General features: G+C 41.8%; 15 protein-coding genes across 19 annotated transcripts; 9 read left to right on the plus strand and 6 right to left on the minus strand.

The window, feature by feature from the left end:
- Positions 1-6406: 6406 nt before the first annotated feature.
- cbln18 (cerebellin 18) lies at positions 6407-7629 on the plus strand. Its single transcript, XM_085371572.1, has 6 exons — positions 6407-6506; positions 6627-6806; positions 6893-7051; positions 7138-7226; positions 7326-7406; positions 7501-7629. Exons 1-6 carry the CDS (start codon positions 6407-6409, stop codon positions 7627-7629), a joined length of 738 nt encoding a protein of 245 aa, XP_085227698.1.
- A 4953-nt stretch (positions 7630-12582) lies between these two features.
- On the plus strand, positions 12583-18545 carry tagln (transgelin). Of its 2 annotated transcripts, XM_085370813.1 has the most exons (6): positions 12583-12723; positions 15668-15711; positions 16494-16682; positions 16829-17000; positions 17257-17359; positions 17444-18545. In XM_085370813.1, the coding sequence occupies exons 2-6, from the start codon at positions 15700-15702 to the stop codon at positions 17580-17582; spliced, it is 615 nt and encodes a 204-aa protein (XP_085226939.1). In that variant the 5' UTR covers positions 12583-12723; positions 15668-15699; the 3' UTR covers positions 17583-18545. The 2 variants fall into 2 exon arrangements, with proteins under 2 accessions (XP_085226939.1, XP_085226940.1); XM_085370814.1 differs by lacking the exon at positions 15668-15711.
- Positions 18546-19053: 508 nt separating this feature from the next.
- pcsk7 (proprotein convertase subtilisin/kexin type 7) lies at positions 19054-33666 on the minus strand. The gene is made up of 17 exons (XM_085370479.1): positions 33411-33666; positions 32380-32687; positions 31093-31335; positions 29987-30121; positions 29336-29501; positions 29137-29227; positions 28974-29028; positions 28672-28810; positions 28463-28563; positions 25021-25188; positions 23839-23943; positions 23643-23745; positions 21277-21433; positions 21027-21121; positions 20820-20925; positions 20593-20710; positions 19054-20053 (listed from the first exon to the last, which is right to left on the minus strand). The coding sequence occupies exons 2-17, from the start codon at positions 32626-32628 to the stop codon at positions 19796-19798; spliced, it is 2289 nt and encodes a 762-aa protein (XP_085226605.1). The 5' UTR covers positions 32629-32687; positions 33411-33666; the 3' UTR covers positions 19054-19795.
- A 10404-nt stretch (positions 33667-44070) lies between these two features.
- Positions 44071-61244, minus strand: bace1 (beta-secretase 1). Its single transcript, XM_085370036.1, has 9 exons — positions 60388-61244; positions 51410-51498; positions 51097-51313; positions 49812-49949; positions 49153-49287; positions 48941-49042; positions 48680-48829; positions 45674-45845; positions 44071-45543 (listed from the first exon to the last, which is right to left on the minus strand). Exons 1-9 carry the CDS (start codon positions 60697-60699, stop codon positions 45305-45307), a joined length of 1554 nt encoding a protein of 517 aa, XP_085226162.1. The 5' UTR covers positions 60700-61244; the 3' UTR covers positions 44071-45304.
- A 1005-nt stretch (positions 61245-62249) lies between these two features.
- LOC146618474 (T-box transcription factor TBX1) lies at positions 62250-64371 on the minus strand. The gene is made up of 7 exons (XM_085370037.1): positions 64307-64371; positions 64094-64195; positions 63769-63940; positions 63389-63544; positions 63174-63241; positions 62744-62853; positions 62250-62410 (listed from the first exon to the last, which is right to left on the minus strand). The coding sequence occupies exons 1-7, from the start codon at positions 64369-64371 to the stop codon at positions 62250-62252; spliced, it is 834 nt and encodes a 277-aa protein (XP_085226163.1).
- Positions 64372-65877: 1506 nt separating this feature from the next.
- LOC146618475 (uncharacterized) lies at positions 65878-67924 on the minus strand. Its single transcript, XM_085370578.1, has 4 exons — positions 67890-67924; positions 67297-67348; positions 67040-67184; positions 65878-66864 (listed from the first exon to the last, which is right to left on the minus strand). Exons 2-4 carry the CDS (start codon positions 67337-67339, stop codon positions 66264-66266), a joined length of 789 nt encoding a protein of 262 aa, XP_085226704.1. The 5' UTR covers positions 67340-67348; positions 67890-67924; the 3' UTR covers positions 65878-66263.
- Positions 67925-76441: 8517 nt separating this feature from the next.
- On the plus strand, positions 76442-95228 carry cep164 (centrosomal protein 164). The gene is made up of 28 exons (XM_085370394.1): positions 76442-76556; positions 76942-77025; positions 77267-77378; positions 80097-80322; positions 81376-81540; positions 81635-81745; positions 81819-81899; positions 82065-82169; positions 84561-85451; positions 86008-86061; positions 86505-86635; positions 86884-87423; positions 87618-87749; positions 87833-88028; positions 89940-90017; positions 90162-90284; positions 91159-91302; positions 91429-91512; positions 91589-91657; positions 91741-92000; positions 92190-92366; positions 92887-93043; positions 93123-93230; positions 93541-93643; positions 94040-94426; positions 94530-94602; positions 94703-94822; positions 94966-95228. The coding sequence occupies exons 2-28, from the start codon at positions 76947-76949 to the stop codon at positions 95060-95062; spliced, it is 4803 nt and encodes a 1600-aa protein (XP_085226520.1). The 5' UTR covers positions 76442-76556; positions 76942-76946; the 3' UTR covers positions 95063-95228.
- Positions 95229-95933: 705 nt separating this feature from the next.
- Positions 95934-115254, minus strand: sidt2 (SID1 transmembrane family, member 2). Of its 2 annotated transcripts, none has more exons than XM_085370484.1 (27): positions 114888-115254; positions 114447-114717; positions 114233-114354; positions 111748-111912; positions 111577-111622; positions 105684-105785; positions 105354-105437; positions 105097-105262; positions 104834-104927; positions 103877-103935; positions 103628-103654; positions 102835-102873; positions 102674-102751; positions 101999-102114; positions 99502-99575; positions 99243-99309; positions 99067-99140; positions 98860-98983; positions 98612-98729; positions 98159-98295; positions 97952-98060; positions 97618-97694; positions 97386-97432; positions 97192-97297; positions 96981-97091; positions 96772-96885; positions 95934-96665 (listed from the first exon to the last, which is right to left on the minus strand). In XM_085370484.1, the coding sequence occupies exons 2-27, from the start codon at positions 114690-114692 to the stop codon at positions 96603-96605; spliced, it is 2565 nt and encodes an 854-aa protein (XP_085226610.1). In that variant the 5' UTR covers positions 114693-114717; positions 114888-115254; the 3' UTR covers positions 95934-96602. The 2 variants fall into 2 exon arrangements, with proteins under 2 accessions (XP_085226610.1, XP_085226611.1); XM_085370485.1 differs by lacking the exon at positions 114888-115254 and adding an exon at positions 102475-102537 and having other exon boundaries at positions 114447-114711.
- Positions 115255-117634: 2380 nt separating this feature from the next.
- sik3 (SIK family kinase 3) lies at positions 117635-161047 on the plus strand. 3 transcript variants are annotated; one of them, XM_085371010.1, is made up of 26 exons: positions 117635-118000; positions 142611-142727; positions 143346-143409; positions 144515-144676; positions 144862-144986; positions 145213-145336; positions 145703-145821; positions 148100-148210; positions 148297-148431; positions 148719-148799; positions 149164-149273; positions 149538-149694; positions 149796-149945; positions 150040-150113; positions 151063-151197; positions 152598-152739; positions 154268-154387; positions 154821-154879; positions 155025-155134; positions 156529-156695; positions 157229-157356; positions 158113-158873; positions 159026-159180; positions 159666-159795; positions 159876-160002; positions 160163-161047. In XM_085371010.1, the coding sequence occupies exons 1-25, from the start codon at positions 117635-117637 to the stop codon at positions 159995-159997; spliced, it is 3924 nt and encodes a 1307-aa protein (XP_085227136.1). In that variant the 3' UTR covers positions 159998-160002; positions 160163-161047. The 3 variants fall into 3 exon arrangements, with proteins under 3 accessions (XP_085227136.1, XP_085227137.1, XP_085227138.1); XM_085371011.1 differs by having other exon boundaries at positions 148722-148799; XM_085371012.1 differs by lacking the exon at positions 151063-151197 and having other exon boundaries at positions 117705-118000.
- Positions 161048-168260: 7213 nt separating this feature from the next.
- Positions 168261-171540, plus strand: tmem25 (transmembrane protein 25). Its single transcript, XM_085371379.1, has 8 exons — positions 168261-168339; positions 168711-169055; positions 169131-169421; positions 169610-169741; positions 169858-169891; positions 170177-170286; positions 171261-171350; positions 171467-171540. Exons 1-8 carry the CDS (start codon positions 168261-168263, stop codon positions 171538-171540), a joined length of 1155 nt encoding a protein of 384 aa, XP_085227505.1.
- A 1905-nt stretch (positions 171541-173445) lies between these two features.
- On the plus strand, positions 173446-175709 carry LOC146618480 (T-cell surface glycoprotein CD3 delta chain). The gene is made up of 6 exons (XM_085371537.1): positions 173446-173500; positions 173738-173767; positions 173916-174092; positions 174259-174417; positions 175524-175582; positions 175653-175709. Exons 1-6 carry the CDS (start codon positions 173446-173448, stop codon positions 175707-175709), a joined length of 537 nt encoding a protein of 178 aa, XP_085227663.1.
- A 10117-nt stretch (positions 175710-185826) lies between these two features.
- On the minus strand, positions 185827-188575 carry LOC146618481 (T-cell surface glycoprotein CD3 epsilon chain-like). Its single transcript, XM_085371041.1, has 5 exons — positions 188494-188575; positions 187850-188035; positions 187630-187773; positions 187411-187463; positions 185827-185971 (listed from the first exon to the last, which is right to left on the minus strand). The coding sequence occupies exons 1-5, from the start codon at positions 188567-188569 to the stop codon at positions 185909-185911; spliced, it is 522 nt and encodes a 173-aa protein (XP_085227167.1). The 5' UTR covers positions 188570-188575; the 3' UTR covers positions 185827-185908.
- Positions 188576-191224: 2649 nt separating this feature from the next.
- LOC146618482 (myelin protein zero-like protein 2) lies at positions 191225-215424 on the plus strand. Its single transcript, XM_085371527.1, has 5 exons — positions 191225-191414; positions 209982-210151; positions 210565-210775; positions 212555-212726; positions 214192-215424. Exons 1-5 carry the CDS (start codon positions 191360-191362, stop codon positions 214349-214351), a joined length of 768 nt encoding a protein of 255 aa, XP_085227653.1. The 5' UTR covers positions 191225-191359; the 3' UTR covers positions 214352-215424.
- A 3754-nt stretch (positions 215425-219178) lies between these two features.
- Positions 219179-232320, plus strand: mpzl3 (myelin protein zero-like 3). The gene is made up of 6 exons (XM_085371525.1): positions 219179-219330; positions 223562-223728; positions 228615-228828; positions 229764-229920; positions 231508-231577; positions 231784-232320. Exons 1-6 carry the CDS (start codon positions 219261-219263, stop codon positions 231862-231864), a joined length of 759 nt encoding a protein of 252 aa, XP_085227651.1. The 5' UTR covers positions 219179-219260; the 3' UTR covers positions 231865-232320.
- Positions 232321-240903: 8583 nt separating this feature from the next.
- gap43 (growth associated protein 43) lies at positions 240904-252118 on the plus strand. Its single transcript, XM_085371526.1, has 3 exons — positions 240904-240933; positions 247504-248131; positions 252039-252118. The coding sequence occupies exons 1-3, from the start codon at positions 240904-240906 to the stop codon at positions 252116-252118; spliced, it is 738 nt and encodes a 245-aa protein (XP_085227652.1).
- Positions 252119-257933: the final 5815 nt, after the last annotated feature.

Genomic DNA, 257933 nt, shown 5'->3' on the forward strand with positions numbered 1-257933 from the left:
ATCCGGTACCACCTTAAACCTGATCTTATACCTGTCACCTGTTCAGGGGTTCAGAGAACGATGTTCGGGTGAAGGACTTTCACCATGTTTTTACATGTTAAATTGTACAAGTACATGCTGACCTGGGCACCTTATAGTCACTGAGTCGGCCATGGTTTGTATACCAAAGTGGTCTAGAGTCATCTGGTGATTCTTAAAGGGGGGCTTCAATTCTCACATCGGTAACAATAGTGAGACCCGAAGGCGGGTCTGTCATAAGACTTCTTTGCAAATAGTGATTTGTCCATAAAGGTGTCCATATCAACTGGTGGTAAGTTGGGGAAAGATGCTGGACACTATACAAACGTATAGTGAAGGTGCACTTGGAAAATCTGGCAGAGGCCCGGTCTGTGGGATCTTTAACACCGACCTGAGGCAGAACTTCAAAAGCAGGGACGCTGGGCATGTTGAGTCGAAATGAAATAGGTTGCACCGGAGCGGTTCGTAGCGTAGAGTGTAAAGCGACAGGAATGAGAATTAGCACTTCCCAGTTTCTTGAGCGCCTCCTGGGTGAAGTGCTCTGGGCATTTCCTACTGGAAAGAGGCCTTGGGGCAAACCTAAGTCATGCTGAATAGATTATATCTGTCAAATGGCCTGGAAATGGCTCTTTGTTCCCCTGGATGAACTCAGGGAGGTGGCTGGGGAGAGAGAGGTTTGGGCTTCTCTGCTTAGGCTGCTGGTCCCACGACCAGGTTCTTGATAAGCACGACGGATGGATGATACCCGAGTTGAATCACAAAGACATTTAATAGACTGAATATCCACATTAGTTTTTGATAGCGTGATCAGTAGAAAAGTCATCAGTAGAATAGCCGTGACTCGTGATCAAAAGAGTTTTTAAAACTTGCTAAAAATTAGGCCAAAATGCGTCTTAAGTCTAAAACTGCCTCTAGCTAGATGTTAAGAAGTTAAATTTGCTGGGCAGTTTTTATACATTCTGTCACAATAAGTTGAATTATTAAATCTGAAAAATAAAAGAAATGAAAACTGTTCAAAGAATTAGTAGTATTTCATTATACTTTTCAAACAAACAGCAGTGGGACCTTTTTACTAGTTGTTTACTCCAAAAGAAAGCAGTCTTTTTCTGGATGGGTTTCGTCATACTGAAATGAACTCGGGCACATTTTCACACCCGTATCAAACAATCTCTGGTTTGAAATCACATCTGAGGTTATAACACTGCATGCCAGTTTTGTCCCCAGGTGCTACATGAATTATCTCGAGGACAGGAAATCAGACATAAAACACCTGAGATACCCTGGCATTGAGAAGATCAGATAAGAAGAACATGAAACTATGCGATGAACCAGGTCAACTGATTTGAGACTCCGTACACACAAGTGATGAACAAAAGACAAATACACTCAACAAAAATATAAATGCAACACCTTTGTTACTGCTCCCATTCCCCATGGGATGGACGTAGAGACCTAAAATTCATTCCAGATACACAATATAACCATCCCTCCCAAACAGTGGTCACAAATCAGTCCAAATGTGTGGTAGTGGGCACATCTGCTATATTGAGATAATCCATCCCACCTCACAGGTGTGCCACATCAGGATGCTGATCTGACATCATGAGTAGTGCACAGGTGTACCTCAGACTGCCCACAACAAAAGGCCACCCTGGAATGTGCAGTTTTGTCTCACAGCAAAATGCCACAGATGCCACAAGCAATGAGGGAGCGTGCAATTGGCATGCTGACAGCAGGAATGTCAACCAGATCTGTCGCCCGTGCATTGAATGTTCATTTCTCAACCATAAGCCGTCTCCACAGGCGTTTCAGAGAATATGGCAGCACATCCAACCGGCCTCACAACCGCAGACCTCGTGTAACCACACCAGCCCAGGACCTCCACATCCAGCAGGTTCACCTCCAAGATCGTCTGAGACCAGCCACCCAGACAGCTGCTGGAACAATTGGTTTGCACAACCAAACAATTTCTGCACAAACTGTCAGAAACCGTCTCTGGGACGCTCAACTGCATGCCCGTCGTCCTCATCGGGGTCTTGACCTGACTCCAGCTCGTCGCCGTAACAGACTTGTGTGGGCAAATGCTCACATTCGATGGCGTCTGGCACGTTGGAGAGGTGTGCGCTTCACGGATGAATCATGGTTCACATTGTTCAGGGCAGACGGCAGCTGAGAATGTCCCAGTTCTTGCATGGCCAGCATGCTCACCGGACATGTCACCCATTGAGCATGTTCAGGATGTGCTTGACCGGCGTATACGACAGCGTGTACCAGTTCCCACGAATATCCAACAACCTCGCACAGCCATTGAAGTGGAGTGGACCAACATTCCACAGGCCACAATTGACAATCTGATAGACTCCATGCAACGATGTGTTGCACTGCATGAGGCAAATGGTGGTCACACCAGATACTGACCGGTTCTGGGTCCCCAGACCCCCAATAGCGCAAAAAACTGCACATTCCAGGGTGGCCTTTTGTTGTGGGCAGTCTGAGGTACACCTGTGCACTACTCATAATGTCAGATCAGCATCCTGATGTGGCACACCTGTGAGGTGGGATGGATTATCTCAATATAGCAGATGTGCCCACTACCACACATTTGGACTGATTTGTGACCACTGTTTGGGAGGGATGGTTATATTGTGTATCTGGAATGAATTTTAGGTCTCTACGTCCATCCCATGGGGAATGGGAGCAGTAACAAAAGTGTTGCGTTTATATTTTTGTTGAGTGTATAATACATTTTTCCAGGAGTACGGACATTTTTAAATGTGGTTGTCAACACATGAAAAACCCTGTTATCAAATAGGGCCACGTCTTTTTGAACAAAACACCTGGTTTCAGGTTAATAACAAACAGTAGAGGTGAATGAGGATCTGCTGTACAGCAAACCCTTGTTAATGGGGCCAATATTTTAATTTTAAATGCTTAACTTTTATGCGTAAAAAAATATCCAACTATGATTTCAATATATACACTTTGGTACAATCACGTTATTTGTTAACTTCATGCTAAGGATGATGTTGTATTAAGCGCACACACAGATTTATCTATTTGCTTCCCCATATGATGGGGCAATTCATTTTTATAGCTAACAATGGGTTAACAATTGGGCCATTTACCATACAAAATCTTGTCAGGTAGTCACTAGTGGCCAGCTGGTTACATAGAAGTTTGGGTGTACAGAAGTCTAAGAAAATGCCTCCTAGAACCCTTTTTCAATAAACTCTCTGTAAATGATTTTATAGACACAGTCGCTAGTTTCAAGTCCTAGTGAATCAAAACTATTATTTATTTTAATAAATTGTGTTCAATTAGAGTAGCCGGGATATATCCTCAGTGCAGTCAGATCCACTGCTTATTCATCATGTCAAGTTTCGAACACTAAGATGGTGGTGGTGAAAATGCTTAGTTCAAGGTCTATTTATAGCCTAGAGGATCTTTTTTTTAATTGGAAATACAACATCGGCCTCAGCTGGTCATGCATGCTCTGCATCTTACTACTATTCAAAGGATCTATTAGTCTACAAAGGCTTTATATTGGACTGTGCAGTAAAAGGTTGGTTGTCAAGAAGGAGCTGAGTAAAGAGGTAAACTAGTGTGCCTACAGCCTCTCTAAAACATGGTGGAGGCACTGTCATGGTTTGTGGCTGCATCAGCCAGTGGCGCTGGAAATGCTGTCAAAATTGAAGTAATTATGAGTACAGAAGAGTACAGTCAGATTTTTAAACAATGCAATACCATCTGGAAAGCAACTAATTGGCAACAGCTTAATTCTTCAGCACCACAATAACCCTACTCACATTGGCAATGCAGTAAAAGAATACTTGGATAACAGACAAAGAGTGGATTGATCTCTCCAGGGCCTGGAACTCAGCATTATTGAAGCAATGTGGGATCATCTTGACAGAGAACCGAATGAAAAGAAGCCAAGATCTAAAGGTTTGAATTTTCCTTCAAGACGTCTGGAGAACTTTTCCTGAAGACTGCTTAAAGAAATTATAAGAACGATTGAGTAGGTGGTCAAACCAAATATTCATTTTCAAGCTCAATACTTTGTAAAAACTCAGATTTGCCTTATATACACTGTACTACCACTTATGTTTGTATATTTCTATAAATAATGGTGGTTGGTTAAAAAATATGATTTTCTGCACCAAATGTTTTTGGTGCAGTTCATTCATTTATTTTCCAAGTATTTCACTTGAAACAACTTCACCATTCTACCACATGGAGAGCAGAGTTTAACCTCTGTAAAGCAAAATTTCATACTCAAACGATCAAAGTTTCTAAGTGAGATAACAAATGAAGTGTCTATGTTATCAATCTACTCCCAAATAATGGCAATCGTGATTTCTTATCTACACATAGACATATCTAGGCACATATTATAGGCCTCAACAGAATGCAATATCTTATGACGATTGTGCAGTCAGCTAACATATTCTTGCACAACAAAAGACTTTATTAGGCCAATTCTCTGAACCAGGTTAAAGTGTTTCCCACTTTTTTCTTTTTTTTTTTTTATCTCATATCGATGATAAACTGGGCTACTACCACTATCTGAGTTTCCAACAATACTTAAAGAGAAAGCAATCGTGGGAAAGCAATACTGTATATTGTTTTTGTTAAATCAGATAAAACTCAGCTCCATTTGTCTTCTTATCTCAGTGTTATTATATTCTCGGGGACCTGACAACTATCTACATTTGAGCAGCTGGCATCATTTGAACAATGGCAACCAGATACTGCTGTCCTAAAAACGAGTATTACTGTCCACACAATAAGTGCTAAAAGGTGCTGTGAGAACACTTTTTGTTCTTTTAAACTAGAGGAAAATGATCTACAGGACTGTATTACAGAGGCAATTGAGGCTGTCACCGTGGCAGGGATTGGATAGCTAGTGCTTAGCTGTCCAATGTCTACTTGTGTGTTTGTGTGTGTGTTCATGTGAAAAGGTGGAGCTACTGTCATTCGCACCCTCATGGGCTGGATCACCCAAAGTGTAACAATAAGAAGCTGAATTCATCCTCCGCCATTAACTTTCTTAAATTCACAAGAACCTGACACAGGCCCAGTCTTTCAGAACAAGAAGAGGACCAGAAAAACAGTAAGTTTTATGATTAAGTCCTTACATATACATTATAAAAATGTGAAACAAATACAAATGAAGAACGTTACATTGCTTTCGCAGGGGGATGATATATAATTAACCTTTATTTGAAACATATAAAATTAAAAAAAAAATACTGCTGTATGTGGGACTGAAAAAGGAAATTGTTTATATGCAGACATTAACTAATATACATGTTATGATGATTACAGTAAGATAACCAAAATACTTAACACTCTAGCTTTCAACTACTGACTTATGGCCTTGATAAAGAGTATCACGGGTACCAGATTGATGTATATTATCAAGGTCAAATTCATTATCTCTGCTTTCTGCTACATTTCAGTTTTACCCATTTTAATTTAGGTTAAAAAAGCAGTCCAAAAAGTCGGTATGAGTTACAAAGTCAGTCATATTTTAAAGCTAATACTGAAAAAATTTGCCAGCCAGAGTTAAGTGGAACTTTTTTGAGACAATCTTGAAATTAAAATTTATGAAACATCTAAAAATTTTGAGTAACGCCTGTGTAAGTCAAAATTTTGAAATATTAATGTGAAACTTGGACTTAGCCTAGATGACAAAAAAATTCTTAAGAAATAAGAATCCATACACAGAGGGCTAAAAATCCAAGTAGACATCTAGCCGACATAAACATCATGTTCTTAGAGTTTAAGCTGGGTATATACTAGCTTATTGGGATTTTTCTGAGGAAAGCATAAGTTTTGGTATTTTTACTTGCTAGCAGCTAGCTTAATTGGCTAGGCAGATAACATAGCTCAGAGCAGGTCAAAACTAAGCCTAAACCACACTAAATGTGGCTGAAAAGTAATAGCCATGTTGTACACACTCAATTAGCAAGAGATGAAACCAGCATTTTTAAGTAACGCAGCACATTCGTCCTTACCATTGTTGTTTGGTGGGAATGGCTTCAAGCATTTAACTCCTCCTTACAACACACCTCAGAATGAAGATCAAAAATACACTGCTAAAGGTTGGCAAAATCTAAGTAGAATTTTCTGAGTAAACATGAGCTTCTTCACTTTACACACAATACTTAAGTTGTTGTATGGTAAGGTAGGTAGCTAGTTTTAGGTAATTCCAGCAGTTATGTTAAAAAGTTCAGTTACTCAGTTAAAGGTGTGAGAATTAGTGCTGATAGGCCTGAAAATGCTTGCATTAGCTCAGCAGTGTTTAGCTTACTATCTATAAGAAAGGAGTACTTGGCCTCTCTAGTCTGATAAAATACTGGATTCTGCTTTTTGTTTTTTTCAGATGGTTGTATTACCAGTTTTGTTCCTGTTGGGGTCACTGTTTCTCTGTAATCCAGTGCAGGCCCAGTCCGACACCATCTTAATGCTGAAACAGGCAGCACGTATGTTATCCGGCCTTATTTTGTTGACAAACTCTTATATAACATTAAGTTTAGTAACTTTAGTTTGACGGCTGAAGCCATATCTGTTTGCCCTTCTTGGTGTTCCTCTGTTTTTTCCAGTTAACTGGAAGGGAGCTCTGACTTGTGAAACATCGGACTGCAATTGCACTTTCAATCAACAGCGCGGCTGCTGCTGTGCAGCAAGGGACATGCTCCAATTAGAAGAGGATATCTTAGAAAGGATGACCTTTTTGTGGCATGACATCAGCACACTGAAAGGCAGAGTACAGTCACTCACAGGTGAACACCCTTGTTTATTAAATTCAAAGTGTTTTGAGGCCATTGACCTCTGTTGTTCAGTATTAATTCTCCCTTCTCGCTGTCAGATAAAATCAAGGTTGCCTTCAAGGCCACAATGGACCCAAATATTGCCCTTATGGTTCCTGGATCAACAGAACGTTGCTTTGGTCCATTCAATATTAATATTCCAGTTCCCTTCAACTCTGTTCTTCTCAACAGTGGCAATGGATATAACCCGTCCTTGGGTAAGACACACACAGAAAAAGAAGGCTTAAACTCCTATGACTCCTATGAGTTTAACTCACTAACTCTGCACTCTCTGTCTCTTCAGGTATCTTCACTGCCCCCTTTCCTGGTGTTTACGTCTTTTCTTTCACAACCTACTCATCTGTGGGAGAGAATGGGCGCCTCTACCATAAAGTAAACAAAGCAGATTGAAATTTCTGATATCAGATAACATTTGACTGGTCTCGCTGTATAGCAACAACAAAATGAGTTGTACCTTACTTTTCTGTGCAGGTCCAGCTTATGAAGAATGGGAAGCGCGGAGCCAGTGTGTGGGAGAATAATCGAGAGGATACGGAGGACAGCGCCACGCAGGTAAATTGGTTGCTACAAATACAGTTACTAAATGTGAGACTGTGTCATTTTTGAGAGAAACAGTGAGAAACACAATTTACCATCTGTTTTTCAGGTCGTTGCACTGGAAATGCAGAGGGGCGATCAGGTCTACCTTGACCTGACGTCTGGGAGGAAACTCTGTACAAATCTTCAGTACAATGTCTTCACTGGTTACATCCTGTACCCCTACATTGCTGCCTAATACACCACCTGGAGAGCCAGGTCACTTCATCTTTCTCATTCCAGGACCTTAAATGGATTGAAATCAAAATACTAGTGTTCACCCACCAGATATAGGTTTGTGATTTATTGTGGGGCAGGTCCCATTGTTTAAGAGCCCCTGCATTAGATTTAAACAAAAAACTACAAAGATGTTTGTTGCTATCACATAATATGCCAAGAAACACAGTTTGTGCATAGTTAGAAGAAAAACAAGAAAATCACTTCTTCAAAGTTATTTCCATGATTAAGATCTAAATCTGTGTCAATAAATTATACAAAGTCTGTCTGTATAAAGATAAAGTGTGAAATTTTTGGGTTATGACATAATAAAAGCTTAGTTGACAGTGATGGCGTGTGTTTAATTTCAGAACTCGTACACACTCACATAGGCAACATCCATGAATGGAAAAAGCAGTGAGAGGTTTTTCTAAAAAATTAGGAAGGATGACAGTGGATCATAACAATGCTGCTGCTACTGCTGATGGCATCTGGCCACGACCCACCTTCAGTTAAACAAACACATGATGTAGGAGCAGCTTACACACACATGCACGCACATGCTGTGAGAAATTGGACATACCAGTCATTCCAATAGGAAGCTTCTGTGTAGAAGCCAGAAGCACAGGCTGGTGGGTCCATGTTGTTACTTTAAAGCTGGGATGTCAAACTCATTTTACATCATGGACCACATACAGCCCAGTTTGAGCTTAGAAAAGGGAAGTCCTCCAAACTATACATTTAGTTCAAGAGATATCTGAATATGAGAAAAAAAGGTGCAAAAAGAGCATTTCTTATCCTACACATGAAAGAAATGCTGCTGTAGTAAATCAAAGGCTTACAACTGGAACTTTTATGTTACTTAATTGTTCATCTAATAATACCAATAACCATGAGAGAGGTTTTTATTGCTGTGAAAAGCTGTAAACTTGTGAATATATGATTAATTGTTTAATATGTAGCTACTTCTCAGAGGAGTTTAACTTAGCACAAAGACTGGTAAAACACGAACAGCTAGCCTCTTGTTTTCTTCAGTTTGTACTCAATGCAAGACACACAACATGTTAAGTGTTGCCTGTTTGCATCAGGATCCAGATCCGTTATTCTATCAACACATTCTCATCCCAAAGCATAACATACTGACACTATGTGACAAATCGTTGGTATGTTACTCGTTCAGAAACATGAGAACTATTTGGAATGAATCTACACATGTACATTTATTTTACTTTCTCATCATGAATCACTTTGGAAAACACAATCTAATACGATTGAGGTTAGGGATAAGGTTATGGTTAGGGTCAAGGCTGGAATCCAAGGCTGGAACGTGTGTTACTGCCAGGAGCATCATTCTATTGGACTCCATCCACAATCCATATGGATGCAGAAGGTTACCTTTCACGTTCCTATGTGATGCCTCGGGACGTGACAAATCATCGGTATGTTATGCGTTGGGAATGAGAACAGTTTCATTCTATTATCAAACTAAGGTCAAAGTTCATTTCTGACCACAGAAACAGAGATAACAGGCTCACTCATGGCATATTAAATTCCTGATAATGGTGAATATTTAAGCCAGACTGAACAAGCAGCTGCTCCTAATGACACACATTTTATCTAAATTGTTTGCAGACTCTGAAGTGGGTGTTGTTACTGGTTTTTAGACCTTGCGATGAACACACTAACACAAGAGGATGGATCACTAATGCTAGCTAGCTTGTTTAGAAAAGTGCTAATTAGAGACACTCAAATAAAATACTGGAATTTCTCGCACCACAACAGTACAAGCTATGTGATACTGGATTAAAATGCTCCCCTGAATCTGTCTTTACTGTGGAAGGTTTTCACTGTGAGTGAATACACAAAGTTTATCAAAGTAAAACGACGGGGACCACAACAAAAATGCCGATAACAACAAACTTAATGAAACTGACAGATTTTTAAAAAGATATTTTAAAGATGCCAACAAAGGCAAAGTTAAAGCTTTCAATTAGGTAGATAAAAGGCCTGGAGTTGATTTGAGGTGTGGTGCTTGCATTTGGAAGATTTTGCTGTGAACCGACAGCATACGTTCAAAGGAGCTCTCGATGCAGGTGAAACAAGCTATCCTTAATCCTTGAGCTGTGAAAACTGAAAAAAGGAGTGGCAAAGTCTACAGTTTTGTGATTGGTGGATGATCACAGAGTCATTTCCTTGGTGATGAGAAACCCCTTAACAACATGCAACCAAGTGAACAACACTCTCCAGGAGGTAGGCATATAGATAACCAAGTCTACCATAAAGAGAAGACAGCTTGAAAGTAAATACAGAGGGTTCACTGCAAGGTGCAAGACACTCATAAGCCTCAAGAATACAAAGGCTAGATTGGAGTTTGCTAAAAGACATCTAAAAAAGCCAGCACAGTTCTGGGAAACATTCACTGGACAGATGAACTCAAGATCATCATCAGCAAGGCTCACAAACAAACAGCAACTGAAAGCCTCTGCAGTAAAGGCCTGGCAAGCATTAAAAAGGAGGAAACCCAGCATCTGGTGATGTCAATGAGTTCAAGACTTTAGGCTGTCATTGCCAGCAAAGGGTTTTCGAAGAAGCATAACAACAGTATTGAACATTTTATCTTCGGTTATTTCATTTGTCCAATTATTTTAGATCCCTTGAAATGAAGGGATCGTGTTAAAAAAGCATTTTCCTCTAGCATTTTTATGTAAACTTTTTGTTCAACCTGCTAAAATAAGGCTGAAAGTCTGCATTCAATTGCATCTGAGTATTTCATTCACTAATGTACAGAACTGTACTCTTTGCGGTAGCAGAGCACTTTATTTTTAGTCGTTAAAGTGAGAGAAGATCCCAACTTACTGCAGATTGGAGGTTGGAGGAAATTGTATAAATGATATATGATCTCACTTATAGTTCTTAGAAAGAAAAACAAAATATGCAAAACAACCCAAACCTCCCCCCATCAGCCTGTCTCTGATTATCACTACAAACACGTTGGCGATACCAGTCACGCTGAGTTGACTCCCTGCAGACAGCAAGAGGCTAAGTCGGGACCCCATCATTTAAAGCATGCTCAAGTCTGATAACACACAACTTTAAAACTCTATTTAAACAGGTAACATATAAAGAAAAAATCCACACCCTGAAGGGTTAGGATGCAAAATTTAGCACAAGTATTTATTTCTGCTGCAGCTTAGCGTCTTACTTTGGGGTGTATGGGAACTGACTCACTTTTGGAATCAGCTTCAAGTCGTCCTTTTAAGGAACTGGGCACTACCTACTGGGATGGCGCCAAGTACTACTGGGGCTGGGGTTTGGTACAGGGAGTATTACTCAATGAAAAGTCATTTATACAAACATATTACTAGATATGTAAAAAAATACACATGAGTTGGTACATTTTCAAAGGGTGATGCTTACACTTACATAGCACTCTTTTTTAAGAGAAAGATTTTTGTGCTCGAGTGTGAGCAAAGGCGAAAACCACAAGCTGCTAGCTATGTGTTAGCATGCTGTATTTGCAGATGCATGCTAGCAGTAGCTGTCCTGTTGTCAGCAGTTGTTTCTGGCCTGGAAACTGTTTGCGATTTTAGCTGTTTTCCTGCACATTTTTTAGATTTCTATCAAGCCTTAATAATATGACTGCTAGCTTAGTAACTGTAATGTGATTACTCTGCAACACTGAGCACGAAGCACAAAAACCACCAGTACCAACCGCACAGCCATGTGTGGAAGATTTATTCCTACACTGTTGACACGTGCAAAGAAGCACATATGAGACGTTGTTGTGCATTTCTTTTCTGTGTTTGATTCGTTTTTATTTTGCCATTTTACGTCTTCATCTATCAAAGACTAACATACCTCATATCTCATAGTCACCCAATAAAACACTCGATGAAGCACACAGAAACATCTGGCTCTCCTTTTATTTTTACAGCTTATGGAAGCAGGATTAAAGGAGAAGATCAATGTCATGTAACTTGAATATTAGAGTGCTAAAGATGGAAACCAATGATCATAAGACAGATGTTTTGTGACACGACAAAGTGATTGCGACGCAAAGCGATTCATTACTTCTATCAGGTATGTGGACAAAACATAATGTATGACAGCTGGCAGAGTTTATTAAATGTAGTTTAAGAGTGTAACTTTGTCATTGTCAGTATGAATAGATGCTTTGTTTTATGTAGGAGTGGTCTGAACTAGCTTCTCGCTCTGTGATCTGTCCAGCTTCACAGAGAGTTTGTAACTATACGTTTGAATTCTCATATGCACACAGGAGCATCGTGCTGAAATGTGCTTGTACTGGAAAGGAGGTGATGGAAATGTCATGAATGTTTGCGGTGGGATCCATGCACGCACCCTGGACTTACATGGAGCTTTCTGTCTCAAAGTTTGATGACTTTCTCTTACTCCCATCCTGTTTATCTCTCCTCTCCTCCTTCCCTCCTCAGTGTACACAAATGTGGAAATAGTCACTTTTGACACTGTTCAGTCCCTACAGTAGTATAGAACAATACTTTAGTTATTTCCCCCACAACCAATTGTCACTTCCTCTCTTTTCTTTCCACCTCCATCCCATCACCCTTCCTCCCCGCTTCCCTCCAGCCTCTCCCTCCGCCATCTTGCTGTCACTTTTTTTTTTCTTGATGCCACTTTGAACGAAGAGCAATGCGGCGAAACTATTTGGGGAATTCTCGCCGACCAAACCAATGCTGCCGTCTCTCTCCTCTCTGCGTGGAACAGCCGTACCCAAATAAGGCTGGGCGTTCTGACTAGACGTGAGAGGAAGAGACGCAACAGGCAGAGGGAGAGGGAGCTGCTGAAAGGCCATGCCCTTTTAAGGATGAAGTTTCCTTTTTTTCCCTCTCACTCGCCCTCATTCTTGGCTTTCGTTGCTCCCTCCTTCCTCCGCCCTCTCTCACTCTCTCAGTAGAGGAGTGAAGTCATCTGGCCTCATCTGCTCCTTTTAAGCCGGCATTTTTGAGAGGGAGGTCCCTTGCCAAGCATATACAAACACTCAGTCAAGCATCCACACTCACGCCTTCACCAGCGGAGAACTCACCTATTGCTTCACACAGTGAGTATGCTTGTCTTTTTTCCCTTGTAAAACTCCTGGAAGTGATGGTTGTCTGGTTGATGATGGTCAGATGCGGGGTGTTAAATTCATATCAAAAGGAATACATACAGAATATGACTAATTTCATCCTTCGGAGGTCAAAGGGGCTGTTTGCATGAAAAATCCAGGAGCAGATGGGAGCTCAAACATCCATATGCACCAATGGTTTACGACGTATGCAGAGACTATCGGGTTTACTAAAGATTTTTGCGCATTTGACTGAATAAAAGTTTGCAAATATCTGCACGTGATTGAGTACAGCTGCTTATAATCTTCATTCTCTGATTAAAAACTGCTGTACGGGAAGCCTGGTTGTACCGTTTTGTATACATACCTTAAAACTTTGTGCAAATAAACTCACCGTTTAACTGTAATGCGGTGCATATCTTATTTGAGGGCTGATATATATATTTTCCCTTAAACTGAAAGGACATAAAAGCCAGACAGCATTTCATATATCTCCACATCGGCATAGTTTTATTTGTACAAGCAAATGATCCACTGCCATACATGAGCTTCTGAGGCGTAATGAGTTACAGAGCAGACAGTTACAGCCACTTATATAATGAGGATACAGAGCTGTCCAAAGTTTCCATCTGTCTTTATGAATACATTATGAAGCTGCTGCCTGATGTGGAGCAGCGTTTGGAGAGAAGATAATGAGCAAATCATCAAAGATGGCAGCACACCCAGTGATTCCAGTAAAGCCAGCCAGCAGTAGCAGTGGGAAGGAGGAGGGGAAGGAGTATTAGTGGGTAGCTGAGTTTCTGAACAGCAGCAACAGGAGGAGATAACACTATCTGCGCTGCCAATCCAGGAGCAGTACATAAACACAGCAGAGGTTTATAGAAGCCAGGGACTGATCACGTCTTTGTAAGAGTGCATAGTTGCTGTGAGCCGGACAGCAGTGCTCACATGACACAGTCACTAGAAGTACATCAGCTCACATGTACAACTGTTGTAAAGTTTGTCAGAATGATCAGAACTGCAAAGGGCTTTCAGAAAGTGGCAGGTCGGAGTAAACTTTTCTGTGCCCCTGGAATAAACTGGAAAAATAAAATAAAACCAGCACATCACCAAGCTGGGATGGCATCCTTCAGCCAGATGACTCAGCTGACAAAGTTCAGCAGATTTACGCCAAATCCTGACTCTCTAAAAAGCTGAGAAACAAAAGGATAGAGCGTGCGCCGCTTCCACAAGCACCCCACAGCTTATTCATACAAATCATTAGATGGCGGTTAGCTGGTTAACTGTAGAGGAGGCGAGGCTGTCCGATGCCACGTCCCCTCGGGCTGCCGCAGTTGCCACAGCCCTCAAACTGGTTTCCTGTTCTGGCATTAGGCACATTTGCCATGGTGATAGAGAAACAGACGGGGGAAAACACAGGAGAGGGAGAGATGAATGGACTGAGGTGATGAAGTCATGACTGTGGGATAGAGCTCTTTGGGAGTTTTGAGAAGAGGTATTTGAGGCTCGCCTTTACTTCAAATCTGTGGTTTTGGCCATCTTTGGTGATTTTTTTTTTTTGATTTTTTTTTTTTTTAAATGTTCATACTGCCATATTGCTCTTACACAAAAATCTCCATCCTTTTCTTTCTACAGTACAAAGCATTAGAAGTCGCTATAAATGAAAAGCTCCCCATGCAGCAGAATTAAGCAGAAGCAGCCAGACAGCACAGAAGCTTGTTTAGCAGATATTTATTGGACCTGGGCCGGGTCCCAAACACAACATCAGGCCCCTGGACGCACATAAATACCAGAAATAGAGACTAGGCCTTAATGGATTTACTTAACCTCCAAAAAAAAAGATTATATAAGCTTTGTTTGGTTGTTATGCAGTGCACACTTTCTCCTCTTCGTGGTGGGAGAAGGCACTGAGTGCACAGTGTGGTAAAGATGCCGTCTATTACTTTCCTATTTAAAAAAAGTGTAGCGTGAAGGATTCGTGGTCAAAGCCCACAGAGTGTTTCAGGAGGGCCAGTGTTTAAAAAGAGAAAAAAAAGGACAGATTGAAATTATACCAGAGACACATTGCTTTGAAATAATAATTATATAATGGCAAATGTCAGGCGGAATAATGAGAGGTATGAGTGTGTGTGTGTGAGGAAGAGATATAATATCTGAACTTGTGGTTGTAAGTAAGTGAGCGTGCTCCCCAGCATGTGTGTTTGGTTTCCTGTGGTCTGGAAAAGCACCACAGAGTATGCAGAGAATATGAAACTGGGCTGGAGGTAACGAGCTCTGGACGTTCTGGGCTGGGAGCCATTCACTTCTTTGGCATTCAGCCTCTAATACGCAGACATGGGGGATATGTACTCGTACAATGGTACAATGGTTTTATTTATCATATCCACGACACCAAAAAAATCCACATGTCTTTTATCCCTTTACCAAACTAAACTAAATAAGTAATTACATTGAAATGTAATGTAAAAATCCATAAAGTACAGCCTATAATCTGCAATTTACATAAACACAGCTACACTGGCTCACTCATCAGCTGCATGTCCAGCAACGAGTAGGAGACGGGTGAAATTAAAACTGAAAAAACAAAAACATGGAGCTAAAAGTAGGTTGAATATTCCAAAGTGGGAATGTGCCAGTATTGTGTTTGCACGTTGTTTCCATCACAGGTTTCCATGCCTCACAAATCATTGAGTGAGAAAGAATAAATGAGCAAATGAAAATAAGAGGAATGTGAAAGAAAGGAACGTTTTAAGAAAAAAAGTCCCAACTTTATCTTCTGTCAGTGCCTCTGCTACAGTGGAAAGAATCCAATCAGAAAAACTTGTGCATTGTGTAAAAACAGAACAACAGCATTCCTCACCCTGTGCCAGAACGAGTCGCTACTCCAGCCAGAGGAGAAGTTTAACCTTTTCAATGTTTCGACTTTAAACCTCTCCAGGAACAGGGAAGTTGACGTGACCTGACATCAAGATGGCAACAAAGGTTGGATGGTGCAGACAGCACTTTGATATGAGTTTTTGCACTCATTTGCACTCATTGGCTGTTGGCCCAAAGGCAATACAGAAGCATAAAATGGAGAAAAAAAACAAAAAAAAAAAACAAGTGCTGGCTGTATGTGTGTTTGTGCGTTGGTGCAAAGCAAAACCCAAAAAAAAAGAGAGAGGGAGGAAGAAAGAGTGTGTGTGTGTGTGTGTGCTGGCATTACAGAGGAACATATGCAAAAATCAGCTGGCTGATAGCGAGCTCCCTCTGCACACCGTCCATCCTGACGGGGCTGAATGGTTTGCACTGCTGGTGCTCCTGGGAAGGTTTATAATTGTACTGAATGCTGAGCATTTACGCTTCTATACACGCTTCTGACATGCATGGTGTTAATGTTTGTACTGGTGTATCATGATTACAGCATATATTCAGGAGGAGGTGTATGCGTGTTCCCGAGTAAATGTGGCTTTATTTAAATTCTTTGCACAACTATGCATGTTTCTGCATATGCTTTAGACTCAACCTAAATGATACTGCAGTGCAAACATGTGAGCTGCTAAAAGCAACTATGAATGGAATAGGTATAAACGTATATGCAAGACAAAGATAGAAGTGACAATATTTGATAAAAAGAGATCACAGGTAAGACTAAGATCAGAGAGACTGAAATCCCCATCATTACGTGACATCAAGGGATCATAACTACATTAGCCCTTTTTCTTTGAAGGCATGTATTTCTCGTTCATTTCCATCCTTCACTTCACTTCTCTCGCCTGCCCCAGGGTGCCGGCATGGCTAACAAAGGTCCATCCTACGGCCTGAGTCGGCAGGTCCAGGACAAGATCGACAGCAAGTACGACCCAGAGCTGGAGCAGATCCTGGTGGAGTGGATCAGCCGTCAGTGTGGATCTGGTGTGGGGAAGCCAGAGCCCGGCAAACAGGGCTTCCAGGCTTGGCTCAAGGACGGATGTGTGAGTGCACAAGCTGCCCGGATGTTTTCTAATAGAAATTGCTTTAAGATAAAAATCTTTTACTTGTGCTTCTCCTTCCTTTCTTCTTCCCTTTAACTGCCCTCCCTTTTCTACTCTCCTTTTTGGTTTCATTTTTTTCTCTCCAGGTCTTGAGCGAGCTCATTAACAGTCTGTTTGCCGGCGAGAAGCCTGTGAAGAAGATTCAGAGCTCGCCCATGGCCTTCAAGCAGATGGAACAGATCTCCCAGTTTCTCAACGCTGCCGAGAAATACGGCGTCACGAAGACCGACATGTTCCAGACCGTGGACCTTTGGGAAGGTCAGACAGGTTTCATGCTCTCAGGATTGTTTAATAGTGGAGGGTTTAGGCACTTGGATTGTATGGTGCAACCATAGATGTTTTTTTTGTTAATGAATGTGGCCACCACGTGTTATTTTCAGAGTGTTGCCATTAGAGGAGGTGGTCATTAGAGGAACAGCAGGTTTTAGTTGTTTCCACATATTGGTTTTAGTTTTCAGAGATTGATATTTGATATTTTGACTGGTGCTGTTGTTAATATGGTGTGTTGGGACAGGTAAGGACTTGGCAGCGGTGCAGAGGACCCTGTCAGCTTTGGGAAGCTTGGCCGTTACCAAGGATGAAGGCACATACAAGGGAGACCCCAACTGGTTCTTCAAGTGAGTCCTCTAAAATTAAACGGAGCCCTGTTAACACAATGACTCCGGCACCTTTTTGTGACAATTTTCAATGTTGCATTGCAGGAAGGCACAGGAGAACAAGCGAGACTTCAGCGATGAGCAGATGAAGGCTGGCAAAAATGTGATTGGCTTACAGATGGGCTCCAATAAGGGAGCCAGTCAGGAGGGCATGAGCTACGGAAGACCTCGACAGATCCTGTAAAGTCACTGAGCCGCCAGTGGAAAGGGCGCTCACTGCAGAGCCACTGGCTTGGTCCAACTCCATCTCCAGGTCCAGCCATGCCACCATCCTAACTCCAACTTCAGAGAGATGGCACTTGCATCAGTACCCCAAACCTCTTTAGCCCCTCTTTTAACCAAAACCTCTGGTGCTTTTTACGATCTCTTACACCCTTTGGTCCTCCTTAAACTTAATAACTGTCACAGAGCCCTTATTTACATGCTCGCACTGGTGATCAATGCAGGGTTCAACTATGCTTTGTCTTCGGACCAGTAACAACTGAATGTTTGTAGTCTTAAGCTGCAATTGTAGCCATGAAAAATGACCAAAAAGTGTCTTGTTAAACCAAACAAAAACCTTTCACATACCAAAAGTTGATCCGGTCTTTCCTTCGATAAGGAACTCGTGTTGCATCTGCCTCCCTGAATTTTGATGGGTTCTGACAGAAATACAAATTCGTTTACATGCCGTAAAGCGTTCTTCTCAAATTTACAAGCACAACCATGTTGCACCAATGCTCCTCATTTTTACTGCTACCGTGTCAAGTACACGTCCCACATCGCTGCGCCTGCTGTATCAGCGCTCATATTTTTGTACATTGACTTATTAAATAATGACTTTGAAATACATCTCCGAATTGACTTTGTGTTTCCAGCTCTTTAAGGGTTCCCTTGTTGGAAAATGGGGTGGGATCTCTCCTACTAATATTTCAAACAACCCACGCACCAACATGCATGCATGCATGTTTATATGACCCAGATTAAGAATACATTGCAACGGGGAACACTTATCACATTTTTATCTGTAGGCGTGTAAGCGTCGACATAAAAGAATTCAAAAATGGGAAAGTCTTATTTTACGGGAAAACAGTCGTCTTCTGGCAGTTCTGAGATTTGACATTCCCATTGGTTAATTTTTCTTTGTTTTTGCTTTACTTTGTATCCATGCTGTTGTTTGTGTTCAGTGCAAGTTAATGTTGCAACTGTTACCATAATAGACTTTAAAAACCTCTGTAACCATACCCAGGATTGTTTCAGATTACCTTGAAATGTAGTCAGTTACTCAATTCAAATGACTTATTCGATTAAAAAAATGTGTAAAACCACTCAACACATACATTTACCATACCAGATTAATTTATACAGGTGACTTACTGGAGGTGTGTGCTTGTGTGAACTTGGTTTTAAAACTATTTTAAAAGTACAAAAATCAGTCAAAGAGAAAACTTAATCAAGCATTGTTTATTATCACTGAACTTGCCTGTGACTTGCACAGTAATGGTTTTCAATATCACTCCAAACACTGTTTACATTAAAAAAATTATACTTCTTTAAAAAAAAAAGCACTGTAAAAACACCATCAGCATAGTACATCTGTACAGCAGGCACATTGTCTATATATTATACTTTATTAAAAAATTGATTTGCAAATCCCACAATGCAAAAATCCCATTTCAAGTTTGTATTTTTCTTTTATTTGTAAATTCTCAGTAGTAGATAAGCCACAGAAAACAACACCAGGCTTAAAAAAATAAATGCATAAAGGAATTTCCTCAAAAAGCAATCTTTTTATTGAAATACAGTACCCACTTGAAGCCTCACATTTTACCATAGGTCACTTTTTCCATGGAAGACCTTGCATATCACAAACACAATCGCTCAGGTTACACCACACACACACACACACACACACTTTCACACCTGTTTTTTTTTTAAGTGCACATCTCAGTTCTTCCTTCCACAGGTGTATTGTATCCTATCAAGCTCTTCTTTGAGGTTACATTTTAAACATATGAGCAAATGAACACTTTCACACATGTAATTAAACCAGGAACCCTGTTAAGTCCATCTGATGGTCATACCAGACCTGTGCATTAACTTACTTTACAGGAATTTTAACCTTTGTACCAAATTTTTCTTCCATGTCTAAAGAGATCGCAGAAAAAAAATGTGATCACCTTTATTAAGGGGATGTGCACAAGCCACACACCTTTGCGTGCAGCACAAACACACTGAAGGCCACTCTTAAGGGGAATGCAAAGAAGGACAAGAGTGCACTGGTTTGACCCTCCAACACCACTGCTGGAAGCTGAGTGTGGAAGGCTAAGTTGGTGAGTGGCAAAATGAAGGTGTAAGCCTGAGAGGTCCTATAAGGACTAACAGTGTGATGGTTTTAGCCCTTAATCTGGCTCAGTGCTATGTTGCCAGCCATTCTCCACTGGCAAGCGGCTCTTTGACATCAGAGTCCAGCACAGCCTGCAACTCCACCCCTGAGTCCTGCTCCTCATCCCCAATCAGTGCCTCCTCCACTCCTTTCCCTTGTCGCCCCCTCCTGTGACCACCCTGTCTCCTGGGCAAGCAGAGAAGGACCCTGAAGTCTACGTGGGCCATCATAACCTCCAATGTGTAGTAGAGGGACCAGAAGAGAGCAAAACAGCCAAGCAACAGCATGAACTGGAAGAGGAGGAGGACACAGGTTATAGAAACAAGGAATGTAAATCACCACAGGAAGAGTCAATCAGTGATGGCTGAATGTGCTGGTAAAGTGCAAAGGAAGGGAGCTGATAAAGAATGGAAAAGGAGAAGGAGCACACACACCTAAAGGTTAGCTGAAGGGTTAATTAATCAATACTCGATTTGTTTTATACCCTTTTGTCCAGGGGCTCACAGATTTTAGTTACCCTCTCACATGTCCACCATCCTACTGCTAAGTTAAGTTACGCACATCTTAACTAAATAAGAAAGATGAAGGCCTGAGGATATATTTAATCACTGGAGACTTTATGATAAACACTTCCCTGATTGATGGTTAAAACCATGAAAGTTGTACAAGAAACATGTTAAAAAACAACAACAAACACACATCACCTCCCCAGGGAGAAAATGAACACAGTCCGCAAAGAACTCAAAAGACTGAAGCACACAGTGGGCAACAGCATGGTAACCATGACGCGGCTTGTCTGAGTGTGCAACGTAAACGCCGCGCTGTTTACCTTGAGGTTGTTGGATGTGAAGGGCTTGGTGATTTCTGGAGGCAGGTCCAGGCCTGGAGGGCAGGGCAGAGAGAAGTTGCTGTGCAGATACTTCCCAGTCATTGCCTCCTCCACCAGCCTGTCAATCGATGCACAGCCCATCAAACTCACAGAACATCTTCCTAAAAATCACATGTTCACTCCAAACATCTGCGCAAGTGTTATGCCGACTGTGTATCGGTTCTTGCCTCTGTCTTTCCTTGACCTCGCTGAACAACATAGATGAACCATACAGAGTCAACTTCCTCTCCTTCAGCACTCCCACAGCGGCACACTGGACAGAAGATTCATCTTCTACAGAAAAAGTGGAGTGAGGAGGTCATGATGAAGAGTCAAACAAATAAAAAAATTTAAAAACCCAAACAAGTCAAGCTGTAAGCAGGGCAGAAACTCACTGTGGTCAGAGATCTTGAGGGTGTAGAGGCCCTGGGCTCTCTCTCCCCAGCAGCGCACAGTGGAGAAAGTCCAGTCCTGGTAGCCTGCATTATCTCTATGAGCACAAAACACACACAGCTACATTAGACTGCAGCACAAACAATTTTCAGTGCAATCTTGAGATACATTAGAAACCTTAAACGTGAGTACGTTTTACAATTACCATTTTCCGTAAAGTGTTGTTTTACAAAGCTCAAAGACAGAAACTACCTGTCGATGGCACGGCGAGCCCCGATGACTGATGTCATACCGCTGGGGCAGATCAACACGAACTCCACGTTGCCACGGCAAGGATGGATGACTGTCACGGTCACGGCCACATGCTCCAGGGTCTCCATTCCAGATTGTCTCAGGTCGGCAGCAGAGACTGATGGAGAGGAGACAGAGCGGCTCACACTGTTTGTATGTTTGACAGTTTGACCCTTTATTCTAACCTGGTAAACAATGAAGAGTATGTGAATATGCTTGAAATCATTCAGAATGCATGTTTAAGTTTCTATTTCAGGGCTCACTAGCGTCATTTTAAGTGCTGCTTCACAATACGGCGGTGATAAGAATTCAATTTTCTACTCGTCCTATTATTTACAAAACTTTATTTCAGTAAAACTTCTTTGCTGCTGTTATGACAAAGCAAATAACATTTCCTTTAAAAACAATTAGAGTTTAGCTAATGAATGAAATCAGTCCTAATCTGGAGAGACTTTAAAACAGAGCAAATCAATAAAAACCACTCTATAATTTCAATCTTCCCTCAAACGTGAATCTGTTATCAGTGAGTCTTCCTGACCACCTCTTGCCCTCCCAGTGCGAGTGTCTGGTAATTTCTTGGTATTTCCTGGGCTCTGAGTGCTAATGGGCCATGGCTCTATCTGACCATGTAGGGCTGAACACATCCTCGGGGCAGGGAAGGACGCAGAGGGCCCAAGGAGAGAGGAGGAGACGTGTAAACAGAGGTGTGGACGGTAAGATGGAGAGGCATGGGACAGATGTAGAGAAAAAGGGAGGGGCAGCAAGGACAAGGAGACACATGGAGAAGAGGAAAGTAAGAAGGAAAAGAAAGCAACTGTAGAGGGGAAATGAAATAAAGGACAAAGAAGAAGCTTGGAGAAAGGTTTTAAATGCTAGAAGCTCTGACAGCTCAGAGTTCAAATCAACTTCAGATTTTGGAAGATTTTCCATGAATGCACTGGTCTGGCAGTGGTTTTCACTGGAAATTTTAAGGAAACCTGATATGCATTCAATAAACAGGGTGCGGGGGTGAGTGCGTAATAAACTCCAGACAGCACGCTGCTGACCTGTGCTCATAGCTCAAGAAGGGAAGACACATGAAGATGAAGATGTATCCTGGGATAAAAGACTGCATGCTTTTCTAAATAAGCAGATGATGGTTTTTTTTATATCTTTGTCATTGGGCTGGTCATGAGCTTTAGGCCAAACTAAATAAATTCAGTGTAGAGTTATAAAAATGATGTAAGATTGTTGAAACTTTTTTTTTCAATCCCAACTTTTGTCTGAGATGACAGGTTTGAGTATACCACACAAACCAACTCTGCTAAATGACTGCTCTGGGTTAGAATGTGATGACGCAGCAGCTGTGAGCTTTTACCATCGTGTTTCTCTTTTACAACTAACTCACTGGCGTTCCTTCACCTCGCAGCAACCTAAAACCTCTATTCTTCACAGGAACGTGAGACTGCGAGCTCCCACACATCCTCTCTCCCTCAGAAAAGTCAAACTCAAGTTGTCTGTAAACTAACGTCACCCACTCGCCCTGAGCTGGGCTGATGAAACCTGATGTGACTGGCCATGAACAGGTCAGAGCAAGTTGCAGCGTGCGCTTACAAGTGGAGAAAATGTTCACATGGGAAGAAGAAATTTTGAAAAGCTAAAGGGGGCGTGTTAGTGAGTCAGCCAAAACACATAGAAACTACCACAACAAACCCCGAGTAGTGTGACGGGCAGGTCTGAACAGCGTCAGTGGTGAAGAAAAAAAGAGCCCCAACCAATACTGACTGAAACGACGCTTAAAGGAGAAAATGTGGAGTACAGCACCTCTTTAACAGCAGCTCTTTGTGCGCACACACACAGACGCACACACATCTGGCTGTATTCCTGAAATCAACAAGCCCATAAAAGAGGGAAGATACAGATCGAGGGAGGAGAGGAGGAGATGAGGGAGAAGGAAATGTTTCTGCTAGAATGAGGTCACCATATGCGAAAAAACTGTACAAGGGAGAGATTACATACACAGATAGCTGAATGTGAGAGATTCAGAGCGGTAAGAAGTGATGAAGGAACAAAATGAATAGTGAGAAATGTTAAAGTAGTTATATCAGAAAAAAATTGAAGAAAATGGGGAAAAAAACCTGCAAAGAAATCTGGAAAAATAATTTCGCCAAGGGAACTCACAAACAAAGAGAACATTACCAAATATGGACAAGCAGCCTGTCTGAGGAGCAGGCAGGCAGAGAGGGAGGGGCAGAGGGAGTTAGCTACATGAGTGCAGTGCGTAAACTTGACAAGTAAATGTCCAGTACAGAGCTGAGAGAGAAGAGTAGACACTGAGGCAGGGTTACCTTCCCAGGTAAGGACGAGCTCATCGGGATAGATCACAATGGGGGTTTCCTCCTTTATTACAGAGCTCTGATAGGACAAGAGGAATGGCACTGACTCCCACACCTGAAACAGAAACCAGAGACATCTTCAGCCTAACCTGGAGTGGACATCTTTATTGAGAGCAGTGGCTGTGTCTCTACGTGCGTATGTGTGAACCTTGGCGGCATTGACGAGCCTCCACGCGTTGAGCAGACCGAAGCCGTGCTGGTGGCTGTGATGAAATCCTGCTCCGTTCACCTTCCAGTCGGCACTACTGTCGCACTGTCAAAACAAACACAGCCAAGATCGAGTTTATGCTCTTATTGAGCAACAGAAATGACAAAATAAACAACAGAGACCACTTCCAGGAGTATTGGGAAATGAGATACATCAGATCTGGCACGTTAATGAGCCAGCTTTCCTCTTAGGCAAATTTTGTTACCCCTGGACAAAGGCTGGCTCTCTGAGTCTCATATAAACTGGCTGCTGCCTGTAACTATGTAAATATAGCAGCAGTAAGTTTGGACAGGGCTTACCCATCCATATAAAAGCTGATTCTTTATCTGGCCTTCATAACACTCGAAGCATTGCTTTACTATTTATGATTACTGGAAGAGTAACTAGCAATAATGGGGGTAGATGAGGCTTCATATGTATCAAAATGCATTCAACATCACACGCTGACGATATCGGAAGTGCAGAAAAATTAGCAGGACTTTCCAAGGCTACGAAAAAAATTAAAATAAAAAAAATTGTCACCATATCCTGACAATCTACACACAATTCCTTAATAATAAAAATAACTTGTGGAGCTCGACAGTCACAAGACTTAACACAGGGACTAATCAGCCGAGTTCTCTCTTTGATTCCTGGTTGGCTGGGCCGTAGCTGCATGTTACTGAAATCACCACTTTCTCCCGCTTGTCTGTTTTTACTGCACTCTATATGTCAGCGATGAAGACTCACAAATTTTTATAAGCCAATAACTCTTGATTTTTAGCCACTGAAGCAAAACACTGCTGAAAAAAAGATTAAGGGAAGATTTCAAAACACTGTTAGAACTGTGAGCTAAATTGTGTCAGAGCCTACATTTAGTTTACTTTGCATCCCATTTTCACCTTTCAGGTTTTGACATGTCATTTTGAATCATTCTGTGAACAGCTGGTATTATGACCTGATTGGCTGAACAACAGAACACACAAGGGCTTTACTCAAAAAGATACTCGACAATTACATTACACCAAATAATGCAAATGTTAGTGTGTGTGTGTGTGTGTGTGTGTGTGTGTGTGTGTGTGTGTGTGTGTGTGTGTGTGTGTGTACTGTAATAACCAAGTTTCTGAATTTCATCAGGCTTACCTTGGTGGCAGTGAAGGTGATGATGTGCTGGATATCCCTCCAGGTGAGGCAGGGCCGGACCTGCAGCATGAGTGCCACCATTCCTGCTGCCAGGGGTGCTGCAGCAGACGTACCGGTGTGGCCCTCGGTACAACCTGTGCCCCCCTGCATGGACCAGTCTGAAGTCACCTGAAGAACCACACAGATGGGCTGAGTGTTGGAAGGATAGTTTGGAGAAACTGTGCACAGTATAAACAGTGTCACGGTAGTAAAAACTGTCAGGAGTCTGAATATAAACTGTTATCAAACCCTCAAACCCTTTTAAAAAGCCATCTTGACCCATTTGAACGAATGTAACCAGAGTTCAGCCCTCTGTATGTGCAGTTATTGGAGTACAATTTGACACTGGCAACACCCAGAGAAGAATTTAAGAGCCACATTAAGATTAAAAAAAGTAAAATAAATGAGGTTAAACGAACAAAACCACAGGGAGGAATACATTAAAATGTGTATACACAGACAAAGACAATCCAGACACCTCCTTGAGCAAACAGCAAAAGATCAACAGCTATTCCCAGCTGTTGATCTTTTGCTGTTTTCTCATGGACATCAAATACAGCGCAGTGCTGTACATGTACTGGGTCTCAAAAATGTTTTTAAAAAGGCAATTATGATTGGATGTGGGTGGTATTGCAGTATGATTTTCAATACACTCTCTGTTTAGCTAGTAAGAAGATGATGTATTTTGGTCTTCTGTGCTGTTGCACTGTGTTAAATTGCCACCAATGTGCAGTGTCTCCTGATCCACAATAAGTAATTTATTAAGAACGTTTCATTTATATAGCACCTTTTAAGATGAAAATCACAATGTGGTTCATATCAAACACAGACAATTAAAAACGAAACAGACGATAAGACAAAATAAAATACTAAGGCCCAGTTAGCTTTTTAAATGAGGAATTTTTATGGCTGAACACAAACCCTGATCAGAACATGAGAGTCCTACTGGTGACACATAGCTGCAAAGGTTCACTGATATATTTCGGTGCTAAAGTTGAACTTTGCATTGAATTCTAAATTTAATAGGGAGTGAGTGCATTGAGATCAGCAGCTGTGTGAGATGAGCAACGTTGGGGGATCTGGTAAGCCTACCAGCAGCAATCTGTGGAAGATATAGATGGTCCAAGGAGGTTTTACTGAGGCAGACGAAGAGTAAATTACAATAGTCCAAAGATGAGATAAAAGCATGAACAGCAACTAATATTTCTCAGCTGATGAAAACAAGAACAAACTAAACCTTAAACACGCAAATCCAACAGAGTGCTAAGCTCAGCGAGCTGTGCAACATAACAACAGTGAACAGAAAACAAAGTAACCAGTAAACTGTTCATGAGTATCTTGGGTTTAGTCCCACTGATCAAAGATGACACAGCCAACATTAACAAAGAACTGTTTGCCCCTAGAAAGTTGTGCTTGAGGAAAATAATCAACCAGTCTCTTACTATCATTCCTTGAAGGAAGCCATCCTTGAGCCACCTATTTAAGTGGGTAATGCATTGCCTGAGTCTAATAGTTACACATCCAATCATTTGTTCTAACTTTCAACCTCCTTATTTACAACATCCACTACAGGTATTAGAGCTGTTGGCAAGGCTACGCAGACTGCAGCCCCTTGTAGTTGTCCAGTAATGAATAATGAAGCGCCGTTCTACAACGATATAACTGCTATTTGTGGTGACACCTAGTGAAGGTAGCAAAGTGTAATCATTCAGTCAATCAAATGCTGCCAGTACAACTGCTGCTATCTACCAGATACACTGATGTAAAAGTCAGTATGTGATGGACACATGAGAAACAAAATATGCTGCCAAACCGTGGTCACCATTGTTCAAAGCATTAGAGGCTCTTTTTTAACTCATATACGAGGTTTTATAAGGCCCACATGTCTTTTAGAAATAGTCATGGTGTATTTATTTCAAACAACTGAATTTCTTCATCTCCAACACTGAGCATCATGTTTTAATTAGTCACAGCTATTATTTGGGACTTACATTATTTTTATGAGAGTTGAAGCCCTTAAAATATCTTCAATCCTCCATTAGTACAAGATGCAAAAACTGCCAACAGCTTAGAAGTAATTTCTAAGATATCACTACTTTTTTTTCTCATGACTGTCCAGATGTTATAAACTCAATAATAAATCCCAACTCAGCGCGCTGGTGACAGCAGCTGTTCTTGGTAAAAGTTTCTGGAGACTATTGAACTAACAGGCAGCGTCTGGACAGCATTTGGCCTGTGACCATACTGTGGTCAGCAGCCCACTCCTGGCTAAGCTCTTCTCCCTCAGGCGATGACATCCGCCGCTCCAAACTGCGTTACCGTGGTGATGCACAAACAACAGCAAATACAAGTCAGCGGCTTCAATGGGCTCTTACCCCTGTCAACATTAGTCATGGTTTTCAGATGAAAACACTCCCTGTTGCTCTTGATGTGGAGCTGCTCTTTCAAACAGCTGTCCCCATCACTACAGTTTTAGACCTTTCCAGTAGAGAACTCAAACACACTGGTCTGCATGTCATGTCTTGGAGTTTGGTATCTGCAGGCTTAATCAGTAAGGTTAAATATACGCAGCACAACAGTTTTTAAACATGTAGAGCAAGAAACAGACCCTTTTGAAAATTTTATATAGATTTTCTATATTGGCGATCATCTGTTCACTCACACGTGTGTGCTGGCCAAGAGGTTGACAGCTCACCTAGACACAACTCAACTTTATGTCTCCTTTCCAGTGCCACCTTGGCTCGACTTTACTCTGTTTTGGTGATTTTTGATTAAAATTTAGCACCACCTCAATGTGGGTGTGGTCATTGGTGCCGCACAGCAGCACAGAAGTCCCGTAACATCATTTGCATGCAACGCAAACAGTTGGAACCCTGGCCTCCTGCTACTACCACCTAATGGAAAAACAGAGTCTAGCAAAGCCAAGTCTGTGCTAGTGGAAAGAAGGCTTTGGAGAGAGTAACAAATTTGGGAACTTTTTATTATACTTGTAATCATGTAACAAGTTATTTCAGCTTGAGTGGAGATACAGAACAGCCTGCCTCCACAAATTTCTTTAAAGACTGCAGTTCAAATATTAGTTAAACTTTTAAATTTCTGCTACATTTAGCATCACGCAATGCTGTAGTTATCTACAAACTGTGCTAACATCCACTTGGAAGAATGCCAAGACTCACCTTTGAGTCAATCTCTGTCTAGTTGCTTACTTTACACATGATGCACATGATTTAAAGCTGTTTGTCTAGTTCAGAACGCACACACCTCTAGTCTGAATTTCACCGAACATGTAAGGTGTCAAACCACTGTCATGGCCACTATTAACCCAGCTAAATGAAGCTAAACTAAGTTGACTCGCTATTCATGCACTTAATTCTTTTAGTTGTCTTTGTTTGATGAGACTTACAATGCTCCTCAAAGAGCCCCTCCCACTGCTGAAAGTGACGGCCAGCATGGATGCGCACTCCTCAGCATAGAATGGCATCTTGCCTTTCTCGTCGACCGCTCCTGCATCAAACAAACACAGAAACTACTTGCATGCGCCACACATACTGCACAAATAAACCTGCAGAAACAGGGCGGGCACAGGCACGCCTAAGAATGTCCGGTTCTTACCGATTGTAATGGTGTAGATTGAGTTGGCGTACCCGTCGTAGTTGCAGTTGTCGTTGTACTGACCACCGTTACCGCTGGCAACTATAAAGATGCTCCCGAATCCTCGTCTGCCTGCAATCACCCCGTGCTGCAGAGCTGCCTGTGGAACAGGGACAACAAACAAGTCATTAGCATAAAAACAAAAAAAATAACAAAAACATGAAGTGAAAATCTGCAGTGGTCTTCTACATGTCCAAGCTGCTGAGCTGTTGTGTTTTACTGCCCTCTGCTGGACAAAGAGTTCTGTGAATAGATGATCCCACCTTGCCCAGAGGATGAGGTCCATCCACAGTATGCCCATCATCATCTGGACCCCAACTAAAAAACACACAACGAGCAACATCAGCAAGAACATGAGAACCTTCATTAATATGATATTACAGCATATTAAAACACCGCTTAATTACACAGGGGAAACAGTCGGACCTGCAGCTGTAGATGTCATTAACTTGGTAGTGTTTGTTAAAGGCTATAGCCTCCAGGCTGTCTGTCAGCGGGCCATCGAGCACTCTAATACCTTAGAAGCAAGCAACAAGTCACAAATGAGATAAATTCAGAATTAACTCTGTCATCTTCAGATTTTAACAACGGAAAAAAAAAAAAATCAAGATTTTCCGGTCTGTACCTGCTACTTTGCTGCCATAGGCCACTCCCACTGCGCAGAAGCTGTTGTTGGAAACAGCTGCAATCTCCCCAGCGCACCGAGTACCGTGGTGGTTGTCGCTGTGAATGTCAGGGTGAGGCATGGGGTCTGGGTCATTTGAGTTAAGGTCGTAGCTGCCTTCTGGACTCTAAGGAGGACATAAAATCAGTTTTTAAACATTACTAGAATCGTTAATAAGACAATCAAGAAAACTATTACAACTAGAACTTCTTATTATCCAATTCACTTTGATGTTCTCTTCACTGTGTGATCACCTTTCTACTAGTGCGGACTGTAAGTCTGTCTACACTGTAAAAAACAAAACAAAACAAAAAAACTGCTTCCCTTCTGCTGACAGCGACATTCTCTCTACTTTATAACTTTCCTCTGATCTACAACATGCTGTTTAAAGTTAAATCTGCCACAGTAGTTCCTCCACAGCAAGATGATTCTTGTCTGGCCTGCAGTTGCTAAACTATAATACAAAAGCCCACTGGCAGAATTGACTAAAAAAAAAGTATCGATTACAGTGATTCAACACTGGATTCCCTACGAAACAAATAAATCCATGCCAGTTCCCATTGTTAAGCAATAGGAATAAATCAAAAAATTGCTTAGACAGTTTTGACTTACATAATTTGGCTGAATATCTTGGTGGGTGTGCTCCACCCCGTCATCAACAACCACCACTGTGACTCCCTGGCCGGTAATGTTACGCTCCCACACTCCTGTCACGTTGATGTCCATGCCCTTACTGACGTCATTGTGCTGCAAAAACAGGCAGAGTAAAAAAAGGATGAGAGGAAGAGGTGGAAATAGAAATGTCAAGGTAAATCAAAACGAGAACAAAAATCAAAACAAGAGAACAGAAGGAGAAAAGGTGAAGTGGTGTATCTGGCAGTATGGGTCTTATTGTACAACAAGCATTTCTGTGAAGCCAATCAGAGCTTTGAAATCCACTATGGCTGTTTTGTGTTTTTGTACCCACATATTGGACAGCTGTGAAAAACAAAGTAATAAGCTTATAAATCAGGAAACTATAAAAGAGGCACAAGCTCAAAGGTTACAATCAACTGAGAGGCAGTATTTAGCTTTTCACTTTGCACTTCATTCTCACTTTAGGCAACAATTTACTTTCCTTCTCTCTCCTTGGTAAGCTGTCTGATATTGCTCCGTAGCATTTGGCATAACCGTTAAAAATAACACCAAATGTCACGTCGCACACAGATTGATTCACACTTAAATTGCCTGGCTTAAATTCCATTCTGATTGAGTTGTTAAAATAGAATTTAGAGCTAAAAGTGCTTTTTAATTAAGATATGAATTGATTGTCAGCCTCTGAATTAGTTAAAAATGTTAATGCCACATTTCATCATAAAGACAGAGTCAGTCATATAATAATAATAATGATGATAATAATGGATTGGATTTATATAGCACTTTTCAAGGCACCCAAAGCGCTTTACAATGCCACTATTCATTCACTCTCACATTCACACACTGGTGGAGGCAGCTACAGTTGTAGCCACAGCTGCCCTGGGGCAGACTGACAGAAGCGAGGCTGCCATATCGCGCCATCGGCCCCTCTGGCCAACACCAGTAGGCAAGTAGGGTAAAGTGTCTTGCCCAAGGACACAATGACCAGGACAGAGAGGCCAGGGATCGAACCGGCGACCTTCCGGTTACAGATACGCTTCCCAACCCCTGAGCCACGGTCGCTCGTTAATATGCATCCTCACCAGGTGCCACTGTTTGGGGTAGTTGGGGTCATTGAAGGCCATCGATCTCTTTGAGCGGCTGAGCACTCTCTCCTGAGAGTACCACATAACATGAGGGTGTCCTGCTAAAACATCCTCTGGCCGGAGAGTTTGTCTCTTGATGCGTCCTACAGACCCAGCACCGGGCTTTGTAGAGCACAGCAAGTAGTGGCCTTCCAGGTGTCCTATCTGGCCATGGTTGTGCAGCCCAGCCTGCTCCGCTACCTGTGACAAGAGAGAACAAAGATGACGACTGAAAAAATTAAACTAGGACAATGCATCTAAACGTGGCCACCTTCATGTAAGACTAATGTAAGGCACTGCTGGTCCAGAGAAACCTTTTTATAGATCTTATAACATTTGGAGGAAGTCCAAATTGTTTGTTTGTGTGTGTGTGTGTGTGTGTGTGTGTGTGTGTGTGTGTGTGTGTGTGTGTGTGTGTGTGTGTATCCAGACTGAAGGAACTGTTGGCAGGTGCTAACTGACATACCATGAGAAGATCATGAAAGTGAATCACTATTGGTATGATTTACTGGAATATAACTCCAACAGGCTGGCATGTGCTCTTAATGTGGGTAGGTGTGATTGGTTAGTGGGGTTTTGGAGGTAATCAGGAGCAGCACCAGGAACTGCAGGAAGCCTCGGTGTAAGATTAGCAGCTCTCTGTATACGGTACTTAACATGTAAGTAATGAGTCACTTGTAATGTTATGTTATGCATTTTAAAAGTGAACCAAATCACATCTCTAATTTTCAACTACAGCATTATCATGAAACTCCTGACACTCAGTAAACACATGTTCCAAATCACAGCGTCCTCCAACTCATTCTTGTGTTTGTAGCTTAGTTGTTGTTATGCCAACAGCTGGCTGGCTGTTGGATATGTTGCTCAGAAATGCAATCAGTTGTGTGAATGGAAAAAAAAGAAGAAAAGGAAAACGTAAAAGATCTAACAGTATGCAGTTCTGTGGGAAGTATCGTAGTGAGAATGCTTCACAGAACTGTTTGGTCCTAAAGCATTTTTACAGCAAACCTGTAAAACAAACCCTGTCAAATCACTACATAGATAAGAGACCATGGGATAAAAAGAGAATACGAACAGGGAGCAAAAAACAAACAACTGAAAGGTTTGGTGAAATGAAAAGCTAATGAATGTGAATGTGTTAAGTCCAAATGCAAGTGTACGAAATGGCCTATTATGGTTACAATATCAACAGCAAATAGCAAGCTCTTAAGTCTAATCTGAAAAAGCATGAATGAAGTACTCTACCTTGTTGGCTATGAAATCCATGTGCACAGCACCGTGTTCACCATCTTCTTCCTTGTGATTAAGACCAATGTGCAGTCGAACCGCCCAGGACTGACCTGGACTGCAAGAGGGTGACGGCCAAAGTGAGGGATCAGAGGCAGGCGCTAAAGGAAGTGAGGGGGTGACAGGGGTCAGAAGGATGAGCAGCAGGAGGACGAAGGAGGACAGAAAAATCAGTAAGAGGAAAGTAGGCAGATAGAGCTTTGCCATGGCGAGGAAGGGTGATGCACGGGGCCAAAAGGGCGAGTTCTCCTCATTGGAAAAGCGACCTGAACATCAGACAGAGTCAGACAGGGAGAGAAAAAGGTGTCATTAGTGAGGACAATCTGTGAATCAGTGCGCCTTGGTGTTTATCATCTGCATGCTGTATTCAGAAGCAATGTATCAAATTCACAGCACCTTACTAACTCGATGCCATCTGTGTTAGATAAACCCTGTGGTTAAATCAAAGCCTTTGCACCAGTGAGACACACAGTGCATTCCAACACCTGCAAAACAACATCAATCATACCTGTTGTGGGCGGTTTCTTCTAGCCAAACAACAGGTTGTACTACATGTATGCCTCAGGTTTTTTCACAGAACCAAATAACGTGACAAATCAATCACCAGGAAAACGTCCAGTCTGCGCAAATGTGCGTATGTAACATCTATAACCACATCAGACATACAGCCGAAGACATTACCGATGGCTGTCCTATCGAAAATCTGAATTATGATATTGATAGCCTTAAAAAGGCATTTACGGCTATTTAAATCGTGGCTCTTTCTCTTTGATACGCATTAGCTGTCTTGTCACCCAACAGTACGCTCTCGTGACTTCTTAGTTTTGATTACTTCTTTTTGTTTTGTTTTTATTCAGATTACTAGCTAGCTGTACGTTTGACCGAGATTTGTTGTATAATTACAGTGTCTGTGAAAACACTGCCACGTACACTCGATAAAATTATAATGTAGTAAGAACAGAAAAAGAAAGAGGAAAAAAGTCAACAACCTGAAGAGGGAGTCGGGTTTCGTTCCCAGCCTCGTTGTTATCATAGCTTAGTAAGCGAGCTAGTTGTCCTGGCGGCTAACGAGTAAGCTCGCTATTCTTTTATTAGATAAAGTAGTACGAATTAGTAGCTGTTTGAAAATGATCTGTAGTCAGACACCTTCAGCTTAGTTTTCCACTGAATCCCCGTTTAGTCCTCTGCCGTTTGTGAAATTCAGGGAACCAAAGGTAATCATCTCATTTCCGTACAACGCTCGAAAAGTCGCTATCTAGGTGCTACGTCACGCGTTGCGCAAAACGTCGTGTGGGCTTCCTGATTGGCCCAGAGCCACGGCGTAAAGCACTGCAGTTAAAACAACAACAGCAAGTTATTCAAAACACTTGGAGCATTTATCGTAATCGAAGATTTATCGTAAGAAATCATTAACAATTTTCCCTCAATATAAAAAAGAAGTGCAATTTCAACAGCATGTCTGTTTTTGTTTTTGTACAAGATAAAAGAATTGCTGCTCTATTGAATGCAAGAAATCTTCTTAGCACTCTTTGTATGGGGTCAGAACGATGGCACCTTGAAATGAAACCGAAAAAAATATTGAAACCTAAAAAAAAATATTGTAACTGAAATAAATGTACTGAAAATCTTGTATTGAAACAGAAAAAAAATGATAGTGAAAAACAATTAATTGAAACTGTTTTTTCAGTTTCAATCCATTTTTTTTCGGTTTCAATCCATTTTTCGGTTTCAAACCATTTTTTTTTTCGGTTTCCAATTCAGCGATCCAAGCCTCCAGAGCTGCATAAAGGCTACATTTATTGCAAGTATTATTTCTGCTCATTTAAAAAAACAGAAAGCATAACCAGAGTCGGAGCATAACCAGAGTCGGAGCAGTCTTCCACAATAATTGGGTTTGACATATCAGGTTAAATAAAGACTGCTGAGGAGCAAGCATGGCTTGGGCCCATCTCAGAGCTCACCCTTGCAGCAGGATAACCATGAAAGAAATTTTGCACAGTCTAAGGAATAAATTCTCCTTTGTTGATGAAACACTAGGAAACACTGTGAGGAAACCTCCGTTCTTTTCACTGGTAAAAACTTCAGGTGTAGGAAGGGGCCTCTCCAGAGGTACAACCTCCCTGAGCTGTGCTGCTGACCATGCCCATCGTTTTATGACCACAGTATACTCATCTTATAACAGATGTCAATCCAGCAGATTATCTTTGTCATGTGGTGGATCAGGAGATTTGCAACATGGATGCACAGCCGACAAATCTGAAGCAACTGTGTGATGCTATCATGTCAATATGAAACTAAATCTGTGAGGAATGTTTCCAGGTCTTTGTTGAATCTGCGCCACAAAGAATTAAGGCATTTCCGAAGGTGAAAGAAGGTCCAAAACAGTACTGGCAAGGTGTAACTAATGAAGTGGCCAGTGACTGTATTTAGTGTCTAGATGTTTTTTCAGTATTTTATTCACTTAATAGCAGGACAGAATACCACACGACTGTGGCCTTGTGTTATACTCTCTTTGCTACAGTGATGCTGCAGACAAACACAAACATCGTAATCAGACATTTAAGAAGAGCCTCTTGAAGATGAAGGTCTGTGTCTCTTGACCTAAACACATAATCCAGTTAAATCTAATTTATGTTCATCAATGCCCCTCACACTGTAACTTAAAGTAATAAATTGGTTACTGATTAATTACAGAAGTATATTTGTGAACTTAAAGATGTAAGCCTTGGACCATCGAGATGAAATGTGGTTGGGAAACTTAACAAGCTTTGATAAAGCTTCATCAGTAGCTCGAGCAAGACCTCAAAACCTTCGCTCACCACGGGTGGTTAGCAGACTGTGGTTGTATCATGCAGCCTAACAACATGCAGTAAATTGCAGGTTAAAGCAGTCTGCTTACACGTTGTTAAACGAGGGAAGGGAACTAATGTGGCTGTCACATTACCCTTTTGTCCCATTTCATCCCAGGACTCGATTAAATTGCTGCTCACTTTCTACAGTACTTAAAACTGATCAGTAGGACCTGAAACTGCAAACATTCAAACATTCAGGCCAAGTAAGAATCAGCAGGTGAACGTATTAATCTTCTAAAAGTTTTTGACCAGGAGGTTAAACTCATACAAATTAGCTTCACCCAGGCTCATGAAAACATTTTCCTGCTTACAGATAGCAGATCATTTGTGTCAGTAGGGTTTATATTTGAGCTTCTTGTTCACACAGAACAATTTTTCTTCATTTTTTTTAACGATTACCAAAGTCTGTGAATCCCTAAATTGTGCAGTTGTTCTTTTTGCTCCCCCCAAGGTCACTTTCGCCATGTGACAAAAACAACACCCCACTGTACACACTCGGGCCACCAGCAACTTTCTAAATCCTCAATAAAAAGCTGACGGGTTGCAATGATGTTCCAAATAACTTATTAAGAAAACAACTAAAGAGACAGAAACTATTATGAAAACTGGTTTATTTTATATCTCCTAGTTTGAAATGAAGCAATAAAAACATGTATAAAGCATCACAAACTGTAATATTATACAAATAGAATAGAATAGAATAGAATAGAATAGAATTCAACTTTATTGTCATTGCACATGCACAGGTACAGGGCAACGAAATGCAGTTTGCATCCATCCAGAAGTGCTTTAGTGATATAGATATATTACAATATATATTAGTAATAATATAGATATGTGAGTATATTACAGAAATGGGTCTATTATGGTATGTTATAATGTACACGGTATGAAGTATGTTGTGAATATTCTATAACTATAAGTATGTACAGGCTGTAGTGAGTACAAGCTATGTACAGGCTATGAACAGGATATAAATATGAAAAACTATACAGAATATGAAATAAATAACTTTACAGAATCTGAGATATACTGTTATACAGAAATGGGAACTATGCAAGTTGTAAACAGTTGTAGGATTAAAGATTATCGAATGTACAGAATGATTATTTACACAGAGCTATACAGTAGTGCAGTTAAGGTAAGTGAGGGTGTAGATAGTTTCTACAGAGGCTATATAAAGTGCTAGTGGTTGTGAGTGGTGGTTCAGTCCATGTTATTATTGTGTGTTTGAGGGTACAGTTGTCCATTGTGGGTGTGGGTATGTTCAGTCCATGTGTTAATGTGGGTCAGATGTCAGGAGGCAGAGTTCAGGAATCTGACAGCTGTGGGGAAGAAGCTGTTCCGGTACCTGGTGGTCTTAGTCCGGAGGCTCCTGTGGCGCCTCCCAGAGGGCAGGAGGGTGAAGAGTCCATGTGATGGGTGACTGGGGTCTTTGATGATTTTCCCAGGCCTTTTCAGACACCGCTTCCTGTAGATGTCTTTTATGGCAGGAAGTGGTGCTCCGGCGATGCGCTGAGCAGTTTTCACGACCCTCTGCAACGCCTTCCGGTCCGAGGCAGAGCAGTTCCCGTACCAGACTGTTATACAGTTGGTCAGGATGCTCTCGATGGTGCAACGATAGAAGTTCACCAGGATGCCTGAGGACAGGTGGTTCTTCCTCAGAGTCCTCAAGAAGAAGAAGCGCTGGTGAGCCTTCTTGACCAGCTTGGAGCAGTTGGTCGTCCAGGTGAGATCCTTGGAGATGTGGACTCCCAGGAACTTGAAGCTGCTCACACGCTCCACAGCCGTCCCCTTAAAGGGCCACAGAACGTGTCATCACTTACCTTGCACCTCTTTGCACTTACCTCTTCAGTGCAGATGTCTTCTCTGCTTCTCTTTGCTGAGGAGGTGAGAACTGAGGTTGAAGGAGAAGCTTCGTGAGAAGAGGGGGAGGATGAGAGAAGGATATACTCACCATGGCCAAAAGAGCTTGCAAAGAAAAGCGTCTGGACTTCTTTAAGTTACTTGAAGACGTTTCACCTCTCATCCGAGAAGCTTCTTCAGTTCTAAGGTCAAATGGTGGAGAGTCCCAGATATAAACCTAGTGGGAGAAACCCCCCACAGAGGGACAAAAGGACCCCCTGATGATCCTCTAATCGCCTGAGCCAAGGTGGGAAACTGGGCGTGGGTCCCAATCAGCCAGAGTTTCGGGTGAGTTCATTGTGAAACCTGGCCCCACCTTATCATGCGAATTCCTGAGGTCAGATGGCCCAGGATGTGAGTGGGCGTTAAGGCGTCTGGGAAGGGATCTCAAAACTGGATTATAGATGGCAGAGAGTTGGTGTCGTAAACCACCGCCTCTGTTCAAAGATGGTCGCTCACAGTGGACATAGATGGCTTCTTTCACTCCTCTTTCAAACCATCTGTCCTCTCTGTCCAAAATGTGAACATTGGCATCCTCGAAAGAGTGTCCTTTATCCTTAAGATGCAGATGGACTGCTGAGTCTTGTCCTGTGGAGGTGGCTCTTCTATGGTGTGCCATGCACTTGTGAAGTGGCTGTTTGGTCTCTCCGATGTCGAGGTCTGAGCATTCCTCGCTGCACTGTACAGCATACACCACATTGTTAAGTTTGTGTTTTGGCGTTTTGTCTTTCGGGTGAACCAGTTTCTGTCTGAGCGTGTTGCTGGGTCTGAAATACACTGGGATGTCATGCTTGGAGAAAACTCTCCTGAGTTTCTCTGATACACCGGCTACATAGGGGATGACAATGTTGTTGCATATGTCCTTCTTATCCTCCCTCGCTGGTGTCTGATCTTCTTTTCTGTGCCTCTTTGCTGACTTTAAAAACGCCCATTTAGGATAGCTGCAAGTTTTGAGTGCTTCCTTTACATGTGTGTGTTCCTTCTTTTTTCCTTCAGGCTTAGCTTGCCTTCAAGACTTTGAAAAGGTCTTGAAGGCCCCCCAGCGCGCCCCTGGACGCCAAAACAGTGCCAGCAGAGTGAAACTGAAAAATGGTTTGAAACCGAAAAATGGATTGAAACTGGAAAAAAAAGAAATTTGTAAGCGAAAACAAAAAAATTACAGTTTCAATTATTTGTTTTTCACTATCAATTTTTTTCAGTTTCAATACAAGAGTTTTCAGTACATTTATTTCAGTTACAATATTTTTTTTTCGGTTTCATTTCAAGGTGGCATCGTTCTGATCCCATATCTTTGGGCTTACATTGCAGGAGGGAATGTGTAAAAGCACAGAAAAAGTTCTGTACTTTTTATTGTAGATATTAGGAGAAAAACAGGAACGTTTCTGTCATTTTTGTTTCGTTTTTTAAGTTTGAAGATATCATTCTAATACGAGGTGCTTATGTAGTTACTAAATGATTACTGTTTGGTAGTTTTTTATGTTTAATTATGTTAAATGGGAGATTTCCCTAATATCCTTTGCACACAGCTCTGTCTGTGACCACAGAAGCCCCATCGACCTCTTCTGATTGCAAGGGGCAGCCAATCAGAAGAAAGTTGAGCTATAACGGTTTGTTTTAGACAATGGAAGAAATAGAGGGCCACATCAAGGCCAAGAAACATGTAGGGCTTATTTTAAATTACAAATCTTGCAAGGCTATTGCAGTTGAGTTTAATAACACACACCTCTATATATATATATATATATATATATATATATATATATATATATATATATATATATATATATATATATATATATATATATATATATATATATATATATATATATATATATATATATATATATAGAGCTGGATAGCGTAGTGGTTAGACTACACGCCTTTGGAACAGAGGATCGCAAGTTCGATTCCTGCCTGGGGCGTCTGTATCCAGTAAGGGTCCTAAGGCTAGACCCCCTATGCTAAGCAAGCCTACCGCAGACATGAGCGAGACAGATAAATATGAAGGCATGCCGGCTCGGACGTCGCCCGGATCAACAAGGTCCGCGTCAGGTGTTGAGGAACCAGGGCACCCTGACGAAAAGTGGGCTACTGGAACAAGAAGGCATCGGTGGGCAAGAGACGAAAACAGGGCGTTGTTGGAATGCTACTACGCAAGTAACCCCGGCGGAAGGGGCTACATGAATAGGATGAGGGACCTATGGATTCTTCGATACCCAACATCCACAATGACGGCGAAACAACTAGTAGCTCAGTGTTCCAACATTCGAAAGAAGGGACTGCTCTCACAGCTAGAGATTGACGAGGTACAACACAAATGCTACGGCAAGGAGGAGTCAGGACGCCAGGTCAGGGGGGAGATATCATCACCCCCACCCGAGATTGGGTACATAGCCCCAAGTGCGATAGGAGAAGGATCGTTGAGTGCGAGAGGAACTGACCTGAAAAATAGGATCATGGCCAAGCTTGAAACCTGGATCCCCCGTAGCCGGTTACCAAGATTACGTGAAGTACCCTCAGAAGGTCTGCTAGATGATGTTAATGCAGCACTACGGGCAATACCTACAACCACAATTACCGACACTAACAAGCTGATCTACAATACGGCAGCAGTGATCAGTGAGATGCTTGGTTACAAGTTGAACAGCCACAAGGGGCAGTACCCTCCATGGAGAAGGAGGCTAGAGGGCAAGATCAAAGTAGCACGGAGGGAGGTTAGCCAACTAACAGAGTTGCAGAAAGGTGCGACAAATAAGGTGCCTAAGAAATACAGCAAGCTGTCCATACCTGAGGCCTTGGAAACTGCCAAGCAAAGACTCACAGCCTTGGCCAGCCGCTTGAGGAGGTACACCAGAGAGATAGAAGGCAGGAGAATAAACCAGCTGTTCTCCACAGAACCAGCAAAGGTGTACTCTCAGTGGCAAGGGAACAATAAGAGAACAGCACCACCAAGGCTGGAGACGGAGCAATACTGGAAGAGCATATGGGAGAAGGATGCAACCCATAACGGCAATGCTCAGTGGCTAGTGGATCTGAGGGCAGACCACAGCGACCTCCCTGAACAGGGTCCAGTAACCATCACAGTGGCAGATATCCAAGAAAGGGTCTCCAGTATGAAGAGTTGGACAGCACCAGGGCCCGACATGGTTCACGCCTACTGGCTGAAGAAGCTGACTGCACTCCACGAGCGTCTGGCAGCACAAATGAACCAGCTGCTAGTTAACGAGAGACACCCGGAATGGCTAACTGAAGGCCGGACGGTCCTGATCCCCAAGGACCCCAAGAAGGGACCGGTCCCCTCCAACTACCGACCAATAACCTGCCTCAGTACTACATGGAAGCTCCTGTCAGGCATCATATCGGCTAAGATGAACAGGCACATGGGTCAATACATGAGCGGGACACAGAAAGGAATTGGCAAGAATACCAGAGGTGCAAAACACCAGCTACTGGTAGACAGAACAATCAGCCGAGACTGCAAGACCAGACTGACCAACCTGTGCACTGCCTGGATTGATTACAAGAAGGCCTATGACTCAATGCCCCACAGCTGGATACTGGAATGCCTAGAATTGTACAAGATCAATGGGACCCTAAGAGCCTTCATCAGGAACTCAATGGGGATGTGGCGTACAACACTAGAGGCCAACTCCAAGCCCATAGCACAAGTTACCATCAAGTGCGGGATCTACCAAGGAGATGCTCTGTCCCCACTGCTGTTCTGCATAGGCCTGAACCCCCTCAGTGAGATCATTAACAAGACTGGCTACGGATACCGACTACGGAACGGAGCAGTTGTCAGCCACCTCCTGTACATGGATGACATCAAGCTGTATGCCAAGAGTGAATGAGACATCGATTCACTGATCCACACTACCAGGCTATACAGCAATGACATTGGAATGTCGTTCGGACTGGAGAAGTGTAGTCGGATGGTAACAAAGAGAGGGAAGGTAGTCAGAACTGAGGGGATTGAACTACCAGAAGGCAACATTGCAGACATAGAGGACAGTTACAAGTACCTGGGGATCCCGCAGGCAAATGGGAACCATGAAGAGGCCGCTAGAAAGGCTGCAACCACCAAGTACCTGCAGAGGGTCAGGCAAGTCCTGAGGAGTCAGCTGAATGGTAAGAACAAGATCCGGGCCATCAACACGTACGCCCTGCCCGTGATCAGGTACCCTGCTGGGGTAATAGGCTGGCCAAAGGAGGAGATAGAAGCCACTGACATAAAGACAAGAAAGCTCCTGACCATGCATGGAGGGTTTCACCCCAAGTCCAGCACCCTGAGGCTGTACGCTAAGCGGAAGGAAGGGGGCCGGGGACTGGTGAGTGTCAGCACCACAGTCCAGGATGAGACAAGGAACATCCAAGAATACATTGGGAAGATGGCCCCAACTGACCGAGTGCTCAGTGAATACCTCAGGCAGCAGAAACCCAAGAAAGAGGAGGGAGACGAGGAACCATCATGGAAGGACAGGCCCCTGCACGGTATGTACCACCGGCAGATAGAGGAGGTGGCTGATATCCAGAAATCCTACCAGTGGCTGGACAAAGCTGGACTGAAAGACAGCACAGAGGCACTAATCATGGCAGCACAAGAACAAGCTCTGAGTACAAGATCCATAGAGGCTGGGGTCTATCACACCAGGCAAGACCCCAGGTGCAGGCTGTGTAAAGATGCCCCAGAGACAATCCAGCACATAACAGCAGGGTGCAAGATGCTAGCAGGCAAGGCATACATGGAACGCCATAACCAAGTGGCCGGCATAGTGTACAGGAACATCTGTGCCGAGTATAACCTAGAAGTCCCGAGGTCAAAATGGGAGATGCCCCCAAGGGTGGTGGAGAATGACCGAGCTAAGATCCTGTGGGACTTCCAGATACAGACGGACAAAATGGTGGTGGCTAACCAACCGGACATAGTGGTGGTAGACAAACAGAAGAAGACGGCCGTAGTGATCGATGTAGCGGTTCCGAATGACAGCAATATCAGGAAGAAGGAACACGAGAAGCTGGAGAAATACCAAGGGCTCAGAGAAGAGCTCGAGAGGATGTGGAGGGTGAAGGTAACGGTGGTCCCCGTGGTAATCGGAGCACTAGGTGCGGTGACTCCCAAGCTAGGCGAGTGGCTCCAGCAGATCCCGGGAATAACATCGGAGATCTCTGTCCAGAAGAGCGCAGTCCTGGGAACAGCTAAGATACTGCGCAGGACCCTCAAGCTCCCAGGCCTCTGGTAGAGGACCCGAGCTTGAAGGATAAACCGCCCGCAGGGGCGTGCTGGGTGTGTGGTATATATATATACAGGGAGTGCAGAATTATTAGGCAAGTTGTATTTTTGAGGAATAATTTTATTATTGAACAACAACCATGTTCTCAATGAACCCAAAAAACTCATTAATATCAAAGCTGAATGTTTTTGGAAGTAGTTTTTAGTTTGTTTTTAGTTTTAGCTATTTTAGGGGGATATCTGTGTGTGCAGGTGACTATTACTGTGCATAATTATTAGGCAACTTAACAAAAAACAAATATATACCCATTTCAATTATCTATTTTTACCAGTGAAACCAATATAACATCTCCACATTCACAAATATACATTTCTGACATTCAAAAACAAAACAAAAACAAATCAGCGACCAATATAGCCACCTTTCTTTGCAAGGACACTCAAAAGCCTGCCATCCATGGATTCTGTCAGTGTTTTGATCTGTTCACCATCAACATTGCGTGCAGCAGCAACCACAGCCTCCCAGACACTGTTCAGAGAGGTGTACTGTTTTCCCTCCTTGTAAATCTCACATTTGATGATGGACCACAGGTTCTCAATGGGGTTCAGATCAGGTGAACAAGGAGGCCATGTCATTAGTTTTTCTTCTTTTATACCCTTTCTTGCCAGCCACGCTGTGGAGTACTTGGACGCGTGTGATGGAGCATTGTCCTGCATGAAAATCATGTTTTTCTTGAAGGATGCAGACTTCTTCCTGTACCACTGCTTGAAGAAGGTGTCTTCCAGAAACTGGCAGTAGGACTGGGAGTTGAGCTTGACTCCATCCTCAACCCGAAAAGGCCCCACAAGCTCATCTTTGATGATACCAGCCCAAACCAGTACTCCACCTCCACCTTGCTGGCGTCTGAGTCGGACTGGAGCTCTCTGCCCTTTACCAATCCAGCCACGGGCCCATCCATCTGGCCCATCAAGACTCACTCTCATTTCATCAGTCCATAAAACCTTAGAAAAACCAGTCTTGAGATATTTCTTGGCCCAGTCTTGACGTTTCAGCTTGTGTGTCTTGTTCAGTGGTGGTCGTCTTTCAGCCTTTCTTACCTTGGCCATGTCTCTGAGTATTGCACACCTTGTGCTTTTGGGCACTCCAGTGATGTTGCAGCTCTGAAATATGGCCAAACTGGTGGCAAGTGGCATCTTGGCAGCTGCATGCTTGACTTTTCTCAGTTCATGGGCAGTTATTTTGCGCCTTGGTTTTTCCACACGCTTCTTGCGACCCTGTTGACTATTTTGAATGAAACGCTTGATTGTTCGATGATCACGCTTCAGAAGCTTTGCAATTTTGAGACTGCTGCATCCCTCTGCAAGATATCTCACTATTTTTGACTTTTCTGAGCCTGTCAAGTCCTTCTTTTGACCCATTTTGCCAAAGGAAAGGACGTTGCCTAATAATTATGCACACCTGATATAGGGTGTTGATGTCATTAGACCACACCCCTTCTCATTACAGAAATGCACATCACCTAATATGCTTAATTGGTAGTAGGCTTTTGAGCATTTACAGCTTGGAGTAAGACAACATGCATGAAGAGGATGATGTGGACAAAATACTCATTTGCCTAATAATTCCGCACACACACGTACATAGACAACACATTTTCCAGTTACAATTAGTATTTTATTGGTTCAACAGTGCTGCCAGCGCCTGGCAGATAAATAAACAGTTCTGAGTTGACCTATTTACACCTTGTTCGGAGACAATACAAACAGTCTCTTATAGACATACATAGTGTTCTTTAGTGTATAACATACGTTGGGCTGGTATCTTTGTCCAAGCATACATGTATGGTCCCCCTTGAAAGATGTGGTGAGTGATTCAGTTTGTGTTTGTGGAAAAAAAGCCCTATAAAGTCTTGGTTTGTTTGCTTGTCATGTGTTCTTGTTACATGTGGTAATCATCAGATGGTGCAGCAGTCATATGCAGGGATATAAGCTCTGTGTGTTTTGTGTGTGTCTGCGCAAATACATGATCTGGAATGCACAACCTTTATGTACAGTAGATAATTGAAGCCATCAATATAATAAGAAAAAGTGACATCTGCTGTGTTCAGTAGTCTCAGTTTCACACAAAGCAAAACCGATTTTTATACTTTAAATATAACGTCTGATATTTAATCAAATTAGCCACGTTATGCATACTTGTTTTGCATTGCAGGATTCATTTGCTGGCATATGTCATTTCATTGGCGCTATTATCATGTTTCCATTTTTGTTAAACCTCTCAGTACACTTCTCACTTACAGTACAGCTGCGCACATCTACAGGCATGCTCACATGTATCAGACTCGTCTCATTCACTCTAAGCCACAAACAGAACATCTATACACACACACACACGCACACAGTGACCAGTTCATACGTCCATATGTTTACATTATCTCCATCCAGTACTCATATCTGGTGTGATTTTCTTCATTAAAAGTGTTTTAATGTTTCTAAATGCTCTTTCCTCAAGTTCCAAATGTTAAGAGACAAACCTTTCCGAATTACAAAACAAATCCATTGTTGTGATTTATTTATATACTATTTATAATCATTATTCTTTCATTTCACATTTTCCTGCATCTGCTCTCTATAGCCATGCTGATCTGCATAGGTAGCTCAAACAGGCAAAGTTGATGCTGATGAAAACGGCTTTTTTGTAACGGCTCTAGTTATCCTTGCAAAACACTTGAGGGCAGCAAGGCTGTCACCATTTTCTTTAGTTAACGTTAGCTGAAAAATCTTTTCAAAGCTCCTGTTTTAACAGCACCGACATTTTAAAACACTTTTTAACCACAGTCCATGTTTATCCTGCCTTTCAAGCACATGTCTTTATATGACCTCCACGTCTTCCTTTTCACTTTAGGAGCGATATGTCGTCAGCGAAGTCCCCATGTGGGTGCAGGCAGCGGGCAAAGCGCCACTGGCACACCATGAGACACAGTGGCAGCATGAAGAGAGCGCAGATGCCCGCCATGATGTAGGCGATGGTCATAAGGGTGGACTCGTCCGTCTGGGGGATGTTGTAGCCGCAGTCCTCCAGGTCGACCCCGTGGAACGGACCCTCCACGGAGGCTGTGCGGAACTCATCGTGCACTAAAAAAACAAAAAAACAAAACAGGATTGTATGTAGTCAAGAAACAGAACAATACTACCTACATTTCTTCTGCCTCCTTCTCTTTTCTCCCATTTTTTCTCTGTCATCCCTCCATCCCCTGCTCCTCACCATGGCAGGTGCTAACAGCAAATCCGATGCGTTTCTTCTCGCGGTCAAACACCACGTAGAAGCCTTCCATGATGACGGCGCCCATCACTGTGCCGGTGCTGGACTGGGACACAGCAAACTTGTAGCAGTCCTCCTGAGCAGAGGCCACGTCTTCCACTGGACGCAAGTATTGCTGCATACAAAAGAAAAGAAAAAAAGTAGAGTCAGACACCCAGCATCGGGCATGCACAGCCCTTGTGTAATCACCATTACTTCATTCTTAAAATACACCATCATGTGAGATTTGCAAATCACTGCATGTTGTTGTTATTTACTCTTTACAAAACATCTCAGCTATTTTGTAACAGCGTTTGAGGACACGGTAAAGAAATTAAAACGATATTGTGCCTTCATTGCTAAAAGCGGGTCACCTGGCTCATTGTTAGGTGGTCGCTAGGCAACATGACGAAGTAATACATCATCCATAATTCAAAATTTTTGGATATAAATTAGATGTCATTGTCATGAAATTAAAACAATGCTATGCTTTTATAAGATGTTAGAGGTGCATAAATATTAAAAATACGGGCAACACCCAGCGCTACCCCTCAGCCTCCCAGTAGATGCACTGATGGTACCAACTACATTCTTGAGTTATCAGATTCAAAAAACATCTTAGTATGTGATATAGATAAAAGCCTTCAGGGGCCTAAGATGTACCTGTCAAGCCTGGTTGCTCAACTCCTGCATGTGTAGGAGGAATTCACAGGCAAAGAGACAGAGAGTTTGTGCATCATGCTCAGATATTGCAATGTCAGAGTGCTAGATGAAGCTGAACGAGAGATAGCAGCGATGTCTCCAGAAATCATGACAATGGTATAAAATGTAGAAAGCATTTTTTTTCTCCTGACATAAACAAAATCAATCTGCAGAAAGAAATGTCCGTGTAGAAAATAGTTCCCAAACCAAAGTGCTCACAACTGCTCACAACTAGATGGTAGTAACCAGACCGAAAAGCAGCGCACATTTCAGTGCTTTATTTCGGTGCTTTTTTTTCCTGAGATGTCATACACTTCAGATTCTAGCCAATCATTTTACCTTTCCGAGGATAGTAGGCGGGCCCAGGTACGTACGTTCTTTTAGAGCAGAGCTACAGATTAAAAATGCTCAAGGCGAAGCGGTCAAAAGTCTGGCTGTACTTTACAGCAAAAGACACAAACTCAGCAGCCTGCAACAAGTGCTTTAAGGTGATACTGTGATACTGTGCAAAGGAGGTAACACCTCAAATCTGATGAAACACCTGACACATAGAGCTTTTTTTAAAGCCGAGAAATGCACCGTATTTGATAGCTTGCTGCGAGACCTCACATCGAGCACATCTACTGCGGGTGTGGTGCCTGTTATTGGACACGGAGCAACATCCCCCAAGAACCCGAAGAGGAGAGTCCTGGCACCTAGCCCTGCCAGTGTAGCAGAAATGATGATGGATGATGACGGCAGCAGCAGCCGTTCTTCTCTGCGTGAGTAGCTTAATGTTGTCCGTGTGTAATTTACGTTGAGTACGCTAACCATGTTATTACATTAATGCACGTAAGGTGAACTAGCAAACACCGTCGTAGTTACATGCGGCTGTCTTCTTGTTTGATGGCAGATGCTCCCTTCACCCTGGCCAAAAAGGCTAAAATGACCAAAGAAAAAGTGGAAAACAGTTAAACATGAGAGGTTTTTGGACAAAGTTTGTGTTTTCCATTCTTTGAGCACCGGTTCGAGCACCGTTTAAGCACCGTTTAAATCCCTACTTACAACAAGGTTTGTGTTTTGAGTAACTTGGTTACTTTTTTTTATACAGAGACTAGAGAGCTCACTAAAATGCCCGTATCACCCTAATTTCTCATTGCACAGTTTTATTCTTAGAGCCTGTTAGAGTAGCTTTGCATAGTGGGAAATAATCCTTATTTATCTTGTACCGGGCCTTACTGAAGTGCCCTCAGCTGCCTGAAACAAGCTGTTTTAGCTTTATTTAAGTCAACCTCCTTTTCAGTGGCTGCCCCACAAAAGCTGACCGTATGATTTTTTGGCTCATACAGTTTGACTGTACATACACTAACCTCACTAACCGGACTTGTTTAATATGAACATCCTGGCTATAACGCCACACTGGACTAGTACCAGATATTGTTTGCTGATCAGTACTGAGCTATGACCTAGAATCAATGATGTAATTGCAAAGCTGTCCACTAGAGAGCGATCATATGTTTTCATATTTAAAGGATCTTATTCAGAACAAATAACAATCAGATTACAGAGGCAGATTTTTCCAGCTCAAGTGTTCCTGTATATGCAGTTGTTATAGCAAAGTCATTCACTGTATTATACCTGCTACAGACATTCAAACAGAGGGACACAAAGTAAAATAAATAAGCTTTTAATTTTTCTGACAGTATCAAGGTCACAACCCACTCAGATATTTATTGCAGTGAACTTTTCTTTGACATCTCAAATTCTATTAATCTCGTCACCATCAAGGTCTGTCTGAGCGGCTTCCAATTTATAAAAAAACAACAAAAAAAGGACGTTGAATTACTTTTAAAACCTTTAGAAAATATATTCAAAGGACATTCAAACGTGCTCTTTTCTTTTGTCACGGTTTCTAGTTGTGCTTTCATTCCATGAGGAGTGGAACTGCATATATTGGTGTGTTTGCTCTGACCACAGTTTTTGTACTGTGCAAAGTCCAAATGAAAGTTAAAACTTTTCACTTACTGATGAATACACGGTGTCGAGACCTCATACAGTGTGCGGCATGCTAACTACATTCTTGCATAACTGCGTCTTGCACCAATGACGGAAATGAATAACATTTTTAAATGTAATCTTCTTATCAAAAGATCTTACAAAATAACATTTAATTTCACATCACCCGGAGAGAATTCAAGGTTGAGCAATACAGCTTTATGTCCCTGACCCTTCTAAAACTCCAGCTTTATAAAATTATACTCAGATCCAGAGCGAGACTGCTGTGACTACCTGCGGCAGGATGGAGATTCTGAAGGACTGGTTACGGACTTCGCTCATCAGGTAGAGGGAGATGACGGGGAAGATGTGCCAGGGCGTGGTGCCAGCCTGCCAGCACACCAGCTGCTCCCCGAGCCAGAACCCAGAGGGAAACTGCTCGGTCTGAAAAATCAGGGTCGGAAGGACATTAGTTGGTTCTCATAATCCACTCAGTACAAACCAGACGACCAGGGCGGTGATATAAACGTGATGGTACATTATAGTAGTACTGACTGAGGAGGCAGCTTCAATAGCTTTGACTGCAGCCTGGAACACTTTTCTAGGCAGTCGAAGGTTGGTAGTTCCACTGTCCACAATGCTCTTATCATAGTTGTACTGTAGAAGACAGTGACACAGTCAGGCATATTTCAAATTTCTTACACATCCTTCATTAGTCTGTTTGTGTTTTTTTTAGCTTTCGTAGGAATCTACTTATCGAGCCTCACCTCTTTACAGTCCATGTTCAGGTCCTGTCCGTTTACCTCAATACGTACGATGATAACCTCATAGTACCACTCCCTGCGGATGGGTGTGTACCAAAGCTCTCCCACATAGAGTGATGGATCCACACCTCCAATGATCTGAAAGCAAGGGGAATAATAGAGTCCAATCCGGCCTAACACATGTGCACTAGTACCTACTCAACCCTGCTTGCCTTTGCTTGGTTTTTAGAGTTGTCCACTTATGCCCTGTCCAATCTGAGTCCATCTGAAAATGTGACGTCAGCAGACTGCATGTCACCAATTGGCTAGTCATTGGCGTCACTCGATGAACCATGAGAGCATCTTCTTCATGAAAATAAACCACCATTTTTGAAACCCGGCAACGAGGGCAATGGTTACATGAAAAACCCCACGTGGTACCTGAATCTGACAAACAGCCATATACTGAGAAGCAGGTATACCATCGCCTCAACGTCCCCCACTGTTGTCTTGTGTTTGTGTTAGATACAAATGAAGTCACAGGAGTTTCGGGCGTGTTGCTATAACGACCCATGAGCATTAGGTGCTGCTCAATTGTAATGGAAAATGACCGAAACCAAGAAGACTCGAGTCGAGTCGAGTCGAGTAGGTACGAGTGGAAAAGAGCTATAAGTGTTTCTCACCATGCTTCCACCAACTGTAGCGCTGCCCAGGGAGTAGTTTTGTGTGAAGCCTGCACCACACAGCTGGAGAGAGAAGAGGTTGGGGACAGGAGTCTGGCGAACCAAAGAGTCAAAGAAAGGCTCCAATTTCTCATCAGGCTGGAGGGAAACACAGACAAATAAGTCCAGAATAGAACCGGGAATCAGACCATAGCTACAGATTCAATACTATCATGATATAAATGGTATATCTATACAGCAATGATTATAAAGAATAATCATCTACCACACATGACATCATCTGTGTAACCGGACCCTAAAAAAGGAAAGATGCAAAAACTATGTGTTGACTGCACTGTGGTGTTAATGTGTGTGTTCACTGTTTTCTCATTTTAATAGAGTTCAGTATTGTAATTTTTTAGGTAAATGTTTCAATAAAAATGTTAATATTTGGCACCTCTCTGTAAATAATGTTTGGGAGGATGCAATGAAATATATTGCCGGGTCAATATTTTGTCCCGTCCCAACCTGCTTTCAGTTTCTTAAATATCCTCCTCCTGACACATCAGCAGTTCTGCTGTCTAATCACATATTACTTTTCTGCAGATGTCAGTGTGGCAGTTATTATGCCAATAGGTGTAAGTGTGATACAGGATTCAAAGTCCAAGGTCTTTCCTTGGACTTTGAATCCACTTCCATGTTCTGTGGAAATTGTGCATGAAAATATGAACAAGTGAACCTAATTCAGACCACTGTCACAGCCCCAAATAATTACATATTCAAAACCCCCAAACACCTTACTGTCGCGAATAAAATTACTTACTTTTTATTGTATCATAAAGTGGGCATTTATGCCGTATGTAATAAAACTACACTGATCTTTGACATCTGAGTAACAAAATCGAATCACAGGTTTAGGTTTAAATTGAAAGAACCAAACTTTTTTCATCACCAGTTCAATAGTTTCTTGATCTTTTGCTAGATTAGTAGCATCGCTTACCCACATCTGATACTGTGCCGCTTGACAGTTTGGTCACATGCTCTCACTAATTTCCACAAGAGCTAAATATAGATGTATGATGTGATAATAAAATCTATTTTGCATGTCCTCACATTCATTTGTTCTCCTTTATAATTTCATCACGTCACTTTTAAGTAAGTGTATTAGCAGTCGAGACATAATCTAACTTCTAGCCCTAACTTTAATATGTTAGGCTGCTCTGGATAATGGCATTTGTAAGTGTCTTGTAAAGTTTGAATTGAGATTTTCTTTTCTCATATTTTGGAAAGACAGAGTGATTCTTACCCGGGCTATATCAGCATAGGCAAGCCCCAGGATTCCCTCCCAGTTAGATCCATTGATAAAGAAGCGATCCGACTGTGTGATTGCAGCAATATTGGCGCGCAGCGTGGCGTTGGGTCCATGCGGGACTGAGACTAGGTCGGTGCCCAGCTCTCCTTCCCAGCGTCCCTGTGTGTAGGGAACGTACACACTCCTACCCAGGTCGCGGTACGAGGTGGAGCTGTTAATGAACAATGGGCAGGATTCGTTTTACTCTCCTCCAGCCTTCATAAAATGTTTCCGAACAACTTCTATATCTGACTGAGTCTCTACTCACAGCGATCGATGGTAGTATCTGCGCAGGAAAGGATGAGCAGCCGCCCCGACTGCAAAGTTACTGCTTCCAGTATCCACCAGGATATTCAACTGAATGCAGGAAAGCAGAGAGAGGGATTTATTAAACACATACCACAAGTTTGTAAAACAATATTACGTTTGCTGTCTACAATCGAAAACATCAATATTTTATAGATAGTTTAAGGTCTTACAGGCTGTTTTTGGCAAGTAATTAGCCTCATCTCTAACTGACTTTCATTTTTCACCTCAGGAATTTACTGTACACATCACTGTATTGTAGTGTCCTGTGATGCTTCCTTTTGACCTGAATGTCCTTCTCTGTCCCCTCTCAGTCTCCACTCCAACCCTCCCCTCCTCTCAGGTTGCCCATTCTACTCCCCGTCTCCTCCTCTTCTGTCAGCATCTCTAATGCAAGTATCGTATTTTGCGTAGTCGGTCAAAACAGTTAGTAAAAGTATGAATGGAGCACCGCGGCAGACAGCGAGGAGAAGAGAAATAAGCCACGTCTGCCTCATGTTAATTATGTATAATACTACACGATCATTTACAACTATGCATGACTGTGTACCCCATGTTGCACAGCACCATTTCTGACTGCATTTTATTGATAAATGAGAAATTCAGAGAAAGACCGAGACTTCAGCTGAGAGCAGAGACAGAGTGGCACAGAGAAACCCAAACAGATGAACACACAGGCAGACACTGAACCAACAGCAAGCTGTTCAATAATGGATTGGCTCTTTAAATATCCAGAGAAGTGCTGGAGTCTCAAGGGCCAGCACTGAAAGCCCAGAATAAATCCTGACTGTCTATCTTACCAACACACACACACATACATACACACACAGAGACATACATACAGTGGGGCAAAAAAGTATTTAGTCAGCCACCGATTGTGCAAGTTCCCCCACCTAAAATGATGACAGAGGTCAGTAATTTGCACCAGAGGTACACTTCAACTGTGAGAGACAGAATGTGAAAAAAAAATCCATGAATCCACATGGTAGGATTTGTAAAGAATTTATTCGTAAATCAGGGTGGAAAATAAGTATTTGGTCAATAACAAAAATACAACTCAATACTTTGTAACATAACCTTTGTTGGCAATAACAGAGGTCAAACGTTTACTATAGGTCTTTACCAGGTTTGCACACACAGTAGCTGGTATTTTGGCCCATTCCTCCATGCAGATCTTCTCGAGAGCAGTGATGTTTTGGGGCTGTCGCCGAGCAACACGGACTTTCAACTCCCGCCACAGATTTTCTATGGGGTTGAGGTCTGGAGACTGGCTAGGCCACTCCAGGACTTCTGCTTCTTACGGAGCCACTCCGTTGTTGCCCAGGCGGTGTGTTTTGGATCGTTGTCATGTTGGAAGACCCAGCCTCGTTTCATCTTCAAAGTTCTCACTGATGGAAGGAGGTTTTGGCTCAAAATCTCACGATACATGGCCCCATTCATTCTGTCCTTAACACGGATCAGTCGTCCTGTCCCCTTGGCAGAAAAACAGCCCCATAGCATGATGTTTCCACCCCCATGCTTCACAGTAGGTATGGTGTTCTTGGGATGCAACTCAGTATTCTTCTTCCTCCAAACACGACGAGTTGAGTTTATACCAAAAAGTTCTACTTTGGTTTCATCTGACCACATGACATTCTCCCAATCCTCTGCTGTATCATCCATGTGCTCTCTGGCAAACTTCAGACGGGCCTGGACATGCACTGGCTTCAGCAGCGGAACACGTCTGGCACTGCGGGATTTGATTCCCTGCCGTTGTAGTGTGTTACTGATGGTGACCTTTGTTACTTTGGTCCCAGCTCTCTGCAGGTCATTCACCAGGTCCCCCCGTGTGGTTCTGGGATCTTTGCTCACCGTTCTCATGATCATTTTGACCCCACGGGATGAGATCTTGCGTGGAGCCCCAGATCGAGGGAGATTATCAGTGGTCTTGTATGTCTTCCATTTTCTGATGATTGCTCCCACAGCTGATTTTTTCACACCAAGCTGCTTGCCTATTGTAGATTCACTCTTCCCAGTCTGGTGCAGGTCTACAATACTTTTCCTGGTGTCCTTCGAAAGCTCTTTGGTCTTGGCCATGGCGGAGTTTGGAGTCTGACTGTTTGAGGCTGTGGACAGGTGTCTTTTATACAGATGATGAGTTCAAACAGGTGCCATTCATACAGGTAACGAGTGGGGGACAGAAAAGCTTCTTACAGAAGACGTTACAGGTCTGTGAGAGCCAGAGATTTTCCTTGTTTGAGGTGACCAAATACTTATTTTCCACCCTGATTTACGAATAAATTCTTTACAAATCCTACCATGTGAATTCATGGATTTTTTTTTCACATTCTGTCTCTCACAGTTGAAGTGTACCTCTGGTGCAAATTACTGACCTCTGTCATCATTTTAAGTGGGGGAACTTGCACAATCGGTGGCTGACTAAATACTTTTTTGCCCCACTGTATGTTCACATCACTGACATCCACCTGTACTTTCCCCAAAAACACGGTCAGCCATATTTCTGTACGCACCCTGTCCTCCTTTCTTGGAAAGAAATTTGCTGACTACACTTTATAGGTCTGAATCTTTCACACACGCATCCTGAGTCACCGAGATGTGCGCGGGGCCACACACACAAGGATCCCAAATGACGAAAGCCACTGCATCCTGACACACTGAGACCTCATGCCTCTCCCTGCACTCTCTCTATCTGTCTTCCTGTCCTCTCTGGCAGAGTGCCTGTCTGTTCCATCCATTATACACCCTTCCCCCTTCACTATGGAGGAGAAATCATTTAGCAGTTACGAGAACAGAATGCAACCTACATTCTGTTTTTGAAAGTTACTGTAAATGGATCAGGGTCATTTCCGCAACATTACTTCTAATAAATAAATGTAAAGTGTCTCCTTCGTGTCTCTGTATGTGCTCATTAAAATTCAAGACCATTTGGCCAACGCTGACCAAATGATTCATCTAGTGCTCTGAGTTATAGTGCCACTCTTAATCTCTAACACATACATATCTACATCCAAAGGTTTGTATACTCTATAGTTTACTTCTTGAAGTTGGCTCTGAGGATCTCCAGGGGTGTGTGACGGACAGTCAAAACAAAACAAATAAACTTGTTATGAATAATTTTTGTTTTAATAACTACCAAAATGCAATTAAAAATGCATTTTGTAAGCATTATTCACATACACATTATTATTGGCCCGGTAGCAATTCTGACATGACTGTCACCAGGGATGTCACCAGAACACATACCTGTGGTACCTTTCCATACCAAAATTCTGAGAACTTTTTTCAGTACCACAGGTACCGTAGCCAGCATTTGTAATGAATAGGAGAAAAAGTTTTGCTACTTGGATAATTGATACTAAATACTACAATCAGATTAGATACTCATTTGCAACAGTAGCATCTTCCTCTCCTCTAGCTGAGAAACAACTGCAGCTCTGCAGACCAGCACAATGCCCCTCCCCTCACTAGCAGCTGAACGTGTGAACAGCAGCACAACAAACTTTGATGAAGCATCTTAAAGATTATCACCTGTTTTTTTTAATGAAGAATTTCAAGAGATCAGTAAAGCATATGTTTCTTTAATACTAAAGTACTGAACAATTACCATAAATGTTAACCTGACTGGTGCACGTTAGCCATTAGCCACATAACCCACATTAGTTGTCCAATAACAAGGTTATTATAGTGAACTAAAACTAAACTAGTTAAAAGTAGATCTTAAAACACATTTCAGTCAACTAAAATAAAAATAAAAAGCAAAAAGTAATTTAACTGAAACAATTTTGTGAACTTGTAAAATTAATAAAAATAAAGAATAAAAAATATAGAGGCAGTATCTTAAGTTTTTGTATTTGTTAGTAAAAATGTTCTTACAACTTGCCTGATCAGTCATTGATGGATGAGACTCTGGATGTCTAAAAGACTGAGAAACAACTGCCTTCAAAAGGTTTTGCATTTCTATTGTATACTGTATATACTATATTATAAGACCTACACTGATTTTCCTAAATCTTGCATCTGCCATATGCCCTCCACATTTTAATCATTTTAAAAGATTAAAACTAATTAAACTAGATTAAACATTTTCAAACAATAAAAACTGAAATAAGACAAACCTCTTTGAAAACTGACTGAAAGTAAACAGAATTTTTTAAAAAATGAGTAAAAATGAAAAAAAAAAAATCTAATTACTAAATAAAAAATTATAACGATAAAACTCAGCCCTGAAGGTAGGCAGCAAATGTTTTCCCCATCTGTAATACTGTTAATAGACGGTGTTAAGATTACAGGATAACAGCTATTTGTGTTTGAAAGTCTTATGGTTCAAGTCCCTGACTTAAGTTGAGACAAGTCCACTAGCTGCCACAAATATCAGCAATGAAAATATGGTACCAAGTCACCAGAAGGAAATTAACAGGGAATTTTTCCCTTTGTGGCATCCAAAATGATAACACACATATACACTCAACAAAAATATAAACGCAACACCTTTGTTACTGCTCCCATTCCCCATGGGATGGACGTAGAGACCTAAAATTCATTCCAGATACACAATATAACCATCCCTCCCAAACAGTGGTCACAAATCAGTCCAAATGTGTGGTAGTGGGCACATCTGCTATATTGAGATAATCCATCCCACCTCACAGGTGTGCCACATCAGGATGTTGATCTGACATCATGAGTAGTGCACAGGTGTACCTCAGACTGCAAAGCACCTCTTTTTAACTTCAGTGGATATTATACATGGTTATGCTCAGGATATGTCAGCCCATTTCTACTGGAAATGCCTTTTGGTTAAACTTTCAGCAAGGAATTTGCATTTGCACTGTTACATTTTTATAAAGCTTTAATGTACATAAAAACCAGCTTCTTGTTTAAGTGAAAATAAATGGAAGGTTGTCTTTTTGCGCTAGTAATGTTGTGGAGTTGTATTTTGTCTCGCATCAATTATATCGTCGGTTATATCGTTATCGCAAATTTTCAAATATATATCGTGATAAATATTTTTGGCCATATCGCCCTGCTCTAGGCTGTACAGATTAAAAGTTTAAAGTTTTAGCACTGTTTACATTTAGTGCAACCATCTTGGATTGTTGGGGACGTTCCACAAAACATTTACAACTAGGAACGCAAAATCTCTGAATTCCAACCTGTTCGGGATTGCAGCATTAATGATATGTTACTAATGTACCTAAATATGATCTGTGCAGATGTTTCCAAAGAGCTGAAGTTGTGTTTGAGCTAGAGCTGGGCGATATGAGATTTTTACATATCACGATATGTTTTTTTTCATTTCAGGCGATAACGATATCTATCACGATATAAGCCAAATAACTATATTTGTAAGATTTAAATGTGCCGTTGCTCACAAGTAAAATGTGAAATAATCAGCAGCTTGTTTTTATTTAAATATTTATTTCCCATAATAAGTTCAACAGGGTAGGAACATGAGACTTTTTCAGATAAATAAAGGCAAATATTGCAAACTACACAAAAGGCAGCCGCTAAAGCGTTTAAGTTTCAAAATAGAACAAATGAAACAGACTAAATTGTCAATTCCACTTAGAAACAAAATATTAATTCTAAAAATAAATCTTAGTTTGTTTTACAGAATAACAGACAAAACTGACTAACTTTTGTCAATATCAAATAAACTGAGAACTAAAAGGAAATTCTCAATCTCTCCTTGTTGTATAGCTGAGCTTTTCAAACAGTTTTAACAGTTACTTTAGTCTGACAAAAGCCGAATGATGAATTAGCGCTTCCAGTCAGAGACTGAGGCTACGTCCACACGTACACGGGTATTTTTGAAAACGGAGATTTTCCGTTTTCGTTTTAAAAAATAATCCCGTCCACACATAAAGGCAGAAATGAAGGAAAACGCTGCTATGAACATGCCAAAGCAGCAGGTGGCGCTAGATTCCTAACCGTGCAGAAATGTTGGCCAATCAGAAGTCTAGAAGCCTCGGTGGGAAAAAGTAAACAAAGCTGGGGCATAGAAGCAGAACCGAGTCGTATGTGTGGACGGACAGTAACTGTGTGTATATGTAAGCATTTAAACACTGCAGAGAGTAGAATTAACAGTAACAGTATTGTAGAAATTCATTTCACCGAAACCAGTGTGACGCATGTATTTCCAGACTTGCTTTCGGCACAATTTACAGTGCACGCTACTCTGATTTTTGTCAGACTTGAAATAGCCGAAATACCTTCACACTACGGAACTTCTTTGGCTCTTCCGTTCGACAATCTCTCCGGCATTGGAACCATCATCTGTTTTCTCTTCGGTCACGCTCGGTTGATTTTTCTAGTCGGCACACTCATTTCCTCCATTACGCGCTGGCTCCATTACCCGCTGGCTGCTTCCCAAACAAACACACGTGCGGCTTGGCACTTGTGCTGTACGTAACAAGTCACGCGACGTGACGCTGCGGCTGTGATTGGTTCGGCTCTGCGCTACTTGATTTGGATTGGCTGACCTTTTTTTTTTTTTTTTTTTTTTTTTAAGAGGACAAGAGCGGCGAGGTCTATCGCGATAGCTTAATTTCTCTATCGAGTAAAAGTTATATCGCGATACATATCGTTATCGTTCTATCGCCCAGCTCTAGTTTGAGCTTAACAAAGTTCATTCTGTTCTGGATGTAGTTTGTACTTTCCCATCGGACTCATCCATTTGTGCAATAAAAATAATGTTTATATCCAAGCTGCAGACTCCGCCATGATCGTCTGCCAGAGAGTGATTAACTGTATTTGCCAAAAAACAACTGTCGGTATTTAACCGTTAATAGATGACTTATTGGCTTGTAATCTGTTAAACATATGTCAAACATATCTCTTGTGAGTGATGTCTCAATATTCCAAGTATCAACAAGGATTTTCCCACATTTTAATCAAAGTGTGATGACAGTGTTTAGGTTCTTTCCAAATGTTCCCAGACCTGTATATAAAAGATTAAAGCAGCTACTATGAAGTCACCCACTGAGGCTTCATAGCAAGACTTTTCCGTGTGTTTTTCCATCCCAGTGTTTTTAAACCAGAAGGGAAGAGAAAGTGGCGAAAATGATTGTGAAGCTGAAGACACCACACATCCCTGACATACCTTGATAATTTTGGGGGTTAGGGTTAGGGTGACTGTGACAATGACAATAATTTTACAGAATTAACTTAATATTTTACTCATTAAGACATTACACTAGTGACTGAGCCGATAAACTCATCAGTGTTTTCTGATGTTGCAGAGCAAGAGAGACAAGGATCCCCACAGACTACACAGCTGGATGCCAAGTTTGCAACCAGAGGAGTCGCCCCCTGGTGACCTCTAAAAACATTGCAGATTTAAAGTAAGCCTTCCCTGGGTTCACTTTTCAGACTCAGAGCTACGTCCACACCACACAGATGAAAAAATCTTTGAGAATTAGAACCTTTATCTATCTTAAAAATTCCTAAAGTTAGTTAAAACACATTTTTATTTCATACCACAGAGAAATAAAGGCAAGAGAAAGAAAAATGGTGGCTACAGTTTTGACGAGCTTTCAACAAAATTGGATTTTGCCCTTAAGTGAATTCATATTGATTATCCTCAGGTCAGGGGCCATCGAGCTGGTAGTTACCAGGGTGACAGTGATTTTTTTTTGGCATGATCAGGCTCAAAAGTAAAAAGACACCCTTTTGACTCATAAAGAATTTATGATAGATAACAAACTAGAAGACTGGCTTTTTAGTTAAAGTTATTTATATTACAGAAATGAAAGTAAATAAAAGTGTTCTGTGGGTGGTTACCTCACTGAGCTTCTAACACCTCTAAATTTTGGATGCTCTTTCTTACTTCCACGGCTACATATCAAAGGTCACTGTTTTTGTTTTCTTTCTATTTTTTAGAAGGTTATGTCTGCAACACAAAGATTCAGAAAATGCCAACAAACAGTCTCTGACGCATTCCTCAAATTACAATCAATATATTTTTTTGAAGACAGATTTCCTGCACGGCTTCCTATATTTCACTTAACGTCAGACTTTGGCTTCCTGCGCTGAAAGATTAGAATAATGAATAAATAACAATCACTCCAGCCACCAACACACAGTGTTGCCTGTCAGTGCTGACTGGCCTCTGCTGCCGGGGACTGATCTGCAGCAGACAGATCTCCTTCTCACCCTCTGTCTCTCTCACTGACACAGGAAGAATCAGTGGCAAAGTGACACCTCCGCTTAGCACCTTCGGCCTTCCATCTCCCACACCATCTCATTGCTTTTGTTTCCTGAAAGCTGCCTGTCTGACTTCCACGTCCTCCCTCTGTAACACACACACACTTGTTTCTCCTTCCTCTTCTTCCACTCTCAAACTCCCACTTTCTTCTCTTTGACCCTTGTCCCTCTGTTTATGTTCTTCTGTCCCTGTCACCCCACTCCATCTTTTCCTTTTTCCTCCTTCTCTTTTGGCAGATCCTCTCATTCCATCTCTCCCTCCGTGCTCGCCCTTTGTGTGCCAGCCTGTACACCGCAGCTGCACCCAGCTGGCAGTCCTCACTCTGCAGAATTAATGGTTCCATTATCTGCCCGTATCATTCAGTCCTTTCTCACACTTTCACAGGGATTCACACACGTACTCTAACAAAGACTATATATATGAGCATATATGCTGACACACTGATGCAACACTAAGGTGACTGTGTAATACAGATAACATCACAGGGTATGTCTTGTGCCAATTGATAACCCTGGATCCAATGATAATTTCAAGCTGGTTTTGCCTGATAGGTCTGAGTACTCTTAAAGAAGGATGTTTTAAGGATAAGATATTGATTTTTTGGGTGTGCCTGGTGTTAATTACATTGATTTTCTTACAGTGGGTGTGTGTTCATTGGTTAAAAAGGTGATGAGATACACACTGAGGAGTCAGGGGACATCAAATCAATTACTCTTTGTGAATGAAACGTCTACCTTTTGCGGAGGAGAACCCACGGCCATCTCCACGTAGTATCCCTGGCCAGACTTCCCACGCAGGTTATCAATCATGTCCACGAAGCTGATACCGCCCGCTGGCGCTCCTCTCCGCCTGCGCGCAGGGCTCCTGCTCGCGGAGGCGGCAGGTGGCAGCGGCGGTGGTTGTTCGCCGCGAGCACCTTGCCGCAGTGGCACGCGGATGGCTAGAGACAGGCCCGAGGAGTTGGGGGCGGTTTGACCGCTGCTGAGCAGACATAAAGTCGTCCATATAAATATACCCGTTAACCAGCGAGGCTGTAACATGTCCATGGTGAAACCGGGTAAAAGTTTTGATTTTGTCGTGTTCAAGTCTGACTTAACGACACTCGCTTCAGTTTGACATCCAGTCCGCAGCAACCCAGGGGGAGAGCTCAGGTGGTGAGGATGCTAAGATGACGGCTAAAAGCATGATGGCAGTTAAACCACAAACACGAAGAGACGAGGTCACTCTGCGTTCACTCCTGTTTTCTTCATGTTAAATGACACGTCGAGGGGGGGATACTCATGCTACAACAACTAGCATGAGTAATAAATCAAATAGCATAAAATAAAAAATAATAATAAATCGCAATCACAGCTGATCCAGGCAATCCTTGGTGTCACCGACGCGTAAATTACAGTCTGTGCCTCCGTGAGCCAACAAACTGCAGGCCTGCGTAGTTCCGTCCGCGCATCTTCGTGTCAAACGACATTCACCGCTGACAGGCAGGACGGTCGGCAGGCTGCCATAATCCGCATCCTTCCCCCTGCCCGACACGTTCTCTCTGTTCTCCGCCTTCAAGTCTTTCACCTCCTCCTCCTCCTCCATCTACCCCTCTGCATCCATCAGAGCTGCAAGAGCGCGAGCATCACCTCCGTCAAGTTAGCTTACATAGCCACACAATTTCCTCTAATACTTTTCAAAATAAAACAATTTACACCGATTACGCCTGCATAAGCAAAAAAGCATGAAAGGCCCACATTTTTACCCCAATGGGTTCTAAAATTAGACGGCACTGATTATTTGCAGCTCTACACATTGACGGTAACACATCACGTGTCAAACCACTGCAGAAGGCTTGGAGTATACGCCTTTCTTAAAGAGGATTTAACTTAAAACAAGGTTGTTTAAAAGGAACTGCCTGGTTTACAGTACTTTCTTTATAATTCCTTAGTTTTCAGTTTTACAACAGAAAAGGTTACACTTGGTTCCATTTAAATTAAATCGCTCTTGTTTCCTCGACATTTCTTTCTGTATAGCCTGTAATGCTTTCATATCGTCTTTTATTCTGAAGCCGCGGTATTGTAGGTCTCGCAGGTTGTTTGGAAACTGTCCCTAAGAAACATTGCATCCTGGGGAATGTAGTTTTCACCAGTACTCCCTTGCAAATCACGAGTCATCAGTTCCAATATCAGAAACACACCAAACATTCATACAAAACTTCAGGGTGCTGTTTTATTATCTCAGACAACAAACAGATGCATTACAAACGTTGCACACGATTTTATAAATATTGCTATGGAGACGAACTATAACTGCATAGATAACATAACACTATAACTGTATAACTGCGGCGTTAACACTAGACCCTACTATGTCCTTGAAGTGCTTGAATGGTATTATTCACAGTGTTTGTCATAATTCATGTAGACATTGGATTTTATGTTACACTTAATAATAATTACAATTAATGATTATAAGTATCCATTAGGCATTATTTTGTAAAATAGTTACTAAAAATGACAATGAACACAGTGTGAAGTTATCACATAATATTATATAACAGGAGGGTCCTTTTTCATTTAAAACACTTCTTTTGAACCTTGACAGATTGGTGGTCTCATGATGACCCTGCACGGTCCCAGAAGGAGGGGAGATGGAGGCAGGAGGCAGGTGCTAAAAAACTGCTCCCACCTTTCCTCTCCGTGCCTCCCATGGAGTCTTTACTGTGATGAAACAGTTCACACTGCTCCATCATCAGCGGGTCCAGGCCCTCCTGCCCTGAAGATGGAGAAGAAAAATCTTTAGAAAGGTACTGAAGAACATTTAGACCAAATCTGCTGTCTAATAAATATAAATCATTTGCCAAAAGCTTATTTAAATAATGTGGTTGTTCTTATCCAGTTTTAAAACACTGCAGGACTGGTGGGCAAATAAAGCCCCAAACAGGCTGCGTTTTTACAGTCTTTTCCTTAAATAATCCTTCTCCGTACAGTTTCATTAAGTAGGTTGAATTCAAACAGGTATCTACTAGTTAAAATTTCTTTATTCCATGAGCTAAAAAGACTTTAACCACATATAACACTGTTTTAAAAAAATGCAAAAGATACTGACTGGTTGAGGTCTTTGAGTCACAGTTTATTTGTTCTCCAGATTTGTCGATTTGAGATTCTGCTCTGCCCTCTGCTGGACACCACACTGCTAGAGGACTGGGATTACCCGCCCTACATACAAACACACACAAGAAACCATAGTGAGAAAGAGGAGAGGTAAGTGTTCACCTTAACCTCACACACAAATTAAATACATGGCAGGCAAAGGTGTTCATCCCGGACATGTATAACCTGTCATCTATGAACGTCAGTTCTTTGTATACAAAGGTCAGAGATTAGCTATCATCAAGACTTTCGCCTTATCACTATTTAACGGGTGATAAAAGTGATAAAGAAACAGTGTCATCATGTCGTGATTTCTTCTGGTCTATGGTCTAGGGACAGATATGTTTATTAAATTAGGTGAAGTGCAGGGAAAGTGTGACACTCACCAAGCCTGGGGGTCTGTAGTCCTGAAGCCCTTAGCAAATGGGTTGCTTGCAATTTTTAACTGAGTGATCTAAGAGGAGAGGTTAAAATAAATGGCATGAAAAGCAAAGAATCGCTTAATGCACACAAAAAAAAAAAATCAAAAATCAAACAGATAAAAACATTGTAATGTCATAATTTTTTTTTAGCTTGCATCTTGGTTCACTCAGTTCCGTACCCTGTGGTTTTGATAAGCAGTTACAGCCATGAAGCGTGTCTCAGGGAACGAGAAAGAGCAGAAGTTCTTGTATGCATTCAAGTGGCTGTTCGGCGTTGGATCTACATACACCACATGGAAGCGCGGTTGATAGCGATGCATGGAGTTCAGTATCATCTGGAAGTGGGGGGACATGAGAAAACACAAATAGCTTAGTACTTATTGTTGCACACTGCTATGATCTCTTTTTCTGGCCTTCAAAGTCTGCTCCATTGGAATCATTTAGCGAAGCTTTGCATGATTCACAATTCAAAATAATCCTTACTACAGCTCCTCAGTTAATGTTCTGTGCGAAAAAGCCCATTTAGCATCATAGCCCCTCATTTAAGACATTCACTAACATGTCCGTTGTCATCCAGCAGGTTGTTGGTGAGCTTTAGGCTGTCAAAGGACACAGTCTGCTTCATCCACTGGGCTCCACGGGCAGGTGAGTCTGGGTGGAAATGCATCCTGCTTGGGGCTGCGACATCTGCTCTTCCCGCCACTAACCAGGATGAGCTGTGGAATGCATATCTGACACACACACACACACACACACAAAAGTGTAAAATGTTCAAAGCAGGACTTACAGAGCATCGATGCTTGCAGAATTGTATTCGTGCAAATAACACAACTGTTAAACATCACAAATACACTAAACACAGTTATGCAGGTTGTGTTTCTGACCTGTATCTTTTGCTGTCGACAGGGATAAAATCCATGAGAAGAACATATTCGGCAGAGGGATCCATCCCAGAGATCCGTACCTGGAATGTCGGAAACATCCGCCTGCAAGTTAACAAACAGATTCTAGTGAGAGGTAGTGCAGGAAGACAAATAGGAAACATACAAGATATGATGTTTAGTAGGAGTATGCATAAATGTGAGGATTCTCATCACCTTCCCGCTTTGGTAACAATCATCTCTGTGCCCAGCTGGTCAAACTGCTGCCAAAGTGCCTGCATCTCCAGCTGAACTCTGACCCCACTGATCTGGGGGCACTTTGTGCTCGACAGTGACCCTTCGTCTGCGCAGCAGGGTAGAGACAGATCGCAGCTCTGAGACAGCTGAAGACCTGAGGAGAAGAGAGAATACAATTCTGTTCATATTTGTTGGAACAGATTCTGCCCATGAGCTTTGATGCGATAACTTGGAGTGCGAAACACTTACCATTCATAATTTCAACACCTCTTACTGATAACATAGATGGAGGTGCTATTTTGTTTTTTCCAGTCTTTTCATCCAGATCTAGTCAACACATTCACCCACAGTTTTGCAAAGCAACATGGGACTGAAAAGAACAATTTGTATTCCAGTTTTCAGGTGCTGCAGTAGATGTACATCCAGGTCTGTGGAGTGTCTGGTTGCAGTGAGAAACAAGCTGGTTTTATACACCATGAGGCTCTCACTGGGGACTTCCATGGTGGACTCATCCATTACAATATTCACGGTGCCATTGACACACACTAATCACAGATGCACTCACTTGCCGCCCTGAGAACAGTTAAGGCAAAAATGTGCGCGTGCACACACACATGTAGAACTCTCTGCTCTATTACCTATTGTTTCTTATGGCCTGGAGCAATAAGTGAAGCTCGTCCTAACCAACCTTTAGCACATTAATAACACCCTAATCGGTCCAGTGTTACAGGGTGCAGACAGATGAGGACATCATCGAGCTGCTTTTTATTATTCAGAGTATTTTCTGGGAGCAGATTTTCAACACCTTACTAATTAACGAACTGGTTACTCCTTAACACTGACCAAGGTATACATTTCTGAGGCTGGTTAGAAGCAAGACTCTGGCATGTTTAAACATCATCTCTTGTCAAGGATCCACTGATGAATGTTGTTGTTGTTTTTTTTAGATTTTGGAGAAAGTTCATCTCACAGTGTTGTTGTGCAAATCATCTTGGGTTGCATGATGACCAGACAACTACTGTTCATATAAGAACTCTATGCGTGTGTGTGTGTGTGTGTGTGTGTGTGTGTGTGTGTGTGTGTGTGTGTGTGTGTGTGTGTGTGTGTGTGTGTGTGTGTGTAGCTCAATGGGACAGTGTTGAAGGGATCCAGCCTGGAGGGTAGCAGCACACAGCAGAAAGAATGCTTTTCTCCAATAAAGCACAAGACATAAGTTGTCAATAGACCGGTCACTGTGTGATCAAGTCATTAATCACGGCTTTTGGTGTTCACAAACAGAAATGTCTCATGTGCTATCGTACACCATTCCTAAGTACAACTGATTGTATTAATATTCTTCTCTAGCAGACCTTTCTAATCAATGATGACCTCTTAAAATGCTGTGTGTGTCTGTGTGACATAACCTTAGGGGTTCACTGAGGTCTTAAACACTCTAATGAATCTGAATATGAGCACTGATAACCCTAAAAAAGGCGTAGATGTTCAATGCTACTGTTGGGGAATTCTAGGATGAGGAAAAGTTTTACATATCATATAGGAGAGAAAAATCATTTCAGAGTAGTATAAACAGTCAGATGTTTATTGAGCTGTAATTCATCAAGGCACACTTTTCGTCAGACAAGCGTCATTACACAGGAGTTTGAGCACGTGCAATAATTCACATATGATTGCTACACAAAAAGTTGGGCACAGAATGTGAAGAATAGAGCAATTATGTGCTGAGTATCTACACGTCTGTGTGTTTGGGAGCTTGTGCTTGATCATGTATGCATGAAGTAAGCTGGGGAAGAGAGAGTCCTGCCGTTTAATTCATCAGCAAGGCTAAATTTTAGGGAAGTGGTCTGTTTGTGAAGAAAGAAGGAATCGAGAGAAATTTGGAATGGATCTAGACATGATAGGAAAGGGAGGTTAGTTATAGGAACAGGGTAGGGAGGATTTAGCTCTTGAAGGTTTCGGAAACGATTGCAAAGATTTGCTGGAGCTTTGCCTTGATGTCTTCGGTCAGAGGATGAATCTTCTCCTTCAGGGCAGTAAGGTCTTCAGCTTTGACGTTTTGTGCTTGGTCGTAGGCCTGCCTCAGCTGCTCCTTGTATTCTTCAACATAGGGAGCCAACATTTTCCTTGCTTGTTCCACGTGTGTAGCAACCCTGGCACGAATACTCTCTACAATGGGTGTCAACGCAGCCTTGGTCTCTTCCACATTGGTGCGAATCTTCTCACGCAGCTCAGTCACAACGGGCTCCAGCTTTGTCTTCAGTTCTTCCATTTCAGCTGTGTGCTTGGCATGGTACTCTCTGACGATGGGCTCGAGCTGGCTGCGGTATTCCGCCATGTGTCTCTCAATGACTTCCCTCAGTTGAGCACGTTTGGGTTCCAGCTCGACTCTCAGGGCCTCAATATCAGTCACAATGCTGTTACGTAAGTCAGCAGTGGCTTCAGAGACTGTGGTAAAGACGCTGTCGGTCACAGGAGAAACGGAAGCCTGCAGAGTCTTGATCTGAGTGTGCAGGCCCTCCAGGCGCTGAGCCAGGGTGGTCCTGAGAGAGAACAGAGATAGGAAAGCAAAGCCATTTTAGTTAAGCTAAGTGTACACACCAAATGTCGACTGCAAAGTGTAAAAACTGACTAAGGCAGGAAGTTAAACGAACCCCTGGCAATGCATGGACCAATTACAAAAAAGTGCGGCTGATGGACAAGAATGAGAATCTTTACTTGAGCTCTTGGTATGGAGTGTCATCAAGCTGGTCCAGGGCTTTGATGGCACCGTCCTTCGCCTGAGTCAGGTAGACATCCACAGCGGACCGGATTTGGTCCAGCTGGGAAGGTGCATCAGCCTGCAGGGAGGCAGCCTGAGAGCCTTTGGCAAGCGAAGAGGGAAAAACTTTTAAAGGGTAAAGTGGACCTGCTAAAGTTCCACCTGCATTTTAAATGATTTCCCTCAGGTTGGAAAGGGTGCGTTCAGTACTCACCGACAGCCAGGAGAAGAGTGAGAGCTAGAGCCACAAATTTCATGGTGATGGTCTAGAGCAGAAAAGCAGTTAATGATTAGGAAAGGAACATCCAACTGAATAGTGGGAATTCATTAATCCAACAGAGCTTGAATCCTGTGCCTAAAGCAGACTCAGTAGTCTTAGAAGTAAGAATGTCTTAACAGCCCAGCACATTGCTGAATTAGCCTGAATGAGTTTGCACTAAATGTATAGCAAGCTATTAAAGGAACTTGTAATCTGAGTAGATTACAGAGGATGATTAAGGAGATCAGACCTAAGCTGCTACATAATCCTGTTTCAGCTTTTGCTGTAAAACACGGTCATAGAATTAGCAGGAGACGCTCTTGGTGGAGAAGCACTGCTGCAAAATTACCTCAGGCTAAAGAGAACAATCCCAAAGTTATATCTAATAAAATAAAAAATACAAAAAGTCAGAATTAAGAATTTTACTTCCAGCAATTTCTTTTTTTCCCTTTGTTTATCAACTTAGTTCTAACAAAAAGTTCCCCTACACTTAGTCCTCTCCGGCTTCCAATTCTGTTCTGCGAGTACCGCAAAGTTGCTTCTCTTACCTGGTGGAGTTCTGGACGAGACTGAACAACTTCAGCGGGGGCAGACTTTTTATAGTCCCTTGGTGGGGGACGAGTCCATGTGGAGAAGGGGGAGGGTGGAGGTGTGAGGTCTGTGTGTCTCCGTGGAGGTGGACCTCAGCCCCCTGTTATCTCCATCAGCAGGAGGACTGGGGTGACAGTTCAATGGTCATCTAGTGGGAGGAGATCAGTCTGCACACACGCATCGACGCACACCATTAACACACAAATATACATTATCAGTATCATATGCGTATCGGTGAATCAGTCCTCCCCGTTTACCAGTTTTTTCTTTCTCTCTTTTAAAAAAAAAAAAAAACTCCGTCTGCTTCTTCTGGGACATCTGTCAGCACCTTTTTCTGCTTCACGAGGACTTTTTCTCATTTGTCTTGTGACCAAATTGTTGCAGAAAAACATGAAAGGCTGACAAGAACAAAGTAAAAATGCCAGTTCAGTGTGAAGACTGAGCCAGGAAGATTGTGAAATTAGAAAGGAAGTGCGAATATTATTATGGGTGTAAAGGGTGACACGAGAGGAGAGCTTGATTGGGCTGGTGGGAAGGTGGGAGGGGGGTGAAAATGAGGACAAGGGTTGAAAATATTACCTGGGTAAACACATTTCCCAGCAGTCTCTTGTATTTTTCTACATTTTTCACATTCAGTTCACACCAGGTTCTGTAATGGGGAAAGCCACATCCTTCACAGTCCAACTCCTTTCTAAAAAAGCTGCCAGGGTAAACAGACACGAGTAAACAGAAGACAGTGACTTGATGCAATCAGCTCAGAAATGCAGTCATATTAAATCTAAAGTCATTAAATCACAGGCGGCAACTATACACACGCGTTCACGCACAAGCAATGCCACATAACATGCAACCTAAAAAAATGTAGACTCATTTTAGATAACAAATTCTCTCACTGGTGTGTTTGCGATGATGACTAATGAGGTCAAAGAGTGATGTTTGCTGTGCTGTTGTTTGTTGTCCTATCCCCGGTGGACTTTGTCACTGTAGCTTCATGTGATTTTGGGAATAGGAATGAACATAGTGCAAAGATTTGTCTCTAAGTCTGTGCATGAATATGTCTACTGGGAGTACTTTCATATCTTTCGTTTTTATTTGAAAAGAAGTTGCTGTCAAAAGAGATGGGAGCATAATTTTTATATTTCAGTTGTATTTTAGTAGCCCCTCATCGCTCATGTGCTGAAATCTGAATATTGAGATGGTTTCTGTACCTGAGGAAAGTCATAGAGAGACATGTAGAGTCAATTTGAAGAATTTCATTCAAGCACTAGTGAACATCAATAATGCCCTTTTTATGGCCTTTACATCTTAAAAACCTCATAGTACAATATCATCCTAATAGAGCTCTCTGCTCTCAGACTGCAGGTTTACTTGGTCCTAGCATATTTAAAAGTAGAATGGGAGGCAGAGTCTTCAGCTTTCAGGCCTCTCTTCTGTGGAACCAGCTCCCAGTTTGCGTTCAGGAGACAGACACCATCTCTACTTTTAAGATTAGTCTTAAAACATTCATCTTTGATGAAGCATATACTTAGGGCTGGATCAGGTGACTCTGAATCCTCCCTTAGTTACATTATGATAAGCCTAGGCTGCTCGGGGCTTTCATGGATGTACTGAGCGTTTCTTCTTCACTCCCCTTTTCTTCGCTCTTTATGTGTTTATACATGACTACTGCATTCATTCATAGTGATTCATTTCAATTTTAATCTCTGGCTCAGTGTGTGTTTTGTCCTATTTTCCTCCCCTAATCCCCAACCAGCAGATGGCTGCACCTTCCTGAGCCTCATCCTGCTTGAGGTTTCTTCCTGTTAAAAGGGAGTTTTTCCCTCCCACTGTCACCAAGTGTTTGCTCATGAGGCATACGACACACCAATAGGTCACTATTGCTGTGATGTGGCACTATATATAAAAAAGGAATACAATTTAACTGAATTATACTCTGGGCCATATCTGCAGATTTAAAACTTGTGTATTGCTGGGTTGTTAGGTGCAGTGTTGCACAATAAAAGTTCCAGAAGCCTATGTAATCAATGAACGTTTCTTTGAATGCAATCTCTGTGTGATTGCAACATAAGAGCAAGCAACATGTTGCAGGATACTACCCAAAGAATTTACCTAATGGAAGAGTATTATAAAGTCTGCAAAATGAAGACAGTAGAAGGCTTTGACTCTAGACTTTCATGTCAGAATCATTCCTTGTTTCATAAAGTCTTAAAAAATATTAAGGATTTAAAATGATTTTTAAAAACTGGAAACATCGACTTTTTCTCCACAGCTCTGCACACACGTAGAGGTAGAAATATAGAGGATTCAAGTAATCAAATGTTGACTTGATATGTACAGTAGTAGAAAAAAGTGTTTGCACATGGCCTGATGTGAAGCTCAGTGTAGTTTGTGACATTGTGTTTGAGTTTTCTGCCTGAACAAAATTCCAGATTAGTTTTGGTGTATTTTCACAATTAGCAGCAGTTCTATTCATTTAAAAGTCTAAATGTTTTTTCTCCCCACTTTCATTTGTCTTTGCTGTTCATTCTTTGACACCTTGGTGTCTTTTTTCTACCCCCGTGTCTTGAAGTATGCAAGGAGTCAAGCTGAGCCTGGTGACTCGGTGAGGAGTCACCCACGTCTACCACGTTCACAGCTTCTTCTTTTTTAATCACCACCTGCCATTTGTCTGACACCAATTAACAAATGCCAGCAGTCAAGGTGAAACACAAATCACTGGTAAACATCTTGATGGAAGCCTGGAATGCATTAATTATAAAAACACTGCACCAGTGCCAGATTACATCGGTAAGTTGTTTTCCATTTATAAAGCCAAGTATTTTATGCCACTGCAATGTCACAAATTACTGCTTTACTCAGGCTATAGAATAGAATAGAATAGAATAGAATAGAATAGAATAGAATAGCCCTTTATTGTCATTGCATATATCCTACATATTTGGAATATATGCAATCTGGCGATGCTGCCTTGAGCTCTGAAGCTGTGAGATGGACTTTCAATGACTTTCTGACAAAAAAAGTCCTCAGTGAAAATAATCGTTTGGTGCAGGCTCCCACTTGATACACCAGCCACATTAAAAGGCAGAACTGGTTGCCACGTTAGGTCACTGGGTTGATTTGGTGACCATATGCTGTCAGACTAATGAAAATGTTTGGGTTCAAACCTGCCCTTTTACTCTTTTTCTTCCCCTCCTCCTGGCTTTCCTGTCTTATCTCTATGCCCTTAATTATTTTAACGCCTGCTAAATTTTAAGTTTGCTCATTTACAATGAAGTGAACAAACTTTTTTTTTTAGTAAGTTTTATTGTAATGTTTGTTAGTGATCTGGCTGTTGGAACCACAGTCACCAAGAATACCATTTTTAATACACTACGCTGTGATGAACTGAAATCTTACAGCACCCACATTGTTTACCCCACTCAAGAAAACACATGTAGATGTCTGTCTTAAGTTTGCCAGTGAACATCTAAATGATTCAGAGAAGGCCTTGGAGAAAGTGCTGTGGTCAGATGAAACCAAGATCAAGTTGTGTGGCATCACTTCTGTGTTTGGAGGGAGAGAAATGCTGAGTATGATGCAGAGAACACCATTCTCTGCATCATTCCCACAGTCAAGCACGGCAGTGGAAACATTATGTGTTTTTCTGCTAAGAGTGTAGGATGACTTTACCTCACTGGGGGGTCATTGACCATTAAAATCTTAGATGACTTTAATCAGCCAGAACACTGAAGATGGGTAATGGATGACCGAAACGTACCACCAAGACAACAAAGGAGTGACTAAAGAAGAAGCATATTAAAGTCACGGAGTGGCTTAGCCAGTCTCTAGACTTCAGTCCTATAGAAAATCTATGGTGGGAGCTGAAGTTTTGAATTACTAAGCAGCAGCTAAGAAACATAAAGGATTTAGAGAGTTTCTGTAAAGAGAAATGGACCAAAATCTGTCTTGAGACGTGTGCAAGGGTTTTTCTGCCACTTACTGAGCCATGCTTTACGTGGAGATCAATTACTTATTTAATTTCAGAGGCATATACATGTATAACTTTTTACGTAAAGTGTTCTTTCTAGATTTTTGGCTGATATTCTGTCTCTCGCAATTAAAATAATTCTACCATAAAAACTGGATAAATATAGTACTTGGACTGTCTTGTCACTTTGCAGTGATCTTGTGGGCTTTTGCCCTGAACCATAAGATTAGAATGTTCTGGATATCAGCTGCTCAGAGCTGCTGAGCAGGAATCTCATCAGAGGAATGACTCTTATCTGGAAGAATAACCTTTGAGACTGCTTGCGTCGCACGACGTTGATTCAGCATCCACACCGAGCAGTCCGTCTACATTACTGCTGTCATAACTGATATCAATAGGACCTCAGGACTCCTCGCTGGTGACTCAGCGGCTGAGGTTGCAGATTGTGTAGCAACACTGAACTCTTCTGATGGAGTAAGAATAATGTTAAAACCAAGCTCAAATGAGCTCATTATAGCTTATTAAAAGCACTGTCAGACAATATACATGCTTAATAAACATAATTTGAACATTCATTATCTGCATATGAGTTCCAAAACAAGCTGATTTTCAATCCTCTGCTGAGATTTCCACGAACGAGGCATATATAAGTGAACTCTTATGCAAACAGAAAGTTCTGATATTATGCTCCTGTCTTTGTCGTCATCATCATTTTGACAAGCGTTTGAGGGGATATAGTAGGTGAGTTATTCTGATTTCCCTATGAGACGTAGATATTTGGGGCAAAAAAAAGAAGAAGTTAGTTTTCAAGTCAGTTTTAATGTATGCCTCATTTCTTCAGAGGACGTTGATAAATATTTCATCATTCAAACCCACCGTCTGATCAGGCACTGGCTGAGGTTCAAAGGTCATGTCACTGTTCCAGCTGCCTCCATGATGGAGCACTGCTCTCTGATCAGCAGGGGAGGTTATCTCAGCTGTAAGCAACAGTGCGGCGCACTCACTGGCTTTGTCAAACACATACACGCCGCTTCAGGTCGGCCATACGCACGTCTGCTTAATTGTCCGTAGGTAGTTTTGCAATGTCACAGCTGCTGAGGCCCCTTTGGTTTTAATACAGATATTTGGCCCAGAGCCCTGCATGGAGAGTGTCACTGTAGGTTGCATCGCCCTGTCAAGCTGTACAGCCCACAGGGCGATGCAACACAGCAGAAAATCTGCCGTGAACTCGAATAACCTGAGAAGTGCAGCCATGGTGATATACAGTTGAGAACTCTGATTCAACTGTAAGTCTCTACACACACAGACTCTTTCGCTTGACAAATGCTCATGTAATCAGAGAATAACGAGGACACACCAGGGCATCTCCCATGCCAGCCGTTCTGATAGGGAACATTATCTCCCCTGTTTATGAGGCGCTGCAGTTATTTGCTGCTCATAGATAATTAGTACACAATTAGGACCTTTCAGCAGAAAAGGAACATGTGGCTCTTTAAATTCATGGAAAAGTGAAAGCAAAGAGTTTGGTGATGATCTGGACGTCTCGACTTTTACTGGCTCCGCTTACCTGGTGTACATGCACTCGACTGTCATTGCTTTTTTATTTTTTATTTTTCAATACCTACATGGCATCGCAGCCTCACATAAGAAGTGCACATGTGCGTGGGTGTTGAGGTGATCATCGAAGTTTCAAGGCCAGTTTGTGGTCCTCTAGCTGCCATTGCCCAAGATATGGAGGTTATTCACCCTGACGCTAGAACCAAACCACCCACACCAAAGACAAAGCAAACAAACGCTGGGGAAGAAAAGCCATTTCCCCTGAACCCGGGCATTTTTTCTCAATACTCTGGGAGTTTGTTGCGTAATATGTATTGCTGAACACATGTCATTAGAGAGGTGACCGTGTTTTTCTTACTAATGCGATGGGTGGCTTAAGAGCAGGATGACTGAAGCCATAAACTCAAAAGAGCGAAGAAGAATAGGGAGTATTTGGAAACTTGAGAGATAATTGGCACTGTGTTGAGCCAAAGATTTAGAATAATTTAGTCCTTTCAGTGTATTAATACAGCTGCTGTTTATCAGAAAGGGGTCTGGACATTGCTGTGTGCTCTCCCTCCTCTGCCCTCTTGTGGTTAAGACTCTAGGTTATTACTCTAGGATATTTCTGAAGCTTACAATCCTATAATCCTCTGTGCAAATGTTACTTGGTAACAGTGTAAAAAATAAATAAATACTGCGGGAGCTACTTTATTGTAAACAGCAGTCAACAAAGGGCTGAATGGGATAGGTGTCAAGCATCTGATATCACATCCTGGCTCTGGATCTGTAAAAAAGCTTCATTTGGCAACGCCTCTTTGATGGAGTGAGAAGCTCAGAGGACAAAAAGTGCCATTTGACACAGCCACAGGATCCTCACACTTAACTCCCCCTACAATAACGCCTGCAAGCCACATGCCTTGCCCTGCTGTAAAAATAAACTGGCTCCCATTAAAGCAGTTTTAGCACATGTTTGACAATGAGCAGCTCTTTGAATCAGTTGTCACAATGACGTGCTAAAAGGTCGGGAGTTTCTTTCTTGCCACCTGATTTCTTTTTTGGGGGGATTGTCTTTGTTTTGTGACATTAATGTTAACGAACGTCATTCATTAGCAGGGGGAGAGTAGTTTTGTTATTTCCATGTTATTTCCAAAACAGAGAAAGGGTTTCACATCCAGTGTGTGAGAGCCAACAACAGATCCAACTGCTGCCTTGTGACCTTCGACCTAAAAAGGGACATGTTAAAAAAGGGAACTGGGGGATTTAGAATAGATTTTTAAACTTCACCACAGATATGGTAGAAAATTCCATATTACATAAAGATATTTCTCTTCAAAGGTAATATCACATAACTGGATAACATAGCTATTTCAGTCCTAGTTTACTCCTACAATACACAAGTGGAATGAGCGAGAGGAGGATGGATGTGGTAGTCATCCCGGTGTAAGAATTACTAATAAAATGTAGAGCTAGGAAGTTTCAGCTTGGAGCCCCTTTAAAGGTTTGTTCCCTCCAACACACACCTACACCCCAAACCCTTGGAAAATAAAGTAAGGGCAGGTTGAAGCTGTAGAACTATTGGTGCTTTCAGGTGCACTGCAAAATATTGCACATACATAGTACAGAATCTGCTTCTTCGTCTTCTTCTCCTTCTTTTGGCTGGTCCCTTTAGTGGTCACCACAGTGGTTCATCTGCCTCTTTCTCACTCTATCCCTCCATTCTTCCTTTTTGTATCAATCCTCTCGCTGTGTCCTCTTTGTCTACACCCGTCAATCATCTCTGTGGCCTTCCTCTTTTTCCTCTGCCTGAAAACTCTAATAAATCTGTTGGTCTTCCATGGTCTCTTGTGTTCTGGGGGCCTCTGGATGTCTGGAGTTTTGATCTCCTCCATACCTGCTTCACACCCTGGAGGACGGGGCTGTGGCCCCCCCCACACTCCCTAGCAGATCGTTACATGGAGAAACCTTTGGAATACAAGCGCGCTGATCCACACAGGTATGCACACGGGTGTTCACTGCTACTTCGAAGCACATCTGTCCTGCGTGCTGCACAACAACATTGAATATTTAGTATTTACTGCTGTTTACACTTAGCTAGATTAATGCGATGGTGTTGTGTTTAGTATGTTGCTTTGTTTTGTTTTTTTTGTCTTTTTTGCTTGTTTTCTATTCTTCCCTCAACAGGTGATCCAGGAGATTTTTATTTTTTTTCTCCCCCCCTTTCTCACTGTCCCTCTCCCCTTCTGTTTTTCCTTTCCTTCCTCTTTCTTTCTCCCTTTCCTATCCCTCACTCATGTCTGTCCCGTCTGTAACATCTGAAAATAAAATATAATAAATAATAAAAACAAAGATCGACCAAATGGACCAATACGGCAATGCCACGATGATCCATTTGGCAAAGTAAATCCATTGGGTATCCTTGGTGGTCTTCAGACAACAATTCTGATGGCTAAAGAACCAAATGGGACAGGCAGAAAAAAAAAGAAAAGAAAACTCTAATAAATCCACTGTCATTCCTCTGCACATATCAAAACCTTCATAGCTTTGGTTCTGTAACTATTTTTCCAAAATGCTCAACCTGAGTCGTCCCTCTGACATACTCATTTCGGATCTGATCCATTATGGTCACTGAGTATCCTCAACTCTATCACCTATAGCTTGGCCTCCTGTGTTTTTGCCAGTACCAGTCTCCAAGAGATACATCATAGCAAGTCTCAAAACCATTTTGCAAACCATACCTTTCATATTAACGTTGTCGTATCATATGAACAGATTTTATTCATATATTTCAGACATTTTATTTTTATTTTGAGTCTATATGCGTAAACTAAAATAAATGACAGTATGCTCACCGTTAACACCTCTGTTAAAGTCTAATTTCACCATGTACTGTAATACACATAAACTGGACAATTGCTGAGTTTCCGAGTACATGTGAACGCCTCGAGTGGCTCAGCCAGTCAGATTCAAACGTCTCCAACAGGAAACGAAGGAAGCGTCCTTGGAGATGTTGTTAGGAGTGTAACTTTCGCATCTTTCCCCTGTCTTTGTGCACAATGCCGCCGTCAAAGAACTGACTGCTAAGCGTTGCTTCCACAGAGGTTAATTTAAAGTTGGGAAGGTAAACGGCTCGGCTCTAATCTGCTTTCCAACTACTTAGCTTCCTGAGCTAACGTTACGCTAACGTGGAAATTAGCTGAGATGCTAACGTTAGATTAATTAGATTTATTTCGCTCCTTTTACTCCCCGACCCTAATTGCTGTCCTCAGCAAGGATTATATGTTGATTGTATGCTGACTGTGGCTTTAGCCCAGAAGCCCTTTTCCCCATGCTAAACATTGTTAGTCAGTATACAACAAATATGCGACAAAAGTTAGCTAATGTGTAAATTTTACCCCTTTAGCTAAACGACAACGCAAAACCTGCCGTTTTCAAAAGAGATGTTGATGCAAACGGCGTCGCCATTGTTTTATAATATGTGCGTGAATTATGTTTTGTCTCTGCAGTAACCATGACTGCAGCTGCTCTCGTAGGAGACCAGCTGATCCTCGAAGAGGAATACGATGAGAATTATATACCCTCTGAACAAGGTACCCCAGCATCATTGAACAGCACAGTTGATGAGATTTAAACTGCACTGTGGCTTACTTGTGTTTATTCACACCTAAACGCTGAACTAATATTAGTCCGGAACATGTTGCATTCAGGTTCCATAAACAGAGCTCATGCAGAACTGCAGTGCTTTATGGCTTAAATTCTGGAGATTTCCAAAACTATGCTACATGATGGTGTATACTTTGCATTCAGCTCTTCTTCTTTTCTTCTGATCAGAGATCCAAGAGTATGCAAGAGAGATTGGCATTGACCCCGACAATGAGCCCGAGCTTCTGTGGCTGGCGAGGGAGGGCATCGTCGCCCCTTTGCCTCCTGAGTGGAAGCCTTGGTAAGTAATGGGAAAGCACCCAGGGAGTGGACCTCAAGCACCAGAGATATAAGTCCAGTGGCGGGGGGCGGCTTACTGGGCTTAAGCCCAGGTTGTTTTGTCAGAAGTCTTTTGGGGTGTAATTTTTTCATAGTTAGATGCCTGGCTGACAACTGCATAAAACAAAAACTACACACAATATTCGAAGCACATAGTGCACACTGTGGGAATTTACGACTGTGCGTAAATCCCCCCTAATATTGGTATGATCCGAGCTCAGACACTAAAACGGAGCCAGGCAGACAGAGGAGAACTGAAGTTCGATCAGGTACCAAAGCAAATCATTCGTACTGTACAAATAATGTAAATATGACGGTGTATCACGAAAGATTGATATCAAACTGATCACTTGGCCCATATTACGTTACTTGCTCTTCGAGTGAATCAACAAATGGTGAAATGAAAAGCCGAACAACAACAATGCTGTTTCTTTAGAGACTCTTAGCTTACATGTATGTTTATTTCATATTTTCAGTTGTTACCCTCCACGGCTAAATAAATCGGTTTCAGTAATGCACTGATATACAAGAATGGACATAAGGGGCTTCTTTCAAAGAAAAAACTCTGGTAGTATTTTATATATTATGCTTTGTATGTTGTTCAGTATATTTCTATGCAAAACAAGAGGAACTTCAATACACAGCAGTATATTCACAGTTGAAACCAGATATTTACATACACTTTATGGAAAACACAAGAACATTTTTTTACTGTACAACATCAATTTAGAGTAAACTTGTTTTGTTTTGGATAAATAAATATTGAAATATCTTTTGAATTAGTTAAATGTCAGAATAAAGAGAGACAGAGCTGTCTATTTTTTATCACTTTCATCAAATTTAGGAGCACATATACACTAAGTTTATTGTTAATTAATAAGAAACTCCAGATGATTCCATTCTGAGCTGAAGAAGCTTCTGATAGGTTAGTAGAGTCCATGTGAGTAAATTGGTGGCACACCTGTGGATGCATATAAGGCAAAACACAGAGCCTGTTTCTTTAAAATGGGAAAATCAAGAGATGTCAACCAAAACACCAGGAAAAGAATTGTGGAGCTCCATAAGTGTGGCTCAATTTTGAATACAATTTGGTGCCATTTGCAATTAAGAAATACAGATAGTTTCTCTCTTTACTCTTAAAGTTAACAAATATGTTTTTTATATTTAGCAATCTAAAAAAATAAACATTTAGTCTGATTTGATGTTACAATTAAAGTGTTTGTGTTTTGATCTGAAGAGTATGTAAATATCTGGTTTCAACTGTATATTTGATGATTGTCAGCACAAAGAGGGAGAGAGAGGAACAGAGAGGGAGAGAGAGAATGAGGACAGAACAGAGGTGGAACAAGAGCAGGTGAGACACACATGTTAGTCAAATGGTTGTTTACCAAAAGTATCACCGTATCATAGGTACTCATGTATCTCGTACCTAGTGTTTCTTTTTAGGTTTGTTATTTTTCAAATTCTATATTTATTACGTTATGCAGACTTGTTTGCACAACAAGGCTAAATTATTATATAAACTTTTCTGAATCTAAATAGTGTGCTTTGGTAGAATTAAAAAATAATCGTAGTGCAGGTCTATGATGATTTTTAGTGCTACTATCATCTAGTTCTGATTCTGGTTCTGTCTTGGTTAAGTCCTCAGTAGTCCTGATTTTGAACTGTTGTAGTCCTGTTTTAATTCCGGATCAGTTCTGGGTCTGGTTGAATTGGGGTTTAGTCCTCATGTCTTGATACAGCCCCGACTTTGTTCTGCCTTGCTGCTTAATTAAAAACCTAGTTCAAGGTGTCCTGCATATGTGATATATATTTTTCCCTATATGAAGTCATTCTTTTTTGAACAAAACTCAAAACAGAGCCTATTAATCTTTCAGTCATTTCAGTCACACACAAAAATATATATCCCACATGCATACTACCCTTTTGGGCTAAGCCCCGGGTGTTTCAAATGTCTGGCTCCGCCTCTGTATAAGTCCCCTTTCACGTATGCTCTGGCAAATTCAGGTGTTTTACAAAGTGTTTTCAAGGTGTGGATTACAGTGTAATTTCCAGCTAATTACAAGTGAGGGTCTGTTGTTGACAACTGAATGCCAAAGTGTGTAGCAACCATCTCTTATCAAATTCTCCAGGGAGACGTCAGAGCTATTGACAAAATAATGCCTCTAACCCAGCAACACATGGCTTACAAAGCAGTTATTATTACTTGTAGATAGATGATAGATTAACGTAATAGATTAACATAGCCATCCTTCTAATTCTTGGCTCATGTGTTTTATATAATTTAGCTTCATTATGATGTCCTCAATGAGTGGTGTTAACTGTAAGAATGGATTCTATGGTTTTTAACTGAATGTATTAACTAAACCTAAATAATTATTAAGACAGTTATAGCATAATAATCATTTGTAATGCTTAATGGACATAAAAATGTAGGAGGTGGGGTTATATGATCCATCCAGCACCACCAGCTTGTCCTCCTACAACAGGTTTGCTTTAGTTGTCCACACTGGTTCATCCCTTCAGTTTGGTAAGTGTTAATGGTGTTGTTGCACAAGGCCATTTTAAATAATTTCAAGAATGTCTGATACCTTCAAAGTAAAATTATAAAGAAATGTGGGGTGACTCAAGACTGAATAGAACAGTGAATGACTCCCGTTTCCTTTCTCCTTACCCACAGCCAGGACGTGACAGGGGACATCTACTACTTCAACTTCTCCACGGGTCAGTCCACCTGGGATCACCCCTGTGACGAGCACTACCGACGCCTGGTGGCCCAGGAGCGTGAGCGAGCTCAGCTCACAGCCACAGCTGGGGGCGCAGGAGCCAAGAAAGACAAGAAAAAGAAGAAAGAAAAGAAGGAGAAGAAAGAGAAGAAGAAGAAGGAACCACTCAAAACTCATGGGGTGAGTGGTTTTATTGATTTATTTTCTTCCTTCTTGTTTTAGACAAAAATTTTATGTTTACTTATCGAGCAACATTGCATCAGAGTATAAGTGGACTGCAAATAAGATGTGTATAGATTGATTAAGTGGTTATAGGGACAAACGTGTATGTATATGTGTGTGTTCGTATTTTCACTACTAAAACTGTAGCCGAACAACAAACTACTGTTTGTTACTGGGTTATTAGGAGGTTTTCTGAGCTCATAAGGGTTAGCCTGTTGATTCTTAAAGTTTGAAATTCACAACTCCAACCTCCATCCATCCAGCTTCTTTCACTTAACCATGCTGGAGCCAATCTCTTCTGCTATAGGGCAAGAGGTGGGCTACACCCTGGAAAGGTTGCAAGTTTGTCACAGGGCTGACAAAGAGAGACAGACAACCATTCATGCTCACATTCACACCTGTGGGCAGCTTAGAATCATCAACTAAACTAACCTACAGACAAAGGCCCCGGCCAGATGGTGGATTTGAACCCAACACCTTCTTGCTGTGAGATTAACCACTGCTCCACCGTCGTGTTGTCAGTGTTGTTGTTGTTGTTTTTTTCAATTAGCCCTTAAAATGCTCAGATTTAGCCCGCCAAGGTCCTTTTATGCACACTTTGCAAAATCAGTTTCTAACATTGTGGACACTTTATCAATGTTTTTATATAGTGTTATGCTGCCTCAGTGTCTTCTGCATCTGCTTCTGCATAATCCCCACTGACTCGGTGTTGTAATCGGGGCTCTCTTGGGGTCCGGGCCATCTGCTGCAGAACTCTGTGTTCTCCCTGTGACTGAGAGAGTTCTTTATGTCACAGGCTGGAATTTTGGACTGCTGCAGAAGGAGTTGTGGAAATGTCTAATTAGTGGTATTACGTTATTAAAATATAAACATCTAAAGAGCCCAAATACATTTTCTTTCTACTGCAATATTAAAACTAGACTTCCATGTCAGAGAACACGATGCATTCCTAAAAAAGGATTTGTTGAAAAGCGAGAGCTCACATCACCGACTGCGTCTCTTCTCCTACAGGCCCTCAGTTCGTCTCTGGGACCTCTGCAATCTTCGCTTACCAGCCTGGCTCCCCTGCGAGGTCTAGATGCCCCCAGCCAAAGCGCTCTCTCTGGATCTGCCACTGCTCTGCGGGGGTCTCTCGGCAGCTCTGGGGGGTTGGAACCCCTCAAGAAACCCCTACAGGTAAAAGAGCCATCATGCTACGTTATGGATGAAATGTTGTGCTTCTCCCTTTTTATCCCATCTGAATCTCTTCCTTCCATTCATTCTTTTTCAGGCTCCTCGAACCAGTGGAGCAACCAGAATACTCGGCATCCGACAGGAAGAGAGAGTGTCATTTACTTTGCCCGATTTTGACAGTGATGATGACAAAATCTCAGAAAACGAGGTTGGTTTAGCTTCCTGTAGCTCCCAGGAAATACACTTCACGTCCTTCTGTAACCAGCGACTGTTCTTTCCAGCCAAGTCCTCATGATTCAGACAGACTATTGAAGAATCTCCACCTGGATCTGGATGCCCTCGGAGGAAGCCTAAAGTATGAGGTAGACAGGATTACTAGCTTTTTACTACTCTGAGTTATAATTTAGGCACAAATAACTGCATTGACCATTATGCACCTTCTCATTTATAGAAAGTATAATTATGTTTCCTAATTAATGGTTTATCAGTGTCAGTGTTAAAGTTTCCTGTGTAAATGTTTACTGCAGGAAAGTGATGCCACTGGCGCAGCACCAGCTGAGGAGAGGACGGAGCCCGAGTTGCAGGATTTGGGCCTGTCTGGTGACCACAGCCCTGAACCGCAGTCACAACAAGTAAAAGCACACAACAGTGTCCACGCATCATTTCTCTCTTTCTCGCTCTCAACAAGTAAAACCTCTCTGCCACTTCTGCCCTCTTCACCTGTGTGTGTGTCTTTGAACGGCTGTGGTGTGTTGTTTAATGTACGGCACATTCGAGGTATTATAATGATTGTTGTGTTTCTGTTTTTTAAACCAGAGATTTTGTACAAAGATCAGAATATGTTTGTGAAGAATGGGGGTCTCGGGTACCTTTCCTCTGGTAAAACTGCAGAGTGAGAGATTTAGAAAATACACAAACACTGCTGTATTTTCAGTGCCTGTTTAACTAGAAGTGTTATTAATGGGTATTGGTGCTATATTATTATAAGTGTTTTTATGATTACAAGAAGGGACTTTTCTTGTTGTCTTGTCTAACTGTGGTCTCTAAACCATATGTTTCTGCTTCTCTTGTGTCTCTTTGACCTTTAAACCTTTCACCTTTGCACTGTGACCCATGTGTGTCCCTGCAGCTGCTGTGCTGCTGGGATCTGTCCTACGGGCACGGCTGTTACTGTGTCTTCCTCTTTGTCCTTCTGTCCTCCTACTGCCACTGTTACTGCTTTGCTCTCTAAACAGCAAGAGCATGGGCCATCGCCATCAAAACTCATTCATGAATTTATTTATTTAAGTATATCATTCACAGTATAATTCCTTACCATCACCACTGAGCAGTTGTATTTATATCATGTAATTTAATAAGTCATATAAATAGTTTTTTTTTCTGAAATGTATATATAATACAGACACGGCCAGGTTTGTTAATCGGGCCAAATTAAATTTTAAAAAAGTGTTGAGGGATAAAATGCAATTTACTTACTAATGATGCACAAATTTGTGACACACTTTATTTCTATATTGAAAAACACAATCACCAAAAGGAGCACAGATGGCTTTCAAAGTTGAGAACGCGGGCACATCTTTGTTGCTTGAAGTCTGACAGACCTAATATGTGTGTAGTTTTTATGCCCTAAGCAAATGTGGAAGAGTAGACCAAGGAGAGGTTAGAGAAGGGTCCATAAGTTTTTGGACAGTGACAGATACTTTGTAGCCTTTCCCTAAGGATAGTGCAACAGTTTCTTTTTTTATGGCTTTATTGGATAGGTAAAGTGAAGACTGACAGGAGGGCCACGTTTCGGACTTGAACCCAGGCTGTCGGCTCTCAGCCGTACAGCATATGGTCGCCTGCTCATCCAACTGAGCTAAACGAATATTCTGTAAAATGTTCGGCTAGCAAAAGTAGTCTAGTAGAACAGTGATGTGCTCTGTGGTTCTGAAAAAAATACAAAATTTGAGGATTTCATTTAAGATTTGATGCTTATGTGAAAAAACAAGTTTATAAAGCCACGCTTGGCTTCATGAAGTCAGACTCCTTCTAGTTTAGCTGGATGTTTCAGGAGGTTGAGTTTCCTTTCAAATAAAACCAGTTTTTCCTCACATGCCAAATAAATTAACACAAGTTGAGAAAATTGTCTCATTTCTGCTATGTGCTCCGTGCTCTTGTGCAGCATTTCCCTAGCAACAACTATTGTTGCCATGTGAGGTTAAAATGGACCCAGTAATAATTACATAACCCACTGTGTTAGCCAAATGTCCAGCTGTGATGCCTCTGTCTTCATACTGGACTCGAGTTCTGAGTCTGACTGAGAAGCTGAGGGACACTGTGTGCCCATACCCTGCTCTATCGTCTTTCTTGACTCTAATGGGGACAAAGTGAACATTATGTTGGATTGAGTAAGACTAAACTAGTAATTAAGTCTATTAGCTCATTAAGAAAGTGTTTGCAGAAGTCACAGGGAGCTGAAGGGTCATTTTCTCTTAGATGTCTCTATAACTAGATTTCTTTTCATGACTGGAGGAGTCGCCTCCTGCTGATTTATTTATAAGGAATGCCGGTTTAAGGCACTTTTGCTTCTTTTATATGCACCTTAGTGAATTATGCTGCATGACTGATTTAAATGCTGAAGGGATAAATAAGGAGAAAAACTGTAAATGCAGTTGTATCACTAGCTTCTTTACCTGTAGTAAACTTATTTAGACTTTTTTTTTCACCAAATCAAGGCTTGCACCCAAAGTCATAAATTTGGTGTGTTTTGGGGGAGAATAACAGAATTCCCTGTTGATTTGTCAGCGTAAAGGTGTACTGATTCAGTGCTGAAACAAGGAAATCACAGTCATAAAACACACCTGCTCGAACTATCCCCCGTGTTTGTGCTTGTGTTTAAATGTGAGTCCCAGAACCACAATGTTTGTGTCTTTTGTTTGTGCAGACATGCATGTTCTTGTTTGGTGGATTTATTTTTATGTGCTGACTGCCTAACAAGGTGTGGGATGGATGGACCATTCTTCCCATTGTCTTCCACCCAGGATTCTCTGAAGGGTCGCCACAGCCACCTCTCTCCACAGACAGGCAGTGGAAATCATGTCAGTGAGGAAGGGGCTGATGCTGTCACTCCTGATCCTGAACACTCTGCTGAGCACTCAGAAGAGGAGGTAGCAGAGGAGTTAAATGAGGCAGAGGAAGAAGAGCAGCAGGGTAGCACATTAGACAAAGATGAAAAAGGAGCAAAAGAGACAAAAGGAGATGTGGAAGGTAGACAGGAAGATGGAAAAAGCCAAGAGGAGGGGAAAGAGATAGAGGATGCTCAAAGGAAAGCGGCTGGAGAGAACAAGAAAGGGGAAGATGAAAATAATGAGCTAGAGGAAGAGTGCTGTGAAGATAAGGACGAGAACAAAGATGAAGACATAGAGAGGAAAGAAGAGCAGCAAAAAATAGAAGAAGAGGAATGTGAGGATAGTAGCAGTGAAGTCGTGAAGAAGTCCTCCAAAAGTGATCAAGGTGGAGAAAGTCGGGAGGAGGACAGAACTGACAAAGAGAGGGATGAGCTTGAGAGAACTGTAAGTGACGGAGGGCACAGTGAGAGAAAGGAAGAGGAGGTCGAGACCAGTAGCAAAGGAGGGCAGGAGGAGGAGAGCGATAAGGTTTTGGAGAGGTGCTCTCTAAGCCGGAGGAAACTGACAGAGAGTGATGAGGTGTTGGAAAGATGTGTACAGAGCGAAGGAGAAGACACAGAGAGGGGGGGAGTGGAGCTAGAGGAGGACTCAGTTGGCCAGAGAGCATTAGACAGCAAGGAGGAGGAGGAGGAGGAGGAGGAGGAGGTTATAGAGAGGTTTAAAGAGGAAGGAGCTTATGACCAACCAGCCAGTAATGATCGGAAGATGAAAAATGTGACAAAAAATTCTTCCCTTCCTGCAGAGGTAGGGTCCAATGTTGTGCCTCTGTGTTGCCTCTCAGTCTTAGTCTTGCTTGATTTTTGCAAGCAGGTGCATGTAGTAGCTCTCAGGCTCCAACTCCACTGCCTTAGGGGCTGCTACTTGCCCTGCGACTTCCTGCCTGGAAGTCTTCATTCACACACTGAATGATAAATCGGGCAAAAGGTCAATCTATCTGAGCCCCTGAGGATTGGATTGGAGCATTTTCCCATTGACAGTGCAGACTTATTAAGCTGACCTGACCTTAAGTTGCTGGTTTGAGTTTTCTGTTCAGACAGAACTGTCATATCCCACAACCTTGCCCTTCACCTGGAGAGTGTGCTTGCTTTAGTTGCACAATGATTTTGCAGTGTGCCTGCCTGCAGTCTGGCCTTGGTTGTGTTTGCATGTAGGCTGTAGCTTGGAATCACCCTTAGTGTCTTTCTGTGGCTTTGGTAGAGACAGCATGCTTGGATGTCCAGTGTTGCTTGTGGGCATTTCAGTTGTTTAGACATAGGTTATCAGCGAGAACGTTACATGATCACTGTCTGTACTATTGCAGAATTCTGCAGCCAGTAAGAACATTGAGGAGGCGTCGTCCTCCATAGATAACAAGGTATGCACCCTAACTCATTTACCATTCAACCTACTGTGCTCAAAAAGCCAAAACAAACCCCCCCCAAAATCCCCCAAGACTCTTTTAAATATGGCATGGTCATGACCTAAAAACCCGACTCATTTCATCTTAAAAGCCTCTTAAAAGCCTTTATGAGGTGTTACATTTTATTTATTTTAATAACAGGCTATGTGGGGACAATGACACTTTTTTTCTTGTGGTGTTCCACTGATAGGCAGGCTTGGACAAGTTATAATGGTCTAAAGGGTTCAGAAAATAAATGTCTTTTTCTGGGTTAGAATTTCAAAATCCAAAAAGCTTCCCTTTCATTTAACTGCATAAATCTCTTTTTATTCTTCCAGTGTAAAAAAAAAAAGAAGCAAAAATTTGCAGCTGCGACACATCTGATAAATGATTTTTAGATTTCAAACTCTGTCTTTCAGCTGTCGCAGAAGGCTCTGGACATCAACGATCTGTCTGATGCTGTCAGTCCACTGGAAAAAACTGACACAGAGGAGAAGGAGGAGGAGAAAGGAGAAAAGGGGGAAAGGAAAGGAGGAGAGGGCAGCAAGAGGTGCCTTTGGTTTACATATTGGTCCTCAAAAATATCTGCTTTGTTGATTTTATGTGACTTTATCCTCTTAAGAAGTTGCACTTAGCACTCGGTCTATTTTGTTTTTTTAGTAAAGAAACATCTACTTTTTACAACATTTACAGTTTATAAAGAAAGCTTTAGACTTATGCCCTTCTTGCCTGTTCATAGAATTATGATGAACAAATACAACACCTTTTAACTCTTTTGCTCTCATTCTTTTATTTTAGCCATGTGCTGGCCAAAGACAGAGACACATCCCCAGTGCATAAAGTTGACCGGCTTGTCCTTCACCAGTCCAGCCTTTCACCGTCACCCTCCATCTCCTCGCATTCAGACCAGGCTGTCACCCCCAGGCAAACGGCCCAGGGCCTCGGCGTACCTCTGGGATTTGAGAGGCCTGAAACTTCCAGGGGCCGACAGGCACGGTTTTTGAGCATCCAAGCTGATGGTGTTAAACGCTCCTTAAAAAAACAAGAGAGGGCTTTGGAAGAAGAGCTGGGAGGGAGAAGCCGGAAAGATGGGGAGAAGAAAGAGAGTGAGAAAGAAGAAGAAGAGGAGAGAAAGAGGCTAGAGAGAGAGGAGAGAAGTAAGAAGGAAAGAGAGGAGATGGAGAGGGAAAGGAGGAAAGCTGACCGAGAGATAGAGGAGGAGAAGGAGCGCATAGCTAAGGAAAAAGAAGAGAGGATTCGTCTGCTCCGGGAAGAGCTGAAAAGAGAAGAGGAGGAGGAGGAGGAGAAACTGAGGGGGGAGACTGAGGAAAGACTGAGGTTGGTAGGAGGTCAAACTCAAAGACAGCACCTTTAAATTTGTTTTTGTATTGTGTTGTTTACTTCCTGCTCTTTATTGTTATTATTTCATGAGGTGTGAATCCGCGAATTGATGAAGCTCCTTTGCTTCCAAAGGTTTTTTTTGTTGTAACTACATACACAAATGCTTCTGAATTTACATGCCTCTCCCTCAGGGCTTTACGGCAGCACCTCCTGTCTAGAAGGAGAGAGGAGGAGACCAGGCTGAACGAGGAGTCTGACAGAATGTTGGAGGAGCTCAGAGAGTCTACGAAGAGGGAGAGGGAGCAGCAGCAACACAAACTCAGGTCAACGCTTAACACACAGTCGCCCCTAAAGAAGTGAAAAAACACAATCCCTGTATTAACATGAACATCTGCGTCATGTGCAGGGAAGAGAGTGAAGTCCTGTTAAAGGAGGTACGTGTCACTCTAGAGGAAGAGCAAACTGCAGCGCGGGAAAGACTGGAGGCCCAGAAGACACGGGACATCGAGCGACTGAAGGCGGAGTTAGAAGAAGAGCTGGAGACAGAGAAGAAGAGGCTCCAGAGAGAGAGGAAGGAGAAACTGGACTCTCTGAAACAGGAGGTAACTGTTGATGCTGCTGATTTTTTTTTATCTTCAGACAGCTTGTCTTTATAGGGATATTTAGGTCAGATAAATCACAGTGTTCACTGGACTAAAGAGGAGGGGGACCATCCAACTTATTACTAGCACTCAGTTCAAAATCCTGCATCTGTGATGGAATGGAATTAGAGCACCACATGCTCCCATCCAGATTCAGGGAAGGCCTTTCATATTTCAGCAAGACAATGCTAAACCGCATACTGCATCTGTTACTGCAGCATGAAGCATGCTGCAGTAACAATGCTAGCCTTTCACCATCCTGAAACATTTGACACATTATGAAGCAAGTAAGAGAAAGAAGACCCTGGACTGCTGAGCAGCAATGCTCGAACTTTTAAAATAAAATGTTAAGTGACATGTAACGCATGAGGTGAGAGTTTTCTTACTGTGGGGGCTATATTTTGATAGCTGCTTTAATAATTATAGAGGCCACATCCTGTATGTAGTTATGAGAAGGTATCCCTTTAATAGAATCCTATTAAACTAACTGTGTGTCATATACCTGTCTGAAATAAAGTACACATTTGCTTTTATATTGTGATTAATCTTGTCTCCATGTGGGAGATAATTTATTATAGGTGAGGGAACTCAAACCCGGGGCTGTTGGTGACAGGTGACAGGGGCGGATCTAGAGGAGTGGTATGGGGTCGCATGTGCCACCCTAAAATGATCTCTTGCCACCTCTAGTGCCACCCTAGTTTTGCATATGACGGTGTTGTTTATTAAGATAAGATAGCATTAACACTTTGAAGGTGGAATGAAGGTGACTGTTCTTAACACTGTGTGTGCTGCACCTCCGAATTGCAGGACCGGCATGTGATTAAGCTGACATAGCAACAAGCTGGAGCCACGCTGAGTCTCTATTTCAGCTTGTGTTGAAAGTTTGGACTTCAAAGTATACATCAGTTTTTAAATTTTAGTGACAGGCCACTAAATCCAGACTTCTGATTAAAAAACTATATTTTTATATGTATTTATTTATTATACAGGCTATACAGTACATAAAGTAAAAATTCACGTGTTATGTAACTGAAAAGTTTAATTATGTGAGCTACAGAAAATAATTAAGTTATATATATGAAACATGTGTATACTTACTGCATTTAAATCATGCAGTAAGTGTAACACCTGCATATGTGTTTCAAAAAAGGCTTACATTTTGCCATCCCATTTGATTTCCATGCCACCCTGATGCCACCCTACGAAACTTTCTCTAGATCCGCCCCTGATAGGTGAAAGTTTTTTTCCTATCTTGATTTATTAAGATTGTTATTGCGATTTATAGAAAAGTGATCATACACGTTCTGAAGGAAGCAAATGTATTGTAGCTGCTTTCATGGGAGAAATCAAGATTAAAGTTGGGTTCAGTAAATAGTCAAATATTGTCCTTGTTATGAAGCAATCTGGACTGAAAAACAAACCACTGACTCACACTAGATGCTGGTAGGTTAAACCTGGATGTTTGTTGTCTTGTGTAGTGAAAGGACTCCAGAAGTCAGTTTTGTTGTGACCTAGTCCTTGTAACTCCATTTCTAGTTAGACTTGTCACTCAGGGCAAGAATTCTTGATCACAGTGGTACTAACATACCAACATATTTTATGTCCATGACCTAAAGTCCTAAAGTGTCTGCGTCACCATACAGTTGTAGCTTTGTTTTTTTTCGTTTTTGTAAAGACAGAAAAGACAGACATTGCCAGGATCTAAATGGTCTCAGTTTAAACTGCCAAATGATCTTTGTGGCCAGTGGTAGTGTGATATACTAATGTAAACATTAAAACCAACCGATCCATGGGTTTGCTTTGATAGTACACGAACACAACAAACACGGATTAATGATCTGTCTGTGTTTGCACTTTTTTGTGTGTATAAAGGTCAGAAGCACAGAGAGGAGGAGGGAGCTGATGATGAGTCCGCGGCCTGAGCTGCAACTGGCCGAGTACCACCGCGAGGTTAGAGGACACATTTTTATACAGCATTGAATCATCATCTCTGTGAATATGAGCTTAAAGGGCGTGAAGCACTAGTAGCATTAGAATGGGTTATAACTTCTTTTTAAAAAATTTTCCTTCCCCCTTTTCTGCACCGCTGCCCAGCTGACCGATGTGCTCCAGGAAGTGCGAGAGGAAGTGCAGCGGGATCACGAGAGGAAGCTGGAGCAGCTGAGGAACGACCACAGGAGAGAGATGAACAGCATAAGAGAGAAATATCTAGACGAGGTCAGGGAGCGTTTCAGATTTAGTTGTACTGTAGATTCTTATAAACATATAGCCAAACTTTCAAGTAAGAAATGATCTTCAGACTAGAGCCTGGCTGATATTTTTAAGACCGATACGATTAAAAAAACTGTTGTTTCAGCCGATATTCACCAAACATAACCAGATTTCCACATATCGTTATTTATAAGTGCTTAATAAGATACTGAATGATTTGTTTATGCTCGACCCGACTCTGCTCCTAACATCTGTTTCCAACCAAGCTTTTTGCCAAAAGGAAAGTTGCAGAGTGCCCTCTGGTGGACAAAGTATGCAACATCAACATTCATAACATGGTTGAAGGATGTTTCTCCTTCCTTTGTACATAAATGTCATAAATGACATTTTTGATATGTCAGCAAATGGCTAATATCAGTCTGATTGGCATATCAGCATTTCAGACTGCTCTAAAGAGGCAGTTTATTTCTACTCTTGGCTCCAAATGATATTAGTAAGTGCAGATTTCCTTAATCTGGCCAGCTCAGGCATAGAAGACTGACTCACCTGCTGTTTCCATCTTCTGTTTAAGAGGAGTCGGTCAGATTCAGTCAGGTAGAACTTTAAGAGGAGCTAAATAACTTACTCTAGGAGAGGCTGTGAAAAAAACAATCTGGAAATGCGTATAACAGGTCTGAATCTAGGAAAAGAGAGACTGAGCTGTTAAAACAACACCACACATGCTTTGGACTTTAAAGTAAAGAATAGCTTTTCTCACACGGTGTCACGTTTGTGTTTAATTTTAAACAGTGGACTAGTATCACAAGCTTTTGCCTCAAGGCTTTTTTTGTAAACAAGCAGGATACTTACTATCAGTCACGTCATTGTGTCTGTGTCCTAGGAGACGGCTCAGAGGGAGCGCTTGCTGTCCACTCTGCAGGAGGACAGAGAGCGATTGCAGGCCTCACATGCTGTCCAGCTGGAGAAGCTCCGCTTACAGCTGGATGCACAGATACAAAAGACTGAGCTGGCACACTCACGCAAGGTAAGTCAGGACAGACACACGAATGCTAACTCTGAGGTGGGGTTTACATAATATTTGCTAAGCTGTGCCAAGGAAGGGTAAAGGTTAGCCTTTTCTAAAAGGAAGTCATCTTATCTCTTTGTGTAGGAGTCAGAGCTGCAGGATTTGGGGGATCAGCTGGAGCTGAGAGCCAAAGAGCTGAAGAGCCAGGAGGCCATGCTGCAGACCAAGGTCCGTTTTAAACAATATGTGCTCTGTTAAGAGGTATCTGAACCACATGGACTAATCAATTTCTGTCTCCTATCAGGCAGCAGATCTGAAGAGGAGGAGGAAGCTGCTTGGACAAGAGGAGCAGGAAGTGGACCGACAGATAGAGGTGTGAAGCCATGCTCTCTCCTAATGAACAGATTTTATTCACTTGCTTTGCGATCTGCCAACTTTCCTTTTTTCCTCCGTCAGGCCTTACCTCGGCTGATCCAGGAAAGAGACCGGCTGAGAGAGGAACTCGAGAGGATGAGAGAAGAGACAGCCCAAGCCAGAGAACTCATCAACAGAGCCAGGGAGGAGAGGAGTGAGGCCAAGGAGAAGGAGGAGAGGCTTAGGGAGGAGTTGGACCGAGCCAGGGAAGAGAGCAGGAGAGCCAGGGAGGACAAGGAGCACCTGGAGACCAAGGTGGCATTGCTGCAGGAGAGATGTGACCGCCTCAGCCACAGAGTCAGGTAGAGGCTTCCTACACTAATAGCTTTCAAAATAAAAGCTCTGATTGGTACTCATAGATTTGCCTCAGTATTAAATGACAGAATGACTGTCGCCTTGCATATGTAGAATTGTCTTGTTTTGTATTTGTTTAGCTTTTTTAATGGCTTTAAATATGATTCCATGTGAAAAGTCTGCTGTCGTTTTCTCAGTGAGCTGGAACGAGGTGAAGGGGCGAGCACGTCCGCGGAACAAGAGCAGGACAGAAAGAAGGCGGCAGAGAAGACGCCGCCGCCCTCCAGTGACAGAAGAGACACATCACTACATGTAGATGACCTGGAGGAGCCGCCTCTTTCCCCTGTACCTGACAGCAACAGCAGCATGGATGAGTAAGGGGAGCACACACACAGTACCAATCACAGAATAAACAGTTATAAATTTTCAGGATTAGGGGTTTGTTTATGGTTTGGTACTTTCCAGCATTTTGTTCTTATCATTTTGTCAATCTAAAAAAATAGCCGAATCCTAAAAATTGAAAAACCTTTGAGGTAGACTACTCCTAATAAGATGACAGATGCTGTGAAAGCAGAGCTCCTCCCGGATCTGACATTACAGATTTGGTTTTTTTTTTCATTGTTACCACTCTTATGCACTTGTTGTTTATGTCCTCAGTACTAAATCAGCTAAAACTGACTACCGTAACAACCCCCTCTGCTACTTAACTAACAAGACCAATACCAGAAGTTTAAGTGACTTGATGTTGTACTGATTAAAACTCTTCCTTTCATTGTTTTGAAGCGTGCATGTTTCTAGTTCTAATGTTTGTATGATAGAAATATCAAAACATTTGAGTTTTTGGTGCGTGTCTACCTTCAACACTTCCCATCCCCACACCTCTAACGTGTCCAGATTCCGGCGGTACATCTCCTCACATGGCGCTTCCATCCAGAAGACCAAACTCTTCCTGGAGAGAGAGAGCAGCCGGCTGATGAAGAGGCAGGCGGCCCTGCAGGCCCACCCCGCTCAGGGAAGAGCGACCGAAGAGACGATGATAAACCTTGAGCAGGTAAGGGGGAGCCTTACGTGTTAAACCTCAATCGGATTTTTTTTTTAAACAAGATGGGACTTTCCCCTCCCTTTGTCAGGAGGCCAACAGTGTGGCGGAGCTGGAGCGGACGGTTCAGAGAGGAAACAGTCTCCTGCGGAGGAAAGAGGAGCAGCTTCTGCAGCTAGAGAACTCTATAGCCAAAGAGGTCAGGAGGTCATCAGCATGTATTTGTGCTCTTCTGTGAGCTTGTTTAAAGTCTCACTTGGAATGAGCTTGTGTAATCAGTGTAGAAGGTTATATTGACCAAGTAAAATTGATGAAAAGCTATAAAAATAAGCAGAACATTTAGCAGCATGGTACCTTTCTGCCACTCAACACTTTATATGCAAGGATGAAATGTGTCTCAGTGGATTGGAAATATAACCTGGATTAGATTTAAGGTGTAGCAGAAGGGAATTCACACTTTTAATGGAATGTCGTGATGACTGTAACGCCCTGGTGCTTTTTCCACGTAGCCGCTGTTTGAGGATTTGTCTCGGCTCGCCGGAGGAAGGAAGGTAACCTTTGATGTGAGTGAGTCAGACCTCAGCAGCACCGTGGAACTGCCATATGGGACAGGTAATGCATGCTCGCCAGACAATGAACAGGATTTTCACATTTCAGTCTAAATCCAACAAACAAGCCCTTGCTAAGCAAAAGAAGATGGATGGAAGTAACATGTTCCCCTGTAGCTATGGGCTGAGAGTAAAGCCCCTTTCAAAGTATACTGAATTAGCAGATCTAAGGTAACCTATACCATACTTTGATTTATGATTGGGGACTATAAGTGTCCCTTTGATTTGTGTGTCAGAGCCAATGTTTCTGTATATAAACTTCACAAATCAGCTGTTAATAGACAATCATTTTGGCTCTAGTGCGTCCCCAGAGAGCCGCTCCTACCAGTTTGAAGAACTCACCTGTTGTATTTTCTCTTACCTCTGCAAATCTACACTCTCTTCCTCCCTCTCTCTTCAGGTGATATTCCCACCGTTCCAGCCAAAGTCCAGGAATTAGCAGAGTCACTGCAGCAGATCTCAGGCCAGCTCAACACCGTCCTGGGTGCCTTGGGTTCGCTGACCCAGCAGCAGAGCACCACACCTTACGCAGCTTTCCCTCCACCTCATCCTCACTCCACTCTAGCTCCTACCTCCTCCTCATCAGCTCCTGTCATTGCTCAGATGTACAACCTGGGAACCAGCTCCTTAGCCTCGCCTCCTCCTCTGGAGAGGCCCTCAGAGCCACCGTGGAGCTGGGCGACTCAGAGCGGCCCTGCAGCCCCCCCACTCTTCAGCACGCCCATCAGCAGTGAGCTGAGGGCATCCAGGGACACCCTCAACAGCCGCTGGAGCCAGATATTCCCTGGTATGTTGTTGGATTAGTGGTGCACCAACAACAGCACTCGTTGGGGGAAAAAAAACAAAAAAAAACAAAGTTGTACAAATTGTGTCATTGTTCTCTTGTCCAGGAGCAGCTGTTGCCCCGCTCGGTTCCAGCACAACAAGACCCTCCACGGCTTACTCATCATACACTCCTCTGAAGTACTGCAACCTACAATACACCTTTAATCAAGCCTGTGTAGCAGATTCCACACAAACGCTGTTTTAAGTGTACTTACGGTAACTCCTGTGTGTGTCTCAGTGAACACAGCCGGGCGCTTCACTCCACACCGAGATCAGCTGAGATGGACGGCCAAAGGCTGCAGGGGCTGATAGACGGCAACAAGAGGTGGCTGGAAATGCGCAAGAAAGACACCAGCATGTATCCTTCCATCACTCTAACACACAGTCCATCCTCTAGTTCTCCTTTATTTATAACTTCCTTTTTAAAATTTTTACTTTGCAAACATCTCTAGTCTAAGTTCACCTTGGGTTGTACCTGCCATCTTTAACTCCACCGTTCAGACCGCTGTTCACCCGCTATCAGGCTCCCTCCTCAAAGAGCGGGCTGGTCCAGCTGGGCCTGGATGACAACAATCAGATCAGAGTCTATCATTACTGACAACATGATGCACGGCCTCCCTCTACCGAGACCGTTACCGAGGACTTTGTATTACTGACTGTGACACGTCTGCATCGTGATGTTTACATTCCTTCTTCTTCTTTTAAAATTAAATATGTCGGTTCAGAAAATTTTCAGGGATCGTTCAGCCTCCTCTGCTCTTCCCAGAGGACATGGCTGTTCATTCAGGGAGGTTACATATCTGAGAGGGCTGAGGACTTTTATCCTCCAACACTAGAAACTACTTTTATTTTTTCAGGCAAACAAATTCAGGGTTAGAGGTCCATGCTAGAACTTATCCACTCTGTGTTTTAAAGCTGTAGTTCACTTGTGTCGGGTTGGGTTTTCCTAATAAGTATAAGACAATCACAGAGAAGTGTCCTGTGCGATTTCTCTATTGCTGAAACCTTTCCTTCCACAACACGGCCTGATGGAGGTTAACCGTTTATGTAATGCACTTTTTAACAGAGACTGAATTTCCTGTTGTTTTTGTAAAGACAGTGAAGCCAATCCACTTTGAAAAATGTTTAATGTCCAGTCTCCTGGTGTTTGCATATCAGTAATAGTGAGCTGTCGACTAGTTGTGCCTGTTACATATTTGTGTAAATATTGTATTTTTCTATGAAATATTTTAATAAAACATTTTTAATGTGCGAATGATTTCCAGTGGAAAAACTTGTGGTTAAATTGTGAGCTGCTCTTTTTCCAATGCTCTAAATTGGGCTCAGTAATTAAGCCAGGTTACTTCTGAATGGCTGCCCCTCTCAAACAGAAGATCCAAACAGCAGGTGGGTGGAGCTGTTGTGCCCGAGATGATCTTATCAAAGCCAGGTATTGGAAAAATAGACCACACTTCAGAAAAGACCTTTATTATTGAGTATCCTTTCACTGCAATGCCTGACAATAAAATTCATTTTTTGTAGAGTGCAAAAATACCTTTAAGAGTCACACTTAAGGGCAGTTACAAGTAAATACAATCATGTCTTCATGGATATTCCCTCAAGGAGGAGGACGGCTAGCTTGCAGATCTGACCAATCAGAACACAGTATTGTGACTACTATGATTAGAACATTGAAGGCCACAGACTGGACAGGATTCATCTTCCCACAATTATTTTTGAAAACACGCACGCACGCACACACCTGTACAAACACACACAGCATATAAACAGTAATTAAAATACATTGCTGACTTCCAGGCCAAATGTAATGCAGACAATATAAAATAAGTTAAAGTGGACGAGTTTCGTGTCAAGCGAGAATGCACACCGTTAATCGTCAGCAGTAAACGGTGCTCACAACAGTTACATCGATGATGGCAGCGAGAGGACGTTCCGGCTTCTATTGGCACATTAGTGTCCACGCAGGTAGAGGGAGGGGCCTGTTGCTCCTCCCCGACTCTCCACGAGGCAGAGAGGTGCTCATCGACAGCCCAGAAACAGGCTACTGGCTGTGCTTTTTGAAAAAGATGGAGGGGATGCAAACAGACAGGGTGATAAGGCAGAGAGAAAGAGCAGAGCTCTTCGCAGATCTGGCAAATCTAGAAGACGTAGATTTTGTCTCTCTGGACGGTGTCGAGGTCGTCGTCCATGGTCAGGAGGACCTGAGGGGGAGCAGAGGTAATATTGGATATTAAGGTTTTAACGCCTCATTCTAGGCCAACTGCATATCCTGCATGTTTAAACAAACTTAAACATGACTCATAATACCAAGAAGGATCCAAACATAGCGATGGAGGACAGGAAATGCCAAATGTCGTGGTCGTCAAAGAATGATAGCAGGATGCAGTCCCTGTTGTGCTCACGAGACTCAGCTGGAGTTTTCTGTGCCAGAGGAGAGAAACAAGTAATCCAAGTGTCTTTTCACATGAGCCCAAATCTCATAGGTTTGTGTGTGTGTGTGTGTGTGTGTGGCTAACCTGCCAGGTGCTGAGACCCTGGAAGAAGAAATACAGCGCAAAGCCCCACACAACCGCCGTGAAGAGAATACACACCAGCGCCAGACACTTGATTCTCTCACCGCTCCGCAGCTGGGCACAAACAGAAAACTGTGAGCTCCAAAGGTCCCAAACATGTCTGCTACTTTCTCCTGGTGCTTCTCACATGCGCAGAGTTACTAAACACACAAACCTTCATGATGATATAAAAGGCAAAGTAGAGCAACAGGTTACAGATGGCGATGGCCAACAGGTACGAGGCAAAGTCGTTGGGTCTCTGTATGAGGCCGTAGGCAGCCCTGCAGAGAGATAGCGAGATACACATCACCTGCCTCCTCCGCACTCTGCTGATTTAAATGAGCTGAAAACATAGTTTGTTTTACTCACAGAGACCAGTTGACTATGTTCCCCATCACAAGCAGAACCATGCGGTCCTGAAAGACATACACCGGCGGAAAAATGATTAAAAAGCAGGTCATCAGGACTCACTGATGCCTTTTATTGCTCTCTGCAACTACCGGTCGTTAAGATAAGATAATAATTGAGTTACCAGGTAAAGGCAGAAGGACCTGCTACCTTATGCAATACACTGATACTGGATTTTCTGGCCGTTACTCACAATGTACATCGGCCCGCTGCACTGCCTGATGCAGTCTGTGTAGATGACGTAAACTATCCTACGCATGATCCCAGCGTCTGATACGTGAACACACAGAGAGGAAGGAGAGAGAACAACAAGGATTATAAGCTGCTTTATTTTATTAGAATATCCCGATAAGTGGATTTAAATGTTAGTTACTCTGATTTGCTAGCTTATGTGAGACACACGCTCACACGACAGCCTTAATATAATCCTGGACTACTTTAGTTGCAGTCAGTTAATAGTCTAACGTGACTCATTTTAAGCCAGTAAAGCCCACTGGACTGAGTTTGCTTTCTTTCTGTGATCTTACTGAGCCTCCATCGACCCATATAGTAGAGCTGTGTACTGAGCAGCAGCGTGGCCAGAATGTGGATCACAGAGAAAACAATCCAGAAGGCTGTGTTGTCTCTCCCAAATACCTGAGAGGAAAAAAAGCACAGCACAATGATTATTAAGAAATCCGTGTTTTTAGACCATAAAGCATAACTCAGGTTTTGTATTGTGTGTGTGCACTTACCACTCCCAGCACAGAAAAGAAGATGACAGCGGCGAGGCAGGCGTAAGCGGTGTAAGCGCTCGCGTTGATGTCCGGGTGTCTCTTCTGATAGAGCTTCAGCATACACAGTCCAGCAATCATGTACATGAAGGAGGTGTCTGCAGGGAGGAGAACAACTCAAATGTACCGCATGCAACTTGAACTTTTTTCAGCCCAGGACTCAAAGTAAACAGACAGAGAGACAAAAAAATAATGCATTCACAAGATTTACAGCCAGCAGAAACTCAAGAAACTGGCTGAAGCAGTAAAAATGTAACCGCACAAAGAACTGATGCAGACTAAAGCCAGGAAACCTCATCTTCCTTTGAAGTGATAGCTGCTTAAAGCCAAAACTCTCTTCAGACTACTGATCCTGACAAAGGTAAAAACAACTGTAACCATGTCGAGTCTGAGTAAGGACACAATCGTTCTTACCAAACTGGAAGTTGGTGTAGTTGGGACAGACGTGGTAGCAGGCACTGAGCAAACCCTCCATCATCAGAGCAGTTCCCATGGCATAGAAGAGGCCAAAGTGCTTTGGGATACCGCACTCCTGAAGGAGGAAGAGACAACCTGATAACTAAACTACCGCTGTCAATCATCATCATCATCATCATCTAAATCTTTAAAAACACATCTTCATGACAAATGACTACACGTTTGTCAGTGTGCGTGTGCCTCACCAGCGCGTTGACGTCATGCCGCTCCAGAGCACGATTTTGGGCGAGGTCTCTCTTGAGGACGATGAGGAGAAAGAGGAGCCCCAGCATCACGTAACCAAGGTTACTGAGGATGTTGTTGAAAGCGCTGTGTGGAATTAGTTAATCGTTACTTTACGCGGGTTAGCTGATGACGTTGGACATGTTAACACACTGTGCTCGACTGCAAACCTTAGAGCTCCGAGCGGGTGGGCGCACAGGAAGTTGTAGTAGCAGATGTCCTGGTTTCCTGTAACATTGACAACCTGTGGAGAACAGAGATGCACACGTCGTATTAGCGAGCTGACGGCTTATCGGAATCTTTTTTTTTAAAAAAGTGTCGCCATGCTTTATAAAATCATTGTTACCGTTTGATAGGTGATGACCAGCTGGACGACTGGCAGGGCGTAAAACACAGCAATCGTAGCAATGTTCCTGAAGAGGGTACAATTATTACTTTCAGCCACTCACAACCATCAGATCTGCAGCACTTCATTAATAATCAGTAATTTTTTTAATGTTTCATATAATGTCAAACTATGGCTTGGTTAATTCACTGTGAATTGATTTGGCTTAGATATAAAAGAATATCATGTTTCTTATCATGGGTGCAACAAGAGAACTCACCAGAAGTAGATTTGGTACTTCTTGCTGAGGATCCTCTTGTCTTTGCGGGCCAAGTCCGCCACGTACAGAAATTTCTGTAAGAGGAAGAAGAGAAGACTTTATTACTTTGATTACTTTATTAAAGTCTGGATGAAGAAAGCATTAACCTCGCCTAATTAATGTTCAAACTCTTTACTGCTGACAAGTTTTTTAAATTTGTGACTCTGGTTTAGAGGTTTAATATAACGAAGGAACACATTATTAAATTGTCTCTGTGCACTTGTTTCATTTGAGCTCAGTATGAGAATATCTGCTGCCCTGCTCTTCGTTTTACACTGTGTGTGCACGTGTGTGTGAGCTCAGAGCTGGCTTTTATGGAAGGGAATGCTGCTTGATGGTTTTGCTAAACCAGAAAGACCATGAGAAAATTTTGTCATTGGTCAGTGAGAAAAATACTTATGAGCCCCTGAAACGAGACCCAGGAAGTGGTTACAGGAAGATGTGATAGATTGTCTGAAGCAGTTAGAACAAGACAATGCTAAGTGTCATTTTCTCTTAAACTTCAGAGGGATACCTTCTACGGAATATGGTCTAAATGGACAGACTATGTTAAGCATATGAGGTGTGATTTTGTGTATGATGTTACAACCCTGAGTTCTACGTAAACCTACCTGCCCTGCTGCCTCCTAACCCTAGTTTTTTTTGTTTGTTTGTTTGTTTGTTTGTTTGTTGTTGTTTTGGTTTTTTTTTTTTTTGGGGGGGGGGGGGGGGGGTTGTTGTTTTTTTTTCTTCTTTTCTTTTCCTGTCTTCTTTATTTTTCAATTATAAGTTAAAATGTGACAGCAAAGAAAATGTAAAAAGGCAAACTACTGTTATGTTCAACAGCTGTCCCAATAAAAGAGATAATAATAATAAAAATAAAAAAAAGAACAAGACAATGCTACTGACCGGACTTCATACCACAGGCTATACCCAGGAGAAGCTACACCAAGTCTGTATGTTTACTGAAGACACATAAACAGGAGGTAGCTCTAAGACCAATTGTCTGTATGATCAACTCGGTCACCTATAACATCTCAAAGTTTCTGGCTTCGACCCTCAACCCGCTGAACACCACATCCAGAACAGCTTGGATTTTGTTGAGAAGGTGAGAGATGGCATTATGGAGGCAGATGAAACAAAGGTCTTGTACGATGTTACATCTGTCTTTACTGAAGCAGTGAAGGTCGTTTGTAAGAGATTACAGGATGGTTCAGTACCAAGTCACTGGTTCAAGTACGTGGGTGACATCTGGGTGAAAATCAAATGTCAGTATTCAAGGTTTGACTCTCATCATCCACTGGAGCATAAATTCTGTGTCATCAGGACACTACAACACAGCGCAAACTCCACCCCCACAGACAGCAGCCAGGGAAGCAAAAGAACATCATACCAAGAAGGCCCTGAGTAAATGTGGTTATCCCAACTGGACATTTGTCAAAGCTGGGAAGGCACCTTTCTGTAGCTTTCAAACCCCAAAACACACTGCGCTAAAAGTTGGTCCACACCAAGGATCGGGTCCCTCGGGACAAACGGAGTAATGTAGCATACGCTGTTAAGTGCCAGGAGGATTGCTGTGATTTATACATCGGGGGGGGGGGGGGGAACCAAACAACCTCTGGCGAAGCAGATGGCACAACACAGGAGAGCTACCTCCTGGACTCTGCAGTCTATTCACACCTACAGGCCAGTGGACACTCTTTCAATGATGAGGACACATCTTGGACAGGGAGGAAGGCTGGTTTTGAGCGCGGAGTCAAAGAGGCCATTTACGTGAAAAAGGAAAGACCATCTCTGAATCGAGGAGGGGGCCTAAGGGTGCATCTTTCACCATCTTACAATGCTGCGATTGCAGCCATTCCCCAACTCTCTGTGAATGGTACTCATGGCAACTGATCAACAGCCACTGATCATAAACCATTGATCAGTGGCTGTTGATTTGTGAATGACAAATTGAATATTAATGATCAAGAAACTGACCTCACAGCACATTGTTCATTCAGTGGGGCTGGTTTCAGTCATTGTGCATAGGTACTGTTTATAAGGTTGGGGAAACCGAAGAAGTCACCTGGATGAGTGACAATACATTTCTCCCTCTGAAAACGCCAGATGATCCAGATGAACAAAACCAAGTTTTTAGGATGCTGCTCGAGTTTTAAAGACCCGGCTGGGGTTTAAACTCTCAGAGATGTAGCGAAACTTGGCAAATACTTGACACAAATGGAAATGAGAATGTTTGTTATCAAAGAAAAAAAAAGTTATGCCTCCAGTTTCCAGTTTGGCTCACCATCTCCACAGATGAATCCAGCAATCTGTTAGTGACCAAACAGATCAGATGGATGTTTTTGTTCTAGTACCCTGAGGTACTAGAGGTGAGGACTACTTTGCACATTCACAGATCTTTTCATTCTAAATAAGCCAGATGTGCAGAAAGCCACATCTGTGCCATTCTGAGGCAGGAAAAATGATTTTCACGTACCTTTGTGCGAACAATGTTCTTGTCGGAGTGTATGTCATCCAGTGTGTCATAGTCATCCTCCTCAATGGAGCTCAAAGACTCCTGCCTGCTCCGTGTGACACTTTCCAGCGATCGCTCTGATTGGAGGAGGGAAGAGCAAAAGAGAGTCATTCTGTCTAGTGGAGGCACAACGTGAGCAGGCAGACCGACGACTGGATTTAAGGGAGTTGCAGGCTGATGCAAAAAGGTGATCCAACACATCGCACCTTTCAAAAATGATCTTCAATTTTCAAAATGATTAAATAGATGACCAGAATGATTTTTTTTTTGGTCAGATGATCTTTGCGCTGATGAGATCACCGTCGCTGTTCATTTGAGTGCCATCAGTGGAGAGAAGTGGCCACTTTCCCGGCCTCTTAACTCCACTGATATTTGATTGACATGGTGGCTGATTGGTTTGGGGTGCTGATTCGGCTAGTTATATGGTAGCGTGTCACCGATGCGGATGGCTATGTAGTGAAGGTGATTGAGGATTGGTCGACGTTTGAAAGGCTCCTGTCCTAATGAACAAAGACACACAGAAAACCAGTGAGGGTGTGGAGCTGCTAAGAATCCATGTTCAAGCCGCTCTGCAGAGTGGGCCAAAAAAACAAGAAAGAGGGAAAAAAGGACGTGTGAGTCTCTGTTTGCTCATACCCATGTATCCATAGTTGTTGTCAGTTGAAGTGGCGCTGTCGGTAATGGCCTCTGAACTCATTGTGCTGCCGTTGTCGGCTGAGGAGGAGATGACTCTTCGTTCATTGGCAATCAAACAATGACATCACAAAGACTAAATGTTTGTTTTTTTAAATACTCACCAAATGAGCCATATTCATTTGGTGAGGCTGGAGTTTTTCCTGTAAAGACACAAACTTTCAAAAATCCAAGAAAGGATACACGCTCCCAAATGCTCACATGCACAAACAAGCGGCACTACGATCAACGTTTAGTTAGTATCCTAACACTGCACAATGATCACTGTGTTAGTCAAGAAAACAGGGAGGTGAGGCGGACGTAAACACGTGAAGGAATCCAGTGAAAAAATGCAATTCCTTAAATTCTTTTCTGGCTGGGGGCAAAAAAAAGTTATTAATCTCCAAAAGTGTGAAAGCTGAGAAATGAGATGCAGTGAAGAGGATTATTTCAAAACTAGTGGTTTAAAATCAAACAGTGGCAGCAACTACTGCAGTGGATAGATACAGATACACACTGGGAGGCAGCCAGCAGCCAAAAAAAAGCACATCAGCAGCGCTTGCATTCATCTTAGCGCCTTCATGCTTTTAATGGGAGTGCTGCTGAAAATATGCTCACGTGTTTCTTTAGCTCAAAGCCATAAAGCTGTGAGGACTACAAAAGGATAACACTGTTACAAACACAGGCAAAAGAAGCCAACAAAGACCCATGTGAGTGCATATCTGTATCTCTGTAAAGCCAGAAAAGCCTCAGAACAGAGCCACGTTTATGTCCATGAAGCCCTGCAGCCGAAAACGTCTCTTTCTCTTCTTTGTAGGGTAAAGTATGGAAGCTACTGCATGCAGAGCATCTGCAGACAAGCAACACAGACTGAGAGAGGGCAGCGAGTGCACAAGGGGAGTAACTGTGTCTGTATACCGTCGCTGTTCTTCCCGAGCAGAGAGGCTGAATGGCAGGGGGGAGAGAAAGATACACGTTCAGTACACGCTTAAACATTCAGCTCTGAGATAAAAGAGTGGCAAACAGCTGTGGGACTGCATGATCAGTCCAGTTTAGGATCACATTTACTCTGGTATTTAATTAACAGAACAGAACAAGCTTGCTGGTTTGTGGTCAGTGCACACTGCTCCTAATGGGCCGGTCCATCAGAGCTAGTTGCTGGGTTACCTGTCTCAGCAGGCGACATGTCGGCAGGATTCAGAAACACATTTCTCCTCTTGTTCAGTCTGCAGAAATAGAGAGGGGGAAAAATGCAAATGAACACAATTTGTATTCAGTGCAGTGTCATTCCTGCAGTGCAGATCTACTCTGACAATATGACGTCCGACCTCGTGGGTTGAAACGTGGGCTGGAGAGGGACTAATTGATGTACAGGAGGTTGGAAATTAGTTGTTGTTTTTCCAACCAAAGTGCAAAACTTTCTGTCATTTTCAGGCAGCTACAAGTTGCCGTCTGCCTGCGTCTTTTTGTTGCGGTGCAGACTTGCAAAGACGGTTGTTTTGTTGCCACCCTGGCTTTTCTATTCTGTGTTTCGGGTGAAGACTTTGGTTAAAAGTTGCATCTTCCTCACAGGGTTTTGCAGATGTGTACAACATAATTGCTGATTCACTGCTCTGCTTTCAGTTCAGTGAAATTCAACAGCCAAAAAAAATAAATGCATGACAGCTAACGGTTAAGCCATTTCTGACGTTTACTGTTCAGCTCTTTTCAATTAATCAGCTATTCCTTCTGCCCACCTGCAGCTTTTTAAAAAGCTCCTGCATATGCTGTTGAGTTTTGAGGTCCGTTTGGAAGGGCACACCCTAAAGCACGTACTTCCTTCTACTCCGAAAACAAGCCAGAAAAAAAGGGAGACACAATAAAAACAGAAAAAAAGATGCAGGCCTGATATTTCCTACAGGTGTGAAATCAGTTTATTTATATATGCATATGCTTTACTTTTTCTGGGTTTTGAGTATAACATAATCAAGCTTCATGCAATAGTGGAAGACAAAGATGCAGAGATGGCTTTTCTAAGTGAAGAACATTCCAACACGACCGCCGCAACTGGAAACTCTTTTGTACAAGTAGCAGATAAACAAAGCAAATGATGACTTTGCTGCAGAGGCAATTTCAAAACCTTACCGTGCACGCTCTAGACAGACACAGAGCAAGGTCAGGAGGTAGAATGAGAAGAAGATCCCCAAACAGAACAGCATTCCCATCACGTACGCCTCCACTGCACGGGAGGACATATTAACTGTAAGCTAATTTGCATAGTAAGACACAACATTCTGTATCTGCTGCCAAAAAAACCCACAAATCTAAACAACACAAGCAGAGAAATCTCTGCTTCTTTTAGCACATGCTAACCCTCAGCGCTTCACATATGTAGCCATGTGACTTACAGTTGATTGCGGGTGAGACCATCACATCGAGGGCCTTGCTGCGATTGCCGGCGTCAATCAGCTGATCGGGTCTCAGAGGGTAGAAGCGTAGCGGGCCGCCGCATGCCTCGTCCTCAGTTTTTACCACCACCACCACGTAGAAACTGTTGCTGGGGAAATCTTTCCTCTAGATAAAGGCAGAAACACCTACATTCAAATCTACACCAGGATTTATCGCAACCGGTTCCAATAAGCTCTGAATTTCTGCGGGACACTACCTGCACGGTGATGGCACCTTTTTTTGTCATAGTCTGGTACATCCCAATGAAGGCCACGTTGTTGTCAAGGTCATAAATGGGGCACTGAATGGAGACAGTGAGAGAGGGAGAAAAAAAACTGAATTAGATGTGAAAAAAGAAAGATTCAGATGGATTGTTTCAGAAGTAAATAAGAAAACATTTTTGAACAGCAAGAAATCAGCTGTGGTATCCACTGTGATGCCCTCATGTGGTCTCAGAGTGCTACTGCACGCTGACCACTGAGGCTGAGGGAGGGGCCTCTTGAGGGCTGCTGCAGCACAGCTGAATGTGTGCTCTGGATAACTGTACCTGGATGTCCTGGATGGACATGACAGAACAGGGGAAAGTCATGTCCGAGTTGACCTTGACGATCACAGTATCCACCCCGTCTTGGAAGACATACTTGAAATACTGAGAGAAAAGGAGAGGGAAAGAAGAGGACAACAGTCAGCGAGGCAGTTTTCAGAAAGATCGACTTGAGGATGGCGTTTTAATTGCTGACAGCACAATAAACCATTAAACCAATACGTCACCCCACGGGCCATTTGCACAATTTGATAAGTGATATGTTACTGAGAGCCTCCCACTCCAGGTTCTCAAAAGGTTTCAGTTGTAGCCCTCGACTGCAGAGCACCTCACGCATACAAATGAGCTGACCTGATAGCTTACAAGCACAGACTGGGAGAACGAAGCAAAGCTGATGCAGAAAGCAGACTGTCTTAAAAGAGGTCAGAGACTGACAACGTCTTCATCAAGTGTCAAAAGAAAGTCATGGAGTCATTTGCCACAAGCTGATCTCCGTTTTCAAATAACATACAGTCGTGTGAAAAGTAAGGTTTTCACAGGATTGGCAGTTTTGAGCATAACTCAGTGCACCCATACTGCTGCTATGGGAATGAAGAGTGTAAGGAGGAGCCAGGTGCTGATAATCAAACACACTTGATTGCTCGGTCATCAGCAAGTGTGAGCACCTCTGCAAAAGCAGAAGTTTTGGCAATTTGCTGCTCAGGAGCATTCACAGGTAAGTTAACAATATGTCACCATCTTCTCAGGAGTGGAAATGCCAGAAAATTCACCCCAAGGTCAGACCGTGCAAAGCTTAAAGAAACTGCAAAAAACCCAACAGCGACATCTCAGACGCTACAAGCCGCAGTTAAATGTTAAAGTTCATAACAGGACAATTAGAAAAAACTCAAACTGGAACAATGTCCTTTGAACAGACGAGACTAAAGTGTAGATGCTTATCCATAACGCACAGCAACACGTTTGGCGCTAACCAAGCTTATCAGAACAAACATCTCAGACCAACCCCGAAGCACGGTGGTGGAGGGGTGATGGGTTGGGTTTGTTTTGCAACCACAGAACCTGGGCTCCATGCAGTCATTGAGTTGACCACAAACCCCTCTGTTTACAAAAGTATTCGTGATTCAAATGTCAGGATACCAGCGTGAGAGCTAAAGCTTGGTCCAAACTGGGTCACGCAATAGGACAACAACCCCAATCATAGCAGCAAATCTAGAACAGAATAAACAGCTAAAAAAAAAAAAGAAAAGAAACAAGGTGTTGCAATGTCCAGACCTCAACCTGACTGAAAATGTGAAGGAACCTGGAGAGAGCTCTGCATAAATCAGCAACAAACTCACTCCATGACAATACTGATAAAGTCATACAGAAAAGAATTACTTCAAGTTATTGCTTCCAAAAGCCAACTGTAAGCTACTGAATGACAAGTTTTACTTCATTCTTTTACATAGGACTGTATAGATGAGGTGTAGGCAACCTTTCTGATGACGAGTGCCATTTAAAATTTCCTCAGAGGTCAGTGTGCCATATGATTGCATTAGCAATAAATGTAATAACGCTCTATATTAACAGTTACACAATATATAGAACCACTTTATAGAATTATATCTGTTCGCAGATGTTGGGAGCTATCAGCGAATAGTTATCAGCTATTTTGAAAAAAAAAAAAAAAAAAAAAAAAGACTTTTTATCCATAACAAGAACTGTACAACAGAAAATGCAAATGCTATTTATGGTCTCCTCACAACAATGGTAAGAAAAATAAACTAAGCCATTATGGTATGTCTGTTAATACAGAGACACACATGTTGATGTGATCTCTGGTCTCCCACTCAGAGACACAGGTCTCCGAGTGTCAAGCATTCAGACGGCTGCCTGAGGACACTCATGTGAGAGAAGATCTGTTCACACAGATATGTAGAGCCAAATACTGTCAATAAGGCCTCTGCAATGTTCTGAAGACAGTTAAACTTGTCAGGTAGTGATGTCCAGCAGGTGAATATGCAAGCTGCATGAACACGCACAGCTGTGGATTCCAGCTGCTTCGATGTTATATGTATGATTTCTATACATTTTACATCAGATAAAAACCTTTGGTTGTAAGCTTCAGATAATTATTTATTAAAAGATAGACATTTTAAATGAGAATAAGAAAGTATTTCCTTGTGCCCCCCTTTCCCTGTTAATGCCCTACCTGGCCCCCTGGCAAAACTTTGCTAGATCCGCACCTGCACAGTTACCAGCTGTCAGCGTAAAAAAGGATCCTGGGGTTATTTGTCTCTCAGAAACAGCTCATAACTTCCCTTCAACTCATTCATGTCACCTAAAAGGTAAACCTGTTTCTCCATCACCTGTTCAGCTCTGATGATTCAGTAAGGACATCTCCTGGTTTCATCTTCATGTTTCCCTCTCACCACATATCCAAACCGATATCATGACCAGCAGCTTTTACAGATGTGGCTCCAGCAAACATCAGCTGATACTAGAAATTAATATTAAATAAATTCTAACAACAGCTGATCAAGCTTAAACGTGCTGCTGTTGTTTAGCGCAACATTTCTGGCGCAAAGTGGGCGATAAACAAACAAGAGAGAAAAGCTGATCAGCTGATCATTGATCAGTTTCATGATTGAAGTAGAAACAGGAGAGGGAGGGGGAGAGGATGAGAGAAGAAGAGGCAGCTGTGCAGCAAAGACACAGAATATCTCCAGCTTTGTGTCTTTTCCATTCTAGCTAAAGTCCGGGACAAACTGTTCCTTTTCACCTCAACACGAAACGAGTAATAATTTCTCTGAATGCGGGACGATTCCGTCTTTTTACGGGACGGTTGGCAACTCCACTAACTAACCTTATGAATAAAGTTCACTATCAGTAACATCAAAGCACCCACCCAGCTGTATATAAACTCCGTCATGCTAGCTAGTACGCAGTACGAATTATTGTAACTGACTGTAAAAAGTCAGCACAACGAAAATAAACTCCACCTAAACTTGGTTTATATCTGACCCAGATAGACTGCAGGTCATAACTTCTTACCTGAAGTTCAGTTCACCTGATGCTCGGACCAGTGGCCACCTCGGCTCTCTCCTCCTCCTGCCTCCCCTTTCTCTCATCCACCTGCTGGCCTCCACCACTTGCTAATGTTACTGAATCTGAGGAAGCACTGCCACAGCCACCACCAAACAACTGAGTTATTTTTACACACCGACCAGCATCTGGCCAATCCACCACCTTTCATTGTTTATACCGTTACAAAGAGGAAAAAAAAAAAAAGCGAATGCCCAGTATGCCCGATGGCCAGTCCAGCTATGTTCGTGCCATCAGTTAACCCAGTTGGCACACGTGCCTAGGGTTGCAGACCCCTGGTATAGATGATTATAGATCCATACAGCCACAGACAAGGAAAAGAGGGCGAAACAAAGAGGCAAGCAACTACAACAAAATATGTTCATTTTTTTGGTTATTTGGTTGGTTTTCAGAGCTAAATCTCAGTAAAGGAAAGTTTTAATATTAATACAGGGAGTGCAGAATTATTGGGCAAGTTGTATTTTTGAGGAATAATTTTATTATTGAAGAACAACCATGTTCTCAATGAACCCAAAAAACTCATTAATATCAAAGCTGAATGTTTTCGGAAGTAGTTTTTAGTTTGTTGTTAGTTTTAGCTATTTTAGGGGGATATCTGTGTGTGCAGGTGACTATTACTGTGCATAATTATTAGGCAACTTAACAAAAAACAAATTTATACCCATTTCAATTACTTATTTTTACCAGTGAAACCAATATAACATCTCCACATTCACAAATATACATTTCTGACATTCAAAAACAAGACAAAAACAAATCAGCGACCAATATAGCCACCTTTCTTTGCAAGGACACTCAAAAGCCTGCCATCCATGGATTCTGCCAGTGTTTTGATCTGTTCACCATCAACATTGCGTGCAGCAGCAACCACAGCCTCCCAGACACTGTTCAGAGAGGTGTACTGTTTTCCCTCCTTGTAAATCTCACATTTGATGATGGACCACAGGTTCTCAATGGGGTTCAGATCAGGTGAACAAGGAGGCCATGTCATTAGTTTTTCTTCTTTTATACCCTTTCTTGCCAGCCACGCTGTGGAGTACTTGGACGCGTATGATGGAGCATTGTCCTGCATGAAAATCATGTTTTTCTTGAAGGATGCAGACTTCTTCCTGTACCACTGCTTGAAGAAGGTGTCTTCCAGAAACTGGCAGTAGGACTGGGAGTTGAGCTTGACTCCATCCTCAACCAGAAAAGGCCCCACAAGCTCATCTTTGATGATACCAGCCCAAACCAGTACTCCACCTCCACCTTGCTGGCGTCTGAGTCGGACTGGAGCTCTCTGCCCTTTACCAATCCAGCCACGGGCCCATCCATCTGGCCCATCAAGACTCACTCTCATTTCATCAGTCCATAAAACCTTAGAAAAACCAGTCTTGAGATATTTCTTGGCCCAGTCTTGACGTTTCAGCTTGTGTGTCTTGTTCAGTGGTGGTCGTCTTTCAGCCTTTCTTACCTTGGCCATGTCTCTGAGTATTGCACACCTTGTGCTTTTGGGCACTCCAGTGATGTTGCAGCTCTGAAATATGGCCAAACTGGTGGCAAGTGGCATCTTGGCAGCTGCACGCTTGACTTTTCTCAGTTCATGGACAGTTATTTGGCGCCTTGGTTTTTCCACACGCTTCTTGCGACCCCGTTGACTATTTTGAATGAAACGCTTGATTGTTCGATGATCACGCTTCAGAAGCTTTGCAATTTTGAGACTGCTGCATCCCTCTGCAAGATATCTCACTATTTTTGACTTTTCTGAGCCCGTCAAGTCCTTCTTTTGACCCATTTTGCCAAAGGAAAGGACGTTGCCTAATAATTATGCACACCTGATATAGGGTGTTGATGTCATTAGACCACACCCCTTCTCATTACAGAGATGCACATCACCTAATATGCTTAATTGGTAGTAGGCTTTCGAGCCTATACAGCTTGGAGTGAGACAACATGCATGAAGAGGATGATGTGGACAAAATACTCATTTGCCTAATAATTCTGCACTCCCTGTAGAGTCTGGAACCTTTAGAGAAACTGTGAGGTTTATTTGCAGTGGTTATTTTCTTTCTTTGCAGCCACCATCATGCAGGAAGCCTAAGCTGTAGGCCAGAGGTAAACTACATGCTCAGCAACATAGTTTGCTTTTTAGAAACACATGCGCATACAAAATGAAAGCATTATTTAGCTTTAACATAAGTGTGTATTTGGGTTAAATAAACAACCCATGCTCCCAGTAACTGTCACATAAAGGCTTGTGAAACAGGTTGTTCTGTTTGCTGCAGTATAGACTACTCCAGTCAGACTGCATTATTATGCCTGACTAAATAGTATAATATCTGAACATCTTTGTTGTTGACTGTCTGAAGACGTTACGTGGCTCAAACTGGAAATGAGAAGGTTATGTTCTTAAAAGGTGTCCATTAACTACACATGGATGTGAGGTAAAACTGAGTTTAAAGCCCTGCAATCCACACAAATCTACACACCCCGCACATCCAAAACAAAAACCTAACACGATCCAATGAAAGTGTCATCAAAGGCCAAAAAGAAAGCAAAACTTTGTTTAAATGATTGGATGTGCAGAAAACAGAGCTTACTCAAGAAAAAGATTTTTTTAATGTAATATAACTACACAAAATCAGAAATTCCCTGCATTCATAACATCCTCTTTCACATGTATACTTTCAGCTGGCTTCCTGCACATTTCTTGTCATGAGTCCCTCCCCCACCCACAAACTCCCCCATCTGTGGTGCACATTTCTTTGACTCAACACAGTTATGTAAAGAAGGAGCCTACTGTCACACAGAGCTATGGTACCAGGCAGTTTACCTGAGGTTGGGATGGTGATGCAGTGAAGCTGAATTTCTTGTTTGTTCTGTAATCAAGTTAAACAAAACGTGTCATTCAAATAACACAGGCTGATGTACAGTGCAATAAGATGGGAATTCAGGCAGGTACCACGTACTGTGTTTGATTTATTACATAACAGATAACACTCACTGCAGGGTGAAACTTTCAACACGGCTCACTCTGAGCTGGTAGTTTGTACCCTGACTGGACAGGGTAGACACGTCCACAAAGAAGTACTGGGTCTCCGAGGCGGCCCGGGTTGGAGGTTGGCACAGTGTCCTGCCCACATCGTAGTAAGGGTACTTCCTCTGATAGCTGATGAAAAAGGAACAAAGGAAAAAAAAAAAAAGGAGGGGACAACAAAGATCAAGTTTCCCATAACCTCTCATACATTCATTCCTTCCTTCTTGTATATTCTCTAATATTATAAGAACGAAGCAAATCAGGTGGGTTTTTTTGTTTGACAGTTACACAATCTGACAAGTTGAAACATAAACGTAATTTTTCCTTTAAAAGTGGTTGAATGCAAACCTCACAATGACATTAGCTCCCCATCTCTGCACTGGTGGTTCACAAAGGAGGAAGTGAGAGTCCAAAGTTCATTAGTGAGCTGCTAAAAACGTGGCCTGACCATGAGACCAACAAAGCAATGACTGACAGCGGGGTGATTCTGGTGTTGCAAAACCTTCCAGTGCAAGAGAGGAACACATCACAAATGGACTGTTGGCCAATGGCAAATAAACTCCAGAACTAGGAACCTTTTATCACGCTGCACACAATGAAGTAAGGTTACAGGAGCCGTTTGACTTGGAGACAATCCCAAGCACATTACAGGCAGTGGTTTTTGCCGTTTCCTCCGTACAAAACTTGTCAAATGACCGTCACACTTCTGAAAAGAATTACTGATTGCAGACTGAACTGCCTCGTCACCTTTCTCCACTACATCTGCTTTTACAGCTAAACCCCGTGACCTGTAGTTATATTCGTTTACTGTCCAAGTAGCCCGACACTCCTTAAAAAGAACCTTGGAACACATGTTCAAATAAAATGTGCCTACGTGGCGTTTAGGAAGAGGACATCCTTATTAGCCTTTGCTTACATTTAATCCATCTGTAATCACAAACAATAGTCTATGTTCACAAACCTGATAAAGCTACCAGCACCAAAACAACAACAGGTTTTTAGGGTGAATGTTGATGTTTGGGGACTAAAAAAAAATTATTGAATGTCGATATACTGGCTGTTATTGTTTATTTTTAATACTACTTTATGTTAACTTTGTTCTATTGAAAACAGAAAAACTTAGGAATATACCTCACACTATAATAAAGTTGAGGAAACAGCTTGACCTCACACCATTATCTTCACAGCTGTGATGCTACATGTGGAAAGTGCAGCCTGAGCCTGAGATGACACCGTTCTTAAATTACGCCCAAGTACCTTTTTTCAGGACATCCTGAAATATGGTTATATCTGTGATAGGTCACTACATTAGTGAGGCCCAAGAAAAGCAATGCTGCGATGAGAAGCCAGGAAACATCTTGTATAATTATGTCATATTTAACTACACGCCCTAATGTAAGAAGTCCCAAATGATGTGCTGAGCCCTACTAATGCACCTCTAGGCAAGCCCAAATTTGAAATGTGATATTTTCTTTGGCAGCCCCACATCACTGCTGCAGTGTAAAAATGGCACAAAGAATTGTAACTGAATATATTCGAGCTCTAAGGGCTCTCATTTTCCAAACAGGGGCATTTTCTGAAAACCTCTGCCAAGTCTGCTCACATAGCTGATGGATGGTTGGCAGTTTGGAGCTTGACATAACAAAAGCCCTGAATGTCTGCAAAGAGGATAAGACATGCTGTGTACTTAAAGAAAGGAAAGTGAAAGAAAAAAACAATTGTTAGTTGCATCTATCATGAAAGCTCCTGGGGTTACGGCTTCAACTGGACTAGGGCTGTCAACATGAACCTGCTGGGAAATGTTTGCCAATGAAAACCTGGTTCCACAAGCTAAATACACTCATTTTATCTCATCTGGGGAGAAACACTGATTTAAGATGATTTGGTAGAAGGTTTTGGATAAGGTGAAGTAACTAATGTAGACATTATTAAGAAAAAAGAAAAGGAAACATTTGCTGGGTCCAGAAAAACACAAAAAAGCTGGCATGTCATACCACACATATTCTGTTTTGTATCTCATCTTTCTTCTATGTCACTTGCACATAAATGAATAGGACTTAAAAATTGCCATGGGCACAGTAAGTTTAACTACTGCTGGCTTTACTGTAGACTAGACAATTGACTCCACACCTCACTAAGCATAATGCATACTGGTGTTTCAATTTCAATTTCAACTCTGTAACACATAGATCTTTTAAAATGCTTTGACGCTAACTTAGAGGATTTAAAATAACAGTGAGTGGCCATCTCTGGTTACATACAAAGAAGGGAAGCTTAATATGCAATTAGACAAAAACGTGAAGTTAAAGGAGTTAAGGGATGGACCAAATTACAGACCACATCAGTTTTTATTTTAAATTACTTGATTTTTGTAAGAAAAAACATTAACATATATACATCACATACGTGTGATGTATATATGTTATGTATGTAAACGGTGGGGGGTACTCACAGGCCTCTGAGAATGAGGGGGACTTGAAAAGACAGGACGCCTTGCTTCTGTCGCACTACAAACAAGATTGGGCTCTCCGACTTGTTGGATAACACGTCCACAGACACACGCACTCCCTCAGTCTGAAAGTCAAGAGAGGGAAAAGGAGAAAGGACTGATAATAATCTTTAAGTGGTGAAAAAACGAACCGACAAGTCTGAGGAGGCGAACTCACCTTATTCCGAGAGATGGTGTGATTAAACGCGTAAATGGTCTGGTTTTCACTCGTAACCATGTCATTATAGTTGGCATCAAACTCCGCATCTTTCTGGACGATGGTTTTGATCTCCCCCACCTCAATGCCGCAAGCTAACCGAATCGCACATAACCAGAGCAGGGCAGCCAATCCTGGTCGGATCCAACGGGGAGCAGGTCCACAGCTGTTTTTATGTCGTGATTTCCAGGAGCTTCTTAACACCATTTTGCCTGACACCGTCTTCCTACAACTGGGAAACGATATCTTAAGTTACTCTAGGGTGGAGAGACAACGCTATAAAATAACTCCACCCCATTCAGCAACAATAACAAGGACAGCAGGCAGGCTAGCTCAACTATGCCCCTTCAGACAATAACAGCAGGTGCTAAATGAAAGCTAGTGACACAGTGAAGTGTTTACATTTGCTATAAACTTGCGCGTCGTCCTGTCGGCATCCGTAACGAAGTAGACGCTGTCAGTCATGCGCCCAGTGCCAAGTTTCAACACAACAAAACCAGCGACACTCAATTCTTCTATATGAAACCCTGAAATCTGACAGCTCGCTGACTCGCCGTGTTAGCATTAGCACTGCTGGTTAGGCAGCTTCATGTTTTCATGTCGGACTTCGGTTCTGTCGTCGAAAACAAAAGCCTTCCTGTAAAACTGCGAACAGCTGTCACTATCGGGTTTCGTAGGACCGCTGCATTGTGCAAGAAATTTTGGTCCAGCGGGGGGAAGAGATTCAGTGTGAAAATCTGTGCCGTTAGCGCCCACCCTCCCTGCACGCTTAGACAGTAAACAAACCGACGCACGACGTAATGACGACACTTCCTGGACCCTCAGCAGTCAAATATCTGGGTCTGCATGTTTGCTGTATGTGGGGTTGGCCTTATGTGTGAGTTTCCTATATAGTGACTTGAAACCAGGCATAACGACAACAACAACAACGATAATAATAATACAAAACTGGTAAAGTATTAACCAGGTCAATTTGAAAGAAGCTGGAATACATCAGGAAAATACTAAATCACGAGGTATGAACTACACTCCCTTATTTTTTCATGTAATATGTTTTTATTACAGCTAATCTTGATGAAGAGGACATTTCAAGGTATTTCAGTGGTTAGTGTCCCAAGGACTTGGATCTATTTTATGTATATACCAAGGCAAAAATGTGTTACTATGTATGCATATGTTGGATCATAGGATCCTCACGCAAACCAAGCTGTTGGATTCAAATTTTACTCCTTTCCTTGACTTCCATTGTCTTCTGCAGCCAGCAGTCTGTCTAAATAACAGAATGCACACCAAAAAAACTGTTGTGTGTAGGCGAAGATGAATAGAACCAGCACATATAAAACTTTTAGTCACACATTATTTTGCTGATAAATTACATTATTGTTGATCAATCAATACATATGGAATTAGACTCACCATGAACTGCTAGATATACACGTCAACAAATGAATAATTATAATATATTATTATCCAAAAACAACAACAGTACTAATAAAAGTAAGAATACCGTCATGTTACATGATCATTCTGAAACATGTCATTACACATTAGGACATTTACGTTTGGAGCTATAAATATAGTTGAAAATGCGGCCTGTGCACTGTTAAGCTACTTAAGTAGCTTTTAGTTATAGTTTAAGTAAAACTACAAAATACTGTACCCCAGGCACTTATACAACTCATGGTCATTGGTGCACTGGAGGATAGGAGAAGAAGTGGGGTAGACAGGTCGCCAGTCTATCACAGGGCTGACACAAAAAAGCAATCATTCACACCTCATTTACGCCTACGGTCAATTTAAAATCAACACTTGGGGAGGAGGGGAGGAAGCTGGGCATTGTGACTGCACACAGAAATGCCCCAGCCAGTCAGCGGCTGTGAACTCAGGATAGTGCTAACAACTGCACCACCACACCACCCACATATTCATTAATTCACTCCTCAAGAAACCAGCAAGTGCTCTTTTTGTTACCCAGAGCACTCCCTGGCGCCTTTAACATGCGCCACTTCCTACATTAAAATGCAAGTCAGCTGCACATTACAAAACTTTCCTTTAGAAATGCATTACACACGATCATTTAGAAATGCACATGACGAAACTTATTTACAATGAGTTATCTAATTCCAAACAACAAGTCTGCTTTCTCTCTGCGGTCTGGGAGCCACAGGGCACCTTCCTGTTTTGGACCAGCCTGGATGCAGGAACTCTTTTCCACCATGAAGGGGTGCTGTCTACAGTCTGGTGAGAGAGCCTATGGACCAGAGAATAAAATTAACTGCATCGAGCTTTGAAATGTTTCCTTTCGTTTTACTTAGATTATCCTTATGTTAAATTAGCTCTATGAGTGGATTCAGGTAATGCATCTTTCTATAAATGGTGTGAGTGACCCCGCTTATTTATCTTTTTATTCTTTCGCATACATACATTTAGTTTTGCATAATTATTATTATGTCACTGTGCAGGTATCACTGCACGCTTGTGGTGGGGACACAGTGATTATGTTTTCGTATGAGTGCAGGCCAGTCACCACGGAAGTACAGCTAATCGCTGATTTAATGATTCTGTGTTCATTAAGAGATCTTATCAAAGCCTCCTCAGAAGGTCAGGGCCATTTATCAGCATTATAAAGACACCTACATCTCTGGGGGAAGTTAAAGGTTTGCTTGTTTTTTTGTTGTTTAAGTACACGTTTTTAGTAATTTATCGAAGACAAAAACAAAAAAACAAAAAAACCCAGCCAAAATAGCTAATACAGTGCCTGTGGACGACCGCCATAATGGCTGTAATTTTTCTATTTGGGATCTCTTCATGGCATTCAGCTGTTAGAAACTGTAGTCATATTTTTGTGAAACATACTCATATCAGATGTATATTTGTATTGCAGTGGAATAACAAAGCGACCGTTGTTCTCGTCCGCCATTGTAAGGGTAAAGCGGCGTACACCTTTAAACACTTTAAAAACCGTCTGCTCATACAGAACGCAGCACTTTGCAAGGAATCACTGAATCATGGGAACCGGAGTGATAATGCGCACTTCTTTGTCACCAGGGCAACCACAATACGTTTCTCTGGATGAAGTCATTTGTTACGCCGCTCGTTACTATGGTTACAACCTAGAGAGGGCGCTGCGGAAGAGCTTTCTACGTAAAATGACGCAGGGCGGGGGCGTGCCCGCGATGCGCGCTGCGCACGGCTGCTTGTTGTTCCCGCAGAGAGGCGAGAAGATGGCGGCCGTGTCAAGCGGAGGTGCTGCTGGGTCCGCAGCGGCCGGGATTACGCACTCTGCCCGACCGACCCACGCAGGCATGGGCTCCCAGAACCGAGCCCAGCCATCCTCCGGGATCAGCCACTCCGGTCGTACCAGCACAGCCACTGGGTGCATCACAAATCCTGGCCACACTTCAGTCCCCAGGCCACCCCCAGCCCGAGTGGGCCACTACGAAATCGAGCGGACCATCGGGAAGGGAAATTTCGCGGTTGTTAAACTGGCCACACACATCATTACTAAAGCAAAGGTAAGACAATTGATGTCCGAGTATCAGAGGTGAACAATTATAAGTTGTCATTGATTTATTCTGAGCCTTTTCGGCTGCTTTAGTAGAATGACGGTGGGGCCTTCAGGCTCGGGAGACAGCAGCGGCCAGCCCGCTATGGTGACACCGCTGCTCGGTGTAGCGGAGGTCCGCTCGACACGGGACACCACCGTTAGCTACTGGATCCAGATTTATTTATCACAACGTAAATAATAGCTCGCATCTATCCACTTGTAGTGCTTTTTCTGAAAGCTTAAAAGGCCCGAGGTTAATGTGTAGCAAAGCGCAAAGGACAGAGAGAAGGGTATCGACGAAGATAAAAAAGACGAGTCGATTTTCTAGTAGCTAGCTTAGCTTGATGGCTAATTACCCGGTTAGTACAACTTAGATACCTCTGAGAAAGATGCCAGTCCGTCAAGGATGAAAGAAAAGTTTGGGCAATTGTTTTTGTTAAGTTAACCGTGAACTTCCAAACTTGATAGGTTTGTGTTTGGCCCAAGATTTAATATCCCTCTTAGGAATTCCCCAATAAAGTACCATCGAAACTTTGTCACACTATATTATAGGAAAGCTAAAGACTGTGGGCTTTAAAATAAACTTAACTGTTTAAAGAATTGGGTGAACAAGCTACTTAACATGTACCGTTTCGCGTAAAGATACGTTCGTACACCTTAACCAGTTTGTTGGAACATTTTCAGCTGTACATATCAGATTTTGTAGTACTAGATATCAGGTTTAATAGCTAGATGACAGCGCGTTGAGTCCTCGTGGACAGGAAAATATTGACATTGGCCAAAAAAAAATGAAAGTGTTTTCAGAATGGTCACTATACAGTTTTAAGTGGAACATAAACGCGTTTGCATGGTGTGTGCGACAGTTTGAAATATACTGAACGATTGGCATAGTTAATGGCAGATGCTACTGTCAGAAAATTAATGAAACACAAAATCATCCTTCATGAGTAGATGCCTTTCAGCCTTACACTGAAGTTGGCCGCAACTCAGTGCTTTAAAAAAATCTTATTGTTTGCGACACGTTTGGGGGCATTACAAAGAAAAGGCAGCACTCACAAATTCTGAGTATTGTTTTGAAGTTTTGCTGACCTATCGCGTGCGGTGCCTGAGTTTTTGTAAGGCTTTATTTGTCTTTGAGCAGTCTGTTGCCACTGGGTTATCAGCTGTGTTGGTAATGTAACCTTAAAAAGTGCCAAACAAATCAGAAGGCCTTTGCTGGCATATTTGACAACAGATGCGTCATTGAGGTCTCTTCTAATACTAACTGTGATTTGCAGCAGATTAGTATAGCAGCGTTAAAAATCCTTCCTTAGGTTATCGGGAGTATTGGGATCAGTAGTGATCGATGTGCAGGTGAACACTCAGGGCTTCGATTACTGAAAGCGGTGCCTGCAATATATGATGAAGAGCCTTTTATTGAGATGATATAAATAGAGGTATGTCAAAGCTGCCAAGTGTGTAGCTTTACCTTGGTGTTTTTGTTGACATACACACAGACGAGTAGACACGGGGCATTTGGATGCTTTGCGTCACATAGAGACTGAACCCTCCATTTAGTTTCATGACAAAATACACAAGGGTCGGTGAGCCGTGGAGATGTTTTTAATCCTGGGGATGTTGCTCGAAAGACTACCTGTGTGTGTGTTTGACTATGATATGTAGAGGCCAGAATTTATGGGAGATGTTGTTAGTTTCCTCCAATAACAATACAATGTCTATTGTTTTCACTTGTATTGATGTGTGTCTGTCTGAGCCTGAGAGATGACAATCACTGAGAGAATGAAATAAGCCCTGTTTTCTGTCTGTTGATGGTTGGTCGCAGTAACCTCATAATTTCCACCAACAATCGCAGGGGTTTCAGCGTCCCCACTTGGCTTACGGATATCAGAAGAGTAGCAGCGTGCTTTAACGTGCCCGTAGTTATCATGAATATGGATATGGTAATCAGCCATCAGATGAAATGCGCACGGGTAGCTTTGTTTCATGGCCCAGGTTCTATAACGATCTGAAGAGAAATGCTGACTAGTCATAAACAGCCTAACAACTCCCCCCGTTCTCAGATGGAGCTGCGTGATATCCTGCAGTGCAGTCACACAGAAGAGGACCTGGATATTTATACTCTGTGGCTCACAAGCACAGAAAGGGATGGTCCCTTTTCGAAGCCTCATTTCCCCCTCTGATGTTTTATAAAATCTGAGCAATTCGATGGGCAATTAGTTCAGAGTTTAATTTCCCAATAGCACTTCAACTTGGGTTTTTGCCGTGCACATTTGTGGAAATCTGGGGCTTTTGGCTTACATGCTTAGTAAAACGGAGGCAGTCACACAGCACAGACCTTGAGAAGCAAACAATTGGTGTGGTGCACCTTGATGTCGTAATAGTGAAAGTTCATTTCACCCAGACAAGATCAGTTTGTGAGGTGGAAGTCAAAACAAGAGAGTTGTTACACTCACGCAGTTTGTGTCACATGTTGCTGCTAGCATTGTGGATAAATGTTGGCTTTACTGCTCAGGGTATCCACAAACATCCTTGCTAGCCGTGGCTCATTAATAAAACCTATTAGTCCTCTCTGATACTGTGACACTGTAAACTACCCATTGTAGACTAAATCTGTTACTCATAGTTCTGTGAATTTTGGGGACTAAGTAAACTGTGACCCATCATTGAGTTTTGCTTTTATTTTTAAATTCTTTTCAACTATAGCAACAATAAGAGCCATTTGATTTGCCCTTATTTACAAAAATATCCAATGTGCCTTCATCTAATAGAAATAATAATAATGAATATGTAAACATTTAAACTAGCAAGCAGGATATACTCATGTAGTTAGGTATAATAGGCATTAACTAATGCCTAATTAACGTGTATTAAGATGTAACTAATTAAAACAATTCTTTGGTCAGTCATTTTATAAAATATAATTAACACTGTACTTGTTTGATTGCTTGGCCTTGAACATTGCTCCTCAAACTTTTCTCAAGCAACGGATGACTCGATAATCGAATAATGTAAAAGCTAATTCATCAATTATTTGAAAGCTTTTACCTCAAATAAATATGAGAAATTTTATTTGAAATGCTACATCTGTTCATTTAATCTTGGTCACTGTTTTCCCACGGACATTTCGGAGAGTGTCAGGCGAATTAAGTTTTAGTGTTTTCGGACTTTATACTGTCTCATATGTAGCACATAGTAGATTTAGTCCACACTAGATGTGCTCTTGCTACAGCGCTGTTTGGTTTAGGTGAGGTTGGTGCCTGATTGGAGCATACATAGGACAGGACCGGGGACACCCACAGGCTTGCTGCAGATACACCTGGTAGCTACCGATGTGTTCTCACTTAGGTTTGATAAGACACAGGAGCTAGCAAGTAGAGCAGGGCGATATGGCCAAAAATATTTATCTCGATATATATTTGAAAATTTGCGATAACGATATAACTGATGATATAATTGATACGAGACAAAATACAACTCCACAACATTACTAGCGCAAAAAGACAACCTTCCATTTATTTTCACTTAAACAAGAAGCTGGTTTTTATGTACATTAAAGCTTTATAAAAATGTAACAGTGCAAATGCAAATTCCTTGCTGAAAGTTTAACCAAAAGGCATTTCCAGTAGAAATGGGCTGACATATCCTGAGCATAACCATGTATAATATCCACTGAAGTTAAAAAGAGGTGCTTTGCAACATTAAACTGCAGTGTGCAGTACGTATTTTTTGGACCATAAGGTGCACGGGATTATAAGGCACATTAAGCGAAATAAAGCAGTCAGATAAATCAAACTTTATTAAACTCATTCTTCTTGCTTCCTCCACTTCTGTACCATTGATTCATTAATGTTGAATTCTCTGGCAGCTGCTCTATTCCCATGTTGTTGCAGTACATTAATGACTAACCTTGTATTGTGGATGGATTATCTCAGTTGTTCTCCTGACTGAAGTTTGGTCCGTTTACAGCATCCTGCCATGCGATTGCATTTGTCTCTAACTATCCGGAACCTTAACGTTAACTTTTATAAGTGGAAACGTGTTAGTGTTCATCCTCCAGCTTCACTGTTTATGTTATGCTAACATAGCTGTGTCGCTAGCGATCACGTAGCACATCATTATATACCAGCTAGCCTAACTTCAGTAACCCTACAAACGTCACTGCTGTTTAGTTTCCTGTCTTCATTTATGTTGGAAGTGATAACAGAGCTGTACGTTTGAATTTTTTCAGAAATCTCTCAGTCAGAACATGCTATATCATGCTTAGGAAACTAGCGAAACTAGCGAGCTAACTTCCGCTAGCTTCCTGCTAACTTCTAACTCCGTTAAATGTAATAACTTTTGTTTTCATGGATGCCTGGAAGTTAAACTTCATAGTTACACCTGGTAAAGCAGCAATGCTGATCGTTTTATTAAAGATGAAAGAATTTAGACAGTTTTTAACTCTCAGTGATGCTGCAGTGTTCGTTTGACCTGAAGCATACGGAGTTTAGGACCCAGATTACTCCCAGATTTAAGAGCATCTTAGTCCGACAAATACGACAATAACGACGACCGCTTGCATGTTCTGCAAAAAAATGTGCTTTGTCGTGTATCTGACGGACAAACACCAAACCAGTTCCACATCACTGAAGTTGCACCATTTTTACAAACCAATTCTGGTTCATCTGTTTCACTCAACAATCGGCCATGTGCGTATGAAAACAAAGGCACTGCGCATGCGCGTTTTACTCATATTCTATCGCGATATTTCATTTTCCTATCGTTGCCTAACATTATACCGGTATTACCGTGAACGGTATAATATGGCCCAGCCCTACTAGCAAGTCAAAGAGAGTTTTAGGTTAGACTTTCTGATCTTGTTTATTCTGATACTAAAACAACATTTAATAAGCAGTTAATACGCGTTTATTCTCAAATGAAAGAATGAAGATCCAAACCAGAAGGGGGTCTAACTTTGATATTGGGTCCACATCAAGAGTTTACAACTGGCATATCAAATGATATGAGATAATTCCGTGTTACAGTAAACACAGTACAGGAAACAGCCAGAGCATTGCAGGTTGAGCTGATTTGAAAAGACATTTCCAGTTGCAGAGCTTACAAAGTACTGCAGTGTTGATTCTGTTTTAACAACCCCACACTGTAGGTGATTTAGGTGACGGTGACTGATGTTTTTAAGCTTTTGTTCTCCAATAGAATCCATCCCTATCTCTGCACGGCCATCTTTGTGATGCACTGTTGTCATTATCAGTCGCTCCACACCTAAAGGAGTCACCTTAATGTCATTTGTTCAATTATTTATATTTCTGAAGAATCACTTATTCAGATTCCTCCAAAATTACCACCAGCTTTCCTTCCCATGTTAGCAATACACACTCACTGAAACGCAAAGTGTTTTGAAAGAGCACTTGCTGAAATGTAAAGAATACATAGACACGCACACTCGTTTTAAAGTGTGATCTAAGAAAGTAGTAAGATCACAACTTTAAATTGCTTTCTATTAGAGCAGGGCGATATGACCAAAAATATTTATCACGATATACATTTGAAAATTTGCGATAACGATATAACTGACGATATAATTGACACGAGACAAGATACTTTACAACTCCACAACTTTATTAGTGCAAAAAAAAAAATTAAAAAAAATCAACGTATTTTCACTTAAACAAGCAGCTGTTTTTTATGTGCATTAAAGTTATATAAAAAGTTAACATTGTAAATGCAAATTCCTTGCTGACAGTTTAACCAAAAGGCATTTCCAGTGGAAATTGGCCAACATATCCTCAGCATAACCATGTATAATATTCACAAAACTTAAAAAGAGGTTATACACACACAATACCGTAATACTATGCTGAAGCACAGTACGTATCACTCCGCGAGGCTCCTGCCTACGGGATTTGTAGCTTAGCAAAGTTGTACTAAAACATTTGACTGTTTTTCGAGCGTCGTGTACAACATAAAATCGTTTCGAGGTCAGTAAACACAACCAGAATTCATACGTAAGGCACACGGGATTATAAGGGGCACTGTCGATTTTCAGAAAAATCGAATGATTGATTTTAAGTGTGCTGTATTTTCCAAAAAACACAGTAATAACGACGGCCCGCTAGCATGCGCCACCAAAATAGTGCTTTGTTGTGTATCTGACGGACGAAAGCTAAACCAGTTCCACATCACTGAAGTTGCAGCATTTTTACAAACCAATTCTGGTTCATCGGTTTCATTCAACGATCTGCTTTCGCCTTTCTCATTCTCTGTCGCCGGCACCCTTTTTCTGCCATGTGCGTATGAAAACAAAGGCACTGCGCATGCGCGTTTTACCCATATTCTATCGCAATATTTCATTTTCCTATCGTTGCCCAACATTATACCGGTATTACCGTGAACGGTATGATATGGCCCCGCCCTACTTTCTATGTCAAACTGACAAACTAAAACAAATATGTTTAATTTGTAGATATTTGTAAACAAAATGTCATGTCATTAAAATCTTGAATACATTTTATAAAAAAGATTCCAAAGAGTGATTTAGGATTTATATAGACACGATGAAAAACAAATGCATATGTTGCTTGTATATCATAGAGATGGACAATTTTCCTGTTAGCTTAGGACATAAGGGTGCAGGCTTTGAGGTGGTCACCTTGTGTTTACAGTGCAGACCGCTTTAACAGGTGGCAAATTTGCACATCCTTTTTGCATATCCTTTTAACAGTGCCCGTCAGATGTTTTATGGAATTGACTGTTTATGCACATTTAATTAATTAGAATCAGTGAAACGTTTCATCTTTGCTACTACAGTGTCTTTGGTCCTTGCTGGTTTCTAGGTAAGAGGTCATCGCTAATAATTTATTGATGTGCGACCCAAGGACATATGATGAACTCGGAGTGCAGAATGCAGCACCAAATAGTGTCCGTTTTATCTGCATGACAAACCTTTATTTATTTGAATTGTAAACATGGTTATTGCAAATCACCGATCACAACAAAAACCTCCAGTCTTAGTCTGTGTGATGCTTTAACAGGCAGGTTGCTGGTTAAATTTGATTTGAATGTTATATGCGTGTGTGTAGCATCATGATGAAGGAGGTGTGATCAGTGGTCTTGTTTGATCTGGTTAAAAATAAAGTCGAGTTGGGCTTTTTCTGCAGCGGGTTGAGTTGTAGGCACAGGAAGCCGGCAGTTAAAAATCACAACTCTGTGCCGTCATCATCCAAAGTGCTGCTTGTTGTCAGCGGCGACTGTGTGTTGTAGGGCTGCTCAATTAATCGAATTTTAATCACGATTACGATCTGGGCTTTCAACGATCATTAAAAATGACTGAGCCGATTATTAGCCCCTCCCTCATTTATCCGCGACACCTTAAAGGCCGGTCCGTGAAAATATTGTCGGGCATAAACCGGTCCGTGGCGCAAAAAAGGGTGGAGACCGCTGATTAAGAGGACCCGAGGGAAGCTCGGAAAGCTATAGTTATTTGGAGAGGAGAGTGACTGCCGTTGGTTGAAAAGAGTTTAAAAAAAAAAAACTTCAGTGGTGTTGCACACTATTTTATATTATTTTTTTAAAGTCATTGTTAACCCTTTAAAGCCGGTCAGAGCAGCATGCTCCGTTTTGCGTAACTATTTTTAAATCCCTGTAGAACCTGAACCGTGTAAGCTAGCGCAATAATTTGTTTTGCATATGAAACCGGAGGAGTTGTACTTACATCTGATGCCATCAGCTTGTCCTCGGTCACGGTTTCGTTCCACATATAGCTTTGCAAAAATTGCATAAAAAGCGCTTGCAGGAACAAAAACATAATATTCCAGAAAAACGCTTTGCCGTTCCTATCAGCTGTTCGTAACACTTCCCACAGTGAAATGATGCACATGCTGTTTTCTTTGCAAATTTGCATCATAGGATTGTTTTTTGTTTTTCCTGCAGTATATAAAAATTGCTGTATCTCCAAAATAAAACTATGAAGACACTCAAAATAAATTTCCTGTGGTGGGAAACTATTTTTTGCAACTTTATTGTATTTAAAGTTTTGAGGGATAAACCTCTTAAACTTCTCCAAGTAGAAATATATGTAAACAAAACAAAAGCGATTTTCAATTTTTTTTGTAGTTTATTGCACTTTTTTGCAATTTATGTAATTACTATGCACTTAATGCATACATATTATTAAAATATGGGCTATAACAGTTGTATTGATGTATAGCAACTTGAAATGCTCCCACAAATGGCACTACAGCATGTAAAAAAAATAAATAAAAATAATATAAGCTCTGGTGGACTTGGTTCTATAGTAGGTCTTAAAGGGTTAAATAAATATCGTCAAATAATCGTGATCTCAATTTCAGTGAAAATAATCGTGATTATCATTTTTGCCATAATCGAGCAGCCCTAGTGTGTTGCCAAGGCTCCTAGTTGGAGAAAGGTCGCTTCATTGAAGTCTTAACTGGTTTCCATGGTTTCAGTCGTGATGATGGTGGTTCCAGACCCCAACCACCAATTTTGAATGCGAGTGATTTACCATTGGCTATGGTCTTTGTCTGCCATGAACAAAGTGCGCTTCTATTATCAGACGGACTGGGTCCTTGGTTTCTTTGTCATTGAAATAACTGCAAAGTGTCATGATAGGTACACGGTGCTGTGTGGCACACCCTGACCTGTGTGTTTCTTAGGGAAGCAGGCCTTTCCCCATGTCCTTCTGTCCTTTTTCCTGTGTTGTCCCCCTTTTCCTCCCCTGTGCTCTTGGTAAGAAACAAGCAAGAGGAAGGGGGCCGACAGGATGGCAAGCGTTAGGTAACAGGCCTAATGTACTGTGTAACAATTTCACTCACTCCCTCAGTACACTCACACACAGCTCTCAAAGATACAGCAATCCTTCTCGCTTTCTCACAGACACACATACACATGCCCGAATGTGATTTCATTTGGGTGAGTAATACGACAAAGGCTACGTTTCTGCCTGACTTATTTTCCTGCCCTGTAGTTGTCTTCTCCCGCGTCTCAGTGAATCTGCAGCTTCAAAAGAGGAAGAACACGCACCAGAATGTGTGTGACTGTGCGGCGCACGTTTGAGGGCACTCGAGGCTTCGTCAATACGATCACATTGTGTTCCTGTCGAATTATAAAATCAGCTACGGCTCTGCCTCAGAGTGCATGCAAAGTCCCTGTTCTGTAGCCTCTTACCTGTATGATGGATAAAGCTCTCACACACAGGGCTTGTAGTTGGCACTGGTCCTAGTAGAAGAAAGGCTACTGCATTTAGTTGTACTGGTTTCTATATCAGTGGAACCATCAGCTCAACATCAGGCATTATCAGGAGAAATGTGTGTTGTTTCTCCAAGGACAAGTCTAATGGTTGTGTGCAGACAAACCCAAGGAGAAATTTTGCTTCATGTTACATGTGTGAATACAGTTTATGGAGTGTTTTTGGAGCAAAGGGAGAACTACTAACTTCCAGTTACTGGTTGCACTTTGGAAATGGGTGAACGACTCAGTAACATACTTTCAGAACTTAGCAGGAAGTAAATGGTAAATGGCCTGTATTTGTATAGCGCTTTATTAGTCCCTAAGGACCCCAAAGCACTTTACACATCCAGTCATCCACCCATTCACACACACATTCACACACTGGTGATGGCAAGCTACATTGTAGCCACCTGGGGCGCACTGACCGAGGCGAAGCTGCCGGACACTGGCGCCAATGGGCCCTCTAACCACCACAAGTAGGCAACGGGTGAAGTGTCTTGCCCAAGGACACAACGACCGAGCCTGTCAGAGCCGGGGCTCGAACCGGCAACCTTCCGATTACAAGGCGACCTCCCAACTCTTGAGCCACAATCGCCCAGTGATTACTCCTTTACTCCCTTTTTTGCTTTGATGGTCACAGATTTGCATAGGTTTGTGTCTTTGCATAGATGGTCTAAGTAAATGCCAGGAGGCAGCTTCTAGAGCTGAAAAATAAAGCCGATGCAAAAATGCCAAAAACTTGAGTTCCCCAGGTGTTGCTTGAAGTCAGCTCCAAAGGTCTGTCACTGTAGACTCCAGTCTTATAATGCCCAAGTTTACATCATTAAAAAGCATATGCACAGTTACTATTCAACACCAAAAATTACTATTGGATTAGATGCTCATTTGCAGTGGTTTTGATGCCATCAGTGCCATCTTTGCCTCTTCCACTTGAGACACAAGTTCACACAGTAGCATTACACACAGACCCACTCCTCACTAGCAGCTGAACTAAGTGAAGTTCACAACACTTTTATAGAATATATGAGATGTCAATAAGGCTCTCATTTCACCAGCATCGAAGCATTTAACAGCTATCAGAATCTGCTTTACTGGCCAAGTATGTGTCCAAATACAGGAAATTGGGCTCTGTTTTGTTTTCTTGTTCTCAATATAAACAGACAGTAAAGACAGTAACATGTTTAGCGTATTTATATGTGCAGTGCTGCAGAGAGCAATGATGTTAAATAAAGGATGGATAACTGGTTACTATATTTGCAGTAAATACATGGGAAGTTCACAGTATGTTCAACATGCACAATGGTGTACACATGCTAAAGTTAGCTTTTCACTATCAATCACCCACACTAACTGTCTGTTAAGTTATCATTAAGGTAGCAGCTAGTGGGTTTAGGTCGTAAAAAAAACACCCACGTTAGTTTTGGGAGCTATGCAGCAAACATTATTAATCCCACCCTTGTGAAAAGTTAATAGCATAATTTAACAGGACAGTACAATTACTTGCATGTAATTGGTGTTACATTTCTTCCAGTAATTAGCAGTTTTCTGTGCCTTGGCCAGCATATGTGTCTTTGCATGGCACCTGTTCAGTTTTTGACTGCAGTCTTAGTAAGTATGTTGCTGGTTAAATTTGATTTGAATGTTATATAGATGTGTCTGTATGTTTGTAGCATCCTGATGAAGGACGTGTTGTCTCCACTTTTAATGCTAAAGAAAGATTGTTGTTGAGCCTTCAAAATGTGGAGTCCAAAGCCACCGGGGATGGCATGGTCGTTACCTCCATCTTTTGTGCTGTCTATGGTAATCAGGCACATTGAAAACTGCGTTTAGCTGAGCATGCCACAAAAGACTTGCTGCTCTGGACTATTCAAGTCTACTGTGTAGGTGTTGCAAGTAGCAGTTATAGTCATAGAATGCTGATGCAAAACTATGACGGGTCAAATTAAATTGGATATTAATTTAATAATAATATTTTTTAAGACATTAAAAAAAAGAAGCTGATAGTGGCCACTTACTCTGAACATTGCCAATCCCCAAGCTGATCGTTCATTCGAACAGGCCTAATGCAGACTGATGCTGTTTCAGGTGGCGTCTCCTTGTAAAGTATGCATTAATTCCAATTTATACTTCTGATATAAAAATGTCATTAATAAAAATCGAATAAAATAGTTATTAAGCTTCGGAGGAGTGGTTCTTGTGATGTCTGTGTTCATCAAAGCTCAGTGGTGAATGCTACTCACGATGAGGTATTTCTATCCCACAGAGTTTAGTCACCATAAAATGCCTGCTTTGCTATTTAAGAAGGGGAAAAAGCTGCCAAATTGGCAGATGAATGTGATGTCCAGTTTTTTTCTCTGCGCTGTAGCATGTCCCCTTTCTTGTACTTTCAGCTCAACACACTCAGCTGAGTCATTTCGACACATTTACTCATACAAGTGCACAACACACCAGTAAAACACCTCTGAAAGGCATTGTGCTGCTGACTCATTGTGCCTGTAACATCACTGTGCGTGCTCATGCCTAGCACAGCCAGAGCAACGCCATTTGTGCTGACCTGACGTGGCCTCATGGTGCGTGATGTCTTTGTGACATAAGCATGCAAGACTCAGACTCAGTTTTATAGTGTTTATATTTGAAAATATGATGATGATGATTGAATCTTTATTTTGAACATGTTGAAAAAGTATAAAAAAAAAAAAATAGAATTAAAAGAGACAAATGAACAAAGCAAACAAAAGGAAAACGAGCAACCACAACTCCAAATAACGTCCATGTTCAAAAAGGAGCAGGAAGAAGCATAAGCTTATTTAATCCCACCCCTTTTCCACTATCTAGTATCAATAGACTACAGAAATACCTCCTTGTAATTACATTATATGTTATGTGTAATTTTTTTTTTTTTTTTTTTTTTTTTTTTTTAATATATACACATATATGTTTCTATCTATCCATACCTACGTATATACACACATACGCCCATATACACATTTTCAATAACCCCATTAACACCTGAAGGATACACAACCTACAATTTTATATATATTTAATATATATATATATATATATATATATATATATATATATATATATATATATATATATATATATATATATATATATATATATATAAGCTGATCTACAATACGGCAGCAGTGATCAGTGAGATGCTTGGCTACACGTTGAACAGCGACAAGGGGCAGTACCCTCCATGGAGAAGGAGGCTAGAGGGCAAGATCAAAGTAGCACGGAGAGAGGTTAGCCAACTAACGGAGTTGCAGAAAGGTGCGACGAATAAGGTGCCTAAGAAATACAGCAAGCTGTCCATACCTGAGGCCTTGGAAACTGCCAAGCAAAGACTCACAGCCTTGGCCAGCCGCTTGAGGAGGTACACCAGAGAGATAGAAGGCAGGAGAATAAACCAGCTGTTCTCCACAGAACCAGCAAAGGTGTACTCTCAGTGGCAAGGGAACAATAAGAGAACAGCACCACCAAGGCTGGAGACGGAGCAATACTGGAAGAGCATATGGGAGAAGGATGCAACCCATAACGGCAATGCTCAGTGGCTAGAGGATCTGAGGGCAGACCACAGCGACCTCCCTGAACAGGGTCCAGTAACCATCACAGTGGCAGATATCCAAGAAAGGGTCTCCAGTATGAAGAGTTGGACAGCACCAGGGCCCGACATGGTTCACACCTACTGGCTGAAGAAGCTAACTGCACTCCACGAGCGTCTGGCAGCACAAATGAACCAGCTGCTAGTTAACGAGAGACACCCGGAATGGCTAACTGAAGGCCGGACGGTCCTGATCCCCAAGGACCCCAAGAAGGGACCGGTCCCCTCCAACTACCGACCAATAACCTGCCTCAGTACTACATGGAAGCTCCTGTCAGGCATCATATCGGCTAAGATGAACAGGCACATGGGTCAATACATGAGCGGGACACAGAAAGGAATTGGCAAGAATACCAGAGGCGCAAAACACCAGCTACTGGTAGACAGAACAATCAGCCGAGACTGCAAGACCAGACTGACCAACCTGTGCACTGCCTGGATTGATTACAAGAAGGCCTATGACTCAATGCCCCACAGCTGGATACTGGAATGCCTAGAATTGTACAAGATCAATGGGACCCTAAGAGCCTTCATCAGGAACTCAATGGGGATGTGGCGTACAACACTAGAGGCCAACTCCAAGCCCATAGCACAAGTCACCATCAAGTGTGGGATCTACCAAGGAGATGCTCTGTCCCCACTGCTGTTCTGCATAGGCCTGAACCCCCTCAGTGAGATCATTAACAAGACTGGCTACGGATACCGACTACGGAACGGAGCAGTTGTCAGCCACCTCCTGTACATGGATGACATCAAGCTGTATGCCAAGAGTGAACGAGACATCGATTCACTGATCCACACTACCAGGCTATACAGCAATGACATTGGAATGTCGTTCGGACTGGAGAAGTGTAGTCGGATGGTAACAAAGAGAGGGAAGGTAGTCAGAACTGAGGGGATTGAACTACCAGAAGGCAACATTGCAGACATAGAGGACAGTTACAAGTACTTGGGGATCCCGCAGGCAAATGGGAACCATGAAGAGGCCGCTAGAAAAGCTGCAACCACCAAGTACCTGCAGAGGGTCAGGCAAGTCCTGAGGAGTCAGCTGAATGGTAAGAACAAGATCCGGGCCATCAACACGTACGCCCTGCCCGTGATCAGGTACCCTGCTGGGGTAATAGGCTGGCCAAAGGAGGAGATAGAAGCCACTGACATAAAGACAAGAAAGCTCCTTACCATGCATGGAGGGTTTCACCCCAAGTCCAGCACCCTGAGGCTGTACGCTAAGCGGAAGGAAGGGGGCCGGGGACTGGTGAGTGTCAGCACCACAGTCCAGGATGAGACAACGAACATCCAAGAATACATTGGGAAGATGGCCCCAACTGACCGAGTGCTCAGTGAATACCTCAGGCAGCAGAAACCCAAGAAAGAGGAGGTAGACGAGGAACTATCATGGAAGGACAGGGCCCTGCACGGTATGTACCACCGGCAGATAGAGGAGGTGGCTGATATCCAGAAATCCTACCAGTGGCTGGACAAAGCTGGACTGAAAGACAGCACAGAGGCACTAATCATGGCAGCACAAGAACAAGCTCTGAGCACAAGATCCATAGAGGCTGGGGTCTATCACACCAGGCAAGACCCCAGGTGCAGGCTGTGTAAAGATGCCCCAGAGACAATCCAGCACATAACAGCAGGGTGCAAGATGCTAGCAGGCAAGGCATACATGGAACGCCATAACCAAGTGGCCGGCATAGTGTACAGGAACATCTGTGCGGAGTATAACCTGGAAGTCCCGAGGTCAAAATGGGAGATGCCCCCAAGGGTGGTGGAGAATGACCGAGCTAAGATCCTGTGGGACTTCCAGATACAGACGGACAAAATGGTGGTGGCTAACCAACCGGACATAGTGGTGGTAGACAAACAGAAGAAGACGGCCGTAGTGATCGATGTAGCGGTTCCGAATGACAGCAATATCAGGAAGAAGGAACACGAGAAGCTGGAGAAATACCAAGGGCTCAGAGAAGAGCTCGAGAGGATGTGGAGGGTGAAGGTAACGGTGGTCCCCGTGGTAATCGGAGCACTAGGTGCGGTGACTCCCAAGATAGGCGAGTGGCTCCAGCAGATCCCGGGAACAACATCGGAGATCTCTGTCCAGAAGAGCGCAGTCCTGGGAACAGCTAAGATACTGCGCAGGACCCTCAAGCTCCCAGGCCTCTGGTAGAGGACCCGAGCTTGAAGGATAAACCGCCCGCAGGGGCGTGCTGGGTGTTTTTTTTGGGTATATATATATATATATATATATATATCATTGACTTAGTCAAATGACTTAGGCAATTATGCTATGAAGCTAACGATATACATATATACATATACATATACACATATATATACATACATACATACATATACATACACATACACATACATATATACCCATACCAACAAACCCGTGCATGCGCACACACATGAAAATATTAGACAAGAACACCCTATCAAATCTCTACCTTTTCCCTGTACCCTGTAAAAACCATATCCTTAAACCGCTTTTTAAACTGCGCCATGCTTGGACATTGCTTCATATCTTTACTTAGTCTGTTCCACAGCTTCACTCCACACACAGAGATGCAAAAACTTTTTAATGTTGTACGGATACGAGGATGTTTTAAATTTAATTCCCCCCTCAAATTGTATCCCCGTTCCCTTTTAGAAAACATTTTTAGAATATTGTCAGGAAGCAGGTTATTTATTGCTTTATATATAATTTGTGCTGTGAGAAAATGAACCAGATATGTGAATTTTAGAATTTTTGATTTTAAGAATAGTGGATTTGTATGATCTCTGTAACCAGTTTTATGGATTATCCTTATGGCCCTTTTTTGTAATATAAAGATTGATGATAGCGAACATTTGTAAGTATTGCCCCAAACCTCTGCACAGTAATTCAAATACGGTGCAATCAGGGAACAATAGAGAATGTGGAGTGATTTGTGGTCCAGAATGTGTTTTACTTTACTCAAGATTGAGACACTTCTTGAAATTTTGTTATGTATATGATTTATATGAGACTTCCAGTTTAATTTATCATCTATAATCACACCAAGAAACTTATGTTCAAGTACTCTTTCAATTTCCACACCATCTACATGAATCTGCACTTGTGCATTTCTAAGGGAATTCCCAAATAAGATAATTTTAGTTTTACTTAGATTTAGCGATAGTTTGTTCCTGTTAAACCATTTTTTAATTTTGCACATTTCTGAAGTAATTGTATCCAGCAGCTCCTTTAGATTCCCCCCAGAACAAAAAATATTTGTGTCATCTGCAAATAATACTAATTTTAATATATCAGATGCCTTACAAATATCATTTATATAAATAATAAATAATTTTGGACCCAGTACAGAGCCTTGTGGAACACCACAAGCAATGTCCAAGCATGATGAGGAATGGACACCCAGCTTCACAAATTGTTTCCGGTCACTTAAATAATTTTTCACCCATTGCAGTACAACCCCCCTAATCCCATACCGTTCCAGTTTATTAATTATAAATATGAGATTTAACAGCAAACATTGGATGGCAGGTTATCAGTTGAGCTGGGGTTTTTGTGTGCATGTGAGTTAAAACGCCTTCACATGCTGATGTGGGTTAAGCCTGAGCATTATTCCCTCTGTGGGTGTCGTAATCTGTGTCTGCTGTCGATGAAGGTTAACCTCATACAGTTTAACACCACACCATGTTGTGTGTGTGTGTGTGTGTGTGTGTGTGTGTGTGTTAGGGCTGCCACGATTTGTCGACTAGTCACGATTACGTCGACTATCAAAATCGTCGACGACTGATTTAATAGTCGACGCGTCGTTTGAAGCTTTGTAAGATCCCAAAAGACGCAGGAATAAGTAGCAGGATTTAAGAGTGTAATAACGGACTGAAACAGAAGATGGCAGCACTGCATGTACAAGGATGCCAGCTGCCGTTAAACCCCGAAGAAGAAGAAGAAGAAGAAGCAGCAGCTGTGTCCCAGAATTCATAGCGCGGCCCAGCGCAGTTTCCAACAATGGCGGCAGCTAGTTAGTTTTAATATTACTCTTATTATTCTTTCTGGGTCACAAAATAAACGTTTAACATATTTTCAGCCGAGAATGTAGCTGTGTAAACCTCAAATATCGGCTCAGTTTATCAGGACACCACATATTTTCAAAAGCGCTCCGACATTTTCGGAGACGTCTGTTACCCACTAGCTCGATAGCTAGCCGGGGGCTAGGTCACTAGCGCGGTGAGAACACCGGACTCCCGGCAAATTGTTTTCAAACCCACCGCCGTCTTTCGCTACTCAGGTTAAATATATATGAGTCACTTAGATAAATTAAAAATGTTGTTGTTTGGCTTTTTTTTTTTTTTTTTTTTTTTTTTTAGTATTTTATTTGTTCCTGAGTAAATCGGTTTGTCTGAGATTAAAGTTATAGTTTTTACACAGCTGAATAAACGTCAAGCAGACAGCTGATTATCAGAAGTGTGAGATGCTGGAGAATATACTCCGTTGTCCTGTTATATTTTAGATAGCAAGGAGTTTATTAAACTTCACCGAAACAATCTGCAAATTTCATTAAAATTGAATAAACTATCATCTTGTCTTTATTTTTAGTTAGCACCTTAAAAGCTTAAAGCTGTAAGCTAATGATAGTTATATAAGAGCAGATGCTGCTGGTGCAATAAGCTGTAGTTTTACGTCCAGTGGATGATGATCTGATTAGTCGACTAATCGCATAAATAATCGGTGACTAGTCGACTATCAAAATAATCGTTTGTGGCAGCCCTAGTGTGTGTGTGTGTGTGTGTGTGTGTGTGTGTGTGTGTGTGTGTGTGTGTGTGTGAGAACACAGATGAGCACACAAGATGCACTTTCCCAGGCTTCCCACTGTAGACATTACATAAACCAAGTTCTGCTTTTTAGAATCATAGTTGAGTCATGCATGGATGTTTTCAAGTTCAAGTCCTAAAGGATCCTGAAAGCTACGCGAACAGGCATCACAGAGCATAGCTCGTCATTCATGTTATCTGTAGGTTCTCTATAGATATGTTGTCAGGTATTTCCCTGCACTCTCTGTTTTGTTTTGTTTTTAACAGAAGATGATGCCGAAAACATGCTTGAGGGCAATTTAAAAATGGTGTCATCAAACAGTTTTTCCAGTAGAGATGCTCTGACTGGCTTGCTTGTAAACCCCTCAGCGCTGTCCAGACACATTCGTGTTAGCTTAATTGGCGATTCTGAATAGTTTGTGGTTGTCTTGTTGATAAAGTGCTTGAAGTGTGGAGAATAAGAACAGTATGAATGTATGGTTAAATGTGGCGTGTAGTCTAAAGTGCTTTGCGTGGTCAGCAAGACTGTTTCAATTTACTGTAGCAGAATACACTTCTTGGCTGAGCAGACGTCGGTGTGGAAGTCAAGCAGTCTTGAGACTAGCACATTAGCACCAGAGAGAACAATGGAGAACCGAAGCCAAATGCCACCTACACCTCAGCCGCACCAAGCCGAAAACTGACAAGGGCGAGAGACCGCCTGAGATCCGCAGACAAAGGCATTTACAGGCAACCATTAATAGAAGGTTAATAAAAGCTTCCACAGTTTCACCCGCGGAAACCTTTTACGACTTTTACTTCCTCAAAGATAGACCTTGTTGACCAAAGGCATGCGAGGTTAGTGTTTCTGTCGATTGCACTGTTTGTTTCAATTCAATATAGATACATTGATTGTGTTTATGGTCGCTCATGTCAGTTAATGCCGGGATAAAAAATAGGCTGCAGGAATCCAGTGTTATTTAAAATCCAGGATAACTTCAGACAATTTTAGTCTCTTCAGAGTTGTTCTGATGGGTTGCACACTTGGAAAATGTTGCGAAGTGATGCCCAGTTCCTCTCACCTCAACACAGCTGTCCAGTCCCAGTGTAAAGTGGGTTTAAAATGCCATATTGATCGTTTTTGGCAGCTTACAGATAATGCCCATCTGTGATGCACACTATCTAGTGTGATCAGGGCATGAATCCAGCCTAAATGCAGTTATCTTCAGTGTCTTGGGCAAAAATGTTGACTTGATGGTATTTTCAAGAATCACAGTGAGGGTGTTTTCCGTAACTTGGAAAAAGCTGATTTATGGTTTTCTGTGTACACAGTTTCTTAGAAATGAGCAGCATGACAGAGATCGTGGCCCATAGTAGATGTACAGTAATACACAAGATAAGACAGTGTAATGTTTTTCCATAAATAGTGCATTGCTGAAAATGAAGGCATTTTTACTGTAACTGCTAACCAATGACAATGAGATTTCCCCGCCACACAACAGCAACCACAAACACGTGTGCATGAGGGCAGGCATGTTTCACAGCAAAGATGGAGTACAAGAAATGCGCTGTGGTCTTTAAATTGTTGTTGCAGCAGTGTTTACTTCAGTCCTTCTTGTGTCTGTGTTGGTGTCCACTGTGTTTATGCAGGGAGACATTTAAGAGTCACTGTGTCATTAACTTGCGTATAAGCTCCTAACAAGCTCCCAATAATCTCAGTCCTGCTGTCCTCTATACGGTAGCAGAGTCGTTGTTGTACAACTGAAACCGCCAATTAGGGCTGCCACAAACGATTATTTTGATAGTCGACTAGTCACCGATTATTTATGCGATTAGTCGACTAATCAGATCATCATCCACTGGACGTAAAACTACAGCTTATTGCACCAGCAGCATCTGCTCTTATATAACTATCATTAGCTTACAGCTTTAAGCTTTTAAGGTGCTAACTAAAAATAAAGACAAGATGATAGTTTATTCAATTTTAATGAAATTTGCAGATTGTTTCGGTGAAGTTTAATAAACTCCTTGCTATCTAAAATATAACAGGACAACGGAGTATATTCTCCAGCATCTCACACTTCTGATAATCAGCTGTCTGCTTGACGTTTATTCAGCTGTGTAAAAACTATAACTTTAATCTCAGACAAACCGATTTACTCAGGAACAAATAAAATACTAAAAAAAAAAAAAAAAAAAAAAAAAGCCAAACAACAACATTTTTAATTTATCTAAGTGACTCATATATATTTAACCTGAGTAGCGAAAGACGGCGGTGGGTTTGAAAACAATTTGCCGGGAGTCCGGTGTTCTCACCGCGCTAGTGACCTAGCCCCCGGCTAGCTATCGAGCTAGTGGGTAACAGACGTCTCCGAAAATGTCGGAGCGCTTTTGAAAATATGTGGTGTCCTGATAAACTGAGCCGATATTTGAGGTTTACACAGCTACATTCTCGGCTGAAAATATGTTAAACGTTTATTTTGTGACCCAGAAAGAATAATAAGAGTAATATTAAAACTAACTAGCTGCCGCCATTGTTGGAAACTGCGCTGGGCCGCGCTATGAATTCTGGGACACAGCTGCTTCTTCTTCTTCTTCTTCGGGGTTTAACGGCAGCTGGCATCCTTGTACATGCAGTGCTGCCATCTTCTGTTTCAGTCCGTTATTACACTCTTAAATCCTGCTACTTATTCCTGCGTCTTTTGGGATCTTACAAAGCTTCAAACGACGCGTCGACTATTAAATCAGTCGTCGACGATTTTGATAGTCGACGTAATCGTGACTAGTCGACAAATCGTGGCAGCCCTACCGCCAATAAAGGAGAGTGATAAGATTTGGATGTACTTTACATCTTAGCTTATTACTGAGTTTCTTATAACGGAATTATGATGTTTAACCTTTCCTGAGCTGCATGTTACAAGTTCATTTAACAGTGGACGCAGTGAAATAACTAAAATGAAATAAAATCAAAAGCTTAGTTTTTTGTATCTACATGAGCACCAACTTTTATTTACTGTTGTTATTAGTTGGGAACAGTTACTTTGAAACGCACATCCTAAAATATTTGGGTATAGAAAGTACTCTTCCTCCAGCTCTGAGTCATGAATGGTGCTTTACACTAAATACTAAAGGAGCCATTTCTTGAACACTTCGTGGTTACACTGTTGTGTTCTCCGAAACTTGTCTGTGTCTGTGTGTAGTAACGGGTCCAGACTCCTCTTCTGGGCATCAGCTGCTCGGACATGGTGCTGTGTTGAGGTCACTGTCTTGTGATCAGAAGGGCTATATGACACTTCGTCTCATTGCAGCTGGCCTCCCAGGAGAGCGTGCGTGTGTCTGTGTGTGTGTCTTCCTGTGTGTATGAGAGAGAGAGAGAGAGAGAGAGAGAGAGAGAGAGAGAGAGCGCAGGTATTTTGGCAGAAATAGCCATGGAAATTGGATCAAAGCAGATGAAAATCCCAAAACTGCTTCGGTACACAAACTCTAGTGAAGGTTGAAACTGAACTTTACAGACATGCACTTGTCGCATGCTTGGCAGTGGAGTCGAGCTTAGAGCTAACCTCACCTCAGGGCAAGTTGGTTAACCTGTTAACACAATAAAATGAACATACTCTACTCTACTACTCTACTAGCTGTGGTAATCTCAAGCAATGAAAGCTGCTCAAGGGAAAATTCGGGAAACTAATATTTAAGAAAACGGGGAATTAAAAAAGGACAGCTCTTCGTTATCACCTCTCTGCAATGAACCTCATCCACCAGACAAGATGGGGAAAAAGCACGTCTTACAGCAGCTAAAAACAAACAACAACAGAAAGTAACTGAATTTTTGGTATGAAAACCAGATCTCATGCACCCTGTGCTTAACTCCGTACCCCATGAAAGCTCACTAGGAGTAACCCTTGAATCTCTTTTCTCATCTGATCAGTTTTTGTGTCATTTCAGACCTGCTTATAGAACAAAATGACTCTGTGTGCATCAGAGGTTAGTGAGGGAGGTCTTTACCTATACAGCTACCCTTGGAAAACCCCAGAAACAATTGTAATGGTTGCCAAACCATGTGTTTATTGATATATACTAGGTCTCAGAACTAAGGGTACAGCAGCAGTCATCAGATGTCTTTATGGGATAAAGAGTTAAACCATGTTGCAGCCATGTCTTACTTCCTGCAAGGACACATTCAGTTTTTATACTCTTAAGATATTACTAACCGAATAACTGGAAAAAGTCTCCTGTCATGGGCTGGATTTTGTCTGTGCTGAGAGAGAGAGACAAGGCTCCAGAGCGGGACCAATATGATCTGGAGTTTTCTGTCAAACGTGACTAAATGTTTTCTTTTGCTTCACTAGTACAAATGACATTTAGCAGACGCGTGTATGTGTGTCTAACATTATACATTTGTTTTTTTCCGCCCGCTAACATTCTCTATAGAGTTGTTCTCTCTCTGCCTCTGTGTATCTGCCACCAATATTTCTCTTCACTTAATACTAAATATTCAGTGCAAGGCATGTGTGAAACCGCACCCTTTACTCATTCCTCACAACCTTAAAACATGTTATAACTGCCTCTGGACCTGAAAGGCTTAAGGGGACTGGGATTGCTGTATGCTGGACCTACGCAGAGCTTTGCAGGCTGGTCTGTGGGCTACTTCTCGTGTGTGTTCGTGCTGTTGTTGTTCCTATCAGGGAGAAGACTGAAGTCATAATGAGGGGGCTCCACTGCAGCCACTCTCAGTGCTTCCCATGATGCTTTTTGAAACTTTGATTATTTTTTGTATTTCTTGCTCATTGTGGTAAGCTCCAGTCACTCCCTTCCCGTCCAAATCCACTTCGCAATCGGCATTCTGTACATGATACGGTAGTCGGGCTACATGCTGCTGGGTTTTATGGAGGACAGCACGCAAGCAAATCTGCATAGGTTGCTTTCCTCAAACCCTTCACCGTGCACAGCCAAATGCCTGTGCAAACAGACACGAATGTGTTATCATGAATTCCGTCTCAGCCAAGATCAACATCATGGTTGGAGGTAACTGGTATCTTTGCTCTGTCCTTGGAAACGTATCTTGATCCAGCATCTCACTTCAAGCCAGATCCTACCGTATAAAGGAGAAAAATGACTGTGTGTCTTTAGGAAAGAATGGCTTGTCCTTTGTTAGTTTTTTTGTGGCTGAGATATTTATTTTGATGTCCCATATGCTACTACTGGAAAAAGAACAAGTTAAATTTACAGGATGCCTTAGTGTGTATGAGAACATGGAGAAAAGGGAATACTTCAAATTTATTTTTGTGGTGCCAAAAAATGAATAATCTTCCTCTCTTCCTCTTTTTTGGGGTATGTCATTGTTGTATAATTGTACTTGCTGCCCTGTTTCCACCTTTTCACAAGGTCTCGCTGCCCCCCAAAGTGATAATAATTGTGCTCATTCTCGTGTGATCCAGATGTCCTGTTGATACCGTCCAGAAGATGCAGAGGGGAGCAGTTACGTCAACAAGGCTTGACGATGGCCAGTTCTAACAATAGATTTCCAGGGCTTAAAATACCTCGTAGACTCACACGTTCCAAACAGATGCTTACATACATGAGAGGGGGGGTGATTTTTGTTTCAGTCTTGTTTTGATGCTCTGTAAAATTATCTATTTAAACTAAACAAACATGGTCAATCAGGCTGGATAAGTCAACTGTTTTCATTTAATTAGGAATTTTGTTTTTCAAGCTTCTTTTATTTTTATTTAACCAATTTAAGATACTCTTAGTATATCTCGCGACTATTAGAACTGAAATAGCAGTTGTGTATGTGGGGCTCAGTGCTGTTATCAAATAAAGTGTGATTTTAAAAAAAACAACACCAACTCTGCCCACCTGACACGTTGTTTTTGTAAGTTGCCAAATTTAGTGAACACATGAACTCTACCAAGTGCCAATGTTTGTCACAGTTTGTACAATACCTTTGAAAGGAAAGTTCACACACCAATGCACCATATAAGCTGGATGAATGCCACACTTGCTGCCCTGTGCTCTCTCAGGAGCCCCTACGTCCGCTCTTCCTCACTTCCCCTTCCTGTCTGCTCCAGGAAGTTGGCCTTGCCAGGCTTCAGGTGGCCTCATCTTCATGGCTAAAAGGAGTACTCGAAATAGTACTTCACAGAATTTGACAAATGAGTTGGTGTGTGAGTGTGTGTCTGAGTGTGTGTGTGTGTGATCACAGCATAGTTTTCATGTACTCTGTCCACACTTGTCTAGCAGAAGCAGAAGCTGTGTTTTGGGGCATCCCCATTAGCTTTGCTTGATTAAGTCATTAAAGTCATCTACCCACTCCTAAGTGGCGGAGCAAAGCTCCTGTCACAAATTATCACAGTCCGCATTGCCGGAGCTATTGTCGAGGGGCTCAGCAGTTACGCAAGCATTACGCTTGCAGTCGAAGGTCACGGTGTGGGTCACGTTATCCAAATAAGCTGGAAATCAGGAATAACACAGTCTGACAGCACACTTGCCGACCAATCACCTCAAGAAGTGTCGGTGTCCCCTGTTAGTTTTCATTTTTAGTTGTCTTTAAGTTATTTTTTTAAATGGGTAAAGTCTCCTGGGCTGCATGCCCTTAGTCCCTTTGTTGGTAATTTACTTGGCTTGTTACTGTTCTTTGATTATTGTGTCATCACAGCAATATTGTTAAGACACTGTGACTGTGCCCTAGATGTGTTGTCTGTAATTTAGGTGTCGGCAAAATACCGTTGTCATGAGTGCTTTAGAGACATAAGAGCTGACAAACATATTGTATGTTTTAAAACGCATTCTCTCCTCCTCTGCTAACCGTTATTGTTTCTGCTTTTTTTCTCTGTCTTGTTTCTTTTTTTAAACTCACCCTCTTCACCACTTCGCCATCTCTCTTTCTCCCATCATTCATCTCCTTCCATCTCTTTTTTTCTCGCGTCTCTGTCTCCAGGTGGCTATAAAAATAGTGGATAAGACCCAGCTGGACGAGGAGAACCTGAAAAAGATCTTCAGAGAGGTGCAAATCATGAAGTTGCTGAAGCACCCCCACATCATCCGCCTCTACCAGGTACACAGTCACTCTCACCCACAGAGCCTTTTAACACATCTCTGCTCACTTCTTCCACCCGGGACCTGTGGCCAAATGTGAGCAAATAGATGATTGAAGTGTAGAAGAATCCAGATGTTACCAGACATTGTTTTCTGGGGGTGTTGACAGTTCAATTATAAAATGTACCTGAAAAAGTCTCAAAAGTATTGGAGGGTGTGGGGGGAAGTGGGGGGGCAGTACAACTACAACCTTCTGCCCAAAACCTCACTCTAGTGAGACTCGGTGATAGAAATTTAGAGGTGAGAGTTTTGTTTGTTTTCATACTTTTCCAAGTGTATGAGGATTGTAACACCCTACCAGTGTCCCAGCACCTGATCTGAAATAGCCCCCAGCAATTTGAAGGCACGCTTTTTTATCACGTTACCATAAATTTTAACAATCTGATCCTCACACACGCATAGGTTGATCAGTACACTTAAGTACATGGCTGTTTTTGTTCTATTTACATCTTTCTTGTTTGTATGCCAAACCGTGCTTAGTCATTCAGTTATGTAACGCATGAACTGCCCATGACTAGATGTTGGCCTGTGAGAGGGTCTGCAGGTCCTGGTTTTTATCATTTGTTTATATCTTTAGGTGATGGAGACGGAGAGGATGATCTATTTGGTAACAGAGTACGCTAGCGGTGGAGAGATATTCGGTAAGGGAGTCCCCCACTGTCACCTTATAATGTAGATTCTCTGTCGTTGACTTTCTCTTACTTTGATTTTTAAATGTGTCAACATACATAAAACAAAATTGTAATCTAATTACAGAGTGCATCCAGGTCCTGTAAAAGTTATAGATAAACACAGACTGAAACGTTTTGTGTTAAATTCAGGAACTTTTTCCACACACAGTACCGCTGCTTTCACGACTGCACTGTGATCACGTAATGCAGCTGTAGCATTTGGGCTCTGCTACTTTGGAACTCCAAGCTGAATTTAAATGCTGATCTAAGTGGGCTGATATCAGCTATGAATAACTGTGTTATTAAGTAAAATCTTTCTTTTTTTAATAACTTCTTTAAGCTTTTCTCTTTTTTAATATATGTGTAAAAACAGCTAATGGGGAGTAGAAGCATTATCTAACAGTTGAAACTTAATGTGGGGGAAAAAACAAAACTGAAATTCAATGTGTTCAGAGGGGAAAGAGGTTCAGTTTAGTGCTTCACTGCCAGAAAGTCTGATGAAAAAGGTAATGGTGATTAAAAGGGGCCTTTGCTAGCTAGTCTCAGACGTGGGAAGATGCAAGTTTAAGACTAATTGTGTATTTTACTAAACAATGTTAAGTCAGTGTTTGGAAATGCAGATAAATCAAAATAACATTGAAGACCATTAAGGACAACATCGAGATTTTTCTCTTTAATAAACACAAGTTTCTTAACGTCAGTCAAAAGCTTTTATTTTACTTTAATGTTCATGTTGAATGTAAATCAATGTGTTTGATGTGTTTCCAATGTAGCTTTGGTATTAAATGTCCTTTAAAGTGGAATTAAAAAGGTTTTAGAGTCTAATTTATTTAAATCTGCAGACTCTCTGTAATTAAAATGAAAGTTTTTCCTGTAAAAATGAAATGAAATTCCCTCTCTGTGCTTTAAAATCCCAGATCCCACCAAAGCTGTACACTTTAATGTTCACCTGGCCAGTCTTGGGAATTAATTTAAGGACATTTGTAGCACAGGATCTTGTACATGAACAGGTAGACAGTAGAAACACTGTGTTCCCTTCCTAAATCCAGCAATTGTGTTTTGTTTGGATGTACAGACCACCTGGTGGCTCACGGACGAATGGCAGAAAAAGATGCCAGGAAGAAGTTCAAGCAGATCGTGGCAGCGGTTCATTTCTGTCACTGCCGCAGCATTGTCCACAGAGACCTGAAGGCAGAGAATCTGCTACTGGACCACAACCTCAACATCAAAATCGCAGGTGTGTGCGCGCACGTGTGTGTTTGCACTGAAGAGCGAATGGGTGGGTAGGTTAAATTTAGTGGTGGATGTGGATGCAGGCAAGTGTCAGCATGTACTTAGGGAGCATTTTTCTGTTTTGAACAAAATGTTTACTCTGTCAAGGCAACTGGTGAGATTAAATCAACCTCTTGTCTGCCCTGTCAGATTTTGGTTTCAGCAACATGTTTTCTCGAGGCCAGCTATTGAAGACATGGTGTGGCAGCCCTCCCTATGCTGCTCCTGAACTATTTGAGGGAAAGGAGTATGACGGTCCCAAAGTAGATATATGGGTGAGTCGACTTTTAGGTACGCAGAAGGCCCTGCTGGGCTCAAACGTGGGGTGTGGCTAGCTGACTTGAATGTTCCAGGTACGGCTGAATTGAAAAGAAAAAGAAAAACACAGACGACCACATTTCTTAAATAATACACAGAGCTCTGGAAAAAATTAATAAATGAATGGTTTTCAAATTGTTCAAAGTGATGTGCTCACAGCTGTTTTCCCTCTCCTCTGTGTAGAGCTTAGGTGTGGTGTTATACGTGCTGGTGTGCGGCGCCCTGCCCTTTGATGGCAGCACTCTACAAAATTTGCGGGCACGTGTCCTCAGTGGAAAGTTCCGCATCCCTTTCTTCATGTCCACAGGTGGGACTGCAGTCAACTCTTATTCTTCTCCATGTTTTTAATCAGACAAAACAAATTTACCTTTGTTCCGCGTGACGTACTCGGTAAAGACTTTTAACAGCTGCCGCTGAAGTCCAAGCCTGGCCAGCTTTTGATTTTCAAAAGTTTCTTTTGGAAAAAGCATTTTATGTTGTATGAGAGGAAAGAATAAAATTGGACTAACAGAAACTAAATTAATAATTATCTCTTTTTTTTGAACAATGCAAATCATTTTAGCCTTTTCTGATCGTTTGTCACCACATGAAAGATTTAGGCTTATTAGTTAAATATTTGAACTATTATACTCTGATATAAATGCATATCATGTATGCTTATGTGTTGTTACAGACTGTGAGTACTTAATTAGACACATGTTAGTACTGGAGCCCAGCAGACGGTTGACCATGGAGCAGATCTGTAAGAACAAGTGGATGAGACAGGGGGACCCAGACCCAGATTTTGACCGGGTGAGACCTTTTTAAAAGAATTTCACAAAGTCATTCTTTCTGTTCTTCGTGTGTGTGTGTGTGTGTGTGTGTGTGTGCGCGCGCGCGCGCTTTTTTCTGTTACAGTTTCAGTATAATATGTTGATTTGGCAAAACTCTTGCCAGAAAGCAGAGTTTTTGCAAAAATGACTCACCCCATCATTTAGTGGCTACTCTGTGTTACACGAATAACATATTTAATTTGCCAGATAATTTGGTTGCACTAAAGATGATTGAAAGCTGAATGAGAATGAACCCCAGAGTTATTAAATATTATGTTAAATATAGTTACTGTCAGGCACCATTTAAAGTTACTTTGCATCATTAGGAACTGAATATGCACATTATCTAAAAATGTTAAACTCATTTATAAAAGTTAAATTTATAGTTCAGCTTTAGATAATGGTTTAACAACATGAAAGAACGTACTTTTTATAAACATTTATAAACATTTATGTCTTTAACTTTGGTAATGGTTAATAAGTAGTTTGTGGTTCATCAAATAAGCCTTTTTATGGATGGTTATAAAAGTGTCACTGGTCTTTGCAACACCTGTTTTTAAGAGATTATACAGATGAGGACAGAATTACTGGCTCCCCTTATTTTGCACACAGAATTAAAGTTATTTCATAAAAACCAAAAACTACCAGGCTCAGAATTATTGTGCACTTACAATAATAATATTAGCGATGACCCAGACTCAGTTTTGCTGCTGACTACACAAGGTTTTCTTTCTGAATCTTCACATATCCTTCTTTCTTTATGATTCCTTCCATCTTGATGAGATTCCCTATTACAGACCAACTGGAGCATCCCCACAGCATAATACTCCCACCATTGTGTTTCACTATGGGGGGAGTAAACGCCCATCTCTATGGGATAAAAGCTCTAGCTTCATGTCATCTGACCAAAGGACCAATCTCCAGCATCCATCCATCCATTCACTTCCGGAGTACCCAGAGGGAATCCATGCAAACACGGGGAGAACATGCAGACTCCACACAGAAAGACCCCAGCCTGATGGTGGAATTGAACTCAGGACGTTCTTGCTGCAACAATGCTAACCACCGTGCTGCCCAATGCGGAATATTTCTCTGTGTTGTCTTTAGCGTACTTCAGTCTGACTTCAAGGTGTCTCTAAACAGAAATCAAGTTTTTCTTGATCTGCAAACCAGTTCATTCATTATGTTCAGGATTCTAGAGATTTTCTTGTTTAAGACTACAATTCCAGTCTTGGATAAGCCATTCACGAGTTTCTTTGGCTTCCTACCTCCGCCAGGCTCGTTCTGTACTATGTGGCTGTCGATACTTCTCACTCCAGTTCTTGACACTTGGAAACTCTGTGATACATTTGAATATCCATCTCCTGCTTTGTGAGCGTCATCGGTTCTTTTTCTCAAGTCTAAACTGATTTCCTTTGTTTTCGACATGATACTTTCTCACTGACAGCTCAAACTGTCACTGAAGTTTTTATACTGTGTGTAAATGGGAAAATAACACTCATTTTAACTTTACAAAATGTCATCATGGCAGTGGTTTATGCTCTAGCTCAATAAAATGGTCAGTTTTTAGGGGTGGCTAATAATATAGACCTCGGTTATTTTCTAAAAATAGAAATAATTGATCATTTCTAAAGAAAACTATGATTTTTTTTTTTTGTTGGTTTTTTTTTAAAGAAAGCCTTTGGAAACATATAGGCAAAAACGAATTTTGTCCTCACCTGTACGTTTGTAAATCACAAGACTGTGAACCTGAAAGCTGTAGTTTATATTCCAGTACTCACCTTTTGGTTTTGGTTTCACTGTCTGTTTGCTTTCACTTGCTGTTAGGTTAGGTTGCGTTCAGGGACCAAATCTACTTGGTTATTTTAGGGGGAAAAACCCACTGGGTTAAGATATACTGATCTTTTGACTTAATGTCAGTATCTGTAGCTGAGCATATGAGGAGGAGTAATGAAAACATGATCACAAACCACAGTGATCGTTAAAAATTCATACTATAATGGATATGTAGTGTTATGGGTGTGGATGTAATCAGAATGCAATTATCATCTCTTTTCAGCTGTAATTACACATAAAATAGTTCACACTTCATTAAATCTTGACTTGTCTTGACTTGTTTAACACAAGCTAATGACATAAATCAACTTAAGTTTTGGCCTCACTAATAAATTGTGAATGCTTTGATCATTATTGTTGTTTAATAGCAGCAATTATTTGCAGTCTGTAAAGCGTTGCCATGTTTTTCCACTCCCTTCCAGTTAATAGCGGAGTGTGAGCAGGTGAAGACGGAGAGAGAGATGGAGCTCATCAACGAGCAAGTGCTCATGGCCATGTGTGAGATGGGCCTGGACCGAGAGCGCACACTTCAGGTGGCGAAAAGTTTCATCTCTACCTTTTTGTTTATTTGTCAAAATAAATAGCACAGCTTATGAATGTCTTGCCTTTTCTTCTTCAGTCTCTACAAACAGATGCATATGATCACTACAGTGCCATCTACAGTCTGCTGGCTGACCGCCTCAAGAAACACAAGACCCTGCGTGTTGCTCAACCCACACTGCGCCCCATTAGCTATCCTCTAAATGCTGTACAGGTGACTCATTACATCAGTGTAGTTTTCTGCAGATTCTGTGTATACAAAATTGTCTTTATATCAACAGATTTTAGGAATAAATTTTAAGCGAGGCACTTGAGCTGTAGATGTAGTAAAGGCGCCTCCTCCATCAGTATATCTTACTGTAGTCCTGGTGTCTGTCCGCTGAATGGTTTTAACCCATATCTGCCAATCACTCTGGGCTAAGAAGATTGTTATCAAATTAGCGCAACCCTTATGACCTCTCTATGTGTGTGTGTGTGTGTGTGTGTGTTTGTTTGTCCCAGCAGACAGACCCACAAGGTAATCCTGTTAGCATAACCGTTCCCCACGTCCAACTCATCAATCCAGAGAACCAGATTGTTGAGGTGAGTTAGCAGTGGAGTCAAGTGGTTGCATCAGCCTGGGAGTAGGTGCGCAGCAGCTTGAAAAGCAAGCTAGAACTAGCTAATTTCTTCATAAACTGCAACAGTGTATATAGTATGATGAGAAATAAGGGGAGTCTCTTTAGACTCTTCAACTGTGTTTTGATTTCAGTTAGTCAGTGCTATGTAGTAAAAATGTGTTCTGTTTTAATAGAAAACACTTATGCATGTTTATATAAACATGGAATGCATTTAAAATGTGAACTTTGTCTTTATTAAGTAACAAATGCACACAAGCATGCAGCACACAGTACCAAAGATCACTTCTGATTACCAAACACTGGCTGTGTGTTTATCTATCGTTCAGCCTGACGGCAGCATGGCTCTGGACAGCGATGAAGGGGAGGAGCCATCTCCTGAGGCCATGGCTCGCTACCTTTCAATGAGGCGGCACACTGTGGGGGTACCAGACCAAAGGTTAGGCATGAACTGACACTGTTTTCACTCACATTATTAGGTATTTGTCTAAAATAGTGCAGCACAATTGCATTCAGATTTGTTGACTGCCAGCTATTTATAGATGAGGTAATATATTTTAGGGTGTGCACATGTGGGTTATTTCAAGCAAATTTAAGTAAGAATGAGGAGCATTAAAGCATAAGTAATTATATTAGCTGCTTTCTCACTAATCTTAAACAATCATCGACTCATTTTATGTCATTTTCTCCGTTTCCCTAACAGGACAGAGATGCAGGAAGATCTCCAGAAGCTGCCACCTGGTTTCCCTCGTGGTGCGCTGCCCCAGCCCCCTTTCATCCCTCTTGCCCCCACTATGGGTCAAATGCACACTCTTATGCCCACACAGAGCCTGCAGCCCACACAGCAGCTGGAATACAAGGTACAGTAAGCTGGGTTAGACCGGATTTCACTTGGTAGCCATCAGCTTACTTTATTTATTTTCCTACTTAATCTGACTTCCTGTGCCTGCTGATCCTCCAGGAGCAATCATTGTTGCAGCCGCCTACCCTCCAACTGCTCAACGGCATGGGGCCTCTGGGTCGAAGAGCTTCCGACGGCGGGGCCAACATTCAGCTACACGCTCAGCTCTTGAAAAGGCCCCGAGGGCCCTCGCCACTTGTCACCAGCCCGGTGAGGATCTGGATTTCTGAATGTAGTCCACCTTGTATGTCGTCCTCCTATGTGCTGAACAGGCGTTGACCAGTAAACTCTTTGCTTCTCTTAGCATCCTATCCCTGCAGTAGCTCCGGTGGATGAGGAGGGTTCAGACGGAGAGCCAGATCAAGAGGCAGTACAGAGGTAACCCACGGTGATGGTTTTTGGTGAAGGGGAATACCGTACAGAGGTGCTGTCTAAATGAGAATCTGTGGAAGTCTCATAACCTGTGACGACAAGTACAAGTACTGAGATCTGGGTCGGCCAAGATATTGAAGTCTAAAGTTTATAGAGGAGGTTTTATAACCAGGTAACTGAATAAAACAAAGTGTAAAAAACCCACATGAATATAGTCATGTAATGACAATTTTATGTTTGACTTAGTTTTTAAAAATAATGTGGAAAAACATTGACATTAGTCTGGGGTAATGATGGGCGCTGGGTTATTTTATGGAGCTGTTGAGTCTAGGTGAGCTCTTCCCAGCCGATCCTCTTCAGACAGCACCTTCTGTAGACCTCGCTGGTGTCCTGGGTTGCTGGGAGTGAGTGCCTCTGGCTGCTCTGCTTTTTTCCCCCCCCAACGGGAGGTGGCCACTCTGCTGCGGTGCTTATCCCATCTTTTCTCTCTCCATTGCGCAAGTGCCTTCTGCCACAGTCCTAAACTGAATCTGCCACCAGACACAGTGCCTCCTATCACTCATACTCTTTGGCCAAGAGCTTTTCTTTCTCTCTCTCATTTCAGTAAGTGCCAAATTATCCTCTGGACCTTTTCACTCTTTCTCACACAGCTTTGCTAACTCTGAAGCTTGCAAAACCAATGAATACTAAATGGCAACCAGTCCAATCCTAAAATTGGAAGGCTGGGGCGTTGCGGGACACCCATAAGCTATAACATCCATCGACCGGTGTAATTTTTTTGTTTACTGTTTTTTGATTGGCTAAGATGATATTAATCATGGCACCTATTGGCAGAAGTGGAAAGGGGTGGGCCTTCCCTCCCCATCTCCATTAGCCAATGAGGACAGAGAGCTGACCAGCGCTGCTTCCTGTCTCCCACCCTCACCCCCGTCCTCCCCCCCTCCCTGCGGCCCAGGTACCTGGCGAACCGCTCCAAGCGGCACACGACGCACACGCTCATGAGCACATCGCATGGCGAGCCCTCGGCAGAGTCACAGCGGCCCCAAGGCCCCCGTCAGCGGGTGGGCTGGGTCCCCGACACACACACCCGGTGAGGGGACACACCCACTCCGAGCTCTCTATGCACAGACACACACAAACACTGAGACCCATTAAATGAATGGAAAGTTAAGCCCAATTCTTTCTCACACACTGTCACACACACATTCTCATCACTTGCAAACACATCACAAACAACACAAAGGATGTGATCCATACCCACCAATGGAGAGTGATGGTAGAGATGGAGTTTCTGACACAGGGCGCAAATGCTGTATCTTCACATCACCAGTAAACCAGGATTTAGTAGAACTCTTTCATTTTCACAAACCTGGGGGAAGACAGAGATTTTACCAGATGGTTTTTTTTTTTGTTTTTTGGAGGTTTTTGGAGGTTTTTTTTGGAGGTATGAACAACATCTCAGAGCTAAATCACTACATTTGTACATTTTCTCTGCAATAGCAGCCATATTTTACTGTTGTCATGCTGGCAGTTTTAACTGTTGTCCCTTATAGGTGTCATTATCCTCCCCCTCAGCTCAGCAAAACTGAGTGTACTTTTCTACCAAGGCAGCCTAACCTTGGGTTTAAAATGGGGCTATAGATGGGTAAAAGTTGAATTTTAAAGAACGCATGTTCTGTTCAGCTGTATTTTTGTCTTTCTTTTTTATGAATATGAATTTCTTGATGACAGACACAGCTGCTTTATCCAATCCCATCAAATGATCTGTATTGTCTAAGCTCTGTACAGAAAAATAACTATATCAGTGTTCAGGGGACTTACTGTCATGCACCAATCAGCCACAACATTAAACCCCCACCTCCCAATAGGGTAGGGCTTCCTTCTGCAGGGAAAACAACAGGTCAGCATCTTGGATTATTCTTTGTGCTCCTTGAGCTTCCTTGAGTGTGTTGTCCTTCTTAGGGAGTACCATTGTAACACTGGGTATGTGTGTGGTCTGTTTAGGTGGTTTGGGTGTATGAGATTAAAACCCACTGCAGAAATAAAAACAAATCATCCTAGTAAGATGTTTAATTCCCTTCACCTGTCAGAGGTTTTGATGCTGTGGCTGATTGGTGTATATATATCATCAGTGTTGACCTTAGATAACCTGGCATGAAGATCATCTAATGTAACCAGGCTTACATGGCATGATTTACAGGAAAGGTGAAATTTCGAGGTTTCCTTTGACACATAAGTTCGGGCTCCTTACGCTTTTTACACACTGGACTACGCCTCCATGACAACACCTGAATATGACCATGTTGTGCAGGTTTAAAGTGCTCACATGTCTGTTTCTGTGTCTTATCTCTGTCTGTATGGCTGAATGCGTGTGTCCAATGGTGTACCTATGGTATCTGTCGTGTTACGTCTCGTGTATATGTGTGTGCGTGCACGTGTGTATTTGTGTACACACTTGTCTGTGTCTGCTCCCCATGGCCCCCTTTTCAGATCCAGCTATAAGGACTGTAACACCCTTCATCTGCCCATGGAGCGCTTCTCTCCTGTCAGACGGTTCTCTGACGGGGCTGCCACCATTCAGGCCTTCAAGGCTCACCTAGAGAACAGCAGCCTCATTAAGCAACTCAAGCAGGTACATCACCTTACTTGTACACTTTTAGAGCCATTAACTTGTTTACATCCTTATATTTGTGCGGGAGTTAAAAATATATGGCTTACTTTTACTTTTTAACCAGTTAGAAAACAATCACATTCAAAGATTAAGGATTTTCAGTGAAACCGTATCACTGTTCTTGCTTGGCTAAACAAATCACTGTTTTCCCCTTAGGGTTGATATTATATATATCTATATATCTATATCTCTATATTGTATGCAAAACATGGTTCCCAGAGCAACAGTGCAGAACAGGAAATAGTTTGCAGTCGCTCTGATGCAAGTTTGAATCGCTGGCGAGTACAAACAGATCCCTGACACTGTAAATATGTGCTTTGTTAGCAGTGGAGGACTCTGATGCGATGCATTCAGTCAGATAGTCTTGGCAAGTCATCCATGGGATCTGAACACTGTTGTGACTCCTTGTTGGGAGGACTGTTACTGCACTTATGCTAACTTAATTTCAGTAATCATCAAACCTGAAGTCTGACATTTGCTTCACATCACCTGTCTGTTCTTGCTTCATGTTTTTGGATGGCGCCCCCCCCCCCCCCCCCCCCCCCCCCCCCCCCCCCACACACACACCCACACACACCCACACACACACACACACACACAGAGTAGCACAACAATAGACTATCACAATCAAGCAAGACTCATTTAAAAAACACACACACACATATTTTTTTTTAACTTGAATTTCTTGTAACATCTGCCTTTTTGCTTTTATGTGCATCACATGGCCAAATCTGTTTGACATGTTTGCACAGGCTGCTGTGATAATGTGCAACAGCTTCATTTTATTGTTTGGTCTTCACACCACTAAGTGTGCGGGGATTCCTGTTAGCCAACTAAAGGTTTTTCTTAAAAGAAAAACAATGTTGGATCCACTGCATCAGCTTTTCTTAAAATGAGACCAAACTGAATCTCTGACCTGACAAAACCCACAACTTTTCTTGAGATGTCGCATCATTTTCAGCAATCCCACAATGAGATTACCTCACCCACTAGGAGGCGTAGGTGGGGAAAGAGATAATGATCAGAATCGGTGGGCGCTTCATGTTGAGCATTCAGGATTAATATTGCTTAGAATAGAGGCACATACATGACCTATGCCTGGGAAAGCACCCGTAAAACTAGATTACAGTAAATTACGTCTCTCTTCGTTGGTCATAAAAGCTGAAACTGAAAAAGCTGGTGTTATCAGGAGGTTGTACTTAAGAAACACTTGGAAAATGTGGTATTTTTGCAACACAATTAATCTTATTAGCTAAATGTGATTGGTATCATTAAACACAGGGTGATCTTAATTATATGAGCACACCTGTGGCAAACAAATCTGAGGTGAAACTGTTGAATGGTTTGGATTTTTGGATTTTTGTTCTAATTACTGGCAAGACTGGTAATTGTTCAAACCTGAGAGCGTGTAGAGTGTGGATACTTGTAATTTTGTGCCTTGTTAGCATGTGTATTAAACACCCTGGGTGCGCGTCTGTGTTTCCAATAGGAGTGTGAGCAGCTCCAGAAAATGTATGCTATCCAGCAGGATGAGAAACTCCTGGAGCACACCCAGCAGCAGCATATCCTGTACCAGCAAGAGCAACAAATCCTCCACCAGCAAATCCAGGTATGTGAAGCTAATGATATGAAGCACTGTGTCTTCACATCAACTTGGGCCACGTTATGAAACTCTTAAGTGGACCTGTTGTGCTCATGTTTAATATGAGCATCTGCCACTGTATTATTATTGTATTCTACTAATTTACTCAGAAAAGGGAGAATTATGTTTTGATTATTGCTGCAATGAGACCTGGGCGTACTGCACTCAATTACTGATGCTCCTGGAAACAAAAGTTGCTTATCTTGTTGAAGGAGAAACACATGTGAGATGAAACTTTATTGATCTGGATCACCTTAGACTTGGCTGCAGTGCATTGTAGCTTCATTTTACTTAATGTGTTTTTTTTGGAGGCATGAGAAGTGTACATGCGTGTTATGCTTTGTCATGTTATGTAGTCTGCCCTGTGAGCCATAATCTGGTTATTTGTCTTTACTTGCAGGGTCTGTCTTTAGGCCATGGAGAAAGCCAGCCCAGTCACCTAACCCACCAGCTTCAGAGGTACACACACACACACACATTACTCATCAGCTATTGAACGGTGAACAATGAACCTGATACCGTGGTGCAGCGCTATCGACTGAAGTGTTACATCACTGTCGTATCTCTCTCTTCTCCTCTCCTACTCTGTCCTGTCCTCCCTCAGGTTGCGTATCCAGCCCTCTAGCCCTCCGCCAACACAGCCCAGCAACCACCTCTTCAGACAGCCCAATCAGAGTTCTCCGCCTGGCTCTGCAGGAATAATGCAAGGGCACGGTTAGTAATACTACCGCGCTTAAATGTGCTTAAATGCTTTAGTAGGTGATGTGACTGTACAGAAATGCAGTGATTAAACTGTAAATATAAAACTAACTGGCTTATTCACAGCTCGCTATATATTTATTAGAACATCTATTTTAACATAGAAAGAAAAACCTAATGATCAGCATATTGCATTTCTGATTCAACACATGGTAGTTTGCATCCCAGTGTGCGTAGACTTCAACAAGTAATTATTCTGACTCACTAAAAGATCCAGATCTTCCACATACATTGACATCATTTGTTTTATCCAGATAAAACAAACAATCTCATTCGGAATCTTTAAGTCACTTTGCACTCAAAGCTACGTGGCTAGACACAGTGAAATATTGTTCATGTAGTCTCTGTGCATGAGTGTGATGTTGATCTTAACATATTATACTGCAGGGGTGGGCAACTCCAGCCCTCGAGGGCTGGTGTCCTTCAGGTTTTAGATGTGCCCTTGATCCAACACAGCTGATTCAAATGGCTAAATGACCTCCTCAAGAGGAGGAGAAGTTCTCCAGAGTGTTGGTAACGAACTAATCATGTGACTCAGGTGTGTTGACCCAGGGTGATATATAAAACCTGCAGGACACCAGCCCTCGAAGCCTGGAGTTGCCCACCTGGAGTTATAGTGTGTTAATTTAAACTTGTAATTGCAATCAAAGTATGAATATCTGCACAATACAAACTGATTTCCAATTCTCAGTTCCATGCATTTAACTCGTGACACGACCTGAACGAATAGTGTACAATTTTAATATGGTGTCCGATTGTAAACACTCGTTCGTCAGTATTAATGTAACAGTAAGAGAAAGTTTCCTAATTACATTAAATCTATGCCTGCCTTCAGTGGACACAAGAAGACTTTAGATGCTACAGAGGTCAAATGTTAAATGTTATAGTCACAATTCATACTTTATAAGTTAATTAAAATACGGTTTGGGTTTTGCTGTGCAGCTAAAGAGCAGATATTTAATTTAAAAACAAAGCTCTTTATTCATTTCTGGCTTTTGTTCTCTGTACAATAGCACTGCCATGTTCGTTTGTGTGTTCTGAATAATGCAGTAGAAAGCATATAGCTTATGCTGACTCAATGAAAATGTTTCCTCAGGGACAGCAGGTGAGTAAACACCTCAGTCGTCAAGAACAAAATAACATGTGATTAGCGTGATAGGTTAACAGCTGTTTTTATTTTCTCGTTGTGTCATTTGCAGTTTCCAGCTGAAAAGTCTTAAGATAATTTATTTATTCTATTTAGTTGTATTTTTTATTTTTGGAAATTTTTGCTCAGCTTAAATTTATAAAAAATTTTGATGATTTTGCTCTCATCATTTTCCCCTTCTCTCTCTCTCGTTCTCTTTCAGGTCAATCATCAGTGCAGTACCAACATGGCGCTCCAGCCATGTACCAGGGCCAGAGTGGCAGCCCGCCTCCCACGGGCCTTCCTCGAGTGTCTCTGCAAACCAATCCGCAAGCAGCATCTGCCCGCCCCACTGTCCCATTGGCACAGGGTGTACCTCAACAACAGCAGGTGACTGCAAAGAGCCAATCAAATGTGGGGTTTTTTGTCTTCTGAGGAATTCCCTCTAATTCAAAGGTGTCAAACATGAGGCCCAGGGGCCATAATTGGCCTGACAAAGACTTCAGTCCGGCCCACTGGATGGCATTGTAAAATGTAAAGGAGTGCACCAGTGCCATTCATACTATACCAAAGTAGCTGGGTAACAGTTAAACTGTTAAATGACAGAAACACTGTTTTATAACTGCAGGAATGTCTGAGCAGTGAGCTACCAGAACATTTTCACTAATCTGACACGTTTATTATACAGAAAAACTGAGACGTGCTGTTAAAAATTGCAATTCTGCTTCAACTGGTTTGACCCACTTAAGGTCAAAGTGGGTTGAACATGGCCCACGATGTAAAGAGTTTGGAATCCCTCCTATAACCGAATCAAACATAATATCTGACTTTTTTTTAAATTTTGCTGTCACGAGCTAGAATGTATTTAATTAGTCGTGAAGCGATGCCGCAGTCACTAACGAACACCATCCTTTGTTGTGCAGGTGACCATTCAGGTGCAGGAGGTGGAGCTGGGAGGTGGGGCACAGAGGCAGAGCAACTTTCTGTCCACGCCAGGCGGACACAGAGTCCTCGGGAAGCAGCTCAGCGCAGACAACGCCGAGTCGCACAGGTGACGCTCGCATCATGTCACCACAACCCCCCCCCCTCTCCCCTGATGGTCGCCAGCAATGGACTGTTTCTGTGTCCTCCTCTTTGCCTTTTAGTTAGATTGCATGAACTCACCACTCTCCCTCTCTCACATTCATTGCATTGTTTTTTTGTTTTGTTTTTTTCTCACTGTATGCTTCTCATTTTTTTGTTTTTGTTGTGTTTTCATTGCTTCCATATTAAATGATTTTTCTACAACTGTATTTTGAAAACTCGTTGCTCTGGACATTGTTCGTAAAAGAGCAGACGTAAGAATTATAACTTTGTTTGAAATGTGTTTAAAATGACTGTAAATCCCTCATCGTCTGTGCTGAGTGGACAGCAACAACAAACTCTCCAGCTCAGTGTATCTGGGTGAGTTTCTGCATGTAAACAGAGCATCAACTCGAGTAGGAGGTCAGTCAAACCTGTGACCACCACCCCTGACTTCATTATCCCATAACTGCCCCTTGTAGCCAGGACTACCTTCACTGAGTGAGCATGTTACAATCTTGAAGTTGCAATCTTTATTAAAAAGCATCCTTTGGAAATATGTTACACCTCTCAGTGAATACTTGAACCTGGAGCAGCGTGTGATGTGTGTTCTAGGCTGTCTCTGTGGATCTTTAGCAGATTGGTGGACGTTAGGTGATGTGTTTGCTGTGTATACAGAGGATTGGGAGTACATTGTTGTTAGACAGCAGGTAGGTAATTACTGTGTGTGTTCCCTCCTGTTTAGCCGCAGCCTTGGCCGCTTCACATCGGGCTACGACCAGGCCCAGTTCAATCCCCACCTCTACTCTGGCGACGCTGCCTCCCGAGGCGCCTCAGGCGTGGTGGGGTCCTACAGCCCCTACCTGCAGGGAGCCTCCCTTAAAGTTCCCGGCCTGGAGGGTTACCAGACCGGGGCGGTGGGGACCAACAACTACGGAGCCCCTTCCACACTACAGCAGGCTCTCCTCTCCCCGACTCCTTTGGACTACCGCCCCCCTCAGCAGCACGTCACTCCCACCCTGCAGGGCCTCCTGTCTCCCCGCCACTCTTTAACAGGACACGCCGATCCCAGACTGCCCCCACAGGACCTGGCTGCCCTGCTGAAAAGGCAGAGCCCCCGGCCATGTCCGGCACCCCCGACACCATCCAGCGGTGCGCCACAAGAGTATGGAGATATGCTGCTTCTCCGCCAGCTAGGCCCAGGAGAAAGCTTGGAACCACAGGCACCTCAGGGTGCCTCTGGAGGGCAACACTACCACCACCTCCTTCAGATCAGACCCCCGGAGGTCCAGCAACAGCAGCAGGCACCGTGCCCCAGCTTACCTCACTCAGAGAGCATGGAGGAGGACGAGGTACCGGCTAGCTACCATCACCCACACGAAGGCCTTCTTGCCAAGACAGGAGAAGGACATGAGCTCCTGGGGCCTCCCCGAGGAGGCACCCCACCCTACACCTCCCCTACACACAGGCATGGTGGCTACATAAGAACTGGCACAGGTAACAGAGGTGAGACCTTACCCCAATTTCAATGCTTTCTCCAAAGATCTGGAATCCAGTGTCTGTCTTAACTGGAATATTTTTTTCCCGCCTTTAAATTCATGTTCTTTTCCTGTATGTTAAAGCCACGAGGTAAACCTGTACAAATATGTCCTTTTCAGAGTCTGAGCATGTGGAGTGCAGGCCTCAAGGACAGGCCATGGAAGTGCCTGATCATAATGGTGTGGGCTACTCGCGAGGCCCCCAGGGGGAGGTTTACAGATCCAGAGGACAGCTGCAGCGCCACCACACCATCCAGACTTGTGATGATGCTTATGTGAGTCAAACACTGCTGCTATGGTTACACACTACATTGATCACTAAGTGTGGGTTCTAGTAGGTTTTTGGGGGTGTTTTTGTTGTTGTTGGGGCTTCTTTTTTTTTACATTTACATCAGCTTCCAACTAGGTAAAATAAAAACAATTCAGTGTTAAATTCCATCCTGTTGTTTTGGTGGGTCATGGAAAAGGGCTGGCAGAAACAATCACATTTGTATGTCATTTTAATATTGGCTCGATGTCCTTTTGGAGGATATGGGATCTTAGCTCACTTTCTCTGCCATTGCAGTGCTGGAGAACACCCACTTAGCAGAACGAAGAAAGCGTATGTTTGTTTGTATGACTAAATGAACTAAGAGGGCATCAACACACTGCAAGGATGCTCACAACATCCAAATTCTGACTCACTGTTTCCGCTAGAAGCCGTTTATTAAACACGATTCATTTTTCCTGCCTCTAAACTGTCGTTCGCTTCCTGTTCCAGGATCAGGCAGACCCCATGTCTGGGATGAGCTTGCTGGCTGGGAAGGCGCTAAGCTCCGCTCGCATGTCGGACATTCTCAGCCAGACATCGCTGACAGGAAGCCAGCAGCTACACCAGCGGGAAGAATCGGGTCAGTATGAGACCTGTAGTTACCCCAAAAACAGTATTCTCTGTTTCCTCATCAGTTAAAGATTTGTGTTTCCCATGCAGTGTGCGACGTTGAAGGGGAGCTCCATGCGGCAGCCTGCTATCCCTCCTCCTGCACCAGTGACATGCTCCTTAGCTACAAGCCCCCTGACCTGCAGTACAGCATGGAGCAGGCTGGGGTCTAGCACAGGTACACACAGTGAATGTGAAGTCAACCTTAAAGTCTGTGTGAAGCCTCAAACATCACTTCTTTAATCTTAAATACTTGATAACAACTGATGTAGATTTTGGTATATCAGCAGCAAAATGATTGAGGACATTGTTTCTTGTTTCCCTCTGTCTTCCTGCAGGAAGCGGTGTATCCTGTGTCCATCGGTCCATATCAGCCATCCTGAGTTGTGTTGACTTGAGTTGTGCAGCATCACGCCAAACCATCGTCGTCTGCCCAAGCAGGGGTGCTTCTGTGTCCATCTGTCTGTCTCCATCTGTCCCCTGGGAGGGCAGTTTGCGCGAGAGAGGGTGTGGGTGTATGTGGTGGGTGGGTGTAGACATTAGAGGGGTGAGGGTCTCAGGTGGAGCCTCGGGGTTCAAAGGTCAAAGTGCCAGCATTTTCTGCACAGACATCCAGCATTCATTCCCGCAGGTCGTCTCCTCTTCGCAGCTCCCGCCGTGGGTAGACTGGGGCTCCGCTCTTCCCTTTTTCATCTCGACCCCACCCGCCTTTCCCCTCTTCCCCCCTATCTACAAATCTGGCCCGCCCAGCTCACCCCACACCCACCTTGTAGCCGCCTGACCCAAACCTCCCCTTTTCTCTGTCGGCATACTTCATTATGTGCCTCACTGGCCGATGCATCGATACAGTAATACTTGCAAGAACGTCGAGTTCAGCGACACAAAGAAACGTCCACACTGCTGCCACAAACCCAAAGTATTCACATTAGGTGCGACTGCGTGTGTGTGTGTTTGTGTGTGTGTGTGAATGAATGAGAGGGGTGAGCCGAGGGTGTCTATGAATTTCAGTCTGCTCCTCCCCTCTCCCCTCTCCTCCTGCTGTCCTGCAGCAGATCATTCCAGAGCGGGCTGAAACCTCAGCGGTGGCCGCCCCCTCACCCGGCCAGGCGGCGGGCGTTTTGGGTCAGGCTCCCAAATGGGCAACAAAAGCGCTCTATCCAAAGATGGAGCTCAGTGACATCGCACAGGACAAACCAGCTCTAATTGTTTTGGTCTTTGTTATTTTTCTGGCTTCATTTCTTCTATTGTTTTACTTTTTGTTTCTTTTTTTAAATTTTATTTTATTTTAAAATTCATTTTTACAGCTAATGTCCACGTTGGCATTATGTTCGATATTGTTACTCTTATTGTTATTACTGTTTTTCTGTAAAAGAAGTTTTACTATGATGATTGTTATCATTATTATTATTATTATTATTATTATTATTATTATTATTATTAAAGGAAACGGTTCTGTGTTACAAGGAATACAAACTTTGTTCTTTGACTTAAGTAATTCAGCACTTTCGGTTCCAGCTTTCCTCCGTCAGCTTCCACCCTTCATCGCGGTTCCTCGCTCTCTGCCATACTGTCAGCTTGGTTTTCAATCCAGCCTCCCAATCCCCTCCAACCTCTAAACTTTCCCCACTTTGTGTTCCCCCCCCCCCCTCCTCCCCCCACGTCAGTGACAGTGTATTGCATTGTGGGTAGTTTTACCAGACATTTTGCTCCTTTCCTTGTACAGTGATGCCATGTATAGAACGCTATTGCAAATTTCTGTATCTAAACTTTAGTTTCTGTTCTGTTTTTGTTTTTAGATGATGTTGGGGATACTTTATTTTTCTTCTTTTTTAAAAAAGTATATTGGTATTGTTTATCATTTGTATTTGTATTTTTTTTTTTGATGTCTTGAGAAAAAATGTTTTCTTCTTGTTTTATGAATCTTGAGATTTCTAGCCAAAAGAGGACAGAGAGAAGAGAGACGGTGCTCTTCCTGCGTCGTTAAAAAAAGCGATTGTTCTTATTTGTTTTAATGTTATTATGATATCGAGACACTTGAATAAGAGGAGAGTAATTATTTTGTGTTGCTTTTTAAAGTATCATTTCAATCGATGTTGTTGTGACTGTCATTCTCGTTGATGTTGGGGGGCCTGTTTTCTGTTAACGGGCTAGTTGTGGCAGGCTTTACAGGGTCAGGCTTTCGGGCTTTTGTCTGGGTTGGTTCGGGTGCTACTTGACTTGATGCTCTTAAAGGAAAAACAAAACAAACTACAAAAAAGACAAAAAAATGAGGGAATATCTTGTAAAATAGCTGACATATCATCCAAAAAAGAAACATCACAAGTGTGGTCACGGATAAACCCACTTCTATTTCTCCCTCTTGCTGCCCTACCTACCAGTCTGCTGTGATCCTCCCCGCCATCTTTTACTATGTCGGCTTCTGATCAGACGGCGCCTTACAGACTTGGCCCCCTCCTCCCAGGCTAACAATGTTACCACCAAGGAGGACACTGCAGCTGCGGCTCACCCCCCACACGTTCCCCTCTTTTGGATTCATTTGTGATTTTGTTTCACTCTAACCCCGGGTGGAGGTGATGGCTGCATGAACAGTTTGGATACACCTGGACATCCCTCCGAACTGTAAAAGGGAAAATGTATAAGGAGGTAACCATAGGAATGAATTATTTGGATTCTCCAAAAAAAAAGGAAAGGTGTGGTCAGAGCTGAGCTGGGAAGGGTACGCCCACCTTTACGCTAGTCTCCCAAGGTGCGTGCCCTGCAGCACACTGGGGACCACAGCAGAGGACTGCACCTCCCTTTTCTTCCTCTTTGTTTTTCAAATTTGGTTTGTTCTGTATCTATCCTCTCATAAATCAATACTCAATATTGGGCCAGCAAGTGGACTGCGGCGCAAAACAATCGAGCTCCACTTGTGTGCTTGTACAAGGGAGACGCCGCAGAACATTGCTGCGCTGGTCTCCATATTGTACGCTATATACGCCCGAGAACTGTAGGTGGTGTCATGCAGCGCTTGCGCTTTCCATTTGCAGCATGTCACTTCCTGTTTACTGACATTCGCTTTTATTCAGGCCCGCGGTTCCTTCTTAGCAGTTGTATCTCTAAAACAAAGTGTACACACAGATGTGAACAGGGAAGCTGATGTGCATGCTGTTCCTTCCAAACCGTGTTTTAATTGGACAGAAGACAACCTTCCAATCTAACTCGAGAGTTTCCTCCAGATCTCAGTCGTTCCTCTTTCAGATCTGACCTCCTGTTATTTTTGTTTTTTTCCTCATTGTTTACACCAAGCCAAAATCAAGAACTGAAGGGGAAAGGATTGAGTATGGAAAAGGGAAATAATGGGGATGGAAGATGCATCTCTCGTCCCATTGGCTGGACAAGAGACGCAACTCCAGAAGTTCCTCTTGTTGTTTGCGTTGTGTCCAGTTCCAGAGCTGTATGTAAAGGTCGAGGGGGAGCACACTGGAATGGAAAGCACAGCACTGAGCTGAATCGCACACATCTGCCTGATCAGAATGATCTTTCCTCTTTTTTGTTTTATTTTAATTTGTGTATCAACTCTTCCATCCCTGACTTCCATCTTCTCTCTCCATCCCAGCAAGCCAGCTCTCTGCTCCACTCCTGTTTCTTAGGTTCATTTTGTTTTCTATTGGTTCTTTTTTTGTCTACTTTTTTGTTGTTTTTATTTTTCTTTTTTGTTGAGTACAAAAATACTAAAGTGCAACAACAATGATTAAAAAGAATATCAACCAAACTGAGATGAATAAATAAATATATATAAATAAAGAAATAATTTAAAAAGGTTGACCAGTGTGTCTTTGTTGTACCTGCTCGCACGAAACTTGTGAATCAAGTGAAATTTCTTGTGCCCGAATTACAACATCGTGACTGTAGGGTCAAGAGTGATTTGGCCAAACGTTGACATGACCAGACAAGGTTTGAAGACACTCTAGTGTAGGCTGCACACTCAGTTTCTTCCTACTAATATTTTTCATGCACTACATAGTTCTTGTTCCTCAAGGACATCCCTGTTACTCCTCACAGCTTGATGCCGCCATTGTGCTTCACTGTAGGGAGGGCATTAGCAGAGCAGTGCAGTTTGGCTCTAGCACAAAGTAGACTGTCTATTTTTATCCAAGAGAGGCCTACTCCTCCATATGCAGCTGATTAAGTGTAACTGAGACAGCCATCTTCACCACTGTGTCTTTGGGCTGCTGAGGGCTGAAGCTGTGTCAAAGGGACGATGGGGTTCTTGGTCTCCTCCCTTACCAAGGCCTTAATTGCAAAAGCTACTCAACCCTATTAAGAGATCTGCTAGTTCCAAATTTCTGTCAGTTTTGTCAGTTGTTGAAGGGATTTCAGTGAGACCGTGGAACAAGACTTTTGATTGACCTCAATTGAAACTGGTATTCCACACACACACTATTTAGAGTGGTGGGATGCTGCTGACCTCAACTGAGGATTTAGTCAAGTGGTGGAAAGAACACTTTGAGGACCTCCTCAATCCTATAGTCACGCCTTCTATCATTAAAGCAGAGTCTGGGGAGGAAGGGGATGACTCACCCATCACTGATGTGGTTACTGCACAGTGGCAGGGCCCCTGGGTTGGTCTTGGAACACCGGACCAGTTCTTTATCCTCTCAAGAATATTTGAGGGTGTGTGGGAGTTTGTCCAGCAAGTCTACATGTGTTTCTGTGGACCTGGACAAGTTATTTGACTAGGTCCCTCAGGGTATAATGGGGGGGGGGGGAGTTGCTTTGACAGACTGATAGGGGCGGCGTCCGCAATAATGTGGATGCTGAACTGATATGTTATATTGAAACGAGAGCTGAGCATAAAAACAAAACTGTCAAAATACCAGTCGGTCTACGTTCCTGTCATCACCTATGGTCATGAGCTCTGGGTGAGTTTGCAGATACAAGCAGCAGAAATTAATTTTCTTCGAAGAGTGGCCGGGGTTTCAGCTTAGAGTCATTCAAGAGGGACTCAGAATAGAGTTGATGTTCTTCCACATCGAACTCCACTAATATATCTCATGGATGCTTCCTAGGTGAGGCATTCTGGGCATATCTTACTGAGAGGAGGCCCCAGACCCAGGACTGGAGAGATTATATCTCTCAACTGGCTTGGCTTGTTATTCCAGCTGGATGAGATGGCTGGGGTGAGGAAAGTGTGGGCTTCTCTGCTCAGACTTCTACCCCCATGATCCAAACCTAGATAAGCGTCAGAGAATCAATGGTTGGATGGAATCTTGCAGAAGTCCATGGAACTGACTTGTAAGTCCTCAGCATTTATTTTTAAACAGCTGTCTTTACGGACTACATCAAATGCCAGTTTACCAAACGAGAATGCCAATCAAATTGTCAGCTCAAGAACTAATTACCTGAATAATAACTAAAGCAAACAGGATTAGATATTTGAGTGATGACACTATAAGATCTTCAAGTTATTCCAATACTGAAATATGTGCAATAAGACATCCTGCCTTCAGTTTGACAACGGCTCATTTGAAGTCTTGGAAATTGCTAATGATGTCATATCACTGCAGCCTGGAAATAAACAGAAACCGACAGGTTTCAAGAGAGAAGCAAATACATAAGACAAAGCGCAAAAATCGTCACTTTGACAGGTAATGCAGATCAGACTTGTTGTAGGTGTGTCTGTTTGATTATGCTTGTGAAGTAACCAAGCACATTCCTTTTATTAATGGCGTCCAGGTGAATGGTGCGTTTCACTAAGCAGTCTTGTCAGCTGGGTGAGTGTAGAAGTGTGTTGACACGGTTTACACAGCTGTCTGTACACACTGAAACGTTCTGTTTATATTAATAATAATAATAATGGATTGCATTTATATAGTGCTTTTCAGGACCCCCCAAACCCCTTTACAATACCACTATTCATTTACATTCACACACTGGTGGAAGCAAGCTAAAGTTGTAGCCACAGCTGCCCTGGGGCAGACTGACAGAAGCGAGGCTGCTATATCGCGCCATCGGCCCCTCTGGCCATCACCAGTAGGCGGTAGGTGAAGCGTCTTGGCCAAGGACACAATGACCGAGGCTGTCTGAGCCGGGAACCTTCTGATTACAAGACAAACACCCAACTCTTGAGCCACGATAGTCCTAAACTCTAAATGTTTCCTAACCTCTAAATGTTTCCTAACCCTCTACTATGCAATCACACAGATGACTGAACTGGAGAAAAGAGCACACAGAGAGGCGTTTCCACTGAATGAATAACAGCTGCACAATTAAATCAGTGACTTCTTTACTGAGAATTAGGCTGCTGTACCCTTAAGATGAATAAGTTCTCATTATAAGTCACAGGTTGATGACACAATGGAAACATAGCCCCCTACTGTATGAGCTTGTTTCTTTTGTCTGCCTTCTGGCTGCAGTGCTCTGCATGCTGCTGCTCTGATCTGTGCAGCTGCACTGCAGAGGCTTTTCAGTCGGTGGTATCCGAGCGCTGACTTGTCATGTGTCTGTGTTTGTAGAACATGGGTTCACTTTAACATGCCTAATGATGGAACTGGGTGATGGATGACAGGAAATGATGTGTTAATCCCTAGGAACTGACAGTTTTCTGGCTTTACTCGACGCTGCATCCTTGTCTCCTCCCCCATACCATCACTTTCTCTTTCTTCCCTCATGACTCTGTGCCCGCTCTCTTCTTCCTTACTACGCTTCTCTCTCTACATCATTCTTCTTTCTCCTATTCTCCCACCCTCCCCTCCCTTCTGCTCTCCTCTCCTCCGAGTGGCGACACTGTGACTGCCTGCGTCAGCCAGCCTTTGCCAGCTAGTGAAAGCTGCTACTGGAGGTTGCCGTATCCTGCAGAGATCCCTGTGTGTGTGTGTGTGTGTGTGTGTGTGTGTGTGTGCGTGTGCGTGTATGTGTGTAAGTGTATGAGTGCACGCAGATGGGAAAGCAACTGAGTCAGGGAGGGCTGCCTCTCATCTCTCCGCTGTCATCGCCATCCTTTCCTCTCCTCCTCCTCTGCTGCCATGGAGCTCCAGCAGGCTGAATCGCAGCAGCATCTGCAGAAAGGGCTGAGGTAATACTGTGTGTTATAGAGGACTTTTGCTGTGTATTTAAGCGCACACAGCTGCACTGCATGCAGCCTAAGAGAGTGCATAATGTGTGTGTGCATGTGTGTAGACCTGCACTGTAATATATAGCATCTTGCTGGCGATCAGATTCCTACGCTTGTCAGTGCAAAGCATCTCTTCCACCTGGCTGCAAACATCTGTACGATGCTATCTTGCGCATATATGAGCCCAGCTAAGAATTTTCTTGGTTGTCCTCATACATGTTGGATTGTGTGTGTGTTTCTTAGGTGCCTCAGTTCCTGCTCTCCTCCAGGTTTCTCCCACAGATCACATGACCTATACAGCAGGAAAGCAAACACTAGATATTCCTCCTTCTCTGCTATTGCGTGTACTGATCCCAGCCGCCTGTCAGTGTTTTGCATTGTAGTGATGGGGTACATGGTACATACCCTATATTTGACAAGATACTAAAGAATGATGGGCCTGTCAGTGCCTGTGTAGAGACTGCATTGCATTCAAAGTTTCCCGTCAACTGCTTTATATATACATATATATTAAACCTACAGTGAAGCTTTGCACAACATGTTGCCCACCTTACCCACAATGCAATTTGACCATCAAGAGCTGGGTGGTATTCTTGTAGGTCCTACTGAATCCTTGAGCTGTTAGTCTTAAGAAGAGACAAGGAGCAGGGCCACAGACTGGAGAGACACTGCTGGAGGCAATAATCAGACTTCTGACAGCTCCCTCTAGAGGCACAAAAGGCTACCTACAATTTTCATACATATTTACTGGAGTTTTTCCTTAAAGCTGTTTTAAAAAAATAAATTTATTTATTCTCATTCACATGAGAATGAAAATGTCAGGCTTAGAACAACAGTATATTAAACTATAAACCTATGCTCACTGGTACACGGTCCAGGTGAGGTTGGACTGATCCGGTGTAAAAAAGTAAAAAAGTGGATTTGTGCACTAGAGGGGGCATCATATCTCCTGCCTCCTGAACTCTATCACTCTAGCCGAAAGTGAGAACTGTGTTGTGTTCTACGTGTGAGAAATCCAGCTGTGAACAATGTAACAGCTTGATTCCAGTGACAGTGGAGTTGATGAGTGAGAACATCTGCCTTATTCAAATGTTGAATTTGCATCACAAAAACCATATCCCTGCCTTTTCTTGAACTGGCCTCATTTGCTCTTGTAGAACCAAACTGATCTGCATAGATGGAGGTTGCGATTCATTTGGGATGATCTTTCAGCACTGTGCTACCATATTATGTTTCGCATTAATAACAATGCGCAGCAAGTTCTTGATTTAAAAAATATATGTGATTTCTTGTCTCTGCAGGTAGATGTGCGAGTGTGTGTAGTGCTCTGTTGGGCCATTATGGAGTGTGTGTGTCTGGGAAGGTGGACGTCGGGCTCGGCCGTCGTGTTCCTTCACACACTGGCCCTGTCCTGGACAGGTAAGAAACATGGCAGCTTCAGTCCTGATTATATCTGTCGTACTAATTATGATCTTGACTCCAGTTTAGTCATAGCTGACAGGTGTCATTGATATACAGACTTTATATAAAAGATGGAAGCTATAACTGGGATATCATATTTGATCACGTGGTTTCAAAAGACCAAGATGACGATGATGAAAATAAATAAATAAATAAAGTAGACCGGCAGCACAATCATTGGTGGTTAGCACTGTTGCCTCACAGCAAGAAGATTTTGTGTTTGAATCTACCAGCCTGCAAAGTTCTTTCACATGGAGTCATGTGACGAGGATGGATGGTTGGATGGATGAATGAACCATAATATATTAGTGCTACTCTTGTACCTATAGGTGCAATTGAGCCCATTCCTAAAATTGACGGATGGCACGGGGGAGGTGTGACGCTGCAGGAGAATGTGACACACCGGTTCAACTGCCATTCAGATGGCTGGGACCCCCACGCCCCTCCCATGCTGACCTGGTATTTGAACGGCGAGCAGCAGAGAGATCCATCGCCAAACCGTGGCCGTCTAGTCATGACATCACAAGAGGATTCTGAGGTGATGAGACCGGGGTCCAATCACAACAGCACCTTCTCTTTGAGGGCCAGAAAGTGGGACAGGGAACTGGTGTGTGTCGCATCAAACCCCAGGACAGGCGAGAGCTACAACGCCACGGTCACGCTCAATGTACAGTGTGAGTATGTGGGCCCATGTGTCTTCACCTGATGCATTTGACGAAATGCTGAATTTCTCTTTCTCTGTGTCTCAGTCCAGCCAGAAATCCTCAGGGTGAATGCCCACTATAGTGAAACCTCAGACCCCGGACTCTCCCTGGTCCTCTTCGCCTTGGTGCGGTCAAATCCACCTGCCACGATCACCTTTGTTGACCAGTCCGGCCAGTTGGTGGCCAATACCTCTGACTTCCTCATTCTGGACTCACGAAGCTACCCCTGGCTGACCAATCACACGCTGAGAGTCACGCTCAGCAGTCTATCAGGAAATGTCTCGCTGAATGCCAGCAACAGCGTGGGAACGGCGCAAAGCAACCTCACACTGGCAGGTGAGACAAATCTACCATGACTTCAGAAACTACATGTGATGATAATACAGTCATCAGGACCTCTACAGCACATCTCTTGGCCTTAGTTTACTGTTTACCATGCAATTATGAGATCACTATAAGAAAAAGTGAAAAAAAACCCCAACATGTGGAATTATTCCTTTAAACTCTCCACTTTCTGTCTCCAGAGTTCCTGCAGTCTCGTGTGGAGGTGCCCATGCTGGGAATCGTGACCGGAGGAGCCATGGCCTTTATGGCTCTGCTCATCCTCAGCCTGATAGTTCTCTGCCTCATGCAAAAAAACAAGAGCAAGTCTATTGGTGAGACTCAAGTGTGCATGCATGCAGTGAAGAAACAAGCTGGAAAATTTGATTGCAGCATGTATTCTTAAGGTATTCTTCAGCAGACTAACACACATCCCCGTTTGATGTTACAGAGGATACAGTGGAGATTGTGATGACCAAGAAGAGGTAAGCAAGGAGGGCAGACTTGTGATGTTACAGCACAAAAAAGTGGAAATCTCAGCAGTCATTGCCATTATTCTTTCTAAATCTTCAACGTTTGATTGACACCACACCGACACCATCTCTGTATTCCAGCACATCCATATTTCACATCTCCCTTAATAATTTCCACCTCAGCGCATTAGCGGACTGAAAACACTGCTGAAAGCATTTCTCTGCTCTTAAGAATACTTTATGTGCATCCTACAGATCAATACCATCTCTAATCCAAGTTTGATATCTTCCACACAGCGAGTCAGCCAATCTGAAGCCGGATAAAACTGATAAGACCCTCATCCCCAGAGAGAACATGTCCCTGCCTTCAAACATGCAGCTCAACGACCTCAGCACTTTAAAGAAAGGTACATTTACCACAGTTTAACCGCAGCACAGAATCTGACCGTGCTAACAGTTTAAGAATACAACACTTTAACAATAAATCACTCACTTATATCTTTGAGTGTCCGATAATCAGGTGCAAAAACCTTTTGACGGAAGAAGCAGGACAATGTTATCTGACAATCTTGGTGTAAAATGTGTTCTCTTTTTTGCTCACAGTTAGAGAAAGGATTACAACCAGACTTTACTTCTGAGATGTGTCTATTGAAACCTGTTTCTCTGGGTTTCCAGTCAGTCTGGTTCTTCGCCAGAACAATCACCTGCTTATCTGTCAGTAAAGCAAACAGAAGGTCAAGAAAAACGTTAGTGAATCAATATCTTTACCTAGACTTATCTGTCTTAACTTTTTTTGTTTTGTTTTTATCTAGAGTGCGCACACACACAGAGATGCAAATTTAATTGAATTCTTTGTAAGTTATTTTTCGGTTTGGCAAGTTATTTTGATTATTTTATTTTATTATTTATTATTTATGTCGTGTGGTAGCTAAACCTAGCTTAGCTTAACATAAATTTAGCTTAGCATACACTGTGATTGGTCAGGAAGTACTGCAGCACATCAGCCCCCTCCAAGAAATGCATTGTTACATGTTTGGTTTTTACAGACTGCTTTTAATAGGTTAAATAAATAGTTGATAGTATGTTAATTTGTAAGCTTCAATGGAATGTTTTAGCATTTTAGCCATTTTACTTGTATTTCTGATTCCGTTTAGCCTGTTAGCTACAGCAAGTATCTAGCTGGGTGTGACAGTTGTATCAGTTTCTATCCATCCTTCTAACCACTTCCTGGAGCCTATCCCAAATGTTACTGTAATGTTACTGTAATGTGAATACACTTTAACTTGATTTTAAAAATCTCACCACAGCTTCCCCACCAAAAAAAAGGATAACATCTTACATACTACTGCATCCTCCATCTTTCCTGTATCACTTTTTGTAGCCCGAGAGGCCGCCCAGCAGAACAGTGTGGGAGAGGAGAAGAAAGAGGAAGAGGAGGAGGAAGATCTATCTTTAGCCTATGCTGCCAGAGGTCAGGGAAATACTCCTGATCCTGTTGAGTTTTTTCTCCACTTTTTAAAATACTTTAACACAAGTTTTTGTATCAAGGAACATTAGCGTTCTTTCTTTCCCCCCTAATGTTTCCAGGTTTTGCCAGATATCCGATGGTGGGCTACATCTATAAGGTGAACAGCACAAGCAGCGAGGAGATCTGGCTCTGACGTCCCTGAATGTAACACACATACTGTACATGCATGCTACTTAAAAACAGTCCAGCCATCCCGAAGGAAACCCAGAGCAACTGCCACTCAACCAACAACTCAGGCTGGGCTGACACGAACAGGATCCAGGATCTTGTTGGTGGAGTTTAACACCATTCTGCTGACCGCATCGACATGATCACAAGTTTCATAACCACACAAGGAAACTGTCTGTGTGTTTGTTACCAAGTGCTCGGTATTTACACTGCTGACATGTTGTCTCAACAGTATGAACTGCAAATGAAGCGCTCATCCTACAGTTTGTTTCGACATGATCTCCTGTAAACATGCTCATAATGTCCCTCCTCTGTGTTGCATTACTGGAATGCATTAAATGTTCTATGCTAACACTGATACCTGAATAAAATGGTGCATAATTATAGAATACGTATTTGGTCATGGAAATGTTAAGATGCAATGTACTGTATATTTGTATGCATATGTATATGTGTATAAAAGAAGATGTCTAATAAAGATAATATGGAGACTGTGTGGAGGCAAAAGCTGGAAAATGCTGTGGTTGCAATCAACACTCACCAGGGGGCGCTGCAGAGCGGTTTACGATGAGAGTCGTGTGTTGTTGGCATTGTTCTAGCAATAAGTGTTGTGTGATGGAGAAGGCACTGTTGCATTTGGGGGAAACGTAATTGGGTACTCTATAGCTGTAGCAGGTGCAGGAGAAGAATAATCTAGCTCTTTAGGTCTAACCGTGTGTGTGTGTGCCAGGTGTTACCTCTGGGTCACAGGTTCCTGTGGCTTTTCATCAAACAGGAAGTCGAGTTGTGTTGTGGGAGCATCTATTTGCTTTCTCTCTGTTTTTCTTCTGCTCTGTACAGTAAATGCAGTCTGTCACACACATAGTGGGAAAAGAAAACATTCACAACACACGGGGGAATTAAAATATTCATCTGAACACACACGCTTGTGTTTGTGCCTTCGTTTTACCAGATAGAGCTGCTCACCACCACCGGCACGAACATATCCCAGAGCAAGCGTACACCAAGCAGCAATTACTGTCAACAGGCTGATCAGTCATTCCCATAAGGCGGAATTTTCTTCTCTGGTTGTTGTTCATGTGTTTTGTAAGATGTGAAAGCTGCCATGACAAAAAAATCACGTGGGTAGGGGAAAAAAAGAGTTTCGATACCCACAACATTTTAATCTTATTACATATACAACAAACATGAAGTTTAGTGATCAAACAGGAAATGAGTGAACAGTTCAGTGAGGCTTTAGTGTTGAAACTGCACAAACTGATTTTTGTTGTGACAAGTTCAAAATACTCGACTGCAACTTAAAATGTTGCTTGTGTTGGTGAGAGTGTAATAAATATCATTAGCTAAGTGCATCTGAACATGTCAAAGTCACAGTCAGGCTCCTCCAGATGTAGGAATCAACAAAGCCTGCTGAGACAGAAGATAAACCAATCACATTCACTTCCGTTTCATGCACATGCACAGAGAGACTGAGACTGACAGACAGAGACTGGATGCTCGGTGGCTGAGACCCACAGTTCTTCATTTTGTGGTCAGTGCTTTTATTTAAAAGTTGAAATTATGTTGTGTTGATATTAAGTGTTGATATTGTTATTTCATTTAGAATGAATAATGTGTAAAGCTTGAATTTTAGGAATAAAACAAATTAAACCTGGTTTCAGAGTTTGTATTGTTGGCTAACTAAAATGATTTCCTCATAATAGCACCCTAAATGTTGTATTTCATCATCTATTATCTGTCTCTGTAAGTCCAATAAATGGTTGACAAGAAGTAGAAAATGGCGTACTTCCTGTTGCTCTGTAGTACGCTCGCTCTTACTTGCAGGGAACTGAACTGTTTCCTTCTATCAGCAGCAGAACTCACAGGAACAATGAAGAATCGCTTTGCTTTGGCCTCCTGTTTGCTGCTGCTTTGGACCTTCACAGGTAGGCCCGCCACACCATTTTATCCCACACCAACATAAGATAAGATAAGACTTGGGACTTTATTAGTCCCACACGTGGGAAATTTGTTTCATGTTGACATGAAATGAAAATCAATGTAGAAATCATAATTCAGTGATAAGCATTTAATGTTGACTTTGAATGTTTCAGAGTTGGATGTTTTTTTTTTTTTAATTAACAGTGAATGTTTTCATTTTTCTCCCCACATTTGTCTTGCAGTGTTTGTCAGCTGTCAGGACAAAAAAGATGGTAAGAAGATTAATTGAATCTTTAGATGGGGCTATGTAGTATTATAGCAAATATGTGGTAATTTACAAATAGCAGTTAAGTAACAGAAGCTGCTGCATATCTAAACAGGCTTGCACTTTTTTAATATTTCTGTTTTCTCAACGCCCAGTTGAGTTACAGGTGAAAGAGGTCGCCGATGGAATTGAGCTGGCTTGTAGTGATCAATCAGATGTTACAAATACTAACACTAATATTAAGACAAAAAGTCTTCATTTGCCATACAGAGATGACAGCACAGGAGAATACAAATGTGGAGAAAATGATCTAATCTTTGTGAAATTCCGCAGTAAGTTCTGTAGGAAAACTTGTGTTCATAATATGAAAAGAAAATGCTTAATTTTTTTATATTGTTTGTACACTTTTATCACTTACCTTTCAACTGTAATGTTGAGGAAAAAAATGTCAGCACCTGTATTCATACACAATGTGTGTTTGTGTGTGTGTTTCTCCAGCCTGTGACAGCTGTGTAGAAGTTGATACACCTTCCTTAATAAGCATGGTCGTAGGAAATGTGGTGGCTACCATTGTGGTAGGAGTGGGTGTCTATCTCATCGCTTCTCAGACCTCTCAGACTCGAACCGGCCCTGTCGTCTCTAACAAGAAGAGTAAAAGTAAAGACTATTTATCCATCTAAATAATATTTGTTTAGTTATGTGAAAACAAAGTTTTATTATGGAATACTTAAAATAACTAAAATAACAGATGGCACATTCCATGGGTATATTGAATAACTGGTACAGTTATTAGGTTTAACAAACAGGAGCAACATAGACTGACTCCAAAATTACTTAAAAAAAAAAAGGTTGTATACAGAAGTGTATGATAATGATAATATGATGATTTTCATATTATTATTTTTTAATTACAAATCAAATGTTTTGTGTTTTCACAGGAAACATCACTGTGAAAACATATTTATTATTTAAAGTAATTAACAAATATATATAACTGCAGGTATATTATTGCCTGCCATAGTATTTAAAGAAGTATGAAAACACTGAATGATATACTACATGAAATAACTACTTTGTGAATTACTATCTATGAATTACTTTATAAATATACTGTTTTTGAGTGGGACAAAATTTGATATTGTACTTATATCATGAAACTTGCAACTAACAGTTATATTGACTGTCCTTTTTTGATCATTTTGCAGGATTTGGTTATTGTTTCTTTAGAACATTCATGAACAGTGGGAGTAAATCTGTTTTCCTTTGCAATAAATTTTGAATTATCCCTAAATAATTTTTGGATTCTCCAGGAGAAATAATTTTCACTTCCATGTTTTACCAGTTTTTCTTTTTTACTTTCCACATAAAACTAAGTTTTAAAACGAGTCGTTGCTGTAGTTTTGACACACTTTCCTAAATCTTTACCATTATTTTTTTTTCCAATGTAGCGTCGTCTTCTCTAATTATTTGCAAGAATCATTTCTTTTAGGTGATGTTGTGTTGATCTTTTAATCAGTTCACATAATCTTGGTCATATTCATCCAGTAGGTAGAAGACAATGGGCATAAGAAAATCAGTTATAATTAATGACTCAAAATCAAATCAAAAAGAGTTAAAAATCATAATCCCTTAAATAACGACTACAAACACTTAAAAAATGTTATTATTATTATTATTACCAGTATTACCGATAATAAAAACACTCAGCAACCGATTCCGATTAGGCTTTGCTTTTGCAAAAATGTTATTTCATGTGTCCTCAGGCTCCGACAGACAGCATCTAGTTTCTGAAACCAGAGGACCGACCAATGACCACTATCAGGTAAGCTGAAACCTGAAAGTGACAATAACACTAAAAAAGAAAACAACAAATGACTTGTTTTCTCCAACAGCCTCTGAGGAGAGGTGGCCAGAAAGATACATATGATGAACTCGTCCACAGAAGATAAATGGAAGGAAGCTCACTGGTGTCCTTAGCTGGAAGCTTGAGAGTCCTCATAGATCCAACATCTGCTGGAGGGGAAAGTCTGGTACCTGTTTTCAGAAGTTACATCTAGCTAAGCTGTTCCCCATCCCCAATGCAGGGCTTTATTTTCAACATGCCTGTAAGATGATGCTTTAAAATCACTGTAATATAATATCAGAAATTATAATAACCTGGGTAGTATTGGAATAGCTATATTATACTTATTGATTATTAAGAAAAAAAAATTGACTGTCATGTTGCCCAATGAAAACTCAGTGAATAAAATTAGCTACGCTGTCTTGTCATGCTATCGTGAGTGGTGAAAATCTCTCAAGCTACTTTTCTTTGTACAGTTCTGAAGTAATTGCAAGATTAAGATTAGGATTAATATGCTGTATTGTAGTAGCATTGTGTCAATAATGCATTTATGATACGATCAGAAATGTCAATGTAATTGCTCTTTTTGTATGCTTTTGACTACAGTTAGAGAAGCTCTTGCCACATCCACGCACTTGTTGTTTATAGTTTGTAGTTTATCTCATTTGGCAAAAAAGAGACATCACTCAATAAAAAATGTGACAGAATAATTTGACTAATGGTATCACTGTTATTAATTGTATTTTTTTTTTTAAATTTCCAAATCAAAAATCTAGAGCTCATACAGCTGTAGAAAGCATATATTCAGATAAATACTTGTAAATGTTAAAAATACGTACAGAGATTTATAAAATAAACAAAGCACTGTTAGATGTTAAACCAGTTGTTTGTGGATTTTATTTCAGTGACAATTTTTTAAGCCTAAACAGACCTATTTTATTGTATGTTTTTAAGTATGCTGCATGCACCAGTGCTACATGCCAAATCAATTATAATTTTAAAAATGTGCAGGCATCACAAAACACTAACTTAACGATATTACAAATCACAAAAGCACTAAAAAAAAGCAGCACTAAATGAAAACAAATGGTGTTATATTTCATTGAGATAAAAACAAATTAACATTAAAAAGGAGCACCTCATTTTTGACTGCATGACATCCTTAAAGTCTTGTTCTCAGTCAAAATCTTCTATGCGTTACACGCACTGGGAATTTCATAATTTGAAGTGTTTTTTTCCAAAACTATTCCCCGTTCCTGGGAGAGGAACTCCCAGCTCATCTGAGAAGTTTGAGTATGTCAGCTTTGATAGATCAGTTTAAGAACCATATAGCTAATGAAATAATTATTTTCTAACCCATTACCTTATGATATATTTAACGTCATTCTTGAAAACATGATACCACTTGCTACTGAGAGATTACACAATAACTGTGCCTTTATAAGGCCACAGAGTGGATGACAAGAGCGAAGCTGTTAAAATAATGAAACAATAGCAACTAGCCCAGCACAGACGTTTTAGTATTTATCCAGTGATAGTCCACTTTTCAAATTATTTCAGACAAATATATAACGATTCCAGCAAGACAACAAAATACAACAAAATGAGCAGAAACTGAGTTCTCTATATTATTACTATTATTTATGCTATTCTCATTATTATTATTAGCAACAGTAGTAGTAGTATTTTCAGTAGCAGAGATCAAATCACACTTTTGATAGAATAGAATAGAATAGAATTCAACTTTATTGTAATTGCACATGTCACAAGTACAAGGCAACGAAATGCAGTTTGCATCCATCCAGAAAGTGCTTTAGCCACAATATAGATATATTACAAAATATATATTAGCAATAATATAGATATATAGATATATTACAGAAATGGGTCTGTTATAGGTATGAGGGTACAAAATATGGGTCTATTATGGGTATTTTACAATGTACACGGTATGAAGGTATGTTATGAATATGCTGTAACTATAAGTATGTACAGGCTGTAGTGAGTGTACAAGCTATGTACAGGCTATGACCAGGATATAAATATGAAAACTATACAGAAATATGAACTATGCAAATTATAAACAGTTGTAAACAGTTGTAGAATTATAGTTATCATATTGTACAGAATGATTGTCTATACAACATTTACAGTAGTGCAGTTAAGATAAGTGAAATATGTGGATAACCTCTACAGAGGCTATATAAAGTGCTAGAGGTTGGGAGTGGTGGTTGATTCCATGTTATTATTGTGTGTATGAGGGTACAGTTGTCCATTTGTTTGTTTTTGTCCATTGTGTTGTGTTCAGTTATAGGTGGTTGTGGGTGTGTTTATGTTCAGTCCACGAGTTTAATGTGGGTAGGATGTCAGGAGGCATCATATTGTATGTTATGCTTTGTTTACAATCCCCCCCCCCCCCCCCCCCATCCCCCAACGAGTCACATTTATGTAAGGATGACTTATAAATTGCTATAATCAAATATAAAACTGTTCCTCTAAAATACTTTATGAATTAATAAAATAAACTTCAGTTGAAAAGCTTGAGTACCACAGAGGTAGACTTGCTAGTTGGAGAGCCTCTTTCTTCACAACCTGAGTGTCTAGATATGATAGTGGCAGTGCTGCTATAGTAACAAAAAGCCCTTAACGTTGCTGTCATGCTACTTTTGCTTGTTGAAAAGACTTCTTATATTCATGTAATAATAAACTACTCTGAATGTGAAAAAATATGTATGTTCTCACTCCTTCTTCCTCTCTCTGTAAATGTGCATGTAACAAGCAATGAAATGGAAGTGCCAAAAACCAGTTAACAAGGCAGTCTCCAAACACAAGTCAAACCCCACACTCATATTAAAATATACAACTTAGTGTTAAAGCTGATATCTGTAATATATCATATAATACGTGCTTTTGGGGATTTTGTTAAGCTGTATAGTTATGGGCGTGACTGCTTAGGTTGACTGTTGTGCAGACACTGAGATCTGTCTCCTGACCTATACTAATTTGAGTCACTGCACCTACTTTGGCTGTTGGAGCCTTATTCAGAATCAGAATCAGAATCAGAATCAGAATACTTTATTGATCCCTGGGGGAAATTATTTTTTGTTACAGTGCTCCATTATAAACCAACATTAAGACAAGACAGACAATACGCTAACTAAGAATAGTACAATATATACATATATATACATACATACATACATACACAAGTCACTCATAAATAAATATTTGGAAAAGAAACATGTGTAGTTGTAGCAGCAAACAGTGTGTTAAGTGGATGCGTTGTACAGGGAGATGGCCACAGGCAGGAATGATTTCCTGTGTCGTTCAGTGGTGCTTTTCGGTAATCTCAGTCTCTCACTGAACGTGCTCCTGTGACTGACCAACATGTCATGGAGTGGGTGGGAGGTGTTATCCAACATTGTCTTTATCTTGGACAGCATCCGCCTCTCCGACACCACCTTGAGGGAGTCCAGCTCCATCCCCACAACATTGCTGGCCTTACGGATCAGTTTATTGAGTCTGTTGGCATCTGCTGCCCTCAGCCTGCTCCCCCAGCATGCAACAGCATAGAGGATCGCACTGACCACCACAGACTCATAGAAAATCCTCAGCATTTTCTGGCAGATGTTGAAGGACCTCAGTCGCCTCAAAAAATAGAGACGACTCTGGCCCTTCCTGTAAAGTGCTGTGGTGTTTTTAGCCCAGTCCAGTTTATTGTCAATGTGTACTCCAAGGTATTTATAGTCCTCCACAATGTCAACACTGACCCCCTGGATTGAAACAGGGGTCAAGTGTTTCCTGGTCTTCCTGAAGTCCACGATCAGTTCCTTGGTCTTTGCCACGTTGAGCTGCAGATGATTCTGCTCACACCACGTGACAAAGGAGTCGACCACAGCCCGGTACTCTGTCTCATCATCCCTGCTGATGCATCCAACCACCACAGAGTCATCAGAAAACTTCTGAAGATGGCAGGTCTCTGTGCAGTGGCTGAAGTCTGTGGTGTAGAGGGTGAAGAGGAAGGGGGAGAGGACAGTCCCCTGTGGTGCCCCTGTGTTGCTGATCACCTTGTCAGACACACACTGTGGGAGACGTACATATTGTGGTCTTCCTGTCAGGTAATCAACAATCCAGGACACCAGAGAAGCATCCACCTGCATCGCTGCTAACTTATCACCCAGGAGGGTCGGCCTGATGGTGTTGAAAGCACTGGAAAAGTCAAAAAACATGACCCTCACAGTGCTCGCCGGCTGGTCCAGATGGGTGTAGACACGATTGAGCAGGTAGATGATGGCGTCCTCAGTTCCGAGACGAGGCTGATAAGCGAACTGAAGGGGATCCAGATGTGGTCTTACTATGGGTCGCAGCTGGTCCAGGATGAGCCTTTCCAGGGTCTTCATGATGTGAGAGGTCAGTGCCACGGGCCTGTAATCCTGGGGGCCACTGGGACGTGGCGTCTTTGGTACAGGGACGAGGCATGATGTCTTCCACATCACCGGGACCCTCTGCAGACTCAGACTCAGCATAAACAGTTTATGAAAGACTCCACAGAGCTGGGGGGCACAGGTCTTGAGGACAAGGGGACTCACTCCGTCTGGTCCAGCAGACTTGCCTGAGTGAAGTCTCCTCATTTGCATCTCAACCTGGTATTGAGTGAAGGTGATGGGTGGGGGAGGGGTGTCAGGAATCTCACAGGAGGCAACATGTGAAGAGAGAGGCTGGCACAGTGGTGTGGTTCTGGATTCCAGGCTGACTGCAGGTGAGGTTGTGGGGGTGGGAGCAGACACTGTGGTGTCGAATCTATTGAAAAACAGATTCAACTCGTTGGCTCTATTCTCACCTCCCTCAGCTCCCCTGCTGTTGGTTGGCCTGAATCCAGTGATGGTCTTCATGCCCCTCCACACCTCTCTCATGCTGTTCTGCTGGAGTTTCCACTCCAGCTTCCTCCTGTAATTGTCCTTAGCCTCTCTGATCTTGTCCTTTAGTAACACCTGGACCTTCCTCACCTCCTCTTTGTTGCCCCCTCTGAAAGCCCTCTTCTTGTTGTTGAGGAGGGCTTTGATGTCCTTAGTCACCCACGGCTTGTTATTTGGGTAACAATGAACAGTCTGAGCTGGAACAATGGAGTCGGTGCAGAAAGTTATGTAGTCTGTGATACATTCAGTAAGCCCATTGATGTCCTCGGCGTGAGGCTCACAGAGTGTTTCCCAGTCGGTCACCTCGAAATAGCCCTGTAGTTCTGCTAAGGCCTCCTCTGACCACCTCCTAACAGTCCTGGTGGTCACAGGTTCCCTCCTCACAATTGGCACATAGCGGGGAGTGAGGTGAATCAGGTTATGATCTGACCTACCAAGTGGGGGGAGGGAGGAGGAGCTGTATGCATCCTTGACGTTAGCATACAGTAAGTCTAAAATTTTCTCTCCCCTGGTGGGACAGTCCACATATTGTTTGAATGTTGGTAGTGTATTGTCCAGTGATACATGGTTGAAGTCACCCGAGATCACAATAAAGGCACTCGGGTGCTGAGTCTGTAACCGAGCTATGGCAGAGTGGATAGTGTCACATGCAGCTGTGGGGTTAGCAGAGGGAGGAACATAAACAGCCACCAAGATGACGTGAGAGAATTCCCTGGGTAAATAATACGGCCTGAGTCCAACAGCACACAGTTCAGTGTCCGGGCAACAAATCCTTTCTTTGACTGTTATGTTGGCAGGGTTACACCACCGCTTGTTAACTAAAACAGCAAGCCCACCTCCTTTCCGCTTACCGCTAGCGATGCTGTCCCTGTCCGCCCGAACAGTGTGGAAGCCTTCCACGGAAGCATTCTCATCGGGAATGTCCTGGTGCAGCCGTGATTCGGTGAAACACATCAGGCTACACTCTCGGTATTCCCTCTGACTCCGTACCAGTGCTGAGAGCTCGTCGATTTTAATTGCCAACGATAGCATTATTATTTCACAAAAAGCCCATCTAAGAGGTTGACATTTGTGCTCTGGTGAGTGAAATGCTAGAACACTGTCAGGTAAAGGTGCCTGTTTTGTGCAGTTTAAAGATGCAGCTTGGTAAGCAAACTTACTAGCATTAGCACGTCACCCTTTCTTCTAACTGTGGTTACCAATATAGTTGCATCCAAACACTGGATGGATATGGAGTCCAGAAACCAATACGTGATGCTATGATGTCAATCCTAAATGCTAAGAGGTCTAGCAATACCTACACATGAAACTTTCTGTGGTATCAAATGGTAAAAGGTCTCTAATAAGTACCAACACATGTAATTTTACTTTTGCAGCCTTGCCATTTCAACATATTTAAACGTAAGAAAGAGAAATGTTGTTAATCTTTGTTTAAATAATTAACACAGCAGTCATGCTTTTAATGAATGAAACCTTTGATATATTAACCCAAGAGAAAACAGTGACTGGTAAAAATGAGCCCTATCTCAACCAGCTACAACAGCCCACTGCCTCTGCACAGATTCACAAGTGCTGTGTGATACTGCAACCTTTGGTATCAATCCGATGCCAAGTAAATTAAGAGCAGTATTGCCAATACTTTTAACCTATAAAGGGAGCTTATGTAGGTTAGAGGAGTGTGTCATGATACATGAGCTGAATCATCGTACATTTTAACTCCCCACAACAATTAGTTAACACAGTTTCCGACTTCTAACAGATGTTCTTTAAGAGACCTGGAATGTAACTGTGCCTGTCTTTAAAGGACTTTGGGCCGGCTTCTGTTGTTTACATATACTATGGGCTATAAACTGACATGACGAAATTTTTTCATGAAACAAACAAAAAACAATAAAAAAAAAAACTGAACACAGTTAGGTTAGGTTAATTGGTGATTCTAAATTGCCCTTAGATGTGAATAAATCGCTGTCTGTCTGTGTTAGCCCTGCGATACACTGGCGACCTGTCCAGGGTGTACCCCGCCTCTCACCCTAAAAAAGCTGAAATAAGCTCAACCCCCCCCCCCCCCGATTGCATAAATATCAATCTGATACTGATACCAGTGTTGGTATCAGTATTTAGATGAATATTATTTAGATCTGCCCACCTCTACAATTCACCAAATAAGTAATTAGCAATTCAGATTACTTAATTAAATTAATGATAACACTAAAATACTCAATTACAAGTACAGGGCCTTGGAGGGAACACTAAGTAAGAATGGTCACTTAGTTGCATTATTTATGACTATTTTTTATATATTATTGTACATTTTAATAGCTAATACATTTGTATGGAATGTTTAGTTAGATAGTTTAATTAATTGCATTTTATATACTTTAAATGTTTTAGACTAAATTAAATCTACTCTCTGGATAGCTTGTAATGAAAGGTGTGGCATAAATGTATTGGAGTAAAAAGCAGACATACGTGAAAATATACTGACTATTAGTAAAGAATAATAGTTGAATAAACGTACCACTGTTAATGATCATCATACAACATAAAAAATAATGGCAATAATTAGTCATACTTTAACCTTAGTCAAAAGGTTCACATTGATTTTGAGATGCATAAAATCAGTAAAAAAAATTTTTACTGAAGAGAAAGTTACACAACAAGAGCAAAGAGAAAAGCAGAGAGAAAGGTTAAAAAAACTGAAAGATTAAAATAGTAACAAAGTGTTGCAGGAAACACAAAAGTTAAGGAGGAGAGAAACTCAGAGGCGTCCCCATGTCAGATAATCTAAAAGCTTAACGTCTTTGATAGCAGCTCGTCTTCTTCCTCATTCTGCTGTGACAAAGCTACAAACTACTGTTTTCTACCGGAGCCGGAGAAGAGATCAAACAATGGAGCTTTAAGCAGCTCGGCTCTGAAACACAAACCTGATCTACACACACACACACACACACGCACGCACGCACACACACACACACACACACACACACACACACACACACACACACACACACAACACCAACTTCTGACTCAGGGCATGTTCACACACCTTCGAGCACATGCACGCTCTCATCCAACATGAACGTGTGTGCTCGTGCACACTAACAGATGAGCAGATGTAGGTCTGTGTGTGGGAGCGGTTTGACTCAACAAAGAGAGAAGAACACACCACCACCACCCTCCTATTTTCTTTGCTTCTTTCTCTCACAAATATACAGAAGATGTAAATGAAGATAACTGAGCAGTAAGTGTGGGTGTGTTTCCACTAAACACTGCTCTTCTGAGATGCTTACAGTGTAACAGATTTATCAATCATTAATAATCTGCACGGAGACGAAACATTACGTTGTGTTTCCTTCTTTTGTTTCCACCAGTACAGCTGTGCTCCGTCACTGCTGGGAAAAAAAAATCACACAGAACCCAAAACATGACATGATGTGATATTTCCACTGTGTCTTTAACACTATCAAAAATATGTTTATGCATTGAGAAATGTTTCAGAGATATTTCCAGAGACAGTGATGTATACAACTGTCACAGCAGAAACGAAGGCATACTGGTGATGAGTGTGTGATGGGGGCTGGGGTGCTACGGATATGAGCTGTGGCTTTGAGGCAGCTTCATGAATCGGTTACAGTTCTATCTGCTGAACCATCCCAGTACTGTTTTCAACCATGAACAAAGACATACATGAGAGCAGTGTTCACTGTGGTTTATTATATTAATGACGCACGTTGTCCATTACAGTAACAAAAAGGTTATCACATTATAATGTAATGAAGAAAGAAGCAAAGAAGTAAGCCTCAAAGGTCTGTGCATGCAGCATGTTACATATCTGATGCTCTTTTTACATGTCAGAGCCCAAAATGCTGCATATACTCAATTTATATATGTACAAGACATGCAAGTCTATTTTAGCTGATATGATTTTATCACTCTAAATTACAGCACATTCTGCCAATGTTTAGATTAAAAGATCAGAATACTCAAATACCCCGTAAACACATATATTTGGCTATCCACATTATCAGGCACACTTCTACAGACTGATGTGATCTAATGTACTTACCCAAGTATTCAGTATTAAATTTATTTGCTGCTGTGCACCCTCACCACTAACCAAACAACATTAAAAACTTCATCACGGTAGCAAAACAATATATTTAAAAGCAAAACATGAATATTACAGTCATCGTGTAAGCAAACTTGCAGTGTTGCAGTGCTGTATAGCATTTGTGTGTATACCTAATAAACTGTACAATGAGTGCAAAAAAAATTGTGATTTCTTTAACTTTGCCTCCAACAACGTCTTTATTTTTCATTAGCCTGACACCTGTTTTTTTATGCCTCACAACATTGAAATATGATATTTAAATCAGTCTACAGTATCAGTTTGAAGATTTTGTTATTTGATATACCCCTAACAGTCCTTTTAGATAAGTGTATGTACTGTATGTACTTCATGGTAGCATCTTTGCAAATGAGTATATATAATGGCATGCATTTTTAATTTCTCATTGCTATTTGGGCTGATTGGGACCTGGTGAATGTAAAAATAAAGAATTACCAGATTTGTATTTTTTTTAACCTGATTTTTGTTTCTGAGAAAAATGTGATCCATATATGAGGACATTCATTTTAAATTTCGATAGAACAGTGGCAGTATAATGTCCTGGATATCAGGCCGGTGTAGAGCAAAATTTTGTATTTTGGCCTAGACAACCCAAAATGTGATGTGCACATATGTGGACACCATGTCCTAGGAAGTTAAGTTGGCATTAACAATTCACGACATTAACCTAATGTTCATTAGGTTAATGTCAGTGCTACCGCTTTCTTTCTGTTGGACATGTTTCATGTTACATTTGGTTTTTTGCTCACTTTTTGCAGGCTACTTTTCAGGCACTCATCATGTCACGATGCTAATATCATTTCATTAGAAATCAGGCAGATCATTACTGATTAATTCAAAAATCAGCACCAATTCAATTTAAACTTGAAGACATACACAAATGTCTCCTTTATACTAAATAATTCTCGAAATATCCTTGAAAATGTTTTTACATTCATATAATTTGTAATTTTAACTTTTTTTGACAAAATTTGTTTATTTTAAATTCTATATACCATGCTATAATACTAAATAATATTTAAATTAAATATCATTGACTTTTGAATCTCATTGCAAATTTGACCTGAACTCTACCTGCTTGTAAGTCAAAGGGAAACGGAGAAAATTTGTTGTGTTGGCTTTTGGCTAAGGTGACCCTTCAAATTCAAAACAGAAGAAGCCACTGCACGCTACTCGGATCATGACTGATACTCTTGTGTGTTGTTTGTGAATGTTCTCCTTCATTCGTGCAGAGACCCGGAGTTGAAAGTTGAAGTGCTTCTATCCCATCCTGTTGACCACCGTGGAGTAAGTGTCCTGGGCGCGAGTTTGAGGGTTCAGTGCCTGCGAGAAAAACAAAACAAACAATAAAATGTTTTGCTTTAGGATGCCAGATTAAGGTACACATCACCAAGTGGTTAAATAGTCCAATATGCTTAAATAATGTTATTTATTTATGGGAGGGAGGGATTTTAATCAACCACCCAGAAAGCCCAAGAAAACAAGTGGTTAAAGAACTACATCAGATCCATGAACCAGGTGAAAATGGAGTGACGCTCTTTAATCCCAACATATCTGAGTAGCTGATTTAGGGGAATCTCTTCTTCTAACTCTGCGTTTAATGCATCTAGTTCTCTCAACAATCGGAGGGGGAAAGAGTAGCTCTCTCTTTAATTTTTTAAACCTCTGCTCATAGCAGGCTTTAGGTTCACATCTTGGCATCTTGGCAAATTTAGTGTTTATATTTAGTTCAGTCTGTGTTCTATGTTGATAAACAGTCAATTAACTCTGGTCAGCAATTATTCCAATTGCAATGTTGACTCATTGGTCTCATTCCAACTCAATTTATAATCACAATACCGAAGGACCTGGAAGAATTTAGTGCAAACAAACCTGAAAATATCATTTTAGTCATTCAGACTTAATTTTTATCAAATGATATGTTCTGATGTCATTTTTATCAGTCCATGCAACACATCATTAAATATCATGTAAAACGTTTATATAAAATGGTCAGTGCTGAGCTGTTCTTGTTCGACTTATGTGACATTAAATTATGTGTAAAAATGTAAAAAAAAATCCCAGAACATGAAAACACCATTTCAGGACATTAATTGTTTTATCTGGTAAATTTAAAAAAAAAGTATGAATATTTCATTTCAATATAGTTCAATTCAGTTTTGTTTATTTAGTGCCAGTTTGCCAATTCCGATCGCTGATCAGTTCATTTGTTTCTTTTCTTCCCCCAAAACTGCTCTTTTTAAAAAGTAATATAATTATATCCCATGTGGTCTGCCTGTGCCTCAGGATTCCCAGGAAGGAAAAGAATTAAAGGGAAAAGGACATCTGAAATATCCCGCTAAATCTACTCCGTTCATCTAGCTGATAAACGGTAGAAAATTGATGTATGGTTGGTTGGATGAGTGGGTGGTTGGATGGAGAAACTATGAAAACTATGAAAACATCAACATTATAAAAGCCATACTTCCTGAATTATTGGGGGATTTAACATTAGATTTAAATGCTGCAGTAAAAGCATAGTTTTTAATCAGGATTGACTCACATTAAAAACCAGTTTCAATATTGACTTTGCAAAAAGTGAATATCTCTGGCATTGAGATATTTTTCTACATTGTTTACTTGTCACTATGAAGCTTTTTTTAATGTTTGATGGTATAATTTCTTTGACTTTTTTCCAAGTCACTCTGAAGAAATAAAGGCTGAAGATGTTGACGGAAACACCTTTTAATTGCAAAACAAAGTTTTTATTATCCAGTACGCACCTCATAGTCAGGAGATGGGACAGGTGGACCTCTGCCTCCAGAGCGAGGAGGTGCTGGAAGACACAGTAAATACGACTTAATGCTTGTAATATCACTAATAACAGAATTTCTCAAGACTTAAAGATGTATTAAAGACATGAGGTAACCTTTAACTCAGCCACGGCAAAAAGGTAAACTGTCTGAACTGACTGTCAGTGATTGGTCCAAGTGAAGTCTTACCTTTGGAAGGTTGAGGAGGCCCAGCTGGGCTTTTCTTCTTAGAGCACCTGTAGACTATGACCATCACAATTATTGTCATGAGTAAGTCCCCGACAATCACCATAAATAATGTGTTTCCATCGAGCTCAAAGCAGTTCTCACACACTGGAGGTAAAAGACATCAAGTGTTAGAGCAGCATGAACAGCTAACACAAGTGAGGAAATGAAAAGATTCACTCACCATTTCCTTCAACATAGAAACGATATTTCTTAGAGTCGTATTCACATCTGTATTGGCCTTTACTCATATATGGAAATGTATAGGTTTTGTTTGCGCTGCTATCTGCAATTGGTCCATTTCTGTCAATCCAACTCCCATTTTTTGGACAGGTCAGTGTGACTTGGTTCCTCCAGATTTTCACATTGTCTGGAAAAACATGGACAGATATTAAGATACTTCAGTGCACTTGCTTTGTCATGTTTATCAGATCTGATTACATTTGACAGAAAGGGACAATCTGAGAGCTCAGACAGCTTCCTTAAACTTGACTCATGTTTTGCACATTGTGAATTTTCCATGCATTAATACACACTATTCAAATTTATTATTAAAATAAATCCTTTAACATTTTACAGAAAGGGCCATGTCTGCTCACAATAAACATGTTCATACACTATAGCAAATACAAAAGTATATACAGTTTGAAAAGTGTATGTAGACATTAAAGCATATCGTCAGTGATATACAGGAAATCAGAGAAATTTCTTTGAAAATGCTCTTAGATGTCATATTTTTACGACAGAATGCATGTTTCTAAATCCAGAGAAGTTTACCGAGACTTTATGACTTTAAAATATTAAGTGAAACAAATGCCAGACTGTTACCTTGAGGGGTAGAATCCTGAGCCATCGTGGTAGCAATGCCAAGGAGGACGACGACAAGCACGGCCTGGACACCCATGCTGAGAATTTTCTTCAGGATGCCTGTTTTTCTGTGCGTTTCTAGAGCTTTCTAATTTATAGATCAATTTTTTGAATATTTCTACTTGCAGATTTCAGTTACATCAAAATGCTGCTCAATAAGACGAAAAGCTTCAAAGTAGATCAGGTTCTCTCTCGCTCTCTCTCTCTCTCTCTTGTTCTGACACACACACGTTGCACCCACAGGAAGTGTTTTTTTTTTCAAGATGAATTCACGGTTAAACCTCAAAATGAAGTCAAACTGAAGAAGTATACTGAATAGAAATGCTTCTGCTTGTTTTCAAATTCATTACAGATCAAAAACACAATAAACTGCAAATGACAGCAGCTAACGTCACACCGCTTGAATGAGTAGCTCATATTTACAGTGTAGCGTATCTTTCCATGCTCTTTAGTTTGCACCTAAACTCCCCCTTACATATAGCCATTGTTTAGTCTGAAAACACAGTCTGAATCTTTGATGGGAATCAGTTTTGTGTGCAGTGTGTGACGAGTGAAGATGGCGGCGTTCACAGCAGCTCACAGTGATGTTTGGGGCGGCTTTGCAGAACATATGATGCACTACTGTAAAGATCCTTAGATCAGTAAAACTTCTCATTCTGATCATTTTCCATGTGCATGATTAAAATACCAACATTTAACTCCAGTAAATCACAAAGAATCAAACATTTACAACCAAGCTGCAGTTTGTATGTTTCACAAACTGTGCCTTATATGCATCAGTATGTAACAACAACTCATAGATCAGTTCGAAATGATGGATAAAAGAAGTTTTTAGGTTATGAAAAACTTCTCTGTGACAAGTGTCTGAGCTATTTTTTGAGCCAACATGGCGGTTCCTGTTCTTAAACAGCACCTGCTTTGTGTGTGACTTGTGGATGTCTTTTTTTTGTTTTTTTTTTACATGTAACGTCCCTTCCCCCATTTCTTGTTGTCTTCAAATAACCAAACAGAAAAACGTCACTGATAAAAGACCAATAAGAGTTTCAGATATTCCGTTAGAATTACAGATGATAATAAAATGTTGTCATGCAGTCGAACATGTCTGGAGGAGACAGACATCAAGACCCTGGCACTGAAAAAGCATTTTAATAACTATGGCTTTAGAATGTGTGTTAACTATGAATAAACCCTTAAACAGTGTGACTGTTCACTACCGGGTTTCAAATGTGACTTAGGTGATCAGCTCATGAGTCAAGTGCATAGAGACATCGCTGTTTAGAGCCCCTATCGAGTGCCTTCAACGTGTCCATTTGTATTTGTGTGTCTGCAACACATCTGCTCCACTCACCTCACCCGCCTGTCTGCAGTCAAGACACAGAACAGATGTGTTTAGCAACTATTGGCAAAAATGTATAATAAACTAAGTGTTTAAAAAGTAGTACAAATACAAAGTACAAGTAATACAAAAGGCAGTATCACTGCATGTACATCTATTTTTAGATAACTTGGCCTAGCTTAACCAGCTATGGTAGCAGGGGGCTCAACCTATACAGATGCAGAGTAGACCATGGCACCTTGGACAGGTCACCATGTTCATCAAAAAACAGACAATCCAGCTATGGACTCTCACGTCTACACTTAGCATCCATCACAGTTTACCTAACATGTATGTCTTTGTGCTGTGAGGGGAAACCAGAGGACCCAGAGAAAGGCACAGGCAGAACATGCAGGCTCCACAGAGATCGGCCCAGCCGGCGAGCAGATTCCTTACCTTCTCCTGGGTCACCGCCATTCCTCACTTTACTAATTAACTTGTATTCCCACTGTATCAATTTCATTCACATCATGCAAACTTATGTCTGTAAGTCAAAATGCAACAGAACATGTTGGCATCTGAGCAATAAAAAAGGGGGAGATCTGAAAACCAGTCTTCCTCACTGGCTTCTGACTGGACCTACAGAGCCAGTGTGTTCACATCAAAGTGCGGCTCTGCCCCCAAGTGGCTCAAGGCGGTAAACTGCGCACATACCTCTGCTGGTCAACAAGAAGCATCACAGTAACATCCTCCTGTTTCATGAGCACAGCCGTTCAAGTAAGTTTGGTTTTAGAAGTCAATGTAATTCACTTTGATATTAAAATCATATTTGTAGCATGTAAAGAATAAACTATCAAATTAGTTTGAAAGCTACAATTTAATATCACGGTTACAGTAGCTTCAATATGTGGAAATTCTATATATCACATCCAGACTGTTCTTAAATGCGTCTGTTGTCTCTATTATACACAAAATAAAAAATAAGTAAAATACTAAATAAGTACACGTTAAAGAAAATGTAGATGTATGTAAATAAATAAATACATGCTTTTGCTGTTTCATTTAATGATAACACATTACATCATATAACACGAGAATATAATAATGCTGTAAAAGAACTAGTACATTTCCATAAACTCTTTAATACTGATTTGGCCTCCAGGTTAAATTTTTACGCAAGAGTCCACGCGTGGCATCAAGCCTGTAGCTGTAGATTAGGTTGTATGACCATCAAGAATTCGCCGTCTCTAAGTTTTACATGTGAAAAGGAGATAAGAGGGCGGCGAGGAAAGTGGATGACTTTTACTCCGCCCGAAAATGTGGAGGGAGGGTGCTAAAAATGAACTGCGAGGGGGCAGTGGCCAGTTGGGACGCGTCTTTGGGAGACGAGGAGCAGGCGAGGAATCACCGCGACTTCACGATTCAATCCCTCTCCAGAGGGCTTCCACAGATTTGTATCGTGTCTCTGTGGTTCGGTTGACCGCCACCGGTCGCTTTCTTACCGTCCATCCAATGTGCGTAAAGGGGCTCTATGTGTTCACCGTCCTGTCTGGACTCGCAGCGTCAGGTGAGAGCCGCTCATTTGAGTGAAACGGTGATTTTGGTTTAATGTGAGTTGCCGTTTGACATATTTTTTGTGATATATAAATTTATTAATTTTTTTATGTTTTTTTTTTTAAATGTATCTTAATATCTTAAAAGTTATCCAATAACACGCTGTTTTATATTCATACCAGGACACTTATCTGGCAATTTGCGCGTATATTTTTGCGTCTGTGCTTTCCAAAAGTTTACACAGTGTCACATATCTGGGTTGACCCTTAAAGAGAGCTTCCAATAATAACAGCTTCAGAGTAAAAACGCTGATTGCCTGGCTTTTACTTAAAGCTCCCCAGGGACCTTTAACCTCCATCTCAGACCGGTGTCTTGCGTCACTGGGAAGTGGGGAACTTGGCACAGTGGCACTGGGTGGGTCACTTAAGAATTCCAGTAAAGGCTTTACAATACCCATAGTGGGGCCCATTCCAGGCAAGATAATGGTTTAATAGCAATTACCGACATTGAACCCATTGTGTTTGTGGTTTCACGCAAACTCCTTTCCTGTCTATTAACGTGCTTACATTCACAGAGACTGTGAAGCCGCCCGCTGGCCTCAGATAAGTCCACCTGCTTTCCGTTAAGAGAGGGGGCGTAAGAGAAGGGGGGCTGGTGTTCAGGATATGTAATTTGGATCATAACAACTTGTCAGATGCGCAGGGAAATGAACAATCATAGATCTTATCCACCTCTAAAAAAAGTTCCAGCCAACATCTAATCACTGCTTTGGCACGACTAATGGAACATGTTTTAATAGCATCAGTTGGCCCATCAATCAGTGGCAATTCATTCACAAGAAGCCAGGTTGCTTTAACCTTGAAGTAATCTCTGTCCATCCCGGTTAAGTGGATTATATTGATTGAACATGTCCATCCACTGCCAAAGCACCATGTAGGGATTCACTGTAGTGGCAAGCTGCTTATGTTTACAATGAGCATGTGCCTGCAGATCAGTCACAGCACAGGCTGACACTGACGGAGCAGGAGGACGCGTGGATGCAGAGGAACGGATCCTCAAATAACAGCATGTGGATGAAGAGGAGCATGTTGGGACTGATTACAGCTCAGCAGCACCTCAGTTCTCGAGCGTTTTGTGCTGTAATCACTACCATTGCCTTTGGCTTTATTGATAAAAAAAAAAAGGGCAGGCATGACAAAACAAGCCAGCGCAACATTTTTGCGAGCCATGTAGGGTATAAAATATGCAGCCCTCTATGCAAAATAAATGGGATGTTTCTCTCTCGACTGCAAAAGCCTGTCACCGTGCGATCAAAGCCAGTTTGTATTCATTTGTAGACTTGCTGCAAACAGAAAAGTCAGTTTTATGATTTAGGATGAAACAAAGAGAACAATCACACTGCTGCTGCTAAACATCACCGTCACCAAGTGTTAAAAATCCTTCACGGCTCAGAAAACCGTAATGAACTCCTGCTGTGTGTGTTTTTTGAAAAGTGTGTGTTGGCAGGATTTCTTATTTTTAAGTTCAGTAAATCATATTTAAATCAAGACATATTTAAGAGCAATGGGGTTTCTTTTGTTGCTCATTTTCTTCAGCTAGTTTGATCCTTATCAAATTTGGATACATTTTTATTTCGGTAGTGCATTTGTGCTTTGTGGAAAGCTCTTGTGTTTTCCTGCTTCGTGATGGAGGTGGAGGGTGTTAGAGTAGATTCAAACTGAATAAAAACACAGGAGTTTAAACACAAAGAGCTTTTTCCCCTGAAAGCTGTCAAATCAAAGTGTTAAACTGCAGTCTGTTTGACCTGTTGTGCAGCACAGGCCTCTTGGAGGCAATCCAGCATCAATTGAAACACATTTTTCAACAGACTTTTTTTTTCTTTTATAAAGAAATCAAATAGTTAATGATATACATAAATACAGGAAACAGGAAATGAAGTGAAAATAACAGCAGTTGCTGTTGTTATCAGTAGCAGTAGCGGTTTGGCATGCCATTTCTTAAAAGCCCCACATTACTCTCTTCTTTTGTGCTGATTAAATGTCTTAAAGGAGAAAGCGGGATTTGAACCGTAATCTTACAGTGACCAGACTTCCTCTGGAATTTTCCAATTTGTAAGACATGTCACAGCGAATAGACAGGGCCTCCTGTTTAAATTGTTCAGTACTTTTGCATTATTCATCCATTTGTTATGAAAGTGGGGGTTTGAGTTCGGGCATATTTTTTCTCCCCCACGTCTGACCACTTAGCTTCAAAGCCAGCAGAGCAATAACTCAGTTACATGTACTCGCTGCCAGCTGAGAAGAAGAAAAACAGAGCAAAAACAAACACTTAGACCAGATTTCTCTCATTTTTCCTTTTCATCATCCAAATAAAGACAGCCAACTGAACATTTTTTCCATCCCCTTCTGCTTACTGTACGTCTCTTTTTGTTTCTGTTGTTCTCGCTTTGTTTCAATTGTTCTTTTCTTTCTTAAACATGATCCTCGACGCATAAAACACTGACTAATGTGTGTCAGCCTGTCCCGACTTACAGGTTTAACACACATACAGACGCACAGACATGCGAACAAATGGCTGCTGACGATTGCGACTTTCCAGGCCGGGCTATATAAATGGTGATTGTTTAAGCTTTTTCTTAGCTCTGCCTTGTTGACAGTAAAGGAGCAGCTTCTTTAGGCTCTGTTGACTGGGATGTAGCTGTTATCTCCCTGCCAGCGGGTCTCTAATCTCACCACAACAATGTTAATAATAGGTCAACATAACAAAGTGTGACTGTGGTTTTTTTTGACTTGCCGTGCTGTGTTGACATACTAGAGGGACGCCTGGCCTTTGTGGTGCATTGGAATTACCTTAGAGGGGTGTGTTAAGTTGACAGTGACGAATGCCTTGTATGCAAGGGTGCACCAATCCCAACACAGAGGGTTTAGAGGCCCATGTGAAAAATATTTGACAATGACGGCAAGGTGCTCCCCGCACTTATGTCAAGAAACTGTGCTCGGCTCCAGATGGAAGCAGGGGTTTGAAATGCCTTTATCTGGGTGCAGGGAGCATTTGAGTCGCTGCGTCTCGTGCAAATGCAAAGCCCGTATGTTTGTGAGAGTGGCTTTTTTGGCTTGTGTAGTCACTTTTCTTACATGCACTCAGTTGTTGGCTGGCCAATCATTCCCAAAGATGTTTAGAGTTACTTTAAACACGCACATGTACAAGTTCAAACGACCCACCCCAGTACGTTTACAGCATGACATAACTCGACAGTTTCCACAGAATATCAGCAGCTCTTTCGTAGTCATCTTATCTGCGGGGAGGAGGACCTTGAGAATTTTTGTCGCTTAAGTTATCGTTAAGTTGAACCGTTTTTTGACTCAACAGAGGAGTAGTGACCAAGGTGACTATAGTTAACTAAAAATAAGCTAAAAATTCAAACCATATTTCAAAAATTACATTAAGTTAATTCAAATAATACCTAATTGAGCAAAAAACATCCAGGTTTTAACATGAAGAATTATACATATATTTAAGAAAAATGATTTTGTGAGTTATAATTCCAGTACCATCTGGAAACTTTTTTTTTTTCTTATTAGTGTGTGATCAAATATGTGACTTTGTGGGAGTGCTGGGCCTTATAACAATATTTGAACTAGCCAATACTCAGACATTTTTTTATTGTATCTGTCCCAAATTACAGATTCATTTTGATTGTAATAAAGACCTGGGAGAATTTCAGGCTGTTACCTTTAATACTTTACAAGATATTCATGTTCTCAGATTTCAATGCGCAAAAAAGTAGGTAGACCAACATTTAAAAAAAAAATCTTCAAAAGTATTTAATATATGAAGTTATAGTTTTAGAGCAATCATTATAAACGTTCAAACTTTGTACCATAACAATTTAATACAAACTGGAGCAGAATGACCCGTCTGTTGGTTTGGTAAAAGTATTTTAACAACTTGCCCGATGAGGCGCTGATTGAAGTGTTTATTGAGAGTGTGGGATCTCAATAAACACACACAAAAAATAATAATAATAAAAAAAAAAAGTATCTGAGTGAAAATGCTTTGTTCATCCAGTAAATATAGTCCAAGGTTTCTACATAAAAGAAAAGAAAAAAAAAAAGAGAGTGTAGGAGCTAGCCCTTTAAAGCCGGTCAGAGCGGACACGCTCCATTTTGCGTAACTATTTTTAAATCCTGGTAGCACTGCAACCACGTAAGCTAGCGCAATAATTTTTTTGCATATGAAACCGGAGGAGTTGTACTTACATCTTATGCCATCAGCTTGTCCTAGGTCACGGTTTCCTTCCACATACAGCTTTGCAAAAACTGCATAAAAAGCACTTGCAGCAACAAAAACATAATATTCCAGAAACACGCTTTGCCGATCCGATCAGCTGTTTGTAACACTTCCTACGTCCATCAGCGTGAACTATCACATGTCCGGCATGACCTGCCCGAAACCGGGAGTGACGTCATTTTGCGGAAATGTCGTTTTTTACCATTGTGGCCTTATGAACCTATACTTGTGTTTTTAAAAGTTATGTTTGACTTTATGACTTTCTGTGTCGTTTCTGGGATGCTGAGGACTCATATTGCACTGCTGGAAATATTTGATTTTGATGCATATGCTACTTTTTTGCAAATTTGCACTATAATATATTTTTTCGTTTTTCCTGCAATATATGAAAATTGGTGTATCTCAAAAATAAAACTATGAAGACACTTAAAATAAATTTCCTGTGGTGGGAAACTAGTTTGTGCAACTTTTTTGTATTTACAGTTTTGAGGGATAAGCCTCTTTCTCTAACTAGAAATATATGTTAAAAAATCAAAAACGATTTTAAATTTTTTTGTAGTTTATTGCACTTTTTTGCAATTTATGTAATTACTATACACTTAATGCAGACATATTATTAAAATTGGGGCTATAATGGTTGTATTGATGTGTAGCAACTTGAAATGCTCCAAAAAATGGCTCCACAGCATGTAAAAATATAATATAAGCTCTGGCGGACTTGGTTCTATGGTAGGTCTTAAAGGGCTAGAAGACAGAGCATCAGCTGCTTTCAAAAAATAAAACTGCTGTGACTTTACTGTAATGCCTGCGCTGATTTTCCTGAATCTTCCCTCTGACATATGTCATGCACCCCACCCCACCTCACCCCAACCGGTCTCGGCAGATCGCCGCCTCTCCCTGATCCTGGTTCTGTTGGAGGTTTCTTCCTGTTAAAGGGGAGTTTTTCCGTCCCACTGTCACCAAATCACTTGCTCATAGGGATTCATATGATTTTTGGGGTTTTCTCTGTTGTATTATTGTAGGGTCTTTAAGCACCTTGAGGCTGTTGCTGTGATTTAGAGCTGTATAAAAGAAAATGAATTGAGCTGAATTGACTTCAATAATAATTAAAAAGACTGAAAGTATTAAAAACTAAACATTTTCAAACAATAAAAATGTAACTGAATGAAGAAAACCCACTTTGGAGACTAACTGAAGCTAAACTGAATTAGAAACAAAAAGTTAAAATGAAATTTAAGAAAAACGAATTAGGAAATACTAAACTTATAACTGTGGCCATGACGATAGTATTTCACCAGCTGAGAGAGTTACTTTGCCTTATTTTCCTTTCCATTGTTTAGCTTCTGACTTTCATGTGTTGGCTGCAAATTTTTTCAGTGTATACAAAAGCCGCTGTAAGCTTTTGTGCTGTAGTCACAATTTAAATGAATGAGAAGGAAAATGATAAAAGGAGGTAAAGGACTCATGTGGGAGGATTTGGCCCCACTTTTTTAGACCCTGTTTTCCAACATTTTTCAACTTCACCCCAAGTCTGAAACTTGGACTACCCATGATAGGCTGAAATCCCACTGGAGAGAAAAATGGGATTCCTGCAAACTTTGTAACTTCTGCTGAACAGATGACAGCGTATAATTCCTAATTCTAAAACCTTTTGCAACAGTAGAGCCACACAGTCTGTGAAACGACCTCACAGTATCAGTCCACAACATCACATGAGCTGAATCACTGGAAGACACTGTGTCATCCTGAGCTCTAAGTCGAGGCAGAATGTAAAGAGATGCACAGATTCAGTGTGGAGACAGAATTCAGACGTTACTTTTCCTTAAAACTGCCCAAAAAGTATCTGAAAACATAACCTCTGTGTAAAAGTGATACCAGAGAAAAAGACCCTTCCCCTTTAGGATTTCAACTTTAGCTTCTTCAGTGAATTCTGAGTAAAAATTTAAACACTGTAACTGATACAATTAGTTTTTTATGAAATAGCTACTTTTGTCTGTGTGCTTGTTCACAAAAAAGAAACAGTGAACATGAATCTTTGATTAAATGCAGTGAGACTCTGTTAGACCGACTTAACAAACAAACCAGCATTAGAACTAAGCAAGTGTGTCTAAAATCCAACTTTCCATTTTACAGGAACCATGTTTTGTTTCCTCCATCTTGAGTTACATAGTATTCCTTCTAAAAAGCCAGACAGAGCCAGACCATGTTATGTAACTCTTTTCACAGAGTAGCTCTTTCCTCTCTCTGAAGTAAAGCGATCTCTATTTGTAAAATTGGCCCGTTCCCCTTTAAGGCAGCCAGCTGAGAGCAAAGGCCTGCACCTCCTCCACACTTTGGTCTCTGATCTGTGTATAAATTGTCACTGCCTCACTTATTTATCTGCTCGGGGAGGCGGGGGGGCACAGGTGAAAGCCACAGCAAGACCACATGCAGTCTGACTCATACCACGCAAAACCTACATCTTTTTTGCTGCATAGTAAATATGTGAGGCTGTCTATTAAGGGTTGGACTGTCTGTCCAAGAGAAGCCTGAGGGCTGTGGGTGAGCTGGATCGAAGTGCGCTCATTGGACCCCCCTCGCCCCCCAACCCCTCAGGAGTTTGTAATCCCGAAGAGGAGCTGAGTCAGCCGCGAGGTGGGAGTGGAAGCGGTTTGATGGATTAAACTCTTATCCTCACTCACCCCCTTCGCGTTTCCTCTGAACACCGTCGCCTGATGAATTACAATTGGCCAGGAGGAAGTAGGGGGAGTGGGAGAAAAAAGACGAGGAAGAAAGTGTTCAAAAAGAGATTGATGCTTGGTCCCTGCTTGGAATGACCTTTAAGTGTACTCAGACACATTAGCTGTGCATAGTTCATGTCTAAAGAGTTCAAATCACAATAAGAAAGAAATTGCAGTGACAAAATTTGTGACTTGTTTTATTGGGAGAAATATTTTTCTTTGTCTTCCTATAAACAAGGAACAGCTTTCCAAAGTAAATTAATCAAAGCTTTTAGCTTGTCATGTCTTGTTAATAATTAATTTTACATTTCAGCTTTATTTGGAATAAGCGGCAGTGTCATAGACTGTATGCAAAGAATAGACCACACCAACAAAACAGTAACTACTGGGTTTTATTGCAATTTATAAAGCTTTAAGTTGAACATTTTGGCTATTAAACTAGTTTTTTCAAAGAATAGGACGCTGAGTGTTCATGTGCTAGTAACTTGTCATTTTCAAAGAAGCCAAGCCCTATAGCACACCCAGCTTTATTAGCAATTTCACAGTAAATGGGACCATAACTGAGCAGCATGCTGTCTTTAAAAAAGACTTGACACCCTCAGTCCAGTAGTGACTGAGATCATAACCCCCTTAGGAAAGGTCATAAATCAGGAGAGATGTAGGGCCATTTTTTCATTGACTTCTGTGCTGTCCCTTTGGTGCAGCCCCCTGGTGGTTACTAGAAAGAATGACACCAAGCAGTTCAGCGTTTAATTTTCAGACCTAAATATGGACAAGAGAAAAGAGACACCTCAAAGTGACCTCATGTCTTAACACAGCATGGCCAAAGGTGTGGACACCTGAATGGAACAGGTCTGTGTGACAGTTTGATACACAAATATGAAAGTTTTTTGGGGGAGAAATGAATGTGACTGAACAGCTTTGGAAGTGTCAGGCAGGAAACAGCTAAGCATGTAATAAATGATTATATGGACCGTGTGATTAAAACACACCGTACCTTGCATAATTTTCTGCCTCACAACACAGACAAATCCTCTGCTCTTTGGGGTGGGGGGGGGGGGGGGGGGGGGGGGGGTTACTTCTGGAGCTGGTCTCTCTCATTATTCCATCCATCCATCCATCTTCATCCGCTTTATCCGAGGCCGGGTCGCGGGGGCAGCAGCCTAAGCAAAGAGGCCCAGACCTCCCTCTCCCCAGCCACCTCCTCCAGCTTATCCGGGGGAACACCAAGGCGTTCCCAGGCCAGCCGAGAGATACAATCTCTCCAGCGTGTCCTGGGTCTGCCCCGGGGCCTCCTCCCGGTGGGACATGCCTGGAACACCTCACCCAGGAGGCGCCCAGGGGGCATCCTTGTCAGATGCCCGAACCACCTCAGCTGGCTCCTTTCGATGTGGAGCAGCAGCTGCTCTACTCTGAGCCCCTCCCGGATGGCCGAACTTCTCACCCTATCTCTAAGGGAGAGGCCAGCCACCCTTCGGAGGAAGCTCATTTCTGCCGCTTATATCCGCGATCTCGTTCTTTCGGTCACTACCCACAGTTCGTGGCCATAGGTGAGGGTACCCTCACCTACCCTCACCTCTCTCATTATTGTCTTCCCAAAAACACACTCATTTGTAATTCTTCTTCTGTTGTTTTATGTTCAAATTCTGTTGAGTTGTGTGAGCTTTGTGAGCCGCATTTGCTGGTTTTCTCAAGTTGCAGTGCGTTTGAACTCTCAGGGCTGCCGTAACTTTTGTAAAACAGTACAAAGTAGAAAGATCACTTAAGGCCAGCTGTTCATGAGTGAATGGAAATTTATTTATTTATTTATTTATTTAGGACAGTGCATGTTAATGAACATAAATGTAAAAAAAAATTACATGAATGTAAACATACCAGATTATAGCCAAGGGCTAATTTCCATCTGTTGTCCTTAAGCATAAAAAATAGACATAATAATTCATAAAAATTCATCATTCATTCATAATAAAAACTCCATCACCAAACTTACACATACACACCATTCTGTTCCCAAATAAAACATTAAAACTATACAACTCATACATGATCACACACTTGATTTGTCCATAACCAGTTTTTAACCTTTGCCTTAAACAAATTGAGTGTAGAGCATTCTCTAATGGGTTGAGGAATTTGTATTAATCTCTGACTCTTTTTTACAGCGTGTCTTTTGTCTTCACCCCCATCGTGTTTTGGCACATTGCCGCCCCTCCCTGAGCCTGATTATGAAGCGCCTTGAGGCGACTTTTGTTGTGATTTGGCGCTATATAAATAAAATTTAATTGAATTGAATTGATTTTGCTGGAGGTTTCTTCCTGTTAAAAGGGAGTTTTTCCTTCTCACTGTCACCGAGTGCTTGCTCATAGGGGGGTTATTTGATTGAAGGGGTTACGATATAAAGCACCTTGAGGCCACTGTTGTGATTTTGGCCTATATAAATAAAACTGAATTGTATAAAGAAAGCATACATGTCAGTATCTCAAACAAAGTTGTGTTCATTCAGGGGTTCCCTCCCATTACACCAGTCAACACTCAGCCCTGTGTCCCCCTCCTCTGTGAACACATTGTTACCTGAACCTGCTATTCCCAGCCCTCAGTCCAGCCCCTCATGAAAGCGAGGCCTTGTTAAAACCAGGGAAAACTAACCTGGGCTTGTGAAACATCTTACAAAGAAGAGAAGAGGCTCTTTGTAATCCACTGAGCTCTTTGTGTGTTTGCTCCTGTCCTAAGTGTTTCCTCCAAAACCGGCGTAACAGAGAATCAGGTTTCCTCCGGCGCTCCGTTTTGTTTCTGAGCCGTAATGAGGAGAGGAAAGGCACAAACACGCACAACAAGGAAATAATGTAATGAAACCAATTTCCTGATTCGGAGAGTTGTGTCAGCTGCTCGATTTCTCCTGCAGTGTTGCCTCCCTATAAGACCTAACGTCCTCTTTGCAAATTGTAAAGCAGGTTGGCAGAAAATACCACTTACACAGTGACTCACAGCTGCCTGGATATACTTTAGTGGATATACTTTACCATCTAATCAATGGTGTCTTCTGTTTTTAAACTAGCTCTGTTCCCCTTGCTTTAGAAAGATGCATATATATGAGCAACTGCATCAACAAACCCCAAAGCCCAACAGAGAAGGTTTGCTGAGGAGCTGTGATAAGAGCTCTATATACCACGTAGCATTGCCTTTCTGCAGCGTGAAACACACCCAGAACGGCCTGGAAATGTTTAAGCTGTGGAAGTACAGCTGTTGGTAACCAAAGCAAAATATTGCAGTCAGCAGAGGTCTTAGTTTGTTTGCCTGCCTCTTGGTTAGCTAAGGTTTACCGACGAGTGGGAGAAAGGTCAGTTGACGAAGTAGGAAAGCAAGTGAGTGAAGAATATGTTGTGCAGGATGTGCTATGAGGGCAGCACGGTGGCACAGTGGTTAGCACTGTTGCCGCACAGCAAGAAGGTCTTGAGTTCAATTCCAACATCAGGCCGGGGTCTTTCTGTGTGGAGTTTGCATGTTCTCCCCGTGTTTGCGTGGGTTCCCTCCAGGTACTCCGGCTTCCTCCCACCGTCCAAAGACATGCAGCTTGTGGGGATAGGTTAATTGGATAATCCAAATTGTCACTAGGTGTGAATGTGCGAATGAATGTGAGTGCGAATGGTTGTCTGGCCCTGTGTGTTGGCCCTGCGACAGACTGGCGACCTGTCCAGGGGTGTACCCTGCCTCTCGCCCTATGACAGCTGGGATAGGCTCCAGCGCCCCCCGCGACCATGAAAAGGATAAGCGGAAGCGAATGGATGGAAGGACGTGATATGCATCCTTGGCAGAACTCTATGAGATGGTATTTTTTTAACCTGGATAATAAAAATACTTCAGTTTTATCTTCCAAGGGTAAAAAAAAATGTAAATAACTTTAATAACTAACGAAAAAATCTAGCCTGGGAACAGATCAGTGATGCGTCACTCTCAGTGCGTCCTTATTTCCTCAGGATAATCTAATTAACTTTTTCAACTAAAGTGAAACTTCATATTTGCTGGTTCCTCAGTATTTACTCGGTAGGGCTTCATTATTTCATAGTTACTTGATTAAATGTGAATCAACAGCTTGAAGCAACACAAAAAGAATAATTAAAAAAATAATAATGTAATCTGTAATGAAAAAGTACATATTGTCGTTTTAAGATGAAAATGGGGAGTCAGATTCACAGATTATTATGCAGTAGTCATTAACTACGGAGATAGTTTCTCCCAGATGGTTCTTTAGTCAATAATCATTTTTGACTTTATAGCCTTGGCTCAGGAGTTAGTACTGATAAAAAGTCCTCAGTTTTTTCCTTCCTTAGTGACTAATGGTTGCTAAGGAACCCTGTTTATGTAACTCTTTCTCTATGACGCGAGACGGATTGTGTTAAGGCTCAAACTGCAGTAACTTCTGAAATTCTGACTGTTTTAAATTGGTTTTAAAAGGTCAGAAAGGTCAACAAAGGAGATGCAGGAGCCTCAAATATTGACCACAAAGGACAATTATTGATGTTTTTCGCCCCTTAGTTCTTGCTATGTTATGACTTTGGTCTTTTTCACAGCTGGGACCAAATGAAAGTGGAAACATGAAAAGACCCCACACTCTGGTTGCTCCACACATTCTGGGCGCTGCTTCTAAGTGACAGCAGACAGCTTCATGTAGAAATAGGCCTGCTAACCTCTGCATGCACCCGGAACAACCAGTGCACTACCATGCACAAAAGAAAGTTTTAGAATACCAAAACCAGAATATTTTTAAGCTTTTAATAAGAATAATAAGAATAAAAGTGATTCCTGCCAACTGCTTCATTCCACACATACCTGCATGTCTGGCAGTGTGAGATTAAAAGCAACACTGAAGCGTCCTTGAATGAGGCTGTGCACTCATAAACCTGCCTGCACTCACTGCCACCGGTTGAAATACATACATGCAGGTCAGAAAGTACTTAATAATTTCTGTGTCTTTGCAAGGCTTCATAGAGTCATGGGATGACCGCCAAGCCAAGCAAAACCAATCACAGCCAAGAGGACTCTGTTAGATTATTATTACAGTAGATGAAAGTACTTACCCTCTCCGGCTGCAGACAGAACAGTGGGCCAGAGCAGTTTGTACCGAGCAGTGTTGACAGGTAGAATAAAGTGCATTAAAGGTTCAGCAAGTTCATTTCATTGTGATATATAAGGGATATTGATAGATATTCTGGACTTGCGCCAACACCAGCTATTGAAGCGTGTGTGTGAATGTGTGTGTGTGTGTGTGTGTGTGTGTGTGTGTGTGTGTGTGTGTGTGTGTGGGTGCATGTGGACTTGTGCCAACAGATGGGCCCTTGGGCTTAACCCAGCGAACGCACACAGGTCGATATCCACTCAACAACGAAAGACAATATTTTATGATCCTAGCTGTATCCGATACTGTATTGGTTCAGGAACACGAACAGCTGACGTTTACATCAACAAAAATATGCACAAGGATACACGCATGCACATACGCACTTTCTCCAGAAGTCTGGGAGAGATAAGACTTTGACCTGGCGGGAAATCCCATGTGGGAAAGTCTTTCATTTAAACTGTAACGGCGTCGGGTTACAGACGCATTTCACACAAAGACTCTAATTTGGTCTTTTTTAATTACCAGTGAAGAATGTAACTGATGTCATTCAGATGCTTCACAGTATTTAATATTTCCAATTAGAAAAAAAAAGGTTGTGGGATTTTTGAAATATTGTGTTTTCTTGTCATCCTGACAATTGAATTTCTGTTTCCTTCTGTAAAGGAATCCAACTCTTTCTAGATAAAACTTTTTACATGAAAGTTTTTCATTCTGCCTGCAAAGAGTAAAAAAAAATGCAAAAAAAAAAAAAATCACACAAATAAAAGAAAAAAGTAGCAAGTTGCACACAAACACAAATAGGACAAATCAATTTGCCTGTAATCTTCCCATGCCCTCTTCCGTAGTCTACATAGCTCCAACTTAATAAGCTGTGAAAGCCCTCTCTGTCTCTGCGTGCTGGGTGTGGTCGGCATTGGCTGGACAGGATGTTCAGACATAAACAGTTGAGCAAACGAGATTGGACAGAAACTTATGCTGGAGGAGACAAGTGGACATACAAGCAAACAAACATCATTATCGTATCTAATCCTTACAGACTGCAACTGTGTAGAATGACATGGCTAATCTCTAGCTCCATCTATGCACTAATAAGTCACTCATATGCTTCTTGCTTATTTCTTGTTTCTTTCCCCAAATGGGTCCGTTCAACACTGGTAATGTCTTTACTCATGTAACGGCATGTGTCCCCCTCAGCAATTAGTGCCTGCTAATGGCAAATTAAATAGTGATCACGCACTTCTAGCTATGGGGACAAATTACTGTTAGAAGCACTGTACATAACCCTAATGCTGCTGTCGTCGTGCTAATACTCATTCTCCCTCTAAAAAGACCTAATTAACCTTAATTCTTAATCAGCTCTGCGTGCGTCAAAAGGACGGCACAGTTGAAAGCGCGTACTTTTTTGTTGCTCAAAAAGAGATTAGTAACACTTATTTAAATTCATGTACTCGAAAATAGACTTGGTTGAGGGTAGAAATGTGAAATGAGGTGTTATGGCCCGGAGGACCTGCTTCCTCCGCTCGCATTTGAAGCACAGTGAATCATTTCAGTGTAAGCTTTTAAACAATTTGGTAGAGGAGCACAGGCACTGCACTTTTACTCTGCTAATCTTCCAGGTCCTCTGTCACTTCTCGGATGTGAAAATAAAAGAGTTTAGCTGTGAGTACTGACTTCTAACCAGAAATGTACCCCCTTTCTTCTCTGGTTCTTCTTCTCTGTGCTGGTCGTATAATTGCAATACAGTGGAGGAAATAATTATTTCATCTCCTGCTGAATTTGTAACTTTGCAAGCTTTCAAAGAAATGTTTAGTCTATCATTTTTTACAGTAGTTCCATTTTATTGGACACGACTGAATGTGAACCAGAAGTCCGTAAAAAACATTAGATGAAAGTTATAAATTGATTTGCATGTCACTGATACTGATTACAGTCAGTCAATTACAGATACTTGAGACCTTGTATATAAAGCCCACCTATCACAGAATCATCTGCGTGTGTTCCAACCTTTCCACCACAGTGGCCACGACCAAAGAGCTGTCAAAGGACAAGATTGTTGACCTGCACAAGGCTGTAATGGGCTACATGACCATCAGCAAGAAGCTTAGTGAGAAGGTGACAACTATTGGTGAGATTATTTGGAAATGCAAGAAGTATAAAATGACCATCAATCGGCCTCAATCTGAAGCTCCATCCAAGATGTTGAGATTATAAGAAAGAAAGATGGTAGATCCTCTCAAAAGTCCACTGGAGAACAGTGTTAATGATTTGAAGACAGCTGGGACAATAGACATCAATACCACCACTGATAACACACTACACTTTAATGGACTTGTTTATGAAGGCACATGTACAGGTCCCTGTTAGGTTTGCCAGTGAACATCTAAGTGCTTCAGACAGGGTTTGGGAGAAGGTGCTGTATTCAGATGAAACTAAACTCAAAATGTTTCTTTGTTTGGAAGAAGACAGATTTTGAGTATGACCCAAAGAACACAACCCCCACAGTCAAACACAGAAGTGGAGACCTTAATACTTTTCTAATTTCACTCCACTGAGGAGCTAATGAATGGGGGCATGTACCATAACATCTCGGAAAACAACCTCTTCCTTCCCTCAGCCAGAACACTGAAGATGAGTCATGGATGGATCTTCCAGCATGACAGTGACTCAAAATATATCACCAAGGCAAAAAATGGACGTTAAGGTAATGTAGTGACCTAGCAAATCTCCAGACCTCACTCCTTTAGAAAATCTGTGGAGGGAAGGCTTTCTTCCTGTTAAAAGGGAATTTTTTCTTCCCACTGTCGCCAAAGTGCTTGCTCATAGCGGGTTATATGATTGTTGTTTTTTCTCTGTATGTATAATACAATAATATAATATAAAGCGCCTTGAGGGAACTGCTGTTGCGACGTGGCGCTGTATAAATTAAATTTAATTGACTTGAACTGAAGTTTTAGTGGCCAAGCAGCAGCCAAGAAGCCTAAAGGATGTAGAGAGTTTCTGTAAAGAGGAGTGGACCGAAATCCCTGCTGAGCAAACCTGGTGACCAACTACAAGAAACATCTCACCACTGTTCTTGCCAACAAGGGTTTCTCCACCCAGTATTAAGTCATGCTTTGTTTGGGAATCAAATACTTACTTCACTCAATGACATGGAAATGATGTAATGTGTTTTTTATCTTCTGGAGTTTTGGTTCATATTCTCTCTCCATCGCCATTAAATTTAAACTATCATAAAAATTAGAGACTGTTCATTTCTTTGCAAGTCAGCAAAGTTACAAATTCAGCAGGGGACTGTATTCCAGCACATGGAACCGCAGTGGACTATGATGCTTGTTAGCTTAATTATTATTTATTGCTGCTGTCAGTGTAACATTTGTAGAATTTAAAAATTTAATCACTGCTTTTGCAAGAATATTTCATCTCCTTTAAAAAGAAATGAAGCTATTTGCACAATATTCTCAGTGTCTTGTTTTGTGCTTTTGTATCTTATGGCCACAGGGGATCAATGCAGCTTACAACAAAATAAACAGTTTATTGCTAGTTTAGCATGCCAGAACTAAACAATAGTGCCATTTGATCAGTCGTGCCAACTTAAATATTTAATACGACATAATCTCAAGTTGCAACAGCACATTATGCTGTCCCCCCAAATAAATGAATACTTAAATAGAAAGCTGAAGTATATTCCTACTTTTTCAAGAAAGAAGATGTAAACTTTGAAACAAGGCCTCCTTTTATTGCTGTTTGCTATGAGGGCTCATCTATAGTGTGCTGCCTGTCTTTTAGTTACATCTCTGCAAATCTCCAGACAGGATAGGCGACCCCTGGTCCATTTACTAAGATAAACAAAAAGGCTTTTAGACTTTGAGAGAGAACCAAACAGCTGGCAAACATTTGAAATGACTCGTTGCCTCTGTAACATGCTTTACAGGATCATGGACAGCCAGTGATTCGTGGTTAGGATTGATCAGGTCACTTAGCGCTTCTGAATTGGAGCCTCTCCATCAGTTGCAAAGCGTAACATTTCTTCAGGGATGTCCAGCACGTTGAGTCTTTATCGCAGTATGTTGGAGATAGCAACACGCCCCCACTGCATGACTTCTGTTCAACAAGTCAAAATAAGAAGATATCACGTTCACAGGGAATTCAGATGTAGATGAGCAGACATTTTTATGACACTGAGTAGTAATATTTATAGTTTTTTTGTGATGCTTTTCTAAAATGTGATGACTTGCTGCTCTGAGTCTAATTCATTTTCCTTTAATTAAGCCACTGGTTGGTTTCACACTGAAACAGGCTAGAAGAGTAGACCTCGGGAACGCCATGGCCGGTTCAAAGCAGATTTGAAACCATGCCATGCGGTGTCATCTGTACTGATAACTCAAAATTAGGGAGTCATAGCACTCAAAATTGAGCAGGTCTTTAAATATTTCATTTTGAACCAAACCCCTGCTCGATTCTGCTATTCCCTGTCTTTTTCTTGGACATCCTTGTGGCCTGGACTCAAGTGTCAGGATTGAAGAAGTGCACACGGCCGCACACCTGCCGTCGAGAGGGAGTCATTAAGCGGCTGTGCTGATGCAGCCAGTGTCGATGCTCTTGACCTAATGAACATCCTAAACACAGCCAGTTCTCTCCATTAATTCCATGCTCCTATACACACAGCCAAGTGATGGGAAGGAAAGAGGTGGAAAGGTGGTGAATTAAGGCTTACAGCCTCTGAAGTGCATCCAACAAAGCACTGAAAAGTTCAAGATTGGTATCTTCTGCCTTGCTCTGCTCACTCGTACGCAGCACTCCCAGGTTTCACCAGACTCATTTAAAACACATTAGGCTGTTAGAGCACTGTCAGGGAGAGAGAAGCTCGTCTGTTTAATGCTGCGAGGGGTTGCCTGGTCTCATCCCGGCCCACAGGAAACTCTCTCCAGCCTGATAGGGAACAAAACACACTGCCCAAGGAGCTAAGCCCCCGCTGAACATTTCCCAGCAAGCTCCTGCCTTAATGCACACAGTGATTATAAACCAGCGGTAACAATATGGCTCAATTTGCCTGCTTTGCAAGACTATTCTAATTTCTGTGCTGCTGCTGCTGATGTTTTGTGCCTGAAGCCTTATATTGATATTCACCAGCCACCTCAAATTACTTAACTGAGAGTTTACGTTGTAAAGGACAGCTTAATCCATCTTTATATTATATATTATTCACATCTTTAATAATTAACACTGTCACAAAGATGTAATTACTGTTCAGCCTTTTTTTTCTTCTAATGAACTGATTAATAACGTCTCCTTATTTAATTCTGATGTTTTGATGACTAAATACTTCACTATAACCTAGTATGTATAAAATCAAGGCCAGGTATGAGACACTGAGGTGAGCAGTCTGGCCAGAGAGGGCTTTTCCATCAGACGTACGATTCTTTTCAAGTGTTTGGCTTAATCTGTAGAGATAGTGCTAATGGCAATAGGAAAAGTCTGGGCTACCCTGAGCTCACTGCAGCTACTAGCCCTGCAGAAGGATGTCTGCTGTGTTCTTGGTATTGAAAAACACTAGACATGGCTTCTGTTGTTTTTAGAATATAGAGCTCTCTCTATAAATAGTCCTGGTGGCTTTAACTACACAACCGCACACAGACTTCCATATCAACCTGCACTCACACAAACACACATACTCAGGAGACTACTTCATCAAGGATCTGCTGTCAGAGTCTGTGATCTCTGGGAGAGGGAAAACATAATCGTCTGGCTCCCTATGCCATACTGATGGGCTGCCAGACGGAAAGTCAGCATTAAACACGTCTATTCATGGCCCACCGCATGCTAGGTGTGTGTGTTTCCACATGGTGTAAATGTGTAACAGCGCTGACTCTGGGCAGCTCTATCCATCATACTATGGAGGAGCCAAATTGTTGCCAATATCCCTCCCTTCAGGTCCATCCATTTTTCGTCTAATAGCTCCACCGTACTGTAAAGACTGACATGGTCCACATCCACCTAATATACTGCAGGCTCTCACTTTCCGGCTTCTCTCAGTCGCAGTGATCAAATTGGCCATTATTCACAAAGTGTCACAGAATTGGCTCCTGATCTGAAATCTTTCAGCAAATGTGATGGGATGAAGCGGATTTCTGATCGTAGCTGTGCGTTAGTAAATTCCTACTTTTAGCACTTGAAGGATTTCTGTATCTAATATAGGCTACTGTGTATTTCCAGTGACAACTTAGTGATTTTTCTTGCAGCAGCACTGCGTAGGCAGAAGCAGGGTCACTGAGTACACTGCATGTACTCAAAAAGAAGGGAATTACTGATGAGGGTGAATTTGTACAACACCTATTGGGTTGTATTTTTTTCTTGTGCATTCCAGAGATTATTTTACCCGCCATCTGCGTGTGCATGTATTGATCTCACCCACTGTGTTAATTCTGCTGCTGCAATTTATGCTCACATGTTGCAGGCATGCTGCAGGTCAGCGGGATGCGTATATACACATCTGAGGAGGTTGAGGCGGTCAACGGCACAGACGTTCGTCTGAGGTGCACCTTCGAGAGCTCGTCTCCCATCAAACCCGATGATGTCGTCATCACGTGGAGCTTCAGGCCACTTAAGGGGGGTCCAAGGCAGTCGGTGAGTGTGTGCGTGTCGGTGAATGTGTGCGTGTCTGTGTCTTTGCAAAGACAAAAAAAAGTGAGAACAAACCACAAAACCTCCCTCATTGTGTCAAGGAGCATCCGCCCCCTCATCCAAGTAAGAGAGGAACCGGTGAGTCATCTGGCTCCCTGTGGAGCATTCAAGACAGCCAGTGTTTGTATACTTGTGTGTGGGGATATTGAGAATAGACAGAGTAAGAAGCGGGAGATTTGGGCAAGTCTGGGCTTTTATTTTCCTTTCTTTGCTGGAAGAAAATGTCTTCACTCTCCAGCAGCAGCAGCAGCAGCAGCAGCAGCAGCAGCAGCAGCAGAGGACTCAGTTTGATAACTTCTGACTATTCCCTGCCATCGTTACCCTATCTAAATGTATCCACCAATTTTCTCTTGCAGGTATTTTACTACCAAAGGAAACCATTTCTTCCACAAGAAGGACTCTTCAGAAAGTGCATTTCCTGGGCTGGTGACATCATGGGCAGCGATGCCTCCATCATAATTCGAGAGGTCAAGTTCATCTACAACGGCACTTACATCTGCCAAGTGAAGAACCCACCCGATGTCCACGGCCCGGATGGAGAAATTAAACTGAGAGTAGTTGAAACAGGTCAGCAGTTTGAATTTTCAGCCAACATTTTCCTTCGTACATCCTTCATTGAACGTTTCTAGCTATACATTTTATGTCATGGTGGAAAGTCAAACATTTGATGGCAACGCAAGTTAAACCAGCAAAAACACAATGTGCAATTCACCTGAAAAGTTTAGAAATGTTAAAGAAATAAATATTAATTTTATCAAATAATAATAAAAAGCATAATAAAGATAATAATAAATAAATAATTAGAAATAAATTCAAGTTAGTGTAATAATATCCTTGAAAAAAAGAGACTGGTGGTGAAGGCTGTGGTAGCCAGCACCAAGACGTTAGCAGCAGAAGTCCTGTAAGTTTAGGGTGGGGCCTCCAGGTATCCGACTTGTTTGTCCAGCACATCCCACAGATGCTCGATTGAATTAAGATCTGGAGAATTTGGAGTCCAAGTCAACACCTAAAACTGGTTGTTGTGCTCCTCAAACCATTCCTCAACCATTTTGGTGCATTGCCCTGCTGAAAGAGGCCACAGTCATCAAAAAATACTGCTTCCATAAAAGTGTGTTCATAGTCTGCAAAAATGCTTAGGTAGGTGGTACGTGTCAAAGTAACAGCCACGTGGATGGCAGAACCCAAGGTTTCCCCACAGGACATTGCCTAAAACAGGTGCCAGGTGTTCTCCAGACCATCGACATGATATAAAAGAAAGCGTGATTCATCAGCCCAGGCCACCTTCCTTTATTGCTCTGTGGTTCTGTTCTGCTTACGTGCCCATTGTTGGTGCTTTCATGGGCACTCTGACTGGTCCGCAGCTATGCAGCCCCACATACAAAACACTACACTGCTCTGTGTCTTCTGACACCTTTCTATCAGAACCAGCATGAACTTTTTGTGCACTTTGAGCTACAGTAGCTTGTCTGTTGGTCAGGGCACACGGGCCGGCCTTCACTCCCCACATGCATCAGTGAGCCTTGGCCTCCCACGACCCTGTCGTTGGTTCACCACTCTTCCTTTAATGGACCACTTTTGATAGGTACTGACCACTGCAGACTGGGAACACCCCACACTCCGCTCTGACTCAGTTATCTGGCCATCACAAGTTTGCCCTTGTCGCACTCGCTCAAATCCTCACACTAACATTTTTTCCGGCTTCCCACATATAAACTTTAAGGACTAAATGTTCATCTAATCTATCCCACCCACTAACAAGTGCCACTATGAAGAGATAATCAGTGTTTATTTTACCCGTCAGTGGTCATAATGTTATGACTGATTGGTGTTTTATGCATCAGTATTTAAACACAGAAAAAAATCAGTCAACAAGATGAGACAAAGCAGTGCTAGCAGCTATGAGATGTCACGTATGCAGACCTGAGTGAGTGCTAGAATGCTGACGTAGTGTAACAGGGGAAGTAAATTTAATCTTACAGTCTTAGCATGAAAAACACAAAGTTTTGGCAGGTGTTTGTGGAAACCAAGCTCGAATTCTGCAAAGTAATTGTGATCACCTGACTAGAGAAAAAGTCAGGTGATCACTGGCAGCCAGAAATGAACTGGCACCACGAGGAAGTTCCTCTACTGCACATACAAAAAGCAAAGGCTGTACTTCTTTCACTTTCGACCAAAGTTGTGGACTCACTGACCTCGTCGTCTCTAAAGATGCCCTGGTAGCCTTACTAGTGCTTTTGTATTTATACCGGCTTACAGGAGACACATATTGGAAAAGCACAGTTAAAGTGCCTTTGAGCTGAGGGTGTTGTTTATTTTCAAATAAATATCCCTGTCTATCACTTTCAGCCTCTTTCTCCGGACTTCTCCTGCTGGCATTTGCCATCGCAGCCGCCATCTCCGGCATAGTCATCCTCCTCCTCATCATCGCATCCTGCAGGAGATGCAAGAGGAGGAGACAAAGGGAGCTGGAAGGGAATGAGGAGGCCCCGCGCAAAGAGCGAAAAGACCCCACCGCGTGGTAAGAAAAGAGACAAAAGGGAAAGAAAAAAGAAGAATCACACACTTTCTCTCCCGTTCTCAGTCTAACTCTGGGGATCAGGGCTTGTGGTCCTCCCTGCAGCTCTTTTCCTATTGGACAATTCACTTTCTTCCTTCCTCTCCAACTGCAGTCTTTGGATCCTACAGATTTGGACCAATCAAAGGGCCAGCTTTTACAAAGCAGACATAAAATGAAAAATGTGCCTTTGTGCTGAAAGCAGTAGACACTGACCTTTTAGCCAGACTGCTGCGAATCACCACGCGCCTTTCTCAGAAAGGACTGTTTAATCGCATCCTCTTTTCCTGTTAGACTAAATGTGCTTCCAAACACACTTCCTGTTTGGAGTAAACTTTTGATGTAAACTTAGAACAATGGTGTATTCCTGTTGCTTACTTCCCTACTGATGCATTTTAAACTCCTACATAGCAATGCACCACAGCGCATGTTTGTTATAGTAGTTCAGCAAACAATAGAAACAATGCTACAATGAAAGCGCTTCTGTTGAATTCCTTTAATCACCACATGATGGTAATATTGTGAAACCCACACAAAGCTGTTATTTCATTAGTCATTAATATTGGCTGTGTGATTCAGTCTTCCGTGGTTCATGTGAAGCTGCAGGAGGATGCTGGTTTACGATTCTGTTTTGTTTTGTTCCACTGCTGAAGTGAAATTGCTGTACTTCTCTGACATCCTGTGTCATCGTTAGCCCGATTTTGTGACTGGTGTAATATAACCGAGGTGCTTTGAAACAATCAAGATCTGTTGGTGAGCTGCTTTGTTGGAAGCAGACATTTTTAACCAGCACTTTTGTATAAATTCAATAACAACACAGAAACATTAACACGATCAGCTCTGAATTCTTTTCTTTTGAACCATTTTAATGGCCTTCTGTCTGTTTCAAACAATGAGCTAATTTGTCAAAAATACACCTTTTTTCTTGGGCGCTGGAGTTTTCTTTGCTTCTCTCTTGGGTTTTCAGATCTCTCTGTAAAAGGTGCAACGATTATTTGTTTTTTCCTATGAAATACAGTGTTACTGTAATGCGTCACACCGTGAAAGCGAAAGGTGTTGAGGAAGTTTTGTTCTTCTTGCTGTCGCTGATCAGATTTAGTCAAAGTGTCTCTCTTGCTTAAAAAAAAAAGTTGTATAAGAAGGAAATAATTGCACCCAATCAGAGCTCATGTGGGAGAGATGTTCATCCAACCTTTCCTCTTAATTTGGGACAGATTATTCCTAGCTGATGCTAACCCTCTGTCCCTGCTGCTGTGTTTGTGTCTGCTTGTCTTTGTCCTTTGACCCCGCCCCCCCAATGTGTGTGACTTGTGGGTGTGTACATGTATGATCATGCATGAATGCATATCCCGTTGTGTCTATATGTGCCGTGTTCGCTCGTCTCCCCCGTTCGCCTGCGTGTGCATATCTGTGTGCGTGTTTGTCACAGCCACCCATCGAGGGCCGTCCACCTCTTCTTATCAGAGACCTCCATAGAGATTGACAGTTCAGACGGCATGATCTCAGATCCCAGCACCAGAGACTCGAGCTCCTCCGAGGAAGAAGGCCCGAGCTCGGATGATGATGATGGCGGTGACGACTCAGATTGAGGAGGAGAAGCTGAAGCAGAGCCAGCCAGGAAGCTCGACGGAGGGATGCCAGATGATACCTGCGGACCTCGCCATCAGGCCCAGCGCGGGTCAGATTAAAAAGGTGCTGCAGCTGAGGTTGAATTGTGCAGTCTGTACAAATCTGTGAGGAAAACTGAAAGTTTGAAAACTTTCCAAGCAAGCACAGAGAGGTTAGAACAAGGCTGAATGAGCACAGAACAAAAGTAGAATCGTTTTACTTGACTGAGTCCGGAAATATTCATATGTGGGGAGAAATGTGTGAGTAAAAGTGCAGGGTTTGTGGAAGTAACCCTGAAATCTTGGCTACTGTCCTGAAGGGAAGAGGGGACAATTCTTAATCAGTAGCTGTCTCCCAGGTGACACGTGGATCTTGTTACATGTAGGAAGTCAATACCAAAATCAGCTGCACCAAGCGATCGATTTCCCTAAAGACATTGGCGTGAACTGTATTTAGATAGAAAGAGAAGGACACCACTGCTGATGATCAGCCATATATGCAGATCTTTATTGCACTGAGGCTTTTTTTCTTTCATCGTCTTAATGGAGAGTATCTCTGGTACCTGTGGGCTAATCTTTCACACAGTGGCTTTGTTTTACAGTTAAATGTCATTAAAGATAATGTACAGGAGGTCTTCCATTTCAGTCGGTTATGCACACCATCGTGACGCCAGCCTGCGAGTACTGGTCAGGAGTAGCTTTGTCCTACTCGAGTACACAGAGATGCGTACAATGTGTCATATCAAATGGAGAAACAAAGCATAAATATTGCTGCCATTTTTTCTCAAGGCCAAATATCTGATCCATGAGCAAGCAGCTGCGCATGCACCTGCCCTGAGTGTTGTGTGGGAGCGCACAGTCAGATCTGAAAACCCTTTTGATTTGAAAATGAGAGCCTGTTTTCCCCCCCCCCCTCCATGCGCCTGTGAATGCATCGTGTCTACTAACAAATGAATTTGCTGCCTGTCTTTCATCCTTGTGTGACAGACTTTTTACTTCTATTTGAATATTGAGCACTATGTTTATAGATTTTTATTTTCTTCTTTTGTAGATAAAGCCAGAAATATTTTATCATGTTGTTTTAAAAAAGTGTCATTCTATGTATTTGTTATAGAGCTTTTATAAAGAAAATAATAAAAAAAAGAGAATTTTCTAATAATCATGGCCCTTGACTCTTGACTACATTCAGTTCACTGCACAAAAAAAGACACGGACATGCAGACCTTCACTTAGAGCTCAGTGTGATTTGATATATGTCATCTATTATGTAAGAGAGTAATCTTGTTATCCAGCATTTATTATGCATCATTATCTTTAATGCATTATCTACAGCTGCGTGTTTATTGTGCGTCTAGAGAGCTTTACACTTGTTGTATCTGTAAACATTAATGTCCTGAATCACTGTTTCATTCCTTGCAGGTCCAGTATGCTCATACCTGCCTTTGTCACTTCAGTCTGGGTTTGTTTACTGAATTCTGATTGGTCATGTCTACAAATATGTCACTCTATACATTTGTCTGTGTGTTTGTGTGTGTGTTTGGCAGTCCATTTGTGAGCCCCGATCAAAGTCTGGCCAGCTTTAGTTACTGAGTGACAGACTTTAACAGTGTCAGCAAGTCTGCAGGAGGGTTAACTAAAAATGGAAGGGGGGATGTTAAATAATTATATTTCATAGTAGAAAGAGCAACAATAATAATAATAATAATAATCAACTGTGGATGTTTAAATAACATAATGTACACCTGGATTTTTGACTTTCTAGAGCATTATTTATCTTCATTGACCAAATTTGAATGCAACACCCAAAACACTTTTGGGCAAATTAATGACACCACTCTCTGTGCTATCAATCTATTTGGCCAGGCAAGCAGAAACATGATGGGAAGGACGATAGACGCATTAAATTTTCAATGCAGCTGTTGTTCTTAACCCCTCCCCTCTCCTGTCATTGAAAGGAAACACATCGTATGCGACCGAGGTGATTGATTTCTGTGTATCTGCCCTTTGTGCATTCATCCCTCTTACCTATTTGAGAACTAAACTCCCAGGAGAGGTGCTCTTAGCCATTCCTCGCCCATGACTCATTTATCAAGCCATTGTCTTTCACAGTGTGTTCAGCATTGCCACGCACCCAGAAAACACCTCTATATTCTACGGGGAGCGCACAGTAAAGTAAATGTTGAAGAAATGATTCGTGTCTTTCTTGAACTCACTCCCTTTTCCTGCTTGTGCCGTGTCTTGCTCCGTTCCTCCTTCTCCTTCCAGTCTGCACTCCACACTCCAGAGGTGGGCTGTACCTAGCACAGTGTTGTAGAAATAAATGACTTTACACTCATTTGTGTGCACACAGAAAACATGCACAGTGAGTTGCAGAAAAAAACACTCACTGGTTATGAATACATTTATTTTAAAGGCAGAGAGTCAGCTTTATTCTCAGTGAGAGGTACAGCTTGTACAGCTATGACTAATGTTGTTGTACTTACTTGTGACAGCCTTGAGGAAAGTGCATCTGTATGCAAAACCTTTAAAATACACAAACCAGTGCAGCAGATTCGACTTTTTGTTCTTTTTACCAGCTTTTCAGTGTAAATCAGCTGATGAAAAGACTGCAGGATTCTCAGGTTTTTGCTTTTTCTTGTCTTTTTGCCCGATGGATGATGGTTCCCATATACCATCTGGCCCATGACAATTTAAGATCACCTTTATTAGCCCCATCCAGTGTTGACAACAGAAGAACGGGCCTCTTGTCCACCAGAGCCACCGGAGAGTCAGTGAGCGGGGACAGACTTCATTGTGACTGAGAAGATTTCAGCTGAAACTGAGACCCCGCCACTGTAACCAGACAGAGAGCCCCTGTATTCATCTGATGTGCCTGCATGTATCTAGGTAAGAGGCTATACTCGATCAGATTATAAGATATCCCACTACATGGAAGGTGTTAGTGCTCATTTCCTGGTAAGCCAGGAGTCCTGCATCTCAGCATCTATTCAAAAAAAAAGAAAAAAAAAAGAGAGGTGGTATCCCTGCCTCAGTGTGGGAACTGTTACATAATACTGTTAACAGATACAACACAAACAGTGTACTTGTGAATGGATACGGGAGGAGGAGGAGAAAGCCTGTGGCCTGTGCCTCTCATCTCTGAGAGAGGGGACAAAAACTTTGCAATCAATTTAGATTCTGCAATTGACCAACCAAAGTGGTTCTCAGTCGGTTTTTCCCTGCAGAGCCCTCCTTTGGTAGATACAAATATTGTCCAAAAAAAGAGAAAAAATAAAAACAAATACTGTGTACATCCATCCCAGGGTGATGTCTTTAGGCAGAATTCACCTCCGCCACACTCACATCTCACAAGTTTACATGGAATAAGAACAAATCTATTTGATCTCTTACCATTTCATGAAACACATTAAGAAAGATTCCTAGAGATTAAGATTAAGAAAGAAGGGATTACTTGCAGAGGAAGTTAATGCCATGGTGCAATCCCTCCCCCAAGATCCTGAACTGCACATTACAAACAATTATATTAGCCTGCTGATATATTACATGTACTATTTCAGAGAGCTGGAGCCACTGTAATAGAGGATGCTGCTCTTACGCTGATGTGTCGTAAAATGAAGTTATGGAGGTCCATTACAGCAACCATAGCTGCTGTCAGATTAGAGGGGGAAAAGGTCCCTGGCAGAGCAGTTGAATATAAGAATGGAGCTGAGAATTCAGACCAAATAAAGACACAAACATCAAACGATGTGTGCAAACATTTAATTGGGGGATAAAACATAATATCCCACTGAAACTACACTGAGGCTAGAAAAACAAACCCGTTCTCCCAGTGGATATAATTATAGTGGTAAAAACATGAGATTGGGGACAGCCATAGTGGTGTAATATGCTTAGAAATACCAGGAGAGGTCCCAGTAGAGCATCGCTGGGTAGGGTTGGCTTGGGAGATAAGGCCTCCACACACAGAGGAGAGTGGGTGGGTGGGAGTTTATTGCAGTTTAATGTGGTTTCATTTCGGCACTTTTTGGCCAATGTCTATTTTAAAAACCTCAAAACAGGCGTAATAAAACAGTTTTGTTGTATTATTATTATTATTATTTAGAAATTAACCATCTTAAATACACAACACAAGTTCACATATACTTGCATCAACACACAAGAGTTGGCACACTGCCCTTTTCTGATGAATCATAAGTGAATTAAGCATAATCCTCAACCACTAAAACATATTTATTTGCTTTATTAATTAAATAACTCCAATTGGGCATTTTAATAAATAAAATAATATGCGTTATTCTTTTTTTTTGTTAAATAGTAAATCTGAGAATTCGTGGATAAAAAAACAATAATTACATTTTAGCACTCCAAACAATATGTTGATTAAAGAGCTTGTTCATACTGCCAAATTAAACATTACACAAACAAAAAAATATTTTGGTAATTACAAATACTGTTAATTTAGGGCAGCTGTGGCATAAACCTGACATCGGGTGGTCTCATATGTTTGTTATCGCTGCTTTATTCTGAAAAACAGGGTTACTACGCGAGTGTTTTGCGTCCCATCGTGGCATTTTCATGGAGTTTCTCATGCGAGTAATAAAAAACACACGAACGAATCAGGCGAGGGTCATAGCTGCATAGCTATCATAAATTGCGTCTACTTGTATTCAGCGCCTATGCTTAAAATTAATTTTACTGTCTGAGCGCCACTTCCTGATACACCTGTTTGGCAGGTAGTGGTAGGGCGGTCCGCCTAGGCGACGCTATCGGAGACTGAGTCATGAAAAATTGACTATGGGCGGAATTTTACTGAAGCTTTGACGCAACTTTGGACCTTTTTTTTTTTTTTTAAACTTCACGCATTGGAGCCCGTTTTCCCCCCAACTTCAAAATGCGTCGACCGCTCCGAAGAACCAGCGCCCTGAACGTGGTTTTGCTGTTGTATTGGCTCTGCTGTTTGGGTGAGTAGACCGAGCCCGGGCTCGGTTGTCTTGTTTTTAAACTGGAGCCTCCATACTCACACAACCCCTGTCGCGTCTTTCAAAGTTTGGGCTGGTAGGCTGGCACTTATGTCCCATTTCCGCAATAACTCGTTAAACACAGGCTGTTTAAAATTTAGTTGACGTTTGAGTTTTCAGTGTCGTTAGCTCACCACTGTTAGTTGTACATTACACGTTTCGTTTTTAAGGCTATCACATAAATGCCCAAGGCAATGGAGGCCTTCTGGGTCTAAAGCCTACTCAACACTTCCATAGACCTAGCACGCCATATTTATTTGTAGTTTTTTTCGTTTATAGCTTTTCGTTTTAGATATAAACACTGCCAGTGAATATATAATACAAACCAGTGAATACAAAATATACTAAATGTAATCCAGTAAACACCACGAAGTTGTAGTAAACTGTACTCAGACAAGTGTTAAGTCACTGTCAACTAATTAATGATTCCCTCTTGTGGTAATAAGCCTAATAATCCACAGAGGCTTGCTAATGTAGCTGCCGTGGGGGCAGGCACACACGCTCGGCTCTTAATAATAAGCATAATAATAAGACCTTATGAAAAAAAAAAAATCAGACAGTTGGTATTCAGTAACACAAGACCACGGCATTTTGCCAAAGATGGCGCTGAACTGTGGGCAGACTTTCAAAAAATAAGAAAAATAAATTGTGAAAATAGTCATGACTGTCGTGGACAACATAAAACACGGAGAGGTTGGTGTAACATCAGCACGTCCACAAACGCAGTTCTGTGAAAATGCTAGGATGCTGTGTGAAATGTAGCTAAAAACAATGCAATGATTCAAATATTTCATAAACCCAAATTTAATTGTTAATAGAATTTAGAGATCATATGAAATGTTTAAACTGAGGAAATGTATTATTTTAAGAAAAACATTAGCTCATTTTGAATTTGACGGCAGCAATGTGTCCCAAAAATTGAGACCGGGGACTTCACTGTGCACCTGGACTCTTCTATTATGAAGCCATGCTGCTGTAATATCTGCAGTATGTAGTTTTGCATGGTCTTGCTAAAATATGGAAGGCCTTCCCTGCAAAAGACGTTGTCTGCATGGGGGCATGTGCAGCTCTATAACCTGTATATACCTTTCAGCAATGGTGGTGCCAATTCCATAGGCACTAATGCACCACTGTACTCTCAAAGATGCAGGACCTATAAGTGAGCAGTGATATCAAGCCAGATTGTTCCTGTTTCCTCTTTAGTCCAAAGGATGTGGTGTCATTTCCAAAAATAATTTAAAATTTAATGCTATTCTGTGGTCAGATTATTTATGTTCTGTCTCTGTTTTAAGTGGATTTGCCTTTCTGTATTGTGTTGATGCCTCTTCTTTGCATGATAGCTTTAACCTGAATTTGTGTGAGTTTGCCCCTCGCGCACAGAGATTTCTCCAAATTCTTGGAATCTTATAGTGAATGTACTGTAGATGCTAACATATTCTTCACAATTTTACCTTGAGGAACATTGTTTTTGAAATTGTTTCACAATTTAAAGATGCCGTTTATTGCAGACTAGTGAAATTCAGCCCACCAGCATAAGCTAAAGAAAAAAAATGTGGAAAGAAATCAGCCTCTCTAAGCTGGTTTTTAATACTCAATCATGCTGCTGACCTAATTGCAATAAACCTAATTGGTTGAAAAAGTTCCCCAGCTGTTTCTTTTTAGTGCCTCTTACATTTCCAGGTGTTTGTTGTTAGATTTGTATTGTTGATTGTCATTTATGCTTAGAAATATTTACTTATATATGCTTAGAGTTTTGTAATTAGTTGTAGATTGGTAGAGGTTTTGATCCTTGATAGTCTGCAAACTTTGTGTGTATTAGACAGCACTTTGGGAGCATGAGAGGTCATACCGTGTCTTATTATTTTATGGTAGGATTAACGTAGTTGCGTCTGTTCTAGTCTAAGTGCTCTTTGTTTAGATGAACTGCAGGACTTCCTCACCGTGTTATCTAGGATGAACCATCTAGGGTGAGGGGGAGGCTACCCTCTTCCTGACCAAGGATGTTTGACCCTTTGATCAGCAGTCCACACACACACACACACACACACACACACACACACACAGGCAAGGTACTCTTTGTGTATGTAGACGTCATATGTTAATGAACTTATGCATATTCATGTAACCTCAATAAAAGGACAGTGATACGGGAGAACGGACGAGACCAACTGGAGTCAAGCGGTTGTCCGGTTCTCTCCCGTGCACGAGTAACATGAAGAACTTTGCCTACTTGTGTCTTGCTTGCAGTGTAATTATATTGTTTTCAACGTTCCAGCGAATAGGTTTATGCTACAAACCTATCATTTGTTTTCCCCATCCTGACTTCTTTGAGACGTGTTGCTACCATCAAATTCAAAATGAGCTTATGTATTTTATGAAAGAGTAAAATGCCTCAGTTTCAAAACACGTTTTGTGTGTTATATTGTCAAAAAATATGTTTATTTGAGTTTACGTTTTACAGAGCATCCAAATTTTGTGGAATCAAGGTTGTACTAATATGGGGAGTTTTTCCTTGCAGGGTTACATAAAAACATGCTTACACAGTGTGTTCTCATCCTCGCTCTTCTACTCAAGTAAATGTCCAAAAACGAGTGTCAACATGCCCAACGATGAGCTGCCGGTGTTCCTGTCCCAGCACTGATTACGATATTATCAGCATTTATTATCTTCAAGTTCAAGAGTGGTTTGGCTTTTTGATTTCCACTGTTTTGAAGAGATTGCTTTGTTCAAGTCACCCCAAGGTCTTTGTCGATGAATCGGGCTGATTGGATGAGATCTCTTCTGCTCATGTGTTTAATATAAACTTTGGCCTTATCATGTCCCTTGGGATGCTTGGTGAAAGCAGTGGTGTTGTTCTAATAAGATTGGTTATATCAGGGGATCGCTCTGTTTTGCTTTTGGTAAATTCTTAAAGAAAATACATGTTGAGGCTTTTTCTGGAAATGAAGGGCTCTTTCATTTTTGCCCTCCAAAAGCAGTGTGTTAATGTCAGAGATAACTGAAGGGAAAATGCAGCCGGTTTCACATAAATACTTTGTCTTGAAGGGGACAATGTTGCACCACGATGATGCTTTTATTCACTTTAGCTCGAGTCAAAGTTGGTCAGGCTGTTTTATCAGTCTACCAGTTATAGCTTCAGTCAGAAATCTATCACATAGCCAGAATTCTCATGAGCCCCAGAGGAGGTGACTGTGGCATGCACCACAGCAATGCTGACATTTCATCTTGAGACTGAAAATACCTTTACAGTTACTGCATAAAACAACAAAACAAAAAAATGGCTCCAGATGCACAGTCTCTCAAGGATCATTCCTGGTCATGTTGGCGATCCTCTACATTTTCTGTATTGCTATCAGCAGCAGTTTTATGCGTTTATTGAAATAACCATGTCTGGATGGATTGGCCACGAGAAGCTTGGTGTCTGTGGTTCAGAACAAATCATTTTGGCAAAGCTGTCGGCTAGATTGCTGTGAAATTTGCCACAGATCCCTAAGGTCCTATTAGGGTAAATGGAACTGATTTTTTTTTATTTATTTTTTTTATGTAGTGTCACATCGCGCCAAACTTTGCACTTTATTTTTACTGCTAAGTAGCAATCAACATGTTAAACAAAGATATTGAACAGGGTGAAATTTCAAACCTTGCTGCACAGTCTGTCCACTGTGTTTTGAATCCAGTCTTCATGGTGTGTGTGCAAGCACTAGCAAGAGAAGCCGTTTGTTTGTTTGTTTTGTTTTGTTTATAGGTGTAGTTGAGCGGTTTGTTGTGGACAGTGCTGATGTTGAGTCCCTTGGTATTATCACTGAAGAAATGACAATGAAAAGCCATCTAGAGCGAGACAGAGCTGAAGGCCTCTGAGAGATACAAATGTAAAACAAGGTCTGTCCAATTCAGCAAGAGAGTCGGATGAGTAACTTGCATTAGCGTCAGTGCGTTCTGTGTCTATCCGGAGGACGTTGTTACCTTGGTGTGAGCATATTTGCACACTCTATTTTGCAGTGGGTAAAACGTCACTCACATTGTGTTCTCCTTCCTGCTTTACACACAAATATACATAAATCTGTACATGATAGTGCCATTTTTTTTCTTTCTTTTTTTTTTTCTGGCTGGCTTTCATCTCTGACCAGCGGATCTCTCTTCTTCTTTTTTTTCTACTATAATATTTCACCTCCAGCTCCTTCCCCAGTCTCCTCCATCACAGTGACTACACCACCAGAGGTCCATGCATCTAAAGGAGATACTGTCACATTGTCCTGTTCATTTACTTCCACAAATAGGCCAACTAGTAGGATGACAGTTGACTGGTCTTACCGGCCGCAGAGCGGAGGTCCACCAATGATGGTGAGTATACTTTTATCCAAATTAACTTCAAGGCTGTGTTGCAGCCAGTGTTGCAAAATAATGTGTGTGCTTTATTTGCAGCCATAACTGCTGTGAAATGTTAAAGTCTGTAATGTTCAGTCAGCTCTTTCAGAAACATGCATTTTTTCTAAAACACCTGTAATTGACTCATTTTGGGAGTTTTACACATTAAAAGATAATTGGACAAGAGAACAAATAAACACTGTAGTGCACCGGCTGAATGTAGATGTCAGTTGAAAGTATTACTCTGTAAAAGATCATAGAGAGATCAAAGCTGTGCTTCCAGTAATGACATTATTTACTGAACTAACTAATGATGACTTATTATCACACATGAAAATTAGAAGACCACGACTATAATTTGGTAACAGATAAACAGGATTATGGGGTTGTTGATTTTTTATTTTTTGTTTCCTTCGCAGGATAATTACTGTTCTCAGTAGCCGATTTTTCTATGTCAACGGTTCATAGATTCATTTATTGGTGGCTGTCTGTCTATACATTTTTTTTTTTTTTTTAAATATGGAGTGCTGGTAAGACTTTTTTTCAATTCAATTTAATTCATACAGCGCCAAAACAGCAGTCACCTCAAGGCGCTTCATATTGTAAGGTAGACCCTACAATAATACATACAGAGAGAAACCCAACAATCATATGCACTTTGGCGACAATGGGAAGGAAAAACTCCCTTTTATCAGGAAGAAACCTCTGGCAGAACCAGGCTCATGCTGTGGAAGAGAGCCAGAGATTAAGACAAAATCTCTGACACTGACTGTAGAAATGTAATGCATTTTGTGAAGTCTTTGTAATTAGATTTCATTGAACTGAAATAAAAAGTGTAGCTGAACTAAACATGACTCAGCCTGGCAGGGAAGGAGCTATGGATTATTAAGGTGGGGCAAAACAAGACAAAACAAGAAAATCCTTGTGAAACATGTCAGATACGTTGCTTCACAATCACTGTAGGCTGAAGTTATAGTTGGAAGATAAAATATAGACTCCAGACAGTATTTATATATCTAAGGTCCTCCTGACCTGCACTTCATGTCTTCTTTCTTGCTTTCAAGGGGCCAGAGTTTCTTGTCATAAAGTCTTTCAGAGATTTTCTTTTCTCACTGGTTGTTTTTTCACTTATTCTCAGTACAGTCCTTCATAAGCAACATAACACTGACCTAGGAATCATTCAAGCATTGAAAAGGCACCTAACTCATGGGATGAACCAGTGCTATGTCTACACGTAACAGACATCTTGGCAAAGAGCCCATTTTAAATTTGATCTTTAGGCCCTCTGTTGCAAAACACATCATTTGTACACATTTCTTCAGCTGAAAATCTGAAAAACACCCCCAAAAAACAGTTTAACAGACATAAAATATTTTTGAACTTGCAGGGCCTCACACAGAAATTGTTCATAAGACAGGCTTGTGACACGCATTGCCACTTTGTGCAAACACAGCTTGTTTGAATATGTGATTGCTTTATTTGCATTCATGGCCAGCTCGACTTCGCTTGATTTCTGAACGTACCTGTACACCTGCTGTGATAGCGGCAACACCCTCAAGCAAATTCAGTTTAATTACAATTTTGTTTATGCCAAATTCATCTGATTTATGAGCCTCGGTGTGAAGAGAAAAAGAAAAGTCCACGTTTTACCCATTCATGTTCCAGTCCATCTTTTGTGGCTTCCTCGGTAAAACCCCAGAAAGTGAGCTACCTTAATAGACCCCTCCTCATGCGATGGAATTGTGGTCTTGTTCGAAGTGCGTTGAAATGTATCCATCCTAACCCATAACTGCATTCAGTCCTCTAAGTGTGGCTTGAGTTTCACTGACCAATCCACTGGAAACACACCACATCATTTAAGCATTTCCATTTGTACTTTAAGATAGCCATCCACTGTGGTTCTGTGTAATTGCATTTGGACTGTGAGAATCCATAGTGTGGTAGCTGCAACCCTCTATGCAACCATTTCCTATAGGAGCACTTGAAGTAAAGTAGAGGCTAATGCTTTGTGGCTCTGCAGATATGGAGTTCTGCTGGTTCACTCTCATTAAGATGTAGTTGTGTGGAGGGAGAGATGCATGTTATATTAGCGTTGGGGTGTCAGTCTGCAGTAATTGCTTGATAAAGCCATACAGCTGTTTGGGGGGGGGGAGGAGGAGCCAGCTGCTTCCTAACAAAAAAAAGGAGCCCACTTTTCCTGCAGTTCATCAGAACTAACTCAACCTAAATAAAAAGAGGCAGGTTCCTGATGCGACCAGTACATACAAATAACAATTAGAAACTTCCAGACTTGCTTCTAAGCCTTCATTTACTTCCCATCCAATTTCATTTGCAGTTTTGGCTGCTTTATTGGCCTGTGTGTCCCTGCTCGTATATCATGCTGGGAGAGGCCATGAATAAGCATGTGAAAACCTCTATCAGAAAATATAATTTTGCTGCCAAAGCTTTAGTGTCAATCTGAATTGCTGCAGTGCTTCAGTGGCTTACATAATTACCTCCAGTCCTGATGAGAATTAATTTTGTAGATTGGCGAAGAGAGGTTGAATGTTCAATCAAATATCAGTGGAAGCTGATGGTAATTGAAGGATTTGGCTATTGGGTTTTGCTGAATAATGTTACATTAAAATCTATTATTATGATCTAAAAGTTGCTGCTAAGCTTCTCAAGTCAGGGGAAGCATTTGTTTAAATGTAGGTGGTCTCAGTTGAAAACAGTCTTCCATCCTTAGTCATGCTGCAGCATCTCTCATGAATTCAAAAGTACCTTTGGGTCTAATGTTTGTTTTCAGCCTGAGCAGAGTCTAGTAGTAGTAACTGATTTCAAGCTTTTCTCATGTAGGCTGAGCTCTGCCAACTTTTAAATGATCAACCAAGAGTGAGCAACACTGATATGACCATCTTTATCTTTGCCCGCCTCTACAGCACGAGGCTGTAAAAGCATAAAACCTTATCAATCCTAGTAATTATCCAGGTGATTCTGTGGTTTTGCTTTTTTCCTGCCTCAGTTTATTGTGAACATCATATGCAGTTATCCTTGTTGACAGTGTTCACAGAGATTTGCACATTTCAGGCAGTAAATGTATAAACTTCAAACAAGGCAAACGTTTTTACCTAATCTTGATTTTTTTCAAAGTAAATATTGTTCTGAGTTTGTGAAGCCAGTTTGAATACATTATAAATAATATAAAACTTTATTGTGTTTGTTCAGTTTTATTTTCATGTACTTTTCAGGAAAGGGAGGGATTATATTTAGGGTTTGTAGCACTTTGTGAATGGTTCATGTTTATCAGATTTCCTGAGCACAAAGAATCACTGCATTAGTGGCTTAGATTATCTCTGCTATCAGTTCTACTTGAGCGTACTACTTGTCATTATGTGTATTAGCTCAAATACTTGTCTGGTTAAGTTGTAGGAAATTACATGTATGTTTAGCGGTCTCTGGGCATGGATTCATCTGTATTTATATTGGAAATTGTTCGGAAAATGTTCTGTGTCTAAATTGCCATATGTCAGAAGCGTAGTATGAGTTGCGAGGACAGCTCAGGCATCAGCCACGTGAAATCAGTCGCAAAGAGCACTAAAAACTTTGTTTATTAGCAGGTTGTTGGAGCCATCTGTAGTTTGCATGAAAGATGCTAACCTCTCTCCAAACACCTGGCTTTTTCTCTCCAGGCAGTGAAAAGTGCAGTGCAAACCGAAATGGAGAACATTTGCTTTACTGCTACAACAAACAGATTTCAAAGGTCTGCGTTTCCTGTTTGCACCACACTTTTCAGTTTCACTACCATTTGGTGAGTAGTTTGTGTTTGTAGGCATTTCATGTGCAAACTATGGGTGACTGTCAGCTAACAGAGCACACACTCAACAATTTGTAGGTATTTTGCGCATGCGACACCAACAACTTTGCACGTGTTTTCAGTGGGTTGTGACATAACTGCAAACAGTTTCTTAGTGGGTTGACGGCAGCTCTGTCAACAACTCTTTCACTTTTTTGATGTTCAGATCAACACTAGTTAAGATTTTGCTTTTTAAAACTTACTGTAACATTGTAAGTTGTTGTGATCTTGTTTAATATCATCTGTGTTTGAGGAGGCGTGCACGCAGTAATACTGAGAGTAAAAAAAGGTGGAAACTGGTGCGATTATAAATAACAACAGTGTTTAGGTCAAATCTGGTATTGCTGTGGAAATAGATAATTATGTTTTTATCTTAATAAAGGAGATTCTTATTAAATCCTGTGTTTCATGTTGGTGGAGTTTTATTCACATTATTCAAACAGGAGTAGAAAACCATGACAATACAAATACATACTTTCAGACTGTATTCTTTACCCTTTTCTTGTTTGTATTTTATTTGTTTACTTTCATTTTCTTTTCCTCCATGTCTGTGCGTATTGTTGTGTCATAAACTTAATAAAGCACACATTCTGTCGTGTTTACACATTTTTATCCCCCTCTTTTCCACCCACATGCACAGCACACTCATTCTCCGGATGTCATGTTGTAGAGAGGTCTGGGTCAGCTTGATGTGGGAGTGATAAAAGGGATGGAGTTTGTTGTTGAAAACAGACTGATGTGGTAAATGTTAAACACAGACGTAGATTCATTTTTTAAGACTCCTGCAGAATTGTGCACTAGCGTGAATGTCCTTTGGGAGTTGCTGGATTTTATTCGTATTTCTCAGACGGAACAAGGAAGTTAGTCTCCTAGTGTGACACAGCAGGTTGAAATATGCACAATGCATAGCCACATTTCACTGCACAGCCTTCCTGCACACTCAAATATCATTTTCAGCTTGCTCAGGCTATTTAACCACTCCTCTGTCTTTCATATAAAGATGTAAGATGTCTTTTTCTCCTTTCAGTTTCTCCACTTCTCCTCACGGGCGTACCCGCCAACAGAGGGTCAGTTCGGCGGTCGAATCCGGTGGCAAGGCACCCCGGCACGTGGAGATGCTTCCATCTCTTTAATCAATGCCACACTGAATGACAATGGGACCTTTACATGCACAGTCAGAAACCCACCTGATGTCCACGGGTCCACGACTTCACACACTGTACTTACTGTCACACCAAGGGGTAAGATGCTAACCTAACAAGTCAAATCCTTGTCTTGCATTCAGACTCTTTCTGTGTTTGTCCTGACTTCAACTCAGGTGTCTGGTTTTGGTGCCTCTCATTATCAGTTGTACAGTGTGTGCATGCAGACACTGGGCTGACTTAGGAAAGGCTTAAAATTCCAATGCCAGCCTCACAGTTTAATGGATGGCAGACTAATCCAAACATCCATGTTGTGTTTGTGTAAGCCTGTCATGATTTAAGCATTTGGTCTCACATGTATTAACCTGCGTCAGCTATGAGTGTACGGTAGATGATTAGAGAATGACTGGAGTGTAGCTCATCACATTTTGAATTGCTTATAAAAACCTAGAAGGGAAGATTGAACCCACTCTTGTCTGTGCAGTTTGTAACTCTGGTACGTAAAATGAACATGTGAAATGTTGACTGTATTTTTCCGGGAACGGCTTCCACCCAACCAGGAAGTTGCTATTCTCTGCCAGGGAAGAGTCTGGCATGTAGCCCCACTGTAATGGCCCATTGTTGTTTTTTTCTCTTTCTGTACAGCTTAGCAATGAACTTTTTGTCAGGGAGCTTTGGCGATATGCTGGTTGGTGGATTTGTTACCTATGGGTAAAGACAGGCAAGCTGTTCTAATCAGCTGCTGGATTCAGCTGCATATTTACTGTAAAGACGTGAGCCATGTGTCTTTTCATCTCTTCTCTGCAAGAATATTACAAACTGTTTCACGTTTTCCGTGCTATCATCAACTGTATAGTGGCACTCATAGAGCTGCTGTATATACTATGTATACAGTTTACAGTCTGTGTGACAGTGTGTGTGTGTATATGTGGTGACTGCCAAGTGCAGATTTGTATGAAGTCCTGTAGATGTGTGATCATAAACATCATGTAACTGTGCCCCTGATGACCAAACACTCTTCTCCTCCTCCTCAGTGCCCAGCATTCGCTTCTCAGATGTTGCAGTCCTCCTTTTTTTCATCCTCCTTCCCTCTGCTGTCATAACCCTCATTCTTATTGGACGGATGATGTGTCCCAAGAAAGAGCATAACCAATCAAAGGCCCACAGATCACCCATAGAGGTCACAGAGGGGTGAGTAGATGCATTCTGCCAATCACTGGTGAGGCTCTCCAGGGGATAATGATGGTCACAGCAGGTGATAAATAGGATTGATGGTTATAGACATGCTTTTTCAAATGGATTTAATAAACGTTAAACAGGAATCTAAGTTTTTAAAATGGGTGTTTGCTTCTGAAGAGTGGCTATCAATCACTCTTTAACTGACTTCTCGCTGGTATGTCATGTGATTAGAAGTCACATAGGGTTTCAGCCAGTACTGGCTTGTTTTTCACTGGTTCATACAGGAAGAAGCTTTTAAAACAAGTACTGGCTTGCAGCTGTGGTTCACATTAATCTTAGGTGCTCTACGAACATTATATACTTATATATAAGCAGCTTGCCACTGTTACCATTATCTTTTTGAAAAATTGTTTCATCTTTGTCTTTTGACTTTTTCCTGTTTTTATACTGTTAACTACACTCAAATACACCTTTACAGTAAAAAACAAGAGAATAACAAAAATTGGCTATTTAACACTGAATAGAAAACTTGTAAAAAGGCCAAAATATTTTAATTAGAATATATCTATCAGTGATCTTTGTATTTGCTGAAAATCTGATGTTGTTACCTTTGGGTGAACTAGCCTGTCTTCCTTGTTTTTGGTCTTTATGCTTTGCCAAGCTAACTGAGCGCTTGCGTCATCTTAATGCTTAACTGACATAATTAAATGGGATTCATTTTAATAGGGAATTATAATTTCAAACATTTATTTTGTATTTATTGAGGAATAATTGTCTGAGTGCTAACGTCTGTTTGTGGTGTAAATCCAGTGTTTCCCACAGTTTCATATTTCATTTGTACCAGTATATAAACATATTTATACAAATGTATGCATCAGAAATGTGCACACGCTGCTGTCTGTCTGGAAATATACTTTAAAATAATATAGTGTGTAAGGTGCTCCTGTGCAAAGATTTTAATGGACAGCTACTTTGTGGAGCTGAATAACAGGGTTTTAAAATCAGTTTGCCTCTCCCTCCCTCCCTCCCTCTGATGAACGTCCATGATGGTAGTCCTTGCTCTGCTCTGAGCTCACACTACAAAACATGAAACAATTCTCCTGTAGCTTAGAAGGAAACGTTGAAACCAGAGTGGCCCTAGTTTGCAGCGGATCTCCACAGCAAAATAAATACTACAGCTGGAGTCAATGCGACTGTGGCATGAGAAACTCTCTAACGAGACATCAGTGACGTATCGATGACTGCCACAATGGTGACCTAGCGAGTGAGCCAGCGGGAAGGTAATAGTCCACTATTAGATTTATGGCAGATGGCATTGTTCTTTCAGATGAAGAGGAAAAAGCTAAACTGGGTCTTCAAATAGTTTAACAGCTGATAATATATCCTAAATTGCTGCCCAATTATAGACTGAATGTGGCAAACATGGACATAAGTGGAAACAACAAATGGAGAGCCTCAGTTGAAAAGTACGTGTTTTATTGTGGGCTTGAAAGGTGATTTGTACGTACTGTATCTAAACAGCACAGGCAGGTTTTTACTTTGCAAACATGTGATTATGTCGTTCTTAACTATCTTTGCTGTCCGTTCTGCATTCATCAGGGATGAATATGGCATCCCAGGATACACACACAAAGAAGATAGGGCCAAATGCCGTGACCTATATGTGATGGTAAGAGTACAGAATTTCTACAAAGCCATAAATAACTTACTGAGACATGTCTGCGAGATACATTTCACATGATTCATTTTACACGACCTCGGTGTCTGACAACAGGACTTTGGGATTTGTAAATTATTGATTAATTTTTTCCTGTGTAGCTGTTCTGTGTCTTTGTGTGTACCTGTCCATAAGTATTTCTTCCTTTTCTTTTCCAGGACTCAGACGAAGAGTATTACTTAAAAGACTTTAAAAAGAGGCCTCCTGAAGCCGAAGGCTATGCTGACTCCCACTGCTAGAGAACCCCGGTGGTCAGGAGATGTAACTGCAGCCTGGTGCTTTATAGGAAATCAATGCAGGATTTCTATCTTCTATGTCACAGTCCACCACTCAGCCACTCCACCACTTGGTGATGAGGTTTGTTTTGGTGACCTCTTTGGTAAATACTCCATATATTTAACACTATGCAAATAATTAGATTTTCTTTTGTATTCCCAAGCTCATGCACCCCCCCCCCCCCCAAAAAAAAAAAAAAGCTAGAATTTATAGGCTGTTTTGACTGTTTTCACACGACGGAGCTGGGGATGAAGAGAAATCTAAAGTCTGTGGTGTGGATATGGTATTTACTTTTTATTCTGTGTGCACAAAGCACCATGGCTGGTACTGTTTGGCAAACTGTCCTTGTGTATGCAATGCATGCAAACACAAATATTCTTTTCTTTTGTTTTTTTTGTTTTTGTTAGTTTTTTGGAGATGCATACATTTTTTTTTTTCTAATTTATTGCCTCCATCAGAGTGGCTGTGTGATATCTGTCAGTGTCTCTGTTTTACTCTTGTGGAACATTTCTGTCATATCATTAATATTTGTAAAAAAATAAATAAAAACTAAACATTAACTGAGATCACTCATGGTATTTATAGTCAGTACTCTGTTTCACTTCCAGCAATAACTGTATGCATTTGCTTTTGGATAGTTGTTTGGAGGGAAGTCCTGTGTTTGACTGCAGATGTGGTTATGTAATGTAATATAACGGTTTTGGATGCACACCGTGCTTTTGCATCTCTTTTTCACAAATAAATTGAGCTGATTCTTTTGGCTTTGTAAGAATGCTTTAAAAAATGATTGTACTTTAATATAAAGAAATTGTTTATTCTTATTTTTTTTTTTATTAAAGTGATGGATCTGTATTTAACTTCTATTGAGACAGTTTGATGTTGAAGTTCATGGCGCACTGCCACCATTTTCTCCCTTAATTCTCCTTGTTTGCTCTGTTGCACTATTCATGAATGGATCTCTTCAACTATTCATGAACGTTCTTGAATATTCCTTTAAAAACTCTGAGGACACGCTGGAGTCTTGGAACTACTTGTAAATTTGTGGTTGCGTCTGTCTCATCTACACAGTCGTGGGCCTTGAGAGACATGAAAAGATCCAATAAACAGTCTCCAGCAAAACGCACTGAAAGCGACAAGTCCTCAATCTGTCTCATTTCTTTTCTATTTCTCAGCCTGCTCATTCATGTCCTCTAGGTTTTAATAATTCACAAACTGCTGTGGTGAAACAGTTATTCCTCCTTCATCTGAACTGCCATGGCAACAGCTTACTCGTGTCAAGCAGGGAAAAAATATATTTAAAAAAACTGATTGAAGAAAGGAAACCGTTGGACTGTTGCCCGGACTCAAATTTCTGGATAAACCTTGTTTAGGAGACGCTTCAGATGTTCTGTTTTCCATGCTAAGAGGATATAGTATCACTCCTGTCTCATAATATCACTTACCTGCAGAGATTTACTGCTCCAAATATTGAGCCACATAACATCCATCTTTCTAAATGCTCAATTATGCAAAACATTTTGCAGAACATCTGTTTTTATCAACCTAAAGTCTGCCTTTGGGTTTAGTAGCGATTATGACTTTCCCCTAGTGGAAGTGCTGCAGATTTACCTTATTTACCTAAATTTATTTGTGCTGTCGGATATTGTTACCGGCTGGAAATCGGAGAAAGTGTTGAAAGAAACTCCTCTAAAGCAGCATCTCGTGGAAAGTAGACCCAACAATGATCAATAAACCATCTGCTCCCCCACTGGGAAAACTCACTACCACTGAGTGTTAGGATTGCCACATGGTCTTTATAGCCCGTAAGTGTTATGTTTGGACCTAAAATCAGACACACATGGTTATCGTTTGCGTTGTATTATTCGACCTGTTGCAAAAGCAATAAGTGCTCTTCAATAATGCAGATATCCCACGTGTAAACAGAGCAAGCAGTGAGCTTAGGGTGGAAAATTGGCACAGTGACACTGAAAGTCCTGGTCAGCTGGGGACTTTCCTGTGTGGTTGTTCTCCCTGTGCTTTTACATCAAAGACATACTTGCTGGTGCAACTGGTGAGTGTAAACTGGTTGTGAGCGTATTTCCGTCTCAGTAATAGACCTGGAAGAATCTGGAACCACTGGGTCCAAAACCATTAAACTGGTGGACAAGTTCAAATGGCTGTTTCATTGCCTCTCCGGACACACTGTGTCCACATGGTGTCGCATTCAGAAACAGATCATTCATCCCAGATCACTCCACACAGCTATCTGCACTCTGCCTGCCCATCAATAAGACATTCAGAGAGTGCAGAATTGAGTTTTTGTGTCTGCAGGTGTAAACTAGCACAGTCTGCCTGCTGATGATTAATGATTAGCCTTAGTCTGTATTTTCATTGAAGTGAATTAGATTTATGTAGACAGGGCAAGATTTCAAATACAATACTTAATACACAAATTACCCTGGACATTTGTTTTTTCCATGGGGGGGAAGATGACCAGCTATGTCAGCAACAGTGGTAATGTTTCAGGCTAGCATTGAAGCTGCCTTCAATGCTAGCATAAACATGTAATTTGACATGAGCAGAAAATGTTGGAGCACTGCAATTTCTGGCCACAACACCACCTCCACCACTTAATTTAGACAATATTATTGTCCAAAGGCTTCATATATAAAATACTTTTCAAGATATATTTTTTTGAAAATGGTCCATCAACCCACTTTTGCACCGTTTTTTTGCACATTGAAATTTGAGGCGATGTTTGAACATAAATATCTCAAAAACTATTGAAGAAAAAAGACATAAGACTTTTCACTGCTCTTTCCTGAATCATTAACATGATTCAGGATATTTAATTTGGAACAGATACATTAAAAATGTCTGAGTGTTCAGTTCAAATGAAAAAAAAAGTCCCATACTTGAGCACATGCTAATAAAATACATCAGATTGTGTGTTGTTACATTTCACAATAATGCAAAAATAGAACACGAATAATTACTGACAAAAATAAAGAGAGTGATACTTTCATCAACTTTCATGCTGGATTGAGCAAAAATGAAAAAAACAAAAATCAGCACATAGTCTAATCCAGACAGAACAAAACTCTGGAGTTTCCAGATGTGGACTTTTCATATTTTAACCATATCTGACATTTTTTAATATATCTGTCCCATATTTTAGAATCTGATTCATTTTGATAGCATGAAAGACCAGTAGAAGAAAAAAGGCTTTTATCTTTAACAGTTTTTGAAATATTCATGTTCAAATATTGCCTCAGATTTTGATATATGAAAAGTGGGGCTTGAATGTGGGTCAACGGACCGTTTTTCATTTTTTTTTTTTTTTTTTTTTTTTTTTCTAAATGACATCAGAAACAGCAGTATGCGACATTACGTGATGGCAGAGCTTCAGTTCATCCTTTGTCATTTTTTTTTTTTTTTTTTTTTTTTTATAAATAGGACAGGGGGAATGAATGAGAGAAAGAGGGGGAGAGGAAGAAAGAAAACCAAAGGGGAGAAGAGACGGTGAGAGGGGGGGGAAGAGAGAGAAAAAAAAAAAAAGAACTCCTGGGTCACCTGTATGGAGAAAAAAAAAAAAACAAACAAAAAAAACAAACAGAGGAGACAGCAAACAACAAAGAGCAACATAATAATAGAGAAAACAAAGCACCATCACAATAAACTAGCTAGTCATAGATATCAATATTTACTAAATAATAAACGATATTGTGCAGCACGCAAGATAGACAGCGCACAGTGTGCTTTGAGGCAGCAGCCAAGAAAGCTTTAGTCCGCGTCTGTGAATACCCATGTGTGCATACCTGTGTGGATCAGCATGCTTGCATTCCAAAGGTTTCTCCATGTAATGATCTGCTAGGGAGTGTGGGGGGGCCACAGCCCCGTCCTCCAGGGTGTGAAGCGGGTATGGAGGAGATCAAAACTCCAGACATCCAGAGGCCCCCAGAACACAAGAGACCATGGAAGACCAACAGAGGGGCAGCCGCGCCACTGTCCCAGTAAGAGCTGTTTTTCAAAACAATACATATTGAAAAGTATTTGAAATATGAAACAAAATCCCAAAATTTCACAACAGTCATTACATTTGATTGATCCTTGCATTTTTATCAAACATTCTTATGCAAATTGGAAGTGGTCGAGCAGAAAACATTCAAAAACTCCCCGCTCCCTCCACCCGTAACCTTCTGTTTTTGCTTTTAGCATTGTGCTCTCTTAAAACAACTTTAAACATAAAATTACTGTCTATATAGTACTGCAGTGCATATGTATTTACACTTTCTTAAACATATGAAAGAAAGTAAAGAAGAGAAATATCACTACACAAGCACACATCCCACCCGTGCATATCCATCTTTGCATCACTGCTTTTTCTTAGTATTTACTTTTATTCGATCTTACTTTCACTGAATCTCAGTTGTGGTTTCTTTCCAATCATGCTTAAAATTTACTCAACAGTGAGTCATTTTATTACTTGTGATGCTGTGTCTGCTTCCACTTAGTCCACAAGATTTGTTCCCCCTTTTTTCTCCAATGTTAGTTTTTTCGGAATAGTGACACACACAATGCGTCACCTAGCAGGCGAAAGCATCAGACCAGTCACCTTGCATGGTAATAATACGTTTGAGTGCAGGCAGGCCGCTCAGCAGGCCACTTATTTGCTTTAACGTGACAGCTGATCCCTGTAATCAACGTTGCTGCCGTGTCAGTCACCAGACACGAGACAGGCCTGGATTTACCACTGCAGTGCCATCCTATCAGTGTTATACTTTCATATCATTGTATAGATAGTTCCAGTATTCTGATGGTTTGGGACTTTATGCTCTGGGTTTGTTATGTGGGTTATAAAGCAATGCAATCGGTGCCGACAGCCTTTATAGAACACCTAAAGAGTCTGTTTATTTGCTGCTCCTTTAATATCATGTTGTTTAAGAACACGCCCTCATTGAGTGAGTGATGCATGTGAATGTTGCCTGGACTGAAAGCACTGGTTAAAAATAACTTGTAGTACACTTTATGTACTTTATTTGAATTTCGCAAAAAAGCTCTTTGCAACTTTTAAACTCCATCCACTTGTGAAGTGTAGTGTGCTCCACAGTACTGATTAAGTACACTCATTTGTACCTTTGACTTTTAGGTCCTCATCCTAAAGGAAATGAACTGATTAAAACGGTGATGGTCGATTAGATGCCCTTGGTTTGTGCATTCATATTCCTGCAGCATGTATAATTTGCAGCAGGTAGAATCTCATTGTCTCTCACAGATACAGTGACCTTTCATACTCCGGATGAGGAGCTTCATCACAACTAGCCTGAAAGGGCAGACAGCACTGCAACAAATACAACACACTGTGGATTTACATGTAAAAAAAAAAAAAAAACCCTTCAAAAACCAATATTAATGGTTTCATATGAACAAGCTCATAAGTTAGTTAGTTAATTAGTTAGTATTCAGTTGCCTTTGGGCTGAGCTCTGCATATGCTACAGGTTTATATAAATCTATATAACACTGCTCTGTGAGGAAGCACGCACAAACAGACCGAGCAGCAAACGAATAGCTGATCATTAGACAAACGTGTCGACTCGTGTCCTGAACGTTATATTTAATGACAGAATACACCGATCACAAAAAAGGAAGCTGTCTGTATTTCCACTTAACTGTTGCCAGAACTAGGCTCTTGAGCGTTTCTCAGTACTGGCAGATCGCTGTTGTGTTATTGATCTCTGTGGTCGGTGCAGCAGCAGCCTCAGCCGCTTAACAGAACAATCAAGTCACTGGACACACATTAGCATACAGTGAAGAGTGAGCAGCTTCTTTTGGGCTGGGTTTATTTCCTGTCAACTGCTGTTCAGTCTGTTTGCAACTGCACATGGATTGTTTTGCAGGAGCAACCACTCTGGCTCTGTTTCTTTATCTGCCACTTCTTCAGATCACACAGCGAGCCTAATCTGGCTCTTTGGAATTTGAGTGTTTGCAATTCCTAAGTTTTCATTTACATACACCCCCCCCCCTCCCCTTTCTATTTTTTTGAATAAGAAGATTAGGATTGTGTTTTGTATTCCTCTCTGAAATGAATTGTAGCACTGCTCCCAGTGGGCATTTGATTTGAAGTGTCACTTGATGTTTAAATATTGATGCTGATCATCAACATGCAAGAAAATTGCATTTATTTAAATTCCGACTGTGTTTGGATGAAAACCTCTGGGTAAACAGAATCATAATCATTTTGATGCGAAACAGCAATTACTTTAGTGAGGTGACAGTCAGGTGTTCACTTTAGATTTGATAGTCAGTTTATTTCATCCATCCATCCATCCATCCATCCATCCATCTATCCATCCATCCATCCATCCTCATTTGCTTATCCAATTCAGGGTCATTTATCTCTGCTGCCATAGGGCAAGAAGCGGGATACACCCTGGACAGGTTTCCAGTCTGTCACAGCACTAACACAGAGGGACTGACAACCATTCGCACTCACATTCACACCCCTGGGCAATTTAGAATCACCAGTTAACCTAACCCCACTAACTGCATGTCATTGGACTGTGGGAGGAAGCCAGAGTACCCGAAGAGAACATGCAAACTCCAGACAGAAAGGTCCCGGCCAGATGGTGGATTCAAACCCAGGACCTTGTTGCTGTGAGGCAGCAGTGCTCGCCACACCAGTGATATCTGCAATACTGTCGAAGAAAGTCAACAAATGTTGACATTTCCTTGGTGGATGCCAGAATGGATCCTCACAGCAAAAAAAAAGAAAGAAAAGAAATTCCTGGGTTTGAATCGTGGCAAGGCCTCCTGCTTTAAAAGTAAATCATTCTGCCTATTTTGGTGCAGAAAGCTCTTGGAATAGAGATGATAAGTGTCAGAGCTTCATTTCCCAGTTATGCACATAGTTTTCACCCTCAAAGAACATCTGATGTTGGCTTCACTTTACAGAAGCGGGATATCTGAACTGCTTCAGAACAGAAAAAGGCACCTCCCCTTCAGGAAAGCGCTTATCTGGTTATTACAGCGGGATGTGGGATGTGGACTGTGAGCTGGACATCTTTAGTATGAATGTGCACAACTGTGGAAAAGTAAAGCAGGGCAGAGTCATGCATACTCAGCAGAACCCTGCATTACTACAGTATCTGTGTCACTGGCCGTGGTTTGCCATGATGACACATCGTGATGATGTAGGATGGCCAAGTAATGGTGCTAGATTTTTTTTTTTTTGCCTTCCCTGTGTGGCAGCAGTGACCACCGAGAAGGCTGAGGCTCAGCGTTGCAGGTTAATGATTTCCCTTCAGTGAACTGCATGTGGAATAATCCTGTAAAAGAGAAGAATAGCAAAGCGCAACCCCCCCTCAGGTCTTCTCCTCCTCCTCTTCCTCTTTTCCCTGCCTCCCTATTCCATCCCTGGCTCAGTCTGTCTCCCCCGTGTTCTCCATCCCTCCCTGCATCCTCATTGTGTCTGTAGCATCTGCTGGTGCTCGCCGGTGTCAGAGCGGGGGTGGGGACTCTTCTGACACCGCTGTGCGTGTCTGTGTGCATTATGAAAGGCAAATACAGAGTGTGGGTGTTTGCATGACCATGCGCCTGCAAGCCTCACTGTATTGGTAATGGCTTGAGATGTGATTCTAGGGATAATGCATGCCTAGTGCCTGCTTATTAAGCCCAGAGTGTGTGCAAATGTGGACACAGAGGGAGGAAAGAAATGCAAAACAAAAAAAAGGGGTGAAAAAAAGCAGTTTGCTTCTCCTGCTTGTCTGCCACACCCGGCCTTCTTGCTTCCTCCTCCTACCTTCATTCCTTCCTTTTTTCTCTATGTCTATCTCTTTCTCTCTCTCTCTCTCTCTCTCTCTCTCTCTCTCTCTCTCTCAGACACACACACTCCTCCTCCTCTGCTCTTCGAGTCTATCTGCTGGTGTTTCCATGAGAACAGAGAGCGCTGGTACGGGGAAGCGAAGGGAAGGGAAGGGGGGGGGGTGGGCTGGCGGATCGGTGGTGTGGGGTGACGTGTCCTAAAAGCAAAGAGTGTGTGTGTGTGTGTGTGTGTGTGTGCGTTTGAACGATCATCACTGCTCTCTTTCACACGTCTATCCTGGCCAAGAGCTGCTCCCTGACTGTGCCAGAAAACATGCTTTTGGCATTGCTGTGGTAATTTGGAAACAGGGCTCCCGGGCTTATAATGCTGATCTGAGATCCAGAGTCTGTAACACTCCGAGTCTGAGAGGGATTCTGAGCAATCAGAGGAGGCAACTTCCATTTGGGAGCCACTTAACAAAAAGAAAAAGAAGAAGAAGAAAAACCTCCTTAAATGTTATAGAAAGGGGAGGGGATAAAGTAGTGAGGCTATGTGGGTGTTGAGGGCAAAAAAAGAGAGACAATGAAACGGCTGAAAGAAAGATGTATCAATAGACCAAACTGAGGGGAGGTATCCAGTCATTTATTAAGGGAGAGGCTTTTTTAGGGTGGGGCCGCAGCTTTTGCTGGAGCCAGGCTGTAAGGGAACAAGAAAGAGGAGGAGGAGGAGGAGGTGGGTGAGAAGATGTAGAAGAGAGGAGTGCCGATCTAAAAGAGGTGGTGGTGGTGGTGGTGGGGGGGTCATCACTATGAGTGAGAAGAGGACGAGGAGGCGGAAGAAGAAGAAGGAAAGGAGGAGGAGGAGGAGAGAGAGCGAGAGGGATGATGGAGCGAGGAGGGAGGCAGAAGGGAGGGGTTTAAAGGGTGGGCTCGCAGTCATTGTCAGGCAGCGAGTAAGAAAGAGTGAGAGAGTCGCACCCCGGCAGACTGACGGGAGAGCGCGTGTGTGCAAACTGGGATGAGTAAATGTACTGGGCGGCTTAGCTGTTGATACAGCCAGAGAGAGAAAAGAGAGAGAGAGAGCGAGTGAGCGAGAGAGTGTGTGTGCGCGCGAAAGCGAGCGAGAGCGAGAGAGAGAGAGAGGGAGAGGGTGAGAGAGAAGTGAAAGGGAGAAAAAAGGGAAGAAAAGAAGCAGAGAAGAAAAAGGGAGGATACTACAACTATGCTGTGCTGCATAAGAAGAACCAAACCGGTAAACTGCTCTGATTTGCTTTATCAATATTTTTCAGCTTCACCTCAGTTCTGAACTTTGTGACTGTTGGGTTTGTTTTTTAGTTTTGTCTTTTCTTTTCTTTTTTGCCAATTTTGGTGAGATTAGGAGGCACGAGGTGGGATTAGCCAAAATGTTGGTGTAATTTTCTGTGACTTGAGGCCTGACTTGTCTTTATAGAAATCTATCCACGGAGCACAGACACGCCTAGTTAATGTGATTATCCTGCATGAATGGATGCTGCCACAATGCCTCTCAGACCTCACACCGTACTTGTAGAAAGGCAGCAAGAATGTAATGTGATCCTGGGCCGACGGTATTCCCTCTTATTGATTAAGTGCTTGAAAAAAGTGAACTATTACTGAATGGCACTTGATAGATTATGTATTGTCTTCAATATCAAAGCTGAAATACTCTGATTTATCCACTAAACCCAATCTCATCCACCGGCGAGTGATGCTTTAGATAAATGACAGTTTTCTCTTAACCTACGCCTTAAACAGGGGCAGGGGAGAGGTCTAGGTATCTTCTGTATTAGTCTTATGTTAAGCAGAAGAAGTGGGTGACAGAGGAAAGTGCATCATTTCCACAGTGTGAAGGGGGGAAAAAAGGGTGGGGTACTGACTGAGTGAGCAGCTCCATCATGTCAGTGGCCTCGAGGGGGGAATACAATGGGAATAAATGAGCATAAATGGATTATCATAGCCCTCCAGCTTTTTGAGTGGTTGCTGTCAATGGAGGGTTCTATGAAGTGAGCACTCATTTAAAAGGGTGTGAAAGGGTGGTGCTGGGTACCCGTGGCCAGTCTTGTCCCGGCAGTGAATATGAAATGAAAGAAAGGTGTTGCACTGAGGTAGCATTTCAGCAGCTGTCGCGGTGGTTCTGCATGTGATCGCGGGCGATGCTCCTGCTGCTATCTCAGAACTGATTAGGGTTTTTATCAGAGCCATAACACGCTGGATTCCGATGGCACTCTGATTGCTTCTTAAATGTCAGCCCGGATGAGTCATATTAGCTCTGGCAGAGAGAGAAAAAGAGGAAAGAAAGGCTTGCCAGATGAACTCCATGCAGGTGGAGCAGGATGCAGGGAGAGAAAGAGGGAGAAACAGAAGCAGGGTGGTGCACATGGAGCTAGATGGAGGAGGGGGGAAAAGGGAGAAGACGCTGATACAGAGGTGAAACAGGGATTGGGACAGGGAGTGGAGGCTGTGAGGTATGGGGCATGGGCGGGGGGGTGGAGGTAGGGAGAGGCATGAATGCAACAAAGCAGAAAGGTGAAGATGGAATGAAACTAGATGGCTGACTACAACTCGCAGATATGTGGTGGAGCGAGAACGTGGTGATGGTGGTGGTGGTGGTGGCTGGAGTAGGTGAGCAGGCGCGAAGATGAGAAAGGGAGCAGCACGAGGAAACATTGAAGGAAGAGAAGCCGGCACGCTGCACACTGCAGCCATGTGGGTGAGGCACTAGCTTTTTTTTTTTTTCCTACGGAAGGCTGTCGCCGCCTCAAGCGTGCACCACAGGGGAGGGTAAGAAAGAAAAAAAACGTCCTCCCAGCCTACAAGCACTTATCTTCGTGCTCCTGCATTTGAGCATAAATGAATCCGGACAGACTGCGCGGTCTTCACGGATGGATGAGCAAAAAGCATGATTTTCTGCTCTGGAGTATGGCAGCGTTGCTGTGGGGTCCCGCCATTGTGGAGTGTTAAGTGCTGTTGCAACATCTCCACTATATGGGAGTGGCTACGGGCACCTAGTTTAAGTCCCATCTGCCTCCCTCGCTTTTTATGCAGCTTTACAACAATATTCAGCTCTCACCTCAACATCTTGAACCCAGTTCCAGGTTGTGCTTATAAGCAGAACTTAAGCAGAATCAAATCCCGCCCAAATGAGCTATTCCTCTAACACTCAACTCTCCATCTCTACTTCTTATCACACGTCACCACTAACACAACCACCACCGTGCGCAACCCTTGCCCTTTCCCTCAGGCATCACCTTCTTTTCCTCTCTCCTCTACCCCGTCTCTTATCTGGTTACCTATGGATACAGTGCTCACTCATTTGCAGTGTGTGACTGGCTGCTCTCTTGCCCAGGTCACTCTTGAAAACAAGGTTTTTAGTCTCAACTGAGACTTTCCTCTGCTTTAGGCTGTAATAAAGAAAGAAAGAAAGAAACATATATATCTCCAGCCCCCGATGAGATCAGTGGCGATTGCAGAGCCTTTGTTCAGCCAGAGAGCTGATGTAAGTGAATTAAAGGCTGCTCCAGAGGACGTAATGAGGCCGGCATATGGCTGCTTATTAGTTGCTGTGGAGCATCTTTTCCCGGGCCATCGTAGAAGAAACAGTGCATCCTTTACGGCTGCTCATCAATTCACCGTCAAAGGAAGAGGAAAAAAGCGTGAGAGGAGGGAGAGATGGCGAGAGACGGCGAGTGGGGGCTGTGGCAGTCACCACCTGAGCCCCCCTCTCCTCATCTGCAGGAGATAGCCGGCTAAAAGGGTGTGGTGCTCCGCTGTGCCTATGTGCGTGTATGTGTGTGTGTGAGAGAGGGAGAATGAGTGGGTAGCAGTTTGCTCATGGAGAGTGAAAGACGACAGGGAGAGAAAGAGGGAGATATTCAGCAGTTCCAGACAGCAGTTCAGTCTTTGCTGTCTGGATGGCTCCTGCAGGAAAGCAGACACGGCCACAGAAATCACGCCGAAGACAAGATAGAGGTGCCATTGCAGAGAGAAACGTGTGCCACCGGCAAGGGTGGCTGACAGTCTCTCTCCACCTGCTCGGTGGAGCTGTGGTAATATGACAACTGCTCGGTGGAGTTTTTCCATTTTATTTCAAAGAGTGCCAGTGCGCTATACAGTCTGTTTTATGACTTCTAATTTTATTACATACAAGCCTCCCATATTAAAGTGCAGCTGCACCTGTTGGCTTGGCGATAATAAAAAAAGGGGTGTCTGCAAAGCAAGCATCTCCATTATGCATGCAAATATTACCTTTAATATTTCTCTCCTCTTTCGCTTGAGGCATTCAATGCTGGGTGAAGTGGAGAGGCAAATAATCTCAGGACTTGAATGGATTGCAATAGTAATAGTAATAATATTAATAAGTAAGAAAAACCCCAACATTATCATTAGACAGCATGCACGAATGCATTAGTGTGAGTTGCGGTCCGATGGCACTAACCTCGCTGCTTCCACTGTGTCTTCCCCTCCCCCCCCCCCCCCCCGCCTCCTGAAACAAGTCCCTAATGGCACTCTAAATGAGGCAGTGGGAAGGTGGTGGATTGTTACTTGTGTCACCATTGGGGGGATGGTGCGTGTGTGAGTGTGTGGTTATGGATAAAGCCATTGACTGTGGGGTGTGGTTCTTACAACAGCCGGTGCCCACCCAAGGACAGAGGCGGGCAGGGAGAGAGGCTCAGACTGCAGCTGTAATAGACACATCCAGCCAGTCAGATAATGCACTGAGCGCATTTCACCATGTCCATTTATTATCTTTGCAGACAAATCCGACAGAGAGGGTGTGTGTGTGTGTCCTGTGGTGAATGGCACTCTTGCATTTTGATAACCCGTGAACTAGATTCTCTCGTCACAGGTCAGCTGCTTTTATAGCACAGTGTCAGTTTATCCTGGAGCAAGCCTTTTTAATGTTGCTACATCATACTACAGCTAATATAATTGCACAAAGATTGCATAATTGCTGGCTTCATAATCTTGCAAGAATTGCACTATTACGTTGCAAACATTCCACATTTTCTTGGAGATTAAAAGCAGTTTTTCAGCGGTTAAAGTAGTGTATCTATGGCAACCAGAACGACTGTGTGCAAATAGCAAGCACTGCAGGCTAATTGTAGTAAGCCATTTGACTAACTCATAATGCAAATATGTTGTCTCACTGCAAATTAATCAAGGAAGAGTTTAAACAGCCACTAAGTCTTGCCTTATTTATGAATGGAGATGTGCACCACATAGATGCCGGGTGCAAAAGCGCCTGCAGGGAGGGTACGTGACCGGGGTTCAATTACCGGTCAGAGGCTTCAAGGTGCAGGTCTTAAATGATGTGCAATGATGCTTCTGTTTGGGATTTAAATACAGTGCAGGCAAATGTCAGCTGTGCTGGGTCAAGTAATCTTTGGTTTTGCATCTCAGAAGTGAATCCATGAAGAAGAAGAAGAAAAATCACAGCAGGCATTTTTTTATTTTTATTTTTTTAAGGGTGATGCACACACAAGTATCAATAATTCAAGTGATGACGCTCCAGCTGTGGTCAAACTGTGATGGTGATGCTTCTTCCTGTCTTTGTACCACCAGATGAGATCATCTGGTGCTCCTCTGGTATTTTATCACATTTCCCCAACCTCTAACATAAATGACATCGCTCTTCTGTTCCAATAATGATGTCATACCCCTTATTCCCAAACACCCTTCATCCATCGCTTTCTCTTTCTCCGTCTGACTCACTGAACCCAGCCAGTAAGTAATTCTATTAAGAGTTAAGTGCTCGGGTCAGATTTTTGGCAATTGTAAGCACCTATGAGATCAGACACAATAAAAGCCCAATAAGTCACTGGAGACGTGCATATTATTAAGAGCAGAGGGTGTGGTGGTGGTGGTGGTGCTTTGTCTGCCTGCTCTCTGTTCTGCTGAAGTTTATTTCCACACCCACTGGCCGGTAGCTTGTTTAGCTCCAGTTCAGATTTTAAATGTGAATCACTACATTTAAGTGTGTATTTCATTTATCTGTCTTATAATTTCACACTGCACAATATTACTCTGGAAGACTGTGTATATTAACCCGAACCCGGGGGAATAAAGGCGGAGGAGCTGAATATACCAATACAGCTGCACCTTGCCCTCGCTGCTCCAATATTGCACTGACACACTGACCCTGAGGAAGACGTGTTGATTTAGGGCCTCGGGGTCTTAAATCACTCCACACAGATGTGATCCCTCACACAGGCTGTCCAAGTCAAAGCTCATATCCTACATAATGACACACTGGGAGACCATACATAGGGGGTGGATGCAGAGGCACGAAAGCTCTTTCCACCCAGATTCATTGGCCTTAAACAAGACGTTGCCAGATCTCGGTGACACAGACATTAATGTAAGCACATACATTTTACCCCTTTGCCCCCTACCGCCACACCCTGCCGCTGCTACCGTTGCTTCATCGCATCCCTGGCTTTTCCATGCTGATTACTCCACCTGATTTACGAGTTCCTATTGGCCCGCTCCCCCCGAGGGGTCAGGCGCACTGCCAATCAGGGTGACATATAGTCTTTCATAGCACCGAACAGCAGACAGGCTCTGTGATGAGTTAGCACTCTGGTTGTCAAGGTAACCTTTGATGGTTGGGAGGGGTATGGCAGTGAATGGTGAGGAGATTGTAGCAGGGAGCTCGTTCCCTAGCAGCCAGACACGGAGCTGCTATATACTGTACCCAGAGAATAAAGATTGGCTCCGATTTTGAGCACTGCTCATAATTTTGAGGATATCATTAGCAGAGACTGCAGGAAAGATTAATGGATGCCACGGAGAGCGTCTACATTTAAGTTTAATTATTCACTAAATCTATTTTCAGGGTTATTATCAGGAGGACAATATCAGCCTCATGCCTGGGTTGAATAACTGCAATAAATGCCCGGAGACACTTGTCACAACCTAAAATCACAGCGCCTTGGATTTATTATGTGGAGACAATAAATCTCCTCACTCTGGCACGTGAAATGATAAAATGCTGTAGGGTCAAGCTAAGCCTTGATACCTGGAAGGACCAAAATAAATAAATAAATAAATAAATAAAAAATAGATTGTGTTGTTTTCTCACTTTGTTTTTCCATTTGGTATAACTGATGCTACACAGTCTGCATGCTGCTTGACGGTTTGTGTTCTTTTGCTTCATTACACTTATTCACGTTCATTTGAGGCTTTCGATTGGTTCCAACACCTGCGAGAGAATATTTTACCTTGATTTGTTTGCCTATTCATTTGGAATGTACTGATTCATTTTGTGTTGCCACTTTCAGTGCTCATCATTCATTCCTTTATTTGATTTGATTTCTTTTCATTAGATTTATATGACTCATAGCACAACCCACTATTTGATGGACAGCTTTGGATCCAGTAACCGAAGGTAATATCAAGGAAAGACTTTCAATATTACCCTGTCTCCTGTCCTACTCCTAACTCTGCTCCTCATCTCATCCCGCACTTTTATTCTAAACATGTCCTGAAATTTTAACCTTTTCCCAGCCTATGATTGTCATGTAATGGTTAGAAATATATATATATTTATTAAGCTTTCCCATTTCACGATATACACTTTTTTCTTTTCTTGACTTCTGACCTTTCAGTTTGACTATTTTTTACATACTTTAGCAAACAGAAATAAAGCATGCCTTCTCGTGATCAAGCAGCATGCCAACAAAAAGAGGGATAGACACACACAAACACAGCAACAACTGGACACTAGCAAAATAAAGACATTCAGCGCAACCTTTTCAACTCTTGCAGTAAATGTTAACCTGGTATGTTGTCTATCGCCTGCCAGGTGGAGAAGAATGAGGAGGCGGACCAGAAGATTGAACAGGATGGCACCACCAACAAACCCGAGGACAAGGCCCACAAGGCTGCCACCAAAATACAGGCCAGCTTCCGTGGACATATAACTCGGAAAAAGATGAAAGACGGAGAGGAGGAGAAAGAGGGTGACAGTCCTGCTGCTGCAGAGGAGGCAACAGAGGGAGGAGAGGAGGCAAAGAAAGCGGAGGGAGAGGAGGCACCTGCTAAGCAGGATGAAGCCGCAGGAGAAGAGGCTAAGAAGGAGGAAGAGGAGACAAACCAAGCCAAAAGCCCTGTGGCAGACAAGCCAGCTAACTCTCCGGCAGCTGCTGCCACAGCAACGTCTCCTGTAGCGGCCGCCCCGGCTGCTGCGTCTCCCACGGCCGCCGCAGCGCCCTCTGAACCCAAGAAAGAGGAGCCAAAAGCGGAGGAGAAAGCTGAGGAGAAGCCCAAAGAGGTGGAGGCCCCAGCCAAGAGTCCCACCACGGCCACAGCTGAAGAGAAGAAGGAGGAGAAGAGCGAAGAGAAAAAGGAGGAGGCCAGACAAGCCGACGTGCCTGCTGCTGTCAGTCCGACAGCTGAGAAGGAGGAGCCTAACCAAACAAAAGGTAAACAAGGTATGCAGAATAGGAGAGAGCTCCATGTGGTCAGGAAGAAAGGTTTACCAGCACATTCTCACTTATGCACATGTTCGTGAGGGCAGTGAGTTCAGGGCTAAAAATAGTTCCAGCCACTTCCACCAATCAAAAAGCAATTACTTACTGTAAATATAAAATCGAGAAGAATAGGTGAGCTTTTACACAGTCTGCTTGGCAGGCTCCACAGGACATAGCCGCTTGGTGTGTCTTTGGGATTTAGAGATATTTGGCAGTGCTCCACCATTCACTGGTTAACACAGATTAGACAGAGGCCGGCATAGAAAATGATAAGCACTGGTCAAGAGTGTGGTACACACTGATATTGTTATACTGGGAATGATCAAAGCTATTGATAAAAAGCAATGTGTTGTTTGCATAATGTAAAAGCAGCATGAATTATAAATCACTGAGGTTAATAAAGCTCTCAGATGCCTTCACACGAGGTGTGATATATTAACCTGACTGCTACCATAGTCATGAAAAACGGTTGTAATGGATGACCCAGTTAAACTTCTTTTTTTTTTTAAAGTACATCACGTTAAACTATTTGGTAAAAAAAAAAAAAAGTCTTCCAGCACTGTCATGTGATGTCCAATTACAGCAGGAATGTGGACCTGAGAAGAAACTGGAGATTAAATGATATTATTCCACTGATACTGTCACAACACTGTCACAAGATACACTTGACATGAACTCATATTTCTGGTCCAAGGACTCTCAGACTGGGTCAGACAGGTAGTTAATGGAGCATGCTCAGTCTGGAGCTGGTGGGGGCGTGAGGTGGGAAACACACACACACATGCATACACCAACTGGAGAACTACACAGAAAGTAGGTCACCTAGGCAGCACTGTCTCCCTGTTGTCATAGTTACCACCTCGATGGGATAGCTGGCCTGCATGGAGCAGTGCGGGTAGAACAGGTGCTCTGATTTAAATGAATGATTAATGATCCCTACTGGTCACGATCCGCACTGGGGAAGTCTGCCATAAACAAACACTACTTGACAAAGATCTGCTTATTAAGAATTCACTGCTGTCTACAATCTGCTTAACTTACCAAAGTGACTCAGAGACCAAAATTAATATTTATGACCAAATCGCTCAGTTAAGGTTTGTTGCACACAGAAAAGAGTCACATCCACAAGGATGATGGGTACTCTATGAGGCGGTCTCTATGTCACAAATTCTTATCGAATTCCTGCACTTATAGAGCACTTCTCTTACATTAAAAGGTGGCAACAGATTCATTAATAATGAAAAGAAATAGTAGATTAATTTGGAAAACTAAAAAGAGGAGGCAGGAAAAATAAGTTAAAAACATTAAAGAAAACACTAGAACTTAACTAGAAAAAGTAATAAGTAGTAGAAACAGATTCTCACTATAAACAAGCCATCAGTGATGTTGGACTGTCCAGATGCAGTGACTCAGAGACGATATAGAAAGATGATTTCTTTATTTGATAAAGCTGACTCTGTAGCGTTTTCAGTGGGATTAATGTTTCGTTCCTCATCCAAGTGACTTCTTCAGTCTCCACTCCAGACTGAGTCAGATGTATTTTAGTTTTTGTTTTGGCACAGCGAGCAGCAGTGAGCAGGGGGATTTCAGGGTGCTACTGAGTGAAAACCCTAGAGTGACATAAGGTTTTTATATGTATCTAGTGAATTCTAACTCTTTTTTTGGGAAACAGAGCATTGAAGCTGTTAAAAGCAGATTATAGACTATATTAAATAATAAACACATAAACAAGCTGCAACGTACCTTTAATGAAATATATATGCAGATGGAGACTTAGATCAGAATCAGTTGTAACACCAGATATGTGGTTCTCAAGAGCTCATTATAACGCTAAGAGTTGGGTGTCATCTGCATAGCAGTGAAATTAATACCATGCTTATGGATATTTGCACTTTTATCAGCTTTTTTCAGATATGAACATGTTTACATTCAAAATCCGATTTATCTGGACTTACCTGCTTTACATCTGAATGAACGTCCTGGTCGATTATGAGACCACAGTCTAACCAGATCAGACCTATTAATGTTTGCCCAGCACTTTTAAAATGACACAATATCTGAAAGCAGGCTGTCATATTAAGACAGGCTTGTACATCATTAGAAGTCCTCTCTCACATCTTTGTGAATGGCTTGTGTTAGTAGAGCGTGCCCTAAACTACATTAACGTGCATATAATAGCATTTTATCTCATCAACTCTGATTGTAAATCCAAAAAAGATTAAAAAAGGATGCCATTTCCAGTTCAGTAGAGATTTCAATCTCTCTTTGAGAATGAGGGGTGGCACTAGCTCTCTCTGATCTCAGATTTTAGTGACAATGATGGAGAAAAGCAACCATTCAAAAGTGTGGTTACACTTCACTTGAGTCAATGGTCACAAATGCAACAAGTCTTTTGCTGTGTGGCTGTTTTTGTAACTCTCCTGCATATGTTTCAATGAAGCTATGAGAACCATTTATGTAAAACATACCTCAGTGCGAATGACAGAATTTAAAGCTGGCGATGTTATCAGTCTGAAAAGAGCTTTTGCGCTTCATATTTTTTCTGCCATGATCTCATTAGTCTTATTTACTAAAGACTAAGAGGTCAGTGAGCAGAAATGATGAAACACTTATAAATGTTTGTTTCCCTGTCTGCAATCTTCATACACAAACCCAGCAGCAAAGCTAAACTGTCACTTCAGCCGGTAACTGGTGTATGAAAGTGAGCTCGCGCTGATGTCAGACACAAGAAATGACGGGCTTTGGCTCTGTAAATTGGGTGAAATTGGATTTGCATCGCACAGTTCAGTGGCTGTAGTGAAGGACATTCTCAAATCTGTCACAGTGGCTAACAAGCTAATTATCTCTTACCTGGAAGATCTGCCATGAGTCATGCTGTCTTGAGTCACACACACAATCGTGCATTAGTGCAGACACCGTTGCCCCACTTCTCTCTTTCCCTCCCTCCCTCGCCCTCCCACACACAAACACACGCACACACCAGGAGACATGCACCCTGGTCTCCATTGCAATGATATCATTCCTTGATGTCTCCTCCTAATAAAAGAATATGATCTCATCGGGGTGTGACATCACCCCGATGAGATCACTCGGATAACGAGTTTGGGCAGGAACAACAAAGACCCCAAAATCAGTGTAGCTCCTGCATAGTGCAAGAAGGTCTTTATTAAGTATAAATGAGAATGTCTTTGCTTTTTTGGAGCTAAAAAGCGCACCAGCTACAGGATTATTAAAGAAGGATATTATGATTTAATGTTGAAAAATATAAAGTACCTGAGCAAGAATCTCATTAGCATTTGCTTTGTGATGTATCACGGATTGCTACTCAGCAGTGTGCACCTCTTAGCAAGTTATCGTTGCCTGCTATCATAGTGCAGTGCACTCTGGGCATCACACTGTATCAGATGTGACAGGCCAAGATGCTCCTGTTAGCTTTGTGATGCCCGTTCAAATGCTTCATGGGTCCATTAGGAGCAAGCTCTTCTTTTATTATTTACAGTGCGGGCTTCAGACATGCTCTCAGTTTAAGTGGAGCTGACACATTGTGAACAACACAGAATTCCATGTGCGAATAATTTTTTTGAGAGGGAAGATGTGAATATTTTGAGAATTTCCGAATGTTACATGGCTTTTTTTTTCATATAGAGGGTGAAATATTTAAAACATCAAAAGTTACTGCTCATGAGTGAAATCTTTGAAGCTCTGTATCTCAGGCGCCCCAGACAGAGCTTTATTACTCTACTCGCAATGTAAAACCACCTCTCCACCTCTCCTCTTCTCTTCTTTCTCCACCCTCCTTTCATCTATCCCGCCCCAAACCCCTTCTCTCTACCCTTACACCCTCTGCCCCACCACTTCTTACATTAAGATGCTGCAGAGGAGTCTAAAGGAGAGGAGGCCACCCCGGCAGATGCAGAGGCGGAGGCCACCGAGTCCAAGGATGCTTAAGGCTAAAGTCTAACTTAATGAAAGCAGAATTAAAAGTATGAAGAATACCACAAAAACGAAAAATCTAAAAAGGTTGCTCTTTGCCTTCTCAATGTGAAGGCAGTCCGTTTCTATTTGTTTGTCATTTTTTGTGTGGCAATGATTTTCTCATGTTGGGGGAGTTTCCAGCGTGAAGTTTTTTGGCTCAAGCTAACACTGTACTATGCGCAAGTGATGACGATGCTGACGACGACGGTGATGATGATGTTGATGTTGCTGATGTTTATGAAAAGCGACTCTTACCGTGATGGTGATGATGTCGAGGTGGATGATTTCATTTGGTACATCTTCACTATTTGATGTAAAACCGGGGGTGGAATGAACGCTTCCAACTGGATATTTACACATTTAAAATTTCAAAAAAAGAATGCATTGCCAATGCGCCGTATTGTATTTGCATTGTAATGCACTTTCTTTCTTCAGACACATTTTGCAAATGAAATCCGTATTGCAAATGCACGCACAAAAAGACAACCAGGTTTATAAATGCAATTCATGTTTTCGACACGATCCAAGTGTACTGAGAACACAACAAAGAGGTAATGTACTGACACACTGAATGGATAATAGAATGTATGATTAAATGTGTGACATTTCCAGTTGGGGCAGCTTTATCCTGAATCCCAAAAACAATATTTACTCAACTTTCTCTATTCTGCTTGAGTCATTCAAGCTTGGTTTACACCCCTTTTACAAACTCTGTATACTCACAGTTACAGTAAATAAAGGACCTATTGCCATTTAAATGATGTGATCATATAATAAAAACTCTAGAAATCAACTATATTATTGATGTAACTGGCTCTTACATATTACAATTTGTGCTCTGCCAACCAAACGTGAGGCCATAGCATGAACCATTGAACCAGATGCATGATGGGAACTCTCCCTCTGAGAGGAACTTTTTCGCAGTCACAAAAAACTTAAGAGGTGTGGCGGCTTCTTTTTTGATGTCTTTGGTGTTGTTATGACAGTTTATATGAATTGGAAAAATACTCTTGCACTGATGTTACAAAAAAAGATTAAGAGAAAAATCAAACAAATGAGCAAACAACAACAACAAAAAAATTTCCTATGTTCCAGTGAGTGCAATGTCCAGTTTCAATCTTATCGAGGAGTTCAAACTTGTGAGAAAAAAAAATATGAAAAAAATAAAAAATGGTTTCAATGTCTGTTTTCAAAATAAAGCAAATGTGCCAATTACCATCATAAGCTGTGGAGTTTGTTTAAAGCCTGATAGAAACATATTGTCACTTTGAAACACCCGGCAGTTTCCAATAATCATGCTTATTTTCCACTGAATCCATCACGAAACCACACATGTGTGGTTTTATTATAACTCTTGCCCCATGACAGTTGGGATAGACTGCAGCGCCCGCCGCGACCCTGAAGTGGACTAGTGGAAGAAAATGAATGGATAGTATTCCTGTAAGATTAGATGCTCTTGCACCAAACGTACATTAAAACAATACTTACACAGGGAAATACAATTTAATTCAATTCTGTTATGTTTATATAGCCCCAAATCACAACAAAAGCGCTTTACATCGTAAGGTAAAGACCCTACAATAATACAGAGAAGACCCCACCAATTAGATGATCCCTTATGAGCAAGTACTCCCATATCCAAACTGGGAGCTCGTCCCACAGAGAAGAGGCCTGAAAGCTGAAGGCTCCCATTCTAAGTTTAAATACTTTGGAAACCACAAGTAAGCCAGCAGTCAGAGTGCAAAGCGCTCTAATGGGGTAATACTGTACTAGGAAGTCTTTAAGATGAGCCCTGATGAGAAGAAGAAAATATAGGAGAAATATGCTCTCTCCTTCTAGTCCCTGTCAGTACTCGTGCTGCAGCATTTTGGATTAACTGAAGGCTTTTCAGGGAAATCTTAAGACAGCCTGATAACAATGAATTACAGTCGTCCAGCCTAGAAGTAGTAAATACATTAACTGGCTTTTAGCATCACTTTCACACAGGGTGTTTCTAATTTAGATATTGTGCAAGTAGAAGAAAGCAGTCCTACATGCTTGTTTCATATGCACATCGAAGGACATATATTGGTCAAAAATGTCTTCAAGATTTCTCACAGTGTTACTGGAGACCAAAGTCAGGCCATGTAGACGTAAGTGTTTGGTTAGACACCATGTTTCTAAGAAACAGAGTACAGTTACCTCAGTTTTGTCTGAATTTAGAAGCAGAAATTTAGAGATTGTCCACTTTAACTAATTAATGTTTGTTTTCTGGCTTTATGGATTACAGTGCATAGGACTGAAAACGTGTGCTATGCCATTGAATGATACTGACTAAGGGAAGCATGTATAATGTAAACAGAATTGGTAACAGCACAGAACCCTGTGGAACTAGATATTAATCTTAGTGTGTGAAGACAAGTCCCCATTTAGATATGATTTAAACTACTGCTGTGTAGTACCTTCAGCATGCTGTAATCGCTGTAATAAGACATTATGGTCAACAGTATTGAACGCTGCACTGAGGTCTAGCGGGACAAGCACAGACATGAGTCCACAATCAGAGACCATAAGAAGATCATTTGTAACCTTCACCAATGCTGCATACTCTGCCATCTTCCAAAGGAATTATAAGAGTAAGTCGCAGCCAAATGTTGCTCATGAAATGCACTTGAATAACTGATCATCAGCAAGTGTGAGCACCTCTATAAAATGAGAACTTTCGGCAGTTCAGGGATGTGTTGACAGAATGTGAAAAAGGAACGACATAATCAATGATCTTAGAGAAGTAAATGTTGCTGCCCATCAGTCTGTTATAAGTTATAAGGTAATTTCCAAACAGTTTCAATTCCATCATTCTACAGTGAGAAAGATTATTTGAGTGGAAAACATTCCAGGAAGCTGTTGATCTTCCCAGGAATCCCACCAAATTCACCCCAAGGCCAGCCATTATACACATCGCTCACAGGCCTCAGTTAGCTTCTTAAATGTTAACGTTCACGACAATAAAAAAAAAAAAAAGAAAAAAAGAAGGCTCAAGTATGTTTGGAAGGGCTGCCAGGAGAAACATGGGAACGGCCCAGGTTTCCAAAGTTGCATCTGAATAAACCACAAGACTGTTTGAACAACATCCTTTGGAAAGATGGGACCAAGGCTGACACATTTGGCCATAATGCACAATTGGCTAAAATCAAACAATAAATCAGCACCAACCAACCAATCACCGTACCAACTGAATAGGAGGGATGATGATTTGCACCTGTGGCTAATCTTAAGATATACTAAGAACCAGGTGATATTTTTTAGGTACACTCACACTCCTTTACCAGATTTCTCCAAAGTCTTTACATAAGTCTTTACATATGTTTACATGCACATTTTGCACTGAGCATTACTGATTTTTTTTAAAATCTCTAGATTAAAATCTGAATGACTTAATCCTTTACAAGCAATCTGTGTATGCAAATGCTATAGGTCCCATCAGGGCTCAAGGACTCCATGGAAAAATGCAAGACCTGAATATAACATTTACATAAATGCCTTCCGCAATCTATTTGTCAAGTGCTAACAAGAAGAGCATAATCTCCTCAATTAAAATGGCTAGTTCATACCATCCTCATACTCTCTTATCTTCCTGCATTGTCACTCATCATTCCCATTTGAAATCCCTGTACTTTGAAGAGAATGCTTGCTAGCACCTTCTATTTAAAAAGGACAACAACAAAAATGAAATTAAAAAACAAAAAACTGTACCCACTGTGCTCAGGTATGAAAACAATGGTGAACAGCTACATTTTCCCTACTGGTGTGTGAGGTTTGAATTGAAAAATGTGAACCTACATGTTTTTCTGAAATTGACATTTTATAACGTTTGCATACATTCCAAAAACATTGCAAAAGCATAAAGCACCGTGTGGCTTCTAGGTCAGGAGCGGTGAGTAAGACTAGAAAAGTCTCATGTAGGGCATAATTTGGTTTAGTGTGACACCTAGTGGCGAAACCTTTTATTGCAGCACTTGCTGCACATCTCTGTGGTGAAAAGAGCCTGAGCCATATTGTCATTAATGTGTGGCAATATGTGGTAGTGATAACACCACAGTCTTTGTCTTTGGCACCAGAAAAAGGTGAAAATGGACCATTCCCCTTGCTAATGAGCAGAATTTTCACACGTTTCCCGCGGACAAAAACGTCTCCCAGAGAAAACATAACAATACATATATTATTTTATTTGCATGTTACATGGTGATTAACACAACATGTGTTCCAAGCTGTCTCCAGAAAGAAAAGGTTACTTTGCTTCGACATTTCATGTCACATTCAAATACAGAACACTGAATTCAAACAACTTTATTTTGTTAACATTTCTCATATACCTTTATTACATGTCATATTTTATTTTTTAGAAACTGACTTCAATTACCTTATACCATAATAAAGTAAAATAGAAAAAAAGGGACATTGCTGTGTCCTAATCCATGATTGAATCTTAATTCCCCGCGACAAAGGGAAGGAAGTACAAACATGATAGTTACATTTGCCTTTTAAACTTTTAAATGTAGAGTTGTATAAACACAATCTTATGGATTTGCTGACTTTACAACATTCTACAGTAGAAACATAATGCTGTATATACACACAGAGGAAGAGAAAAAAAACAATCTAAACTTAATATAGAGGGTTACAAGTGTAACCATAGCTCAATGGAAAGTAGATAGTTAGCTGCTGGGCCAACTCATCATTTATCTCATGCCTCACATGTATGCCACTTTTCCAGCAGGTTAATCATATAAACAGATGAGTACACACGCACACATACACAAGCCAGTTCGGCGATGTTTTGAGGCAATGCTGAGTAGTAAACTACATAGCTGTATCTACAGTCTTGAGTAGATATCTAGGTCTGTCTGCAGGGGGTTGGTGCTGTGTCATTATAGGCTGGCTGTTGGTTTCTATGAGCAATGGAATAACACCAGATCTCCTTTTTTCTCGCTGCTTTATGGATAAGACAGAGCTCCATGGCTTTTACGTCAGTGGTCCTATAAGTCAAGTGCTTATTAGCTGGTTTTAACCCGCACGGAAGCACTTAGACTTCCACATCGGTGAGCTTAGTCTCATTGGAAAACACACCTGAATGGCAGAAATTCTAGACAATGACCTGTATGCAGGCTCATGAAATTAAATGCAGAACACAATTTGGGGATATCTGACCCAGCTTTTTTGGTCTGTCAGGGTCTCCCCCGCTGAAATAAAACAAAGAGACAACACATTTATTTTGTCTCTTCTGTAAAGCTCACTGGTAGCACAGACCATGTTTATGGAAACTGATCATGAAAAACTATTTCACCATAGCTACCAGATCATTCGGCTCTAATTAAGGTAAGAAGATAACTGCTGATAAACTACAATAGCGTCCTCAAGTATGGTTAAGTTAGAGCCTAAAAATCAATCTGCAGACTGCAGTATAAAAACACCAGGACTCATTCGCACAGTTGTAAAATAAAACCAAATAAGATAAAATAATAAAAAAAGCACGCAACACAATAAAAGTGTAAAAACAAGCAGCTTCTTTCGTATTCTAAGAGATCTGATCGCAAGACATTGTTTTCGTTGTGTCTCATGGAGCTAATGGAAATATGAATTCATAAATGCTTCAGTTTTGATTAAAAACGCGGTGGGTTTTCAGTCTCTGTACGTCTCAGCTTAGACTGGAGCATTACCAACACTACACACACAGCCATGGCCTCAGAAGCATTTACAATGAGAGAACACACTGGGAACGAGTCTTTTAATGCGTGACAAGGATGACATT

Source organism: Diplotaxodon limnothrissa, linkage group LG14 (genome assembly GCF_057381915.1).
Source record: "Diplotaxodon limnothrissa isolate DT_005_m linkage group LG14, D_limnothrissa_male_GT1.1, whole genome shotgun sequence".
NCBI lineage: Eukaryota > Metazoa > Chordata > Actinopteri > Cichliformes > Cichlidae > Diplotaxodon > Diplotaxodon limnothrissa.

What these genes read in the sequence shown, in the direction of transcription:
- sidt2 (XM_085370485.1), bottom strand. Translation starts at nt 114,692, where the DNA reads ATGGTGTTAAGAAGCTCCTGGAAATCACGACATAAAAACAGCTGTGGA. An exon ending in CTACATAGCCATCCGCATCG is followed by an intron (nt 102,115 to 102,474) that starts GTGACACGCTAC and finishes TCCTCCAATCAG; the next exon opens with AGCGATCGCTGGAAAGTGTC. An exon ending in TCTTTTCTGTGCTGGGAGTG is followed by an intron (nt 98,061 to 98,158) that starts GTAAGTGCACAC and finishes TTTTCCTCTCAG; the next exon opens with GTATTTGGGAGAGACAACAC.
- tagln (XM_085370813.1), top strand. An exon ending in CTTGGCTCAAGGACGGATGT is followed by an intron (nt 16,683 to 16,828) that starts GTGAGTGCACAA and finishes TTTTCTCTCCAG; the next exon opens with GTCTTGAGCGAGCTCATTAA. An exon ending in GACCCCAACTGGTTCTTCAA is followed by an intron (nt 17,360 to 17,443) that starts GTGAGTCCTCTA and finishes GTTGCATTGCAG; the next exon opens with GAAGGCACAGGAGAACAAGC.
- LOC146618475 (XM_085370578.1), bottom strand. Translation starts at nt 67,339, where the DNA reads ATGAAATTTGTGGCTCTAGCTCTCACTCTTCTCCTGGCTGTCG. An exon ending in CACTCTTCTCCTGGCTGTCG is followed by an intron (nt 67,185 to 67,296) that starts GTGAGTACTGAA and finishes CGCTTGCCAAAG; the next exon opens with GCTCTCAGGCTGCCTCCCTG. An exon ending in ACTCCATACCAAGAGCTCAA is followed by an intron (nt 66,865 to 67,039) that starts GTAAAGATTCTC and finishes GTTCTCTCTCAG; the next exon opens with GACCACCCTGGCTCAGCGCC.
- LOC146618480 (XM_085371537.1), top strand. Translation starts at nt 173,446, where the DNA reads ATGAAGAATCGCTTTGCTTTGGCCTCCTGTTTGCTGCTGCTTTGGACC. An exon ending in CTGTCAGGACAAAAAAGATG is followed by an intron (nt 173,768 to 173,915) that starts GTAAGAAGATTA and finishes CTCAACGCCCAG; the next exon opens with TTGAGTTACAGGTGAAAGAG. An exon ending in AATCTTTGTGAAATTCCGCA is followed by an intron (nt 174,093 to 174,258) that starts GTAAGTTCTGTA and finishes GTGTTTCTCCAG; the next exon opens with CCTGTGACAGCTGTGTAGAA.
- bace1 (XM_085370036.1), bottom strand. Translation starts at nt 60,699, where the DNA reads ATGGACATGTTACAGCCTCGCTGGTTAACGGGTATATTTATATGGACG. An exon ending in AGATACTACCATCGATCGCT is followed by an intron (nt 51,314 to 51,409) that starts GTGAGTAGAGAC and finishes GTTCATTAACAG; the next exon opens with CTCCACCTCGTACCGCGACC. An exon ending in CTATTGAAGCTGCCTCCTCA is followed by an intron (nt 48,830 to 48,940) that starts GTCAGTACTACT and finishes CTGATTTTTCAG; the next exon opens with ACCGAGCAGTTTCCCTCTGG.
- mpzl3 (XM_085371525.1), top strand. Translation starts at nt 219,261, where the DNA reads ATGCGTCGACCGCTCCGAAGAACCAGCGCCCTGAACGTGGTTTTGCTG. An exon ending in GCGGAGGTCCACCAATGATG is followed by an intron (nt 223,729 to 228,614) that starts GTGAGTATACTT and finishes TTCTCCTTTCAG; the next exon opens with TTTCTCCACTTCTCCTCACG. An exon ending in ACTTACTGTCACACCAAGGG is followed by an intron (nt 228,829 to 229,763) that starts GTAAGATGCTAA and finishes CCTCCTCCTCAG; the next exon opens with TGCCCAGCATTCGCTTCTCA.
- gap43 (XM_085371526.1), top strand. Translation starts at nt 240,904, where the DNA reads ATGCTGTGCTGCATAAGAAGAACCAAACCG. An exon ending in GCATAAGAAGAACCAAACCG is followed by an intron (nt 240,934 to 247,503) that starts GTAAACTGCTCT and finishes ATCGCCTGCCAG; the next exon opens with GTGGAGAAGAATGAGGAGGC. An exon ending in CCAAACAAAAGGTAAACAAG is followed by an intron (nt 248,132 to 252,038) that starts GTATGCAGAATA and finishes TCTTACATTAAG; the next exon opens with ATGCTGCAGAGGAGTCTAAA.
- LOC146618474 (XM_085370037.1), bottom strand. Translation starts at nt 64,371, where the DNA reads ATGCAGGCACTTTGGCAGCAGTTTGACCAGCTGGGCACAGAGATGATT. An exon ending in GTCGACAGCAAAAGATACAG is followed by an intron (nt 63,941 to 64,093) that starts GTCAGAAACACA and finishes TGTGTGTGTCAG; the next exon opens with ATATGCATTCCACAGCTCAT. An exon ending in ACTACAGACCCCCAGGCTTG is followed by an intron (nt 62,854 to 63,173) that starts GTGAGTGTCACA and finishes GTTTGTATGTAG; the next exon opens with GGCGGGTAATCCCAGTCCTC.
- tmem25 (XM_085371379.1), top strand. Translation starts at nt 168,261, where the DNA reads ATGGAGTGTGTGTGTCTGGGAAGGTGGACGTCGGGCTCGGCCGTCGTG. An exon ending in AAGCAACCTCACACTGGCAG is followed by an intron (nt 169,422 to 169,609) that starts GTGAGACAAATC and finishes TTCTGTCTCCAG; the next exon opens with AGTTCCTGCAGTCTCGTGTG. An exon ending in ATTGTGATGACCAAGAAGAG is followed by an intron (nt 169,892 to 170,176) that starts GTAAGCAAGGAG and finishes TCTTCCACACAG; the next exon opens with CGAGTCAGCCAATCTGAAGC.
- LOC146618482 (XM_085371527.1), top strand. Translation starts at nt 191,360, where the DNA reads ATGTGCGTAAAGGGGCTCTATGTGTTCACCGTCCTGTCTGGACTCGCA. An exon ending in GTCTGGACTCGCAGCGTCAG is followed by an intron (nt 191,415 to 209,981) that starts GTGAGAGCCGCT and finishes CACATGTTGCAG; the next exon opens with GCATGCTGCAGGTCAGCGGG. An exon ending in CGAAAAGACCCCACCGCGTG is followed by an intron (nt 212,727 to 214,191) that starts GTAAGAAAAGAG and finishes TGTTTGTCACAG; the next exon opens with CCACCCATCGAGGGCCGTCC.
- sik3 (XM_085371010.1), top strand. Translation starts at nt 117,635, where the DNA reads ATGACGCAGGGCGGGGGCGTGCCCGCGATGCGCGCTGCGCACGGCTGC. An exon ending in ACATCATTACTAAAGCAAAG is followed by an intron (nt 118,001 to 142,610) that starts GTAAGACAATTG and finishes CTCTGTCTCCAG; the next exon opens with GTGGCTATAAAAATAGTGGA. An exon ending in TCCTCCACCAGCAAATCCAG is followed by an intron (nt 154,388 to 154,820) that starts GTATGTGAAGCT and finishes CTTTACTTGCAG; the next exon opens with GGTCTGTCTTTAGGCCATGG.
- LOC146618481 (XM_085371041.1), bottom strand. Translation starts at nt 188,569, where the DNA reads ATGGGTGTCCAGGCCGTGCTTGTCGTCGTCCTCCTTGGCATTGCTACC. An exon ending in TTTCTATGTTGAAGGAAATG is followed by an intron (nt 187,774 to 187,849) that starts GTGAGTGAATCT and finishes TTTTACCTCCAG; the next exon opens with TGTGTGAGAACTGCTTTGAG. An exon ending in TCCCATCTCCTGACTATGAG is followed by an intron (nt 185,972 to 187,410) that starts GTGCGTACTGGA and finishes TTTTTCTCGCAG; the next exon opens with GCACTGAACCCTCAAACTCG.
- pcsk7 (XM_085370479.1), bottom strand. Translation starts at nt 32,628, where the DNA reads ATGGCAAAGCTCTATCTGCCTACTTTCCTCTTACTGATTTTTCTGTCC. An exon ending in GAGGTCAAGGAAAGACAGAG is followed by an intron (nt 20,711 to 20,819) that starts GCAAGAACCGAT and finishes ATCGATTGACAG; the next exon opens with GCTGGTGGAGGAGGCAATGA. An exon ending in TCACATCCAACAACCTCAAG is followed by an intron (nt 20,054 to 20,592) that starts GTAAACAGCGCG and finishes CTCCTCTTCCAG; the next exon opens with TTCATGCTGTTGCTTGGCTG.
- cep164 (XM_085370394.1), top strand. Translation starts at nt 76,947, where the DNA reads ATGACTGCAGCTGCTCTCGTAGGAGACCAGCTGATCCTCGAAGAGGAA. An exon ending in ACAAAATCTCAGAAAACGAG is followed by an intron (nt 81,746 to 81,818) that starts GTTGGTTTAGCT and finishes TGTTCTTTCCAG; the next exon opens with CCAAGTCCTCATGATTCAGA. An exon ending in GGAACTGCCATATGGGACAG is followed by an intron (nt 93,644 to 94,039) that starts GTAATGCATGCT and finishes CTCTCTCTTCAG; the next exon opens with GTGATATTCCCACCGTTCCA.
- cbln18 (XM_085371572.1), top strand. Translation starts at nt 6,407, where the DNA reads ATGGTTGTATTACCAGTTTTGTTCCTGTTGGGGTCACTGTTTCTCTGT. An exon ending in CAGAGTACAGTCACTCACAG is followed by an intron (nt 6,807 to 6,892) that starts GTGAACACCCTT and finishes TCTCGCTGTCAG; the next exon opens with ATAAAATCAAGGTTGCCTTC. An exon ending in ATGGGCGCCTCTACCATAAA is followed by an intron (nt 7,227 to 7,325) that starts GTAAACAAAGCA and finishes TTTTCTGTGCAG; the next exon opens with GTCCAGCTTATGAAGAATGG.